Source organism: Pyrgilauda ruficollis, unplaced genomic scaffold (assembly GCF_017590135.1).
Source record: "Pyrgilauda ruficollis isolate IOZ18807 unplaced genomic scaffold, ASM1759013v1 scaffold12, whole genome shotgun sequence".
Classification (NCBI taxonomy): Eukaryota; Metazoa; Chordata; class Aves; order Passeriformes; family Passeridae; genus Pyrgilauda; species Pyrgilauda ruficollis.
The window spans coordinates 3118068-3406425 of record NW_024510321.1 but is presented as its reverse complement, the minus strand read 5'-3'; the positions used below and the strand labels follow the sequence as shown (position 1 = coordinate 3406425).

The 288358-nt window shown below is 42.3% G+C and overlaps 1 protein-coding gene across 2 annotated transcripts; it reads right to left on the bottom strand.

Moving 5' to 3' along the window:
• Positions 1–55179: 55179 nt before the first annotated feature.
• On the bottom strand, positions 55180–269976 carry LOC121363719 (sodium channel protein type 5 subunit alpha-like). 2 transcript variants are annotated; one of them, XM_041486335.1, is made up of 27 exons: positions 269816–269976; positions 229391–229709; positions 227562–227680; positions 222203–222292; positions 218563–218691; positions 213717–213808; positions 205229–205459; positions 191880–191943; positions 178533–178674; positions 176654–176851; positions 172666–172839; positions 161208–161340; positions 157442–157680; positions 152436–152609; positions 150672–151028; positions 129358–129825; positions 114507–114653; positions 107476–107596; positions 98230–98384; positions 94192–94365; positions 78185–78307; positions 70962–71243; positions 64713–64766; positions 63060–63197; positions 62499–62603; positions 61736–62006; positions 55180–60070 (listed from the first exon to the last, which is right to left on the bottom strand). In XM_041486335.1, the coding sequence occupies exons 2-27, from the start codon at positions 229655–229657 to the stop codon at positions 58836–58838; spliced, it is 5682 nt and encodes a 1893-aa protein (XP_041342269.1). In that variant the 5' UTR covers positions 229658–229709; positions 269816–269976; the 3' UTR covers positions 55180–58835. The 2 variants fall into 2 exon arrangements, with proteins under 2 accessions (XP_041342269.1, XP_041342258.1); XM_041486324.1 differs by lacking the exons at positions 114507–114653; positions 227562–227680; positions 229391–229709; positions 269816–269976 and having other exon boundaries at positions 222203–222285.
• Positions 269977–288358: the final 18382 nt, after the last annotated feature.

Here is a 288358-nt window from a genome sequence, read left to right as displayed (position 1 = left end):
TCAAGAGGAACCTTGCCCTTGTATGGAAAATCCCACTTTGAAAAGTCACTGTTCACTGAGGAGCCCTGCTGCTTTATTTGAATAAAGGGGACATTGTGCACTGGGGCACACACCCACGGGGTTTTCCTTCTTGGGTTTTGGAGGGTGCAGCCTCCTTTTATCCCAAACTCCCAGCCACACATTGCCCTCTTCCTTTCACCATTGCTGAGGCACCAGGAAGGTACAGCCTAACACATATTCTCCCTTTTAAACATGTCCTTTCCCCCCAAAGTTCAGAAACTTGGGCTTGTATGGACACTTTGTCAAACTGTCAGGGTTCTATAACAACCCTGTGGCTTGAAGTTGGTAGAGACCAAAGATTAAGACCCATTTCAAAGTCAACACCATCCCCTCACTCATGGAATTGTTTGTAAATACATCAGCACACATCTTTCCCATCACCCTCACACCCACTCCAGCCTTTGCCATCCTAATTATCCTCATAGTTTTGGAGGTTTCCACTGTGAAATCCTGTCCAAAACTTTGCCCCTTTCACACCTCTTTGAGTTTTTTTGGTAAGGAAAACTTCAAAGGCAGATCTGAGCCCGGTGGTTTCCTGTACAGAAATTAACTCTTCAGCGAATCCATCTCGGGATTTCTAGTTTGCCTTCCTTCAGTGTTGTGGAAGTAAAAGCAGTCTCGGGTTTTAAGCATTTCACAATTTAAACTCGTTCCCTCTAGAAAATGAATTAAACCCTTTTGCCTATGGAGTTATTTTAGCAAAACTTCTATCACTCAAAATCCCTGGAGCAGTCAGCATGAATACAGAGAGTGATGATGGTTGGGAGAGACTTGTGGGCTTGGCTGCAGGGTGGGGAGGGGTCAGTGATGTTTTCATGGGGCAAATTGTTCTCCCTTCCATGGTGAAAACACTGAGCAGTGGGAATATGGAGGCCAGTGGGAAGTGAGGATGGTGAACGACTGCACAAGCAGGACCCAAGCAAAGAACAAGTCCCAGACTCCTCTGACAAGCCCAGGGACAAACCCACTTCCAGTGAAGTGCTTATTTTAATTAGGTCAACATTTGTGGTCAGCCAAGCTTCCACTTCAGATGTTCTTCAAAAATTCAGCAAAGCTTCAGGCAGGGGAATTCTAACATTTGTAGCACGACCTCTGTGGTGCTGGGACTGCCATGATTGCTTACAGCAGCTCACACTGTTGGACACTGCTGTTTGGGAGGGCTCCAGGAATGCTCAAATCACCTTGAAAAACACAGCATTTTCCAGGGTAAGATGTTTCTTGCTTCTATGTGTTGGTGAAAAAAAAAAGGGAAATATCTCCACTGGAATGACTTCACCCAATCTGATATTCAGAGCTGGAGATAAGCCCAGGGGAGCGATGGGCCCCATGGCTGAGGGTGTGTGGGAGCTCACAAGAGCTGCCTGCCCAGCAATGCCTCAGCAGCACTCTGGGCACCAGCCTGGCAAGAGGGATGCTTCACCAATGTGTGGGTTTCAGAAAAGCTGGATCCCCTTTAGTTCAAGGAGGAGAATATCCTCAGAGCTCCCAAATCCGCTTTTTTAAAATTTATTTTTCTTTTTCTTTTCGCCCCCAAGAGAGGCTCCTGCTCTGCTGCCAGCACTCTAACACTAGCTCGGCGTGGCTCTCCTTCAAGGGACACTGGGCAGGGAGGGCTCTGCAGCACTGGGATGTGACAGCTGGGTGGGAGCTGCAGCAGCCTGGTGGCAGAGCCTGGGGGCAGGACCAGGCTAAACTTCCTACGTGGCAGAAGACACCTCTGCCTACGTGCCCTGGGACTCCAGGCAATGTGCTGCCCTCAGGCACCGAGCAGCAGGAGCAGCAAGTGTGGTTATGGCATGTTGCTGCTGCAGAGATTGAAGTTTACACTGCATTTATCCTCACAGCAAAAGCCTCTTTTAGTGCACACTCAGAGCTTGTATATAAAAGTGTGTTTCTTAGGAAAAAAAAAATCCCCAAAAACCAAAAAAGCAACTGGTGAGAATCTGTTTGTTCCCAAAAGTCCCAAAGGGGAGCTCTTGTTTGGTTAGGAGGTGTGCCTCTGTCTAAGAGCACTCTTCAGCTAGCAGGAGTGCTGCATGAGTTATCACAAAAAAACTTTGTGGGAAGTCAGATCTGGGAAGAACACAATCCCCTACTCATTCTTGCCCAAGTTTTCAACATCTGTCTCAGTGTTCAAACCGGGCCACCTCCCCTTTGAACTGCTCTGTCTCCAAAGATGGTGTTGGAGTACCCTGGCATGCCTGACCCTTGTGCCTCCAGGGATGCTCCACGCCAACATATGCATTGCATAGATTGGGATATTCTCAGCCAAGACAATAGATTTAATCCTTGGTGACAGTGTGTAAATAAAACAGATTTTAACATCTGCTCTTCTGTTTTTAAAACACAATGGCACTTCGTAAATAATACAACATTGTAACTCCCAGAAGGCTCTAACAAGTATTTTATTAGGTGTCACGTCAGTGCCCCATTTTGCAGCAACTGCCCAGAACTAGATGTGCTATAATTCAGTTACACTGTAAGTAGCTACTAATGAGGCACATTATTATAAAGAGCCAATGCCGTGCAGCTAGACCGCAGTAAATCTGGAGTAATTCCAGTGAAATCAGTGCTAAAGCATGGATATGCCCCTATGACATGAAAAACAAAGGCTTGCTCAAAGAAGAGAAGAAAAAAAAAAAAGAAGGAAAGTTCTGAAGAACTGTGACATTTTGAGGAGGGGTTTGTGGAAAGCTCCTAATTCTTATTTTTTTCCCCCTTCCCTCTTTTCCACTCAGTTCTCATCTGTCACTCATGTATTGAGTATCCTGACAAGTCTGCCTGATGATTAATGCTCCTGTTTTGTGGGTTTGCATAGTGCCTCCTGAGTACTTAGCAGGTCTTAGAGAGTTCAGTTCACTAAGCTCTCAGCTTGTCTGGCAGTCCCAATGGCTTAATAATGCAAAATCATAAACCAGTCTGCAACTGATTCAACTTTTCCTGTCTATTCTTTTATCAGGAGCTGCTATGTGGGATGTGGAAGACAGCAGCATAATTAGATGTGTGCTGACTGGGATTTCCCTCCAGCCAGCACAATTCTGACCTCCAGCTCCACACGTAAGCAGGGATTTTGGGAAGATGGATTTTCTGGGGATAATAATGCCTTCTTCACTGTAGGATGGAGAAGTTAATAAAGCAGCTTTTTGGGCATAGAAAGATTTCTGTCCTCTTTCCTGAGATTGCTCACTCAAATATGGTTTTAGAGCAGAGCTGAAATTGCTATATGCTCTCATAGTATATCAAATGGGATGCAACACAGCTGCATGATGTAACTCAAAAATTACCTCACCCTCCTTGAAACCAGTGTTATTCATCCAGTTTCCAGCTGATAGATTTATTTTTAGCCCCAAATGGCATTACCTCCCATAGCAGACTAAGAGGCTCGTTTCTGATCTCTGCCTAATTAACAGGGAGTGTGTTTGCAGAGCCCAGCCCTGGAGTGTGTGTGAGGACAGGTCACTTCTTGGGCATGTGTGTGGGTCCGTGTGCGTGTGCTGGCTGACAGCACACCCATCACACCCATCCTGCCAGGGGGTCACAATCCAATTTGCTGCTTCCTTTCGATCCAACAACGTCATTACCTCCTGCTAATGTGGTTAGGAGGGAGCAGGAGATGCTCTGGGATGCTGCCTGGAGGTGGTGAAGCAGCACCAGAGCACGTGTGCAAACCCTGGGCTATGGGGGCAGTTGCAGCTTGCAGGGCACAAGGATGCTGACCATAAAATCAGGGATCCTGGCCATAAAATTGGAATAATGCTCGAGCTGGGACACTGAAGCACGTCCTGTGATGAGATTGCTCTGAGCAGCATCAGGCAGCAGCATGACACCTGTGTAAAATTACTTTTCTGTTGTGATTTCTGCAGTTTAAGACAAATCAACTCTAATTCTGCAAAAAATAAACCTATGTGAAGCTTGAGCTGGGCTTCCCTAGGACTGTCTATGAGCTCCTGATGGGCAGATGTTCCCACAGACCCTCCAGAAACAGGAGTGGTAGGCATCCATTTGGTCTTGCACTGCTTCTTCTCTCCCATGCTGGGACACCAAACTCATAGCAAAGCTGGACAAAACAAATTTTTTCTTTATTAAGCAGTAAGATATTAAGTGGACTGGAAGTCTGCTACCCTTCTTCTTAGGGGAGCACCCTAATCATAAAGCTATAGGATCACACTTCTCCTTTCCTGCCAGCCCAGCCCAGTTATAATGTAATTATTTCAAAGACCAACATTGCATCAACACCACATCACCCCTTCAGCATCCTCTATGATTCTGTGACCATGGAGCCCAGGAAACTGGTTCTTATATAATGGTTTGGGTTAGATGGGACCTTAAAGATCATTTTGTTCTGACCCCTTTCACCATGGGATGTTCCCCTCCTATTTTTGGAGGCAGAACCATGATTTAATTTTCCATAAAATAATCAGCTTCCTCAGCTGTGGACCTTCAGGAGGAGCATGAGGAACTGTTAAATTCTGGAGAGGGCAAAGCATGATCTTGGAAGAATCTTCAAAGAATATCTGCAGCTCAAACTGTACCTGGTGCTCCTAATTCTGCTGTATGATCAGTTTGAGGAATGAGCAATAAACCTTTCTAAATTTTCAAAGTGAGCAGTTGTTTCCCACAGTGTTGGGATATTTGGTTCTCCCAAGATGGGTGCGTTGGCAAGTGTTATTATCAGATCCTGAAGTACCTGGAAATGCTAATTTAAAAAGACATTAGCAGCTCTGAGCTGGAGAGCCTCCTGAGCCCTGCCTCTGCAGAACAAGGGGTTTTCACCTTGCAGCCCCAAGCAGCTGTTGAGGCCATGGGGACTTCAGTGCGGAGGAAGGGATGTGCACTTTCATCTGCAAAAGGGTGTGATCAGGTGAAAAACTGTGAGTGTGAAGGGCTTGGCTCTTTTGACAGTAGGAGCAACCAAATAATGCAGACAAGCAGAAATACAAAAAGTGTTTGTGCTGTGCTCCAGCCACAGAGAAAGAAAAAGAAACTGGATATCTGCTGTCCCAGTCCCCGAGTCTGGGTATAAAATCATCATGAATGATCACTGATATATAAATCTTTGCACCCTTTAGTGCAAAGGTGGACTCAATTTCCACATCTTCTATATAGGAGCTTGCTACACTTGTGTTTTGAAAACCATGTTTTCTCCTGTATCTTTGTTACATGGCTGATTTTTACTCTTTTTTTTTTTTTCCCCTTTTCTCAGCTGTCTCATGCAAGGTCTATTTTTTACCCATTTCCTCTGGCTTGGCACAGTGAATCACTGTTCACACAATGCTGAATGAAGCCACTAATTAAATATGTGATTTTCATTAGACTGTAGACAGGCTATACTTACAAGATGGTGCAGTAAATGACTTGTTTGTGCTATTCTTTAACTTATCTCCTGCCCCTACCCAACTGCTTTGAGTGCAAACATGTCTACACTCACAAGGTATGATGGCAAATTCTCTCTGGATTCATGCCTTTGTACACAGATCCACATTCTTAAGTAAGGAAGCCCGGAAAAGTAATTACATGGCTGCTTGTGACTCATTTGGCTACCCTGAGGTAACCAAAAGGGCTCTCCGTGCTCATGCTGAGCTGTCTGCTGACTTTGCAAGGAGTTCACTGAAGGGAATACCTCCTCTGGCACTCACACAGGTCAGTCAGAAAAAATTCAGGGTGGAAACACATCCAGGGGCACAGTCTTATGCAGGTCTGAATCACAGAATGGGTCAGGTTGGAAGGGACTTTAAAGATTATCTCATTCCAACGTCCCTGCCATGGGCAGGGCACTATCCCAGGCTGCTTCAAGCCCCTTCCAGCCTGGCTTTGGGTACTTCCAGGGATGGGGCAGCCACAGCTTCCCTGGAAAACCTGTTCCAGTGCCTCACCACCTGTCAGAACCCAGGACATCCCTCTGGGTGCCCTGGATGCCTCAAGGTCCTGGCAGGGGCTCGCAGACCCTGGCAGGAAGCCAAAGACACCTGGGATTTCGATCTCAATCCATGGAGCAAATTACCAACTTTATATGAAGAATTACAAGTCACAAAAGTTTAAGTAGCACAATAGTAGTAGTTATAGGGTGAAAAGAGAAATTGTGAAGATTTTTACTATGGGGGTCTAGGAGGCAAAATGGAGGGATTTGGGCATTGTCCTGTCCTTCCTTCCTCTTCCTAGCCTCCATCTTCTTGGTGATGGTGGCACTTTGGGATTGGTGTAGAGTAGAAAGTCACTGTTTAGCATTAGTGATAGGTATTGGGACATAACTGTAAATATCAAATATGTAGTTTATAGTATAAAAGACAACACCAGCCCTGAGGGAGGGCAGTGTGCCTCAGACTGACCTGCTGAACAGACCTCGGCAGGCCAGACAGAAAATGTTTTAGATAAGAAATAATAAACAACCTTGAGAACGTGAGCCAAAGACTCCTGACTCCTTCTTGAACAGCTGGGTTGGGGAAAAGAGATTTTTAATCCATCTCGGGGTCAGCTTGACCAGAGGAGATCCTGAGAACCACCTTCATTGTAAAGAATTTATTCCTAATTTTTCAACTAAATGTCCCCTCTTTCTGTTTAAAGCCATTTCCCCTTGTCCCATCACTCCACAGCCTTGTCCAAAGTCCCTCCCCAGCTCTCTTGGGACCCCTTTAGGCATTGGAAAGGGCTCTAAGGTCTCCCTGGAGCCTTCTTTTCTCCAGGATGAACAGCTCCTGCTCTCTCAAGCCTTTCCTCACAGGAGAGTGTCCCAGTCCTCTGACCTCCTTCATGGACCTCCTCTGGACCACACAGATGAGGTTCGAAGCATCGCTTCTTTCCCTTAAGCAGGAGCAAGGAGGCAGATTTCTGGCAAAGCTCTGGTTAATAATAAATCACCTTCCTCTGTTGGCCCTGCTCACACCTGTGAGACTGCCCAGCCACCTCTCCTTTGTGCTCTGCACTGCCAATGTCTCACTCCAGACATGGATCTGAGCAGTAGCTCGGGGCACCCAGTGTTTTATCTACTGTAGTAAAAATTGATTTATCATGGCACCTCAAGGGACCTTTGCAGCAGGTGAAAAATGGGTGGAAGTAGGCAAAGAAATACATGACTTTACAGTCAATCTTTCTGTGATGGAACAGATTAAAAGCAGCTATGCAAGAAAATAGCATCCAAAATCCCAGCAAACATAAAAAATAGAGCCTTACAAAGATAAGAAATACGATATTTGGGGGAAAAAAGAAGCTTCCCTTCAGTTTCTTAGACAAACAGTCTTTTGTAGTGAGGATGTGTGCTATTTTCTTATGGCTTTTAAATTGGTTTCTTGATTTGTTTCTTTATCTGCTCCCCGAGACTTTCCTGATTAGTTGAGATTTCTGCACTCACTAGTTGATTAAATAATGAATACATTTGTTTGATTTGCAGTTGCTTACTTAATTAAAATTTCTTTTCAGTGCCCCAATTTCCATTATGATTTCAATTTTGCATTTAATCACTCTGTTGTTCTTTGCTGCCACCTCTCTTAATAGAGGTCTACTCTCCTCTCAGCCTTATTGCAAAGCCTGTCTCAGCTGCTCATGGGCAGAGAGAAAACTCCATTTGTGCAGTTGATTTAGACAGGAACTTGAAGCCTGGAGGGAGAGGGGGGAGGTTGAATTTGCAGGAATTTCCAAAGAGTATAGATGTGGTTTAGTCTAGGAAATTAATGAAAACTATTTCTATCATTGTCTGGTCAAGGAGCATCACATTTGCCTGTGGAAAAAGATCAGATTTTATATTTAACATCCTGTAGGCCAAGGCTAAAGGAAGGTTTCTCCATCTCATATTGCAGACAGAGGGATCACCACTGTTGGCCAGTGGTTTGTAACAGTGGGAAAATGTGTGGTGAGGCATGAGCTCAAGGTTTTAGTGTCAATCCATCAGAGGATACTGCATTTTCTTGCCTTCTTTATTCTCACTTTCCTTCTCACCTGGATCTGCTCTTTCTTCTATATTTACTTTCTTGCAGCAGACACAAAATTTCTGCCCTGAACTTGTTTCTCAGTCTGAACCTTTCTCTACTCACTGTTGGCATCACACATGAAATGGTTAATGCTGTGCCATCACCAAAGTTTAATGCCGATATCACAATCTGATTATTGAGAGAGTGAGGGGAATCCTATTTTTGGTGGTGGTGGGGGCTGCAGACATGGGCACATTCCTCTGCATCAGTTCACAGTCAAAGGGGACCCTGAGTCAGGAATGTAATATTGGTATTTCAGAAGAAAAGGCATCTGTCATCCCATGCACAGCAAGCTCAGCATTATTTTTTTGCAGTCAGGCAAGGCAGAAACACTGCATGACAAACCCCTCCCCAGGCACAGGATAATGCTCTTATGATGGGGTTCTTGGAGAATAAAATATTTATTACATATTTTGCCATCTGCACAAGTATTTCAGTAAGAGCCATCAGAATGTGTAGCTGGAAAAACCGATCAGAGGTGAAGAGGGTACAACACAGAGGAGTTCAAGGAATCAGGCACTGAGGACAAGTGATACTTTGGGAAGCTGGGAGGAGGGAATGACCAGGGTTAATGGCTTAAATCCTTATCCACCCAGGAAATCCCTTTAACTCCACTGAAGTGAATATATGTCAGCTTAGAAATCACAAGAACATCTGGTTTATGTATTTGCAGAAGTAGGATTGGTTAAGGACTCAAATTTTTCTGTGCTTCCACATCTGCAGCTATTAATTCAGCAAGAAATACAAACGTATCCTTTAAAGCTGCCCACAAATAACTGACTTTTCTGGAGTTAGGAATTATTTTTGCCAACACCAAAAGCAGTAGGAACAGATCTTGTAATCTTGGCAACTGTGTGTGATAAGTCTATGACAAATGTGCCTTTTCATTGAAAGTAGAAGTCAGCTATTCATAAAAAAAAACAGAAAACAAACAAACAAAAAAAGCCCAGAGCTGAAAGAAACCTTGAAAATTTATCTTTCCTGAGCATAAGAGTTCTGAGAGCCAGAATCAGAGCAAAAACCTTCCTTTCCCTAAAAGCTGTCTTGTTTTTAGAGAAACAGACACAGAATAAATGAGTGAAAGAAAACATCTCATCCGTCACCTGTTTGAGGAGGGACTAAAGTGTACTGAGGGAAGCAACCCCATGAAGATGTTTTCAGAAGGGACGTAGTGGACCTTAAAACAAAAATGTGGCATCAAGTGCATTAATCTAATTTGAACATTTATCCTGGACATTTCAATAGCTCTCTTGCCCAAGGAGCAGCCACCCAAACCTTTCCTGCCCTGGTTTGTGATTTGGATCCATCCCAGTCACCAGTGGTAATGACTGTGAAAGTGGGTCACATGTGATTAAACATCTGACACTGCTGAAAACACCCATTGATGAACTATTTATCTGCTTTTCTTACAGGCAATGGAGTTTGGGAGTTAGAAGAGTGCGTGGGTTTGGAAGCACAATTCACCTTGTCCTCTAAAGCTGCTCAGATGAATCGTGTCCACAAAGTGAATGGTTCTCTGCACTGAGCGCAGCAAGAGCTAAGCCTGATGACTTGCAGGAGCCTGGATGGCAAATGCCTGAAGTTGAAGGGAATTAATCTTGCATGTTTGTGCCTCTGTAGTTTTTCTGCTCTCTGCATTGATGGACCAGACAATGTACACCCTGGTCTTATCACTGGGAGGAAAATATACACATGTGCAGCAGGGAAAACAGGAGCAAAGACTGGTCACACAAACTGAACAAGGGGTTGTCTCCTCTTCCATTCCAAGTAGCATTTCCTTTAATATAATTTCTCCCAAGGTTAGGTACAAAAATGGTCCATTTGAAGTCTCTGATTAGACACAGCTACCTCACAAAGGACAATTATGCCCCTCTTAAATTAGATAACTCAGGTACGTGGGATGAATCAGACTCTGGAGGAATTTATCCCTCTCCACCAACTATTTATTAGGTTCAATTAATAATGTAGAGTTTGGCATTTGCTGAGCAGTAGCAATAGCACCAAACTTGCTCTTGCCGTTTAAATCTTCAAGTTAAGTTGCATGTAGGCTCCTAGTTAAAACTGCCTCCATAAATTTAAAAGCTAAAATGTAAAGAAAGAAAATCAGTCCAATGTGAGATTTTATTGTTTTTCTTAATTCTCTCACAATTCAACAACTTTCCCATTGCAACCTTTTGCAGCTCATACTGGTTTAACTTGTGGATTAACGACCTCTAAAAAGATAAATCCCATTTTGCCAATGAAAGACTTGTCCCCCTATAAAACATGTCTGTGGAACTGTTGAACATCTCTTGATGCCAGCATCCCTGGGGAAGGCTTTTGACTTGGTATTAATCACAGTCTGAAGCACCATCAGCCTTAACATTTCAGATTCAATTAGCTCTTCCTCACGCAGTTCATAATTCAGATGGTTTTGTTGTAAATCAACCACAACATAATAACCTGAGTCACTTTTAAGCACTCAGTGGACAAGCGTGCGCTCAGTTCTTCAATAAGTATTGATAGCAGGTTCAAGTCACAGAACAAAGATTCAATTATAGCCAGGACTAGCAACATCTCGAGTTTTTCTGATCAAGGAATTCATTACAGAGCGAGCACTGGAGGAGTTCATAATTGAATCATTTAAATGAAAAGGGGATGCTGTCTTCCTCTAGGCTGATGAGTGAAAAGAAAAGGGGGATTTTGGCACGGCAGCACCCCTGTATCATATGGAAGGACCATTGTCAAAACCTGAAGGCACAACCCATTCACACAACGGTTTGAGTCAACCTGGAATTAGGGGAAATACTGGGGAATGTGGAAAAGTTTAACAAATGCCTGACTGATGTAATTTGGACCCTTGGTTGTACAGACTGTCTTGAAACTATCTTGGTAAAGCCTGGCCTGTTCCTTGCACTGCACCACGATGGAGAGCAGGTCTGGGAGGAAGCTGATGGCTTCTGGTGGTGTTTTGTGAGGGGGTGGACTGAGAAAATGAAGTGTTTTCACAGGCAGGCTGTTGTGGAGTTCCACAGGCTGAGATGTGGAGCAGTACGGTGGGAAAGCCCAAATGCCGTGAAGGAGAGAAAAAACAGCTCGTGGCAAGAGCAGACATCTAGGAAGTGCTTGAAAATTACGTGTGACTGAGCATTAAAATCCTTTAAATGAACATTTGGGCTTGTGTTTACCCACGACGGTTAACAATAAAGGAAACAGAGACAAGCACTCTAATGAGCTCTCATTCCCTGAGGCATGGGTTGCCTTTTTTTCAGGTAACAGCACCTTTCCCCTTTCCAGTGTTCATGATTTTCTTCTGTGTTGCAAGGCAGATTTTCTTTTGCCATTTGCCCTCCACCTATTCACGGCAGATGGTGTGATGTGCAGTTTTGGGAGCTAGTCTAGGGTGCATGAACTGATACGCATTAGGCTCACAAATTCAATTGTGTCTTACCTGTCTGACCGAGGAATCCATCTACTAAAATAAGTAAAAAGCCAGAGAAAGGCAGCAGCTTATGTTTGTTTATTGTGGTTTTTTTTTTTTTTTTCCCTCCTTCCTTCTTTGCTCACAGAATATGCTGGGTTGGAAGGGATCCATCAGCATCGTGGAGTCCAACTCCTGGCCCTGCACACGATGCCCCAAAAATGCCACCATGTCCCTGAGAGCATTGTCCAAATGTTTCTTGAGCTCTGTCAGGCTTGGTGCTGTGACCACTGCCCTGGGTTCCAGCTCCCAATGACCCTCTGGGTGAAAAACATTTTCCTGATATTTAACCTAAACCTCCCCAACTCTGCTTTGTGCCATTTCCTCGAGTCTTGTCCCAAGACTGAAGAATTCATCTGGATCTTTGCGGTGTGTCACCTACCCCAGCTTTGGCAGACCATGGTAGGTGCTGGACATCAGCAAGTGCTGGGTAAAAGTGTGCATGGAAGGTTCAGCTGCAGAAGGAAGAGTGTTAAGTTGGAATACAATGGAAACATAAAAGATAAAAACCCCTGAATTGAGGCCTTGCAATCTCAAGCTGCACTGTTTGTAAGTTCTCCTTTTCACTTTGACCCAGTGTGGAGGTCAGGATTAAAGTCTGGGATGTTCTTTTCTGCAGTGTAAAATACAGAGAAAAAAAAAAAAATCACCTTGTTCCTCCTGCTACCTCTCCCTTCTATCTTGCAACAAATTTCTCAACATGTTCTACGCAGAGACTCCTTCCTCTGTGAGTGATAGAACAATGAAGGAAAAATTCTAATAAACATCTTCTTGAGGAAAAAATGGCAAAAGTTATTAAAATAGCATAATTTTAGATGGAATTTTCAAATTAAGCTGTCTGGTTAATTTTCCTTGATGGCAAAACAAGAAATATTTCTTTTTCTCCTAATCTCCCCCAGCTCAGGGAAGCACAGGCAGCATTCCAATGGCACCATTTTTTCCTACCTTTCAAAATTATGTTGCCAACATTAAACAAAAAAAAGAAAAAAAAATGTCAGCTGAATAAAAACTTCTTATGGAGAGTTTTGGCCAAAAGCCAGAGGGGAATTACCAGTTATCCATTCAAATGGTTCTGTGCCAGACCAATCAGCATAAGGGATGTGGACCAAGCCCTGGCTTTTGAGGATATAAAAAAACATCTGAAGATACTGAAGTGTGACTTTTAAAAAAACTCTCTACTGGGGCATCATTTTCCCTGGTGATTAATGGTGTTCCTGTGATTCAAACCCTTGGTGATGTCAAGACCTGCTCTTGTCCATCCCAGTCAACAGAAATGTAATGCAAAAGGAGGGTTAAGCCCAGAATTTAATGGAAAAGGGCTGAGTACTAGGTTTAGTGTACTAATCACAGCAGTGTAAAGAATTGAGGTCGTGTGGAAGAGAAAATTTTCTTAAGAGAGGGGCACCACAGTGATGTCCAGATAATTTCTCCTCCTTGACCTTTTGAGAGACCCTCATGCCCTACTCTAGAGACCAGACCACACATATTGATGCTTTCCTGATCAACACTTGCATTGGGGTCATTCTGCATACAGCATTTCCTCAATTTCCTTCTCAAATCTGTGTCAAAATGAATGGAAAGATTTGGTACACCTTGAAGGTGTCCCTTGGAGTGTGACTGAGCTTGCACTTGGACCACGCCTTCCTCAGTGCTAGAGCAGGACTCAGCATTCCCCCAAATCCCAATCCTTTTATCTTATCACAGTGAGGAAGGTGGCACTACCAAGAGTTCACCAGAGGAAATGCACTATTGAAATAACAAACATTCTGACTTTTTCTGCCTTCCTTGATCTGATATGACAGCAGAAGTCTAAGATGGACAACCTTTTTCATTTTCCCCATCTTTCAGTACTTTGATATTCTTACTCCTTTTCTTTGGGAACATGAAATTCTTTACTTGTTTTTACCCACATTGGAATTTGGTGATGGAATTTGGGCTGGGGGGATAAAACTTGGCCTTTTAGCAGGTGTGGCTCCATGCTGCAGGATGAAGGGGACCAGGCACTGGGTGGAGGTGCAGCCCTTTTCATCCCCTTTGCATGGAGTAGTGCTGGAGAACCCTGGCTCACAGGGAGAGAGATGAGCACAAGAAAACCAGGCCAATGCCAATTCTGGGAAAGTGGATTCTCTACAACATCTTCTTTTCCTTGTTGCACATCTTAACCCGTTTACTTATCACATGGTCTTGTGGGAACAGGCCTGTAATTCAAGCCATATTTGTTTTAATTGCCTCTGTCTTTCCTTGCCATTTGGCACATGTACAAAATGAGGCAAGAAAAGCTTTTATGGGAGTAAAATTCTATAAAGAATCACTCATATAAAAAACAGACCACATACTCATGGGGAGATGTAAAAGTTGCTTTGACCATGGGTTGTTTTGTGCCATTAACTTATTATTGTGCATCCCAGGAATGGGTGGAAAACCTTTTTGCTTCACAAAATCTCTCATTTGCTGTTCTACATCAATCTTACCTAAAGCTACTGCATCTTAGTACTTACAAAGGAGATTAGACAGTGCCTTTGCCACAAATAAAATGAATCGTAGCAGTTTCATGGCAACAAAAAAGTGACCACACTTTCCTGGATGCTGGCACAAGGTTTGGGTGTTGACTTCTCCCAGGGATGACATGTTCCAGAGCTGATTTCATACTCTGCACCAACATTTGGGCATAGTGCACCTACCCTGCACTAAAGACCATTATCTAACCAAAGCACCCAATTTCTGAAGAACTTTCACGGGGAAGGTCTGGAGGGTGGCAAATCACAGGGAGAGCAAGCTCCCATGCCAACTGCTCCAGCCCTGTCAGCATGGGGGGGTTTGGGGCTGGAGCCAAGCCCTTGCAGGCACACAGTCCTTTCGCCACTCCAAGGCACGAGCAGATGGAGAAGCACAGCCCTTTCCCAGCCCCTTATATGGAACAGATTTCAGTAAAGGAGATAATCCAGCCCGAAGGGGTTATACAGATAATACCCAACAGGCATGATGGAGACACGCTCTGTGAAATCCCTTATATGGCAGAGCTGGAAAGGCTCAGATCTCCCAAATATCTGGTGCATAAGGCAGCTCTGTAAGGGGTCAGACAGCAGGCAGAAAGTCCCAGTGCAGTGACAGAGCTCATCTTCCAGCCACTCCCTTTAAAAGCTGATCCCAGAGCGGTGCAGCCTCTCTGCCTCCTGTAACCACCTTTGGGAGGGGATTAATCTCATTTCAGTTAAGGTGTAACCATGCAGACACCTGCAGAAATGCTGCAAACTCCCACTGAGGTCACTATAGAGACAGGAGCGCTTCTAGCACTGTTTTTCTGCCCTGGTTGGAGCCACACATGGAGATCATCAAGTGTTTCACTCCTCTCTGGCTGTACCAGTTGGTGCCCCCACCAGACCCAGGCATTCTCACTTAGACAAACAAACCCATCAGTTGCATGTGAAATCTGGCACATCTTTAGATTTTCCCACCTTTTTCCCACCCCCACTTCAAAAATAATTACTCAGCCTTATTTTTCTGTTTGTTTTAATAAATGGGTTCTTTCATCTTCAAATAAATGAAAAGCACTTCATGTAAGTACTCCAGAACAAAATGACATGTTGTTAAGGCAGTTCATGAATGCTGTTTGTATCCAGAAAACTAAGCTTCTTGAAAGATTTTTTTAATAAATATGAACTATTCTTTCCAAGTCAAGAACTTGTAAATTTGTGACAAAATTCCAGCCTTGTCAGACTCAACTCAAAACAGCTATTTTGCATTTGAAAGCAAAAAAAAAAAAAAAAAAAAACCAAAAAAAAACAAAACAAAACCAAAAAACCCCAAAGTGACTGGTTGTTACATTTTCTGACATACTTCTCCTTTTGAACTTTATTATAGTCACTGTGCAGCTGAAGAACAGCTCTGGATATATCCAGCTTCATAAAGCCCATGGTGCTCCACCAAAGGGTGCTGTTCATAAGCCAGACTCAGAGGGCCCAGTGTCAATTTCCCAGCAGGGAAATTCGCCTCTTCCCAGGAGAGGAATGCACCTTTCTCCATGATCCCTGTTCCTTCATGACTATAACCTCTACCTTGTTGCTCATACACCATCATGAAATATGTCAGAGGGTGCTGTAGAACGATATCTTAGCAACTGGTAAGTTTTGGAGTGGAATAAGGACTTGTATGGCCAGTTTTGCACAAAAAAAAAGGTGTCAGAATATGAGGCTGGGCTATTGATAAACCAAAGTTTCTTCTAACAGTGGAGACAGTGTCCTCTTAAGCCTCTGAAAATCTTATGCCAGTGTGAAATATTTTACATTTTTTTTCCACATTTAATTGATAATTACAAGTATGGTGCTCTTTGTAAAATGAAAAACCTGAGCTGCTCTGTAGTTTCTGAAATTCCCAGTCTGAATATTTCTTCTGGAGAGTGTCCTGTGATAGAAAAGGAGCCAGTCCCTCGTGTCTCTGCTCCATGGGGGAGAGTAGGAGGGAACCTGGGTACTGACTTGTTCCTGCCTGAAATTTCTGAAAGGGAAAAAAAAGCTGAAAAGTTTCAGAACAGCTCCATAAGCACTTTGCCTCATTCCTCTCCTAATTGCATAACTTTCTGCTCACAAAATGTGTGGTTTGCACACGCCTGCAGGGGTAGGGTCTACCCTGCTGCAGCTCGTGTTCCTTGAGCTGTTTATTTGTCCTTGCTCGCTGCTCTGCCATGGCTGCCTAGCAACTCCGTGGGATGAACCAGCTCCGTTTCATTTAGGTGTTAAATAATCTGAAGTGCAGTGATTTTTTTTCTTGCACAAACATCAGAGGACTTAATAACAACAGCAGCCAAACACAGCACCGGAGTAATGATGATGATGTCCTAATATAATGGAACAAAGTGATACCTGGTGTTTTTGAAACTCGGGTTTGAGAGGTTTTTTAAAAAGCATGTATCCACAAAAATAAGCAAACTATTTTATGAGCCTTGCATTGATAAATGTGGATGAGTAAAGTAGTGATCCATTCACTGCACACATTCCAGGTGTGCTCAGCTAGGGCTTCATGAACTACTCAAATAAATGTAAATGTTTAAGTTTGGCAGATGAAGTTTCCCCTTACTGTTGTGTCCCATTCCTGAGTGGAAGGGAAAACCCAAGAATGGTAGGTGTTTGTGGTTGAAAAAGAATGGCAAAAGCCAAAATGGTCCCAAAACAAAGCTCACAGAGTTTTATTAGCAAACTGCACACTCAGCATGGAAAGTAAGTTTTGCCCCTACCCTCTAATAATAAGAGGAATAAAAATACAAAAGAAAAGAGGGAAGAAAGAGACAGTGAAAGGGAGATCAGGTAGGAGAGGAAAGGAGATCACAAGTTGTGGTTCCAGCACTGATCCAGCCAACAGGGTGTCCAAGATCCTGTGAGCACTGCCCAGGTTTCATGGGGGTACCTTTTCACAGGTAAGGTTTCCCTGCTCTGGGATTAGGTTTCTCACTTCTCATGCAAATGAAAATGCAAATGCAAACGAAAATACAAATGCAAATGAAAATGCAGTCCATTCTCCTGGATCCTTCTAGAAATGGGTCAGAGGGTTTTGAGGGTCTTTGATGGCCCTAATGCCCCTGTACTTGTCTTTCCCACTCCTTAATCCCATTCCTGTGCTTGTGCAGTTCTGTGCTGTGTGGTCTCCACAGACCAGCAGATGGAAGTTGGTCCCAAGGGAAATGCTGTCCTGTCTCCTCACAGGCTCTTTCTCCATGTCCCAGAGTTTGAGATGTGGCAGTGCATTCACTTTCACTCCTTGTTCCCCAGGCTTCTGCACTTAAACCAGAAATTCTTGCTGCAAAGTATTTGGCTTTGACTTGTTAAGATTTGATTTGAAATTGTAAATTTTAATTTGCTATCAGAATAAAAACAGACTTTGGGGGAGAAAAAATAAAGAAAATACCCAACATTGCTCCTGCAGGGGAGGTGTTTGGGCTGCAGAGCTCTACCTGGGATGGACAGAATCTGTCAGGTAGAGATGAGGGACAGGAATGGATGAAAATGGTACAGGAAGACCAAATCCACTGCAGTGCATGAGCATTTCATACTCCTGAATAGTGCAGTAATGCTGATGGTTCAGATGGTGCAGGGAAGGAGTCAAGACTGAAATTTTCTGTAATATATTGTGATGAAGACAGGAAACTCTCATCTTGTGAGGCTCGTGGGTGGCTGCTTCTGCTCACACTGAGAAGAGCAACAATTTGCTTAAAGGTCATGGCTGTGCCAGGCAGTGGGAATGCAGGCTAAGGTGGATGCTATCCTGGGACCTAATCAGCTCAATTCAGCTTGAAATTAATGAAGTTGCTACAGCAACCTGCGGTGTGACTGTGTTCAGGTGGATTGTAATGGGCAAGTTATTTCAGAGGTGTGGAGAACCAGGAGTTCTGTGAGAGAAATGACAGTTCCCAGGTCTCAGTTCAACCCAGTGCTGCTCAGCCCCACACAATTCATCCTTCATCCCCTGTTTGGATACAGGTGCAGTGCATCCAAGTGACTCTTCCTCAAGAAATGCACAATTGTTAACAGAACTGTTCACTTTTCCAATGAATTTGCAGTGGACTGTTGATGTGTTCATGAGTCCCAGAATGAGGGAAGAGATGAATCTGACTCCATATTTCTTGGAAGGCTGATTTATTATATTATGATATTATATTAAAAGAAAATTATATACTAAAACTATACTAAACTATAGAGAGAAAGGAATACATCAGAAGACTAGGAAAGGAATGAATAATAAAAGCCCGTGACTGACCAGAGCCTCGACTGCTGGACCATGACTGGTCATCAAGAAAAACAATTCACATGAGACCAATCAAAGATGCACCTGTTGGTAAACCATCTCCAGACCACATTCCACAGCCATCAGATAGTTATTGCTTACATCTCTTTTCTGAGGCTTCTCAGCTTCTCAGGAGAAAATCCTAGCGAAAGGATTTTCATGAAATATCACAGTGACAGTGGACTAACACTGATGAGATAATAGAACTAAAAGCACATCATGGCTTTGAGTTAGAAGAAGCCTGAAAAATAGTTTTTATTTAATATTCTGCTTCCCCCTCTAAGTTTTTTCCTTTGTCAATACAGAGCAAAACCAATTATTCACATAGAGCTCTTGGAAATCAATAGTAAAGTCAAGCACATCTGTATAATTTCATAAGGTGTTTAAACAGTCCTTCCAGAGCAAAAAAGTGAACATTTCACAGGTCAGCATCTGTGTAAGAGATTGATTTTCCCACAATAGTTTTAGACTACTCACATAAATGTTTTTCTCAAAGAGCAGTTCCTCCTGAAAAACTGCTCTGTAGATGAGGTCTTTGTGCCAAACTCCTTGTTAATCCTTTCTCCTTGTAAATATGTTGGCAGAGAATGCAAGTCCATTAAGACTCAATTTAAAATTTAAAAATCCCTATTTATCTATAAATGCCCTTCCATCTCTTTATCCATTGTTCTGTCATTGCCTGGTTTAATGCCCTTCCATCTCTTTATCCATTGTTCTGTCATTGCCTGGTTTTCTGCTCCTTGCATAACATGTCATGGTGGAACATGGCTTGGTTTGGGAGAACCTGCTGCTCTGGATTTTTGCAGAGCCTCTACAACAGTTTTTATTATTTTCAAATTGTGTTGAAACAGTGTGATGTCTCAGTTAAGCTTCTGCTTTTCCAAAGGAAATCCATTTATCTTTAACATATTTCCTGCCAAATGGAAACCCGAATTGTGCAGCCTGGGTAAGCCTCCCTTGGGGATAGCCCTTGCCTTTCCTTTCCACTTGCTACCGAAACGACAGCAAAATCTGCTGGCCAGCCCCCCCTCCCTTTTATCAGAGGCAAAATTAACTTGTCCCTCGTGTGTTTTGGATTCCAGTCTAAATCTGGACACGGGGAGTTCTGTGGTTGATGCTGACCTTGAAACAGGACCGTGGGTGTCTCTGAGCACACCTGCAGGGTCCGAGCAGCTGAAAGGCCTCCAGGAGCAGAAGAGTTAACTACAGCCACCCCCAGCCTGCTTTACTTCCATTTGTCTCTGCTGCTTTTGGCTGAGAGATCTTTCTGTTCTGCTTTCCACCCCAATAAAATCCAGCTCAGAGGTTTGAGACCCCATCAGGGCTGTTTTGGGGGGAATTCAGTTCACGGCAGCTTCACGTTGACTTCACCCCTGCCCTGGGCTCCTCTCATAAGTACAGATCCTCCACTGAGCATTTTGCAGGCTGTATTTATAAGGCCTGTTACAAGGGCTGTTGGGTTGCCAGGAGAGTGGTTGCTGCTCAGGTGATGGGTTTTTAAAAATAATATCACTCAGAAGTGGTGAGATAGACAGCAAAATCCATACAGGGAGCAAGGGAGAGGTGGGAACCTTGTCTGTGTGCAGCCATGAATTCTGATTGGCAATGTCTGTCCTGCCTGGCTCCAACCAGAAGCTTTTTCCCCTTCCTTTTACCTCTTTTTCTGTCCTCTCCAACAGCCCATAAATTATCTGTTAAAAAAAAGGAAAAAAAAAAAAAGGAAAAAAAAAAGGCTTTTTTTCCTGCAGTGCTTTGTCTCCTCCTCAAATTCCTGCCACATGTTGGGACTCTTACCCTTTCTGCAGTGAGAGCTGGTGATATCAGAGGCAGAGGACTGTGACCTTTAAGTGTGAAAAAGTCAGAGGAGGAGATAAGTTATAAGAAGGTTCCTGCATGAAATAATTCAGTGACAAGGTGTTTTGAGGGACAAAATAACTACTAATGTACAGGCTGTAATTCCACAGCTGAGGGGAAACCCTAAGTGATCTCCAAATAAAATGATAAACTAAAAAATTTGCTTTAAGACTCAAAGATTTATTTTGCTATCTGAGCCCTGTGCTCTCCCAGTGTACACAGGGATGTAAGGGCCTGAAACAATCCTGAATTACAAGCAATGATGATACTGCAATGTTTGAAAGGCCTGTTATATGGAAAAGTGAAAATACAGCCAGTGAAGGAGAGAGGATCGATGGTATACAGCAATAAAATATTGTAAATGAGACTGAAATAACTTGTTTAGTTGCTGCATTTTGCCTAGGCTGAAAGTAGTGCATTCTATCTCTCCAAATTTCACTAACACTGAAGAAACACGTGGACCTGCACATGACCAGGTCTCCAGCGAGCCAGAAGACAAAGGAGCCCTGTGGATAACTTTGGGTTTGGAATTCTATCAGCTCTTCTGGCTACATCCTCTGTCCAGACTTCAGAGCCAGATTCTTCACGCTGGCAACCTGGATCAAAGGCAGAGGGAATGTTTCAAATTTACATGGGCTTAGGTGGGAGGAAGATCAGAGCAGGCTCGTGACATGGCCAGCGATAGGACGTGAGGACATGGAACGAAGCTGTGCCAGGGGGAGTTCAGTTTGGACATCAGGACAAGGTTCCTCACGTGGTCAGGGAGGTGGTCACAGCACCAAACCTGCCAGAATTCACAGCATGGTGCTCTTAGTCATGGGGTTAATTTTAGGTGGTCCTGCAAGGAGCAGGGAGCTGGGGTTAGGGATCCTTATGGATCCCTTCCAGCTTGAGGTGTTCCATGATTCTACATTTTAGAAGTCCATCAGAATGGAGCTGTAGCTGAACAAAGAGAGAAGGTAGTGCTGTCTGATCACCCCAAAGGGGAAGGGTGTCCTCTGGTTTTGGGGGTTATTTTAGAAGGTGCAGAGTCAGGAAGCACTTCAGTAAGGATTTTGTAATGTCCTCATAATAATGAAGGATGAGCCGTGATTTAATCAAAAGGAGGAAGAAGCCTTTTTGTTTAGGAGGAAATAGGAAGGAAAAAGTCAGTGTTGAGCTCCTGCATTTGCTCAGGTTTTGTGGCTAAACCTCTTTTCAGAAAGCCTTGAAAAGAAAATATGGCAATTACATTGGCCGGTCATGTGCTGGGGGCCCCTGACTTGTCTGGGTGAGAACCATCACAGAGAAGGTTTTCCAGAACAAACAGATCTCACCCTGAATGCTGACTCTTGGGCTCAGTCCTGGTGTGTTAAAGCAGAGCTGTTGTCCGCAGATGCTAACAGGAAACTGCTCATTTTTGACAAATTAATGTCACATAACAGAAACACAAAAATACCTGTGCTGTGCCAAGCCAGAGCTCAGTCCTGCCCAGGTCCCACTGTCACCTTGAGCAAGGGCAGGGTGGGCACACAGGAGCAGTGCCCTGTGACATCCCAGCAAACTCTCTGTGCTTGGTAACCCCTGGAGGATCTTTCATTCATTACTTTGCACTGTCACAATTTGAAACCACCAAAAAAAAACCCCAGAATATCTAGAGCATCCCCTGGTCGAAGCTCCAAAGCTGCAGTGCACAGGCAGTGCAGAATATCTCATTTTATTTCAATCCCACATGCCATTTGCTGGTTTATTTGACACCTCCCTAGTCCTTGGGTCAGAGGAGCCAGAGTCTCCTTCTCTATCCATGTTTTTCCAGGCCAGTCATGATTTTATAACCCTCTGTCACATCCTCCTTCACTTTATCTGCCCTCTATTAAATCCATCTCCACCCAAGAGCTGTTCCATACCTTTGATCCTGCCTGTTACCCTTCTCTGCACCCACTCAGCATCATCTTTTGGGCAAGGGGGAGATGGAAACCTGGTGAAGACTCACCCCATATTTATGAAGCAGCACGTTGGTATCTCTCCCAGCAATGAATGCCTAAATGTTGTTTTGCTGCTCAAGACCACCCATTCAGCTGACATTTTCTTAGAATACCTGTTTCACCTCCATGATTTCTTTCCTATATTGCAGCTATTTCTCCAAAATAGAGGAGTTCTGCCCACCTCTGTCTGGAATTGCTGTGTGGTGGTGGCACAAGCCAGATTCCCAACTCAGCTGGGGACAAGATTAGAGACTTCAAAACTTGAAGTCATACAAACAAAGCAGTGCATGTGGGGGGAAATCAACGTCTCTGTGTTTGTTCTGGATACAAAAAGCACGTAAATCACTGATTAGAACCACTGCTGCTAGCAGACATCAGGGGTGTGGATGAGAAGAAAGCAAATAACACCCCGTAGACCTTTACTCCAGAGCTGTGTAGGTGGGAACTAGACATGATGGGCCCTGGTTGCTGCCCCCCTGCCAAAAACCTTGGGGCATTATTGTTATTTTTAGCTTGTTTGATGAGGAGGACTTCCAGAAAGAGTGCTTAACTCCAGAGTCTTCACAGGGTTTCTCTAGTGCAACTACTGCCTGGAATTCAAATTGTAGGGGGAAGCCCCAGTGCCAAACATGTTTCACCACCCTGCAGACTGTGCAGGACTGAAAAAAAATCAGCTTCTCAGAGAAAATGCTTTCCCTTCCTACAGGACACAGGTTACCAGAAACCTCCAGGACTGTCAGAAGTTGGTAGCTGGAGCAGCTGAAGTCTTCTCTGAGCTTTTTGCAAACTCTGTAAGAATTACAAAATTCTTAAGTTATGTAAATAAATCTCTTCCCTATATGTCGCTTGAACTTAATTGGGTGATGAAAATATTCTAAGTTTGTGCTTCTACAGCATCTTTCACGCAAAGATATCAGAAGTGCTTCATAAACTTTCACTAATTAAACCATACAACACCCCACTGAGTCTGGAAGAATTTATAGGGATGTGTACAGTAAGAAGATTAAGTTTTACTCCTAGTAGTTTGGGAGGGGTTTTGGCTGAAAAATAGAAAAATAAATCCAGAAACTATTTTTCTATAGAAACCACTTAAACATATAATATATAATGTTTTCATTAGTTATCCCAACTAATATATTGGGATAACGTCAGCAAAGCAAAGACAGGCAGGTTGTGGGTGGGTAGTCTTGGGACCACATCAGTGAGCACCACACTGGGAGGCTTCCCCATATTTTCCCTACCCTGCACATGGAAGAAAAGTAGGCACAGCTTGATGTCAATCCCCTGAAGTTTAAAACAACCCCTTCCCACTGGCACTGCAAAGTGCCTACACTTTGGAAAACACAGGTGCCCACACAGAGGGCCTCTGGCACCTTTCCCACATCCATCACATTAAACACATCTGTGCTGGAGAGATATTTATATATTTATATGTTTATATGTGCTCATAAGCTGATGGTGATGCATATATTCACCCCTAAGTTGGATCTGACAGCCTGGATGGGAGCAGAAGGGAGGATGGGGCTGTCACCTCCTGACTACCGGCTCCAGGAGGATGAGGAGTGCCTCGGGTCTGGGGAGGGGACAGATCCCACACTTTCCCACAGGATGCCACAAGAGCAGCAGTGCTGGGTATCAACAGCCACCACGGTGTCAGCAGACCCCACTCAACAGCTCAGGCCGAGCTTTTGGGTTCTCAGGCACTTCGGTATCACCCCGTGGCACGAAAGCTGTTGGGTATCGCCTCTGCCTGTCATCTGCTCTGAGCCAGGGTGTCGGGGCTGATGGCCGGGGGACTTTGGAAAGTTTTTCAGCTCACAGATAAACAGCAGCAAATGTTCTCAGGACAACACATTCTGGAGCCCCAATCTTATCAGGGCACTTAGGACGCAGCCTGTATACACGTTTCAGGCCAGACAGTCAGAGCGCACACAGCCATGAGGAGCACGTTGGAGGCTGCAGGTTTTCCTTGCTGCTTCTTTCTTTGTCTTGCCATCCTGCTTTAACAGAGAATGCTCTGCAGGGCTGTCAGAAGAGTGCTGAATAAAGCTTTGCAGAGACTGATGCCAAACCTCGTATCGCTGAGTGCTTTTACAGCAAATAAACTCAGCCAGTTGTCTCATGGGGGTGGCGGCAGAGAAAAGCAACTCGGGTCATCCACTCAAATTGTGAGAGGGGAATGTGAGACAGTTTTGAGTCCTGTACTTCCTGCACACAGCTTAAAGGGTGCATGGCAAGGCATTTGGGGAAGTCTGAGTTTGTTGCACTGCTGGTGTGCAGCCCCCATTCACTTTGCATGGCCCAGAAGAGGCTAAGCCAGGCTGGCAGTGCCAGCGTGGGCTTGGGGCTTCTCTGATGGTTTGACTCAGCTTTGCCAAAGCAAGCTCAAACCTGCCTGCACTGAATATTATAAACTTAACCTCAGTCCTTGCTGTACATTCATGAGTGCCTGTGTGGTTTGTAAAAAATCATCCCACTGCTGTGACTTGGAGAGCTCAAAAACACCAGAGACAGAAATAAGCTGTTATATTTCAACAAGTCTCTTCTCATGGCTTTTGTTTGAGTACAGTCAGGGAGTTCAAACTGAAATACAGGCATTGCAATTTGGGCTTGGGAGAATCAATGTGTTTCACACCTACATGCATGGTGTTACCTAAAACTCCCTCCTCCTCCTCCTTCCTGTCTCTGCCTGGAGTCTTTGCTGCTGCTCAGTTCCTGCTGGCAGATCCCTGTGATCTTCCTCCACCAAAACAAGCTCCCCCGCTGAAATCCTTCCAGCCAAGGGATGTGATGGATGCGAGCCCACGCATCAGCTCCAGCTCCACGTTGAAGTCAGATGTGAACTCCAGGTGAACTCCCACATATGGTGGGACATGCTGCCTGACGTCACATTCCTCTTTTCTACACTCTCTTCTGCAGCTTGGACATGACAGGTCTGCTCAATTATGCCTCCACCTCCTCTGCTCGTTCAAGACAGAGCTGTGGCCAAGATCAGAGTGAGCAAGGAACATTACTGGCCTTTGACAATAGAGACTAAGGCAACTTGTTTGCAAGCAGAAGGGATGAGATTGTGAGGGGTAAAGGGTTCATCATTGCTTCTCAAACCTTCTTCCCAGCATTGTTTCTCCTAAATGCAGATGTAATTTTTGGTGAATGTTTGTAATTTTGGTGCTGCAAACACTTTCTCTGAGCCTGCTTTGCTGCTGGCTGCAACTAAGCTCCTCTTGGGGCGCCTGGGTGATATGGTAAAGGACCCAGTGGCTGAATGAAAGCTGAAAAATGAATGGTCTGAAGAGTCATCAGAGCTAAGATATTGTACTTTGGGCTGATTTTTGTGTTTTTCTGCTTGATTTGGAGTTGGGCATGATGGCACAGTCCCTCCAGCAGTGCTGTGATGTTCCTGGGTATCAAAGGTCTTACTGGGGGTATGTCTCTGTAACCAGAAAACCAAACATAAAACACCATTAATTTTGTCATCAGTTTAGTTTAGCTATGATTTTCTCTTTTCTTCCCTTCATCACTTATATTATGGTATTTTAAAATTTCCAGATCATTTTATCCTAACTGAAGCAATCTCCATTCCTACCAGCCACTACAAGCTAAGAATCAGATTCTGCCAAAACCTGTTCCTCAGTACCTAACATGAGTTTAGATATGGGTACAAAAGAATATAACTCACTTTTCCTTACACTTGCCTGTTCTCTTCACAGCAAACCTGTGTAAACCTATATTGTCATTTTACAAAAATCAGTTAAATCCTGGTGTATTTTTTAACCCTTTTTCTCCTACTTTTTCATACTTCCCTGTCCATCATCTACCTTCTCTCCTGCCTATTGAATGTTTGCAGAAATCCATATGTGCCAGGGAGTCTCCAAAGCCACAAGGGCTCTCTTTTGCTATGGCCAAGGACACTTCTGGGGCTCTTGTGGTCCACAGCCTCCTCTGGCTGGGGGTGGGAGGGCTATGGGATGTTGCTGAGGGAGATGGGACTGTTTGGCCTGGAGAAAAGGAGGCTCAGGTGGGACCTAATCATGCCCCAAACCTCCCTGAAAGAAGCCATAGTGAGATGTTTGTGTGTCTCTTCCCTCACCCAGTTAATGAGTGACAGGATGAGAGGAAACAGCCCCAAGCTGCACCAGGGGAGGTTTAGATTAGACATAATTTTTTATTTTTTCTTTTTTTCCACAGAAAGAATTGTAAAGCATTGGCTCGGATTTCCCAGGGGAGTGCTGGAATCACCATCCCTGGAAGTGTTCAAAAATGCGCAGATACAGCCCTTGAGAACATGGTTTAATGGTGAATTTGATGGTTGGACTTGAAGGCCTTAATGGTAATTTCCAACATTAACAATTCTAATATTCTATGGTTCTAAGAGGTCACAATTTCCTTTCATCACTTGAGAGATGGATATGCTCTTGCAGTGGGTGTTTCACATAATTTTGTATTACTTATTTCTGATTTTTATCTTACCAAAGATCTTGCACCAGGATCAGAGAGCTGAACACACACACTGAGGCTTTTTTTGTAAGGTCATTTGACATCTTCATTCCAAGCCCCTGGTATTATCTTGTATGAGAATGCACTTAAGATAAACATCTGTCTGAGGCTTATCTGGGCTCGGATTATGTTCACAGACATCAAGAGAAGAATACAGGGGGATTTAAAACTTTTCCTTCTGTTAAAAATTTGTTTAAACTTTACATAATCTGAAAAAGCAGAATGACAAACTTAATTCAACATCCAATGAAGTTGTTTAAAAAATTTCTTCCTAGGGTATGATCCGACCTTTTCCCAAATAACAGAATGCCAGTGGCTTCTGTCAGAGGCCCTCTTGAAAATGCCAGTGAGGTGTTTTTCTGCCATCTCTCCCCACAACTCCTACAGGAGCTGGTTTTCTCAAGGCCTGACTGTGCTTGTCCTTGCAAAAACCCTGAAGGAAGCAGAGATGAAATAATTCCTACTTTACCTGTTGGGAGCTGAGACTTGGAGGAATAAATCTGGAATTTTGAAGTGCCGGTGGAACAATTTACCTGGGCAGATAAACTCTGGGCCTGAAGCACACAGGTGTAGACCCTCCTGTGTTTGGACATGACCACGGGGACAGGCTGTCCTTGTGGTGAATTGTCACTTCAAGGACAAGGAGCATACAATGAGTCTGTACCTGTGGCTTCTCTAAGAGCACAACAAAAGGGTAAAAAAGAACATAACATACCTCACTAAAGGGTGGACAGAGCCAGGGTGAGACTCTGCTCCCAGGGGGCCTCATCTGAACTATTGCTGCAGGCTGTCTTTAAGCTAATGGAGAGAAATAGGTGTCTCAGGAGAGTGATCCATCTTCTCCTGATACAGCTGTCCATGGGGAATTGCTCTCTGAAATTGCCTGTTTCTACTGGCTTCCAGTGGAGCTGAGAGATTCTGAGTGAAGCCTCATTTTAGGTGAGAAAGTCAGAGAGAGAATCTGACCTGGATTCTGCCAGTGACAACCACACCCTGGAGCAACCTTTCCCATGGCTTTGCAGCACCCAGGGCACATCACCCCATACCTCAAAGCAGCTGGTGAAAATTGAGTATTCTACAAAGCAACTCTATGGCTAAAGCAAATTATATTCCACAGGAGAGACATTCAGCAGATTTACAAAAGGTTTACCTGCCTTCCAGAGGGTTTCCTCCTACCATTACTCCTTGTTGCCAAGTAAACTGGCAGAGTTAGAGGCAAAACTGTCCCACATCAAATATTCTGGGTTGCCATTAATCTCAGTCACAAATAAACCACCAAAGGAGAAGAGGCTACATTGCAGTGACATAACCCATGGGCTGTGAGCATCCCTGAAGGGAAGCACTCAGCTATTCAGCCTTAAAAAGAGCAGTAAAGAGAAACAAGGTCCATGCGTGAATTCTCTAATTCCTTTAAGATTTTCCACAACTTAATTTCATTAAGGTAGTTAAGGGCTTTCCAGGCATTGTAACAAGAGGGTAAAAAACTTCCAGATTACAAATACTGGCACAAAGTTTAATTGTAGGATTAAATAAAAAAATGTCCCATACTTCATTTTCACCATGATATTTTCTGAAAAATCTCTTTGCCAGGATTTTTTCTCCTGGGAAACTGAGAAGCCTCAGAGGAAAAGAAAAACAATATTATCTGATTTGCTTCTCCTGTTTTCGGAGTCAGATTCATCTCTTCCCTCGTCCTGGGACCCTCACAACCACAACACTTCATGAGCACAGTTGCACTCCTGCATCCAGGAACGAGCATTACAGTGACAGAACTTATTTCACCCTGCTCCTGTCCAGTAGCCCTGTACCTCACAAACACAACCAAAGCAAGGGGTGGCTTCACTTGCAAAGCTGACCCTTCCCTCAGGAAATCCCAGCTGGGGAATGGACAGCTGTGTGCAGCTGCTGCACGGAGCACCAGCTCTTGTCTGGCTGCATCTGCAAGAGAGATGCCACAGGGGCAGCTGCAGACGGGCTGCTGGGCCAGCCTGTGCCACCCCTCCCTGCTGAGAGCAGGCTGCCCAGGCACCAAGAGCATCTCTGGGCTGGAAAGCTCATTGTCCCTGGCTCAGGGGTGAGCTCCCAGTGCTCCCTGGAGCTGGGGAAGGGAGGATGGGAAGTGCTGGCAACCCAGGCAGGAATGAGCTCTGCCTTGGCAGCTGTCATCTAGCCAGGCTCCTCCAGACCAAATGGCACTGAGAGACACCGTGCCCCCATCTCCTCAGCAGCCAGTGGGTGTTGAAATACTTGCTCATGCTAATTAAGCTCTATATCACTGTTTCCATAATTATGGGCTCTGCAGGAGGCAATTCTCATGTCTTGTGAGGTGGTCTGAATTCCAGACACCTTATTTTATCCACAAGAATTGAAATGCTTCTCTGAAGACAGGATATGGAGAGGGCACCCAAGAGGTTTTTGCCTGTGTCTACTTTTCTATTACCAACATGGAAAAGATTGTTATAACAGTCCCAAATAGCAGCTCTTTTGAGTACACATAACTGTCCAAGGAATATTACTCTGTAGTACCTTTTTCTTGTGCTATCACCTCTGTTCTCTTAATTATTCTTAGCTGTAAAAATAGGCATGCATTTGAAATGAGCCAGCCAGAACAGCCTGTCTGATGTGACAGTCCAAATACTAGTACAAGCAGCCAGTGGTGTGAGAGGGTTGACATGGATGGGATGGGAAATCCTTCACCTTTTTTGGTTGGAGTACAAGGAAGGTTTCCAGATGGAGAAAGCCTGCCTTGCACCTTGCAGCCATGCAGTGAGGTTTCTCCCACTGAGTGGCTAACAGCTCCTCACGTCTGCTGGGCAGGACACCTTCCCTAACCCCACAACCTCTCATTCTGCCAAACACAACAAATATGGGTCAATGGCTTTTGGAGAAGGAAAAACTCCAGAGCAACCCTCCACTGACGCTGAAATAATTCCAGTGCTTGAAAAGTGAGAGCAGCTGTGGCTGCTTCCACATCCACAAGCAATGCAGCTTGCTCATTGCCAGCAATCCTTAATCCTCTTTGAACTCCTGACTTTACATATCAGATGGTTGCTCCATGGAGTAATATCTGTGTATCACTGCCCATTCACTGTAAGTATTTTACAGGGTGATACAGAGATGAGAAATGTATTCTCAGGAGGCTCAGGCACAAAGGTTACTGGATGCAAATCATACTTGTGTCGGCGCTGGCACATGTTTACAAAACCAGGAGAGGGGTATCGAGTGTTAAAATGGGAAAAATTCCCTCTGCATCCTGTGAAAACGCCGGCAGCCCAAGGGCAGAGAGTGCCCGCGGGTGTGGCCATGCTGTACTGGCACTGCATGCTGAAAGTAATCATTTCAGACACCAAATAAAGGGATAAAACTATTTCAGTGAGCAAAAAGAGGTCTGTCCTGGTTTGGGGAGAGGTGATAAAAACCTTTAGGTCTGTGTGAGAGCCACGGAGAAGGAGGACACTCTGTTAGTGCTTGCTCTTAAATTTACTTATTTTGCTGTAGCCTGTGTTTTCCTTGAAGTCCTGGCTTTGCAAATGTAGTGATGAGGTGTTTAAAACAATTTCCTCTGGAAGGATTTTGAAAAAGCAAATATTTTGTTTTACAGGGGAGAAAATGCCGTTCATGTTGTAGCCTTAAAATGTGACCTGCAGATGCTGAAATGTCAGAAACAAAGAAAAAAAAATCAGAGGATTTGAACTTTTTCCTTTTTTTTTTTTTTTTTTTTTTTTTTTAATACTGTTTCCTTCTCCCACCCTGCTATTGGGGAAGGGAAGGGAGAAAAAAGGGGGAAACCTGTCATGATTTAGGATCATTTGTATTTCTAATTCCAGCAGCAAAGGGGAATGGGACCCCATGCAGATGGATGCTCCCCTGGACTGGAGTCACTCATGGCTGGGCAGAAGGGTATTCCTAAATATATGGATTACACACAAGTTAAGAATAATTTTGATTTTTCCTCAAAAAGATATTTACTCATTTGTTGGGGTTTTTTTCTTTTCAAAAAGTTGGTTTGATTTGGTTTGATTTCTGGTGTTTGTTTTGTTTTGTTTTGCTTGGTTTTGTTTTAATAAAATGACTTGGTTTCCTCACAAGACTGAAACTTGTTAATCACAAGCAAACACTTCTCAGAACAGATGGCTTCACTGCACAGTCAATTTCTCAGTGAAAGGGGATTTTGATGGACAGACAGTGCTCAGCTTTCCTTTTCCCTAAACTCTCCTTTTTGTACAGGAGCACTGGCACGAGGGTTACATGGTCAGAAATGTTTCAGCTGTGTGAGCTGCATCCCAAGGCAAACCAGCCTTGGAGTGGACACTAGGCTTGGGTGCAGGCTGATTTTAGTCCTTTAATATATCTCTATAGATATATTCAATATGTCTATCTATATATATTATATATAGATATCTGTAGCAAAATCCATGCTCATGCTTTAGGCTGCCAGTGCTTTCAGGGGTGCTGAGCTCTAGAGTCTCCAGCAGGACCCAAAACCAGTCCTTGCCAGGTGATGTCTCTGAGCCTTCCTTCACACCTGCCTGCAGTGCTCTGCAGCTTTGACTGCAGAAGGAAGGTCACTGATCAACAGCTTTTTGTGGAAAGACATTTACCCAGTTTATTCATATTTCATAGAATCATCACAGACTCATAGAATGGTTTGGAGGGCACCTTAAAGATCACCTATTTCCAACCCCCACCTCCCACCTCCCAGCTTGCTCCAAGCCTCATCCAAACTATCCTTGAACACTTCCAGGGATGGGGAATCCACAGCTTCCTTCTCGGTGTTTGGGTCAGCCTGAAGAGCAACATCAAGGTTGAGTCTTCCATCCCTATCCTGTCCTAGGGAAAAGACTGGAAAGAAAGAAGAAAGTCTGTTGCTGCCCAAATCTGCTGCAGAAAGAAAAACCTGAAACAAGTATGAAGAAGGGTCAGGAGATCTGAGACTCTGTGCTGTCAGCTGAGTGTCACTGCCATATTTTCTGAAAAATCCTTTGCTAGGATTTTCTCCTGAGGAGCCTCAGAAAAGAAATGTAAACAATAACTATCTGATGTCTGTGGAATGTGGTCTGGAGGTTGTTTGCCAACAGGTGCATCTTTGATTGGTCTCATGTGAATTGTTTTTACTTGATGAGCAATCATGGTCCAGCTGTGTCAGACTGTCATGAGTTCCTTTCCTTTCCTTTCCTTTCCTTTCCTTTCCTTTCCTTTCCTTTCCTTTCCTTTCCTTTCCTCATGAAAGCCTTTCTTCTATTCTTTTAGTATAGCATTTTAAATGTAATATAATATCATAATATAATAAATCAGCTTTCTAAGAAATATGGAGTGAGATTCATATTTTCCCTCGTCCTGGGACCCGTGAACACAAGGACAGCAGAGCAATTTATCACTGTCAAAATCCTTCCACAGCCCTGCTGCTAATGGCTCTTGAATGAGTACCATGCACCATTAGCATCCAAAAGTCTTCTCTGGGCTGAGCCCCCACTTGGGAGGCCTGGCCATAGATCACACCAAGGAGCAGCTCCACATCCCCATCCCACAGAGGGATTGGCTCTAACAAGCCTGGAGGGGCATGTGGGGACAGGCCTGTGTCCTGCAGCCCTCCCACTGCAGCTGGGCTTTGACCGGAATGGAAGCGACCCCAGGACCAAGAGGCAGAACAAGCTTTGCCCTCAGCTGCTTGTGTAGAAATCCAAAAGTAGGACATTCTCCTGAGTTTGTGCCCACAAATCTGAGTCCTTTACATAAAATACTGGCGGTGCTGTGGAAGAAGCAACCTGAAGGACTTGGACAAATTTTACTGATGGATGACAAATGACAGGGGTTTCAGTAGCTGGGTACCAAGAATGTGCCAGAAGAACCTAATCCTTGTACTGCTACACAGATTTAGAAACACTATTTTGCTCTGTACTTCACTTCCTCACATTTTTGCTGAATAATACGAAAATATAAGGTTTACAAGGGAATAAGGCAGTTTTCCAGAACACATCAGCTCCTGTCCTCATTTTCTATGCAGCCATGGTGTCAGTCATTGAACATAATCTGAAGGCAGGTGTGATCACAACAGCAAGAAAAATTACAATTTTTTTTTCAAAGTCCATTTCTGAAGCTTACAATCCATACTGAGGCAAAAGGCAAATTAAAACGTGGATTTACTTTTCAGATCCAGGGATATTCCTTCAGCTCAACACAAGTTAAATATTGAGGGGGTGCAATAAAGGGATCCAAAGCCAGAAGCAGTGAAACTGTAACTCATTAACATCATTATTCACTAACAGCTTATCTGATGTCCTTACAGAGTAGGTCACACACACAGTAGAAGGATTTCTTTGATTAATGAAACATGCTAAAAAGTGAAAAGAAGCTGAAACTGCCAGGGCAAAGGTATCTTGAGGCTGCCTCATGCTGTGATACACCCCAGGGATACTCATGATTGTGAAACAGGGGGTTGCTTTCTGTCCTTGTAAGAGCTTGTGTATGTCTTACCACAGGACAGTGGCAGGAAAAAGTATTAATAATAACATACATGGAAAAGGGACTCACTTAGAAGACACAGAAACACAGAATCATCAAATGGTTTGGGTTGGAAGGGACTTAAAAGAGCATCTTGTTCCAACGCCTCTGCCATGGGCTGGGACACCTTTCCCTAGGTGAGGATGCTCAGCACCCCATCCAGCCTGACCTTGAACACTTCCAGGAATGAGGCAGCCACAGCTTCTCTGGGCAACCTGTTGCAGTGTCTCACTTGCCTCAAAGTTAAAAAAAAGGAAAATATTCTTCCTCATATCTAACCTAAACCATAGGTTTCAGTCTAAAGGATAAATAATGGGTTTGGGCATCTCCTTTTATGTGGCTTCTCTGACAGGGCTGATATTTAATTATGGCCTGTGCTGTGTGGCAGCTCATCCCAGTCATTCCTAATGTGGTGGGCTGGAAGGGTAGGGAGAAGCTGTCAGTGGTGGTGTGCAGCAGCATAACCCAGATCCCTGGCTGCCAGCCAGTGTGGATAATGGACTCAGGGTGTTCCTCTGACAGACCCCAGAGAACCTTCCCAGAGCTTTTGTGGCCCTGGAGTTAGCACCACTTCCACTGTACATAGGTGCTGCCAACCTCTCTTGCTGCCACCTCACTCTGGAGGACAAAATTCCAGGTGTCTCACAGTGTGCAGTGAAGTTTTCTTCTCCTCCAGCAACCACTGGCTTACGTGACCCTTGTTTGAAGATGTGGGCTCCAGCCAGAGCACGGATGAGTTTCCCTACAACTGTGGATTTACTGCTTGAACTCTTTGTATGCCAAACCCCGTTCCTGCTGCAGTTCAGAGACATTGTGCAAAAGGGCTGAAATTTGTCTCTTTGGTGAGTTTCATCTGGAAAATTTAGCAGGTAGTAAGCTATAGCACATCTTTTCTGCAGGGATTGCTCCTGCACAGGGGAAAATCCCTCTTGCACAGCATCCCTAGGGAGCACCAAATCACACCAAGCTCTCAGTCCTTATCTCCAAGACACCAGCAGGTCCCTCCTCCCCTCAGAAGTCCAAGGGCTGGATGTTGACAGCAGTGCTCTGGAGGCATTGCAGAGCTGTCTGTGATAAGGGTGATGCTCACAAGAGCACAAGAAAGAGCTGCAGCAGAGGCCAAGCCCAAGTTCAGCAGAGATATAACCCAGGAGCTGATCAAACCTCAAATTTCAATGCCTTCTGCTCAGAGCAGGGCACGCTTCCTTCTCCTTGCTTACCCACAGCAGCAGCTGCCCAAACCCACATTTGGTGTCCTCAAAGCACAGCTGAGAAAACCCAGTGCTGGTGTTGTTGTGGTGCTGCTGTGCTGATAAGGGATCATGAGTTTGCAGAGCACCTTTGGCGTGGCAGCAGCATGTGCAGCCCACCCCAGGGACATTCCCCAGACAACAGAGTTGGCAGAATTGTTAATCCTGAGGCATGAGTGATGTGAGAAGGAAACTGGAGGAGACACAGGCTGCTGCTTGGAAAGAATTGTGGGGGAGCCTCCCATTCCCACCCTCAACATAAAACTCAAAAAGAGGAGCCATGCAACTTGGGTGGAGTGACTGCAAACACTGTACTTGCTGCTCAGGCAGATCTAAGAGAAGGTTTCATGAAGCAAAGGGCTGGTCCAGGGTGGTGGGATTGATGCCTCAGGTTTTAGCTTTTTTATATTTTCAGATTCTGTTCTGCTTTAATGTGTAGTTCTGAGACTCCTATTAGGGGATGGTGAGCTCTCTGCACAGAGTAGGGAGACACAACAATGCCTTCTCTAGCTGGGCACCAAGGACAAATGATCCAAATCTCAGGCCCTAGAGCACAAACAATGCTGAGCTGAATGTGGGCTGAAGAGAGAAAAACAAGCAGAACGGGACTTCATGGGCTGGAGCTGTAATTGGACAATTAACTCCAATATGCAAATGGATAAGAACTCATAAAAGTGTGAGACCCCATGACCGATTGTCCATTTTTTGTGGCCATTTTGGGTTGTGCTGGACAAGGTGGATCCATTGAGGCCTCTTAATAAATCCCTACTTTATTCTTTAGCTCCATCTAGTCTCTGTTCTAGGTCAGCCTTCACCAGGCATCAGGATGTCCAGGGAATGTCCAGACATGCCCAGACCCAAAGGTTAGGGAAGGCAGATTTGGATGTTGATCATGGTTGGCATCTTGACCACAGGTCTTGATACCTTCTGCTGCTCCCAGCCACGGCCTGCAGTTCCAAAAGCAGCTGAAATGCCAACATCAAAATGCCCAACCTCTCCTCCAACACCCACAGCTCTGTTTCTACATGTCGGTGATTGCACTAGACACAACCAACAAATTTTGAATACTTCTTCAAACACATGGAGCTGACACATGGAGATGTCAGATGTCTGTTCCCACAGGTCATTCCACTGAAACCTTGCTGAAACAGCCTCATCCCTGAGCCACACCAGCAGGTGCCATGTTGAGTAGTGTCATGTTCCAGAGCTGAGACAGATGAGGGCAGGCCAGCACATAATATTCAAATTAATGGATTTGATCTTCAAGACATCCCTAATAGCCCATGATGCAAAGCTCTGTGATGCTGTAGCCTTTGCTGCAATCCAAAATATTCCCAGGGTACTCCTGAGGTAAAGTCTAATACTTTAGGGGATGCCTGCATGGTGTGGCTCTACCACAGCTTTCACTTTCCCCAGGTGTGACATCTATTTGACAATTTATTTTCTGAAAAGCCTCAATCATTTCAAAATAACTAGGCTTTTTATTTCTTTCTTTTTTTATTTCTTTTCTATGGATAATTAAACTTTGCTCTATTGAAAGGCTTTCAAAGAACAGCTGGCAGAAAATAAACCCTCAAACTCCAAGAAAATAAGGAAGGGTTGCTTTTACAGAGTAATCTAAATTACCCACACTTCAAAAGCAGAGCACAAAGGAGGCATTTAAATAAGGGTCTTTTGTTCTGTAGTTGCTGTTACTGGACAGTGCTGCAAAGCCCTTTTTAAACTCAATATAAACAGCCTTTTAAAATCCAAAGAAGTCTTTAAAAGGCCATCAGATTAGGGTTTGAGAAAAATTGTTGCCAGATTACATTGGAAGTTACTCGACAAGCCAGGGGGAATGTTTCATGGGTTTGAGTCTATTAGCTTTTATGATCCTCACTCTTCATTTCTGGCTTGCAGTCAGTCACGGAGGGTTTGCTGTTCCTCCCAGGCTTCTTCTGCAAAGAAACAAATGGGAAGATCTTCCCCTCCAGCACAGTGCCTTGGGGATACCTTGCCATCCTGCTGAGTAAAAGGCAACACCATCATTTCCAGCCAATTCCTACATTTTTTAAAAGCCTGCATGTGCTCACATCAAGCTGGAGGGACAGGAGCAGGATTATACACAGGCTTTTGTTTGTAGAAAGGATCCTCCCTGCCTGGTGAGCCTCTGGCCCTTTCAGTAGTTGTGTCCCCCACACGGCTCATTGCAGCAGGTAAAGAGCAGGGAATACATGTACAGCCACACAGCCCAGCTTGATTTAATTAGAGACGCTTTTAATTAAATTTTATCATTGAAGCTGTAGCAGGAGCATGCTTAGATAAAAATATAATGAAGATTTCCTTGGCATCAAAGAAGAAAGGTGTGACTTCAGCTTAATTACTTAGACCAGCAGAGGTGGAACTTGGTTGTATCTGAGAATTGGCACCAAATTAAGGCTGCAAACAAAGGCATTTGCTGTACATCCTCTGGCTGTCCAGCAGCCTTTACTGGCATGGTGCCTGTGCAGTTTCATGACAGCTGAGATACAGCTCTTGTTTAGGTGGAACAATTGATTAGACCTACAATTACACTGTGATAATTGCTAAGAGGAGAGGCCTCTGCTGTAGGCAGGCAGGTAATAAATAGGATGTACTTTAGCATTAGGTTCCCTTGAAATCCTCAGACCAAGTGGCAGGTTTAGGAGATCCCTGAATATTGCTCAAATGGAGCTGGGAAATTTGAATCTCATGGATTCTGGATGGCTGAAGTCCTTAATCTCTGTTGGAGGACACTGGTGCAGGAAAGGAGGCACTGATGAATTTTCCCCCTTCCTGGTTTTCCTTCCAGAAAGGGGACACTTCTCTGATTTGTGAGTCATTGAATGCTTGGAAGAAATGTCTAATTTGCCTCCTCATTGCCAGACACATCCCAAGCTCATCATCTTCTACCAGGAGGCAGAGAGAACAGGCATTAAACCCAGCAGTAAAAGAAGAAAATCACATGCACAATTTGCTGCCTGTGCCTCTCCCCTGGCACTCCAGAGTTTTAATGCAATTTGGTGTATCCCAGCCAGTGGTGCTTGGCTGCTTTTAATTAAAAAAAAATTAAAGGATTTATGTTGGGATTAAATGGGATAATTATTGATTGATCTCTGCCTTCTAAATTGAAAAGCATTTGGATTAATCAGCTTTTAAATAGGAAATCACTCGGTTCTGGACAGGAAGCCAACCTCAGGCCTTGCACTCTATCAGGGCTTTATTTTGCCCTCTTCCTTCAAACCTGCTGGGAAATATTTTCCTTTCTTTTCTTCTCGCTTCATACCCAGAAGAAATCTGCTTTCGTTGAGACAGGCTCTGGGTCACAAGTGCAAAGATCACCCTGCCTTGCAGTACTGGCAGAGAACACCTGGCAGGCTCTGCAGCATCCTGATGGAGCTGACCAGGAGCTCTGACTCCTTCTGAGAGCCTTGTGCTGGGAGCTGGGCCAGCCACCTCCCTGACAGGTCCAGTCAGGAATGAGATATTCCATGCAGGAGGGAGCAGCTTTGTAGCAGCAGAGGTGTGGGTACTTCCATCTTGCAGGCCAAGCAAAGCAGACACCCAAAGAGCCAGCTCAGCAGTCAGGAGAGGCTGGTGAATAAAACAGAGCAAAGCTGGCTCTTGCTCAGCTCTGGGGCTGTGTGTATCACCCCATCTGCAAAAGCAGCTGGAAATCACATTAAGCAGGTGAGGAAGGTGGTAAGGCAACGTGAACTAAAAATAATAATGGCACACTCAAAATAATAATATCCTCCATCCCCAGCTGCAGAAGTAGGCTGCTGACCTAAGCACTGTGAGTTCAGGTTTCTACATTTATCCTGGGGCAGAGATTGTGTAGCTCTGTGGCTCTCATCTATACTTGGAGTATTCCACCTTCATGGAAACAAAAGTCTTCTTAACTTGCCTGAAACCCCAAGTGGAGAATTTGGAAGAGAAGACTTGCTATTTTAGGGAGTTCCAACTGGATTTTTCAGCCTCTGAATTAGAGAGTTAGGGTTAAAATGAAATAAATTTTTCAGTTGCAGTTAGTCATATTTCCAGTGTTAGGACTTAAAAGCAGGTTTTAACTTCACCCTTTGTGAATGAGGAGAACAAAGTGAGAGCAATGGCTGCATCACAATCTTGGTCTTTTCCCAAAAGTTTCCCATTTTGTTTTTAAAATTTCTCCCTCCAAAACACTTTTATAAAGATTCCCCACATGGAGAGAGCAGAATACCGATCCAGAGAGCCTGCATTTTTCTAGGAAGCTTTTCTGCTGAAGTCCTTCAATCAGTGGGATGCTGGTCCAGCAGTGACTCATGCAGTCCTCCCCCACAGTTTCACCCACCACAGGGAGGTGACCTGGCAGCAGACTGCACCCCTCTGCAGACAGAAGGTAATTCACACTTGAAAGGATGATTTGAGTTTTTCAGCTCCTTAATAACTGGAACAAACAACCTTTCTTCCACAAACAACCAAACCTGGAGAGAAAAGCACCCACGCTGTGTCAGTCCCACTCTCACTGAAATTCTCACCACCCTGGCCACAACTCCTGAATGATCCCTGCTGTAAATCTTCCTTAGGAAGGGCATACTCAGAGCTCAGCCTTGCTCACAAGTGTGCCAAGAACTGCTGGTGTGGTTATGGGAGACTTTCTTCTTCCCTACAAATCCCTGAAAGGAGGTTGGTGTCTTTTTCTGGGTAAAAAGGGATAGGGCAAGAAGAAAAACTTTAATGCTGTACCAGGGGAGGTTTAGATTGGATATAGGAAAAATTTCTTCATTGAAAAGGTTGTCAAGCACTGCAACAGACTTCCCAGTGGAGTGGTGGATTCACCGTCACTGGAGGAATTTCAAAGCTCTGTAGATGTGGTCCTGAGGGATATGGATCAGTGATGGGCTTGGCAGTGCTGGGTTAATGACCGGAGTCTGTGTTCTTAGAGATCCAGCATAAGTGATTCTATGGTTAGGTAATGATGACATAAAAATGGATGAGGCATTATTTGAACTGCAAAGTCATTGTCTCATCTCAGGGTGACCAGCTGGTGCATTTTCTAGAGTGGCCTGGTCCTTAGACTGACTTCACATGCATTGGGTAGAGCACTTCTAATGGACATTAGGAAAAGAATGAGTTCCACCAAATGTTGGCCAACCCAGTTGAGCCATTCAAGCTTTCCTGCGTCACACTCTGGGTCTGCTTTTGGAGATGAGCACAAGGAAGAGCAGTTTTTTCCTACCTGTGTAATCAAACATATATGTACAAGCTATTTTCAGTATTTTCTGCTTATCCCAGGCCTACAAGATGGTGGAAAACAAACAGAGCTTCATCATCCTTTTAAGGAGATACTATGCAAAAAAATTGAGGCACAATTAAATGAATCAATTAGTGAAGATAACAGACAGTGCTTTTATAAATAAGATTCATTACATTCAAAATATGTAAGAGCCAGTGATATAAAAACCCAAAGGGTAGACATCCTGCTTTGAATGCAGGCAGGGAAAAGTAAAATTCACTCCTCTTGCTCCCTTTTCCAAAGTAAAAAAGCTGAGCAAGACTAAAGAAAGGGAATTTTTCAGAGTACAGAACCAACATCACCATCTTCTTAAGCTCAGTCTTGCTAAGATCTTTTCAGCAAACTGCACTGTGCCATTGCCCATGGTGACAGCTAAACCCACCCTAAATCCAGGTCTGTCAGTCAAAACCAACAGTCCTGACTGAGCATCTGATAGCATCACACTGCTGTTTTCCCCTGCCTGATGTGGGATTAATAAGAATATAGAGGCATATTTTTTCCCAAGGATCACAGCAAAACATTAAGAGGCAATGGCACAATCTGTGGCAAAATTACATGTAAAAAGAGAAAAAAATCCCCAGAAGAGTGGTGCAGCCTGGAACAGAGTCCCAGGGAGCCTGTGCCATCCCCGTCCTTGCTGAAATTTGAAACTGAGTCGACAGGACTCTGACCCACCTGATTTAACATCAAATGCTTGGAGTGAACACTGCTTGAGCAGGGAATTGGACCTCCTTGGGAGGTCCTGAATGGTTTTATGATCTCATGGCACATTACTGACTTACCCAGCAGTGATCAAAGTTATAAACCAGGAATTTTACTTTTGCCACAGGCAATTTTTCAGATACCTTTGGTCCATACTTTACGTGCTTTGCAAGGTTGGGACTAAGGACTGTGAATTTGATCTGATAGTCCCTGGGCAGCACAGGAGTCCTAATGTCTGAGCAGGAGCTGATGCCACCAGGGATACCCTCAGCTCCCTGCTGTCTGGGGTTTCCCATGCCAGGCATGTTACACTGTGCTACCTGAAAGATAACAAGAAGCACTAACAAACAAACAGCTTCTCTGGTCAGTAGAAAAGGATATTTGGGCAGGAGAGAAGAAAAAGACTGAATTTCTGGGTGATGCTCATGCCTTTATCAGGTGTTCCTCATGTTAGGACACTGCCTCATGCCTGAGGAGCCTCTAAGGCACCAACAGATTTGTTCCTCCAAGAGGCTGTGTCATTGAAAACCTCTTACCAGCTCTTTGCAGGCAGAAATTGGGGCAGGCAGCAGCTACTAACAGCTCTCCTGCCCACATCACTGTGACCTGCTTAAGCAGCTACCTCTGCATTCTAGGGCAGCCCTGGTACAGGATGACTACACAAAGGTAACCTTCACCCATCTCCTACGAGCCTCAGCATGCAGTTCTTTCTTCTCCTACCCTATCACTTTTCCATGACCTCAAACTCTCCCAGCAGACTGTCAGAGTTTTGAATGATTTATTCCAGTAATGGCAAAAGCCCTGCGGAGTCCAGCCTCTCTCTTCAGTAGCTGCTGCTGTCTGGGACAGCTCAGGTCACCGGAGGGTGCTGCTGGTGCCCTCCAAGAGCCAACGTGGCAGCTGGAAGCCAAAGGTGCTCCTCTCCCCTGGCTCCTTTTCCCTGAGCAGTGACCCGTGTGTTTTCAGGCAGATTGGCCTTTTCTCCTGTGCACTCCCCCTTCCTGTGACGGCAGGCTGTGTAAAACCACCTTTCTTTGCAGTCTCAGGCTTGAAGCATCCTGGAGAGTGATGGTGTGTGAAATCCTGAGATTTTGTTCACTCTCCTTCACAAAGCCACATGGCAGCCCTGGGTGCAGGAGCAGGAGGTCGGTAAGGCTGAGTGGTTGACCATGGTTGCACCTTGAGAGTGTTTTCCAGTACCACGCAGAGAAAAAGAGAGGTTGTGTGCACATCTGTGCTCGTGTGCTGTGCACAAGCACACAGAGAACCACTTAAAACCCATGCATCAGTTCCATAGGACAGCAGAAAAGTCCATCTGGACCTTTTGGCTTCTCGTGCCTAAAGATGTTGTTGTGATGGATTATCCCCACAGTTTCTGAGGCATCCTTGAATTTAGTCTTACACGTTTCTATGCTATGTTTGCTTTCAGCCAAGTTAATCTTGGCTGTCACTTGAGTACAGTTTATGATGTTCTCTACTCAGAGATTTGCAGTTGTGCATAATGGGGCTGGAGTCCTTCCCTAGGCTCCTCACTCTGCTTTCAGAGACCTTCTGTCGGGTGCACAGGAGTCACTGAGCATTTTGCAAAGGAGTGCCTGAAAATGAATGCTGCAGTCCTAAATGAGCTGCTGTATAATCCCTCTATCTGCCTCAGACTGTCTCAGATTAATTCTATTTGCCAGTCACTTTCCCCTCTCTCTAAAAAAGGGACATATTTTTAGCTTCTCAACAAATCTGACACAATGGAGTTTCCCTCGTGTGTGTTCTCACTGTCACCATTTCTAAGTGTTTTCTTAAAAACTCTTAATTTCTTGTAGCCCAGGACTGGGAATTTAAGATTTATAATACTTGCAAGAGACACAGCCCTCGAATTCCACCAAGATAAAAACCAGCAGTGTGAGTTTGTAGAGTCACAGACAGGCTCTGCGGTGGAGCCAGTGGCTCTCTCTTGCCCGTGGCTTTAACATGCCCTGGACAGGCCAATTGTGGTTATATAATCCTGGCTCTGGAGCAGATGCTGCTGTGTTTGGGCTGGGAGATTACAGCTGGCATGCACGACTAATGGGAGCTTTCTGACAAATGCAGCCGCCTTAAACAGCCTTAAAAACTACTACAACAACAAAAAACCACCCCAGCAAATTCAGCAAATCTTGGTAAAGCCACGTGTGGCTGGAGGAGCACTGCGGGCTGTGACTGGGGGCTGTCAGGCGCGGGTGTCTCGTTTGGGGGAGATGATCTACTGCACCCGGGATGGTTGAGGTGTTCCCGTGGCTGGGTGTCTGATTGAGCATTTCTTCATGCTATGTTGTGATTCACCACATGTTTGGCCTATCGAGTGTCTCATCACCTTTTCCAGGGCTGTGACTCGGTGCTGTGGCATGTGCAGCAGGATGCCACCGCGGGGATGGGACAGCCAGCCCTTATCAGCGTGCTGGGGACACTGCTGGAGAGGCTCTCACACCTCACTATCAAAAGGCTACCTAAACAACCCCAATCTGCTCTGACTCCCATCCAGGAAATCTCATGAGCCATCTCTGGGTGAGCTTTTTCCAGGCAGGTAGATGGGAGAGAAGCACAAGGAGAATCTCCAGCTGCTGCCCACAACAGCGCTGCTCCCCGTCCCCACCCTCGAGAGCCTTTCCATGTCTGACTGATCAATGCCAGTCCCTGACATCCCCAAGGGGCTACAAACGCAGCTTCCCAAGTGTCCTGCAGTTTGACAGACACAGCCATTGCTGTCTGCTGACTCCCAGCACATCCTTCCAAAATCCTGGGCTGCTACATCACATTAAAGTGATGGATGAGGAAGAGCTGTACACAGCTGATTCAAACCTCTCCTCAGTGCTTAAAGGTTGCTTCACATCTGGATCCCATTAAAAAAACCTCTCCAGTCTGGTTGCTAAATAAAGCTCATCCAGGTGTAAGACTAAATGAACAAACATTTCTAGTAATACTGGTGTTGTCTGGTTTAAGATATGTGCCACCAATGGTGACCTCATGCTACCTTTACAGAAAAGGCTAAGCCATACTAGGGATAGGATCCCACTGGATCCCTTTCCTCATTAAGTAAAATAATCATCAGGCCACCTCTACTCATCCCCATTTGGCCATTTCCATCTTCACACTTTCTGGTTTTTTGTGATATCTGGCTATTTTGCTATTTCTACCTGCACTTGGGACAGGCAGGAAGATGAGAGGGAGTGCTGCATTCTCATGGCTTACACCATGGAACATCACATCTCTCCATATGGAGCTGTGGGAGAATTCCCAATTTACCTCATTCATTTCCTAAACCCACACTGAGAAGGGCCATTTCTGAGAAATGAGCTAGAAGGAGATCTGAAAGCTGTTTAAGTGGCTTAGACTTCATAGAATCATAGATACATAGAGTCTTTCAGGTTGGAAGAGACCTTTATCACCTCATTCCTACTCCCCTGCCATGGGCAGGGAACCCTCCACCACTCTACCAGACTGATCAAAGCCCCACCTAACCCAGCTTAAACACTTCCAGGGGTGGGGTACCCACCACTTCTTTGGGAAAAAATTGCCTCATAATGTCCCTTGGGAAGTTCTGCCCAGGGGATTCTTCCCACTTTCCAATCTCACCTGAGTAACAGCCTCTCCTCTCGTAGTCCTGAACAGTGATAGGTAAGATGGAGCCTCAACCAAGGGAGGATTGGACCTTGCTGGGCTGAAAACATGTTACCTTCTAATTAGCACTGAAATTATTCATTTTCTTGCCCTTCCACCTCATCTGTGTACACACACTCCATCCATTCACCCACATCACAAAGGGCAGAGGATGCTGACAGATTCTTCAAGGGTCTATTCTGCATTGTAACCCTTTGGTTGCATTTCGGGCTGGGTACAAGCAATACCTGAGTTCATTTTAAGCTGTTGACTTCCAGCAATCAGGTTAGAACAGCATGGGGGTCAGCATGGGCTGAAACGTGTCCCCAAGCCAGGAGATGAATCAGTGCACGGAGTGCTCTGCCTCATGAATGTGGTCACGCTGCCATCAGTACCTGAGCTGTGCAATACCCATTTTCCATGTCCACACCATGCTGCAGCTCCTAGCAGGGGCATCACCAGAATAAAATCTTGGGCTCCAGCCACTGTCCAAACCACAAAGCTTCCTTTCTCTTGGTAAACAGCAGCTGCTTTGCTTCCCAGAAGTGACCACACTTCAGCAATGGCTGTCGCAATGTAAATATTTTCTAACCCACCAGAGACACGTGGGCAGTCTGTCCTTAGGGGTTTGTGTCCTTAAAGTGCAAGATGCAAGTGTGGAGCTGGATGGTCACATGGGGTTTGTTCCTCCATACAGAGTGCAAGAGCAGGTGGCCATGTATTTGCTGTTTAAGAGCAGCTGCCAGCTGAATCCCACCACAAATTTTTCAGTAGTCACCTAATCAAGGATATTAGAGGTGCTGAACCACAGCAGGAAGAACAGTGACCTTTTAATGAGCCTGATTGTAGCAGAAGAGTGGCAGCTCCATGGTGCCATAGCATTGCTGGCACTGGGCAGTCCATGCCGTGTGTCTTCAGCCCAGCTCCTGTGGGAAAGCACAGGAGATGGGATTGCAAGTCATCATGACTCCAAGGCTGAGTCCCATGGACCCAGCAATACCCAGAGAAGCAATATTTCACTGTGTGGCTGGAAGGAAGCTCTGCAAGTGATTATAGAGATTATTGACATCACCATTGCCACCAAAATCCTCTAGGGCAGTGGTCATTTTCTCAGGCTGTTCCAGGGAAAGCTAACATGGCAGAGGAGCCAAAAAAAGTTACAGCAGACCAAGCAGGCTTGAGGTAACAGCTTTTAGTTGCTGATGCACAGCAGGATACTTCTCAGCCCCTTTTTCAAATATGCATGAGGCTGGACATCGTTCAGTTCTCAATAGCATATTAAGAAAATATACATTGAAGAAATATTAGATGACCTTGGCTGTTTACATCAGCCACCTGGGACAAAGGCTAGTTTTGCTCAGGGCCAGGGCTGGGCTTGATGTGGATTTTTAGGGAAGCAGGCTGGATCTGGGGCAGCTTTCCTGCCTCTGCAGTCACAGTATTGTGCTGCAGCAGCTCCCAGCTCTGCTCACTGCTGCATTAACAATGGAGAGGCATTTCCAGGTGCTGCAAAAACCCCAGTGGGAAATGGAGACTCCCACCTCCAGGACATGGTACAGCTACTAGAGAGGAATTGAATTCTGCCAGCAGTGCCAGAGGCATCTGGTGAGAGCTGGATGCCCAAGCCTGACCAAAGCTTGAAATTGTAGCCTGAATCTTAATGAAACAAAAGGCAGATAAAGGAACAGCACATTCAGAGAGAAAACTGAGGAGTCCAATATTGTGCTTGAGCATAACATTTCAATGTAGTGTCTTCAGCCAAAGCTGCCCTTAATGAATATAAACATAGTTTTGGTTCAGTCAAAATGTTTAACATAAAGTTGCCCAAACAATCTGAATTTGGGACTTTGTTCAACTGTTGAAAGTAAACCATCTGTTGGCTGCACTACTCTCCCTGAAAGTTAGGAAAAATCCTGGCCAAGAATTAACCAGTGAGGAGCTGCAGACCTCTGTGCCTGAGGGAGGGAAAGGGGTGAGGAGCTGTGGTGTCTCTGGAGAGTACCTTGGCATGGCTGGCACTCCTGGTCTGCCACGTGGCCCCCATGGCCCGCCGAGCTTCAAACACAGCCACGGGCAGCAGGGCAGAGTCTGCCCCAAGGCTGGAGGACATCCACTGCCACTGCTCTTCAGAAAGCATCTTGAGAGCAAAAGGGGAAATCCTCGACTTGTTTTCCCCTCTCAGAGGTCTGAGCACGCAATCTTTACAGAGATTTCAAGTGTCAGCAGAAAGCTCACTCCTGGAACTTGCCTGCTGCTTCTCTGTGGCAGAAACTACATTTGCTCTGCATAAAAGCCTTTGCTAGCTCACAGCTGAGTGATCAGCAGCTTTTAATGTGCTATGACAAGGACGACTGGGTGTTGAACCTCTTGGCTCTGCTGCAAGATCACTTTTAGCCTGCAGTGCAGTTTGAGCCTTCCTGCTGAGTGTGGCAGGAGACATACCAAGATTTCTTAGATGCCTCTTTGCTGGGCACAGAGGGACAGCTGCTGTTGGGAGAGCTGCCCAGAGCACCCTTTGTGGCTCAGCAGCAGTTGTGCTGCACATGGGCAGGGAAGGAAAGTGGATTTACTGCTGAGTCAGGTGCATTTGTCTCACTCTGGCCTTGGGTCCTGGGGTGATGTTGCTGTCACACAGCAAAGTGAGCTGTCTCTAGCACAAGGAATATCACTGATAAATAGAGTAAAGAGATTTAACAAGCAGGAATCAACAGCAACACCAAACTACACTCACATCTTGGGCCATTGTCTGCTTGGGATGGCATTCTGGCCCAGCAGGTTTTCTCCCCAGGAGTGGTGACAGCAGTAGGCAGCTCGTTCTTCGCATTCTCTGTGGTCATCTTCTTGCAAGCCAGCAGATATTTGAACCCCACCACCATTAGATTTTGTGGTTATTTTGTAATGCAAGTGTAATTGAGGCCTTCTGTGGCTTTGGCTTCACTAATGTTGCACTCATTTTTAGAGTATGAAATAGCCTACCTTTTCCATCATCAGGAAATGAAATACAGGTTTTGGCCCAGCAAAATGTCCTCAAAAGCCAGGATGGAGATTGAGAGTCCTCTCCAGGTGACTTGCTTTCAGAAATTCCTCCTGAAACCACGTATTTCCATGTATACACACACATGAATGCAGAGCTCTGCTTTTCTGGTGTTATTTTTTAAAATATTATGAGATTGGTTAGACTTAGTGGGAAAAAAAAAAATCAGCAGACATCCTTTCCCCAAAGCCCCCAGTTTCCAGGAACCTACCAAGGAGAACTCTCAAACCAGCATCCATCACACTTTTTGGTGGCTTGACAAGCCAGCCAGGTTTCTCACTGGGACTGAACAGATGGAGCAGCAGCCTGTTCTAGGGAACTTCCCAGGCTTCTCCCTGGCTGGAAGAGCCCTTTGTCAAAATGATTATTCCTATGCCACTGAACAAGACACGACCAGACGCAGAAGTCAGTGCTGCCACACCATCATCCAGACTACAAAGCTGCTCTGAGCACTGCAGCACTTGCTCTCTGTGTGCTTCCTGGTCGTGTTAACAGCTTGGTGCTGTCCCCAGGTCATCCCATGCCACCCATGTTTCATCCCTCTGCACCCTCATACCCTTCCCACTTTCTGATTGTCTCCCATCTCCAGCTGCCTGTTCTACCAACATTGCTGTTTCCAGCAGCCATTTCTCCTCCAGGAAGGTTTGGAGGATTTGGGAGGCCCTGCTCTAACAGCATACCCTGACAGGTGAAGAGGGAAAGATCCCTGGGACAACTCTGATTTAGATCAGTCTCCCAGACATGATTTTCAGGGTTCAGACTGACAAAGGACTGCTTCAACTAAGCAGGTTGGAAGGTGAGACCCCACTCAGAAGGACTGAGTTTAGTCCTGCCGTCCTATTAAGCCTCTGGGCAAGAAAAGCAGCCTGTGACTGATTTTGGTATCCAGCAGGAATGTAACCTATACGAGCTGGAAACACAGCCCAAGATGGGGTCCGTGCAGATTAACAAGCCTGACTGTCTCACTGCCCCAAAACTACTGATGAATTAACAGAGGGCATGCTTTCATTTGGCTCTCCTAAAAGCTAAAGACAGAGTAAAAAAACCCAAACTCAATAGTGGGAAGTTAATGTATATCCATACAAAGAGGAAAATTAGCAGAAAACTAATGTCTGGAACCAGCACAGGGCATCTCAAGCACTTTGGAGGTGGGAGGGAATGCAGCAGGTTTCATTCTGGATGTGAGGTGTGCCTTGTGCCTAGGTTTATAGACAGAGCTGTAAGCCAGGGAATACTTTATTCACATTGAAGCCACCACCTTCTCTTTGCTTCTGTCAGCAACATGAAGCCCTTAAAGAAATCTGAGCCTTGCAGACAGACCTGTCTGACCCCATTAGCTTGGGAGGGAGATGAGTGTTTGGAATGGAAACTCTCATCCTGGATCTTTCATAGACCAATGAGACAGAGCACCAAGGTGCAAACATGGGAGTGAGTCACAGCAAGCTGAGATGAAGTAGAGATTATATCAAAGCATTAATAACAGCATCTTTACAGTTGCAGGAAAACCAGCTTTGGTAATCCCAAGGCAGGGGAGAAAACAGACTTACAGGGTTTGTGAAGCTGTTTGTGGGCCTGATGGAGAGCAGGAATTCTCCCTCCTTCAATAAAGGGATTTATTTGTTGAGTAGGTGATAACATCAAGCTGACACCCCTGGAGGGAGAGCATCCCAATTTAGGATAGCATCACGAGTATGTTTTGCCAGTCACTATGAAGGTATTTGCATGCATTTAATCCACACAGTCAGCTGGTGTGAGAGTCAAAGCTCTCAAATTAGAGCTGGGTAAGGACCTTAAGCTTCAGGCTTCAGGGATTTGGACACAGCTCTGAGACCTGAGCTGTGATACTTGCAAGCATCAACTGCCTACACCAAGAATGGAGAGGATTAAAAAAGCTCAGATTGATAATTGCAAACATCATCAGATAAAAAGATTGCTACAGGATCATGTTTCATCTCATTCTTTACTCTGGGAAGGTTCTTTTGACTTCATTTGGAGTTTACTTCAGGACAGAATGCTGAGGATGACACGTCCTGCTTGCCTACATGGAAGTGACAATATAATTTTACAGAAAATCCCCCACCTCCCACCAGTTCTGAGCTCTTGAACTAAATTCCTTTCAGAGAGAACTAAGGAGGGGAATCCAGTGTGAGCATGAAGGAGTGTGCTTTGTCCATCCTTCTTAATACAAGATGCAACACTGAACTGACCTGAGAGGGGTAAGGCAGCAAGTCATCCCTCCCTGTGTCTCTGCATCCTTATAAAGCAACAGCCTTACCAGCCCTGTTAGATTTGGACTGGGGCCACATTTACCACCTTCTGGGGCCTGGGTAGTTCTCCACCTTCCCCCTGTCAGTGTCCAGGAGTGTTTCTATGCCAAACACTCCAAGAATGTGAAGGCTGACTAATCTTCAGGCTGATCTTCCCATCCTTCCCAGGGAGGCTGCGGTGAGAGGGGATCACAGCTGCTGGGTGGCAGGCTCACACTCTGGCTCCTGGAGCTGTTAAGTCCTCAAGACCCTACTCAAAAGTGAGCTTTGCAGCCTCTGTGGGTGTAAGGTTCCTGGCATATGCACACCATATGTGAAAGGCAAGATTTTCTTATGGTGCAATAGGAAAGGACAAGAGTGGGGTGAAAACCTGGGGCTTTATCCTTGGTGGTCACACCTGAACTGTGCACCCCTGACCTCAGGGGGGACAATGTATCTCTGGCTGCACTGAGGCAGTCCAATGTCAGGCTCAGAATAGGGTCAGAAACATGCTTTCAGCTGAGCATTTCCCTTTCTGGAAGGGAAGATGTCCTCCCTGAATCCTAGAAATCCTCTCTGAGTGAGAAGTCAGGTGTTTTCTGGCCTCTGCTGTCTTCTCAGTGGACAGTAGGATAATTCACTCAGCCCAGCTGTACTGCAAATGCCATTGCAAGGAGCTGCTTTATTCCCAGGCAGCCACTCCTGGCAAAAAAACCCCTCACCATGGCTTGAATGGAAAAAAACTTTGGCCTTAAACCAGGGTATTTTAGTTGTGGTGGTTTGTGGGGTTTTTTTTGTATCCTGTACTAACATCCAGCGCTGCAGTGTGCCCTCCTGTAAGGAAAGGAGAGAAACAGCTTGGCTAATAATTGCTCATAGGAGTAGCATCACTGGGGTTGAATATTACAGGGTTCCAGAGGAGGTTTCCTCTGACAGTGAGGAGAAAGAAGATTGAGTCCAAGTTCCCAACACAGCCATCAGTTTTAAAAAACAAATAACGAAATCTTATTTCCAGTGGATATATTTTCTAGCCAACCACATATTTTCTTTTGACTCACTGTATCACAGCACTTTGTGATGAACTTTCTGGGAGGTGAATCCGACCACTGGAGCCCCACTGAGAGGAGCACACAGAGATTGCTGCCCTCTGCACCTTCTGGCTGCCTGGAGAGGAGAGTGCAGCGAAACCCTGGGGCTGCAGAGCTTGCCCAGCTCAGCCCTGCAGCATTTCTGTGGAGATAAATGATTCCTGGAGCAGCAGGCCTGCAGATAAGCAGTTATCTGTGCTGAGCACACACAGAGGTGTCCGTCGTGGCGCTGCACGCAGCCCGGAGCTGCTCACAAGCTGCATCACTGCTGATGCTACCCAGGTGACTGTCACCTACTGTGAGAGATTTATGCCAGTGCCATCACCACTGAGCTCCCCCCTTCACCTGCCCACCACACTATTCAGCAGCTGCTTCTAAAGCAAATCAAGGTGCTTGCAAACTTCTAATCCCCAACTTGTCACTGTCATATTTTCTGAAAAATTCCTTCGCCAGGATTTTCTCCTGGGAAGCTGAGAAGCCTCAAAGAAAAAGGAAAACAACTTTTTATCTCATTTGCTTCTCCTGTGTTTTGCTGCTGTGGAATGTGTTTGGACATTGTTTACCAACAGGTGATTGTTTCATTGGTTGCATGTGAATTGTTTTTACTTATTAGCCAATTATGGCCAAACTGTGTTGAGGCTCTGGAGAGAGTCATGAGTTTTTAATTTTTATCTTTGTAGCCTTCTTTCTGTGTCCTTTCTGTATTCTTTAGTATTCTTTAATAAAGTTTTAGTATAGCATTCTTTAATATAATATAGATCATAAAATAATAAATTAGCTTTCTAAGAACATGGAGTCAGATTCATCATTTCCTTTCTTCTTCTGGGAACCTCACAAATACAAGACCACCTTGCTTCTCCCATTATTTTCTCCAACTTTTTCTGAGAAGCACTTCACATCTGTACAGCTGTGGAGAGAGGTACAGGGAGGATCTTACCTCTAAGGTCCTCCTCCTGGAAAACACAAAGTAAAATACCTTCCATCTCAAGTACCTTCCCATTGGATAATGGAGGCAATCCAAACAAAGCTCAGGGCACCAGAACTAAAACCATCTGTTTTTCTGTGTTTTGTGCCATGGAATTGCTGGTCCTTGGTGGCAAAACAAATGCAAATTAATTGTTCCCCCTACAATATGAGGCATTTATATGACCTGCCTGTGTGAGGCATATATATGACCTACCTGTGCCTCTGTGTGAAAATGTTTTATCTTTCCTTAAGACATGACCTCTTTTTACAACCTTTCCTGCTTGCCAGATTTTCACATCCTCCTCAGTTGATCATTTTTGAAGAAGTCATAGGAATTAATTTATATCTGAGATTTCCATCCCTCAACCAAACTAGACAGAAATAGGCCAAGGGAGAGACTCAGGCAGAGCTGTATGGACCCTGTGACTATAATTGTTACAGTAGTGGCCAGGTAGGTCCTGAGAGGCACCTGCTGGTGCCTCATACCTACTTTGAGGGCTGGTATCTTCCCTGCCAGGGGTAGAGAAGCTCCTTCTCCTAATGTACAGAAGAAACAGCTATTTTTACCACATTTCAATTATCTTTACCCCATTTCAACTCTCTTTACCCCATTGCAACCGCAGGCTTTAGAGAAGACCCTGCACACGTGCAGCACAGTGCTCAAACCTCCTCCTGCAACATCCAGGGCAATCCACCTCAAACCACAGCATCCCACTTCCTCACAAGGAGGACCTTCTCTTCTGCCTGCATCAAAGGTTTTCCAGCAAACCTGCCAGCAAATCCAGACAGCAACAGACCCAGCCAAGCCTCAGAGCATCCCTTCAGTCCCCACTCCTGTAGTAAAGAAAGGGATTTGATTGAAGCTCTTTCTCTGCCTTGTCTGGCCTGTGGGGTAAGGCAAGGACAGGGGGAGGTGATGTCCTCTCCTATTTAAGGTTTAGCATGGCTGTGGCTGCAAGTGGTGGCTCTTTTGATGACTTAAAGGGGACCTATAAGGAAGATGGATATGGATGTTTTAAGGGAGTTCTGTTGTGATAGGACAAGGAGTAATGGTTCTGAAATAAAATATAAGGGATTCAGACTATTACAGGGAATAAATTTTTTACCATGAGGGTGGTGAGGCACTGGAACAAGAGGAGCCTGCCACCAAGGGCTGAAGTGTCCCATATTGCATTGAGCCCTGTCACTCCAGGTTTGTATCCTCTGTAGCAATTCTTATAGTGAATACAGCTTGTCCCTGAGCTAAAAATGAAAATTGTTTAATTTTTGCTTGGTCTGCAAGTTTTGAAAGAGAATTAAGACAAACTTGTGCAACTGGGACTGTCTATCTAGATAAAAAAAGGTGTTAAAAACCTGGCTTCCCTATGGGAATTGCTAAATTCCCCTTAGTGTTAGAAAAACTGAGATTCCATAGAAGCCACAGAGGTTCTAAAGTAGAGCAACATAGTTCAAGTCACCTTTAAACTTCTTTCAGAACCATGCATGGTTTTATCATAATTGTCTGTGTCTTTTCTTTTTTTCTCTTGAAACCCCATTTTTTTTTTAATGAACATAGCTGTTAGAAAAACAGAAAGCTTGAAAATATGGCCAGATCATATAAACTTGAAATTTTGGGGGTATTAAAAATAAAGTAATGGTAGTAGTAATAATAATAATGAGAAGAAGATGAGACAATTCTTTAGAATAACTATTTAAGCCACTCTGCTGATGTTTGAACACTGCTTAGTGATTTCTAGGACTGCAATTATTTTCTAGGGAAAGGACCACCTCTAATGCTCTGACCCGGCTGGGACTCACAACCCAACGCGAAGCAATGAAATTCCAGGGAAAAAACAACTGCAGCAGCAGTCTCAGAAACTTTGCCATGGCAAAGGCACGTGGGCCAGGAGCTGCCCAAAGCCCTGTTTGTCAGCTGGCTAAAATAGCTCAGGAGGAGGTGCTGACAAACCTATGCCTGTGCTGCAGCCCAACACCTCCAGCCCTCGCGGGGTTATCGGTGACGTTTGACTGCGAAGCATTTTTTTGCTGGCTGCCAATAGCTATTCCCCCAGGACTATTTGCTTTCACATGCTTTCCCTTTGACACGGCTGCTATTTCTTTGCAGCATGTAAACACTCAGAAGGATTTCCATGTTTGTTCTTCGCCCAGCCTGGACGCTCTTTGGCGGCTCGGTGGGAGAATTGACACGAAGGAGCAGCCGCTCCGCGGGCGTCCGGCGCTTCCTCTCCCTGTGCTCTGCTCCTGTCTGCTTTCTCCAGTTAGAAACCCAGCTCTGCTCCAGTCTCCACACCCCTGGCACACAGCAGGAAACTGCATTCCTGGTGCCAGAAACACAACTGCCATCCGACATGGGCGTCCTTTAGAGCCCAGCAGAGGCTTTGCACTGCAGAGCATTTATTCTTTATTTCTCCCCTTCCTACAGCAATGTTTTCTGACTTTAAAAAGCCTCTTTCAATCTCAAGCAAATTACTAATATGTGACTTTTCCTGAGAAAACTTACTGGGTTGCCTGTGCTGCTGTTAACTCTCTCTCTTAATGCTGACTTTTTTCCAAAGGGATCTTGATATACACTATGACAATTTGCATCAAAAGTAAAAATGAACAGAAACCACTAAAGAAAAAGAAAATCTCAAAATTAATCTAGAAATTGCAGGCCCTGACTCCAACCTCACAGATTGCACCTAGGCTTGATTTCATAGATCTGCTGCTTTGTAAAATCAAATTTATTTTACTTATTAATGTAGTTAAGCTATAAGAGAGTAGCTACACGACATTTAAATTGGATATTAGGAAGAAATTATTCATTGTGAGAGTGATGAGACACCAGAACAGGTTTTTGCTGCCCTGTCCTGGAAGAGTTCAAGACCAGATTGCACCAGGCTTGGGGCAACTGGAAGGTGTCCCTGCCCATAGAGGGAGAGATTTGGAACTAAGTGATGTTTTAGGCTCATTCTGACCCAAATAATTCCATGTTTAAGAAAGAAAAGTATAAAAATCCACACTTTCTGAGGAGACAGTCCTCCAAGTTCCTTGCTAGGGCTGGAAAACAAAAAATCCAATTGGCAAATTTTGGGGTTTTTAAAATTTCATCCTGAAAATTAAAAAAAAAAAATCTTAAATCTTTCAGAAACTTTCCCAAGACCTGCATGAAAATAAGGAGAGTTATGTAACCCAAAGCAGCCCATAGCACAGTGATGGGAACACATCTACAGAAGTTAGACAATTATAGTAAAATCTAGATGTGAAAATCTTCCTGGTGAGGATCATGACACTGAATTTCCTCTACATGGGAATTTTGACCACAAATTCTAACCAGGAATTTGTTTAACTAAGCTGACACATCTTCATGGAGAATTCTTATTTCAGCAAACTGCTACTTCCAAACCAAAAATATCTTCCTGAATTTCAGACATTCATTCTATACACATTGACTCAGAAGTCAAATTATTGTATGACATATTTTAGCAAATGATTATTAAAAAAACCTCACTTCTCCACAAGTCAGACTGCCCCAGGTTAATACAAAACATGATTATAAACTGATTTTTATTAAACTAATTCCAAGGTCTGACTGAATTTTTTCATTGCCGTTCAAACTAATTTTCCTCCTCCAGCTAATTCTACTGGGCAGGATGGGTTGAAATATCAGTGTTGGGTTCATCCTCTAAATGATTCTGTTTGAAGGGAGACTTTTGAATCTGCTTTGAATTAATCTGATGTAGCCAGAAATTCTGCACTGATTTCAAGAAGCCTTTAAGTCTCTGTAGGTTGCCTTCCAGTGTAAGGTGAACTGGAGGGGTTTTCTTCAACAAGCTTCCTAAAAGTCACCATGCATTTCCGAAACAAATATATAGAAAAAGAGTCAGAGAAATAATAACATAAATGTTGACAACATAACAAAAAAAAATATGCAGAGGAAATATTTGTTATCCTTATTTATTTAATAAAGAAACATAATAAACTTGAATTTTTCCAGGTACAAACAGCTTAATATGTCCTATGATATTGGCTGATATTTTCCTTGCTCTTGTTGTAGCTCGAGTGATTCATGTGGTAGCCTTTATTGAACAAATCAACAGAAAAAATGGTAGCACTCACCATGCTTATAGACAGTGTGGGCCAACTATTGAGTTAGTGTCTTAAACTAAATCACTGCACTGGGAGGTTGCATCATGGCTCGATTCGGATCGGCATCTCCAGTAACAAAGATCTACAAGTGAGCTTATTTGACATTTTTGAGGGGAGTTCTGCATACCATACAAAGATACCATTCCCTCTTCATCCCTAAAGAAACACACCACAGAACAATAGAAAACCCAATAGAAAACCGACCTTCCAGTTACAAAGGTTTTTGAAAGCAATTTACAATTCAGTTTTAGAAAGTTGCACTGTAAACATCTAGAGTTAAGACCCTCTTTTCAGATTTTTTTGCATTACTTTTTCTTTTTTTTTTTTTTTAATAGAGGTTTTGGGTAAAAAATCCATTTGTAATTGCATCAGTACTATAGGGTCTCACAGCAATGACACTAAAATGTTCAACTCAAGGGTGAAATAACCAAAGGAAGGGCTCTTCTCTAATAAAATCAGTGACCAGCTAATTGTCTCTTTACATTCCTTTCATTACTGGGCCTGACTCTCTTAATAAGAACAGCGGTTGAATATTTTCTAAAATAAGCTGCAAATAATTAAAATATTGTTAATAAAGCAGCATAACCAACAACCCATTTCTGAGTGCAGGCTGGCATTTTCCTTGGGTTTCAGACAGTTTACATCATACATGAAAAGAAATCACATGATAAATGCTCCTTTTTCTTAGTATTTTTCCCTCTTTCTTTTTTTATTCTAAAGCTTTGAAAGGAAAATAATTTTGCTACTTGTCAGCCAATAAATGCTTGTTCAGCAAGTAATGAATGTACTATTTTCTAATTAAACAGTTTCATTATAGGCATCAGCTTGTTGCTAATGATCGATAAATCCCATTGAGGAGAAAACATTTTAATCAGTAAGTCGTGTCCTCCGAGTGTCAGCCACTCTATAAACTCACAAGATACATATATATGTATAGATATACGTATGTGTGTGTGTATATATATATATGCATATAAATATAAAAATCGCATACTCTTTCTGGGTGATATGTACAGTCAGAATAACATTACAGCATAAATACACAGGGAATATAAAGTTTCTCTAATTTGAGAAGCCTTGAGCAATTCTGAGTTTTTGGGGGAGGTGAGGAGTGGGGAGGGGGGAAGGAATAAAGAATGTTTTTACTTCAAGGAACGATGAGTAGTCCCCTTAAGTCTAATTACATACAAGATTTAAAGGCAACAAAATGCCCAGAGGAACAGCCCTATATTATACACCATAGACATGGGGTTAAAAGGGCAAGAGAGCATGATTATAATAATACTTATATAGTATGGTTCATTCCCTTATAGCACTTTGCAATCAGAAAGTCTTACAACACCCCTGTGAGGTAGGTAAGTATTATTATTCCCATTTTACAGATGGGTAAACTGAGGCACAGATAGGTTAAATTATTTGCCTAAAAATCATGTAGTAAGAATCAGGAATAGACCCCAGGAATCCTGATGGCAAATCCTCTGAATTAACTGATAGACCACTCTCAAGTGAATGCCTGAGACACCTCTCAATGAATGGAGAGAATATATTAGCCCATATTTACACAGATACATTGTCATCCTTTTTGACACGTTGTCGTACATATTCTGACTTGTTTAGAGGACAGATAACAATGGCCATAGATAAACTTGACTGTAACGTGTTGCTTTAATTCTTGTTGCCAACCCCACGTGTTTTTTGACTCCTTCACAACCTGGGATGTAACTAAATGTTAATGACAACACACCTTAAATACATTCTTGATATCTTTGCTTCTCCAAGGTGAAAAAGCACAATTACTCTTCCTTTAAAGTGCAATGGCTCATTACAGAAATCTCAAGATTTTCCATGAAGTCCAACCAAACCCAAGTACAATCAGTCTGAAGGTGAAAAAGAAAGGACTTGTCTGTAATGATGGACATGTCTCTATATTCCATAAATAATTTCTCACATTCTATCGAGGCTGAAAGATAATAAATAATAAACTATGTTACCATGTAAAAACCTCTAATACTTTTCTACAGCCACACATCCACCTTTCACCGCATTGTCATTTCTTTGGCCTGAAGCTGAAGGACACATCAACTGTAAATATTACTTTGCCTACAGGAATGAGGATATAGCTATTATCTAGTAGATTTTTTTATCAGTTCCTGTATTTCCTGTCCTTCCCCAGAAATCTTACTGTACTATCTGAGAAAATGAAAGATGGACCTTGAGTAGAAAGGATTCAAACCCTCAAAATTCGTGTACAAATCCAGAGGTAATTCCCCTCCCACCTTCTTGATCACACTGTCACAGCTATTCTGCACAGCCCAGTTGGCATTGATTTATTACCACTAGTAGTATTCAAAATTATTTTTTTTTTTGAGTAATATTGATGCACAGAGCTCCAAATAAGGCTGCTTAGCTCAGTGTTCCTGGGGAAAATGTAACCTATCCCACTACCTTAACAGAAACTTTGCCAGCCTAGATGGTGCTTTGGATCACTACACACAAACGTGATGCGCTACTTCTATGGCGAGTTTGATTGCGGATTTCAAAGCAGATTCTTGAAACATACTAAAAAATTAGTGCTTTTATTAACAGTTTTACAAACAGAATCCATTATAGTCTAGTTTCCTGAAGGATAGAACAAACCATTTCTCTCATTATTTTGACATCATTTGCTTCTCTGTTTTTTTGTTGTTTTTTGTTTTGTTTTGTTTTGTTTTTGTTTTTTTTTTTCTTGTTTTTGTTTTTGTTTTTGTGTGTGTTTCTGCTGATGTGCAGTTGCAAGTCTCAAGAGGGAGGGCTTAGTGTAATCAACAGTTTAAATGTTGCTAACTTGATACTTCAATTTGCAACAACTTTCCTCTTCAAGTGATGGGGATCCCACGAGTTTCTATTACCTTGACTCAGAGTTCATCATGAAGAGTGTAAGGATCATTAATCTCCATGGAAAAAGAGACTTCATTTTTTTTTAAGTAAAAAAATATCAAATATAATAAATTTATGAAAGACCATTCACAACATATACAGTAAGTGTTACATTTTGCTACAGCAGCTGTGATTTTTTTTTTTCTTTTTAGAATGCAAGGTCATACATTGCCATAAGTAAACACACTAATACGAGTAAGACCTTAAATGAATGTATACAGCCAGGCTTTATCTGTGGATAGATATACACTGTGTTTACTGTTTTACAGTCTAGCCTATTCTTATTCACACCATTGATATAACAGCTATGACCCTGCAGAGAATCTTCCTGTGCATATATAAATATAAATATTGAGCCAAGTCAAAAAGAGCAGGGTCAAATGTTATATGACTTATTAGACTCCTGTAGTTAAGGGTAAAAACTCCACTGTTTCTTTTGCAACTAATTTTTAATAAGAAGGCTGCTTCAATCGTTGTGTAGTTACAGCATTACATTCTGTAAACAATGTTTTAAAGCATTCTAAACAAACATTTAAACAATTGATTCCTTATCCTTGTCGGGTGAGAGAAGACAATCTATAGCCTCATCACTTTTGCTCACATCCGTTATCTTCAGCTGGAGGTTTTCACTCGTGCCTCTGGTGACGCTGTCGTAGGATGGAGGGAAAGAGGTGGAGGACAGAGTTTCTGATTTGTCTATGGGCCTGCCGTAGTTTTCGTTCATCATGAACGCAATGAGACCCTCCTTCTCGGGCGCATCGTCCTCCAGGATGCTGCTCTCCAAAGTTCTGTGCCGGTACAAGTAGGATGCCTGCTTCATGGAGCGCCGGAACAAATGTCTCCTGTAGGCCCTCTGGATGACGATGGCGGAGACCTCTTCTTGTTTCCGCCTGAGCGTCGTTGTAATCGGCTCGTAGGAGATCTTGGAGGGATTGGCTGCCATGAACTTCTCTTCCATCTGTATTTTAAGGGCATCCATCTCTCCGGATTCTCCTAGCACCCTTTTTGTAAAAGCAAACAAAATATCCAAGCAATGGATCCTGTCTCCACTGACCATGGGCAGGTCCATCGCTATGAGTTTGATTTTGTTTGGTTTCGCTATGCGCAAAGGTTCTGACAGCGCGTCTGCAAAGTCTGAAAGTGCAGAATACTCAATAAACTGAGTGGCTTCAGGGTCAAACTTCTCCCAGATTTCATAGAACATATCAAAATCATCCTCGCTTAGAGGCTCTGTACTTTCCTCAGTGGCTACACTGAAGTTCTCTAAAATAATGGCTATATACATGTTTACAACAATGAGAAATGATATAATGATATATGTGACAAAGAATAAAATCCCTACGGCAGGGCTCCCGCAGTCTCCCTTTGAACCATTTGCATTGGGAAGGTTTGGGTCACAATACGGTGGTCCAGTGTTTAAAATGGGGTTGAGAAGACCATCCCAGCCAGCTGACGTGGTGATTTGGAAGAGACAGAGCATGCTGTTAGCAAAGGTTTGGAAGTTGAACATATCATCAATCCCATACTCCTTCTTCACATAGGCAAAGTTAGCCATGCCAAAAATGGCATAAATGAACATGACCAGAAAAAGCAAGAGGCCAATGTTGAACAGAGCAGGAAGGGACATCATTAAGGCAAACAGGAGAGTTCGAATTCCTTTGGCTCCCCGGATGAGTCTCAGGATCCGGCCAATCCGAGCCAAACGAATGACTCTGAAGAGTGTGGGAGAGAAGAAATATTTCTGGATGATGTCAGAAAGTACGGTGCCTTGAAAAGAAAAGAGACAGACAGCAAGTTAGTACATGGGAAATAATCCCAGGCTTTCCTTTTAAAGCAATCAGTCAGGATTATTGAAAAAATAAATGGAAAGTTGCCCAGAGTGGAAGGCTCACAATGAAGGGAAAGGCATTGTTGCTTTTTCATGCCCATTTAATCCATAAGAACTTGTGAGACTGTAAGCAGAGAATGGTAGTAGCAGTCTTATTAAGGGAAAGATTTTCTGTTGGTAATGAGAAACCAAGATCAAGTCAAGACACAGATAACTGCAGCTTTTTGACCATGACCCACCTAAGAAATTTGTCTTGAGTGCAGATGTCAGAATTTGTCTGATATGACAACATTTTTATCTGTAAAATAATGAGTCAGAAATGCTGATGTGCTTGGCCTCTTTTTTTTTTTAGCTACCACCAGAACAGTGCAGGTTTCTACTGTGTATCCACTTGGTTGGTTGTTTGCTTATAAATTTTTCGGTTTCCCTGATGAACTGGGAGGGAACTAAGGGCTAAGACTGTGCTAGTAAGGAAACGAGCTTTCACCCCTGTACTAAACTTCCTGCAGGAGTAGAGCACTTGGTCCAGCAAGTCTAATGCCAAGTCCTTGGCTGCACTGAGCTGTGCTGAGCTCCTTTCTCCCACAGGAAAACTGGCATGGGCCTCTGACACGGAAACAACCTGGCTGGCCATGGGACAGCACTGTGAGCAGCATGACAGCTCTGGTTAACTATGAGCTATGGGCATATCCAGAGCTTCTGACACCAAGGTTCTGGTGACAGCTGTGTGGCAGTGACGTTCCTGGCTGACCCAAACCAGTGAAATCCAGGCTGTTCAATGCCCCCAAAGCACAGGTGGGTCTCTGAGCACCAGAGATCTGCACTGGGATCTTGCAGCTTCCCCAGTTCACTGCAGGGTGTTCAGAGCAGCAGGAGCACCAGCTGATGTTTTCCTAGCACAACATTTTTTCATTCACCTATTCCCTTCCTCAAAATGGAAACTTTTTTCCAGAAGAGTTGACTTTCTGAGCTCCTTCTGCTCACTGGCTCAGTGATCACCTTCCAGTTGCTGCTTCTTCCGACTTCAGTGAAAACTCTTTTTCTAGGATTTCAGATTCATTTGACCTGCACTTCTTTAGTATCTAAATACATCTCCAGAACAGCAAATGGCACAAGTTAACAATAAAACTGTGTCTTTCTGTTTAATCCCTTGGATGTATCAGGGTGCAGAGCTCTAGTAACAAAGCTGAGAAAAGTCAGATTCACTGCACTGCCCAAACCTGACCTGAAGGATTATTTCAATCTTTTGTAATAAAAACCAAATACCAAAGCAATAGCATTCCAAGTGTGCCACTTTCATGTGGCTTTTATTTCTCTGCCATTGGCTCCTATGCAGAACTGGTGTTAAGTGTATGTGGTGGCCAGTTCATGTTTTATCACCAGGCACCATTAAATGTAGCATTTGATAAACCTCCTAATTTTTCTGATCAAACCACTTTTTCTTAGGCAGTGGTATGCTAGTTATAATTACACATTACAATTGTGTTTAGGATTCAACTCTCTGAGTTGAAAGCATATATTATTGCACAAAATTAATTTTGCCAATTAATTTTACTCCTGCCTTTCTAACCTTGAAGTCTGGGTGAAAATCCAGGATCACCTACCTACGATGGACAGAATCACAACCACAAAGTCAAAAATGTTCCAGCCGTTGGTGAAGTAGTAGTGTCGCAGAGCCAGCATTTTGAAGATGCACTCCCCAGTGAAGATGGCAACAAAAAGCATGTTGATTTTGTGGAGGATGTTCACTTTTTCTTGACTTTGGTCATCTGTTTCCACCATCATGGTAACCATGTTAAGGCAGATGAGAATCATGATGGAGACATCGAAGGCTTGTTTTGAGACGACATCAAAAATAAAACCTTGGTATTTGTTCTGGGGGAAAAGAAAAGGTTTAGTTGGGAAATTTGAGCCGTGTAAAAATTATATAATTGTCTCCTGAGTGATCAGAATGTAGAGGAAAACAGACAATATATTGCATCTGACTGGAACTTCATAAACTTAAAAGTGATGATGAGTATTTTTTTGATGGAGTTTTCAAACCCATTTCCTCCTAATGCTTTTTGAAACTGCTGTAAACAAGACACTGGACTGTGGCCATGAATTTATTCAGAACAGGCAGGTGGCCACTGGCATATGTAAATGGCACATGTAAATTGCAATGTTAGTCAATGCTGCAGAAGAGGGAATTTTGTACCACAGGTCACTGGACTTGCAAATATCATCAAAAATCAAAACACATAATTATTAAGTGCCTTTCATCTGGGAGCAATAAATCTTCCTATGCTGGAGAGTGGAATGGTGCTTATTCCAGTAAATAAACATTCAGCTATTACACAAAGTTCAACTGAATTATGCTGCTCTTACCAGTGGCCTTGGGATTGGCTTTTGAGGTTTCTTAGATCCCAGCTTTTTCATTGCATTATAATACTTTTTCTGTTCTTCTGTCATGAAGATGTCCTGGCCACCTAAGTATAGGGTGAGAACAACACTATTACTTTTGATGAAGAGAGCTTGCCTCTGCCCCCTTCCAAAGCTCAAGGATGAATCCTCTCCTGTTTCATTTCCCTTTTAATGTAGCTTTCATCAGGTTGGACTGCTCAGAGGGACAGTGGTGTTGGTGCACAGAGGACACCAGGCCAGTCTGTGCCCCTGTGTCAAATTTTGTGCCAGAGATCCCCTCTGCCTGAGCTGCTTTGCTGCATTCTGTGGGGAATAGAGTCTCCCACCCTATATTTTCAGGATGCTTTGGGGACACCAGGGGCTGCCACAGCTGTGACTTTGTAGAAGTCCTGAAGGTAGTTTCTACAGATGCTCTGCCACTGCTGATCTCAAGGCTGCTGTGGCAAAGCCATTGCTGATAAATCTGTTCCTGGCTTTGGTTCCTGCAGCAGTCACAAGATGATGTGTAGCATATGCACTACTTATCTTTTTCTTTTGTTGGTTAAAATTGTCAATGATGACACCAATGAAGAGGTTCAATGTGAAGAAAGACCCGAAGATGATGAAAATCACAAAGTAAAGGTACATGTATAAATTACATTCCCATTCAGGCTGCTCCTCGCACTGCAAAGGGAAAAGGGAGAGTGTGAAAATGACACCACCTCTGCACACATCAAAATATTGATGCAGTCAAAACAAAGCTGTCCATTGGAAATAAAAGTCATGAAACATGAGAAAAATACTGCAACTCCTGTGAGCAGTCAGCTCTCCTCTGAAGTTTACCACTGGCATCTGCAATGCCACAGTCATTTCAGCAACACTTCACAACACTGTCACAGCAATCACACTGCTCCAGAAAGTGCAACTCCGGAATAAATCCTACCAAATGTTCTCAGTCTGAACCCAGAAGAGCAAAATAATCCATTTTCTGATTATCCTCATGCCTGTATGAACTAATGGTACTTACAATAAAACAGAAGTATGATTGCAGTATAATTGAATCCTAATGAAAAACACTGCATTTTTAAGTGAATTTTTTTTTTAGTGAGGGGTGGAATGGAATAAGGTCTGTTGCTGAAGAACTGAGAAAGAGGTGACTTGAGTCTGATAGCCTCAAGTCACTTCTGCCATGTGCTCAGATTTGCCCCATCAGCTCCTGGTATGTAAACATGATGCATTCCCTAAATGCCATATTTTCTTGTGGGTATTCCACGAGTTTCATTCAGCAGCAGGGAGGATACCTGTGCACGTGTACCAGAATGCATCACCATCATGAGCTATGTTATGCAAAGGTACTTCTCTGCTCCTGTAGTGCCAGGAAGTCTTTCCACCCCTTATTCCTTCACTTAGGCCTTGACTTTTGCCCTAAATTCAGCCTGTCAAATTCCTAGTACCAGACAGCTGCCTCAAAAAATTAACAGTAAGTGCAAACCTGTTCCTCTAATACAATTAAAAGAAGGAAAAAACACTGTAGATCTTTCTGTAAAAAGATAAACAAACCACACATGGTGTAGCAAGGGAAATGCTTTTTTCGTTTGGCTGTTTTTATGGAAACCTGAAAGCTGAACAGGATGCAGGTAAGAACTGAGCTGTCACCAGTCACCAGCACATCTCAGTCAGAGCTGGAAGTTCACACTGCCCTCTTTGTCTGCCAGGAGCTTCTCCACTCCTCCAGTGGAGCTGCTGGCTGCAGAAAAGACACTTCCTCACAGTGAAGCTGTAGGGAGGGTTAAATATTTGTCTCACGGGGCAATTCAACTTAAACCCAGCACCTTTAAAGACATGCTATCAACAGAAGCTGGGAAATAAGGCAGTAAACAGGGAGAGGGGAAGAAATATAGAGAGCAATTTAGGTCTTTGATGGACTCAGACTAATTCTTGAGGTGTCTCTGTGTCCTGGGAGTTCTGCAGGAATAGATAAATCAGTTGTGTAGGAATAAGGGCCACATTTACTTTAATTTCAGGGTCATCATGCTCCAGTACAGCTACTAACAATGAGGGTCTGCAACGTCCCAGCCAGAGTAAGACAGGGACTGGCACCCTGCATGTATTTAATTTTGTTGTGTTTGTTGTTAAGCATCATCAGTGCTGCAAAAGGCAATGGAACAGGAAATTATTAATTTCCTTGCAGAGACTTACCTCTCTTGAATCCACTGCTGCATACATAATATCCATCCAGCCTTTAAATGTGGCCTGAAAAAAAATCCCACGTAAGACATAAGCATATTAAACAAGTACACCCTGAAATGATATAATCTCTATGATGAACTTTCAAAATGCAGTGTTGAGCATGTATTTCACAATTAATACATTGCCTGCCTTGCAATCTAACATGTGTCCTTGACTTTATGCTCATTTAGGTATTTAAATTAATTCCAGTATGGTTTTCTCCTGGATTTTCTTATTTCTGTTTTTTGACTTTCTGCATTTGCAGGAATAAAAGAGAGGGGTTTAGTAGAGATTTTAAGAAGGAAAGAAAACATAACAATTAAATCTTTGGAAATTCTGACCTGAAAAATTTCAAGTAATGAAGAGATATGGGTACACATAACATTAAAGAATGTTGCCTTGCACAAGCCTTGCCCAGGTGAGATGGAGCCCATCCATATCCTGCTGAAGGTTGGATTCTGCCCTCTTCTAAACCAGGGCAATTGATGGCAGTATTAAACCCCAGGGAGCTGCATAAATCACAGCTGACTTGAAAGAAGCAAAGGCAATCAACACCTGCTGTGAGCCTGGCCCTGGAAACTCAATCTGCTTTACTGTTCAGATTTTCTTTTTATTAAGCTTTATGAAGTCAGTAGTCTTAATTTATTTTTTAAAATAATTGTTTAAAGAAGAAAAGATTCCACAGAAGTCAGTGTCTCTCATTGGAATGTTCAATGCAGAAGGGCAGTGACAGCACTCCTAGGAGAAACACAGGGAAGTGATTTTTTACTATTCTGTAGCAAGCTCACAACTCTTTGATCTCAATATGTGCCTCTTATTAGGCACAGCCTGATGCCAAGCACACCTGGCATTAGGTCTGACTCTGGCCTAAGCCCCACTGCCTTTATTTGGGTTCTCTAGAGCTGTTTCTCATCTGACTTCTGACCTATTTAGACCTACCCCGACCTAAGTCAGAGTGAGCAGACAATGAGGCTTTTTTAGATTTATTAATTTCATCAGATTTACACTGTCATACATGTGAGACCCACACCCAATACTTTTTTACACCCTACTGACACTTAAGTTGAATTTTGCCCTATTGTGTAGGCATACAATTCCAGAGAATGCCAAAAGGAATGTGGCCAGAGGTAACCAAGAGAAACCCAGGCAGCTGGGCTGAGGTGGGTACATTCAGTGGTTTCAGAACTCTCTGTTATTATATTAAATCCTGGAGGTAATGCTGCCTTCCCAGTTCCTTCTGAATGCTACTGAGCCAAAGGAAAATGTACAAGAGATCAATGATATTTCTCACAAAAGTATACATAAAATAGTGTTTGAAAGGTTGCACCTATTCTCATCTACTGCCTGAAAGAGATTAACCCACTCACCCAAAGCAGAGCCCTTTGGAAAATCTCTTCCATGGTGCTGTGTGTTAAAAATCACTTTAGATGAAGTACATACAGGAACAATCAGCAGTTTTATCAAAACAAATAATTATTTGAACCTGTCATGCTGATATTCCTTAAATATCCTAATATTTTCCTTTTTTGCCATTATCTTTCTAATCTGATGAAAGACTTTCTGCTGCCATTAGGGCTTGCAGCTCAAAGCTTTTCAGATTTTCAGGAAGGGTGCCTGGGATGAAACATGAAATCCTTTCCCAGTGGCACAAAATGATATGATCTTAGCCTGTACTTTTCTCCCACTTGGGAGGAAATCTTTTCTTTTGAGCAGCTATTTTACCCCTCAATGTGTGCCACAGACTCCAGCAACTCTCCTGCAAGGCACAGTGGTTTGCAGTGATAACAGATGATGAAGTGATCTGACAAAAATAAATACTAAGAGAATGAAGTGCTGTGATTTTCTGTTTCCCCCAGTTGTCGAGAAGCGAGAGAATTAAAAATCTGTGGGACATCTGGAAAGCTTCCCTGGACACTTCACCTGCAGAGGGTAACAGATACTGAGAATGAAAGAAATATAACACTGAGAAAAGAAATTATTTATCTGGAATTAGTAACCACTTACACTCTGGATAAGGAAGTGACAAAATCTGTGTTTGAGTGTTTGTGATATTATCCTGCCTGGAAGCTATCCAGAGAAGCACCATTTTCTACTGAAACTGTCATGTGATGAGATTATCTACTGATAAACTCACCCTGGGATGGGATTACATTTCGTTATTTCACTGGTGGTTAGAGCTGCAATGCAGCAAATTAGTGGGGAGGAGGAAAGGTGGGATGGCACTGGCTGCCCTCACACCAAATGGTGCCTGGAAGTAAAGCAAGTCTTTAAATCTGTAAGCTTTTGGGGTTCTTTTTCTTTTCTTATTTTTCTTTCTTTTTCTTTTTCTTTTTCTTTTTCTTTTTCTTTTTCTTTTTCTTTTTCTTTTTCTTTTTCTTTTTCTTTTTCTTTTTCTTTTTCTTTTTCTTTTTCTTTTTCTTTTTCTTTTTCTTTTTCTTTTTCTTTTTCTTTTTCTTTTTCTTTTTCTTTTTCTTTTTCTTTTTCTTTTTCTTTTTCTTTTTCTTTTTCTTTTTCTTTTTTTTTCTTTTTTTTCTTTTTCTTTTCCTTTTCCTTTCCCTTTTCCTTTTCCTTTTCCTTTTCCATTTTTCTCTTTCCCTTTTTTTTTTTTTTCCCAGCAAAGACAATTGTTCAATAGAAATGTCTGCTTTTCATGGCTGAAACACTGGCCTTCACGTTGCTGAAATGTTTCTTTGGGCATTACTGCTGATGAGAGAAATTTCTGAAAGCTAAACCAGAGATTTTTTTGCACATCCACAGTGACAGTAAATCAGGCACTGCAGTTCACAGAAGTGCAAGAGATGGTGTAATGCAGTAACTTTAGACACTCAACTCTGCCTCCTGATCATTTTGTGTCTGATTTATGGGTTCACTCAGGACTTCAAACCTGGCATGAGGGATTGCTTTAACTCTGCAGCTCCTGCTTGCTGTGCTGGTCTGGAAGTGCTTCTTTTATCTCCCCACTCCTCACCTGGAGTCCCAAAGTGACAGAGTTAATGGGACAAATTCAAAGATAAGTAGGATATAGCCAATTTAAGTCCATTCTGTCTAAGAAGAACTTTTCCAAACAAGCCAGATGCTGCATGAAAGACCACTTATTTCCTGGGTGTTCTTCAACAGATGGCTAAAATTTCAAAATACATTGCAAAAAAATATGCAGAGGTGATCACAGGGTGGAAGCGTGGGATTACACAAGAGAAATGCAAAACTGCTACTGGAAAGTTAAGATATTTGATCAGTTCAAATACAGATTTATAGAACACAGGTGCTGTGATACTTTAAGGAAATTTGGAATACAGAAAAACTATTCCTGAAGCACTGGGACAGCCTGCTTTTAGTTGGACTAGCTTGACACTTTGCATTAATGTTTTCTCAGATTCATTAACCCAAAGTGGCAACTTCAGGACAGCACTATGGATCCCAATCAAGGTAGGAAAAGAGCAGAAGATATTTGGGGCAAAATTTATGCAGTTCTCAACTGCATTGTCAGAAAACTTTCCTCTGGGTAGATTCATGTCCTAAAATTTCCACAGTAGCAACTTTCATTTCTTTCAAATACGCTGCTGAAGAACACAGAACATCAAGCAGATTTCTTTTACACGTTTCCATTTGGATTTGCAGGCATTCCAAAGGAACTTCAGAGCCACTCAGATCCGTGCTGTGGCAGTTGAAAATGTCAGCATCCGAAAGACAAGCTGCACTTGAGCGCTCATGTTTTGGATCCCGGCGGGTTGTAACCCAAATGCTTATCTCCTCCTTGCCTGCTGTGCCCAGGGATGCACAGAGGTGTCTGACTCTCCAGGAGAGCTGGGCTGTCAGCTGAGCCCCTGCATTTCCCACGGGGGTTTGCCCATGAAATGTGACCCCTTATGGAGAATATTTGGCAAGGGGCACCTGCAACCGACACTCCTGGCAAAGGAGATCCAGATGTTTGGGCCCCTTCTTTGTGTGTGTCACCTTTTCACTTTATTGCCTGTGGTCAGCAGCAGACATAAGGGCTCCAGGTGCAGGATTGAAGCCAAAATCAATCCCCTAATGGAAACTGGCTCCTGCTCTTCCTCTGTGAAGAAGGAGCTGCCACCTGTCATAGAAATCATACCTGATTTCCTGCTAAAACCAGTTTGTTCAGCCTGAGCAGGTCTAGGTTTATAAGACTTCTTTTGCAACTAAAAGATCTATTTCTCTCCTACCTAAAGGATCATAGGTTTGAAAGAAAACATTTTCCCATTTTCAACTGGAAAAGAGCAGAATTAGCCCATTCCCTTCAAATGTGAGCTGAGATCCACCTTACAACCAGTTATGTTTCTTCTGCCCCCACTGATCCCAACAGAAGTGACCAGAAAAGACTGCTTCAGGATATTCCTTAGGAAATGCCAACTTATGAACAGCTGAAGATTTTCAGAAAATTGGAGCATGATTCTTATAAAAGAAATGGTGAAGGAATAGCTGCCTCTCTGATGGAGATTTTCACCCCCAAAAAGTAGGCAACTGTTATATAATCAGAGGGATTAAGAAACTTCAGGTAAGGCACAGTATTTTAAACCTGGACATTCTTGCTCATCTACATTGGATGTTTAAATGAAAGACAAAGAAAACACTATTTAGAAAAGAAAATCTAATTAAAGGCTTTCAAAGTGAAATAATTCACCCTGCATGGCTGAGCTGAATATCATAATTATGTGCAACAGATGAAAGCTCTCACTCTCAGCAAGTTTATGTCATGGAAAGAATCAAAAGTGGTTGTGTCCATTCCAAAGCTTCTGCTTTCCAGAGGGTGTGAAAGAAAAACTCAATGGACACTGATCAGAAGATCTCAAACTCAAGTGCTTGTGTACTAGGAACTGCACAAATAAGAACAAGGATTTCTACCAGAAAGGAAAATTGCTTCATGGAGCTGTTCCATGCATCTGTGACAGAGAAAACCAGATCTGGGAAAAGCAAGCTCACTTCCTGGGAAGGAGAAGGGCTGGCAGATCTGATGGGGACCTGTGGGAGGCTCGTGCCCCTTTGGAAGAGCAGGAGGGGGCTGAAGGCAGTGCCCTGCTGCATTGCAAAGGGTGGATTCTGCAGGTGACAAATGAATTGAGCTCCCAGAACACAATTTTTTATCCCAGAATTGAGGGATGTAGTCACAGGTGTTTCAAGAAATAAACCTCCCTGTCCAAAGATGTAGCAAGGAACTTATTTAACTCTGCATGCAAAAATTGCAATGAGCAAACATTCCAAGTGCACATCCACCCCCTGTCATCATTTGGCTCCAGATTAGTAACAATGGAAATAAGCATCATAACCACTAATTTATGTGAGAGTCCTGTGGAATTGAAACACACAACAACTTCTCTGAAATCACCCAGCAGTCCAGCAGCAGGGCCTGGACAAGGTGGAGTCTCCTGTGGCTCTTTCTGTTAGGTTGTCCTGTGTCAAAACACAGTGAATCTCAGTGCATGCAACCCATTTATCTATATTTTACATTTGATGGGGAAAAGGTTCTAGAAGTGGCTTCCTTCTGCCTTTACAGCTCAAATATTGCCATCATCTTTGAACCTCAGCAGTCTCTTTTCTGCTGTGCTCTTGCCACCTTCCCAGAGAGGCTGGGCTTGGGGCAGTGCCAGCAACCTGATCCCCACCTTGACCCACAGTTAGATTCAATCTGAATCCTTATTTTAGCAGGTGGACACAAGGTGAGGAACCAGAATGAGAGGAACAAGTGTCCTTCTCAAAAATGGAAAGTGAGCAGAGGGACATAAATTAAGACTTCAGCTTTATGTAGTAACATCAGCTGGGAAACAGAAGGCACTAGAACTTCATTTTTTCCCCAACAAGATATAGTGAAATCCCAGGCTGTTCTGGAGGGCCAGTGCACTCTGTCTGCATGGACAATCCTTCCTCTATCATAGATTTCTTTTCTGGAAGTGAACTTTGCTCTGGATTACAATATTGACAAAAATGGTCTTTAATGAATCTCAATAGTCGAATCACCTCCCAGAGAACTGTATTAGTGATACAAAAGCAAAAACCCAAATTAAAACCATAAACTGCCATAATATCTCTAGGCCAAATTCATAGCAAAATGTGATTTATTTACACTTGAGGAAAGGCATTGTCCTGATGGATCAGGCTGCAAAACCCAGAAAAGCGCAGAGATAAACCTGAGCTTTTGAAGTCATGGTTTCAGTGAGAACCAGCAACATCTGCCCATGAGTTTCTGGTGGTCACACTTACCACTTGCAGCAGAGCCAGGTACCCAGCACCAACATTATCAAAGTTAACTTTGACTTTTGTCCAGTAAAACGTGCCTGACACGTTGTAAAGTATGCAGTCACTCATGTTGTTAATAATTTTAGAGTCCAAAGGCATATCTCCTTCTGTCTTATTAATGCACTTCCCAAACTTCCCAGCAAAGAGGTTCACTCCCATGATGCTGAAGATGAGCCAGAAGATGAGGCAGACGAGCAGAACATTCATGATGGAAGGGATGGCTCCCACAAGGGCATTGACCACCACCTTGGGGGAAGCAGGAAAGGGAAAACAGAATTAATGTCAGCACTTGTATGGTCACTTCATTAACAAGCTGCTGTGCACCCTTGATTAATGAGTCTGAACTCTCATATGGTGACAGGTGGTTAAGCACTGACATTACCTTACTAAAGGCTTCAAACATCACTATTTTTTCCTTTTGGTAGTCAAAGAAAGAATCTGTTGGCATCTTACCCAAGGGTTGATGCTTTTTCAAGAGGAATCTCTGAATTCAGAAGTCATCTTGACCTCTCAAATCTTTCTGGATAGTACACTTCAGTCAAACTATAATAATAATGTGATTAATTGGAAATGGCTGGGGTGCACTAGAGTGACTCAAAATAGAGAAAAAAAAAAGCTTTCTGAAGTCTTTCCATCCACTCAGGCCTCTGTAGCCAGTGGGTTGTGAACTATAGCTGTGATAAATTTTGTTTAATTAAATAATAACAGTTTGAGACATACTGTATTAAGTCAGCTTCCCCTGTCTGATCAGTATGCGTGATTAAATGAGCAAAATCATTCTAATTTAACAAAAAAAAAAAATCATGTATAAGGCTGTAAAATTCCTACACATTAACCCAGGCAGGGCTGTAAACCCCTGCACAAAATCATACATTAAATGAAAAGCAGAAGAAGCTTTCAAGGTGTGTGAATGATGGCACTGGAAGTGGACACCATGCCGAAGCCAAGCAAAAAAAAAAGTTCAGACCATCCACAGACCCTCCACAGCTGCCAGGTTTGGATGCAGTACTGTGATACCCCCACATCACCCAGGCAAGGTGCACATCATTTACTGTTTTGAGCACTTGTCCTGGATTGCCAAGCAAATTGTATTCCATTTGCCATCTGTATAGCAGTTGTCTTCTGTTCAGTGGGCAGTTTTCCTTATCTCTTCCACACCCAATCCTCCCTCTGGGGAGACCTTGTTGATAACAGGCTATGGAATGTCCCTGCATGGCTGATAAGAACTACAGCATCCATGGGAGATGTGAGCCCAGGGGAGGAGCCAAGCATTCCTACCCGGATATAATCTTGATTCTGGAACTCCAGCACGACTTTCTCCACTGGATTTCCCAGAGGAACAGCTGCCTCTTCCACTGGATCTTCAGAAGAAGACCACACCCTTCTACAGGATCCCTGCTCCAGCAGAACCACCCCTGACACTCCAGGAGGGCTGCAGCCACAATTCCCATTGGATTGCTACCAACACCCTGACCAAAAGGGTGTCAGGCTGTGTTCTGACTCTGTCAGTATTATTTTGGTTTACTGCATTGTTTATTTTATCTTTTTATTTTCTTCCCTAATAAAGAACTGTTATTCCTGCTCCCATATTTTTTGCCTGAGAGCCCCTTAATTTCAAATTTATAACAATTCATAGGGAGGGGGTTTACATTTTCCATTTCAGGGGAGGGTCCTGCCTTCCTTAGCAGACACCTGTCTTTGCAAACCGAGACAGAACTGTTGGGGTTTAAGGTGGTTGAGGCATCTGTGCACATCAAACCTTACACTGAAGAATCAGAGAATCAATCACAGAATATCCTGAGCTGGAAGGGTCCCAGTTCCCCATTCTGCACAGGACATTCCAAAGTCACACCACGCAAGACAATTTCTGAGGGAAGAACTCTATCACCAAATGTAGCTTTCCCCTTTCCTATGCCAGCCAGGTTTCTCCATGTTCACAGCCTTTGGAGATGCTGCCTTTGCGTGGTTCAGGCAATGCTGCCTCCCAGATACCAGCCCCACAACATGAATTTCTCTCCATCCCTGCCTCATGCTTTGGAGATTAAAATCTGATAGGAGGCCACTCTGCTGCTCTTCTTCTCCATTTACGTTTCTGAAACTGAGACAAGGTGATATTGATCCATAAAAATTAAACTTTATTCAATTGGTGAATGTGATTATGGAAAATGTCAGCTCTTCTTTTCTCTTGTGTTAGTGTCCAATTTTCTGACAAGCTAATAATGTAACATTCACTTCTCCATCATTTTTGCATTGCTGTGGGAGAAGAATACCCGGAGGAGTGAAATGGTTTTCGTGCATGTATAGCAGCAGCTTCCTCTACAGCACACAATACAAAATTATGTAGATCTTCCAAAACTCAGATTTATATTTTGTGCATTTATGAATGAAGTTGATTTTCACACAGGAAAAGCAGTTTGACCAATTGTTTTGTTTTGTTTTTCTGTATAGGCCCATTCCTGATGACTTTTCTTGGGACTTTTTTGTTTTGTTGTTTTGCTAATTTTATCTTTCAGTTTTGGACGTCAATCAATTTCTAACCTCATCATTTTTAGACCAAATTTACCATGTTAACCAAAATGCCAAATAATTTCCAAATCAAAGGCTTGTTTGGATATAGCCTTGGCTCTTGTCAAAGTAGTTTTCGTTTGCTTCTCTGCACAACAATATTTTTCTTCAGTTTTAACCCCTGCCAGCAAAGACACATCCATTTGTGCTATATGTGCTGCTGAACCCAGGTTTCAGCAGTACAAGTGATGGCCATGCCCACATCCTGCTTTTTCCCTTCTGCTGAGTTATGTTCAATGGCCTGTAGATAACAAAACAAGACACGAGGCTGGAGCAAATCCTGCAACACCTCTCTGAATGAATTATTAACAAGGGGGTTCATTCTTCCCTTGCTGCTTCTGCTCTTACACCAGGGTGATGCCATTTGTTCTGGTGGAAGCATTCTTCTTTTGCACTGAGACAAGTGAGGGGAAGACCTGGATACATAAAGGCAGGTCATTATCATAAATTCATATTTAAAGTTGCACATGTTGCCATGGAAGGGGAAGAATTTCTGCTGCACTTTGGAATAGCAGCACATTTATCCATGTGTAAGAAAAGGTTTCATACTTGTTGGTTTCTATCAATACCTTTACAGGTGAAACCACCTTCCAGGTGACTTCTTTAGGGACAGCCTAGAAACTGAGCCACCCTCTGCCCTAACTCAGAGTGGTGCAATCTATAACCTGTGTTTGGTCCCCAGCTCCCCTGATCTCACAGGCCACCTCCTCAACCAAAGCTGATTCAGATTTTTAATCCAGAAGTAGACTTGCATGATGAGTTAATCCTCCCTTTGCTCTGAGAGAGCCCATCAGACTCCCCACAGTGATTTCAGGCCCAGACTATAACTCCCAGTGAAGCTCAGGCACAGCTTTTGCAAAGACATCTAATTTACAGTGTCACAATGTCAAATAATGGAGGAAAAAAAGTATTATTAGATAATCTGTTCCTGGTGCCCTTTGTCCTCAATTTTAGAAACAGTTGCTGCATTTTTAGGTGGAATTTGTTGAACTCTTTTAGATGGCTTCTCCTATCATTCCTATCTTCATTGGGAGGAGTTACCACTGCACATTGCTCTGGGTAATTAAAAAATCAGAGCTTCCTTGTAGCTATCATGTTTCTTTCAGATTTTTAATCACACTCATAGTTCCCTGCAGAAACTTTCCCATTTTTAATTCCCCCTTTCCAGCACTTTCATGGAATTCCAGTGTTGAAGCACTGCACTTTCCCTCTGTTTCCTGGGTTATTTCCCTGCATATTCAAGGATTCTAACAGTCACCTCATTTGTCAGACTGCCCCAAAGCCTGTGTCCTGTTGAACAGTTGTCCTGATCCCTGTGTCCTTCTCAGCTGCTGTTTTCCAAGAAACATCCCCCAGAGTGACCTACATTCCTCCTCCTGAGGTAATCAATGCATGTGGCTTTATTAAAATGTGTGTTGTACAACAGATCTATTTTTCACTGTGATCCAGATCAGCCAGCATAATTCCCTTATCTGTAATTTCACTTACACTGATTTTGAGTGCTGTCAGCAAAGATTTTATATTTCCTTCCAGATGCTGTTAATGTACAGATTAAAGACAGTTCTCATTCTGAACAATCCCTCACCCTGAGATGCTCATCATCAAATTTAGTGTGGTCACTGCTTACAATTACTTTTTGAGACCCATCACCCATTTTAAAATGTGTTTACTTGTCTTGGTACAAAGCTCATGTTTGCATCACAATATCTCATGGTATCAGATTCCTCTCTGAAATCCAAGGATTCTGTATCAGCACAGTTACTGTCATCAGCATAATTTGTAATCAAATCAAAGGCCCATATCAGTTTTACAAGAACTATTCCCATGAAATCATGCTAACTAGCATTAATTATGCTGTTTCTTTCCTGCATACATCTTGTAGCAGTCTCACCATGACTTCGCCCAGTATCATTTTCACATTAAATGGTCTCTCATCATCCCCCTCATCCTTCTAAAATACTGCCTGAAATACTGTAAATACATCCTTCTAAAATAACCTCCCTTGCAGGGAAATGCCACCTCTGAAATAATTCCCTGATGGACAAAAAAGGAGGAGGCATGAGAGATGTCATTATTTGGGACAGGCAGATATAAGCTACTTTATTCTGGACTCGTGAGTGTAAAGCCTCTGGATCTACAGTCCTGTCAGGTGGGATCCTGGTTTTTCTGGGGTCTTTTTCTGAGGATTAAGGGGCAGGATGGCACCAGTTCATCCTTATTTTGCAGACCTCTCATGGCATAGGAGCTGCTGAGACTTGTGCCAAACTTGCAGAGCTCCCAGACTGTTTGAAGACAGGGAGAGAACTGAGGTCTGACAGCAACAGGTCCTCTTGGCCACCCAAGTGCAGCTCTGTGCCTTTGCCTCAGGGAAAGTTGTTTCCAAAATTTAGGCACAACATCAATGAAATAAGTCTCTTACTGCAGTAAATGAGAACTTTCTTGCTCCTGTTCTAGCCCTGCAGAGATGTTTCAGTTATTCAAGAAGGAGGCATTATAATAGAACAAACTATTATTATTTTCTCACTGTCAGTGTTTGCTTCTCGACATTATCATTATTTAATCCATCACAGTGCTGGCAATTTTCCTGTGCATTTTGGAGCATATAAACTCCTAATAATGAAAGGTCTAACTGTCCCTAGTCTTGTTAAGTGTGGTTAGACAGACTTAAACTAAAATGATTTGCTTTTCCAATAGCACGTATTCTCAATTATACTTTATCATGGTTTACAAGCTAATTCACCACCTCTGATAGCTCAGAATGACTGAATATATTTCAGCTGCAGCAATGGTACAGGAAAGAAAAGGGGATATTGACTCAGGAACTGAGGGGCCTGTTAGAATGAGCATGTTGGGAAGGAAATTTGCTGGGCTGATCCATGTTAAGATCTTCACCAAGCCAACCTCTTGCTCTTCTCAGAGAGAAATGAAGAGTTTTTCATGTTACTTCTTCTCTATTCTACTAATGCTTTTCTGATGTTTTTGGCTCATTTCCCCACTGCTATTCAGGTTTGAATCCAATTTAGTTAAACTGATGTGAAATCATGAGTAAACAGTTGTATGTCAGCTTAGAACACACTGAGTTTTGCTTGGGCTTGTTAATCCACCAGTAAAAGCTAAGTCTTCATAAGCCAAGTCTAAACTGATTGGAGAGAATCTGTGCACAAATCACTGTGGTAGTTAAACTATTGCTTTTGCTAATACTGAATGCTGAAATAGTTCCATCTGTGAATGTTTAATAAAGACTTAGAGCGAACTCATCAAATGACAGGAGTGGGAGCTTTAATTATTGTCAGTAGTGCAACCTCACTTTGTGGCTTTCTACTTTGGTTTTGTGTTATTTGGTCAATTACCTGCAAAATATTGCCTGACTGCTGGAAAGATTGTGGTGACCAAAGCAGTTCAGGTTTGGGTGCCTGGATAAACAGAGCCTTTTGAATCTTTTTGCCTTAGTACTAACACAGAGGTGGTCTGCAACAGTACTTGCCTCATCTTCACCCACAAAAAGAATATGATTTAGGTAATCACAAAATCTTTGGAGCAAAGTGTTATATTGCCAAATTGGTCATCCACAGAAGAGGAAAAGAATGGATGTGGGGTTTTCCTATGCTGCTGTATCACCATATTTCCTGGCTCATCTCAGTTGTTAAGTCCTCCAGCCTTCAGTCTCTTGCTGTGAGAGCATTGCAATGCAAATAATTCATTGCTGGGAGATCAGTGCATGAAATACACATTTAGTCACTGATGATTCAGACCAAAATTTTGTCTACATGAAAGCTTTACCCTGAATATACATCACTGTGAAATATGTAGCCTAGCAGAGAGATTTGGGATCATCAATATAATTTGACACAGAATTGTGTCACAGATGTGCTTTACCTTGCTATGCAATCTGCAAGGTTAGCAGTAACCTCAGCTCATACAGAACACAGCTGTCACCACCTGCAAGTCATGCATGGTGTGAGGAATTAAATAAAGTGCTTATCTAAACAATAATTGATTCTTGTTAGCAGGTAGGCTTAACAAATAATCAGGTATGCTGTGGGAATATAGCCATGGTGGCAAAGGAATGCAGAAAAAGAAAGAGATGGATGCACAAGATGGAGCAAAAAGCACAAGTTGCATGATTTTAATGTTAATCCCAGCATTCCTCATTAATGGTGCAATCTGTTCAAAGGGGAAAAAAATCATTCATTCATTTGCTTTCCCTATCTTTAGCATTTCTAATTTTTGCTTTAATTATTAGCAAAAACGTCCTCAAGAACTTTCTAATCACTCTCATTTTAACACATGTCAAAGCAGGGAGCAAACTTTAGCTTGGCTGCTCCTCTGATACACCTTATAATGGAGAGGTAGTTGATAACCAGATGCTTCCTCATCTAAAAAGCTGGTTTTTTTTAAGGTGTAGAGTGACAAGTTAGGCAGCAGGATTAGTTTATCACTAAATCCACCAAAGGATTAAGATGTAATGATACAACCAAGACCCAGGAGGGATTTCTTTGTTGCCGTGATAAATCACTATCGTTCATTTGCTTTGGCTGACAAAGCCACGTGCAGCAATCCCCAGTTACACCTTGATCCACACAAAGGTGAGCTTTGATGGATGCTTTGTTGTGTCCTCTTACCCTCATCCCCTCAAACCGTGACAGGGCTCTCAGTGGCCGCAGGGCACGGAGGGTCCGCAGGGATTTGATGGGACCCATCTCGGAGTATCCAAGAGTGCTGGCAACCAGGCTGATCAAAGACACCTGGATGGAGACACAAAGTGAAAATTCAACCTGTTACAACGCTCCTGACATTTTCCTTCTCTTCTGGCTTTCCTCCCTGGAAAGAAACAGCTGGTTAGTGGGACAGTGGGGAAAAAATCTTAAATGGGAGCTGTTACATTGGATTCACACAGAAGAAAGGATGATTCCTCACAAAGTGGATGAAAAAAAAATCACCATAACAGACCCACCACTCTGTGCTGTTTTCTGTGCACTCCCTGAGATGTCTATATGTTCCACTACCCAAAGTATGAGTCAGGTAAGTGTTACGATTCAGAGCTTTTTGGAAGAAAGCACATCTAACCCTTTCCAGCAGAGATAAAGGATTTTGGTATTTACATTTAATCACTCGTCTTCAACTAAGCGATTACAAACAAGTCTTCTACATTGCTGGCAGACATGACTATACCACAGACCTTAAAAGAATGATGTGCATGGCTCTTCCATTCTGCTTTTATTCACTTTTTCCGGTTTCTGCACAGTCTCTAAATGGAGATGGAAATTTGACAGGTGCTCAATGTTGAGGCTCACACCTTTCAAAGACTATTTCTTTGAAATTAACTTCCAGAATCTGGAAGCAGCATGGAGAGTTTCCCATGCTCTTCATGTTCTCAGAGCTTTTGTAGTGCCCTAGTTGGTCAGAAATGTGGATGGCATCAGGCACAGGACTGGATTCTGAATGAACTGAGTGGCAGTAGAGATTGTGAACATATGGAGCAATAGGGTTCTGCATGCTCAAATCAGTGTTCACAGTCTGAAATCTTACTGAGCAAAGAGTGAAAACAAACAGCTCTCCAACACTGTAGGTATCATGCCAATTTGCATGTATTAAAAAAACCCAAAACAACAAAAAAAACCAACGGGAATCAATCACCACATACTATAAAACACTATCTTTTTAGAAGGAGAAACCTGTGTATATTATTTATCTACCTTTTAATTTGTTGGGTTTTTTTCTCATTTACCATTCTCACAGCCCTAGTTCTCACAGTATTGGATATCTCATACTCACCAATGGGAGTGTGCAAAGCTCATCTGTGAGGAGTGGGTGCTGTTGCCATTTTCAAGATATCAGCTAAGCCTAAAAGCAGGGACTCCTCTACATTATAAAAAAGAGGTGCTGGGAAACTCCAGCACCTCCTTAAACACTGACAGCTCTGGAGGGAAACCTTCCTTTTAATTTTAGGATGGGGTGATTTTTACTCTGAAGCCCACTGCTGGCTGAGCAGCCCAGCATCACCCACGAGGTCTGGGATAAATCAGGGCAAGACCAGCCTGGTCCCTGAGTCCCAAGACAGTGTCCCTTAGGGAGCAGCCTTTCTCCTGAATATGCATTTATTTACATACCAATGCAGTCTGCACAGCTAAGCACTTTGTAAAAACTCACTCAATTTGTTAAATTATTTACCTGCTGATGGCTTTATTGTGTCATGTGGGTGACTAAGGGCAGGAGGTCTCAGAGAAACCCAGCCTGAGCTGGGGTTTCTGCCAGGATAAGTCAGCCCCCCTCCTGCAGATGACTAAGTGGCACAGAGGCTGGCTGTCACCCTGTAACTTGTCACTCTTTAACAAGGTGTGACACAGACTCACCTCCTGTGCACAGACCCAGCAGCTGGGGCAGAACAAAGGGCTCAATAAACACTTCTGCCTTTTGGTGCTGAGTGCCCTGTAAGAACATCACACCAGACAGGCAGGCTGGGTTCAAGGTCTGATGTCTTGGGCCTCATAGACACTGAGGAGGTAAAAACCAGCAGCAAAGCTTTTGCTTCCATCTCTGGGAAAGTGGATCTGAACCTCTGACTTGAGCATCATGTCTAAGTCATTTTAGAATAAGCAATGCCACAGGCTTGACATGCTCCTTCCACTTGGAGGAGTGATGGGATTTCAATCCTGCTCACCCAAAGCTCACAGCTGAAGAAGAAAATCTGGTTTTAACTTAAAAACCATCTCCAGCTCACCAATGCACCCATTTTCTGCTTTCCCTGTTTCTCACCAACCTGGTTTACATCCTGTATCTGGTGCTGCATCAACACAGAGTTCAAATCCTCCTTTTATTCACTCTTCCCACTAATTAAATGTTGCCCAAATAATGGTAAAGGGCTAAGGATTTGTCTAACAGCAGTAAGCAAATGTGCACTGTAGTTATATACTAAAGCCATTTAATTAAGTCATCTTAAAAGTTTAAAAAATAACTGGCATGAAGGAGAATACATGATAGGAGAAGCACTGTGGCCCATATTTCTGTCTTTGCTGGAAAGTTTAGTGCAGAAAACATTCTTAACCTTACAAAGCTTTGGAGGTTCCTATCCAGAAAGGCTGAAGGTATTAAAAGAACAGCTCAGTGATTGTATGCTCAGAGATCCATACACTCACATTCCAAGGGAAGCTCACTAATTTGTTAAATTGATCTGTAAAATCAATGTAGATATTTAAATGAAATTTAATCAAGTACAGGGTACCCAACAGCCTTCTTTGCTTGTTTCACTCATGATGACTGAAAGTCAGATTTTATCAAGGGTTTCAAACTGCTTTAGTTGGAGCATCTGCACAATTCCTCCCTCATCCTGGATTTGTGTCCCATAACTGCCCTTTCTGCCAAGGCAGAAGGTTTTTGGTTCAAATCCTGCAAGACCAGACTCAGATCTGAGTGGGTTCTCATTTCTTTTTGAGTGGATCTGAGCGGGTTCCCATTTTCTTTTGAGAGCCACAAATGTCACCCTGAAACACATCACAGGTGGTGTTGCCCTCCTGACACAGATTTACACAGCATCAGATATCTCTGCAGAGGATTAGGTCATGAAGCTGTGTGATATTTGGCAATGATTTACAAAGCTGGAGTCAGAACAGAGTTTGAGACAACTTGTTTAAATGCTTGGATGTTGGTTTTGAAGGTATCCCTGTCAAATTTTATTTATAGGAGAATTACCAACGCAGGAACTTGGCTATTTGGACTTGATTAAAAGTGACCCAGAAGGTTATTTTTAGGAAAAAAATCAAGCAGTTTTCAAAATTGGTGCTGACTGCCCCATATAATCACAACAAAAGGTGAAGTCAGCTGTTTCTGGTTTGTTTGTTTTTGTTTTTGTTTTTTTTACTGTTGCAAGGCTATGCAGCCCAGAGCTGCTCTGAAGTTCTGCTTTGTGCTATGCTCAGAATCAAAAATGTGCTGGCACCCAGAAAACACCTCTAGGGTCAATGTAACCTCCAGATTCAGAATAAGTCACACAGACATTTCTCATCTTTTCAGTACCTGTTTGCAAACAGTTTTGTAGGTTTTTTGTAAAAACCTTCCCCCGAAGCAGCACTGTAATGTGGTGGAGACAAAGTGAATCCTAAGGATTCACTATTGCTTGGAACCATTTCCATAAAACACCCAATTTGCTGTTGACCTTGAGCTTTCACCTCAATTTCACCTTTTTCACAGCAGGTTACAGGTAAGCTGTGGAATCCCTCATCCTCCTGTGCACTTCTTCTGAGCCAAGGAGATTTGTTACAGCTCCCATTTCCCTCCAGCATTTCCCTTGGAGGTCTTTCCTGACCTCCAGATCTGACCAAGAAGCTTTCACAGCTTTCCATTTAACTTAATCAGGGAATAGTTTCCCTGTGTTGGGTCTAGACTGTTCCTTATCCCCTTGACACTTGACACTTTTGGTGTCCCTGAAGTCTCCAGCAGGATGTTGTCACCGGAATTTTCTGCCTAACCTGAAGTCCAGTGCACAACCTGGCCAGCAGTGAGGGTCCCTGAGGGGGAGAGAGGTCCTCATAAATCAGAGTGGGCAATCCTACCTCTACAGACTTCATCCTGTGGCACACAAGTCTCACTAACCTCATGGACTAGGATGTCATTAAATTAATTTCCTACATTAACTCTTCCCGTCTGCCTTCCCTGGATCATCTCAGCACAGCCAAGAGCACAGCCTTGTCAGACACTTCCCAAAATTTATTCCAGCCCAAAAGAGTGGAAACCCTGAAAGAGTCAGCATTTACTGCCCAGCCCAATGGCAGAGTTTCCCAGCAAAGCTCAGGCTCCTGGCAAAGCCTTGTGGATCCTACCTAAACAATTCATCTTCTTGCTATCATGGACAGGCAGAGAGGGTGGAGCTCTCTCTGATTCTGGAATTCAGGGAAGATTTTTGCCCCTGTCCTGACTTTCTTTGCCCAGAGATAATTTTATCTTTGTGTCTATAAGAATACTGTGTCAAGAAATATAGACCTGTATTTCTATATTCTCGCATATTTCTACATTCCTATATTATTTCTATGTTCCCACATATTTCTATATCCCCACATATATCTACACACAAGTTTATCTGTATAGATTTTACAATCATTTGCAGGACAGATGGCTGGAGCTTGGTGAAGGGAGAGATAAATGAACCCCCACAGATTTTATGGTTGCCATTTTCAGTCTCATGATCAAGGGAAAAATGACAGCTTTTAATTCTGGTGCACTGGGCACTAGAAATACCAGCCCTGGGGGTTAGCAAACCTGTGGCTGGTGTTTTGAAAGCCAATCTCCCGGGATCTTTGTGCCTTAGTGGCATTAGCTGGGGTCTGCAGTGTCCCACTGTATGACATTCATCTGTGTTTCCAGGGCAAAATCAAGAAGAATCAATGAATTTAGAGGGCTAGAACACAGGGAAGGATCTCTGATGAAAGGTTAGCCTCACTGACAGCTGTATAAATTATATAAATACATACATAATGCAGCTATAATGAGAGTAATATCTGAATGCCTTAGTAATTTTTGCAATCCACTTCAAAGTCTTGTCTAGGAAACAGAACGTTTTTTCGGTACTTTCCAATTTCTTGTCACAATTTCACTATTTTGCAGAATTTCTGTCATTCTTAAGGTAAGAAATATGACATGTGTATGTATCCAGGTGGCACCTGGAGTGGTGTTAAATTCCCAGTGTGCTCATGATGGTCTCACAGTCATTCACCAGTTACAGATGTGCAGCATTGTCTGACTATTTAAATTATTCACCATGAACACACAGAGATAAAATTCTACAATGATTTTATGTGCCTTCATTATCTGCCAGTGACCTAAGCAATCAGTGTGGTAAACCAATGCAAACCCAGTAAAGCTAGCACAACAGAATTTTAAGGCGGCAGAGAAACAATTACAAAGTAGGGAGTGTGATAATGCAGCACAAGGAGGGAAAAAGACCTTTAATTAGAAGATCATTGAGGGTTTTTTCCCCAAGGATTGATTGCATTTAGAACAGCAGTGGGTTCCTCCCTACATGAACCCATTTTAATATCATATTAGCAGCCTCCACAGACTCCCAGTCCACGGGGGGTGACAAGGACACAGAGTTTGGGAGCAGTGTTTCACCCAGGGCTGGTGGAGGTTCCTACAGCAAAGAGAAACTGAAATAAACTGTTTGAGCTGGAATAAAGGCTGCTTCTCTCTTTTATTTTATTTTATTTTTTTTTTTCTAATTCCTAAAAGCACATGATCTCAGATAACCTGGGAGCATCCACTGGACCAAGCTGGAAGCAGACAGACCTGAGCAGCACCACTCCAAGGCAGGCACTGCCCAGCACAGACTGCATGTTTTAATCAACCCCTGATCACCATTGAGATGAATTAATAGCAGAGCCCTGAAAACTAGGAATTCTGCCTAAACAACAGCAAAAATCATCCTTGGATAATCACATAAATCCTAAAACCAACCAGAATCTCCACTGAATGCCTGCTGCTGTACATGTCTGAGACCCTGTGAGTGTCTGTCTCAGGGAGAAGGGGAGACCTCTCTCCTGGTATGGGCAACAGCATATGCTTCATGCAGCCAGGGATTTCATCAAATTAACCTGCTTGTTCAAATTAGAGGGGAGGGAACAGCAGGGAAAAAAATATTTAAAAAGACATCTGAATGGAAGCACAGCAGCTGAGCTGAAAGCTCTGGCCACTTATTTAAATAAGCAGTTCCAGCTAATGCAGGCCCCTGGTGCTTTCAAATAGCTTTTTGTGTGCCCCAGAAACACCTGTCTCTCCCTCTCTAATTGTGCCTTTTATAAAAAAATAAAAATAGAAGAAATAGTGCTTGGATTGCTGTGGGTGCCTCTTTTCAATCCGGCTTGGCCTCTCCTGTCTTTTTCTGTCAAGGATAGGATCACTCAAAGACCTCTTCACTGTCCAGCATCTTTCAGAGCCAGGCCTGAAGTTACAAGTTTCTTTCCTTTATTTGAAAAGGAAAAAAAAATAAAAATCAGTCTTTACCCCAGATACAAGCTGGAAAACCTACAGGGAAACAGAACTTTGCAAATATAAACTGAAATACATGGAAATACTTCTTTTGGCTCTCTGAATATGGTTGGGAAAAGGGAGCTTGTAATGAGGTTGGCATTCCTTTCAGCATCCACTGTTTTCTGAGCAGACATTTGTTGTCATTTTATTTTTTTTAAAATATCCCTTTGTCCTTTCATTCTGACACTGCATTTTCTGCCATACAGATGCCAAACTATATGATTGCACCTGCCAATCCAGAAATTGCACATTATGAAAGAAAGGCATAAAGTTAAAGGAAAGTCTTAAAAATAGGACACTAGAGAGCACTAAGGTGACCTAAATTCCCATCTCTGCTCCCTGTTTCCTTGAATCACAGCCCTCATGTTCAGGTAAAGACTAAAAACTCTTTAAGGCTGCTCTGGGGTTGCTCCATGGCCTGGAGGTGAAAATGTGGCTGGAAATGAGCTATCAAAGGGCTTCCCTCAGTGCAGCAGTTCATTACTGCTCGTGGAGTGCTCTCCTGTACTACAACATGATGGGCTACATGAGTGCCTAGATTAATTATAAACAAAAATTATCTCCTGGAAAGCCCAGTGCTAATTCCTATTTCTCAGGTTTAAAAACTCATTTCCTTCATCCACTTTTTTGTTGTTGTTGTTTCTCCAGGTCTTTTCCACCTTTTAATTTTTTTTCCTCCATCTACTACTCATACTAAGGCTATAAAATTCTGTTAATATTCCATGTTCTCAGCTTGTCTCCAGGTCCTCGTGTCCAAGCTTTTCAAGGCAATGTTTCCTTTTCAGAGGGCAGCCTTGTTGCAAACAGCATGTGCCACTCTTGTTGGGTTAAATGCTTTTAAATAAATCATTCCTGCATCCTAATTGCTTCCTGGCGGTTTCCTGAAGAACCTCTTTATGTCTTGCTGTTCTCTTAATCTGTCACCTCCCCTACACCTGCTCAGGCTTTTCTAACAGCTCCAGTCAATTCCCAGGGCAGATGGCTGAGAATCAAGAATTAAACCTCAGCTAATTTCCGAGGGCGAGTCGACTGCGAGCTTTCATCCAGCGAGGCAGCAAACTGACTTATTGATCTGCAGTTCTCTCCCCCATCACCATTTACAAATGGATTTTCAGCTTGTCTCAATTCACCTTTTCACTGCAAACAGGCACCTTTGCCACACCTTGACATCCTGCATATTAGCACTGGGTAGGGATCAGAGAATGATGGGATCTGCTGAGCTGGAAGGGATGCACAAAGATCATGGAGTCCAACTCCTGGCCCTGCACAGAACACCCAAAAAGTCACACCTTGTGCCTGAGAGCATTGTCTGAACTCTGTCAGGCTTAGTGCCACTTCCCTAGGCAGGCTGCTAGGGACTCCTGTGAATTTTGGGGATCACATGATGTAACTTGATCAGACAAAGCTTGGCCAAGTCCCAGGGGCTCCCTCTGCAGTGACTGTGCAGGTGCAGATGCCTTGAAAAGTCTGGTGTTTCTGTTTTGATTTAGAGCAAAGCAATTTCTCCATCATCAGCTGTGTTCTGCTTCTCATCCAGATGCTGTGTGGAGACAGCCTGGATTTAGGGCAGCTGGAGAGGAGAGACTTTCTCCTCTAAAAAAGATCTCCAAAGTTACCTCCTGTTTCATCCCAGGGAGCCTTCCTGATGCTGAATGCTGTGGTCAGGAGTGGACTTGGTTATTATTTATTATGTGAAGGCAGTGTTACCATGCCAAGGGTGGACCCAGTGATTCCTGACAGAACATTTCCCTGGGGCTCAGCCCCATAGATTCTGCTGCATTTCTATCCCAGCTGGTGGGAGTTGAGGTGCTGAGGTGAAGGCAAGTTTCTTTCTGGACAGGATTAGGATCAGCCCTACTTAGATATGACATAATGGAAACAGCAACAAAATAAAAAAAAAACCCAAAACCCAAAGAAAACCAAAACCCTACTTAGATATGACATAATGAAAACAGCAACAAAATAAAAAAAAAAACCCAAAACCCAAAGAAAACCAAAACCCCAAAACAAACAAACCAAACCAGCAAGCAAAACCAAAAGAAAAAAATCTGTTTGTGTTGCCTCCTCAAGGTGCTGTTCTGGATTTGCTGGTTTCCCCAAAGCATTAATTTAATCAGTTGTTCCAAATCAATATGAAAAAATACCAAATTGTTGTGGGAAACAGGAAAGTCTTGGCTTGAAAATCAGCTCAATTTAGTTGGGTTCTTGAACCTGATTGATCCTGAATTGTATTGAATATGTCTATATTGTATTAAATATTCTAGAGTGAAGAGGGACTCTGAAGAATTGTAGGATCCCTGACTTCTGCCAGGAAGGATAATGGTACAAGTAGGAGTACATACCAAAAGTAGGAATGTTAATCTTCATTTGCCTTAGCTCAAACATCCCAAAGTCAGCCACACCAGGGTAGGAAGTCTGCACAAAGTCCCTACACCATCAAGGCACGGCTTTCAAGGTTCATCCCAATTCCTCTCATCTCTCCCTCACTAATAAAGAATCCCTGTCTCTCTGCAGGCTGCTTCTACACCTTTATTTCTTCCTTTTCCCTCTTCCTCAGAAGGAGTTTCTTGAGCTCCTGACCATTCTGGATGGTGGGAAGATGTTTTTTTGGTCTGCAGGTTGGGATTTCAAACATGCTGGTCATCAGGGAGAAGAACTGTGGGACAACTCCCCATCCTTCTCTGTCCCTGGAGAGTTTGTGAGACTCTGGACTGTTATGTTAAGCCAACGTGTCTGTCCCAGCTCAGCTCTTCCATGCAAGGGAGAACACCCCTATGTATGGAATTTGGCAGCTCCACTCCCAGTGATGGAAAGGGCCAAGCAAGCTGCATGCAAGAACTCCATGATTTTATTAATTATTTTCATTTTAAGCATAGTCTTCTAAAAAAGGACATGGAAAAGTGCTCCATCTTTGAATAACTTTGAGAAATAAAAATGTTTGGTAAATCTAGCTCAGCGAAATCTGAGTGGAGATGGTTTTTTTACAGCACTTTTGAAAGCTGAAAGTCTGCTTCGATTGAAAATGGAAATTCTTCAGCATTTTCAGTAACTATTCCTCTCCCAACCACTTTGCAAGGTGCAGCAGATGGTGAACTAGGCTTACAGAGGACTTTTCTCCTCACCTCTGTTTTCCACACCTCTTCCTGCAGCTGCAGCATGTTTTGTCCTGTTGTGCCTTGTCTGAAACTCAGCTTGTGCTTCCTCTTGGCAAAGCTTGGGTTTTTCCCTTTCAGCATCCATGTAGTAAAAAATATGCAGTGCAAACCAAGATAAGACCAGACATTTGCATGTTTTTGCATGTGCTGTGTTGAGATAAAGTGTGGGGTGGCAGCAGGGAGATTTACAGACTCAACTGACCTGCTAACACACATTAATACCACCTATTATACCATGAAGATACCACCTATCTTCATGTAGATTTATTTATTTTCACTTACCCTCAATTGGCCAATATGTACTAAAAGAGCATTTTTTTTTCCTCTTTCCTTCTTTCTTTTCCTTTTTTATTTTTCTCTTCAAAACTGGGCTCCCTGGCTTCAGGAATCTCACTCCTATTGGTTATTTGGGAGCTTTATGCCATCAGAGAGGCTCAGAAGAATGTGCACTGAGACAACTTCAAAAAGTTGCATTTGCTGTGAGGAACTGGGAAAAAGCTCATCAAAAACTGAACTCTGAAGTTATAATACCCTGTTGTACCCATGGACTTTTGACAGCTCACAGAGAACACTAATAAGTTCTCTCTTAAGATGCTGCTCCAAGTGACAAGACATATTATCTTTAATTTGCCTTGGCTGTATTTTTGTCATTCTGCTCCTGTGTGCTTTTCTGAACACAAACTAGACAAAATTCACATGCTCTTAGGGTAATGTCCCAAGAATACAAATTGGATTTCAGTGCTGTTTGGGAACGACTCATTACAGCAGATTGTGTAATTACTGGTACAGCAAACAGAAATCACCTTGTTAATCAACAGGGAATACAGATGGAAAAAAACAATTAAAGTAATCATAAGCCATCAATATTTACTTCACACAGCAAGTTTTTAATTGTCACTTAAAGACAATCCAACACAAGGGCATAATTTAATTCAATTCAATTTTAACTAGGGAGAGAAAGACTGTTTCAAAATGTTCATCTCAGATTCAAGGTTATTAGCTGCTTCTTAACTTGTCTGACAGTGAAGTATTTGAAGCAGAAATCTTAGAGCAAGTGCTTTCCAGGAACTATCTTGCAAAATGTAATATCTTTATTTTTGTTTAAGTGTTCAGGGAAAGTGATGGTGCATTTAATGCCTGAACATCCATGAGTAGATCTCAAACAAGCAAACAGGAAATTTGGCAGCAAACAGGAAATTTGGAAAGCTGCTTATTGGGGAATACAAATCTCTAGTTACCAACTGAGCAGCTCCAGGCAAACACCAGAAACATGCTGTGTTAGAACCACTGACAAAAGTTATTGAGGAGAGTGAAAAATACATATAATTTCATTTCCATAAAAGCATCTACAAAATCCTGCCTAGTGGATTTGTTGAGATGCCTGCCCTTCAAATCCATTGCTGAGCAGTTATTGAGCTATTTTGCAGGCAGATCTACCACCCAAAACTCTTGTGAGCCCCTCCCTCCAAGGCAGGGGAGATGGAAAAGGGGTGGAAAGAACAATCTTCATCCCTAGTGAAGAGAAACTAGTGGGGCATCAGGGCAAAAACTGAGAATTGGAGATGCTCTCCCCTCTCTGCTGCAGGACACAGTGCAAGGACCACCCATTGCTGGAGATGGCTGGAAGGGAAGGAGGCTGCCAGCATTCCTAACAAAGCAATTGTTTAAGAAAATAACTTTCTCTGCATGTGAAGACTCAAAAGACAGGACAATCTTAGAAAGAGTTGGTGGAGAAACCCTCATCTCTGAAATCAGAGCATGACAATCAGGCTGGGTGCTTGTAAGCCTGGATTGAGACTAATTTGGTCAATTGAATTGAACACAAAAGATGCAATGGAGACGATAGATTTGTGATAATGGACTTTTGTGGAGTGATGACATTAGTCCAGGTTTAAGAGGATTTCTCTGTGAATGCCACAGGCAATGAAACTTGGCTGTGACTTTTTTCCCTGAGTGTTCTTACTAATGAGTTGGGAGTTCACACCTCTTTCCCATGAGCTTTCTGTGACAGCTTCTCAGGGGTTCCAGCCTCTCACCTCTGCCTTCAGTGCATGAACAGCAAGTGAAGAAGCTGTTGACTGCAACACCTCCTGACTCTGAATGATGCTAAGCCCAGACTGATGTCTTTCCCAAACTGGCCATGCAATGGAATAATCCATCCGCTGTCAGCAGAGACTGGGACGTAGCTCAGAATTAACTGGCTGAAGCTCAAGCTAGATAAGCTCAAGATAATATTTATAGGTCAGAGGAAACAATTGAAAGGAACATCAAGCTTGACACCAGCCTGCACAGCTGGTGGAATCTCTCTGCTCCTTATTTCAAAGCTCTGTCTGCTCTTGCAGGACAGGCCTGGTGGAGAGCAGTTCCCACAAACATTCACTTTGGATGCCACTCGCCTCCAGCCCTGTCCAAGTTCAGACTCCTCGCTTAATCTGCTTTGTCCAAAGAGGTTTTGATTGCATGGATGCTTGGAAAATATCTGTTCTTTGTGGAAATACTTGCCCCTGCATCCTAGGGAAGAGGATTGTGCATAAATGTCATTGCTGATGGTGATGTTGATGTCTGTCTACACTTCTATCTGTCTGCACAGATAAACCACAATCTGTCTTTCCCTCATGTGAAAAGAGCTGTGGGTTGAGGGCTCACCACTGCAAGTCATGAGCACAGAGAGCTGATATTTGCACTGTAGAAGGGTGTTACTTTTAGCAGTACACTTCTTTTTCACAAGGTAACTTGTATAGATGTACATTGATGTTGTTTGTTCAGTATGCCCAACCTCCAGCAGACATCTAAGGCATCTTCCCCAGGTGCCCTGAGCTGAAATGAGCCTGCATTTTGTGGTTTGATTAACCCTTTCTCTTTCCTGCCAAAGAAATCTGTAGCAGAGTTGTTGATAGGACACTATTGTATTGCAATGTATGTGAAAGCACTCTCTGCTACACTAGCACACTTCTCTGAGATGCTGAGAAGCCCATTACCAGAGATCATCCTTTAGGGATTCTACATCCAGCAAAAATAGCTCAGTTTGTGGATTACTCTGTATTTTGATGTTTAGGCATTGCAAAACAGAATTTTCTTTAGTAATCCACAACTGTCAGATGGAGACTCTGCTGTTCCACTGGCCCAAATCAGTGTCAAAGGTATTTCACAAGGCAGGACACATAGGAAAAAAAAAAAAAAAATCAGCAGCAATATGCTTATAACCCCTCTGGGTCCAAATCCTATTTAGAAATGGTGAATACATGCAAATTTTGAGCCAGTTTTATGAATTATTCAAAACAGAAAATAGATTCAGAGTTGCATTTGTACAATGAGAAAACACAGATGAGAGATGGTTTCACATGTCCAATCAAAAACCGACCATTGCAGCTTGAATTTTGAATACTGATACCAAACCACTAATGAATAATTTGCAGATCAGGAATTTTTAAGTGAATAATTTTAAACAAATAAATTTGAGAAAATCAGACAAGTGGTTCATCTGCTTCTTTTGGAGCAGCTAATTCACCCATTCACTGCCTTCTGCAGCTCAGTTGCAGTGATTTGGTTCTCAAAGCACCAAAAAGAAAATGTAAATTGAAATAAAAAGTGTGCTGGAAAAATTATAGGATATTACTCTGCCAATTCAGAGTGGCAGGGTTAGCAATAGGGTAGGAGAAAAGCATCTGTTAAACCTGCTAAAAATATAGCACCGGGTTCTCATAATCTGCACTGGGGAAATATTTTCAAGGAAAGAATAGTGCAGGGGGAAAAGATTTTTACACTGAGAACCCTAAAGAGCAAGTGATGGCCTAGAGTCAATCAACAACCAAAACTCCAGGGTGGAACAACTTTTTGGTTGGACTGGGAGCTTGCAAAATGAACATTTAAATGTGGGTGGAACATTTAAATGTGGGTTGAGAAAATAAAACTTTTTGGGTCCCTAAGAAGGCTCTGGGTTTATTTTCTGGGGACAAGGAAAGTCCCAGGGCCAGTGTCCCCCCTGTTTTATGCTATAGGATGTGTGACAGGATGGTGAAGCCCCTTTCCCAGGCCATCTGTGGCTGCTTCTCCAATCTGTCATTATAAACTCCACCATTAAAAGGCAAACATGCACCTAATTTACATTTGGACCTTGTGTTCTTATCTGGCTCCTGTTCCAAGGGGGGGTTTGCACATAGAGGACAGAATTTAGCTTAGTTTGTGGTTTACTCTCTTTGATGTTAATGAGATGTTATTCTACAGGTGTGTGACTAATTTCAAACTGCAACAGAGTTCCAAACTGCCTCAGTGAATTGATCCTGCACAGGGTTGCTCCCATCAGGAACCCTCTACCTATGGTTGTGCCAATATTCATCCCCCACACAGCCCTTCTAGTCTTCAGAAGCTCACTGGACGACAAATTCCTGGAAGCCCATCCAGTAGTTTCGGTGAGTCCCATTAGTCCCATTTTGGAGATGGAGAAACAAGAAAAGAAAAGCTATGTCGCCTAAATCACAGTAAGACCAGTTTTCAGAGCTGGGCTATAACTTAGGAACAGGTAGATTCCAATTTTGTGGTTAAATAATTAAACCAGGCCTTCCTCTTCTGCTGGAGCTAATCTGAGAAAAATGAGTGCCTTTCCTTTAAAAGGTTTCTAAGCATATATGCAAAGAAGAATTTATGACACACAATTTATGTAAAGAATTTCCTTTTCATAAATCAATTTATTAAAGCTCTGGAGAAGCTTCCAAAGGCTCTGATCCAGCAGTGCACTTAAACATGACCATAACTTCAAACAAGCAAATTGTCCCATTGAAGTGCTCTCCTGGGCTGGGGCCAAAGAAAGTGCAGTTCTTCCCTGGAGTCAAGGTTCAGATGTAAAATGGGGAAAAATAATTCCTCTGAAGTTTAATAAATTACATAATCATGGCAAAGCTCTGCCAGCCTCCCACATTAATACTTCAAGGTAATAAGAAGTGGCCTCAGGGAGATTATTGCCTCCTCATTGATATACTGAGAAGAAACGTTAGACTTCATCTGGAGGACGTGGTGCCGCCGACTTTTCCAAGATTTGGCAGATCCCACATCAATTCAAAGTGAATCTTTGAAGGATCCAAATCTGGTACTAGCAACACTCCTGGGGCATGAGAATCCTTTTGTTCAGACTTCTAAGGATTATCCTGAAATCAGTAGAAGTAAGCACGGCAGTATTTCAAGGATTTGGATTATTTTGCAACGTTTTGAAGTAGTGAAGACACTTTGCCAAGAGGACTTTTCACACCTTCTCCTGGACTCCTGCACTGGTAAATATTTGGGAGCCAGAACTGAACATACTGTTACACACTGCTGGCAGCCTGTCTGAGCAGCCCCGCCAAGGACAGCTCCTCTAATCTGCTGAAAACTGGTGCGCCCAGGTCATGTGCAGAGCAGGCTGAGGTAGCTGGACCTTGTGCTAGCTGGGAGGGTGGAATGTGGGAATCTTTAAATGTCATTTAATGTGGCAAAAAATGGTGCAATTAATCCCTAAAAGTAAGCTCACCTCTCCACAGCAAAAAAGATCCTTTAAGCAAGTAATAAACAGATATACTGTAGTAAAGCTATGAAACACAAGGTAGTTAATAAATGACATTGTTACAGAAGTTTTTTTTCAGTTGTACCAAGAGGGGAAACTGTGGGAATCCTTAAAATCAGAGGGTTTTGGGAAAGCTGCAAAAGGCAGGCCTAAGAAACAGCAGAACTGCAATTAGAGCTATAAAAGTTATGTGAGAAGTAGAAAGTAAGGACAAATAGAACAATGGTCTGTGTATTAAAGCTTGGCTAGAATAACTTCCTTAAACTACAGAAAAATATGTCTAGCAAGATATTAGGAAGTTCTAAGCTTAACAATGGAGCTCTGTGCATTGTGTTTTAATGCTTACAAGCAGGTAATAAGCAAGCATTGTTTTAACCAAAGGTGCATGTGCTTATAGTGGTTGGATAGAACTACTGTCAATATGCTTTTGCTTTGTGCGATTGGTCAAAAAACTTTTAAAGTGGGTTGTAACATTAAGTTTTTTGTCTGCTGCCAGGGATGTGAGCTGCTGGCATCTTCCCATTATCATAACCATGTAATGAGACTGATGGTGGAAAACAAAGAGCAGTTCCTCAGCAGTGCCAACCCATTCATGATTTTGCACATAAACCCATGGCCAGCAATAGAATGAGATGTTAAATGCTGAAGGAAAGGGAGAATTCCAGCGGATGGGAAGGGGATGTGCCTCAGATTAGCAGGGTGACACATCCACGTCACCGCTGACTGCGTTCGTGTTTGCTTTGGGTCCTGGGGATGCTCAGTTACACATCCAAACCTCCTCTGGGCTCTGCCTAGGGTTGATGCTCAGAATCAGAGTGACAGCTGTCATTTCACAGATGCAAAGCTGCCAAGCTTAATGGCCCTTTCCCACCCACTGCAAAATCCAACACGAGAAACGTTGCAGTTCCAAAATGATACTCACATCTACAATCAGGAAGTCCAGCCAGCACCAGGCGTTGGTGAAGTACTTCTTGAAGCCATAAGCCACCCACTTCAGGAGCATCTCCAGGACGAAGATGTAAGTGAATACTTTGTCAGCATATTCCAGCATGGTTTTTATGTTTTTTCGATCTTCAAGGTAAATATCTTCAAAGGCCTGGAAGTACAAAGGATTGGTTAATAACTGCTCCTGAGCCCTGTTGGAAAGCATGGGTGTTGCACTGCAGGTCTGTATTTGATAAATTATCACGTACAGGCTGTGATTTCTGATGTATTTTAACATTACAATTAAAGTGTTCAGCACAAACAGGACTGACCCTGGCCTGAGAGATCTGTTCAGCTTTCCCTTACAATGGACACAGGCTTGCCTATCTCTCTCCAGCCTCTACTGGCTGTAATGGCTGGACAACCTTTTAGTGTAGGAAGAGCTTCTGCACCCTGAATTTGGAATGTGAACCCATGAGCAGAGTGCTACCCCAAAATGCCCAGATTTATCCTGCCTCATCTCCTGTTGTCTGTGCCAATGCTACCCAGAGACCTCAGATGTCCCAGGCCACAGGATGTCTATATTTAGGAGGCAGAATATGACCCTTGCATTTAGCCAAATAGATCTTATTGCTAATGATGACAAATTGGGTTATTAACCTGCTTGTGTTATGGAGCACTGGAGTTCCCTGGCTTCTGTTCAGCCATCACATTTCAGGTGGCTACAGCTCTCTGCCTCAAGAAATGCTCATTATTATTCACTTAGCAGAACAATAATGTTTTAAAGGTCAAGGTATCTATCTCCCCATCTCATCTCTCTCTCCAACTAATCTCATGCAGCGCATTATAAAAAGAGTTTCAGTGTCTGTATCAAATACGAGCGAGCAACTGAATAACCCCTTTAAAATATTTAAGATCTAAACCAATATGCCTCCCAAAAGAAAGAAAATAAAGATGTCTCATAATTTAGCCTTCACTTTATAACATAAGTCAAATAAAAGGCAGGGTCCTGGTGTCAGATTTGCCAATATGCAGCCTGGGCTTCTGAGTCAAATTATGGTCTGCTTCCCCAGCTACTTTTGCCACTGCTGTTACACAAGCTGCTCCCAAGTCCCTGTAACCTGGATAACCCAAGCTGTGACATATTACTCTCATCCCATCGTGTGACCCAGAGCACTTGGCAGCAAGAAACATAATTTGAGAGGGTCTGTGCTAATCATCTGAATTATCTGCATTTACATATTTCCAGATCTGTAGCTACTTTCTGAGAAGCTTCAAAAAGTTAGCAAACACCCAGTGCCTGGAGATACAAGAAGTGTGGTACTTGTCACTCAGGCAGTCACACTGCTCTTTTGCCTGCCAGGGAACAGTAATTAAACTGACAAGAAAGCTTTGGTAGCCCCTGCCAAAGCTTGTCCATTTGTCCCCACACTTTGGGGTGACGTTTTCGCTGCAACCCTGTCTCCTATCTTGCCTTCAAAAATGATATTTCAAGGGTGTGAAAGAGCTGTTGGAGAAAGCCTGAAAACAATGCACAGATTGGAGTTTATCACTTCTCGTAGGGGCTCACTCACTTTGTCAGATGACTTGCTGTACTTTGCAATTACTGCAAAAATAACAACAAACCATTTAAAGTGATTTCCTCCTCTCCCTCCTTTGTTCTCCCTACTTTCTACTAACTTGTCCAAAAGTACATTGTGTTTTGTCTACTAAAAGCACACTGTCAGTCAGGAAGCAGCTTATTAAGGGATGAAAAATGTGCTACCTGGACACTTCTGTACTTCTGGACAAGCTATGGATATTACCCAAATGACAAAATTCTGGCGCTTTGCATTTTTTCACTGTGACAATGGATGAAACCTCTGCCATATAAAATATCAAGAAGAGGTTTTTTTCTGCTTTGCTTTGTGTGTTAAAAAAGATTTAAGCAGGATACCTCCAGTGTTATCAAAAATTACTATTAAAAAGTAGGCTTCTAGTTTGGGTGCTTATGGCTTAAAATCTTAAGAAAGGTTTTTGGATCTTCTGCAGTAAGCTGAAGATATATTTTGATGGTTTAACCACACATATATATATATATATATATATATAGGCTTAAAGATATATAGCTCTTCTCCCTTAAGAACTTAGGGTGTCCCAGAGATGCAGCCAGATGAGCTCAGTTTTTGGAAGAGAACCACCCAGAACACCAGGAAAAAAATTTTGTGTGTTGCCTCCAATATCTCCAGTCCAAATACTGAAGCACGGTGCTGATATGTGAGAAAATGCAGGATAATTTGCCCTTATACAGAACTGCATTGGCTAAATTGAAAGCTGCAAAAACCAAATGAATGCATGCAATTTAAATTAAATGAGCTTTATATTGCAGTCTTCAGTTATCTAAGGCACTTTTAATTACATATGTAAGGAAGTGTGTTCATCTAAAGCATATTATAGCAAGTGACATTCCCCCTCCTAAAATGTATTCAAAAATTAACATTCTGATGCTCAAGCTGGTGCAAAAACTGTCAGAGTCCATTCATTTCAGCAAAGCTGTGACCATTTTCAGAAGCCTACTATTTACTCAAGTTTTTCAGCCTCTTATTTTTCATAATAAAATAAAACCCCCTGGGTGACATTTCAGCCCATTTGTGGTGGACCAGGAGAACAGTCCATTTCTTTCCTTTTTTGCATCAACATTTATGCATTTCTACCTTCATCTCTCCCTTTGGAGACTTTCTCTGAGCTACATAAACTCAGCACTTCTGTGTTTTTTCCTCTTTTTTTAGGCCACTGATAATTTGTGCTGCTCTTCTCTGGAGTTTCTTCAATTAGCCCATGTCTTTCCCAAAGTGCAGTGCCCAGAGCTGAAGCCAGTGCCCCAGCTGAGGCCTCCTTGATGCCAACTGGAGTGGAAGGACAGGATAATTTATACAGCCCAGTGGGGTGGTGGGCTTTTGTGCAGGGCTGTGATGGAGCTTATTCTGTTTGTTGCCTGCTCCCTCTCCAGTTTTGTTTAGTAAATCTGCTCCCTTACAGCCATCCTTCATCTCACCTTTCTGCCTGTGATTATTCCCGGTGAGGGGAAGCAGGCATCTTTCTAAGATGATGTTTGCCTTACTGCTTAAGGCAGATTCACCCGTTTGGTTGGAGTCAATCCTGACCTCTGGAAATGCATGGATGACCTGTCCAAACATGGCACTTTCTGCAAATTTAATAAGTGTGTGTCTTATTCCATCACAAAGGAGATGACCGGTGACCACCAGACTAAAGCCTGGAGAACTCTCCATAGACATCTCTGCTCTAGGTCAGGGCAAAAACCTGGGAGAAATCCCACCAATTCCAGGGACATTCCTGACATGCAAAAGAGAAATGCAAATACATCTTTTTGAAGAGCCCAGGACTGAAAATACACAGAGGATAATTCCAGAATGCAGTGGGATTTCAGGAGGAGAGGATCCCCCATCAGAGTCCTGGACAATGACCAACCAGTGTCCATAGACACACCTGGGCACAAGCAGGACCTGTGCAGGGAAGGTACTGAGTGTTAGCCTAAGGTGCATTCAAAACAGGAATACAGGCACTCACTACCTCCATGGATAGCACTGATTCACTGCCCTCCATGTCTTTTACAATTTTGATTTGCTGGTTACAGAATGTGCTAAAAAAAAAAAAAAAGAGAGAGAGAAGAAAAGGAGAAAACAAAGCCACCCCTGAAGCAAAATGCAAGCCTCCAGATGGGAACTCTCAAGGAGAAACAGCTATGGGATGTTGAAGCAGCAGAGCTGGCAAACTTCCTCACACAGACTTCCTCAAGGATTTTCTTTTCAAAACATATGCAAGTCAGAATTTTATGTCACAGCAGAAGAAAATTCCCCACCATATGGTAGTGGCAGGTGAAATTGGAAAAGCTGACAACCTGTTTTAGCCCCAGAGAAAATGCTTTGCTTTGAGAAATGACCACTAAGGGTTCGTAGGATCTTAGAGACAGCTAAACTGGAGAACACTGGAGACCCATGCCCACTTTTAAACAGTTAGGAAATGCTGTCACATTTACCAGGGCTCCACTGCTCAGCAGGATCATGAAGATGATGAATGTTTCAAACCAGTTGTGCTCCACGATTCTGTAACATGTCTTTCGCAGCCTCCACCAAATTTTGCCTGGAAATTTTGTGATGTCCACGGAACAGCATGGGAAGAATCGCACACAGACTGTAAGAAATTAAACAAAAACAAAATAATTGTTTAAAAAAGCCGATTTAATTCTTAAAGCTGCAATAAGAAGCTGCAAAGGAAAATTTCTTTTAGCAATAAACTGCCGCACAGTGTCTTTCTTTCCTCTTGCTTCTCACAAAACCTCTCTGCTCTGCCTTCCATTTCCCTCTCTCACTCCCCCATTAAAAAACATTCAAAATCACTTAAAATGTGTCCCCGGGAGTTCTCCCAATGATTTTTGTGATAGAGAATATATTGGCCATGAGTCACCAGTGCCCTAGGTCATTCAAAAAGTGTTAACTGAGCTCAGGCAGCACTTCTGATCAGGACTAATAACTCTGGGAGGTTATTAGTAATAGCTTCCACATCCTTTTCAATGGAGGAAGGTTATTTTCTTGCTAGTATAATACCACTGGAATTACTGATTAAAAGTGGCAATCTGATGAAAGAGAGATGATGAGAGGAGGTGCTACAGTGCAGATGGGACCAATGTGCTGAAGAGATTCAGGCAGCAAAAGCAGGAGCAGATTTTGATCTCTTGGACTCTCATTAGCTTAAATAAGGTATTAGAACAATCTTGGAATTATACTGAGGCAGTTAAATCCCCTTTGATGTCACAGAAATTTAGATATCTGCTCCATAGCAGGATCCCCAGTGATGCTTTGTAGCACTTTCTGACCTCAGTGACAAATAGTGTGTGATAGCTAAGTGCTGTGCTGGTAATGGGGCCCACATAAGGATTTCTGATAGGCAAGACCATGGCATTTTTAGTTTCCTTAGCAACACTCATTTGTTGTAGCAAAAAGATATTGTCATTGGTAACAGACAGATCCATCTCTCCCACTTCAAAAACACCATGTGCATTTCCTTGTGCTGGGCAAGAACTTAAAATGGTGTGAGAGGACCCTGGGAGCTAGGAATTGTCCTGGCCAGTCAGTCTTAATGTCGGATAATCTGACTCAAATGTCACATTTGCTGATGAGAATGACCTTCAAAAACTATTTTATTTTCAAAGAGCAAGCTTCTTACCCTACATTTACTCCATGTGTTGTACAGGAAGAGACTTAACTATGCAGGTTTATCAGCCTCATCATGAGAAAAAAAGCCATAGGCCAACTGCTTCTGTAGCTGGAAGGTGGCCAAGGTCACCAACGCATCTTGAAACACACAGCCAGTGGCCAGAAATGACAAGGGAGGGTGGATATCTTACCATGGCCATGCAATGAAATGTTTTTGAGAGTAGAAATAATATTTAGGGGAGCCAGCTTGGGGAGGAAAGAGGGCGAGTGCCAAGGTTACAGACAGAGCAGATGCTGCTATTTCAAGGTGGCACAACTGAGGTGCCTGAGCTGCCTGTGATATGGAAGGAGATCAAGTGCAGCTCCTGGGATGTCAGGATTCCCAAGCAGCTGGAAGTGGGGCTGTGCTGGCACAGGGCTCTGCCAGGAGGAAGAGAGCTGCTAAGTCTGCTGTGGTGCTCCTGGCATTTTCTATGAGTTTTTATTATCCTAGATCCCTCCTATGCAGCAGCAGAACATAGAGGAACAACCCCCAGAACTTTTCCCCTCACATTTCAGAGATTTTGGTTAGGTGTGGGCTCTTGGCTGTGCTAGGTTTTGGTGAGGGACTAAAAGGACAGTAAACCTTTAAGGACAGTAAACCTAAAAGGACAATAAAAAATTTATGTAAAGGTAATCACAGCACACAACTACTTGTTCTCTAAATGCCTGCATCACACAGACCCACAGCATCTCCCAGTTTACCACTGTATTCTGAAACTCAGAGAAATTCTGGGCTCAGTTGAAATACACTAAATTGTCCAAACTTTTTAGAAAGGCATAATACTGGGAGAAGATGGAAATGTAAGAACCAGCTCTCTATCCCTTTGTAGGTCAGGTACCACTTCAGCAAAGGCAAGAATTATCCTTCTAAGCACTTCAATCCCAAACACTAAAGAATCAAGGCAAGCGGTAAAAGGACATCATATTAGTCACTACTTTTTGTTAAAACCTGTACAATGCTCACAGCTGGCAGTGCATGTGGGTTTGGGTGTATTTTAGGAAGTAGGTACACAGAACAGACTTCACAAAGCAGATTCTCTGCTGAGAGAGGCCCATCAGGAGAATCCCACCAGCACAACATGACCGAGGGCACTACCAGCTGCATCTCAGCAGTGCTGCCAAAAAACTCTTCAGCTGCTTCTCACCCCACAGCCCACATGGTCATCACCACCTTTCAGGTGTCTGGCTCACTCTCTGGGCTTATAATTCAGAGAGACTGCCCACCTCATTGTCACCCCAGCTTTGAATCAGGAGGATCAAAGGCTTGGGCTGAAATCTCTCACTTATCAAATGAACAGCTTAATGAGCAGGTTGTTCACTCTGTAAGTGTGGATTTTTTGTGTTAAGCAGAAATCCCCCTTTGTACTGGAAGTAGCCACTGCTTGCACCCATCCTTGCATCTATCTCCTTTGCAAAACTAATTTCAGTTTGGAAAAAAAAAATCAGCTTTTTTTCTTACTTAAAACATTTATACAGAAACATTTCACTCTTTTCTCATAAGTTTCTACCTAGATGGTTATTTGACTTTTTTATCTCTTAGAGAAATGCTTAGGCCCAGCCAGTAACAGGCATGACATGCTCTGCCATGCTCCTACAGAGTATAAATGCTCTGTAAATACTGTTGGAAAAGGTTAGAATCTCCCAGGAAGTGGTTTTCCCCACTGTAAGAAAATTGGATGAATCATTCCCTGGAGGAGTCCCACTACACAGGGAGCCTACATGATTACCTGAGCCCAGGAACAGCTAAAATTAGGGATCACCTTCATATTAGAAACTAATGAGCAGGGCACTGTGGGTTCCAAAGTCACTTCATTTGTGATGGGAAATACTTACAACACAGTTAAACCAGATTATTACTGATTCAGTTGGCTTCCATCTGATAGTCTACAAGTACAGAGAGGTATTTTTAAAGACAGAAAGCCAGGTAGCACCACTAATTTTTTTTTTCTTTAAATGCTCTTTGATTGCTTTCATGCAATTTCAGTCTGAAAAAAGAGTCCTAGTTACTGACAGTAATACCTTGAAAAATCCAAAATAGCTTTTCAGATGAGTCAGCCTAAAATCACAGTACTATTAAATCCCATGCTTTTGATTGGGCCCAATTCAGAAATGTTTAGACCAGATTCTGCTACAATTGCTATGTCAAGCATTACTTCCATGAATAATTGTGCTGTCTGCAATTCAGATGAAATGCTGCTTTTAACTATTCACAAAGAGAAAAAGGAAAGAAGAAAAAAAAAACCTGACCCCAAACAGGTCTTTTAATGAATTAGTAGAAACCTGTTTCTGTTTAAATTTTGTGATTTTCCTTCCTGGCTGTTCTTTCATGCCTTCTGGACTCTTTCTAATGCTGGTAGCCTACAGCTCTGGTCATCTTGACCTAAGCTTACATGTTGAGTTAGAAACTTCACTTAACCAAACAGAAAAAGTTTACTTGACCTTGGTCTGTAGTCTAACACTTTGTTGGGGCTTTTTTTCCCCCCCACATTTCTGTGAAATCAAAATATCAAAATAATTTTGATGCATATAAGGCATGACCTGGAGAGGGTCAGCTAACTCCAGCTGTTCCTATAATAAGGCAGGTGGTCAGCAAAGCCCAGCTTTGGTGCACTTTTATCCACACAAGGAGAACATTCATTAACACCTTTTATCACAGCAAGGCAGGAATAAAACCTCTGGCATTTCTCAATTCAGTTACTCATCTTGCCTGATCCAACAGATTTGTGCTATCCCACTGAAATTGGTGCTGGGAGGGAATTGGTTGTGCAGAAGGCTCTGACCACCTTGTGATTTTGCCAGGGCTTAGTTTTGCTATGTTAATTTGTGTTGGGCTGCATTGTTTTTGAGAGCAAACTGACTCATTTCCACCATGGTCTTTTGCTTGCTAGATTACTGCTCATCAGAACACAGAACAGTGGAAGAAGTCCCCCCAAAGGGTTGAATTATTTACTGATAAATCTGTGAAGCTGTTCTGAGCTGCATGTGTGGTCAAGTTGTCCATGAACAATGTCTGTTTTTAATTGACATTCGGATATTTCATACCATTTCTCATAAAACAGAGGTCTATTTACCCAGAAACCTTTCCACATGCACTAATACACCATGATATTGTTTACTTTTCGGTCATATTTCATTACAGGAGAAATAGTCCCTTCAGTCATTAAGGGTGTCCTGTAGCACAAATTGAAGATTAAAATATATCTTAAAAAAAAAAAAAAAAAGAAGGAATTTAATATACAATGCATTCTGTGTAAATATCCCTTTTGTTCCATATTCACATTTTCTAGCCTGGTGCACTCTAATCATGGAGCTCTTAGATTTGATTGCATTACCTTGGTGCATTGGGAAAAAAAAAAATCTCATTGTAAATGTGGGAGTTATACTGCAAAACCTTCCTCCTCAATGCCTGACAGCCAAGCCTACAGATTTTAGGCTTATGGGCAAAGAATTTACAAATCCACTGCTTGTTCACACCAATATATATACTTAAGTTTTCATAAAATTATTATTTTTGCTTTGAATGGATTGGGCTGCTGTTTCTCTCAATAAACCAGGAACACCAATTATTTTTTTCCATTCTGTTGTCCAGCAAATGTGGTACCTTGTGTTCAAACCACAGCAATTTTGTGAGTGCCTTTACACAAGAGTTCTCAATTATTGGGACATTCATTTTTAGAACAAAACAGTATTTTTCTTAGCTTTGAACACTGGTTACAGCATTGCTTGGTTTGACACAAAATACAGCTTCCTAAGCATGAACTCAAGCAGACAGGTATTCATAGCATGGGTTTTATATATATATAAATATATATTTATATATATATGCCAAGCTGGGTTTCTAATGACCAGTCTGGCTACCTGGGTATGCACAAGTAAGGGAGCAAACCCAACTGTACCCTCTTTGAAAGTCCCCGACTCTCTCCCCATGCTGGAGGGATCATGATCTCAGCAGACTCCTCTTATTTAACCCTTTCCTCATCTTCTGGCCCTGCCACTAACTCACTCAGAGGGGTTGGAATGGGATGACCTTTAAGGTCCCTTGCAACTTGAAGCATTCCATGATTCTGTGACTGCACAGCTGGGTTTTATATTGTGAAAGATTTATGATCACTGTCTCCAATGTTTGGGTACCTGAGACCCATCAGGAGATCTGAGATTTTACTTGTGTGCTACAACTGGGGACTGCCAAGAGGTGTTTTTACCCTTCCAAGGGCTTAACAAGGGTACATTGTTTATCTGCTGCTACTCTCCTCAAAACACATCATCAAGGAGTGTGACGCCTTGGAGCAAAGGCAGTGGGCAGCCTGGCCTACCACCGATGTCATCTGTGCTTTGAGTGAGGGGGTGGATGAGTGTTAAATCTAGAGGCCCTGTCCAACCTGTGTTAATTTCATTCTGAATGCATAATAGGGCTGCAAGAGTCTTATGATGCCTGAACATTGTATACAACATAATGCCAGCACACTGTTCCTTGTGGAAAAACACAGAGCATCTCAGGTATGACAGCCAGAGAAAAGTGATACTTTAAAACTTGGGTTTGCTCCATGATTTTTTCCTAGGATGCCAATGAGCACATTTTGTGGAGTTTGGCTTGGTTTCACTCAGCCTTTAAAACTCATCTAGTGGCAGTCCCTGTAACTCTGTTCAGACTTTTTCCGTTTAATGGTCTGTTTTTTTCTTCTCTTCCCTTTCTTGCTTCTTAACAGCCGCTATCCGCGGTTGGGAAGGGCAGGACACAGATCCCACCACTAATCAGAGCAACTTCACTCGGGCACATGGCATTTTCCAGCTGACATTTGGGCATTTCAGGAGCGATAATGGCTCCTACCACGGTCACATGGAAAGATGGTTCCAGGCGTCCTCGGTGTCACGAGCTGCGACCAACCACGCGCTGAGCGAGGCTGCTCATTCCCTCATGACCCTCTGGTGATATTCCCTGGAAACCTCTGCCAGCGGGCTGTGTCCGGGGAATTACGCCTAAGGACTGGGTGGAATCTTTCTCCTATTAGGGTCTGGGAGAGAGGAGCGTGCTGTGGGCCGAGGGCTCTCTTTGGATGACCTTCTGTGAGACACAGAAGATAATGTCCAAAGAGGGAGTAAATTTTGGTGCAGAGAACACATACCGATGGAGGTAACAGGACTGGAGTGTTGCAAGGCATCTGGAGGAAAAAGTACCCAAATAGCTGGCATTGGATAAATGTTCCTTTCCCATCAACCAGAAATGGTCTCTCCATTTCTATCAGGTTCTTCCCAGCAATACTTGCTCGCTGCCAGGGCTGTGACCCTACCTTGCCTTCACTTTTCCTGACCTGAGAATGTTCCCTGTTGACCCTAATCAAAGCTATTTTGAGGTGATAACACATTAACAAGTCTCCCCAAGAAAAACGACCTATGGCTTATCTGGGTCACCCAACTCCCGGAAAACTGTGACCTCAGCAAACTTTCAGCAACTATTTCAAGAACATGCATTATCTTTGTTGCCTTTGTTATCTGAAAAAAAGGGGCCTGAATCTGGAACATATTTGTTCAGGACATAACCTATGCTGGATGCATTGAGAAATGTCATAGTTTGAATTTAGATAGCTAAAGAAGTTAAGAAATTAACCCTTCCCCTCTCCCTCTTCTTTTTCACATAATCTCCTTTTTTCAAAAATATTAACTCTCATACTCCCAAACATGACAAATATTGTTGTATCTCTTTATAAAAAGTCAGTAAAGACAGCAGTAGATAAACCTGCCCAGTGCATGCCCTTCAATATTTTCATTTTAGCAGTTTAAAGCCTTGCCATCTCAGCTAATTACTGCTGTTTATTGGCTTACTTGGTTTTAAACTAGACTGAAGTGACAGCTGCATGAGGTTTAATTGCAATAGTAAGTTTGGGCAAAAATATTGGAAATATTTAATAGCAGTTTATTACAGGAAACACTTTGTTTCCCTGCATAAATTAAACCTAATGTTAATGTCGCTGCTGTTAACAATCATTTGGACTTTCAGTTTATGGCAATTTGGCTTGAAATTTTATGAGTGAATAATCACGTTGTGTTTGTGCATTTTTGCCAAATCCACGAGCAATGTGATCACATTTAGCCAAAAAAGTAAAGCCTGAAAAATGTGCATGGATAACATGTGCTGCACAGGAAAGGAGAGCAGATGTGTTGAGGAGGATGTCACCTGCATCTGCAGGTGTCCCTGGACAGGAGAGCAGGTTTTCCTTCAATTCCCATTTAGAGCTCAAGGCTCAGCTGGCTGTATCCTGGGACAAGAGAAAAACACCTTGACTTGCACAGGCACTGGTGAGGAACTAAGAGAGATTAGGAGCAAAAACAAAATGCAGGACCAGGGGTGCTCAGGAGGAAGGGTGCAGGAGCCAGAACCTAGGGGGAAGTAACCCAAGGCAAGCTTGGGGTTCAGCCCACAGTGACCTCGTTTCTGCACTTCTCTGCTGCCAGGATGATCAGCAGGCTTCAAAGCTGGTTAAATACTTCAAAGCTGGTTAAATACTTCCAGTGATCTATCTAGAAGAGCCCTGCTTGCTACCCTGCATCCCACAGACAGCACTGAGGAAGATCTGACAAACTGGGTTGGTTCCATTGTGATTCTGCACTGAGGAATTTCAGGTAGGTCTGGTTATGTTAAGAGAGATCAAATTACAGAGTGCTGCTGCTCTGGGAACGTGTTGTGTGGTGTCTGCCTCGTTTGTTTTAAAAAAGTGGTCGTGGCCAACCAGAGTTTCAGAAGTTGTAAACTGGCATCTGAACAGCACTGATCTCACAGCACTGGCTTGTTTAAGCATCTCTAACATAATCACTTTGCAGAGCACAACAGAGATTGCTGCTCACTAGCCCCATTTAGAAATATATTGTGAAAGAATGAAAACACCAGATCTAATTTCGAAATGTTATTGCATGGGCCTGAATAGTTACACCACGCTTTCTTCCGTCAGCTGCATTAATTTTTGGCTACTGCTTTTAAGCAGAGCTGCCAAAAAAATGTTTAGATCCTAGGGACATTTGTAAGCCCTGCAGGGCTCCCTTACCTCATTCAATCATCTTTCTCACAGATATAGAGATGCACATTTTTGCTGACTTCAGGGGCATTCATATACCCAGCAAATCATCTCTGTCTGATCCCATCTGAGCTGCTCTGTTTTTGTTTATAATAATGCTTGAGTTTTCAAGGGACTATTCTTACATTCAGCTAACCCTGTTTTTCCCAACCCAGATTTATAGGAAAACAAAAAATTTGACTGAGATAATATTTGGAATGGAACTCACTCTGAGAAGAAATAACTTCATATGCTATTTACTTTATATATTTATTTTAACACAGATCTTCTAATATAGCTGGGTTTTACATCTGTGTTTTGGAGCAGGCTGGTGTTAAAATATTAATAAAATGATGGTGAATTTCAGTATTAAAAGAGATATGTAAATGTGGTCTGTTGTTATCTAATATAATTATGTCAAATGCCCTTTACATAGCAGTTCTCTGATTAGATGAAAGTTACTGGATGTGCTAATCTTGACACTCTTTAAAATAAATGGAAGACAGTCCCTGAGACCCATGAACCCTCCAGACAGATTCTATGAACTGCCTGGATACATTTAAGCAAGGGAAACGTCCTGATCTGGTCAGCTCTTTACCAAATTTGATCATGCACATATCTTGGAAGGCAAAAATCTCCATTGGCCAAATGACAAAAATCAGCATTTTAAAAACAAACAAAGAAACAAACAAACCACTCTTTATGGCACAAATTAAAATTTTAAAAGTCTAAGGCTTTAGAAGCTGTGGAGCATTTTAGAGCATGCTCTTGGCTTATCGCACCTTGGAAATCCAAAGACTAATGGTAACAAGGGATTTTGAGTGCGTGTTTGGAGCATTATAGTGCCTAAGAAACGAAGAGCATCCAGTGAAATACTATTTCAAACAACCAGAGCAATATGGTGAGAAGGTTGGGAGATGTTCAGTAAGAGAAAAGAAGGTTTCTTGCCCCAGCATTGCAGTGAAACATGCAGGCTCTTACCTTCAGGGAAGCAATCTTCAGGCTCCATCAGCTCCTCAGCAAACTCAGGGATCTGCTCCAGCAGTTCTGCAGGATTTGTCAAATCCACTGTGCTGCCTTCAGAAAGACTGATTTCATCAAGCTTGTTGTCAACAAGAGCAAAGATGTGGAAAACAAATTGATCAGTTGCCCTGCAGGAAGTAGCTGAGTTGTCATTCCACTAACCAGCACCCCAGCTGAAGCCACCACAAGAGACATTGCCATGCACTTCCCAAGGTGCCACTCCTTGGTGACAGCTCTGCCTACCCTGAGACCAGGGGCTGACCCATCAACAACAACTTAACACACAGAACTTACTTTTTGAGACAAAAGAGAATCAAACCACAGAAAGAGAGTGAACAGCCACTGAATGTTAATCACAGAATCTTAGAACGGTTTGGGTTGGAAGGGACCTTCAAGATCATCCAGTTCCAGCCCCCCTGCCATGGGCAGGGACACCTTCCACTAGACCAGGTTGCTCTGGTTAATGGTGGGTGGAGCCTTGGAATGATGGACTTCATCTGTTTGACATCCTGAAGGATCATACCTTTGGGTGGGGGTATCAAAGGTGGGACCTATCTCCTGAAGTGCTGAAGGATGCATTGGATGACCTGCCTTGGGTTCCTGTCTTTTGGGCCTCATTCCTGAGGCTCCTCACCCACAGCTGGTGGGTGAAAGCTGCACCTGCTCACTCAGGACCATGCTCTGCTCCTGCTGACAGCCTCTCCTCCAGCATCCAGCCACAGGAAGCTAAAGTACAAATATGTTGAGAGGGCTCTTCCTCCTGTCACATCCTGTGCCTAATTTGTTCTCAGCACATGACATAGCCCCTTGCCTTTCTGTCACACCATTCTGATCTCCAGGTGATGTAGGAGGAGGGGCACATGGCTTTTGGAAGTGTCTCAAGGGCTCTACCACTAGCCTGAAATATTTGACACCATCATCTTAGGTGCATTGTTTAAGTTCAGTGTTTCTCAGATCCTCCTCTGCAAAATGGGGCAAGAATATTCCCACTCCCTGAACACTGGTTGTCTCATCTATTTAGAGCAGGAACTCTCAAGCAGATCTGGGTTAAAAAAAATTCTGGGGAATATATTATTTTCAAAATCTGTTTTGAAGGCTGAACTCATGATTAAAAGACACATGATACACGACTCAGTAAGTCACCCAAATATGAAATAGAAATTTAATCTCAGGTTAAACTTTCCTTTAACAGAATCAAGACACTTTCTTTAGAAGAAAATAGGAAATGTCTCTCCCCTATTTTATTTTGCTAGCTAAAATAAAGGAATTCTATTTTGTACTAATCCAAAATTAAATTTTACTCTATTTCCTTTTAGATTTTACAAGCTAAATAACTTTGTCACTAAAGTGAAAGACCTGATAATTGCCCAGTCCTGCTCACAGTTTGTTTCTGGACGTATTAGAACATTATCTGGTGTAAGTGGGCAATACCAAAGCTGGTATCTTCTATGGGTCATGGCAATGACAAATAGCCCCAAGCAGGAGAGGTGTGTCATTTGTGAACTGGTTTACTCTGTTCCCTGAGTTCCCACTTAAAAGTCTTTGTGCTTTATCTTGCAATACTATTGCCTTCATTTTAAAAAATGAGGGCAATAATACTTACCCACGCTTTTAAACAGCCTGTGAGATAGTTATATGAGAGATGGCACGTACAGATAAAGTATTATTTTCATAAGCATGATGGTGATGGAGTAAGAGACTAAGCACAGCTTTATATATTTATTATTAATGTGAAAATGGGTCCTCTGTTTTCCAGCATACACAGTCAATGCAAAATTTATAGCTGAATTCAGAGAAATGCTGAACCTGGGGTAAAATGGGCAAGACTGAACATTCCAGCAGCGCTTGCAAGCGGGGGTGGAAGCTACTTGTTTGCAATTAGCTGCAGCATCCAGAAGGTCATAGTCTTGGCTAGGGTTTTTAGTGCTGTATGCAAAAGATCTGCAAACAATTGAGAAGAGACCTTTTAAAAAGAGAGAACAGAAAGAACAGAACAGGTCCGAGATGCAGATAAAGCTTCTGAAAAGCCATATTCAGAATGCAGCTGTCGTACAGAGCCCATTTCCTACAGACTCACAACAGTGTATGATGGTGGAAGAAAATGTCATACCAAATTCTAGCACAGTCAGAACTTTATGATGCTGTTCATTAGGGAATGCATTTAGTCATTATGTGTTCTGTTATGAAGATGTCAAAACAGAGATCACTGAAATAGACCTAAATAATATGCAGCTGTAAGATGTAGAAAATAGGGGTTCCAATGGGAAGAGAAGCTTTGTTGGGTATAATTCTTACCAACAGCCAGAAATCAAAGAAAACTGTGAGAGAAATGTCAGCTTGATAACATTTTCAACTAGAGAACTGGATTTAGCAGAGGCAGGTTAGGAAATTCACAGAACAAAACACAATGAAATTATCATAGACTATTTAGTTATTTATCAGGAGGAGTTTCCAGGAAATATTAGAATCCATCAGTGTCAAAGGGAGGTGGGGAACATGCAAGGCAAACAGACAAGTTTTCTTCTGAAAAGCCTTCAAAGAAGAAGAGGCAATGAACATGGATTCAGAAAACTGTAGATTAAGGTTTGAGGGTCTGAACAGGGACGGTTTTCTTCTGAAAAGACTTCAAAGAAGAAGAGGCAACATGGATTCAGAAAACTGTAGATTAAGGTTTGAGGGTCTGAACAGGGACTAGAAAATGAAACCAGATGTACGAGAGAGAAGGAAAAGATTAGGGATGATTCTGGGAAGGAAGCAAAGGTTACCCTTTGCCAGAAAGGTTAAAGGGATTAAAAAGGTTTTCATGAACTCAGGGAAGAGTCAGGGACACAAGAGCAATTGATGAGGGGAATGTAGCTAATCAAAATTCAGTTGTCTCAGAAAATAAACACTTCTTAAAATCATCCAACAAGGGGATCAATAAGAAGAAGGGGGAGAGCCTGTTAGAATTAATATAAATGTAAGTAGAGAAATAGCCAGAAAGCCTATATATACACATATACAAACCAGCAGATCCAGGCAAGGCACGCTGCAGAGCATAAAGGGATCCAATACACCCAGTTAACACATCGTTAGCAATCAATAGTGAATGCTCATGGAAAACTGGAAACGGCCCAGGAGAGCAGCAATAAGTAAACACAACACTGAGCTGAGAGAGGAGGAACAGGGAATAATCATGGGAATCACAGATCACTAAACACTTGCTGCAGCCTGTGATTAAAGTAAATTAAATAAAGACAGAGAGGAGAAAAGGAGAGAGCTTACTCAGAGTGAAATGTCATAGACATAAAGGCAGTGAGGTGGTTCTCCTGTGTGCTAAGAGAACTCTGCAGAAACAGGGTGAAAAGAGCTCAAAAGAAGGCAAAAAGGACAAATACAGAATCTCCTCCTTGTTTCATGGAATAGGTGAGTGGAGGAAGTGCGCCAGGCAGAGGAAAGGGATCTGTCAGAGACCCCTTTGGAAGATCTTCCCCTGGGGCATAAATTCATGCTGCAGAAGGCAGTTTTTGAAGTGTTTGTTGATGAAGTGACTGTTTTAAGTCACTGGACAGGGCTTCCACACCCACTGCTTGTGCCTGTAATAGCAGCAAATTGATCTGAAAGTGTTTTTCAAAAGGCCTTTAGCAGTGAGATGCTGAAATCTCATAGAAAGTTGATGTTTGCTCAAGGCTTAGCCCTCTTACCTCCCTACTTCTCTGCCTCACCTCTGAAAATCAGAGCCTTAATCTATCAAATTGACATATGAGATATAAACCTTAAGAAAACAGTTGGGTGTCTGTTATAGAAAAGCCTACTTTAAAAATAAACTGTAATTGGCTCAGGTTCACCTATTGCTGTGTGGAGAAAAGCCATTCTAGAGGACCCAAATATAGCACAAACTTTCTCTTCAGAGGAGGAAATCTGTGGGGATTAGGGTCAGCATTATCTTCACTAAAGATACAGAAGAGGTCCTGACCGATATAATCCTCATGTTAGCTGATAATATTAAATTGGAGAGAGAATTGAAATCGAGGAAGCAGAAGGGAAAAGAGAAGGGAAACACGGAGTGAATATAGCAAAATGGGACATGATTTTAAATAGCACAAATGGGCAAGATTCAGGAAAATATCAATGGACATTTTGGAAACCTGGAGTAATATTTAAAAAAATAGATGTGATTTTGCAGTGGGATATAATGATGTAGAAAACCATATGAAAGCATCATGTCTAGATAATGAAATATTATTTCTTCTTTTACAATTCTGTAGAAATTGTATTTGGAATATTGCACTTCCTCCTTGGCAAAAGAACTCGTAAAAGGAACAGTTGAGGGAGTTGCAAAGAAAGAGGTAAAAAAAGTCAGATAAATAGCTCAGAAGTATTAATTTACAAGAAATAATGGAATGAAAGAACAATGGTGCATGACTTCAGGGGGTAAACCCCAGGCAATAGGAAGCCAGCAACAGTCAATTAAAGTAAGTGATATTAATTAATACAAAGAGACTGATAGATAAAACTGGTAAAAGACTGTAATGAAATAGCACTTTAAAAGGGGAAAAAAAGGTGAGAAAAGGCTGGTATTTAAGGAAATATACCCAGGCATGAGATATTTCTTTTTAGCAAGTGAATTATTCCTTTTGGTAAATGAAGAAATCTAAGTTGCCTGATCCATTTAAAGCCAGATTCCACAAAGTTGTGTGAATATTTTATGGGTCAGCATTTTGGCAGAGAAAGCAACCAGTCTATACCCCGAAGTCTTCTCCACCCGTGACACCAATGATTTTGTTTCTACAGTGCCTTTCTGATGATTGATACAGAATGAATTTTTAATCATATAATGGACCCTTTACTGACACCAACAGTGTTTTACTCGGAACACATCCAGCGTTTCCTGTTACTGGCAATCACTGGAAGCCCTGCCTCTTGGCCATACCAAATCCGTCACTCCCTTGCGGTTTTTGGCTTTATTTGGCCAGTTGCAACTTCTTGGGACATTCATCAAAAATATGACGAGCGTGTCCTGGCGTGCTGGCACCAAGATCGCTTCTGCACAGGGGGACCTGTCATGTCCACACGAGATCTTCCAAAATAGCATCCTTTGGGATTTGCTCTTTTGCGTTGGCATTCATAGCCTCGCATGAACTTCCGTTTGATTTCAAGTCATCCCTGGATTATTGCCATGTTACTCCACCTCTTTCTAAGCAGCTGCAAATAGAATCAATTATACTCTGCTATAGAGAGGTGGCATTTGTGTCTCAGGACCCTTTGAAAGCTGAGGGAGGAAATGGGGATTATTTCTTTATCACGATGTTGCTGAATATATCGAGGTTAGAATGTTCCTGACTTATCATGACATTTTGTTAGAGAACTAAAAAAGGATATAGTTTTCTGGCCTCCCTGTTAGGATCACAGGGTCCATTTGTCTTGAAAAGATATTTAAACATGAAGGATACCTAATCCCCTGAGAGAAAAATGCCTGACATGGTCTTCTAATTCCTCCTGGTTATAATGCTTCTTTACATTGTTTGAAAGTTTTGTATTTCTTTGCTAAATGTACATACTTTTTTTTTCCCCCTGAGACAAAGATATCAAATATTTGAGTCTCCTTCCTCTAAATTCAGGATGTTTTCTTTCTGAATATGAATATGCCAAGAAGTACTCTGGCAAGGATTGCCCTTTAAAGAAATGTTTCATGGCTGGAGGATTTCTGGTTCCTGTGAGTGGAATTTATCTCACCTAAGTGTGCAACCTAAGTGTGCAACCTAAGTGCTCCCTTTATAGTTAATGGAGAGAAGTAGGCACTTTTATGAGATCTGACCTAATGTAAATGCTGATTTCAGCTGGAGACACATTTACCTGCCTACATTGTCTAAACAGAGGCCTCAGATGACAAGTCCAGATGCAGATTGTCTACATTTAGTTCATTAAATTCCACCCATATGCCAAAGTGGATCAGCGGACTTGGAGAAGGGGAGCCCTGGCTCTGGGATGGGTCTGTTTCCTGTTGTCCTGTCCTGTCAAGATTTCTTCATGGGATTGCTCCTGCTGGGCACAAACTTGCCAGCAGTTCTATAGCAGAACTGAGAAAGGTGTGATGTTTGTGAGTGCCGTGCCATCCTTTCCCTTTCATTAATTTTCATCCCACACAACAATCCCTGGTTCCAGTCTCAAGCAGCTGTGGAGTTCTCCAAACTCCCAGGACATTCCAAACCTCCATTCCCTGATTTCAAAGAGAGGAATCCATCACTCTCTAATAATAAAGGCAATGTTACATCAACAAAATTCTAAATCTGAAGGGGAAGAACCCCCAACAAGTCAGTAAGGAGGATACAGGCAATTACACAGCCTGGAGTCACTCAGTGTACAGTACAAACACATTATTTTTGATATTTATGGTTATAAGGACAACATCATCCTACAACTTGAAAATAAATGTCAATGTGCACACATCAAGAAACAATTAATGAGCTGCACTTTGGCCAAATCAACTAAACAGTACCAAGGCTTGCTCTTCAGTTAGTACCTTCACATCAGCTACTTAAATTGGTGCACCTTTGTTGGGAGTGTGTTAACAGGAAAAGAAATGTTAATCTGTGACAGAGAGCAGATGCCCTCCAGTGAACTCAATATTCAGGTCTGCCAAGTCAGCAGATGCCATTCCTAGAGCTGCTTTTCAGTGGGAAATCACACACAGATTTTCTCCTAAAATGAGACATTAACATTATGTATGATTTTGTGGTTGTTTGGGGTTTTTTCCCCCCAAAAGCCTCTTACAATTCCATCTTAATTTATAATGCACATTTTCCAAGCTTTCCAATTATTTTTATAACAATAAAATCCTCTCTCTTCTTTACTGAGACTGTAATACCTATTACACACTATTGCTTTCCTACCCCTTGACAAACACGTATTTTTACAATCCATAAACCCCACATAAACCAGTGGCATGCACTACAGAGCTGGTGCAATGAATTTCATGCAGTATCAGGTAGGAAAGTTGTTTGTGTTACCTCTTTTTGCCCTACTGGAGGTGGTGGCTCAGCCTTCAACTGCTTATCCACGTGTAACTCACTTAACTCTTCATAAATCTCAGAGTTCTGACTCCGGACGCCTGGGCTTTGGCATCGCTGCCCCCTCAGCTGCAGCTGCTTTTCCTGCTGGAAATAATCCTAGATGGGTTTATTTCCTTTTTCTTTGATAGCATGCTTATTTCTTAAGGAGAACTCTCCAGCTAGAAGAGAAAACAGCCTGGACTATTCTCATCAGGGGACAACATCTTAAAGAAAATGGCAAGAAATGACATAACATACATTTATGTTGCAAATTTTGAGCTTTAGCAACTTGGATATGCTAAGATATCTGGGTGTAGAAAATGGACTACAAATAGACCAACTTTTTTTTCTGAGCTTTTGTTGCCGAGGTGGGAAGAAATTCCCTTGCCATCTCCATTTTGAGCCTGGTTTTGAGACATATACTTCCTCCAGTGACCTGAGACGCAGAGAGAGGTGGCTGCCAAATAACCAAGGAGTGTACTCGGAAAATTCACAATCAGGTGGTGACACTCAGTGTAAAAGCTGGAGAAATTTACACAAAGGGCAAAACCCAATATTGTTCTATGAGTCTGCTTGAAACAGTGTGAAAAATCCCCTCGCCCAGAGAAGAAAAGACACATATTGCAGAAGAAGAAAATGCAAAGTTCACTGGAAAAAATAAAAGATATCTGAAAATAGATATGGAAAAGCTGCAGGTAAACACGCAAATGCATGAGGCTTCTATTCAGCAAAACACTTAAGGCTACTTTGCACCCACTGAAGCACACAGGGCTCAACCACAGGCTGAAAGGAGAGCACATCTGAAGCACTTCCCTGAAAGGGGATGGACTCTGGAAGCACAGCAATAATTTTTTCTCTCGGTAAACACATTTGACTAGACCTTGTGCTCGCTCGTATGCGTGGTGCCATTAAATCCAGCCGCTTCTTCCTGGGGTGGTGATTATTGCTGCTGAGCTCTCAAGAAGTTCTCCCAGGACTAATGGCAGAGGAAAGGATGTTTGCAGGGTTGGTCCCTCCCTCTGCAGGCACAGGGGCTCTGCTTGTGCGGCTTTATTGATCCACCTAAGGCAGGGATTTCACTGAAAACTCCACAGCTCATCACAGCACTACCACTGTTCATGCCATTACTAACACAGCTACTAAAATATTAATAAAACTCCAGCAGGATTCAAAGGGCTGTGCTGAATTGCTTACAGAGGGACTTCCATGCTGAGAAAAAAATTACAAGCATAACCGGATTTCAATAGTAATTATTTAAACCTATTTATCTTTCACTTGTCCAGCTTTTTTTTTTTTCTTTCCCTTGGCTTGACTGACATATAGTATTATTCAGGTATTAAGCAAATTTCCCTTCCCCAGGGAGCCCCAGACTACCTGCCTCAGTTTTAAAGCCACATCACTGCAGGAAGTCCCTCAAGAGGTAGCCGGAGCAGAAAAACACTTTATTTCAAATGTAACTATCTGAAAGATCAAGTGACACAAAGGAAGCAGCTGGTTAAGCAAATTGCTCTCTGTATAAATACTTTTGAACTGTCAGGTTTGTACCAGTCTTTTCAAATGTCGTTGTGTGTTTCTGGGAAATTAATTTAAAATCAAATTACTTGTTTCCTGCTTCGGAGGGCATGTGGTCTAAAATATATTCTAACTTTAATAAATCAAATTATGCATGTCCAAACCTATACCCTCTGCATAGGAAGGTACTACATACAATTTTTAGTCACACATTAGCACTGATCTGGCCAATAACCACAGAGTTACAGGTATGTCTCTGACAAAAAGTAACACTTTTTAAGGCTTTCCAGCAGCATTTATCTTTGGAAATAGTTTAAATATTCAGGAGACAATCCAATATGGAAGGCACAATACACACAACTAAGGCACTCAGCCATAAAATGTCCTTCTTTTTTTTTTTAATGCAATGTGCATACAACTTAGTACCAAGTAATCTTAATGGCATGATATTGGTTATAGCACTGGAACAGCAGAAACAATTGTTTCATGTTGAAAGTGCAACACAATCTGAGGTGACGTCTCAAGCTCACTTATGCAGAAAGGTTGTGCTCTCAGATTCACTAGAAACCATGCACTGTATGAGGACAGACCCTGTAACTCAGCTGATCTGATGAATATTCTAATTGTTAAGCAAATTATTGTGTTAAGCTAGAGTCAAATGCCAAACTTACACCAATTCTCTATTTACTAATCCCTCTGTGTGGTACCAGGACTTAGCAACGCTTTCACAGAGACTCAACTGCAGGAAATATGGACCTGGCTTCTTCCCAGAAATCACACTTGTACCAAGTATCCAACGAGCTAATGTTAATTAAAACTGATGAATATATCCTGGCAAAATATTCAATGGGGGCATCACGCACATGTGCTCAGACAACGACTTGGTTCATCAACGTGTGTTTTCAGACTTGTCCTCTGAATTTATAAGCTGGGAGGAAATGAGTAAGAGAAATAGACTGTTCCAAAGAATCTGGTTGTGCAGACTGATCCCAAAAGGAGTGTTAGGGAATCAGCTGAGTTTTTGCAAGCAACCAGTGACAGCACTGGTGAGCCATTCTCTTGAGATGTGAGTCTCACTTCCAGCACACAGCACCTGAAAATCAGCAGGGACCTGTCTGGGGAAAGGTGCCTTTGGTTTATGTTGTTTTACTTTGGGCTGTTTGCTTTTGTTCTTATTCCAGATGATTTATTCTTCTGGTGGCAACGGCAGCAGGTCTATCTCCTGTACAGCTTCCCACCGTGGGTGGTTTACATAATTTATGTTTAATTTTTGTATCAAGTGCCACGTTGCCAAGGCAATACACATTATGCTAATATTTATCAATTCAGTCGCTTTCTTCATTTGTAAAGTAAAAACATTGAATTGTACTAAAACTTTGTGCATGCAAAGGGAGGGTTGGGAGCCCAGGACTGACCTCAGCATGAACCAAAAGTTTGCTCACCTCTGCTCTGACATGGGCCCTAAAAAGAGGTGATCTGCCAACACCATACCAGTGATTAGCACATGGAGGGGGGTGGACAGTGCTGTCCCCTCTCACACTGCAGGCCAGTTCCAGCACCAGGAAAGCAGCTACCAGATTGGAAACAGGGCATAATCTGGGTGACATCTCAAGAGTGCTGGTGCAGGAGCCACATAGCTGTTTTTGCTGACACAAATAAATGCAAAGGCTCCACACTGCGTTGTGTGTCTGAAAAGCACAGATCGGCTAATTGTTCCAGGCTCAAAGGGGGATTAGTGCAAATGCTGCTCCTCTGGAAAGAGGACTTGCTGCTGGCAAAACAAGGCAAATACCTGTCATCAGCATGGATTCACTTTATTCCTTCCCCATGGAAATATCATTTTTTCCATTCTGTGCAAACAAATTTAGAAAGAGGATCCCAGGACTTGGCTTTCGGGTGGTGATCGGTTCAGATGGGTTCTCCTGATGCTTCTCTCACTCCCTAGATCATGTCCCTATCTTGTGACATTTGTTCCCTGATTCTCTGGCCGTGGCTGTTGTGAGAAAGATGTGCAAATCCTTTGATAGCAGGAAGCTTCCTGTCCCAAGCAGGTGGGGAGGAAAGAAATGGGAATTGGCTCTGGAGCCCTCCTCCCTTGCTATTGTTACTGCAGAGCCAGCGAGCAAAAATGATGTGGATGGATTAAGCTAATTATTTTGCTATTTTATGAGAAGGTTAAGGGTTTTCCCTTTGTCTGGTGAGACAGTGCAAATGCAAACTGCCTTTTACTCAGTCACAATGCAATGGGAATCTTTGATGTCTCATGCATCCAGCTGCTTCTTTGAAGTCCACTTTTGGCACACTAACAGGAATTCAGGGGTGTCTGAGTTCTGCAATCACATTCCAGGAACAGGCTAGTCAGGACATTTCCAGGTACAGACTCAGGAGTGGAGGCTTGTCCTTGTCCCCCAAGGCATGCCTGCACACACTGGGCCATGCCAGGGGGATCCTCCTTTACCTTGGGATGTTGCCCATCAGAGGAGCAGCAGGATTCTGACAGCAGAAGAATTCATTAATTAATTCATTAATGAGTGACACTATGACATTGAGTCTCCTCAGGAAATCCAGCTCCTTTAACAGATGACAACACATTTTAACCTGCAAATTTTCCTATACCCAAATTTTGGATACCATAAGGGGAGACAGGGTTTTCATGTGTAGTAAACCTAGTTCAGCAGTGTGACAGGGATTGTTGCAACAGGGCTGTTTACTCTGTAAAGTGATTGTTGATGTTTGTGTTTCTCCTTGCAGACAACTATGGATTTCACAAAATTGCAGTGCCTGGTAGCAATTGGCACCCTTTCTCAGCAACAGTTTGCATCTAGTAACTGGCACCCTTCCTCTGCAAAGGAGCCAACAAGTAAATGATGGTGAAAACTGAACTGTTTATATACTACCTCCACATAAGCGGAGAAGCAAGCAGATTGCAGAGCTGCTGAAAGACGGTGAGCTTGCATTGCTGCCTTGGTGGCACTTGTTCCGTGTGTAAAGTAAACAGGAGACTGCAGTCTGCAGAGCTGTCAGGCTGACAACTCTCAGATATGCTGAATTCAGTCTTTCTGAAAAGCCTTGAAAAATCTGAGCTGAAATAGGAGAGAAATAAATAACCACAAATGGGAGAAACGTATCGTTGGTTCTTATTACCAGAACAGATCATTTATGATCCTGGTTCTTCTCTTTCACAAATAAATGTAAATCCTTGTAGCACCAACAAAATCAGTGCATTTATCTTTCTGCATGAAGAAAGATCACCGAATATATCAGGAAAATTCCCTTACTTCCATAATATGAGATGGGGAAGATTAGTATCACTTATGCTGCTATGAATAAAAGAAGGTTGGAGAGCAGCTGTCAATTTTAAATGTGCACATTTAAGAATCTCTCTAACCTGCTTTGAAGATTTGCTTCTGTAATGCAGAGTTGCCACTACTCAGTTTAATGGGCTATCACAGAAAAACCTGTATCAATACCACACCAGAGCACAAGGATTATAGCTGAGACACAAAAAGGACTTGTGCTATATAGTGTTCATTTCTAAGAGCATTTCACTGGCAAACTACAACATTTTCAATTCCAATGTAAAGTGTGTCAAGTCCTACCTTAAGCTGACACACACATGTATCATTTAAGACCTGCAAATTTTTCATAGAGGGGACAAAGCCAGGAAAGTCTAAACCTAATTATTTGAGACTGGTGATGTCCCCTCTCCATCCTATGCCATTTGGTCCATAATTCCACTTCAGCAGGAACAGCCGGACACCACAGCTTAGTACGCTGATTTTTGTTCCATTTTACAGCATTTATCCACCCCTCCCTGTCATTTCTCTTGTCATTCATCTATGCAAAAGCCAGAAACAAAATCATGCACAGGGAGTAGTAAAACATCAGAATTAGAAGGTGCTGCTGACATTTGCTCTGTGAATTCATATGCATATTTTTTTTTCACTTTCTTGATGACTCAGCCTTATAGGAATTACGCTTATAAAAATCCAAATCACTAACACATGCATAAGAGCCACGTGGGCAAAATAGATTAAACACAATAGTCTCTGAGTTCAGAAAGAGCAGAGTTTGTTGCCCAGCCCCTGGGCAGATGATGCCCCCAGCCTGGATGTCTGTAGGTCCCAGGTGATTTTTGTGTGTGCTGTCACCTGTCAGAGTTAAGGGCATGGAAGTCTGAAGTTACACCTATGCAAGTTAAACACAGATCTTATCCTCTTGTTTGACCTAAGAAACACATTTTTTCCCCAAAAAAGTCACAGGGTATTTGTAAGAAAACTCCAGTACCTGCTCTAGAAAAATACGAAAACTCCAGTACCTGCTCTAGAAAAATACTGCACTGTGAGTACTTAGCTGGATAAAATTATCTGGCCATTACAATTCAGGATGTCCAAGGCTAGGGCTGGCCAGAAACCACAGTTGCTCAGCAGAGGATGTTAACAGCAAAAACTCCCCTGGATCCAGCCTGACCTGGTATTTTCTTCTATTTTGAATAAAGGTGAACTAAAACTTTGCCAGACAAACCTCATCACAGCCACTTACTGCTGGTCTCTGCATGAGTGTTGGATGTTTTACAAAATGTCATCCCTCAGAAGTAACAGTTCAGCAGTGCTCCTTCTTGGATTAATCCAGAATATTTTAAGCCTTTGAACTCTGGCTGCAGAGGAGCAAGGCACGTTTTTTCTAATGGCTTCTGTCTTCCTGGCCCTAGATCTTTTACCACACTGAGCAACACACTGCCCATAATAAAACAGAAATTCATTATTCCAAGGGTCGACTCTTAAAACTTGTCTGAGAGGAAGAACTTGGCAAAAAGATGGACTGCCAAAGTTAATTTATACTGTTATCAATTCAATAGGCTTAAATAGGCAGTGAAAGCGTTTCATAAGTGTTCATTGTTCAGAGTTCAAGCTAATACCTTCTGCTAAATTGCATTTTGAAGTTTAATCACAATCTACTTTATGTTTCTTTCGGTAATTGGGATTTCTCCACAGTATAATATGAAAACTCAAACTAATGGGCTTTTCTGATGGAAGTTTAAATTTTGGAAATTTGCCTTGGAGCGCAGTCAGTGCGAGTGCCTGAAATAACCCAGAACCTTTCACCCAATTAAGATGTTAATATTTTGATCATTAAGAAAGTTTCATGTTATTACAGGCAACAGCAACAAAACAATCATTATTTGAAGTGCTATTTTGCAGTGTAATTAATGGGAGCAGTTTTACCCCTCCAACACACGCACACACTGCCTCACATGGCACGGGAGCTCTTGGAGAACTGGCTGCTGTTCTTTTTGTCCAAAATGCTAAATGTCAGCATTTTCTTTATCAAAGGGAGGAGCAGTGAGAAATGCTCATTTCTGGTCAGCCTTTTGCTCCAGGGAGGGACATGGATCCCGGGAAATGGCATCCAGCAAGCTGTGACTGACGGACGCGCAGTCCCGCGTCCGGGCGCTTGTCCAAACCCATGTTGTCAACTCTGCTGCGCCTGATTTCGGCTCTTCCAACGCCAGCCTGGCTTTTTTCCCCCTCCTTTCTCTCCCTCCTCCATCAGCTCCCTGTGCTTCCTGCACCTTAGGCATTATGCTGTGGGACAAATATGCCCAAATATGTTTGCCTGGCACAGAGAGCTGAATAAGCACCCTAAAACCTCTGTTTGTGGTGTGAGTGCTCCAGTCACATCAGCAGAGATCTGACATGGGAGTTTCTGCCCCACTCTGCTCTACTCTTCTCTCCTGTACTCTACTGCCACGAAATAAGCACAAGCACCATTCTACATGTAGAAGCCCAGATGAGGACACAGGTGCTTTAAATCTGCTGCTGGAATTTACAGTCCCATTTCCTTTTTTTCTAATGCCCTTGCTGCTATTCTTCTGAAAACAATAAATCCAGAAATGTTCTCTTTTATTGCCAAAAATAATTAGCCAATAATTGAGTTCTGCACAGTTTTCAAGAAACACAAAGCAAAAGATATGGCTTAAAAAGTGATAAATCCCGGCAAACTATGTACAGAATAATAAAGAAACATGCCTGTTATCTTACTTAATGATCAGAAAAATATTGGCCCAAATAAAGGTGACGAGAAGGATGCTGTAAGATTTATTGTGTGCAGCATGAATGTACACATGTGGGCTCACTCTCCTCCCAGTGAGAACCGGGGAGTCATCAGCAGGATTCAATGGTATTTTATCTAGTTTTACTCAGAGAGAACGTGTCCCACAGCCTGGAACTGCAAACAGACAGAATATAAATACTATTTGAAAAGGGCATTAGGGTTCCTGACAGCAAAGTATATTTCCTGCAGTAAAAGGCTGAAATTAATGTACCCTGTCAAAGAAACACATGGCTTCATAGTATCTCTGATTTATAGGTGTTAGAATTATTAGGAGCATAAAATATTGTCACAAACAATTCTGTAACAAAATATTTGTGCACTGGCATTTTTATAGCAATTTTTCAATAATTTCAGCTACACTTACATCAACCTGGAATAATCCCACTGACTTTTACAGAAGCAGGTTTGTAATGAACAGGAATTGTACAATAAAATTTCCACTGTATGCAAAGGAAACAGATGTGGGTCCACATGCAGATGGTGAACTTTCTGTTACCTGAGAAATTTCATTCTTTTTTTTTTCCCATCTTACAAATTATGCATCATACCTAAATTAAACTTACAGGCTCCCTGCAGAAATTAGCTGTAGTTCTTGACTCAGTGCTATGAGAAAGCAAAACCATCATGCTTTAATGGTCCTTTCTGATCTCAAAATTATGAATCTCTTACTGGTAGAATCTCAGAAGAAAAGCCATCAGAAACAGTATCACCTTGTCAAATTAAATGAGTTAGTAATTCTGAAATATATAGAGGGAAGAAGAGAATAAAAGATTGGGGATTTGATCCATTTCAGGGCAGTATAGAGACTGCACCAATGGAACAGAGACCAAGGGGCAGCCAGCTCTGTCTTTGGTGTGTACAGAGGCAGTCACTCATCTACAGCTGGGAACCTGTTCTCCCTGGGAAATGTGTTTGGTGAAGTCCAGACAAGGGTATACAAGGGGGGAGAACTGTCAACTGAGAAAAAAACTCATATGATTGCGAGAGCAAAGTGTGCTCTGGAGCAAAGAATGCCCATCCAGTGTGCAAAATCCAGGTACTGACCAGCCCTTGGGTCCTCTGTGCAGACCCAGATCCAAACATCCCGAAAATGACCATAGAGCTGCTGCTGTGCCCTGAGTGGTCTAGGAAAATCCCACTGAGAAAAGCGTTTTTTCTAATGGCTTCTGTCTTCCTGGACCTAGATCCACTGAGAAGTGGAGATGTGCAGGTGGGAAACTAGGAAAGCCTGAGAGGCAGTGAAAAACACAGTCCTGCAGGCAATATTTCCTGCCAGGTCAGGGAAGGGCGAGCCCCAGGAGACACAGCAGCAAGTCTCTGCAGTTTCGGATTCCTGGAGCCAGGGGTGAGCCTGAGGCAAGAGAATGGGTCAATCCTCCTTGGGATGGCACAAAGTGGCTGTGGGGGAACTGGGGGCACAGCAAGACAAGCCAGGGCTAGCGGGGCGTGCGTGCCTGGAGCCCAGGCCAGGCTGGGCAACCGGGGAGTGCTGGGTCCAGGCAGGCAGGCAGCACTTTGTGGATGACCCAATTAGCCACTGCTTCGGAACAAATCAATAATGGCATCTTCTGGAGACAAGCAGGCAAGTGCTGCTGGCTCGGCAGGGCGCTGCAAGTGCAGGCACAGAGGTGTGATCTCTGCGGAAAATTGGCGTCCGGGCTGGGGTCTGTCACTGCAGAGGGGCTCAGTGTGAGACGTGGCCATGAGCCACAGGACCACTAGCCACTGCAGAGTGGGTTTTCTCCTCAGTGGCATGCTGGATGGCCATAAATAAGAAGTTTGAGTAAGGCAACATATGTAGTAATTCAATTTAAGGAAGGGCAGAAAGATGTAACAACCCTGCTGGACTGACTCAAATGAGAAGGAAAGGGTAGAGCCATTTCTTTAGGTGGTACTACTAAAATGTCCTGGCTGTAGCAACTCAAGGATGAACAGAAGGATCCAGACAGTAAGCCCAAAAACGTGAGTCCCCAGAAAGCCTCTCCTGTCCAAAAGCAGGCTGAGTTAACACTCAGGCAATGCAGTCAAAGCTCCACTCAACAGAACCTCACTGAGACAGTGGTAATAGGTACAAGACAGAGTTAACTGTAAGTGCAGGATGTCATATTTGGGGGGCTGATTTAGGACACCCAGCATTACTCATCTAGAACCTCCTTTAGGTCCATTTATCAGGATTCCTCTGAACCAAAAAGTGATGTCACTGTGAAGAAGGTACACACTGTTCTGGGCTACAGCTGTGGGCCACTTGAAAGGGAAGCACAAGTAAAGCAGAAGTTTTTGAAGATAAAAGCTTTGCACTTAGATATCTAATGTAAATGGTACAAACCCCTCTGATGTCTGAAACCTTCAATGTAGCTAAATTGCAGGTAAGTTGTTGTAGAATCCATTGCATTAGTCGGACTGGACTGTATCCACTTATCTCATCACCTGGCTGTCCCCATAATCTATTTCTTTCTTCTTCAGGGCACTGAAAGGTGATGCCACATATGAAAAATGGTCATAAAGCACTTACAAGACACTCTGTGAAGGCTCAAGATGGTAACTTCGACATTTTAATCATCTTGGAAGCCAAAATGAGAACCCAAAAGAACCTCGAGAAGATGCAGCCAGTACTTTACTGTGGTTGCTGCTGAGCTCTTGCGAGCTGTTTTCCTGCTGGGAAAACCCATACTTTACATGTCAAAGACAGGGAAAAAATTGAAAGAGGGTTATTCTTTTTTCTCATTATGAGGCTAAAAATCATTAAATCCTTAAGAAATCTTGTGGACTGAGAGGGAGAGTCTTCCCCAGCACTATGAACAGGTCAAGGAGAAGGGGTTAGATAAAGACAAAAACTAAAATGCTGCAGTGACCAGCAGCAACACACATATCACACAGCAGTGACAAATTAATTTAGCTCAAGGCAGCACTTTCTCAGCCTCACTCCCTGTTTTTCTTGTGCTTGTGCTGACTTTCATTGTTCTGCTTTTCTTTTGGATCCTTTCACTGTGGGATGTGTGGGCTACAGGTACAGGTACATGTCCCCTGGCTCTCTGAGCTGGCAGAGCATCTCACTTGCATCTCAGTAATCAAAGGAGATTTGGGAGCCATCAGGTGGGCTCACTCCTTCAAAACCCTCTCAATGACAGTGCCACAAATTGGCAGATTTCAGGAAGATGGCTGCTGCCAGTGCAAGCTTTGATAATAGAAATGGCAGCTGAAATTTAAACTTAGACATTTCTATTACTCAGAGGAAAACGTGCAGTCACAGAAGGTTTTCTCATCATCTGAAATTTCAAGCTGCCGTGTGCAATGCTCTGGGGCCCATTTCTCCTAGTCACAATGGCTTATTTTAGAGTAGTTTTGTGACTTTCTGGGAAGAACCTGGGAAGTACCCTTTCTGGGACAGGAGCTGTAAGCTGAGATGATCCTCACCCTAAAACACCCCATTGAGATCAATAACTTTGTGGTTCTGCCAGAGACCAGCATTCCTTTAACCTCTCTCTTTTAGACTGGACGAGTCAGACTGATGGAAGCACAGGATATCTGCTCTGGGATCTTCAACTGACAGAGAATTTGTAAAGGGTGTGTAAGAGTTGTGTAGGTTTACTAGCTGTGCACTGCAGAGGCATTCATCCACATTATCCCTTTTTATGCATCTCCTGTCACCTCCTCTTCCATGCTCCAAAATCCACTTGCAGGAGGAGGAAAACACGTTCTGGCAATGCTGCCAAAGGGCTGCTCAATTCCAGGTCAGCCAACAACTTTAAAGGGAAGCAGGGTACTTTGTCTTTTCCTCAGAAGTAAATGTACATAAACATTCCCTTTGTACATACTACAATATTGAAATATGTAAAAATATGGATTGTAATTAGGGGAAAGTTGGAATATATTTGAATGCTTAGCATACCCTTGGCATTTCTTGTTTGGTTTCTGCGTGATGCCCTCTGCACAAAATGATACTTCACCCTAATTGTGCCCTCTCAGTGCAATCATGTAAATTTTGCTCTTGTTCTTATTGTTCTTCCTTTGGGAGCTCTAATCTGGTTATCCTGGACATCCTGGAGGGGAGGAGGTAAGGACACCCTTGGAGTTGGGGCTTGCAGGATTAAAGTTTCTGGCTGTGAGTGAGGAAATTTATTCCCCACAGTCCCACAGGGATGTCCTTGATGAAAGGGTGAGCCTACTGTAAAGTCCCACAACTCAATATCCAAGGAATTGGGATTTCATATCAGCCTTCAGATGCAGTAATTTCTCCTGCAGTAACCCACAGGTGGATCAAGAAAATTTTTCTCTGAGTCCGGAGATCATGCATCTTTGCAGTGGGCACCAGTAAAAATGACAGATCCTTGAATTTGTTGGCATCTGCTTTCTCATGGCTCTGCTCCTTTTGGAGATATTTACAGCTGTGCAAATTTATTAGGGTTTTGCAGAAAAGCAAATGCAAAGCTCATCACACAATTATAATTTCTGCTGTTTAGCTTCTTCCTATTTTTGTTTATTTATTATGCCAATGCATTTTGAGTTTTTGAGTTGGAACAGCCTTGTACACACACATTTTCCCCTCCAGGAATTTTTTAAAATTGTTTTCTGGATATACGAACTCTCTGCTTATTTGGACCTTTTCAGCAGTAGACCCCTCAGACCTGCAGATAAAAACTGCAAACCATTGATCAGGGCTCTGCACAGGGGAACAGCAGTGACCTGCAGCAGCTGTTTGTCCAAGCCTGGAAAGCACTAGTGACAAGGCTAATTAATTCATTTCTCAACTCCATGCCTTCTGTTTAATGCACATGCCAGCAGTGAACCACATTATTTCACTGCAATCCAAATATCTCGTGGTAATGCGACAATGTTCCTCTGATGTTTATTGAGAATTTCATTAATAGATACAGTGGGAAAGCAGAATCTTGGTTTGCTTCTCCTACTGGGTTTTGTTTCCTCCTGTTTTGTTTCACTCAGAATCCCCAATATTTCTATTACATGTGATGACATTTCAATATTATTGAAACTTTTAGGAGTTTTCTAAATATTTCCACATCAGCTTTTATCCATAATATTGTTTCAGTGAACTGCCTTTTTTTCTACATCAGCTCTTTCTTTCATGACTCTAATAGATCTTACTAAAGCTCTAATTCCACATATACAGTATAAAATGATGGTAACCTGTTTCTTCCACTAATTTACACACATAGTGCAGCTAAAGAGAAATCTGCATTTCTACACTTCTAAAGCACATTAAGACATAAAAATCCCAAGCCCTCCATGCCCTATGCTGGGATTTATCTTGCAATTGTGAATGTTACTATTTATCTTGAGAGAGGAATGATACAGTTGTGCAACACACAACCCTGAGCATACACAGGCACACACTTCCAGAGTTCAAAATTTCAACAAGCTCTTGCTTTCAGTGTGAAGGAAAAAATTCTGAGATTGTTTGAGATTGTTACCATCTGTCAGACACAGCAGAAAGGTGTGGGAATCTTTAAAGACCTAAAGGAAAAAAAATCACCAAACACAGAATTCTATAATTAAACATAGTTATACACTATTATCCACATACACACTAGGCAATATTTACAGCTCACCTGACACTAAGGAACAGCCCTGGTTTAAGCTGGGATAAAGTTACTTTTTTTCCCAGTAGCTGGTATGGGGGCATGTTTTGGATTGAGAATGAGAATAAATGCTCAGTATATAAACTGGGGAAAAAGCTGGCCAGGGGTCACTACTTGGGAACTGCCTGGGCATCAGTCAACAAGTGTGAGCAAATGCCTTAGCATCACTTGTTTTGCATATTCTAGTTCCACTACTATTATTATTATTATTATTATATCTTTCTTTTCTTTCCTATTAAACTCTCTTTGTCTCAATTCATTAATTACTTCTTTTTTTCCAATCCTCTTCTTCATCTGCTGCATTCCTATTTCACATTTCAAATGTTCTCTGGCTGTTGGTTCAAATACAGCCGGGGAATAGAGAAGGACTTTGAAGAGAAAAACTAGATATTATTCATACTACCACACTGATCCACAGATCATTTCAATAAAATAGTCCCTAAACAGACACAAAAAACCCACCCTAAAGGTGTTTACCAAAAATTGCAGATTTGTCTTTTTATTACCTAGGTTTCTATTTGGACAGTGGAGCTTGTGATTAAGTTTTCTGACCTCTTGCTGTTCCACTCCCCAGTGAGATGATCACTGTGAAAGACTTTTTGGTGATGCACTGACACTAAAGAGATTTACACAACACAGCAGCAGAAATTAACCTTAAGCAACTGATTTGTGCCCAGCTCCTGACACAGAGTCCTTCCTTGGAGCTTTTTTACGACAGTCCTTCCTTCTCTAACAACTCTTCTGTTTTTCAAACTTTCTTCCCCTCAACCAAGAGATCAAGGATCCCTCCCGACTGCTGGATCTGAAGCAGGAGCTGTGATCTAGTGCCTGCTGAACTCCATTGGTTTCAGCCAGCATCAGGTGCTGGATCAAGGTGGAGGCTCTGGAAAACATTAACTAGATATGGTGTGTGGAGCCAAGAGATAAAGCTGGTAGAAAAGGGAGAGGGGGAGAAGGAGACAAAGAAAAGCATTCCCCTGAAGATGTTTCTTCATTTCATACAACACTTCAAACTGCACAGGATTTTTCAGCCTTCACTACTGAGTGCTCTGGAAAAAAAATGGAAATCTGCCATGTCACACCAAAGAGGAGGTGAATAACTTTTTCTTGTCAGAATACAAATGATAACACATCTTCTCTCTTTTTCTGGTGCCTTGTCATATCATCTTCTGTCTTATTGTATTTTGAAGAGAACTACCTGGACTTCAATTCTCATTGCACAAATCAAACCAAGACAGAGCCCATTTTGAGAAAAATCTTCCACTAACCTAAGATTTGTTCTGTAGCATTCCCATGATTTAGCTGAAAGGCAAAAGAACCAGTCTGCTGTGTGAGAAAGGATTTAATTGCTCTGGTTAGAAGAATTAATCTAGACAAGCGCAAAGAATACAAAGAAAGGAAATTTCTCTTGTTGGAAACTGAATTTTGCTCTTGGATATGCATCTGTAACTTCTTCTGAAGTTAGCAGCACATCAAAGGCAGGATTAGGCCATAGGACATTTGCATCTCTAGCCATGGATCCAGACCAAGGGTGGGAACAGAGGGCATTTAATAAGCTGAAATTAACAAATATTTTAATTGCCTACCTGCTCCATTTCCGTAAAGGTGCTCTGCTCCTCATCCTCCTCCTCGATATCCGACTCACCCACAGCAATAGGAACACAAATGGACAGGTCAGGATTGGTCATAAAATCATCATCCGTAATGGCTGGGTGTTTCTCTCCGTTTTTATTCACTCCATCCTCAGCACGATTCTCCTTGTGGTTCTCCACGTCTTTGCCGAGCTCGGCGGTGGCGTGGCTGTTCACGCAGTTGTTGAGGGCTCCTGGGTTCTGGGCAGCGAGTTTCATCATGGCCTTCTTCTCAGCTGTGGTCTTGGGGTGCCGGAGGACGTTGCAGCAGAAGTTCCAGGCGGCTTTTTTGGCGTACTGCAGGCCCCTGTTGATGCGGGCGAAGGCGAGCTGCAGGTTGTTCATCTCGCCGTCCTCGTCCGGGGCCGAGAGGTTGTCGGCGCTGAAGGAGCTCAGCAGCAAGGCAAGGAACAGGTTGAGCACCTGAAAGGAGTGAAGGTAAAAGGAAATCAGTGAACTTTAAATGTGGGGGGCATGTGTTTGTGTGGAAGAGGTTTTATAGCGACTTCTGTGAGCCAGAGAGAAGTTTGATTAGAGGACCCGTGTTCAAACCTGAAAGAATTTTCTACTAGGGTCATTGACATAGAAACCAAGAAAGAAAGAAGGATAAGTAAGAGAAACCTGCAACTGCCTATTCCAATAAGCACTTTGTCTTTCGTGACCAATGAGTAAAGTTTTTTAATGAACTAAAAAAACTCATGAGTAAACTCATGAGTTTTGTAAGAATGTATAAAAAGCATGCATGCTATAATAAAAACAGGTTTGAAGCCTTCTGAAAATGGAGTGTGTTGCTTTGTGTTGTGATCATCCCAACTAAGACATGTTTGGTCCTGGAAACAGGAGGGTCTGAGTTTCATCTCATCTGCGGCACTGTAGCCCCATCATGGAAATCCCTCTAATTGCACGTGGTTTTAGCAGGAAAAGGAGTCTGCAGGCATTTTCAAACACATTGACCTCAGGTGCAAAAGTTTATCATGCACAATAACACAAACTGACATTCCCGTCCTCCCTCTCCACCCTCAACACACCAAACCATGGAAAATAAAATGTAAAGCTCAGAAATATAATAGAAAAAAACCCCAAAACCCAAAAAGCTCTGGGAAGACCTCACTGTGGCCTTTCAGTGCTTAAACAGGGTCTATAGGAACAAATGGGGACAAAGTTTCTCGTAGGATTGTTGCAATAGGACAAGGGGAAACAGCTTTAAACTAAAAGAGGGGAGTTTCAGACTAGATTCAGGGAAGAAATTTTTGAAGATGAGGATGGTGAGGAGCACGTTCCCATCACTGGAAGCATTCAAAGTCAGGTTGGATGGGGCTCTGAACAGCCTGATCTAGCTAAAAATGTCCCTGCTCACTGCAGGGGTTTGGACTAGGTGCCCTTTAAAGGTCCTTTCCAATGCTAATTTTTCTATGATTCTATGACAATGATGTACATAGGCAAGGCACTTCAACCACACTGTACATTTGGAAATATTTCTAAACATTTGTATGCATTTTCACAGACAGTCTTGTTTTAAATGTCCTCTGGGCCATGAAGGAAATCTATTGTGACTGCGAATAAACACCTCTGAAGTCATATAGCTTCAAAAACTTCTCCCTCCAGGCTAAAACAAGCCATCACAACCAGATTATTGTGGCCAAATCTGAGCAAGACTTACTCCCAAAGCAGGCTTGGTCCTGAAAATGCTGTTACTAGTCAGGAAAAAAAAAAAGCTATTTGAAGATTTTCAGAGGTCTATGAAAAGATCCAAACTGAACTTGAGATTGTGTGTTACCTTCCTCTTGTTCTTGGCACTTCAGATTTTGCTGGCAGTGCGTGGCAAGAGTAGACACAACTACGCATTTAAGCGACATATTTGATGGTTTAAACCTCTTTTAACACCCCTGCCCCGAATATATACCATTATATCCAATAAATAAAGCCAGCTTCTTCTCAAAGACCATCCCCAGTAATATATCTCACAGGCTGGTCACCAGTTGCTGTATATTGAACATTACATCTGCTCGTGGTCTGAGAAGAAGTAAATCACAGCTTTTGTGCTGGATTTATCATGGCAAAAAGTTCACGCTGGAGATGGATGCTTGGGATGTCAGGAACAGGGCAAAAGTGACTCAAACCAATATCTGCTAAAATATATTTACCCCAAAACAAACCAATCCCAAATTGCCTGGTATCAACTCAACTGCTGCCTGTGCCGAGTGGGTGGGTGACAGCTCTGGGTACTGGCAAGGAGAGGTCAGTGCTGCAGCCCTCCTGCCATTTACAGCAATAAAATGGACTTTGTGCAGGTATTTTCTCTGTGATCTCTTAATGCTACCAGATATACCTGTAAGCCTCCTAACTTCTCTCTTTCTGATAGTACTTTAAGTGGATAACACCTGCTAGACCAACATAAACAGCATAAAAAGTACTTCCATTTAACTGGGCCTTACCAAAGAGCCATTATCTTCTGCTATCATTCCCTTACCCTGTTTCCTCTTACTTCAAATATTCAGAATATATGGGATAGAATTCTGAAAACCTGGTCCTAATCACTCTGATGGCACTGTGTTTGAAGTGCCCCGTCAGTGCTGTTTTGTAAAGTACCCTTTGCAATCACTGTGATTGAAAACAAAAGCAGCTGGTGGCACAGCAGATGCCCCTGTCCATTATGAACCACTGAAAAAACCATTGCTGCCCCAGCACTGCCCTGCTCTAAAGTTAAGTGAGATTAAAGCTAATTGTTTCTTAGCTGGTCCACCACACTGAGAGCTTGTGTGGGTCTCCTCATCGCTGTGGTGGCCTGGTGGGAATCAATTTTTCCTTTCACACCCCACTCGCAGGTACTGCAGGTGATGCTGTGTGAAACCAGAGCAGTGGATGTGCAGCCAAGCAGGTGGGAGCCCATCAGGGAAGGAGGCACTGATAGATCCCTTTTAGCCATTTTCAACCCAGTTTGACAGCAGGATGAGGTCTCAGAGATAACCATGCTGCTACAAGTGTCCTGAAAATAAGCATGTGTGTATGTAAGAGGGAGCAGCTGGAGGAAGGGAGGGGATAAAGGAATCCAGAATAAAAATCTTGTGGACTGTATAGGTACAATTCACTTACCTTAACAGAGGTGTGTTCTGATGCTGGAGGGTATCTGAGATACCTGCAGCAGACCTACAGGAGGTCTGTGTCCTCCCAAATCTCCAGCTGCCATCCAACCAGGGCATCCCATGTGTTGCAGGAGGACACAGACTGGCCAAATTTAGGGGTCTGAATTGCTCATCAAGGATGGCAGCTGGAGACACTAGCCTCAGACACCAAACCCTGAGGGTCTAATGGTGCACCATTTCAATCAGAAATTCATCTTGTGGACAACAGAGACTGACCAAGCACAGGTGACGATGCCAGGGCTACGTGCATCTGCAAATATGTCTCATGCCAACTGACCCTTCCATGCCCAAGTCATCCTCAGGCCATTGCCCAGAAGGACACACTGTTCTGGGAGATCTGTGTCTAGCTGGAGGCCAGGATGGACACCTTGCAGTATCCCCAGAGGTCCTCATCAGGCAAAACAGTAAAGCCTGAGATCTCTGCAGAGTAGTGGTAGCCCAGACATTTCCATACATTAATATCTCCTTATATGCACGGGAATTTCATTATCTGAAGCTTAATTTTCATCCTTTTCTTCATTAACTGCTGTTCACTAAAGGTTTGGAACACCTTGATTCACTTTTCTGTATTCATTTCAGACACCAAGCTACATATGTACATTAGTTATGTTTGTCTAGATACACCTGCAGGTAAATGTAATAGGTGGTAGCAATCTCAGTGGTGTTATTTACCATGGATTATTAAAGCAATCTTATTTTCTTCCCAGAAATGCAGCTGACATTTTGCACAAAGAAACATTTGCATTTCATGCTTTTAGCCAAAAATAAATCTCAAATATCATTCCCTGCTTCCTTCATGAGCAGGTAACCTCAGAGTTGCATTGCTGGGCATTCAAACAGAATGAACTGCTGAATAAGCACTTTATGTTTACTTATTCCCACATTTCACTTTACACTGCATTTTCCAGAAAAAAAATATATGCCTAACCCATGACACACCACATTTCCTGTAAAAGGTTACTAATAATACCCAGTCCTCCTGGCTGCTAACACAGTGCTTTCAGTTTAAGTAAAAGCAAACTTAAGATTACCTCAGTTTCCAAAAGCAATGGCAGATTTCTATGTCCACATGGATCCCCTTAAAAAGAAATCTGCTTTCCAGTGACACTGAGCTGCCAGACTGTGAAAGCAGGTCACTTTTTTGGTCTCTTTGAGGTTGGGAATCAAATGACAGATGCACTCAAAGAACCCCAAATTCTTTTAGTATAATTATGTTAAGCTTTTAGCCTAATGACAATCCAGCATGCTTTTGTTGACCTTCTCACTTGCAATGCCTTTTCCAAAGCTCGTGACTCTGGTTGTGCCAGTATAAGGCACAAATGACCAGATTAATCCAGCCTCATGTCAGGTGCCTCCCTGAGGTGCTTAAGCTGGAGTTTTCCCAGGATGTCTGTAGACAGTGGAGACAGGCTGGCATCCCAGGGGATGTTGAGGAATGAGCAGAGCCCACCAAAGACAAAGGAAACTTGGATTTTGTATCTCATAGCTGGATTAAAGATAAATGCAGGTCAAATAAGCCACACAGAATCCCAGAGTATCTCAAGCTGGAAGGACCCATGGAATCATCAAGTCCAGCTCCCTGAAGGCCTATCTAAAACTAAATCATATGACTAACAATGCTGTCCATTGTCACACCCAGCAGCCCATCGTGGTGACAATCACACTCCAGGATGGTGGTGACCAGCCTTTACAACCAGACAGCCTTCCCCAGGGCAGGGGGGGCTCAGGGTGCTCCAGCCCCACCTGAGCAGCAGCACAGGGCAACAAGCCAGGCACTGTGCAAGGTGCTGCACCAGTTCTGTGCTGGCAGCACAGAGTGAAAAGTGAAAAGCACAGGGACCTGGAGCTGTGAGGCTGATTCCAAGCCCCCCATCCATGGGTGGGAAACAGGCTGCTGGAAGCACCCATCCTCCCCAGAAAGCTCTAGGCACATGTGCTGCTGTGGTAGGCTGCAGTCTGAATATCTCATCTCCATCTTCTCCTTTTGTGTCAACACAGGGCAAAATCAGACAATTTCTATTCACACAACACCTGGTCAAATCCTGTTTGAAGATGTATCTGCAAGCACTGCTGCTGAAGTTAGAATACTTTTGGAACGAAAGCATGAGGCTACTTCTTCCTTTCCCTTCCACCTTTTTGTTTGCCTTGATTTGGCAAAAGTGGAGCAATATAAATCCTTATGTATTTAACCTTCCATCTGTCATTCAGTCAGAGAGTGTGCAGGTCTCCTGAGCTCCTGTGGATTGACTCAGCACTGCATTCACTGCCCTGGACCCTCACTGGTGTCACCCAGGAGGAGTGGAAGGGATCTTACACCTTGCTTCCTTGGGGAAGAGAAATCCCCTAGGAGCCAGCCAAGCAGGTTTTGCTGTAACAACAGGGTCTGGAGCAGAAAATACCCCCATCAGTGAAATCTACCATGCAAAAAGGAAGCCATTAATCCAAATTGTAACCCTGTGACCAGCTCATTGTCATTTCTGTCACTCAGCTGCATAGGAAAGGCCAGACAGCGCATGTGAAGTACCTGCCAGGATCGTCAGCTACTCATTTAATACTTTTTTCAGCTACTCATTTAATATTTTTTTTATTGTGGATAAAACAGGGCCCATCTACCTGCAGTGCCTGGTAGATACAGACCAGCAAGAAGCTCTTCAGGCACTCTCTGACCAGTGGAAATATCTGATTTTCTTCCTTCCTGTTCAGTGGACATATGCACTGTTCTTTGGCTAGCACAGATGGGAGAGATGCAGTTTGTTCTTTGGAGACCTTCTAGCAAGCCTAACAAAATAGGTGCCAATTACTATATTTTTGTTTACTGCAGCAGAATCCACTAAGCTGCAACGAAAAACTGCTCAGAAAGGGGATTTCATTTCACTAAGTGTTAGATCTAAGTCAGAGAACTGCAGTAATAGGTCAGTAATGTAGTCAGTCTCTCTGGAGGATTATTTCCTTATTGGAAGTGTATTTTCCAATCCTTTGTACATTTTCATCCCAGGGCAAAGTTTACTAAGAGAGAGTATTCCTGCAAAAAGCAATTTACATGATGAGTTATTTTCTATATTCCTTTCCTATTCTTTCAGCTATTTGTGCTTGGATAAGAAGCTTATATCCTCCCAGCCCAGTTTCCCTTTATCCTGCAGTCAATCTCATAATCCCATTCTTCTGATATCTTAGTTTCTTGCTGTCAAAATGATCATGATACCACAAGATTGGCAAGAGGCCCCTGTGGCCTGGGGGAGGGAGAACACAGGTTGGAGCACCATCAATCTCCTTCATTTTTTTTGCCCAAGGCCAGCTAGGAAAGCACATGGAAAAGGGGATATGAATGTCTTGCCTTGCAGCCACACAACTTCCCACGTGGAAAGTGTTTGAACCCACAAGCAGCTGCAGGTGGGAGGGTTGTGGGGCACTTTAGTTCCACTCTAATACCAATTCTTCCAACAGGATTTTTTTCTCATCAGCTCTGTATTAGTCTCACCTTTATAAGGTGAAATAACTGGTTCGTCTGTTTAAATATAAGAAAATGAATTTTAATAAGAACTAGGCAGCAAATACAGTCTTATTTCCCAAGTAAAATCTCTTAACTACTTCATGATGGCAATAAGAGTGGATGTTCTCCTTAGGAAAGAAAAAGTGTAAGTAATATGGTAAGAATAATTATTTCATAAGCAAAAAGTGGCTGTAATTTCAGAGATTTCTTGTGAATGATTTCTATTTACCCAGAAAAAGAGAGAACAAGGCTGAATTTTACCTCTGGCCTATGAAGAATGAGTAGGGAGTCTGATACAGCTTCAGCCATCTTCAGGAATCGGGTGAGTTGAGGGTGTTCCCCCTATCCTGAATCTTTTTGTGGTATTTACAATACAGCTGGGGGTTTTGCATTCTTCTCTTCAGGTACTGAACTTTATGTTTCCCTCCAGTTTTGGTGTTTACAATACAGCTGGGGGTTTTACTGACCATTCTTCTCTTCAGGTACTGAACTTTATGTTTCCCTGCAGTTTTGGTGTGTCTGGTGTAGCTATTTGTCTCTGAGCAGTGCAGAGCAGTGATGCTGGATGGCAGCTGTGCTCACCTGTGTTTGATGGGGTGGGAGTGATCACCCAATTTCTCACTTCAGAGTTTAAAGGGGTACCTGTAATTAATGGGGCAGATTCCTCAGTCCTGTTCCCTTCACTTTGCACAGGAGGGACCAACCTCTGCCTCTCCTCACTCCCAGGTCCTGCAGCACCCCCCAAGCTGGAAGAGCGAGGTGCCTGTGTCCTTGTCACTTGAAACACAGTCCTGGAAACATCAATCTGAGGCAAACTCTGACACTCCTTACCACAACCTGCTGGTGCCTCATGTTTCCAAGACTTTTTAATTTGTTATTCACCTACGTGCCTATAACTGTGCAGACAAATTGTACCACTCCAAATCTGGTCAAGAACTATTGAATTTGGATTTCTTTTGTAGCTGATGACTTTCAGTGTTATTTTGTTTCTAAGTATTTTCCTTATAAGTATTAGAAGATGAGTCTTTGGAAACCAAGTGTTTTCTGATCTGAAATTCCAAGTCTCCAAATGTTATATGTGAGGAGGGAGAGATGGTGAGTGGAGTCAGATAAATTCTTCCCACTACTGGAGCTGCAGCATAAAAACAAACATGTTCCTGCAGGTTTTTCATCAGATATCAAAACAACATTAATTCACCAGAGTAGCAAGGGCTCCATCAGAGCTGCTGTGGACTTCTCAAACCACTGTCTAGACAGATAAAACGTGCTGTAAGACAAGTCCAGTTGAAAACTTCTCCCAGCAAAACCAGCTGTGTTTGCAATGTTAAAGGCTCAATGTACCCCAAAAAATCAGGGAAACTATGGAAAGTTTATTGTTTGCAAAACAAGAGACAATTATCCTTCTGCTAAGTCAACAAAAGTGTTTGGCTGTCCTGCTGAGGAGGATGTCAGGACAATCAGACAGCAAGACAGACTGCACAGTCTGGGGAGTCTTTGCTATTGCTGCTCCCTGCAAGGAGTGATGATCAGTGAGAAACACCTGCATTAGCCTGGAATGTTTTCACTGGCTGCATGCAAATGACAGCTGCTCTGCCAATTATACAATGACTAGATATTAAAAAAACCCTCTAATTTTGGATGCTTAAGCTCTGCAGTTTCTACCAGAAGACCACACCAAGCCTAACCCTAGGGAGCTCACGTGGAGGACAATGCCCAGTCCAGGCAGAGTGGGATCCCTGGAGTCATCCTTTTACAATTCAGATCCTGGCATCCTCTTACAATTCAGATCCTACACCTCCACAGAGACGGGGACACTCAGTTGTGACCAAGGACTGTGCTAAGTTTTGCCCTCAGTCATCTCAAAGCCATCGTGTCCCTTGGGCAGTCAGGACTGGAGATCAAGAGAAAGAGGTAATTCTCCTTCACGCATGGCAGAAAACAGCTGGGGAAAGGTAAGCTGCAGAGAACCAAAAGGATAAAAAGCCCACATGGAAACAGAGTAAAATTGAAAGAAAACCAGTGATAATGGACAAAGTAAGTAATGGCTCCCTGTGGCCAATATATTACAACAAAGAAAAATTAGCCCAGAGATTCAAAAATTAAATCAGAGAGTCAAGAAAGAATCAATATTATCTTCCCCCCCACCTTTTTTTTTTTTTTTTTTTTTTTTTATTTCAGGGAGAACATGGTTTCCTTTAAAAATCTTCCTTTCTAATCCATTTCCCAGTTTTAATATTATAATTTGGGTTCAATCACAAAATCACCCTTTCCTATTACGAGAAATGCGAAAAGGATACCTCTACAGTGAATTTGGGAGGTGTAAGGAGGTTCTGATTTGGTGCATTTTCCAAGTGCAGATTCCTGGAAGGGCAGAACAAAGTGACAGAGCTGCCTGCCAGCCAGGAGGCCTTCTTGCAGAAAAGCTCCAAAATAGATTTCTACCAGTAATTTTGCACAGTATGAAATCTCCTGCCTTCACAGACCTCTGTTGGAGAAGCCCTATGACTCAGAAGTGGGACAAACCCCCACATTTCACTAAAGATATGGGAGGATTTAGCAGCAGTGGTGCCAGTTACATCTCCAAAATGAAAGCCATGCCCTGCAAGGTGGGAGGTGGTGACGCACACACCTCACTGCTGTCCTAAAAAGTGACCCATTTCATCTGCCAGCACCTTCTCCTGGGTCCCAGAATGTCCTCAATGGTCAGCCCATCCCCTTGGGTCTCTGGCTCAGCTGTGGCTAATTCTGCAAATTTCTTAATGCTTCTGAAATTCCCAGGGAGATACCCATGGGTAAGAAGGGAAGGAGGTGGATGTCCTTATCCTACAGGATAAAGCTGGCTCTGAGCTGTGCTTTTCAGAGAAACCTTACTGGAAACACAAGAAAAACACTCCAAGGAGGATTGGCTACCAGCATCCTTCAATCCAAATCTGTGCTCCACCACATGATCAAAGCAAACTCATCTTTCCAGGCAAGATGACCTCATCTATGACTTCCTTCTTATATCAGAAAACACAAAGGCATTTTGCTGATGTGGAAAATAGTTTCATTTATTAATTGTATCTTGGGTATCTGTCTAACTGGGGTTACTAAAAACTTTTAGTGCAAGATGAAATGGAGTGCAAAGGAGAAATTTAATGGTGTCGGTTGTCCTTAAGAACATTTCTATGGGTTTATTCTCACTGCCAGTCTGCTAGAGGGAAAGCAGGAACTGTGAGCCAGGCAGCTTGGCCATTTTATGACCTAAAATTGCATCTCAGTAGCAAAGAAAGACCAGCCTAGACCTGTTCCCCATCCCTGAGGGCAAGCAGCCGACTTCTCTTCCCCAAGCAGGACGGATTTGTGGCTGCTCTCCCCAGCCAGGGCTGTTCCCTGAATTCCCAGGCACCAGCTGGGATGGGGTGGCCAGGGAACGTGCTAACCAAGACAGGGGAGGGACACTCATAATATTTCTTTTCATGCCTCAGTTTCTAGAGAAAGCCACCTGCCTGTGTTTTCAAACAGAGATCCCTCAGCAGGCACTTTGAACTTGCTGAATCTCCCAGAAATGGGATGGAACAACATCCAAATGTGGGGACGAGGGGAAAAGGGACATGGAAAATATGAAGAAGTCTTCCTGAAAGAAACACCTGTACAGTCCAAATGTGGGGATGAGAGAACTACAGGAGAGGAAAAGGGACATGGAAAATATGAAGAAGTCTTCCTGAAAGAAACACCTGTACAACAGGGTTTGTAACACAAGGAGCAAGAGAGTTCTCTTAGTTGTGCATTTCCAATTAATGAGTCTGTGTGAGGGGGGCCAGAAAGAGAAGGGAACTTGTGCTGGGGAGGAGGCTGCAAACAGAGGAAAAAGGGCATAAACTGCAAGTAGAGCTGCTTGAAAACCTTCCATCCCCAAAGATTTTGTAACTTTCCATGAAAATTCAGCATGGAAAACGTCAGGCATATTTCAATCCTAATGCTAAGGTCAGTTGGCATGCAGCCTTTCCAAGAAAAAAATATGACTGACCTACAGATGGCAAAGCTTGATCAGAACATAAAAAACCTTTTGAATTGAGTTAATTACAAGAATTTCAAATGGCTTCAAGACAGCATCTTGGAACGTGCTTGTGTATTGGGAAGGGTGAAGTCAAGACAAAGTGAGATGGAGCTTGGAGGAGGTATCATGGGAAGCAGAAATCAAGAGCAATGTTGATTTCAAACATGAGGAGGTTTGTTCTAAGGGTGAGATGAGGAAGATTACAGCAAAGATGTGAGACAATGTGGAAAAGGGAATTATAATAACCTCTCCTTTGGAGAAAGGCTGAGAGAGTCAAGGGACTTCAGCCTGAAGAAGAGAAGGCTCTGGGAAGACCTTAGAGACCCTTCCAGTGCCTAAAGGGGTTACAAGAGATCTGGAGAAGGACTTGGGACAAGGGCATGGAGTGACAGGACAAGGGATAATGGCTTTAAACTGAAAAAGGAGAGATTTACATTAGATATAACAAAGAAATTTTACACTGTGAGGGTGGTGAGGCACTGGAAGAGGTTTCCCAGAGAAGTTGTGACTGTTCCATCTCTGGAAGTGTTCAAGGCCAGGTTGGAAGGGGCTTGGAGCAACCTGGTCTAGTGAAGGTGTCCCTGCCATGGCAGGGGGGCTGGAATGAGATGATCTTTAAGGGCCCTTCCAACATAAACCACTCTTGATTCTAGGACAATGAAGCCCAGAACTGACCAAAATGGAAGAAAACACATTTCAGGTATGAGATAATTAAAGGAATGGCAGATTTGGTTCATATTCAATTAGAACTAATTTAAATGCGAATCTGGTTAAGAATGACCCAAACAAAACAAGAAAAAAAATTAACACATAAATCTGGAGTCAAGGAAATAGAACAAAAGGGACTTAAATAGTAGCAAAGAAACAAATATCATAAGAGAGATGAAAAATCAATACGTTTTGTTCTTTTTTCCCTTGTATTGTTTGCAGTAATATAAAATTGATGGAATAGATCTATATCTATTGGAGATTCTCCTCAGTAAGTGTGGGTCAGTCAGTTTATTGAATTTAGAGAAGTTTAACACAGAAGTCACAGATGAGTGGAATTTCAGAAAGATGAAGAAATGGTAACAGGAGACCAAAGGCAGGACCCCTTTGCAGGAATGTCTTACTGTTCAATAAGACCCCAAAAGGCAAGAAATTGGCATCTGATCCTGTGTACTACATTTATTTTCCAAATGCATTTTTCAGCATTTGTCCTTGGGAAGCCACAGACCATGTTGCCACATATGTGCTGGGTGGAGAAATCCAGATATGAATGTGCACTGTATATGAAAAGATAAATTCCAGTGTCTCTTAAATATCATGCACCTGCTAAGAAGGTTAAGTCTGTCATGACTCACTGGTTGTTTCACATATTCTTTTTAACAAGGTATTTCTAGAGGCAGCTGTTAGAATGAACAGCTCACTGCTTATTTTTGGTGAAGGAAAAAAAATATTTGTAACAGCGCTTTTTTTTTGTGGTTTTTTTTTTTTGGTTTTTTTTATTATTATTATTTTTTTTTATAAAGTATAAGATGTTTATGAGTAGTGAATAATGTATTAATTTTGTACCACCTGGTCTATTTTAGCATTAAAACCTTGCCTTCCCTCAGCACATGTTAGGAATAATTCTGTTGTCATTACCCTTTCAATGACATCCAGACAACTCACACTGTGACATTAATAAAAAGAGACACATTTAGTTGTACCTACCTTTGCACACTCTTGCCCAATTAAATTTGACTCAGTGCCTTCTAGATTTTAATAACTACCCAGTTATTAGCAAGAACTTAGCCACTGACAAACCCCTACTTACACTATTAATCAAGGACACATGTAGTACAAAAAGTGGGCAGGTTTATCCTACTGATGCCTACTACACCAACAGGGCTGCAGTTTTCCAAATAATAACTTAGCTCCCCTTTGACCCCCTGAAATAAAACCAAATCTCAGCAAAGAATCCACTAGAATCTTCACAAGTAAAATATCTATGAGGACATAAAACATATATATGGTGCATTTTATTAAAAATATTTCATCTTGTCAGTAGTTTATATAATGGAGTCAATGCTTAAACAATATTTTTGGAGAAATATCTTTGATTTGGAAATACAATTAGAAGAAAAGGCATGAGGGTGGTTTCCAAGGGGTTGGGTCAATTGAATTAAAGTATTACCATACTTCTTCCTTCATATTTCCAAGACACCTCACACCCATAAATGTTAATGGAAGATAGTTTTGTGCTCCCTTACATACATGCCCATGGAAGAGCACTAGCATTGATAACAGATTTTATTTCTCTCTGATATATCCTAGTGACTCATTTGTAGATCAAGAAGAAATATTTATAATTCTACTGATGAAAATCTGCACCAAATGCCAGAATCTGTCACAGTCCACTAATGAATCTGCTTTGAATTATTGCTTTGGGAATTCCTTATGTCAGAAAAAAACCAAAAACAACAAAAAAAACCACCTTAGTCCATTTTTTGTTTTCATCCTCCTTTGAGCTGCATCAGAAGCAAAAGCTCACTTCTCTTCTGTATGCCAACTTCTACTGAGACTTGAGCTAGCTGTGTTTTCAAATATCTACCTTTCATGGATGAATGTTGCAGGGAAAAATTTGGCAGATTTTAGTATATATTCAACATGAGCACCACACAACACCTTGAAAACACCCTTGTCTCCTAACACAAGATGCAAACTCAGATTTAGTCACCAAGTGCCAAGACTCAACTCTTCAGAAGAAACAACTGAGCCTGTAGCAGATACAGACTCTCATAAACCTGAAGTGACAGAAAGAAGCAGATTACTTTTTAGAAGTAGGTTTTGAAAGTAGTCACTCCTCCCATCTATTTTCAGGTGCATTTCCCTCACATATCTTGGGTGAAGCAGCCCTAAACCTCCCAGATTTGAACAGAATCCACTCAATCTACCATAGAATGGAATTTTTGAAACCCAGCAGTCTTTGATGGCTCATCATAAATACAGTGAGATTAATTTCCCCAGACTTTTTAGCACCAGCATCTGGTGTTACACATGGGGGTGGGATATACCTACCCAATAAAATAAATTATAGTTATTTATGTGGATACTGATAAATCATACAGCTTTTTAAAGCCTGGAGTGTCAGGCAAAAGCTTTGTATTTCAGTAACCCACAAGAGGATGGAGGCTTTCCATCTCTACTAGGAGCCATCAGAGGCAACTGGACTGATTGATGGTTGGTGTCAGGATTTATTTTTTTTAAGCATCAGATGATGCCATCTGTTTCTGGTGGACATTTCTTTAGCCCTGAGGATGTTTAATACTTAAGCAGATATAGCCAGATGCTTGCCCAAAAGCATCGACTACCTGAGTGCTCGGCTTCCCAGGCACTTCTCAAGAAAGGATGGAGAACGGGGAATACAAATAGCTAAAATTGCTCTGGGACACACAGAGTGTTCAGGTATCTGGAATGGAAATGATGAAGGGAGAAGCTGGGAATGTGCTGGGGTTTAGCTGCCTCCCTCGGAGGTTTGAGCTCTCCAGCATCACACCAAATATTCCTGCTGCCAGCTGTGAGAACAGATGAGTAGGAGCAAGAAGGACAGCAGTGACATGCTGATAGTTGTTCTGACACCACTTTCTTTGTATCCCCAGCTGAGCTTATTGATGGATTCTGGGCTGCTGTCCTGCAGAGCCACACGTGACTCAGGAAAGGAAACTCGCCTTCCTTACATAAGTGCCCAAGCTGATGAGACAGACTCAAATGACACTTCCACTTCTTGCTAATGATCCCTTGGGCTCCCTGACTTCTTCTGGACCCTCAAACTCTCCAGCCCTTGTTGCCAGTATTTCCCAGCTCTCAGTATGGCTCCTGCAGCTTTCTGATCAATCCTCCTCCTCCCTGGTGCCCCACGTGCCCTTCGCTGGCTGCTTTGCAGATTTTGTCTGTCCTGACGATGACTGCTCCTGACATGCCTATTCCTGCCTGTTTATCTGCTGGGCCTCTCAGCTGATGTAACCAAAACACAAATGCATATTTCCAGAATGTTGGGAGCTGCTGAAAGAGCAGATAAGGTGAACAGCAGCATCCAGGACACGAGCATTGGGGTGCAGAGAGAGGGGAGGGAAGGGAGTGTTTGTTTGAGGCTTGGGACAACCTGAACTCTCTTCAAATCTCCTGTGGCTTCCCTGCTCCTTGCAAAAAGTCGTTTTTCCACAGGTTCCACGTAGTTGCATCTTATCCTCTCTTCCTTCCATTGTGCAAGAAGTGGAACTGATGGACCCCAAGGAGAGTATGTGCTTAGAGGCAGAAGTACAACATGCAAAGCTTGAGGACACTGCAGACCTCTTCTGTGATTCGAAAATTAAAAATCTGAACCCTAAATGTTGTAATTTGGGCTGTAATACCTTCTTCTCAAACCTGATTTAATTTCCAGCAAGCAAATCTAACCTAGTTGGATTTACAATTAGAAGGCACACAATATATTAAAATTCCACTTCATTTATATTAATAATTAGATGCAATACAAATACTACATTTTCCTCCAAGGAGATTAACCTTTATTCACACAGTGGATGTCTTCAGTGGCCCCCATGAGTAAGTCATGTTTGTCATTAAATGCAAAAATAATTACTCGATTCAGGGCAGCAAGTCTTGCTGGAACCCTTAACTTAAACATTTCTCTAGGGATAGACAGTAAAACCCACAAAAATGGGGCTTTGGTATTCTATATTCGTATATAATTTGAAAAGAAAATGAGGAGATAGCTGGAAAAGTGCTATCACGTCATCAGAGTTCCATTTGCATTCATTTATTGACAAAGGTAGTTTGAAGTAAGGAGGCTGTGTACTTTTTGGGGTAAAACAGTCCTTCATCACCCTTTTAAAAGTTTTATAGTCTTGAAATTCCCTGGTTTAATGCTTCCTGTCTTTTAAAAGCGTTGGGGTTTTGATGTAGCTTCCCTCAGTGACAGCCCTGTCATGTCAGGCAGAAATACAAATCTCCATCTGAAGACCACCTTTGACCATCCTAATATGCTTTGGTTGTCTGAGCTCTTGAAATGTAAAATTGTAATCCACTTTTACCCAGGCTTGTAAGATGCTATTTTGCTATTACTTCTGGTTTTACCACAAGGGATAATGATAGTTCTCTGTACCCATTTCATTTAAACAAAGAGAAAATCTGACATTACCATAAGCCTCTTTCAAGCCCAGACGTGATCTACTGAGAAATTTGCAGTGATGGAGAAGCATCGGCATTGAGTGAGACAGGACTTTATGGATACTCCTACACTAATAAATTAAATGTGCTCAGGAATATTTTTCTGGCGCTGAGGGCAAATGCAAAAGAACATCTCAATCTGTGTTATTAAACTTCTTCATACTCTGCCCTGACCACAACATTCCAGCTGGGATAGACCTGTGCAGCTCCCACACAGCCAGCCAGCTGATGGGTTCCCACAGGGTGGGCTACCAGTTCTCCTTCACAGGTGGCCACATAGACTCTTAACGTTCCTTAATTAGAGATTGTGGTGCTCAATTAGTGCCACTCAGTAATTAATTCTAGAAAACAGTTTATACAGAAGCAAAGCCCCCGTGTTGAAGACCATGCAATCCAAATATCAGCCCTGTCTCACATATTTACACACTACACATTGCAGCTGCCTCTTTTGTGGTTTTTTATCTGTTTTCTTGACTCTAAACATTGAACTAAAGGCAACTTTAGCAAAAAAAGCAAAAAAAAAAAAAAGTATTGGATAGACACATGGGACCCAGACACCTTACATTCTTAGGCTCTGTTATTTAGGAAAGTGATTCAGGGCAGGGAATTGCTGTGAATTTTTTCTCCTAGATTAAGCTTCACGTAAAGCTATAGTCATTTCTCTTCCCCACCCAAACAATCCTCCCAGTCCCAAATCTCTCTCTTGCACATCTGTCAGGCCAGGATCTGTGCTAAATAACCTTTCCTCTTTCTTGCCTTTCTCCTCCTTTGAGGCCATTATTCCCATCCAGGTTGCATTGGTGGTGCTCAGGACAATGTTCTCATGGTCAGAAGGGAAACTCTTGTAAAAGAACAGGATGAAGTGGAAGCACCAAGAGGTTCTGCACTGCTCTCATTCATAGAATCATCTCCTGCTCTGGGTTGGAAGGGACTTTAAAAATCACCTATTTTCAACCCCTCTGCCATGGGCACAGAACCTTCCAGTAGAACAGGCTGCTCAAAATCCTGTAACTTGATTTTTCTTTCTTGCCCAGCTGCAGACAGGACAGCTCTGGTAAGACATTTTATCAACAGATTTTGTCTGTTCAAGAGAGAAATGGTGGTGAATGACTCGTAATGAGGTTCTCTTGGTGTCTGACCAGTTTGAAAATCCACTGATTTTAACCTGATGGAGGTTTAGTGTGACTTTCCCAGAACACCTCTTCATGGATCTGTCCTACATGGAATTGTAGGAAATGCATGTAGGAAAGCACAAACCTCTTCCATGAAAGAATGTGACATTTCCATATTTCTGCCTATTTCATGGGCCAAATTATAACAGAAAAAACACACATAAAGGCTTCCTGAGATGTGGAAGCAGAATAGAAAGACAGGTCTCAGGCACATTTGACTTTTTCAGAGAAAAGTTTCCACTGAGTTTAACAAAAGTCATCATTTCAAATCTCATCCAAACCCTGCTGAGCAGCTCTGCTGCCAGGCACTGAAATTACCATAGGAAAACACAGGACCAGAAGGTCCTCTTGGGTCAACATATCCAGCCACATGGGGATTTCTACAACTGTTTGCCTCCTAGGATGGCAGGGACAGAAATAGGTAATTTTAGGGGCTATTTAGTCCGAGATATTTAGATTTTTTGGGTGGTAAGATATTTTATGACTTCACAGACTCCATTAACCTGATCTGACTATAAAGGCGCCTCCATGTAATTATTTCAGATGTAGATGTTCACAGTGACTGATACATATACTCTCAAAACATTTTCTGTTGGTAAGCTACTGGATCATAACATAAATATTTAAACAGGGCTGAGTGCATGACCTTACACTTTGTATTTCATAATTCCATGCATCATGCATTAATTCAATAATGGTTATGCAATCCTGCCTACAGGATAGTGTGATACCCTAGAAATTGGTGGTGCTTTCTACCTTAGTGTTCTCAAAAAATGTCATCAATATTTTCCTGAGTGAATGGACAGCAGGGAAAAAAAATAAAAAGGCTAGGATTGATCTAAAGGAGAATTCCATTCTTATAGTCTGCTTTTAAGGAAAATTCTTAGTGTGTCACTGTTTTGGTTACAGACCCTACATGTTTACATGTTTGTGACTCCAGTAATGCAAGATCCACCATGGAAATGCAGCAGTGATTTTCCAGCTTGTGGTGGGTTGGGGAACTGGGCTGGATGTGCCATGGATGTACTGGGATGTGTGAATGGGACAGAGGTGAGAACAGCAGCCCAGAACTCAGCCCTGAGGGCCAGTTAATGCACTGCAGCTCTGTGGATTTAACACTAAGAGATGCTTTTTGGCTCACACAGCCCAGCTGGAGCAGAGACAGCGAGTGCCCTTCAGGCTGTCCTTCCCTTGGTGGCACTTCAGGAGAGGCTGGCAGGGTCCACACTTCATCCTGATGGCCACCAGAGGGTAAAAGTGTGGCTTGGCCAGCGTGTGTCACACACACCCAACGAGGTTGGGAGGTTGTCCTGCCCGTGATGGAAGTGTCACTTTTGTTCATGCACGTTGTTAGCACCCAGCTCACACAGCTGTCCCCTGAGAAGTGGCTGGTGTCACATCAACCCTCGCCAGAGCAGGGGGCACCAGGACCTGTCTCCTGACCCTAATTCTTCTACATCATCTCAATAATTCCTGTCTTGGTGATTTTCCTTGTTCACCTCAATAACATAAATATACACTAAAAATACGTTAAGCCCTTTTGAAAACTTAACAAAAATTATAATTGTATAATTATTCACTTAGCTACTTCAGAAACTCTCTTCCAAATGAGGAAGAAATTCTCATGATCTGTCTGGTTTGGCTTTACCTTGCAAAGCAGACTCAATGACTCTAAAATGCCACCTTGCAGTAGCAGCAGAGCTTTATTGTGCAAAAGGCAGTTACACAGCACATAGTTTTCCAACTATATTGTGAAGTTTAGCTCCTTGAAGATGATTCACTCATCAGCTGACCAGCCTTAAATATAGCTTCGTGTGGCATTGCAAACAAATTGTCCCAGACATTTTCAGGATATATGAATACAACCCAAAGACTAAGGATATACTAAAATTTCTTTCAACAGCTGGACTGCTCTATAACGCAATGTTGCCCAGGGCACTTTCTAAGTTTCCTGGCTTTCCTTTCACCATTCTTTTGAATTTTCATGTTAGTGAGGCTGGATAAGACCTGCAAACCGAATCACTGAACATACCACAGAATTGCAGTGGTTCTAACAATTTCAACACCAGCTTGCAGACTTTACAGGAGGTGAAGTTTGCTCCATAGTCCTCAGCCTTGCAGTTGGGAAAGTGACCACAGACATCACCATAAGGCAGATGTGACAGGTAAAAGTATTTAATTTAGATGCATGTACAGATATGCTACACCAAGATTTTCTCCAAGCCTCCAGATACTATGGAAGCATTTAGAGTCCAAATGAGATACAAGCTCAGGATAGTATTCTTTATCAGAACTGACTCCTGAAACTCAGAGGAGGAAAAAGGATCAAAGGAGGAAAAAGTTTTTTGCAAGTTTTTCTTTGCTAGCACAGACGGCAATGGAGTTACAGGTAAAAGTTTTTGCACATGAGTATTTCTATTTGAAAGGGCTCATGGTGCTTTTAAGCTACCAGAACTTTTGGGTCTGATGATGTTATGAGAGTGAGTTGGTGAGTTCAATCCACTTTTACTGAAGAAAACAACAATTTTACTGGTGCTAGAGGTGTAAGATGGCTTCCTCTCTACCAGCTAATCGACATCTTGAAATTTCTATGTTGGCACTGGATGAGTCTCATGATTCAGAATCTGCTGTTCTTTCACCTATAAATAATTCCCTTCTTTTTTTTTTTTTTTCTATGAGTGACCCAAACACAAGAATTATTCCTCTTTATCAGTCTTTGCCACATCCTTTCAGAGCTGTTGACTGAAAAGAGTAAAGCTAGCAATTTTCTCTTTCAGCTGACCAATAACTTCAGCTTCTCCATGCAGACAGAGCTTTTCAATATCTGGTTTTACATCTGGGACAAGCTTATTTTTTTCAGCACTGAAGGTTAAATATACATAGATAATGTTAATGCAGTCTCTGCTGAGACAGATTTCATACTTAGCAGAACTTGTGCACACTAATGAGTGTTAATATCTAAGGGTATCAGATGTTACTAATTCACATCTTTTAATAATCCATGAATATTTCAAATGTTAACATTTTCCCCAGAATTTAACACATATTATTTCCAGCTTTCATCATCATACACAGAACACATTGCTTAATGGCAGGGGGAAATTAACTTTCTCGATCTCAGGCTATGCTCTCCTAAAAGATATAATAAATAATGTTTTTTCCTAAATAAAGAAACTAATATTCTGCCCATCTCTTCTAATCAAATTTAATTCCAAGAAAAATTTATAGAAATGGTAAGTCATAGAAAAAAAACATAAATAATTCCTCATTTTCTGAGTAATTACAGTTTAGTCTTTTGACTTTTATTTAAAAAAAAAACCCTCAAAAATACTTTGCTCTTGCAATCAACATTTTTATGTAAAAGTAACTGTTAAAATTTAAGTTAATGTAAACAAAGCAACACACTTTGCTTTTCTACAAGCTCTTTCAAGAACTTTTCTACCCCAGCAGCTGGAAACCAAAACATTGGGTACTTAAAAGCAAAACAACCACTAAAAGCAATTGGTAGCAAAAAACCAACACTTTTTTTTACAGCACCATCTTCTGTTAAATAACTCACTACATAAACAGTAAGGCCATTAGAGCCACAATGTCAAAGATGCCCTGTAAGCTGAACAGGCAAAACATTTCCACAATGACTGAAAGCCAGCAAAGCGCTCCTTAAGATGTCAACAGGGAAATATAATTCAGTCTTAATAGGTTCAGAGCTTATGTAAGCCATGCTTATGGGATAGTCTATTAAAAAAACAGCAAGTGAGCCAGTGACATTACTGTAAATAAAACCTGCAGCTTCCTAAAACATGCAGGCTAAAGACACTCAAAACTCCTCTCAAAGACACTGTGCTGTGATATGGTTTGTGTGCTCTGGGCCAGAAGTGAAAGGAAATATAAATATGTCCCAAAACAGGGATAGTTGAGGTGTGTGATACACCTGTACAGAAAAGAGATCAGGAAAGCCTTCAGCCCTATGAACAGCATAAAATATAAAATCACTGTGATCAACCCATGTGCCTGTTCTCCAGTAAAACATCTGCTCTTCTGAAAAAACCCAGCAAATCCTCATTCCCAACTAGTAATGCAACTTTGGGATAGGAGCAAATCTGTCTTGGTGACAACTCAGTTCATTGAATTAAAATTGTAGAGCAATATGAGATTTGCCATTTCTGGATTAAAAATGGTACATTTGCCCAGGAAAAGAAGAAAATAAAATAAAAAAAAACATCTTGAGAACTCACCACCAGGTTTCCTATCACCATGACCAACAAGAAGACGAGAAGGCACAGTGGCTGCCCAGCTACTTCCATACAGTCCCACATGGTCTCAATCCACTCTCCACACAAAATTCGGAAGATGATGAGGAACGAGTGGAAGAAGTCATTCATGTGCCACCGTGGCAGATTGCCAGTGGTGCTTATCTTCTTCACATTGTCCAAGTAGCTTTTCCCAAAAAGCTGCATTCCTACCACGGCAAAAATGAAGACGATGATGGCCAGCACGAGAGTGAGGTTACCAAGGGCACCCACTGAGTTACCAATGATTTTAATGAGCGTGTTTAAGGTTGGCCAGGACTTTGCCAACTTGAAGACTCGCAGCTATGAACAGAACATAAACAACAGTGTCAGCTCACAGAAGCATCAGCCATTTCAGCCAATGAATTATTAAAGCGAATAAAACGTGAAAGATGTTAAACGCTGCAGTGTGTGTGGTACAAGGTGATTTTAGCCATACTTCCTGTTAACCTCATTACTTCTATTAATAAAACATCAGTTGGGCTTCTCAGATGAGAATTAAGTTTTCCTGAGCTGTGCTCTGCCTGGTTAGATAGACATGGTTTTAATGGCACATTCCCCCACTGGTGAGGAAAGGATGGAAGGACGGCAACTATTTCTTAGTATTTTCTTTTGTGTTGTTTTTCCTCCTCAAAATAAAAATCCTGGCAGGCATCTGGAGGAAGGGATTTCAGGTTTGGTCCCACAATGAGAGAAGGAATTCCTCCTTCAGAGCAAGTCTCAGTCAGATGTTATTAGCTGTTAGCTCTCAGGGTGAAAATCACCTCTGTGCTGAGGATCATGCAGTCTGTGCACGGCCCACAGCCCACTTAAGACCTATTTTAAGGATGTAAATGGTGCCTAGCCCTTGTGCTGTGTTTTTAGCTGAAGGTCTAAATTAAGCCCTGTTGAAGCAGGATTGCTCCAAAAAACTGGAGTGAGACAGGAGAGTGATGGAAAATTTACTATTTTGAGCAATGCAGAGAATTCTGGGTGGGGAAAATTATTTTCTTTTGGTAAATGTAACCACAAGGGCTTATTTTCCTGATCTTAAAAATTTTGAAGCCATATCATGGCCAGAATAATTAGCATGGACATCCTGGTACATGAAGTGCAACACAAATGTCAAGCTGGCAAGGAAAGTACTTTTCTGTTCCAGAATGCTGCCAGTCTCTCATTAATAGAACACCACTGTCCCCTGCTTAACAAAGGAGCTGACAGCTAAGGAGTTCCCTTGAAAGACAGATGCTATGTTATGCTGATCAGTTCTAGAAAAAAAATAAAAAATCTCTCTCTGAATAATTCAAAGACATTTTCTTTTGACAACATCTAAAAGAACAGTGGCATGTTTATAACATAATTTAGGAATAACAGCTCCTAAAACAACAAGTTATCAGCTCTTGCATTTCTTGGGCTATCAATTTTCTACTGTCTATGCTAACAGGTGTGCAGGTATAAAATGGCAGATCTTTATTATAAATTGGAATTCAAATATTATAAGTGTGCTACAAGTACCTGGCACAGCTAGAAGGAATCAAATTATGTTCTCATTTACCCTGATGTAAATCTGGAACAATTCCATTTATCCCACAGTAATTAGTGTCACATACTGTTCACCAGCTTGCAGCAATTATAGGCAGATGCATTTTTAAGAAAATACATTGCATTCATGTCAGAGTTTATATGTAATTTAAGAAAGATGGTTAAGAACAGAACAAGACCATTCATTACCAGTCGAAAGGAGCGTAAAACAGACAGGTTTCCCATGCTGGACAAACCCAGTTCCATCAGGCTTAGAATAACAATTATGCTGTCAAAAATATTCCAGCCCTGTTGGAAATAGTAGTAGGGGTCAAGGGCAATTACTTTGAAGATCATTTCTGCTGTAAAAATCCCAGTGAAGACCTGCAGAAAGAAAATATGAAGTCAAACTAACCTTTTAAGAACAACTCCTTGATTGTGGAGTTTCCACTGTCACAGGTGAACCCAGTAGAAAGCCAGACACATTCTACAAACAAATACTTGCTTTTTTTATGGCTGACTCTTTATTACAATTTTGTCTGGTCTTTTCACAATAATACCTGATACTGCTGTAAACTTATAATGACATCTGACTTCAGGATCTGGATTGGAACATACAATTCCATCTCCTTCCATCATCTGAATTTTTATAAAGGTTAAATCTATATATTTCAGTGGAGAAAACTAAGTGAATGGAGAGTGTTAAGGGCTATTTGGGTTGCAGTGTATCTGCTGTATTATCCCTTTTTATTTTGTTCATATTATCAATAGAAGGGCAATGCATGCCTCCAGTTATTCTGAGGTTATTGCTGGCAGCAAAGGCAATTAGAAACTCTAATTTGAGTCTTGGTGGGTTTGTTTTTTTTTTTTTATTTTTACAAATAGTCACTGCACTTCTTCTCATTGCATCTTGGGAGCACATTGGTTATTTACGACCCAGTTCAAATGTCATATGTTGGAGCTTCTAATTGGAACATTTTTCTTTAAAACAACATATAAATATTACCTATGAGGCAGAGGGAGCAGGGAAAGGAAGGCTGCTGACAGCAAATTCACTTTTAATAGATTCCTGTAAAGTATCCCAGAGAAACAGATTTTGTACTTTTGCATGCCCTGCTTAAGTAATGTTTTAAATGCATAGTGCAATGCTACAATCAACTTAAAATGACAAAATGTGGGCAACAAGTTTGTCATACACTGCTTTATTTTAATGTCACATCATAGTACAAGATGCCCAGAGCTTTGTGTTTCTGGAAAATTCTGGAATTTCTGAAATAGAAGAAGATACATTCACAGAAATGGACATCTTTAAAATTAAAATACACGGTTTTCTGTAAAACAATCAAAATTAATGCACTTTGTTGGTCAAAATAGAGGGGGAAATCCAGAGGTCATGTATCACTAATACACAGTCAAGGAGAAATGTTTTCCTTCCAAGAAGCTGAATATTTGAAACATTAGCTCAGCAAAGCTGATAAACTCTGAGCAACAGAGATGAGACACCCACTAAGATGTGAACGAGAAGGAGCAAAATCATACAATTATGATATTAAAGAATAAAAATGAATTATCATAGCCTGAATTTGAGGAGTGCTTGGCTTTGCTCTGTAATGCTTCAGGAATTAATTGTTCCAAGTGGCCATTTTACACAATTCCTTATGGAAAATACCTTCTGTTTCCCCTCAGGAAAATGATATCTTGGATTGCAGCAATACCTTGGGACGGAGCAACTTCCCATCAGCACCTCATACCAAGAACACAACAAACAACCTGTCTCATATTTCTAATTAGCAAAGAACTTCTGAGTCACAGGGGTTAGAGATACCAAAGATTCCCACCATAATGCTCAAATTTTTCCTGGGACAGAGAGCAAGACGAAACTGGATGTCTGTGAAATTCTATCCAGGGGACTGCCTTAAAAGACTACGAGACCACGCTGCACACATTATGCAACCCTCTTGCTGAGAAAATGACTCAGGAGGATCACTTTCTTTGCCTGAATCATTTTAATCAATAGCCTTCTGAGAAGGAAATGTCACAGCGAGGCAGCAAAATGTCTGAGCCTTCCTGAAGGCATCAGGAGTCGTGTGTGTATGTACCAGCCCAAATTCCACACAGCACCTGCTCCACTGCACCTGCACAAGGGGCTGGGTGTTTCTTGTGATAAAGGCTGGAAAGAAAACAAGTAGCTTAACATCCCACTGGTGCTAAATATGACACTGCTGATGTGGAGCACTTTGTCTCAAAAAAAAACAAACCAAACCCTTTTATCTGTCGTTTCAGCCATTTAGGCTTTAATGTTGCATAATGGTACCTCAGCTTCTAAAGGAAAACAGAAATTGAGGGAGTCTTGCTCTCTCCACTCATTTTTTAAGTGGTGGCACTGCGTGGGCAGAAGAGTTCTGTACACGTGCTTGGCTGGCCTTCTGATCACATCTGAAAGTGTTCATTCCTGTAAGGGATGAACTAAAGGGGCCTGAAAGTAGCAGATGCTGAATGAAGTAGATGGACAATCACAGCAGGAGAGCCCCAGCAACGGGCAGATCCAGAGAAAGAAAATCCATACTCCATTTTCATTCTTTCATTTCTCTCAGAAAATTTGCTCAGCAAAAAGTAAAGCAAAAAGAAAAGCCAAAGACCTGCCCTGTTTAATATTTCCCCTGTTTAATGCTAGCATAATCACTCAAAGAGGGTTAGATGTAATGGGAAGACAGCCAGCCAGCCAGTGTGGGGGCAGAGGGGGGGCTGCCAGTCTGCAGCTCAGGGGATGCAGCCACCTGGCAGCCTGCCCTGGAGCTGGGACTCCCTTCCCTTTCACAGGGAATTGTAAAAAATGTCAATTTTCATTACAAATGACTTTGCAAAATCTTCCACGAAATGGAGTTACCTTTCTCTGACCTGCTCTGCTCACAATTAATCCAGTTATGCGGGGGTTTAGAAAAGCTGGTGAGGGTGAGCTGAGACAGGCTGGGCTCTCACAGACCCAGGCTGGGATCTCAGGAGAAGGGGAGCCCCAAGCCATCAGCCTGCTACAAAAAAATGCAGGCAGGCTGTTTTGCTTGCTTTACACTTTAGCACAAGGAAGAGAAATAGCTCTAGGCAGTGCTAAGAAGCTCACAGTGGGATTTTTCTTCTGTTTTTTGGCAAAATTTTGCAATATTTGCTTTGTGAAATTTCTCTCTCTGGAAAATACAAAAAAAAAAAAAAAAAAAGTGTCTCTCTGCAAAATTTCCGTTTGCAAAAATTCCTGTCTCTACTGATTGTCTAATTTCCTGATGGCACCTGGCACAGCCCTGCTCAGCCCTGGCAGGTCTGCAGGAGCTGTGTTGGCAGGAGGGAAGCCAAGGGCTAAAGTTTCACTGCCTGTGGTCCGCAAAGGGGAAAGCTGACCTGCCAAAAGCAGAGTGAGGAGCAGACACCTTGACTATCCCAAGTGCCAGGGAGGGAAGTGGCAGCTTTGCCACCTGCTTTGATGGACGCAAAGGAATTTTTTCAAGTCATCTTAGAAGACCTCAAATTGTTGAGCAGCAAGAAGGAATGTTGGCTGCAAAGTGAAGTTGGGTACAGTCCTGTGAGATGATTTCCAAGCTATCCTTATCTACTGCTTTCTGCAGAGGGCAAGAGCATGGGTTTGGAGCAAGAGGGACCCAAACAGATTTCTGCTTAGCACAACAACAGAGGGAGATTTGCCAAGACATATCAGATGAAAAGCTGGAGACAGATCCCAAAGCCCAGGGGAATAACCTCAACCTGCCCATGGAAGCCCAGAGCTAGAAAAAACAAGGACCAGGGTAAAGAAAAAAAAAATCTATCTGTTATATCCCATATTCTAGGGCTGATACAAAATGCCTGGTTATTGCTACTACCCACCCAAACCTGCCAGCATGGGAAGCTTCTCACTAAAGGCAGGTCTCACATCTGCAGTGTCTCTTATGTGCTCCCACTGTGGTCAGTGGCTACTGCAGTCACAGCCCTTCACCTTATCCAAAAGTAAATGTCACTACAACATCACATTAATGGGGCTTGAAACTGTCCATTACCTTCCACTGACTTTAAAAGGAGACAAAGACAACTGGCACAGACTCGTACACTGTAAATACCTAAAATTAGGTGACATTAATCCAGCTTTGAAATACTGCAGCCTCTGTTTTTATAGAAATAAAGGGCTTTTTAACCTCTGCTGTGAGCTCCTTAAATGCAAGCTTGGCAGCATCCACCTTCTAGATTCTCCAGACCACTTATATCCCTATAGGATATCTCTGCTGCTACCACTACATTTTAGGGGCAATCCCACCATGCCATAGCTAGGTGGCCTGTGCCTTTTCTAATTCAGACTCTTCTACAATTAAAAGGATTCTAAACATTAAGTTTTAAATCAGTAACACATGGCAACTTTTAAACGTAACTCGAGAAAAATGATTGAAGTAAGATTTAGAGTGACCCCCTGGGCCACAAATTGTATTACATTGCCCTTGGAAAGTCTTTTCTGCTGTCATAACTCGAGAAAGATGATTGAAGTAAAAGATTTCATTTAGAGTGACCCCTGGGCCACAAATTGTATTACATTGCCCTTGGAAAGTCTTTTCTGCTGTCCCTGCAGCTTGACTGTGGTTTTTCCCTCTGCTGTTCTTTGGACAAGTGTGGTCTCTTTGCTTTGCATCTCTACACCCACCTGCTCTGGCTTGTACTGGCCGTGCTTTGCTCCCTGTCCCCTCTGCCCCAGGGTTTTCATAGGACCCCGCACATGTAGAAGATGCACATCAGCCACCTTCCAACATAGATACCAACCCATGATCAAACACAATTCCATTTCCCTCCAAGATCTTGCCTTGCTTTTTTTTTCTGTAAGTTTCTGTTTTAGCATAAAAGTCACTATTAGTCAACAGGAACTGCTGCCTTATGGGTGCTTTACCAGAAAATGTGAATGAAGCTCATTAACCTTTCTCTTATCTCATTTCCTTTAACAGATATCTATCAGGAACAGCCCAAAACCATGGCTTTGATGGTTACTAATAACAGCAGAATATGTTAGCTTGATAAAAATAGACACTTGCTCTTCATTCAGTTCTCTAAGAAGAGGTGGCTGCGAGGACTTGCTTGACAAATGCAAAGCAATGCTGGCAGTTACCAAAATAGGACTTCCCAAGCCATGGCCAAAACTTTAAAAAGCAGGAAATTCACCCCTCAGGTGGCACTTCAAGTTCAGGCTGACTTACCAAATTGCCTATGTACAGCATGTGCTCAAACTCCTTGGTCATCTTGTAATGCTCCAGGGCCATGAAGAGCGTGTTCAGCACAATGCACAGCGTGATGGTGAGGTCGGTAAACGGGTCCATTACCACAAACTTGACAAATTTCTTGATTAAAAGCCAAAGTGGGCAGCAATCCCAAATGAGGAATTTAACGGCAAAGTGGTTCCAGCAGGGAGGACATTTCTGGTGCGATTCTTCAAGCTCTAAGTCACAAGCAGCAAAGTCACAGTCAATTCACACTGAGTTATACGACAAGAGAACACTTAAAATTACTCATTACACAGAGGAAGGCCCACAAATTACCCCAAACTTTTTTCAAAGATAAAAATATTCCTGTCCTAGCAGGCTGGCAAATTACACACTTTGGGGTTTTAGCCAGTTGACCTGCACTTAGCAGACAGTGACCTGTTCTGAAAGTAAAAACCTTTTAAAAGTGTCACAGGCAAAAAGTGAGAATTGTACTAAATATGTGAAGTCTAGCATTATATATAGGCTTGGATTCTTACTCTATTTTCCATTTTGCCAATTTCAAATGGATAAGAATACACCATCTGCATTTAACTTAGATTGGAATATCTATTTTTCAGTCCCTGGTCACATTTTCAAAGTATCTTAAGTAATACCTTTTAAAGCAGATAAGAGATGAAAGAGCTTAAATCCAATATTTAAAGCTTATTTAAGTACTTAAGGACCAGAGTATCACTGGCTGTCTACAGAGTTTCTATCCTTGATGTGCAATCCAAAACAGCATTAAATATCTGATTTTTTGAAAGGTCCACAGACAAAATCAGGGGCAGATAAGCCAGTTTCAAAACACTACTAAAAATGTGCTTTCTAAAGGTGCTCTTAAAATATTGCCTGTAATACCATTTTTACATGCTCATTTCAGAAAAGAATTGAAATAATTTCTTAAGTATAATTTGTGTTAAATGGTGAAAAAAAGTCAAGAAAGACAGTTAATGGCTAAATGACAATGATCAGCAGAATTGCTTAATGCCTTCCTTTTCTGATTCCTTTATGGGCATGGAATGCTGTATTATGGTTTTAGTCTATATAATTAGAAGCTGCACTGATAACAGGAAAACTTCAGCCAAGGCTGTTATTTCAATCAGTTCATAAACAGCCTCCTCTCCCAAGGCAGGAAGCATCTGGGACAAGGGGAAATGACCCCAGGCTGTGCCAGGGGAGCTTCAGATTGGATATTGGGGAAAAAAATCTCTTCACTGAAAGAGTGGTTAAGCACAGATGGAGTCCCCATCCCTGGAAGTGTTCAAAAACTGAGTGGACATGGCACTTTGCAAAATGGTTTGGTGAGGATATTCAGTCAAAGGTTGGATTTGCTGATCTTAGAGAATTTTTCCTCAGATTCTCTTATTCTTTATCCACTTTTCTTCAAAGAACAACAGAACTGTGCTATTAGTTGTCTTCCATCAAGCTTTCAAAATACCAAATGATGTCCTACCTGCACAGGTTTTGCACACACATCTACACTGCTCTAAGATCTTTGGGAAATCAAATTCCTCCCAAGAAATTACTCTTTCCAGCCTCAAAATAGAGGGTTTACAGGTAAACCCTAATATTATTTGAGAACCATGGATTTCAATGCAATTTTTTTTTTTTAATTTACTTCTGAAAGCAATAAAGAGTATAGGGCAGTCAATTCCTTAAGGATCTGACTTTCCAGGTAAATCTAGAACACATGGATCTATATCCTTATTCTTCACAACATAAGCCCCTTTAAGTCCAGGTTGCTGCTAAAACGTTTGGTTTCACTCTTTTCAGCCTCAGCCACATGTTATTTCTCTGTCCTTTTGCCAGGTTTTGTGCTCCTGGACCTTCTGGGTGAGCTGGTTCTGCTTGTTGATCCAGCTGAAAACCAATCACACAAAGTGCAGGAACACAGCAAGGGAAGGAGAAAGGTAGGACTGTCATCTTTTGGCAGTGATGTGGCATTAAAATGCATTAAATCAATTAATAATCCATATCCTTTCCCAGTAAATATGATATTTGGAAAACACAAGATATTTAATGTTTTTTTTCTAATATCTGCAAAAGAAAATGTAAAATTAGCCTCTGCTTTTTCTGCTACTGTTAAAAAATGATCAGAAAAATACAACCAGCACTGTGATGGTTTTTCTCTTATTTTTAAATTTAAACAGAAATAGGTCCTTTCTTGTCTGCAAGGCTTTGTAATGTCTGGAAAACACAGACAGTTGTTGACTGCCCAGGAGCTAAGAACAGAAACCAAATAAGTAAAGGGGAAGGGATTTCTGGACTGGCTGTTTCAAAGTTTGGCACAAATCTTACAGCCATGAACATGGTTAAATCCTGTGACATATTTTATTCTGATCTGACATTCCCTGTTAAGAAGTATTCAATTTCAATGACTAATCAAAGTCTGGGGGTTAGGAAACCTTTGATAAGGATTTCTTCTACATAGAATCATAGAATTATTTAGATTGGAAAATACATTTAAGATCACTGATTCCAGCTGTTATCCCTTGACTGCCAAGTTCACCACTAAACCACATTCCTGAGTGCCATGTCCTCTGAGTTATCCTAGCCTGGATGGTCTCTATTTCTGTGGTATAAAGGCATAGAAAAATACCATTAAATAAACAAGAACTCCAGAAGTCCAGACCTTTTAGGCATTCTTAACACATTACAAGAGAGCAAATCAGTCACAAAGCTAATTGCTAAAAACCCCACAGAAAACAAATAAAATCTTTGCAGAGTACATTAAACACTGGAATACACCAAAGCAATTATTTCCCTATTAACAACACAGCTCTTTATTCATTCAAACACAAATATATCTTCTGGCCACAATAGTGCTGAATATATCCATGGGGAGGGTAAAAAACTGAGGAGGAGGAAGGGCTTTGTGGTTTCACACTGATGTCCAGGTCCTGTCTGTAAGGTGAGTCCCTCTCCATCAGTCACACAGAGAATGAGGCTGCAGGAGAACCTACAATTTCCCTTGCAACTGTGCTCTTGAATGACATTTTTTTGGGCTCTTAGGTGCTACCTTCTCTCTCATGTCTGTTTGCAGTGTAGGAGACACGAGAAAGTGCAGGAAGCCCCTTGATGCTACAAGTAAAAAGATTGGGAATGTGGGGGTCTTGCTCTGAGTTGTCTTGCTGTCAATAAATTTCCCAGAGGAAATTGCAAAGTTCCTGCCTATGGAAACCCAGAGGAGGAAAATCCTCCTGCAGGTCATGAGAAGAGCAGTGGAAAAATTGAGAAATATTTGTGTGGTTAAATGGTCCCTTGAGCATCTTCAAATTTCATGGTGGGACTCACACGCCACACTGCAGTGTCCTTGTTGTGAGAGACTTAGAGACTTAGAGACTTTCCTGTCCCCCCAGTTTGGAGGTTCAGCACGTGGCAGGCTTTCCCTCAGCCCCAGAGATGAGACACCAGCACAGGTACAGGCAGTCACCCAAAACCAGGCTGGTGCTCTGCTGCCCTGCACTCCAGTGAGCCCTGTGTGCCTCTAACACCACGACAGCACAAAATCTTAAACCTCCAATTCTGATTATATGGCATTTTCTCTGCATTTTTACCAGTCCATGGGTAAGATAAGGATTGTGCTGCCTCCGTTATAGGGGTTGCAATAACTACCCTTCATGCCTTCTTTCAAAACAATATCAGGGCATTTTGTGTCAGTTTTTTCCTGCTTTTTAACAAAGATGTGATTTTGAGCTGGGAAACTGAGGATGTCTCTTACCTTCCAGGGCACTGGTGATGATGCTGACAGCACTCACTGCCCTCTGCCTCTGAAAGGGCTCATCTGAGTGGTCCACTGAGGGCCGGTGGGGCATTAAAAGCTGTTTCTTGCTTGCCTCGTCCGAGGGGGAAGTCTGTTTAAAGGAACACACTGGATCAGCACAGTGAAACCAAGGCAGACACTGGGTAGAAATTTCAAAACTGCCTAAGCATTAATTTTGTCATCTGAAGAGTCTAAAGCACAATGACTTCTGAGTTAAAGGCATGCTGGTGGGGCACAGCTTTTGAAAATGGCACTTTGAGCAATTTTGGAAAATTTGTTCTGCCCTTCACCTTCATGTAAACTGTGGGTGAAAATAAAGGAAGGCTCACGATGCCAGAGGAATAGCAGCGCTGCTTTCCCGTGCTCTTCGCTTGTGAAAGAAGGCCTGCTTAATTACAGTAATTAATCCATTATTTCTGAAATGTGTTAAGTATTTAATTATACAGCTAGAAAAGGAAAAGGGCGTGGGTAACAGCTCCATTGCAGACCTCTGATATCATACCAAGCAAACTGACTCCCCAGCACATGTTTTTCCTTGTTCTGAAACACTGCCAAATCTCAGGAACATATTGTCATTGTGGTGATCTTTGGTGTTATGGATTCTGAAGCTCCATAATTAGGGGAGAGACTTAGCTTCATTTTCTCAGGAAAAAATAAATAACCTAACCCTTGTTCTCATGTTTCTCAAGGAAAAACATTAAAAAAAAAATCCCAAAGAAATCAAATACCAGAAAAACAGAACTCCCAAACTATCTTTGTTTAATGTCTCATTTTAAATTAGTTTTATGCTTTTTGTAGGCTTGGGTTTCTGAAGGCAGACAGAAATACAGCATAGCTGAAGACACACACTGCATGAAACACTTTATATTGTCAGCTCACAGGAGCAAGATGTTAAGGCTTTTATTATTACAAGCTCCCACTTCATATAGAGAACAAATCCCACTTGGTTTACTCCTCCAGATCTCACACAAGTGGAAAGAAAAGTGGTTGAGGTGCAAGAATCTGGGAAAGCCAGGTTCAACATCATTCTCTGTCAAAGACCTCCTGGTTGAGACCCTCGGTTTCCCAAAATAGATGTTCAACAGCCCCTGCCCTGGTCCTCAAGCATCCAGGCTGTGAGGTCTGAGACACTGTGACAAAACAGGTGTAGATGGATGGATCCTGATGGCTCTTGTGCTATAGCTCAAGGAAACAGGAAATGAGAAGAAATCTCTACAAAGATGAGAAACTCTGGTTTATTCAGATATCAGAGCAGCTGCTTTAGTTTCTCCACAGACAAATGAGCTACAGGAATTAGATTCAGTCTTCTGGATCTTCTCATCACTTGGGTCTGCAGTGCCCCCCCCGATCAGCACCTGGAATGCAAACTGAGATGTGCCAAAAGCAGCAGCTCCACAGCTCTGCTGTCTGTGCTCAGGGACCCAGGGTCCCTCCTCTTCACCATTTCTCTACCAAAATGCTCTTCAAGAAAGGCAATTCCACAAGAGAAGCAAGAAATAAAGGTGCTGAAGCTCTACAAGCTGTCTTTCTGGACTGTGACCTCTTCAGGGCAGGAGATATCCCAGAAAAGGGCAAAGATGTTTGGCCACTGCTTGACAATGAAAATTATAACCAGGATGCTGGTCCCAGGTCACTCCAAGTACTGCAGTTAAAAACACCAGTCACTGCATGGCCAGAGAACAGGAAGGACTTTGAAAGCAAGCACTTAAAAACATCAGCTGGGCCAGAAAAGCAGTAATGCTCCAAAATAGCCTTTTCCCCCCCCACTAAAATGTCCTTTTAAAGAAAAACTCAGCAGAATCTGCTCATTGTCCATTGAGTTACTGATTAAGTAATCCCATAAGGAAAGTTATAACCAGAAACTCTTCAAAGGGAGTAATGCAGAACAAGAAAACACTCTCTCCTTGGCTTAGGAGCCAGGGAATACCAGGAATGGTGTTTCAGATGCTTTAGTTTGCTTGATTTCCTTCGCCTCAAAAACATCCAATAAAAACCAATGAAACAACAAATGTTTTATTAATGAAGAAAGCATCTACAAAATTGCATAATCATTCACAGCAGTTTGGAATATGTAACAAATACATGGTACCAAAAAGAAATAGCTAGACAGGGTAAAGAAAAACAGGAGGGAGAGAAATTTTTAAGTAGAATAATTAAAAAAAAAAAAAATGGAAAAGCAAAGAAAAAGAGGGAAAAAAACCCAAACCACAAGTTTGCCTCTGTAAAATGAACCATAAGAAAACCTCAAATTTCAAATCTCTGTGCATTATTTCAGTCTTTTTAAGCTCTAATATCTCCCCATCCTATCTGATCTAAAGCATAGGATGTACTAGTAATATGCCATCAGACAACCTCGTTCCCAAGAGTCCCTTATCTGAAAGCCACCTTTTATTCACAAGTGCAAAGTGGTAGAAACCCAAAGGAAAAACATTCAGAGGTTCATTCTTCCTATTTTTTTCAAACTTATTTAACTAAACCAAGCCCCTGCTCCCTGCCAGCCCCCTGGCACCAGGCACACAGCAGAGGTTCATCCCCAGAGCCAGGACACAGAATGTGGCAGCAATGCCACTAAGCAAAGATTTGCCAACAGAGCAGTAAATCCAGCACGTAGTCACTTTGTCACTTACTAGGAAGAATTTTTCCAGGAAAGAAAGTTTCCATCCAGGTGAATCGCTTAAAATTACTAAAGCTGCTTAAGGAAGGTCATAAGCTTTTACCTTAGGTAAAGAATAGTTATGTGTGGGTTTGTGTTTATATTATTATTATTTATTTTAGAACAGAAATAGCTGAGAGTCACACAAGGAACCAGCAGCTTTTGCACTGTGAGACAGAAACAATTCCAGGAACTGGACAAGCAGGCATCATAAAGGCTATTATCATCTCTGAGGAAACACACACAGGCACAGTTTCTCATTGTACTTATATTTCTATAGAAATTAAGCATAAAATAACAGCAGTCCCCACAATTATGCAAGGAGTGTCCCTGGGATCCAGATGAGAAATCACAATGGAGTTAAATATAGGCACCTGCAGTAGGAAAAGATTATTTGCGTTGCCCCCTGATTGACTGGAAAAGTTCCTCCTTTGGATTACCTAAATTCTATAGAGACAGATATACTATCCAGTAATTTACATGTAAATGAGGATGCATAACAGAGATATTTTCTTCTCACTGCCTACAGTTTTGAACTATGTCAAAATGATTATGTGAAGATGGGCTTAAGCATAGCAGCATTTTTAAAGACCATTTTTGGGAACCAGGACAGGTTTAATTTTCCTTGTACACTTCAAAAATTTTCAAGCATAAAAAGGTGGGCAAGCCACCCCATGAGCAATGGACCCAGCAAGGCACCAGCACAAACATTTAATGAAATTGGAGGTGGCCATAATAGAGCACAGCATTAAAAAGAAACTACCTAATTTTGGGGATGCTTGACTATTTAAAGAGATGCACCCTAACATAAAGCAGTTTGAAATAATTGCACCAAATCTGAGTGATTTACACATAGAATATACAAAAGCAAAGTTTGAAATGAGCAGAAACAGAGCTGTGGTGACAACTCTGTGTGACAGCATCAGAGGAAGCTTTTATCCACATAACTTATTGAAGGATTTTTGGATGACTTATTCTGTTGACCTTTATTTCTGAACATGGAAACTGCTAACACTTTCCCTTTTCACCAGTCCTGTGCCAAAGCAAGAAGTGAAAGAGAGAAATTTTACCTCAGGGTGATTTTAGGATGAACATGAAAACCTCAAACCAATGTGGTCAGCAAAAGCCTTTTATGCTTAGCTGAAACAAAAAGCAAGGTCCTTTTTTGTTTGTTTTTCTTTTTAAAATAATATAATCTAAAGATAAATTTCTAAATCCTTATTTCAGACCCTTGATAAACAGCTTGGCCACCCTCCAGGTGTTTTCCCTCCTCTCAATCTAGCAATGCTCAGCATTTCAAGTTTCCTAGAAAAGAAAGCAGAAGTGTGACAAAGAGGAAATTCAGGAAAGCCTGTGTGTGTGCAAGAGGGTGTCCCCAGGTTACTCCAGCCTCGTTGCCCATCCCAAAACCATGTCACAGGGTGCCCTGCCCTGCTCCTGGACTGATGGGAAGCTCTGGTGAGGAGGTGCCCCAGGGAGAGCAAAGAAGTGGGGATCACCACCTAACAGCCAGTGCCCACTTGGAAACCACCACTCTTTCAGTCCTGCATCCATTTCTCTTCCACTTCCCACCTCTGGAGCAATTGTAAAGTCAGGTTAAATTAAAAGTCTTGTGATTTCCCTGGACTGTTACAGGAAAGGCTCCAGCTGGATTTAGGAGGCAAGAAGGGATGGTGTTTTGCGTGTTCCTTAACCCTCTAGAAGTTCTTGACAGCCACAGGTGAGATCTCACTCAGCCTCATCAGAATCCATGGATAAATTGAGCTCCAGGTAAGAGTTCATTAACTAAATCAAATTCTGCCCAAGCATATCAATACCTTGTGAAGGGAGGTGTTATTCTAACCTCTTAACTAAGAAACACCAAGACACAACAGAGCAATGCAAAGCCACAAATAAATACTGCGGGAAGGTGCAGAACCTTAAGGTTGTTATGTGCCCTTAAATTACTTACATAATATATAGACTTTCTCTAAATAAGGCAAAAGCCAAAATGTCACCCAGCAATCAGAAGGAGCGTAAAAATGTAACATTTTTCAAAACTCTCAGTTTCAGCCCAAAACAAAACCAGTTAGGACTTCTAGCATAATCACCAGGTCCTGCTTATGTCTTATGCACACTGGGGTAAGTTTGATAAAATCAGCAGCTGCACCACTTGAAGAAAGCTGGTAGGAGAGCAGGACAGCCCTGAGTGAGTCCCCTGCATTTCCAGAAGAGTGACCAGGACTTGCCATGGGTTTCCTGGGACACGCTCCCTGCACCCCTCAGACTTGACCACCTGCTGCTCTTCCCCTCCAGGTGATGACTGCCAGACCCAGACCTGACTTTGTGAAGGGTTTTTGCAGACCGCACTTTCATATTGCACTACTTTGCTCTCCCTATGACCTCTGCAGGCCCTTTGGCTGGGACCCTCACAGCACTGAACCCTCTGTGCAGCCCCCCACGAGCTCTCCAGGCTCTTTCTAACTAAGAACTAACTTTCTAAAACTAAAAACAACTCCTTGTAGGAACTCTCTTGTGGCATGGGGACACCCATGGGTGTAGCAAAGATGCTCCCTGTAGAAGGTAGGATGTTCTCCTCTTGCTCAGGCTGTGCACTGAAGCCCCTGGAGACTTTCAGGACTACTTTGATGAGCTCATGGGCAGGTGGCTGCTCAGCAAGGACCATGCTGACCACAGTCAGCAAACCTGATGACCATCAAGATTGCCCCAGATGGTGAGACTGATTGGCTCTAGCACCATCCATTGGGATAACCTAGAATCCTCCCTTTTTCCTGAGCTGGATTTAGGAATTAGGGAGAGGAGATGGACAGTGCAAACACACTTGGTTTCTCATGGAAACCCACTCATCCATTCGTGCCAAGCAGCCAAGGCCATCTGAAGAGCATTTGAAACTGGATTTTTTTATCTTACATGCTTTTCTGCAGCCAAGTGCCAGGATGTCACTCCTCTGAGTCACCAGCCTGAACAGTGGGATAAACTGCTGCAGCCTCTTCTCTCTTGGGAGAGGGCAGCTGAGCTGCACAGATGTTTTCATGTCAGCTCAGCTGCCACCTGCAGCCATTCCCGTGGGGAAATGGCCCTTGGCTAGGACAGGGGGTAGCAGTTACAATCTCACAAAGGCATGGAAGTTGTTCATTGTGGTCCCAACCCAACCACTTTGCCTGGGGTAAACTGTTCAGGGTGAATATTTCCAAAGCTGATCAGGCTGAAATGCTCAGAAGTTGTTAGGGACTGTTTGTGCTTTCCTGGAGAAACCTGAGGAGAACTCACTTTGAAATAATTTGTGACAGCTATGGGCTAAGTCATTATTTGTGACTGAAGGCCCACAGGTTAAAAATGCAAAACCAGAGATGGTCAGATCTTGTTTGATGTTTGCTCTGTCTTTTAAATGAGAAGTGCTCCTCCAAGCTTTCCCCAAATCAGAATTCAGTTATCTCCCCTCTAAGCAGCAGTCTGATGGGTCTGTTTTGTGTTCAACTGATACTACTCAGCATCATGGAGTGACCTAAAAAAGTGCATCCTCAAAAATCTAAGGCTGTAAATTGTGGTTTTTCCCACCTCCATCTCCCCAGGTGTTCCATTTGCATGAGCAAAACCAGTTACACCTCAGGAAGCTGCAAGTCAGGGCTTAAGCCCTGTAATTTAAGCTTAAGTTACAGTGATGCATTTTCATGGATTGGCCCTTCATTTCTTGCTCAGAAAAGATACAACAGATAGCCCAAGTGGGTCCTTTTCCATAGGCTCACACTTGCTCAAAATAAATAACAGCAGAAGGGTCAGTGAGGTTAATGAGGTAACTGCAACATCTTTCTTTCTACCTTCCCCAAACATATGAAGAGACTGTAAAAAGAAACCAGAGCTGCTAACAAAGAACAAATTCACCTACAAATTTTAACATGAAAAAGGTGAAAATCATCAAATGCAAAGCCGAGAAACATGCTGATTTATCTCCAAGCAGGCTGAGGGGTCAGATTTGCTATTTCCTTCTGCCTGAGGCACAGCTGAGGCTGCAGTTTGTGCCCAGTGCTTACGACCCCTGCAGTGAATACATCTGTACAGCAATGGGCCCCTTGCCAATCAGCCTTCAACTCCAGCTCACATTTTCTGGATAGATTAGATACCAAACCTGTTTTTGCAAAAGACACAACATCCTTCACATTGCATCACTGGATGAGCATCTGTCACTGTAGTGCCTGGGTGTTGTTTCCTAGATGGCCAGGGAACCGCCGAGTGAGCTCACCCACCCCAGCCACTCAATTTCCAGCATCCATTTATTCAAAAGGCAGGAAGCTGAGAAATGAAAATAAATGCCAGCAGAGCTCAGAGCCTCCCTGTCACCTCAGGACCCAATCCTGTAAAATGCTGATATTTTCTGTGAAGGGTTGAGTGCTCTTGTGCTTTGCTAAGCTTTTTCTGACAGCTGGGACAGCCTGCAGAGCTGCTTTCCTTACAGAGAAAAAGAGGACATCCTCTGCTCATCTACTGAGGTCTTACAACTTTGGTTCAGAATTTTTTTTAACAGATGCACAAATTTTCCTCCCCAGCTCCTTTAATACACTTTTTTTTTTCTTCCCCACAAAGCTAAATCCAGTAAAACTTCCCTATCTACAGCATTTCTGTTGCTCAGCTGTTTACAGAATTGTCTCAGGACAATTGTCCACAGAGAGTAAAAGTGAGATTACAAAAGTCCTAAGTGAAGGAAGATGTGAACATCCAAAAAAGCAGCAACAGTCTCAAAACTGTCAACAAAACAGATAATTCTCACACCAACCAGTTTCCCACATGCAGCTTGGCCCCTTCTCTCATGGGTGGTGTGAGAGTCTATTTGCAGAACTACAGGGAATGCCCAGATAGGTGAGGAAAAAAATTCAGTCCAAACCCTGAAAGGAATAAAGCTGCTTGGCTCCAGAGAAAAAAAACTGCTTCTCAATTTACTGATAATCTGACACCACAGCTGGGATCCATCACACTCACCTTTCTCTTTAGGAGATACCTTGGCTAATACATGTTATAATCACATTTGCTTTTTTTCCCCCACCAACATAACCTGGCTTTGGCACCTTGTTACTCTGAGTGGGCTTTATCTCACCTAATGTAAGACTTGTGGTTAAAGTGAACAGAAAAAGGCACTTCCAAGGAAAAAGATTATTCTGGTCTGGTTTTGATCCCTAAAATGAAATTAATTCTGCCCACACTGACTGTAGTAGTGACCTCCATAATTTTGAAGACTGTTGAGAGTGATGACCTTCAGTGCAGATTATCTACATAAGAAAAGATAAATTCACACTACCTCAAACTAGCAACCTGTCCAGATTGCTCTGCCTGTGTAGCAGCTATTTCCAAAAGCACCATATCATGGTGTTGCTCTGCAACAAAGATGCTGGCAATCTGCACAAGGGCTGAAATCTGTTGATCATCTGCTCATATTTCCTGGGTGTTATTTGAACTGGATGCTAAACCTTTCTGGGAACTACCTTTGGACTTAAGGAACAGCCCTCCTCCAGTAGCCCAAGAGAAGACCAGAAGAGGTCAGATGCAAACAGAGACCAACCAGCAAGAGAAAACACAGTCACAAGATGGCAAGATTCACGGAATCATTTAAAAACCATAATTTTCTATCCACCAGACAATGTCAGGTATTCAAAAGTCAAAAGAAATCAAGTTTAAAACTGTCCCTTCAAGAAAAGAAAGTCTCTGTCAAACTCAAGATTTAGGTATTTGCCTCCTGAAGAGAAAATCTCACCAGAAGGCATAACCTCCCTGATGAGGCACTAGGCACACATTTCACTGTGAATTAACTCATGGTCTTCCCACCCTGCCTGGAATGGTGGGTCTGGGTTTCTCACTGTAGACTCCATATGGTGTAAATAAATTACAGCAACCTCCAACAACATTTAGAAGGAAACGAGAGCGCGAATCACATACAAAAGTTATAAAGTACTCACCAGGTCGCCTGTCCCAGGCTTTTCCATAATAACTGGGGGGAGCAGTAACCCTGCAGGAGAAGTAGGGTCTGGGTTGAGTGCCCCGGTGCCTCCTCCTATCAGGGAAACCACACCATTGCAATCCACTGAGCTGTTCCTTTTGCCCGTCTGGGTGTAGTTGGGAGTAGTAGGGTGAGAACTATGGCTCACTTGACTTTGCACGCTTGGACGCCTCCCAGATCTTGGAATTAAGAGAGAGCCCCGGTGGCTTTCATTTTCCCCAGCGATGCTGATCTCATCATCGGCAAAATCTGTCTCGGAGCAAGTGTCTCTGCCACGGAGTCGGAAACTGAAAACGCTTCCGTGGCTGGTTCTGCGCTTCACCAAGTTTGCACTGGGACCATAACTAATGCCAAGGAGAGTCTGGAAACCCCCAGAAAGGAAAAAGGGGAAAGAGAAACAACATTTTGCAACACGTTTTTCAGGAGCGAGGAAGTTCTGGGGGAGAGCAGTAAGTTCCATTTTAAACCAAGCGCTTCAGAGAAAGAGAGACTTAATTACAGGTATTCAGACTCCGCAAAGTTAAGAGGTTGGACAGTCATTCCTAGCCTTTAGGTATTTGTCTAACACTTGGCAATTAAAGATGTACTGAAATAGGAAGGGTCAAGGTGGCATTCAGCTCACAGTGTGATACTTCCTTTGCTTCTACTCCCCCCCATGGGACAAGTGCCAGAGGACCTGGGAAGGCAGCACAAGGAGTGGAAGACAGGAGCAGGGAAGGGGATCCAGCTCCAATCTACTGCATTATCACACATCTTCATAACAACTAGGGAAGGAGCAGTGCAGTGGGGAAGAATAGATAAAGAAACAGGGCAGGAAATGAACTGCAGGGAAAATGAGAAGAAGAGGGAAGAAGAAGAAGCAGAATACGACGGAAGAAGGTGATAAAAGAAAAAGGAAAAAAAAAAAACAAAAAACAAACCAAGAGCAAGAAGAGGGATATGGTTTATTAGTTTGTAAAATGATTATCTCAATGCACATGGCTGCTTAAGGGCTAGGTAACCTCAGTACACAGCAGTCTCCCTCACTTAAATATCAGCCTTGACGATCCACTCTGACGTCAGTTAGTGAGACTGCAACTCTGCCAGAGCATCAGCAAGATGTAGCCAAGGACTAAACACACCTAAAATCCGGCAGAGCAAAAAGGATCTTCAGAAAATGTGTAAGGAATTCAAGTTTATCCCTTTCTCTTCTCTCTAAAGAGGAAATTACTGGAGTAAGAGCATTTAGGCAGAACATATTTTTGACTTTATGCCTGCACAGAATTTCCAGCTTCTTCAGAACTTTCCCATGAGCCAAGTATCTATGAAGAGAGGTCAGATTGCCACAGCACCCACAAACCAGACAAATCAAATGAAGCCTGATTTCATACTGTGCTGTAGCTTACACCACTGAGTTATGTAATGATGCTATTTAGTGACACTGGTACACGGAGGAGTACAAAACCCAGGCTCTTTCTAACTAAAAACAACCCTTTTGGATTGCTACCAAATTTCAGCTGGTCAGAAATCCATGCCTGGGTTTCCATGGCACAGTCATTGAGACTGATTTCTGATGGCAACACACTTCCCTGCTAAGATAGCATCTGAATGATGACTCAGCCTTATTCCCTCCAACCATGCCAGACACAGCCTTGCAGAGAAGATTTACTATCAGCTTTGAAATGTGTCTCCCATGCTTCTCATGCATATGACATCCAGGGGCGAAAAGTGAAAAAAGGAATATTAGTCTGAGAAATAAAACTGAAAATGCACAGCTCCAAACCATGGTGCTTCTGGCACGTGGTGTCCTGAAACCCATCCAGAATGAAGCTAAAGAGCAATTCTGGGTTTAGAAAAGGTGCAATTTGTTACGCAACCCTCTTGACCAATGAGACAGCAACACAAACAATTGGATTAAAAAATGCATGTCATCTACAGAAATCCAGCTCTGGGTAAATTTTGTGAGCTGAGGAGTCATTAATTGGTCACATTTACTTACACCACTTAACATGTTTTTTATGAGCTTTTTATGGTTGCCAAGTATCCCTAAATTCACTGACAACAAAATAGAAAAGGACTTAGCCCGTTACATGGCTATTCAAAATAACAAAACAAACTGATTTAAACTTTGCCCTCAGTTAAACAAAGACAAATTATCTGCAGCTATTTATGATCCCTTGATACATACAGCATGGGCAGATTCATATTCATGCATGTCAGGAACATTTACATAAAACCTTATTTAATAACACTGTCACTCTGTTTTTCTTCCCTGCAATAGAAAGTAGAAACAAGTGCCACGAAGTTTTGACTTGGAGGCAACTAGCAAAAGAATATAAAAATGTTAATAATGTCTTTGCATAATATTTTAAAAGCCCTCAGAGACAAGTTTCCTCCTTTTCTCCTCCTCTTTTATTTTTAAGCCTTGTAGGTTTCCACTAAGATTTTTTTTTTAATCTCTAGTAGGGATAGGATAGATATAATCAGATGAATGAAAGAAAATAAACCAGATTGAGGGTAATCTTGAGGAAGAAAATAAAAAAGGAAAAATAATTGAAAAAAACAAGTTTATAAAAATGTTTAATGGGCATTTTAAATTCATTTAAAAAATGAAGTGGTAATATGTTTCCTTCCACTGTTCTAGCACAGACTGCATGCTGTATCTGCTATGTTAATATCAGTTAAGATATTAAATACCTGTTTCTTCTCAAAGTTTCAGTTTAAATTGCCTTGCTCAGAGCCTGGCTTGTCCAGGAAAGTACAGTGTGGAATAAGTGATGTTTCAGACCATGGCTTACCATCCTCCTTTGACCATCATCGTAGTCACACTTGGGATTCCTTTGGTCTTCCCCATACTCGTCTGTCCCCAAAGATTTCTTTTTCTTTCTCTTATTTCTTCTTTCTTTTGCACTTTTAGGTGACATTTCCAATGAGCTGAGTGACATTGAATCAATTCCTTTAGCTGCTAGTGCCTAAATCAGAAGATTGTAGAAGGTATAAATATTATCAATTCAGGATTTCAGTGAAAACGACTACTGCTCAGAAATTACTTTTCATCTGAAATTTTAAGGTTGTATAGGAGAGACATTAAAAATTTCTGGAAATAAGTAATCATAAAACTCAGGAATGGCTGCATAAAAGGATAGTTTTTACGTGGAGCTCCCACACAAGACTGTTTGACATATCATGAAGGAACAGCCTGTGTGCACACGCCATGCACACATCTCTGGACAAACAATTCTGGTGCCAGGCAAAGAAAAATCTCAAGCTGGGGAAGCTCAGATTAAAGACCCCCTGTACCTCAGCCCCTTGAAGGGCTGGACAGGAGGGCAGCCCAGCTGGCTGCTGGGATTTTCCCTGCCCTGCACAGAGGGATGCCAGGAGCAGCAGGCAGCTCAGCTGGCGCGTTTCTGTAAACACTTATCCCGAGCGCAGCGCAGGCAGCTGCGACCAGAGATGCAAAGAAAGAGCCATGGGCTTAACTGGAGATAAGGCAGCCTTTGCTGTGCCATGTGCTCCCACGCTGTGCTGGCTATCTGCTGGGATCTCTGCAGGAGCAGGCTGATAACACATCAGCTGCTGGGAGCAGAAGCCCAATTCCAAAGCCTGAGCACCAAAACCACAGACCTGGGAGAAAATGAGCAGCCAGGAGGAAGGATCGATAGGAGCTGGGGGAGCTGGGGCCCTGTCCCCAGCACAGGCAGGAGGGGTGAGGGGACCCTGGACACAGGGGTCAGGTTTGGAGGTGCTGGAGAACCAGTGGTGGCCACATCAGTGGCCTGGAGACCAGCCCAATGCGGAGCCCCCAGCTGAAACACCTGAAGAGAGTGAATTGTTAAAAAAAAGCCTCTCAGGTTCCTCAGAACAGGAGAGACAGATGAATCCTCAGTGCTATTGTCTGTAAGCCACTAGAATCAAACAGGCAATCATCTCTCCACTGCAAAATACTCCCTTCCTCCCACAGGCATCAGTCCAAGGAAAGTGAAGGCACTTAACAGCCGTGTAAAGAATCAATCATGTATTTCAAGGAGTAGCGGTAGCTCTATCAAGCTGAGAGCACAACAAAACTTAATTCCTGTGGGAAATATCTTTCATAAGCAAGCTGCTTAGAGCAGAGAGGAGGAGGGCTCAGACACTGGTCTAGGTTGTTTTGGTTGGGTTGGTTTGTTGGTTTTTTTTTTTTTGAGTCAATTGATTTAATTGCTATGCTGAAGTGCTTTTTCTTCATAAAGATTTGGCAAGTCTTTTGGTGTTAAGCTCAGATTTAGGAATGTGTTAGACCAATTGTATAAATTGACTGATAGTCCCCAAGCAGGTCTATATTTCTGCTCCCTTTGTACTGCACATTATAAAAGCTGGCCTGAACAGTTTTGTTTTCCCTTTTTGATTGCTGTCATATTTTGTTGATCTGGAAAATATTGCAGTTTGTGCTACTAAGCATGCTGCACTCATACTGCAAAACAAGCTAATTTTTAGTTTCTTATAATTTTCTTACCTATTGCTTGAATTGTTTCTGCTCTCAATACCTCTCTCAGATAGTGAAAAAGGATTTGGACTGAATTGTTCCTCACGGCATGGAGGACCATAGAATCACAGTTCAACTTGTGTTGGAAGGGAGCTTAGAGTTCATCCAAACCCCCAGCCGTGGGCAGGGACACCTCACCAGTTTCCTCTGTGCTCCATGCAGCTTGGGCTCAAGGATGTCCCCATGTCCTGCCTATCTGCCCACTCTGTTTGGGTTCCTGGGGCTGGACCATGTCCTGTTCCTCAGGCACTGCGGGCCATAACCCACCGCAACAACTCCGGGGGCAGGAAAGGTGTGTGAGACCAGGCATACCTGGCAAGGACATGGGGTGGCTGAAGGATGGGAGGAAAGCTTAGTTCACGTGAGCCCTGATATGAGGATTATGCAAAAGAGAGCTCTTAAGGCAAGAACTTAGTGGTACGGTGAGAAAGTCAAAACCAAGACCTTGATCGAGGTTTGGAGAACCAGATGAAAATCGAGTAGCTCTGACTAGGGGGAGATATCTCAGCAGGACATCTGAAAGCTCCGTGGTGCAGCACCCAATTCCTTTTCCTAAGCCTCTCCTTTCAAATGTCTACTTTGAGAGGCCAGGAGTTGATTTGCAGAATTACTGGACTTCATTAGTAAAGGTCATGGAACCAAATCACTCCACTCCTGAATTTCCTTCCCATAAAACTAGGATAATACTCCAGGAATATTGCAAATTCAAAGAAGCATTTTTGAAGCACATGGAGTCTGAGCAGTGGCAAGAGGCCCTGAAAAACCTTGGAGGATATTAGTCACTTCTTCTTCCAAGCAGGCTTTGACTACCTGAGCTGGGAAGTCTGCTCAAGCTGCCCCAAGGCAACAGAACAAATGATGAGAAAGCAAAGAGCTGCTCTCCACTCATGTACTGTCCACCCTTTGCACTGAACAGGGCACAGGGAAGATGAGAAATGGTTGGCTGAAGAAAAGACTCTATTATAAAGCATAAAGACAAATGGGAAAAAATCAGATTTTCAGGGGCAACTTTGTTTTTTTGACACATTATGCTTTCCAGGCTTAATGTTCTTTTTCTTTGTGTACACACAGGCTTAATTGAAATCAAAGCCTTCAAAATGAAATTCTTAAATATCTTTAATTATAGTTGGGGCTACCAAAGTTGACTGTTATTAGGAAGAGCCCAGCTGGAGTCAATACACATGAAAATTTGTACAAAATAAGTACGAGCTAGAGCTCAGTTTGTTCCCTTAGGTTATGGCAGAGTTACTCTGTTCAAAGTGGCTGTATATGGACTAAATTGCATTTACCTATTACTTAAACTATCAAAGAGGATCTTTAAAAGGACTTAAATGATTCATAAGCCTCTACTAGCACTTTGTCAAGAGTGAATTGCATTTTCTATTTTCTTTCTAAGGATTTAAATGGGCTTTGGATTAGGCCCTGAAGCCATATGTACCCAAAAGAAAATTATGTATATTAGTTTATATTGTGTTTCAAGGATTTATTTCTCTGAACTATAGTGCTACATGTTATTTCAGACTAATTTTCTTATTGTCTTCTTGTTCACAGTACCTAAAATGTTCTCTTCTGCTGTTTAATATAAGCTTTCTACCCCACACAAACCACATGCAAATTAAATACTGTTATTAAGGCTATAAGGCTACATCCACCATTTGGCCTCCCTGGTTTGTTTAAATTTATGACATAACATTAAATCCATACCCTTTGCATAATTTGCAGATCTTAACCTCAAGGTCTGCCTGTTTACTTTTCCAGGAACGAAGCTGTATGTGCTTCAGAGAGGTTAATCTACACCTTTACCTTCATTATCAAACAATTGGATATTTATAGCAGGTTGATCAAGACAGTGAAGCAAACAATGTGTGCTAAAGGGGTGGTGGAATCAGGTTCAGCTGGGGTTCTGGCTGATCTACCAAAACAGCTGGGTTGTGCTCAAATGCAGATGTAGTTTAATCATCACTAAAACATCTCACATGCCAAACTATATTAATTTTCTCTGCTGGCATACATGGCATGGTTAAACCAGTGCACTTCTGGATATGTAAGCATCAAATGATCCTACTCCTAACAGGGAGAACTATAATTTTTCTTTCACAAAAAACAAAATTGCAATAACTTCGTCCAGTACAATAAACAAACTGCTTTCAAACAAACTCTTACTTTGGTTATCACACAAATGTAAAATAAAGAGGATGTGAATCCCAAGGTAACATTTCTCCAAGTCACCCAAGGCTAATCATGTCACATAGTTCACTGACCTCCTGCTCTTTCTTCAACATCTCCATGGCTTCCCGAAACTTTCTTTCCTTCTCCTCTGTTTCAGCAATAGTGGCTTGGTTCTGCTCCTCATATGCCATGGCCACAACAGCCAGAATTAGGTTGATCAGGTAAAACGAGCCCAGAAAGATGACCAGCATGAAAAAAAGCATGTAGATCTTCCCAGCAGATCTGAGAGTCTGTACGTGCAAAAGTAAAATTAGCAATGCTTTACCATGTTTTTAAAAAGAAAAAAAATATAGAAGGGTTTCCTTTTAAAATTAGATTTATAATATAATTAGATACAGCCTTTGTTAATAGTTCAAACAGAAAACCTTTGATGAGAAATGACAACCACATACAAGGAAATAATCTCCTCACCAATAAATTTTTATACCTTAATCAAAAATTGTGTGCCTTGCAGTGAATTAATTTCTAAAAGAATAATGCTTTCAATGATTTTCTCCTGTATCAAATATCTCTGCTGGTTTTCTTTTAGAATAGATATTAGAGTCAGCTGCAGTGAAAAATTCCCCCACAGTTCAATCTGGTTTTGTCTAGTGTGTAGAAACCACCCAAGTGGGATTCATGTTGGATCCCTTCAGATGTGTACAATCCAGGTCCTTTTTCAGGGAGAAAAATGCATGTTTATGATGCAACTCATCCAAAAATCACGGAGATGTGTCAGGACGAGAAGAACCAAACCTTGGGCTCTGTTGAATGTATCCCCTGGTTCTTCACTAGATTTATTGGCACAACTGGAATTTAGGGGGACAGCTTATGTGTAACAGATATGTCCCATGCTCAGTGAGTTGATACTACTGACAGAAAACACTCTGTGATAGTATAAGGTCAAATAATAAAATGAAGTGATGTTCATCCTTATTTGCTGTGACAGTTTCTGTCTTCCAGAGTTGTACACGTAGCTCTTTGCCAAGCAAGTGAATACAGCTGTTTAAAGAATCTTCAGTTTCGTTGTTTTACATTTTCCTGAAGTGAAATTGCGTAACTGGCTGTATGTGAAGCTGAAATCCCCCAAATCTCCAGCAGTGTTTACCTCAGTACCTTCAGAGTGGTCCTGTCAAAGTTATCTCCTGTTTCCATATGATCACCTTCCAGTTTTGGCAGGTTTGAGATGCAGCAGCAAATTGTCAGTGGCTTCATGGACAGAGAATGTAATTCAGTACCAAACTGGCAGATGCAGTTTGGATTTTGCACACATTTCAGGAAATGCATGCTGAAATGAGCAATTACTCAGAGACCACCTTGCATGTGACTGTGAGTTGAGTCTGGATCTGTTTGTGCCTCTGCCTGTCAGGTGTCCACGATGAAGAGCTTGCAGCAGGGAGGACTGAAATGCATCACATAGTATTTTCTGGATTTGTGTTCATCACCACACCTTGCAAAACCAGATATGACAAGAACACAGGTGCTTCTCTGGCCTTTTCTTGAGCTGGACTCAAAATATTAACTTGTGCTACACCACCCACCAAAAAATCACCAAGTGGTGATGTGGTGATCTTCCTTAAGTGGTGAACTTCATTTAGACTCAGGTGAATTAGTATCTTTCTCTCAATACCATTTTTTTTCAATTTCCCCAAACACCCAGACTAATGTCTTCAGACATCCCTCTTAAGAAAATAAATTAATTATTAGAACTGATTGTCCTTCTTCAGACATCATCCCTCTTAAGAAAATAAATTGATTATTAGAACTGATTGTCCTTCTCCAGAACATCTGACTATCCTTCTCTAGAACATACACAAAGCACAGTTTACCTAATAACCAGCAATTCTTTCTTGTCTTTAACTGTTGTATTTGACACTATAACAAGGTGATGTCTTTATTTTTATTTTTAACAGTAATAAAATGACCTCATACCTGTTGGTAAAGACGTTCCCAGTAATCTTGGGTCATAAGACGGAACAAGGAGAGAAAGGCCCAGCCAAATGTATCAAAGCTCGTGTAACCATGGTCAGGATTTTCCCCAGCCTTCAGACATATATATCCCTCAGGGCACGTGCTGCAAAACAGCAAATACAATCTGTGAGATGCCTCTTCAATGGCTGCAACATGGAGAAACTGATTTCCAGGGAAACACATCCAAAGCCCTTGGTTAAGAGCACAGGTCATCCATGGTATTCTCCTTCACTGTGTAAAACCACAGGAAACAGGTGATGTTACTTCACAATACCCAAGACCTTGGCAACCTTATTTTTTTCTTTTAAAGGATAAACAGGAAAATAAAACCCATAGCATGAGCTGCAATGGCAAATAATCACCTAGCATTTCCCAAATTTTGAATAGACTGGAATTAGGTGCTTATACATGATTTCTCTTGGCATTTATTCCTAATTAAAAATCAAAAACATGGTATCACCTGTTACAGTTGCAGGTAACACTGTGATGGTGAACCTGCTCTTTTGGTTATGTAGTCTGACATTGGCTGGACACCATCAGCCTGTGCTATTGGAGCACCTTCCTGATTGATTCCTTTGCCTGACCTCACTCACCCCCCAAAAGGATTAAATGTTTAATCCAAGAAACCCAGCCCTTTGTTCCACTCACCACCACAGTCTGGGATCATGACATTTTTTTCTATTTCTGCCAGGAAATGCTCTCCTTGTGTGTCTTGTAGATTACTGTATTAAATGGCATGCACATACCATGAATTTCGCTGGCTCTCATTAACCTTTGAGGCTCTTTACAAGTAGTTTTCTAGCCCCATATGACAGGAGAGATAAAAAGTGCTCTCAGTGGTACTGTGTAAGCACTGAACTGCATCATCAAGTGAAACACAAGGTAGAAGAGATCCTGGGTCAAGGTTCCAGCCTCTCTCACAGAACAGATTAGTCAAAAACCCCCACAGCTCTTGCACATCAGAAGCCACTCTCCAAAAAATAAGGTATGACCCATTAGAAACTGAAAACATAGAAATATACAAAGGCTTTCTTCTGCATGTATCCTAGGAAGAGAATATGAGATCAAGTGCCCTGGAGCCTTATGGTATTTGGGAATTTTTAGGTGAGACCATCTAATATCTGGAAAAGTATATCTCAGCAGAATGTGCAGTTACACCAGCTCTCCCTGTTCTCCTAATCCTTCAGATACAGATGAGCCTGGTACAATTCCCTGAAAATTCCAGCTGCCACAGCTGGGGATGGTTGGAACATGAGGGATTTTGAACATGTCACCAGTCATGTAGATTGTATAGCTTTAGGCTTAATTTTCTCCCAGAAAAATATCTTAGAGTTTCTCAATCACTGCTACTTTTTTACCAAAGCAGAATATTGCCAGAAATTGAAATGCAAAGCAGAAATACAAATAAAGCAAACTAATTTTTAATATGCCAGGCAAAAAAAAAAAAAAAAAAAAGAAAATAAAAAAAAGAAAATTCAGAGTAATTAGCCAAGCAGCTGTGTTTGATTGATCCCTGAGAAAGCAGAGTGTGTCTCAGTGTGAAAACCGGTGTTCGTTTTCTTTAAAAACTGTAATTTTCATACAGATATAAAATAAATTTTACAGCACAGGATAGCTATCTATATTGCATGTCAAAATGAGAATATGTTTTTATATAAATCTATGTTGTCTGCCACCACTATTAGACATTCAATAGCACTTTTAGAATCTTAATTTAATATCAGTAGTGAATCACAAATTTTAAAGTAAGCCTGCTTTGAACACTGATAAAAGGAGTGCTGAAGCATTGCAAAATGTGTGCAGATCCTTGTTTACAGTAGTTTTCAGAAAAAGCAATAAAAAATGAACAGCTGATGTTTAGTGAATTAAATGTTACACACAAGTGGGGGTATAATAAGTGATTCTGTCACCTTAGGTAGAGCCAAGTTAGCTTATACCAGTTGAGAATTCAGATAATAATAATTCTATCTCACAAAGAAAGAAAAAGAGTCACTCCTAATTTTTTCCCTGCCAGTCTAGAAATGCCTCCTTCTCGATCTTTCCTAGTTTGAATACCTATTTTTTTCCTAATAAGAGCCACATTTCAGTTAAAATACAGTAACATTACTGAGTTAGAAGATAATAAAATGCAGAAATCTCGTATTGTTTTCCCTCTAAAATATGCAGATGCACAATGAATGTCTCTTGTATACCCATGTCCTTTTTTGAGGCAGAATTTTCACTAAACCCCCTCTCTCCCAAAGGCAGCATCTGCTGTCGCTCTGCTGTAGAGATGTGAGAGCTCTGCCTCTGATCCGCTGCAGCAAAGAGCCTTCGTCGCCCGTGATGTGCCACTCAGCTGCTCAGGAGCTCTGAGAAACGGATTCTCCAGGCTCCTGAGAAGGAAATTCCCTTTGCTGGCTCCAAGACATGGTGTCTACACAAGACACGAACATTTCTGAAAGGCTGATTATTTCTGCCACGGGAAAATGACTTCACCCACACACTGGGTGTGGTTGGAAACTTGGTGATCGTGTCCAAAGGTGCAGAGCCCTTTCCTTCACCTCTCCCTAAAGAGAAATCCTGAGTGGCTCCATTGATCTGGTCTCATTGTTCTTATTTTAGCATTATTACTAATGGCTAAAACAACCCAATGCAGCTGAGAGAAACTTTGCTGGTGGTTACTTTAATGGTGGACTTCAGCCTAGGCAGGGCAATCATTTGGAAATCAGGCTTCTTCTAGAATAAGTTACCTAAAATCTTGGGCAAAATGGAAATTTTGCCATTAATATAAATTATTGAGAAGGGTGAGATTTTCCTCTGAATCTCAATTAGCAGGGAGAATTTCCTCTTAATCTATTCACCCTTTTGAACAAGAGCCTGGGAGAAAGGGGACATTGGGAGCGATGGGATGAATTTTCATAGGAATTTCTGAGCACGTATTAGAGGATAAAAAGTCACTTGGGTTCACTGCCAATGTTGTTTTCTAGGGAAACTTTCGATGAAGAAGAATTTTCAAGCAAGTGCTCAAAGCATTTTACTTTGCTTGGGAATCTGTAGGACATGGAGATGTAACCCCTCTGACTGTGAAAGTGAGCAGTAGAACCTCAGAGGAATATTTTCTGATTATAATAAAATTAGTATTATACACATATAATACATTTTTTTTTCATTTTTATTCTGTCCCTGTGGGTCGTTTTCCACTGTCAGACCCCACAGTGAATGGTTTAACCCCAGATGGCAGCCAAACCCACAGAGCTGCTCACTCACCCCGACCCAAGTGGGATGGGGGACAAAATTGTATGAGTAACAGTGAGAAATCTCATGTGCTGAGATAAAGACAGATTAATAGGGCAGAAAAGGAAGAAAATAATAACAATATTAATAATTACAGTAATAAAATAATTGAACTACCCAAGTGATGCTCAGTGCAACTGCTCACCCCTTGCTGACCACTGCCCAATAAGTTCCTAAGCAGTGTCCCCCAGCCAGCTTTTCCCCACTGTTTATATACTGAGTCTGGAACATCCCTCTGGCCAGTTGGGCTCAGCTGTCCTGGCTGTGTCCCCTCCCAGCTCCCTCTGCCCCCCCAGACTCCTCACTGGCAGAGCATGAGAAGCTGAGAGTCTTTCACCTAGCAGAAGCACTTCTTAGCAACAACTGAAAACATCAGGGTGTTACCTGCATCATTCTGATCCTAAACCCAAAACACAGTACTGTAACAGCCACAAGGAAGAAAATTAACTCCATCCCAGCTGAAACCAGGAAAACACACTTCTCTAATATTTTTTTCAGCTTTAAGAGCATTCAAACGAGGTGCTGCAGTATGAGAAGCATGAACCCCAGCCCAAAAAGAACAATACTGTAGCAGCCACAAGGAAGAAAATTAACTCAATCCCAGCTGAAACCTGGAAAACACTCTTCTCTAATATTTTTTTTCAGCTTTAAGAGCATTCAAACGAGGTGCTTCAGTATGAGAAGCATGAACCCCAGCCCAAAAATGTTGTTAATGTTAGCTTACACCCTTATTATGGCAACCAGACCCTTGAGACAGAATTTCCTACTTGTCAACTCCTTATTCCTGCTCACCCTCTTTCATGGCCAACAGAGAGATAACTCACAGGGTATGGGAATGTGTTAAAAACACTGAGAGGAAAACAAAATGCTGCTTCCCAGAAAAACACTACAGAAATTTAAGTGTAAGGCTCTCACATGAGAATATTATTCTGCAACTGACACCATTTCCTCTGAGGATTTTTTTAAGGAGCCTCAAGATTTTACTGAACCTTCCTCCATGTATGACATTAAGCCTACCCCCTTTGGATTTTTTAGCGAACTCTTCAGCTTCTTTTATCTCAGGGAAGCATTTGAGAGGATTGTACTCTCCTCTGATGCACAGAGATGGGCAACAAAAACAAGCTACATAAATATACCATCCTCCACAGGAGTGCCACAGGATGCTGTTCAATTGATCACAATAAAATTAGTGTCATTGATTCAGAAAAGTTAAAAGCAGCAGCCTACCTACCTATCCATCAGGCTGTAATCACCACTGCAAGCTGGCATTGGTACAGGAAATTAAAGGACATAAGAAACAGCTTTGGTTTAAATAACACAGGCTGGGAATGCCAGAGAGCTGTAGCTGAGGGGCATAATTACAAAATGCTCTGTCTCAAGAGTTTAATCTAGGCAAGCCAAGCAACCTGCTGATCCAGGCTACAGTGGCCAATAGGGCTGGGCAATAAAGGAAGGTTTGTAAAACATCCATGCACAGGATTCTAACATCCAGATCCTGAAAGTACAAGGAGGGTTTTCCATGTGCTACCAGGAGTCAACATCAGTGACATCTGTGAGGTGGAGGCTGCACTTTCCTTGGGTTTAGGTTACAAAGGGACACTTTGGCTTGCTCATTACAGAATCAGTGAAGCACATACCACAGACACAGCAAAAATTAAAAAAAACAAACCCCTATTTTGGTAAGAGTCCCTTAGTGTTCTTGCTTAGGTCACACCTTAAGCCTAAGAATACAGAAATCAAGCTGAAAAGTTTGTAGCTGATGCCTTTGACATGTGGCTAAATCCTGGGGGATGGGAATAGCCCTGGTGGTTGAAAATTAAACCCCCAAGGTGGGGTTTGAAAGCCTGGCAGCCTTTGAAGGACAGACAATGCCCATGGCCTCCATGGCTGGTTGATGGGCACAGTAGAGTCTTCCTCAACCTGCCTCATCCTGCTAAAGTCAACAGACCACAAAAGAGAGGCTTAGATTTCCTTTAGACCACAGACCTGAGTATTTTTCCCTGCACTTTCCATATTTTTTCCTTTCCCTGGACTCTGAAGGAGGAGACAGCAGTCAAAATAGAAGATCATACTGTGGGGAACAAAAATCCTTAGACTAACATTTGCTCTTACCCAAAAAAATTAAACTACCCATTCTAAAACAGGAAAATATTTTAAAAAATGAATGTTGTATGAGTAACTGGGCATGTAGCAGAAAGGGGCCAAAAGCCAGCAGCACTTCAGCCAAAGCTATTGATGTCAGTGGGTGCTTGATGTGCTTGAGAGACATGCTTGAGGTTTTTCTCCTTCCCCTGCTCTTTCTTGTTTTGTAATATTAAAGACTAATCACAGTTAGTGTCTGACTTACAATTCCCCACTAATTATCATCTAAAAGCCAAAATCTGACTTGCAGTGCCATGCTTCGTCTGACCAGGAGCTCCAAGCAGCTCTCACTCCAAGCATCCAAATGCACAGAGAGAATTTGAAGGACATATTTAAAAGCAAGGGAAAGGGTGCCAGTTGTCTGAAATTATGGAAGTGCAAGGAAATTGAACCATATGCTGCAGGGAAATGGAGAAAAAAAAAAAGTGATGATGACAAAGAAGAGAAGAACTGCTCAGAGTAGAGAGAAACATCAACCAAAAGTTAAAACTGGAGGAGAAAAGAGAAAGAGGTGCCCATGAGCAGGCTTGCTCACAGGCTCAGAGCACCTGTGCATGCTGCTGACCCGAATCCAGGGAAAGTTTCAGCCTCCCCCACTGGCTGCTGGCAGAGGCAGAGGGAGAAGCCGTGGGTTCAGCCCACGACACCAGAGCGCAGAGGGAATGACTCCCTCTCCTGCAGCCTGCCTTCCTCAGGCTCCATGCTGCAGCCAGGCAAGCAAGATCTTATTTCTTCTGACTCAATCCAGTGGCCAGACACCAGAGCTTCTGTCTGACCCACCAACCAAAATGTAGGGCAATAATTTATCATCATAAGCATAATAGTAGATTACTGCCTAATGAAGGCTGTAGCTTCTAGTAAGCCTGCTCCTCTCATGTGGCTGATGAGCTTATTACAGCTTTGACTAAGAGGTAATATTACCCCTCCTTAAGAATTGAGTGGATTTGGATTTAATCCCTACTGCTGCTGTTTGACCAGAGACATGATCTTCCAAATACACCACTGATCCCTAGGAATGGGGACTGCTACTATTATTCCTAAACCTGTATAATTCCTCAAGTCACACCCATGGCCCCTGTAGCACCTTTGAGGTGTCATAATTGCTTTCTGTTTGTTGAGGTTTTCTCACCATGAGCAGACCATCCTCACTCTTCTGTCACTGTAACCAGCTCAGAGTAAATGGAAAAGCTTATGTGATTTACATCAGGATCTAGGTAAATTCATTTAAGGTGTGCTGCATAGCCTGAAGGTCTGAAACAAATTCACTAGTATTGCTTGATAATCTGGGATGTAATTACGTTTTTAGCTCTAGCAGTTTAAGCAACACAGTTCTTGCCAAAATAACCTTGCTTTGGTGACATTTGAAGAGGACACATTTGGAAATTGTGTCCCCTTCTTCATTCAAGCAAGCTTCATAGGCTCTCTCCCCTGTAAGATCAGTTGCACCACATCAGGCTGCATTTGGAGAGGGTGATGCACACACCAAACCCATTAGGCACATGCCAAAGCTCCCAGTATCCCATTTCCTGGAATGGACCCATTTTGCAGCAAGTTAAACACTGGCAGACCATGACCTGCCTGACAAAGCTGGGTAGTCCTGACTTGACTTGCAACCAGGGCTTTCTCCTGAACTGAAGATTTTCTCTCTTCTCCAAAAGTTACTTCTTGTTTCTATTGTACTCTGTTCCTTGTAAGCACAAAACAAATTATTGCAGTACATCAAAGGGGAAAATGCAGCTGGATAAACAAAACGAAAAGCAACAAAAAAGTTCTGTCTGATTAAATGAAGAAAATTCAAAATTCAGGTATTGCTGTTGCTCCCCAGGAGTGTCTATGTGCAACAGCTCTGCCCAGCTCATCCACAGACTGCACCTCTGAAATGCCAAACCTCCAAGCCAAGAGAGCTCTTCTCACCCTATTTGTCCAGCATCCAGCACAATATGGCCTGAATTTAGGACTTTCTTACAGAAACCAATTAATAACAACAGCAACAAAACCAGCAATAATAATAATAACAACACAGATATAAATTGAGGCAACTTAGAGCTGCAATGGTCCTAATTGCCAGCAGCAGAATAACAGACTCAGCTGTGTGCACCTTTCCTCGGTGCAGCTGGGGCTGTGTTGCTGGATGCTGTTTGACATGTTCTGGCAGACACACATTTTTCCAACTCTGCCCTGCCAGGTTCTGGGTGAGAGCAGCGGTAGCACTGGTGGAAGCACCCGATAGCAGCTCTCCTCCTCAGCACGGAGCATGTTTCTTCTGTACCCTTCAGGGGTGTGATAAGCCTTTACAAGGGGCTTTAAATCACAGCGTGGAGGATGCATAAAGGCACAGGAATGTTACTACAGCTCAGAGAGATCAAAGTGCTGCATCGCTGAACGTGTAGTGAGCGCGCTGACAGGAGGGTGATGGGGAGAGACTGCCACAAAAACCCTGCTTTTGGTGCTCATGGAGACTATGAAAACAGGAATCTGATGCAATTTTACATGTGGGTATTAATTACCTTAGCAAAATGCCACAATACAGAAGAAAACAAGTGTTTGTTTTGGTGGGTTTTTTTCTGATAATGCCTTAGAAAGAGTTAGGACTGACACAAAGACTTTGAGGAGCACTACAACACATGGTCATTCCTTCATCCCTTATATGCAATGAGCTCAGTGACAGAATTTACCAAACCATAGAGAATCTTGCCCCACAGTGTACATTATTTTAATGTATCCTGTTAAGAAAAATCAAGGTCATAGTAAGAATAAAGGTAGCTAAAGTTTCTATAGCAACAATTACTAGGATGCAGTTGCCAAAGGTGCTTTCTTGTTGTTCCTGAAGTAGATTTACTGGCTGCTTTTCCCTTCCTGTTCACTAGTCCTTTTTGGTAATATCAGTTCAGACATGATGCAAATATGCTTTCATTGTCAGGATGATTTTGTAGACTATTCCTTCCCATGAGCTGAATACACAGGACTTATCGTGTGTAAAGGGAAAAAAATTAAGCAGTCTGATCCAAAGGGGGCACAACTGACATAAAACATGCACACTTTTCTGAAAAGCTAGTTCCTTGTTGTAATTGCAAATGAGAAAGTGAAAAGAAGGAATTTAAGTTTCTCTTTGGTGTCTGTTTACTTTATACATTGACAGCATCTTGTCTCTTTCTCCTAATGGACAAATTTCCTTGCTGTTTGTATTGCTCAACCAAACCTTCAGGCAGGAGAGGAAATAAAAACAGCAGCCAAAGCACAGCAGGCAAACATCCCTGTGAAATTACAGCAGGATGAAGGTGAAAATGCTTTAGAGCTGAAATGTATCTTCCTTTCTTACAGGCAGATAATTCCATGCTGCTGCAGCCCCCATAAAAGTCTTTACTCTGTGGAGGAGCAGGGGACTCTGCAGTGCTGTCACCTCACCAGAGTGGGTAAATGCCACCAAGAAGGGACAAGCTGGAACTGCATGGGAGGGTTGGTGTGGCCTGACAGGGATGTGTTCCACACTGGGAATCTGCTCTGGTGGTGGTGTGCTCCAGCAGCATGCCTCCTGGGATATTTATATATATTAATATATATTAATATATCTCAATATATATTAATATATAAAATAGATATAAATATATAAATATGTCTACATAAATGTATATTTATATCTTTTATATGTAAATAGATACATAATATATATTTCTAAATAAATAAATAAATGTACACATATATATATATTTATAGGAAATATGTGGTGGTGTCTACTGTTACCTGCTGCTCTGCAGCCTTCACAAATCATGCTCCACTTGATGCCAGGACTAGATTTCACTAAGGAAAGAGCAGTTTCCACCTTCTGCTCCCACCTAAGATCTCCCAGATATTGTACTGGATCTTTACTGAACCTTCCTTGAGGCTGAAACAAGGTGTTCAGCATTGGGTAAGATATGTACTGGGGATTAAATTGAAAAGCAAATTGATAGAATTTGTAATCCTTTTTAAAAATCAGACTATCTGAGCTTTCTCCATTTATTTTAAACAAATAAAATAGAAGATGCTGAAATTGCAAAGACAAACAATTTGTGTATATCCCAGTGCAGCAACATCCAAAAGAACTGCTAAATTTAACCTCCAAATGCATCTAAAAACATCAACAACTGCAAATGCACTACTTTTTTGGGGTTTTTTTTCTTTTTTTTTTTCTTTTTTTTTTTTTTGTTAAGAGAGCCTTACTGGTAGCACTGCTCCCAGTCTGACCAATCTGTCACACAGAGCAAAGCATTTTTCTATCTGTGTAGTTTTCTGAATATGCTTGCTGTGAAACACCAAGCAGGTGTCATTTTGAGCCAAAGAATATCTTTGATCACAATCATTTGATTTTCTCTCTTCTCCAAAAGTTACTTCCTTTTTCTATTGTACTCTGTTCCTTGCAAGCACAAAACAAATTCTTGCAGTACATCAAGGGGGAAAATGCAGGTGGATAAACAAAATGAAAAGCAACAAAAAAGTTCTGTTTGATTAAATGAAGAAAAGTCAAATTTTAGGTTTCAAGAAGAAGGTTCCTGAGACATCACATGGGAAACCCCCCAGACAGATTAGCCCTTGTACACCTAAGAAATTTGCCATCTCCCTGACATTCCTACCATGTCTCTGCAGCATGGTTTTTAAAGTAGATGCTTGAGGTTACTTGAGCATATTTAAAAATGCAAATAATTTTTTTTTCCTGCCTTTGCCAGGTCAAGTACTAGAGACATGTTTGCTGCAGCTGAGTGACATACATCTATTCAAATCCCTTCTGAACTGGAATCAATATTACCTAGATCCATTACCTCCTGCTTTATTGGCAGCTTGGGTGCTTGTTCAGAAAACAGTCCCTCCTAGTAATGTAATAAAGCCCCCACCTTGGAGATAATTAGATTGCCTGTGATATAGAAACCACTGATGATCATTTCCCTGCTGATTTTGGCTTGCTACTCCAGCTCAGGTTGCAGTCTCCATCACTACATGCTCTTACATTAGACCACTTGAGCCTCATCACCTAACAATTGCCATAGCAGATTTATTTGGATTTTTTTTTAACTCTTCCATAATAACAGCAACCAGACAAACCTCAGAGTGTCATTAACATGCTTTTAAAAATGCACTGAAATGGCTTTTTCAATTACCTCAAGATTTAATATCCTGGCCACAACACAGATATCCCTCACTCTAACAACAAATCCTTCCAGGAGAGAACACATGACACCGCCCTCCCCTGAATTTCCTTTGGATCCTCAGTGTGTCCCAGAGGCTGATGAACTCAAACTGTGAGCAAAAGCACACTCCACAAATGCTGTGAACACTCAGGCATGGCCTTGCCAGCTCTCTTTCCTTACCACACCTTCCTGATGCCTTGATGGGTTCCCAATCCAAGAGTCCTCACTTGTCATGAATTTCATTAGTAATAAATGAGGGAACCACAACCTCAAGCATCTGCTTCCTCTGAAGTCCCCTCCCTTGCTCCTGTGGTGAAATCTGCCCCAGAAGGTCCCAAGCATGCAGATTTTGGTTTAGTGTTGACCACTTTTGCTCTTGATTTCAATCATTGAAGAGTGAAAGAAAACAAATCCACTTAGATAGGTCAGCCTGTAAATGATGCTCTCCCTGTCCCAACAGGTGGGAATACATGACTTTGCACATCCCCTGGGGCCTGAGGATCATCTTTCTAATTATCTCCATGCCTTTAAACAACAGCAGTGGATGACTGGCAGCAACTCTGTGCAATGTGTAGCAGATGAGACACCACTTGCTAATTCTGAGCTAAAAAACCCCAGAGTAAGTAGGAATCTTTATTACCTATTTTAGGCCTTTAAACCTTACCCAGTGGTATTAAATACTTAACTAAAACAGCAAAAGGCTGAAGGAGAAAGAAACAAGGCATGAAGGGAAAGCTGGTTTCCCTTGATGTCACAAACATTGACAGCTTTGATGTATTTATCAAAACAAGTACAAAAACACTCAGTTTGAAGGTGTAATTTTTTGTCCTCTTATACTCAAGAACTGCAAGTTCTCCCCTGGCTGTTTCAGGCTGTAACCCTCTTGTGGGCACAGTGCCTCCACCAGGGGTTTTCTCCAACCATGGCTTTTTGCTGACACACTGCAATTTATTAACTTTGACGGGAAGGAAAGAGGGTGGGTTTGCTCATTTACCTTGCTAGAAACTAACCCTCAATTCCACACAGGCTGCCAATATATAAACACTCCACGGATACTGGATTGGTATTTAACTTCCCACCAGCTGAACAATTCCAAAGCAGTAGCAATCAACTCTTTCAGCATTGCCCATGAGCAGCAGCTTTCCACCACCACGTCTCAGGTCACCAGCAAGAACAATGAACATGACACACAAAATATTGTTGGTGTGCAGAGCACTTGTTTTTCCCAATATTGGTTTGCAAAGGCTGAGGTTCACCAGCACAATGGAGATTGCCAGATCCTGGGATTCCCGGGAAACATCCCAATAGTCTTGGAGTTCTGCCTGAGCCTGGATAAACACAATGTATTACAATCAACAAAGGCCTTAATTAATGGATGCTGACATTGTACCTCCCGAGGAACAAACAAAGGGGAAAGCATGGCCCTGTGCCCAAGGACCTTGGAGTCTAACTCAGGCTGGCAATACAGATCAGACACACCAGGCCTGCAGAGGGAAGGCTGACACTGAGCTTTCCCTTTGTCTCATGTCAATACAGATACAGGCAGTGGCAGCAGAAAGCTAAACATCTCTCCCTGGGACCTGAGGGCTTTTCTTGCCTTTTTGTCCACAAGCAAGTTCAGATTTTATCTTCCCTTCATCTCCCTGCAGACACATGCCTTTTTTTTTTTTTTGTCATTAAATTCCTTCTAAATGAAACCTTTTTTTTTGTTTGTTTGTTTGTTTTGTTTTGTTTTTTTTTTGTTTTGTTTTTGCAGTCTTCCACCTTTGGTTCTACCAGCTCAGAACATCTCCCTCCAGAAGTTGATCATCTCACCTCCTCCCCTTGCTTGGCCTAAGACACCCACCTCCCTGGTTCAAATGCTCTCACATATTTGGCTCAAAAGCTCCTCTGTCCCACTACTCCAAGGTATTTTCCACCTCTTCCTACAACTCCTAACAGCCTGCAGTCTTTGCATGGCTTGTAATTTCCTCTGACCACAGAAGATCCCATCTCCTTCCATTCTGTCTGAACTCTTCCACTTCCATCAAGATCATGAGAAGCTGTCAAATAAAATCACTCCGACAGTGCACTTGGACCCTGGGGATGGGAGGCAGGAGGAACCATGGGCATCTATAGATAGCAGGGTTATTCATAAAGTCCTTTATGCAGAGGATGTTAGTACACCCCTGGATTTCTCCACTGTCTCACTGTCTATACAATGAGAAAATTAAATACATGTAGTCCATAAGCAAATCAAGTACAAATGTAGATGACGATTCAAACCTGAGTACCTTCCCACTTACAAAACATGCTATTTTTGGGACATTTGTTGATTTGTTTATCTTCCTTTGCCAAAAGTCAGGAATTCATCATCAGTTTCAATCCCTCCATGTGCTCTGTTTCATTTCCATTAAAACACTCTCCACTCAGCCAAAATTTTACTTAGTTTTCACAATTTTTTACTGAGACATTCAAATGTATTGGAAAAGAACTGTAATAAGGCCCCTAAAGATTTCAAACCTGAGTAAGTGACACATAGAAACTTCTCCTCCCTGCAGTTGACAAAATTGTATTACTATGCACAATATTGTCATTATCCTCTCTACTATTACGCCTAGACCTAAGGAAGTTGAAATAGCTACTTCATGCTGGTGAAAAGTGGACAGAACTAGAGGAAAATGTAGTAATAATAATAATAAAGGCAACAAAACCAGACCAGAATTGAAGATATTTTTAAAGTACTTACCCAGCATCAGTGCTGTTGCCACACAGTAACACATCTTCTGTACCATTTTTTATGAAATAGTTCACTGCAACAGAAATTGAGACATGGCTTTTTAATAAACACATTCTGGGAATGATAACTTTCAAAAATATCATCCAACAACCAGCATATTCAATTGGGACAGCAACTGAAAGATGAATGGCAGGCTTTTGCTTTGTTTTGCTAATTTTAACTTTTATAAATTGGAAAAATAAATATATTTTTTCAAATCTCTGCAAGCGCTTGCTGTTTGTGTTCCAAATCTGACCTGTTGAATAAGGTGATGATGGGCTGTGGGCAATGTTTTTAGGAAATGCTATTCAGCCATGTCTCTCTGTTCAAACCAAGAACATTGTTACTAAAATCTGTAAATGTAATGAAACCAAATCATATGCTAGCCTGTAACTTTTAGTCTCTACTCTGATGAGACACATATTAATTGAAGTTTGTGGCAGAAATTACTGACTCATAGGTTAAAAACGTAACCAGCTATAACTGAGAATGTAATAATATTAACAAAGCAGCCCACTCCCTCAGTCTGGTGGATTCTGCTCAACATAGGAAACACAGAGTATACGGCAAAAGAAACAAAAATGCACCCTGTTAAAGATCAAACAAACAAGGAAGTATTCACAAAGACAAATATTTATCACTGTCATCATCTGTACAGGCAATGAAGAGGGACAGAAACTTCTCAAGGGAGCCTCAGAAGAGCAAGATAAATTTAAGTGCTGAGGATCATTCCCAGGTTGACTCTCAATAAGGCTTAAGGAAATTAGCATCTCAAGGCTAATGAGAGACTTTGCATACACACTTCTTCTTCTCTTCCCAGCCAACCAAGTCTATCGTGCAGAGTAACAGAACAGGAGGCCAATTTCTTCTCAAAAGGATAAGCAAAATCAGTGTTCCTGAGGGAGCGTGAAGAAAAGGTGTTCTAAAGAGTATTTCTAAAACCTGGATGGTGGCAGGGAAGAACAGATAAAAGCATTGCTCTAGAAACATAAAAAATGTAAACCAGAGGTGTGCAGCTCACTGAGGAGGGGTAAATAATCTGGTGTGCTTTGTTGCAGCAGAGAGGATGTGATCCCCTCTTGGCCAAGAGATGACGGTGGCAACCTTTCCTGGTAAGGCTTTGTGAGCAGAGGGACCTCTGCAGATGCTGCTCACAAGAGGTTCCCCATTCCAGGCTAACCCTGTGCTGTGAAATGTTTTAAAAATCAAGAGTGACAGCTTATCCAGGCGGGCTATGCAGAGAATGCTCAGTGGCTCAAGCACTGAACAGATGTGGCTTTCTCAGTAAGCTGCGAGCAGTGGAAAAGCCCTGCTCTGCTGCATGCCAAGAGGGAATTACTGCCCAGGAGCTTGTGGTTACAGGGGCACGTGATGGTGTTCACAAGTTATCAGAGCACAGATCCTGCTCACACTGGATGCTTTTCCACTTTGTCTGGTCACGTGGGATTTCTATAGAAACACCTTGTGTGACAGCAGCACTTGGGACTGGGTATGGTTGAGGATTGGGGGTCAATCACCACAAAACAGGGAAAGATGACACATCTGCATCATCTTTCACCCTCCAGTTCTGCTGGGCAAGGACTTGTGCTTTTCTCAGGACAGCTGGCATCTTATTTGGGATACACATAGTCAGTGACACAAACACAGCAGACCACTTTCTCTCTGAGCTAGAAGGTCTTTAAGGTCCTATCCAACACAAACCATTATATGATTCCAGGTTTGATTGAAATTCTGGAGGACAGTGTTGGTTGAAAACCAAAACAACATCTCCTGATCAGCCAAATCAGAAGATAAGAAAAGAGTCTGGATTAGGGAGGACGAAGGATTAAGGAGGACAAGGATTCTCTCTGTGCAAACAAGAAACCTGAAATCTCAAAACCAGATCAAATGCTGTTGTCTGCTGTTGACTTAAGTATTTACACTTCTAAAAGAAGCAGCAAGGCAGGTGCCAAAGAGCCCCATGAGATGCAGGCTGAGGAACTGATGTGGAGATGCTGCTGGGAGAACACACCTTCACCACGGGGTCTGTGCAGGGACAGCCACAGCCACAGTGACAAACCTCGGGTTTAGGAAGAGGCGAGCTCCCGATTCCCCTCTGATAAATGAAAGGGGGATTAGAGCTTTACACCCAAGGAGACAAATTGCTGTATTATCAAAAATGTGCACAACAATCAATCTTTCCTTCAAAGCCCGTTGTTTTGGGTTTCAATCAAGCCTGCTGGGCAATCAGAGAGCTGCAAGAAGCAAACAGGCGTCACTCTTGCTTTAAAGAGTGAACACCCTTGGTACCAGGTTAACCCATGGCCTCAGCTTCCCATCAGTTAACTCTAACCTGGGCAAAGAACTAGGAACTCCTTCTTCATGCAGAGCAGGATTTTCTCTCTGAAAACTGCTCAAACTGAGCAACGCCACATGAAAACACAATGATTTTTCATTGCCTTGGAAGATTGCAATTAATTTTTGTTCTGTTTTTTCACAGAAAAATATTAGCCTGTGAGTGGGGAAAAAAGATAGGAAAACAAATATGGAAAATAAAGCTGAAAATCTCTATTTTAGGTACTTCCTTTTGTTTTTTTTTTTTTTATTATTTTTGAAGTAAAATTAAGCCAAAACCATTATAATTGTACATCTCTGTGTGTGTACATAAACTTTATGCAACATGCCATTCTTTCCAAAGGTAATGCTGATTTCCTTTTTTTTTTTTTTTTTTTAACCAGCTTTACTAAAATGTTGGTGTCACAGTCATAGTGTTTCTTTTTAGGAATTTTTCTACAGGAGTTTCCAGAGCAAAGTAACGACCTGATCATATTAAAAAAGTAAAAATTGTCTGAATAACAAGGTCTCCTTGATGTCCTTGTTCTGCCTCCTACACTTCTCAAAGCAAATAACAATGGCCATAATTTTAAAGTCACTATATGCAAGTGGGCAAAACCACAAATTTTCTATCTCTATTCTTGCAATATCTTCCTCCCAAAGTCAGTTCCTTGTCATTTTGTCTGTTTCATTCTACATTTTTTCTGATTTCTCAATATCTTCCAGGTTTCTGCATTGCTCCCTCCTACACCAGGTGATTCTAACAGAGTAAACATTCACAGTGTCTCCACTTGTCAAATTACCAGAGGGAAAAAAAAACAAACAAACAAACTTCCTCAAAAAGAAAAATCCAATTAAATATATGCTCCAGCTTGTGCTTTCCACACCTTTATCACACAACTGAGCAGAAAGCCAGTAGGGTACATAGACTGCAGGGTAGAAACCTTCTTCATTTCTGTGTGAAGGAAAAGAAAATTTTCTCATTCAGAAAATTGAAAAAGGTTGGAGCCAGCTTAGAAAACACAGCTTCTGCCTCCAGTTTCTGCTCCTCCTTTGAAGGCCCTCCTGAAACGTTATTTTGACTCATCTTACAACATATTAATTCCAATTAAAAATAAAACCACCACAACAACCCCATATATTATCACACTTGCATAAAGAGCAACATTCAAATATCATTAGTCACTGCCCAGAGAAGAGTCCTCTGGCTGACTTTCTAACAAAAACTTCGGAGAGGTGTTTGTTATCTCAGACTATTTATTGCAGCCACACGGGCACTCACTGCTTGGAGACTTTCTCCCAGCGCTGGGGCTGGCACGGAGCACTGCCAGCCACCCAACGTCCCCATTCCAAATTTAAAATGCAGTTCGGAAAGCTCCATCTCCTTACAGCTGTGATATGTGGCACGGAGAGGAAATAGACAACACCCCCTCCTCGCCCTTTCGCCCACTGGCGCGAACGCGCTCTGCCTCCCGGTAATACGCGATAATTAAAACCAATCCTTGCTGCACTTGCTGTGTGCACACTGTGTCACACACGGCGAAGCCTCTAATAAATGAAATTGAGTTTGAAGATGAAAAACATGCCTCACAAAAGCCATGGAACAGGATGTATTAAGGGTGTTATTAGGGGAGAACGCTTTGGGGGGAAATGGAACTGCCGGTTAGTTCTTCCCGGCTGAAAGGGGTTGTAAATAATTATAATAATCAGTTACTCTCCTGTTGCTCAGCCCCTGACAGGGGATCTGGCTCTCCTTTGCTGTCCCCTGGCATTGGCTGCTGCTGACCCTTCTGCTGAGTTTCAGAGGCTCTTGGGTGCTCTCCTCTCCTTGCTTTTCATCCTCCCCCTTTCCCTGAGAAATCTCTTACAGCCCAGCTCTCTGATGCCTCCATACCCTGTAACTGCATGGAAGGACATTTCCTAAACTTCAGTTCAAAAAGGATTAGGAGGAGTTACAGCCAAGATGGTTGGGTGGGTAGAGGGAGCAGAGATCAAGGGGACGACTTTATTTACAGCACTGGCAACGGCATGACTTTGTGGTAAACACAGCCTGGAATTCTGGGCATGAATTGTTCTGCAGGAGATATGGAAGGGCTGGGAGGTTTTAGAAAATCATACAACCAGGTGGTGAGAGGAAAGTGGTCTCCTTCAGTTTGTGTCTCTCTGGTAGGCTCCTGTTAGTGCTTCTCCCCACTCTCCAGACAAGTCAGAGAAACAATTTCCCTGCCAGGCTCAGCAGTCGCCTCAGCACAGAAAATGTCTCCAATTTTGACAGTACAGCTTTTTCCCCCTTTGTGAAAAAGCCACTAAAAATATCAATCAAGCCCTCTTGAGCTAGATGGCTCCCGTGCACTAGGAAGAGGCTCTGAAAGCCTCAGAGATCCACAGTACCTGGTTTGTGCTGCTCATGAGGTCTGAGGGAACAAAAAGCACATCAGGAGAGGAGGAAAAGCGCATCAGGAGCTTTTGGAGGTGTGCACTAGAGGAGAGCAGAGAATTTAAATGCTCTCAAATTGGCTTGAGGACCTTGCCAAGCCTAGGAGCATCCCCAGGAAGACAAGACAGGAGACAATGACTAGCAATAAACACACATGCTGGCTTTTAAACATCTTCAGATAATCTCCTTCTATGCCTCTGTGCCTCACCAGTTACTCAGACCCCCACTCCTAGGGCTGGAGGGTGCATAGTAGCTAAAAGCATATTTAGTACCACTGTTTAGACATATGCTCTACATGAATAGGCAGAAAAGTGCTGAAGTGTGCTCTCTGGAAGTTTTGTAGAGGTTTTGCGTTTTGTGGAATTTTTTCATATGTTTCACACAAAAGAATTAAAATCAAAAGCTTCTACAAAGGTCAAACGCATTTGTGATTCCAGACAGATGATGGAAAAATAGAAAAAAACCCCCCGACTTCTGCATTTACTGTGATAAAGAAAGCAAACAAATTGGATCAAAAAATGACTGGGAGATAGGAAACATAGGTTGAGATGAAAAGTGAGTGTGCAGGATCTCTGTGGGCTAACAGAGGGCTGCACCTGCACTTCTTTGTTACATTTATAAGAACAAGGGAAAGAGAAGGTGAGCAGAGAGGTAAAACATCTCCTATACACAGTATTTTCCAGGTAAATAAAGTCTGAGGCATGGGCTGAATGAGGAGCACTAGAGACACCTACTCCACTAAAAAAAAGAGCAGAGAAATGCAAAATGGAATATTAAGCTGTCAGAAAGTGAAGTAAAGCAGAGAAGGAGAAAATCTCACCTATTCATAACCATGTCAGCCCTTAAATTTCCTGTAAAAGTTCAGATAAGAGAGATGGATTCTTTTTTTGGTAGGGTTCCTTAGTCAACACTTTTATGTAATACAAAGCTACAATCAGAGAAAAATGTGTAATATTGATATACAGGAGGGCAAGGATGGAGTAATATGGATAAGGGAATCAAGTTCAGCCTCAGCCAATTTGCAGATGACACCAAGCTGGGTGGGAATGTTGATCTTCTGGAGGGCAGGAAAGGTTTCTCACTCTCCACAACTCCCTGACAGGGGTGCAGCCAGGTCAGGCTCAGTCTTCTCCCAGGGAACAAGCGATGACAGGACTGGGAGAAATGACCTCAGGTTACACAAGAGGACATTTGGATTGGATATTAGGAAATATTTCCTTATGGGAATGGTTATCAGGCCAGGGAGGTGGTGGAGTCACCAGTCCTGCAGGTGTTTAAAAGATGTGTGGATATGACACTTGGGGACAGGGTTTATTGGTGGATTTGGCAGTGCTGGGGTAATGGTTGGTCTTGATGATCTTAAGAAAGACCACTTTCAATGCTTTCAATAGGGCACCAGCCAGACTGGAAAGTATTGAGAAGTAATGAGAATGACTGGGAAAATTTAGGAAGAGCAGCAATTGAAAAAATGGGCATCTTTTATCCTAGAAAAAAAAGGTGACTATCACAGTGAAAAATAGCATGTATTCTGGAAAAAGAGAACAGGGAGCTTTGTGTGCTCCTAGTGACAAGAACATGATAACAATGTTTTTTGCCTTAAGAAAATGGAAGGGGGAAAAGAAGAATTTTCAAAACTAAAGATAAAGGAAATATTTTTCACTATATTTCCCATTTGAACTGCTGAAGTTGCTGCCGCAGGCTGCCCCTGTGGACAAAACATTCAAAGAAAGATTTGTTGCCTGTGTAGATAAGGATATTCTGAGTTACAACAGTTATTGTTAATAGAAAATGAGAAAAATATCTATACTTTGAGCTCTACTAATCATTTGCTGGAGCAAATGGGACTGTTCAGTCACACAGAGAGATGCTGCTCTAGGTGTGCCAAGGCCAGATTGAGCCTGGGAATTCCCATATTTTATCTCACACTTGAGAGAGTTCAGCACTGATGGAAATTATCAGGAGAAAATATATCTTTACTTATTCCTTAAAACCAGTGCAATAAGAGTAAGGAGCAATGCAAGTTATTCTCTGCTCATGGTGCACCTGGGCTGTGAGCTCAGAGGTAAAAGCAGAAGATAGATGCTCTTGCCTTTGCAATGCACTTTATTGCTGACCCTGGAGCAGTCCATGGACAGGCCTTAATGGGCACATAGAAAGTCCTTTTAAATGCACATCACTGTTCAAGCCAGGTGGTGTTTTAATTCCGTAGTTTATGAACAATTTGAATGTGCAGGAAAACTGAAAATGTTTAGTCTGAATTTCCCATGGCAGACCTTTCCTCAAGTAGATCTCTTCTTTCTATTAGCAAAAAGGTGTAACTGAGGTAGAAATCCTCCTATTTACAAAATATTTCAAATATTTACAATATAAGAACATCATCTTTCACCACAAGGCTGAAAAAATCTTCCTGGATGGTCAGGAAGAGACGGTATTGGATTCAGCATTATCAATTCCTATGTTTTTCTGATCCTTGCACTTCTGATGGGGTTTTCTTTTTCTATTTAGCTTAAAAAATTAAAGTGCACAGGTACAATACCCATGTTAATAACACATCAGAGCATTAAGTTTTGAGCGTTGATGAAGCTATTTATCAAAAGACCCACAGTACTTGAACAAAGCCACAATATTTACAGAGTAATGTCAATAGATTCCATGCTGACAAGCACCATCTGAAAGCCCAGAGAGGTTCCTTGTTTTAATCACTGGTGCATTCACAATCATGCATAAAAAAAAACACCTATTCCAGTCCCAACTTGATTTATTGCTTCTCTCTTTCCTCCCACCTCCATAATTATTCATCAAACACTCGCTGTCTTCTATTACCACCTCAGACAACACCTCAAACACTCCAGCTCTCCCCAAGCTGGCCATATTTATTATCTGACTTGGACAAAATTCTTTTCTCTACAGTTCCCATACAGATCCAGAGTATCTGTTCACAGAGCTCCATTTCAGTGGTTCTGGAAACAAAAAAATATTCCATCAGGCAGAGATAACAGTGGGGAACAGAGCTTAGAGAAGATACCCACAGCATTATCAACATGCAGATGTACATTTCTATATATTCACACATGTATGCCTCAGCATCTGTTCCATACAAGCCTTTGATCCCTTCTCAAGTGCCCAAGAAGACCATGATTTGGATGGGTATTCCCAAAACTTCACGTACTCTATACATCTTCCTAAATACAGAACCTGAAGCAACCCTAAGTCTTCCAGGTCTAACTGGAGGTGACAAAAAATATTATATTAATCTTGATTATTAATTAATCTAGATTTCTTCTTTTAAAAGTTGCTTCGTTTTTTCCCTCAGATCACTGTTAATCACACAATTTGACTCCAGGACGAGAGAAAAATCACTGCCATGAAATGAATGCCAGAAACTACTCTAGAAGAAAAAAATAACAACCCTGAAAGACCTCTTTTAAGCTATAAAAATAGTAGCCCACTAAATTCCTCCCACTAAAAGGCTCATGAAGCTTGAACATTCATTTATTTTACTTGTTAATTTTTTTTAATGTCAATTGCTTGGACAAGACTATCTAACGGAAATTACAGGGTTGCTCTTTTTTACCTTAAAAGACTGATTTTGAGAGGAAAACGTATATAGAACAATTTGAAAACAAGACCCTTTCAGAGTGTCTTAAACAATGTATTTATTCTAAAGAAAAATAAAATGCTGGGCTTTAAGACTATCATTCTATAAGTGACTTTATATAATTTAATTATAGTTTTAAAGCATTTTTTCTTATGCTTTCAGCCCTTACATTAAACCCTGCTCAACAAAAGGACTCAGATTTCTACTTACTGACTAGTCAATAAACCATTTTCATAATGGAATACATTAAATGACATTAAAGAGTCTAAAATCACCAGCTACATGAACCAGCTACACCCAGTCCACTGGTACTTCTCTAAGTCAGTGACACATCTGACATCCCATAGCTTTTAATCCATTCTAACTCACACGTTCATGAAGATTCACTTCATCAAAAGCGTCTTTAATTTAAACACCACAACCCAAGACAGGCTTTTAAGACTGGTATTTGGAGCTGATTTCCTAGAAATCTTTACAAGTATTGAAATTAGGCTTATAGCTTTTTAGTCAGCTGGTATTTCTAAACTATTAACTTTCCTAATGATAACCAACAGCATAATGACTTTGATATTGATATATTGATCTCATAATTTTCATAATGCTGTGGATGTAAACTATCATTATTTTCAACCTTTTTTCCCCCCTCTATTCCATTTTTTATATACAGTCACTGCTGCATCTAAAATTCCAGCCTTCCAGGTTTGTTATTATTAATGTCTAAAAATAATCCTCCTTGGGCTTATTGATCACAATCTCTTACCAAATCTAGAACTGAAGGTAGGAAAATAATTACCTATCAGTAGTCACCATTTTCCCAGATGAATGATTGTCATTTTACCACTGGCACTTGACATGAAGAATTTTTTAGCCTGATTTTATCTGATGCTCAGCTGTCTCTCATCCCACAATCCATTCATTCAAAGAGCAGTTACACAGAGGGAGCTGGGAGACCTGATGAGCTACTTCTCCCTCATTCTTCATTTTTCCCCCTCTCTAGGTTTGCAGTGGTAAGTATTACTCATTGGAGACAAAGACAGAATGGAATAATTTTTCTGATAAGCCTTCCTCTTAGAAGCTCCTGTTTAAATTTTGAGTCATTTAAATGGGTAGAAAGAATATAAAAGTTCTCTTGTTCATCCCAAAGAGAGGTGCCCAGCAAAAGGCAGATTTTAGACCTGAATCTCTGCTGTGAATTGAGGAAAGACTAAAAATTTGTCTCATCTTACCATGACTGCTTTGCCCAGTAATTAAGCTGAGACACCAGAAGCACCCACAGCAACTTAGCAGAGGTTTCTTCCACAGAGTTAAGCTGTTAATGACAGCTTGTTAGTCTTCCCTTCTTGATAGTCTAATCAGGAATATTTGCTCACACTTTTATATTCTAGGACTTTGTATTCTTAGTGTTTAGTGAACGTAAATAGGAGCCAGTTTCAATTTTCCCACTGGATCTCCATGCTTTGCCTCTTTCTTCCCAAGTTACCTGGCACTTCCTCCAGGTGCAGAAGCCATTGAAATGATGGCAAGAACAAGCAAAATGCTGGGTGGACAGGCAGGAATTCCTTATGGGATTTAGTGTGTGATCATCTCATGGCAGATGGAGGGGGAAACCCAACAATTCTCAAAAACATTAGCAACCTTGCAACGCAGGATCGACAAGATTTATAGAAAAAAGACTTTCCTTGAACACACTGATAGAACAGGAAAATACCCGTAGGTCTTGAGTATGGAGTTAAGGGAAGGAGTTCCAGAAATCTAGGGTTGTGGTTGTTATTTCCTCAGGGATAAACCGAAAATCAAGAGCTACCCCTTAACCGTGCTTAAGCCAGTGATGACACAAAGTTTATAAACTGACTTTTTTTCCCGTATATAAAACCAAAATGAGAGGATCGAGAAGACAGATGAAAAAAAAATTTCCTGCCTGGAGGCTGAAAGCTGATCAGGAAAGATTACAGAACTTTGTCCAGATATGAAGTAAGTTTTGAATAAAAAAGCAGACCTGGAGCTATCCCAGGCCATCCCAGAGACACAACCAAAATGTCCTCTGTAGCAAGTGCCCACAACACACCATTATCTCAAACTAAAAACGCCTTTGAAAGACTCAAAACCAAGGTCTTATCTTCCTTTACACCTCATGACTAAATCTCTCAACTACTTCCTCTGCAGCACCAAGCAATTCTTCTTTCCATTACCCTTTTAAGGGGTTTTACTGGTTTCTGTTTTTTCATTCATGCAAAAAACAGTTATAAGGCACGGGAGGAGACTGATACCATTTCAGAGGTTCCCTGCTGTGCTTTAAAATATTAAAATGTTCTTAAAGAATCCAAAGCAAATTTTTGCTTTTCAAGAAGAACAGAACTGTCATATCAGCCCATTTTAATTCTCCATTTTGGTGTCCTGATGAACCGAAGAATTTCTCCAATTTAATTTTCAGTGGTTTGGACTCCTTTATACATTTACATGCCCCTTTTTCTATAAAGTACTATTATGGAACTCTGACAGTTCTTCAGGTTTCTGTTTTCCAGGTTTTTTAGATTAGTATCCCTGCTCCAAACTAAATGACTCAGCCTCATTGGTTTTGAAATCTCCAAAGAGCTCTTGTAATTGTCTGAGCTCCCTTTGAGTGAACTCTACTATCTCAACACGTTGGCCAATTTTCTTCTCTAGTTCTTCTTCAGAACAAACACTGACATGATTCTGTTTCTTAATATATTCCTCTTTTTATCTAATTTGGTCTGCCTACACTTTAATCTAACTGTATGTATTGCTTAATTCCCTACAGTACTTGAAATTCGGACTGTTATTAAATTGTGGTCAGTGCCTCTCCTTTAAATGGTCACTTCATTTCACCATAATACTTATGCAAAATGAAACACAAAGCACTATCCCATCTAGTCACAAAATGAGCCAGTCCTTCCATTTCTGAATCACTTTAGTGCAATAGGGAATGTTAAATGAAAATCCTACTTAATATTGTTCTCTCTTGCCTAATAACTAAGCCTCCTTCCTGAGCATTTTGAGGAAGGCTTCGTTGTTCTTATTCAGAGGTCACTACTTTTTCTCTTTTAAAAATACTATTCTTCTAGGTCTTCAGCGGTCTGCTGCATTGCCTCAACACTTTCACAATTTTAATAATTTCTGTCTATCCAAAGTAAGTGACAACTGTTTGCCATAATGCACTATGTCTTTATTTTCAGATATTATGAAAATACTAATTAATATTATTATTATTAATTCCTAGTAATACAACATGGTCAAAATTTAATTCACTTTAGTCCATTATCTCACCAAGCTGGTTATCTTTGTAATAGGCAAATCTCTTCTAGTGATAGCAAGCATATTTTCATGACCCTATTAAGCATTACTGGATTTCCTATACAATTTCTGGGAGTGTCTGCCCTCATCCCCATATCAGGACTACATAAATAAACTTGCTCATGGTATGCTGGAGCAGCTGTACACTTCCCCACATTTAAAGCAAGGCTGCAGCTGGCCCTGACATTATATGTATTTTAACAGACCATCCTCTATCACATTTACCCCGTTTCCATTTCCAGAGAGCCAGACTATCTTCATGGCTCCATTTCTTCCTTTCACCTTTCTTGCAGGGCTTTATGCTTCCATGCAATCACTGTTTTATCCCTCAATGCCTCTGTGAGAGAGGGAAAGCAGCTCCTCACACAGGTCTCTGTTATCTGTGGGTAGAGGAGCCCTGAAGTGCCTTAATCCAGCACAGGTACACAAATATCTTTCTTTACTAGCTCCTCACTGGAAGCAGGGATGGGATAACACTTCAGCAGGTTCCACACCGTCCAGCAGAATTCCAAGAGCTCTTTTCCCTTTCAGTTGATAAGGCTCTGATACAGGAGCATGGAGAAGACACACAGCCTGATGGTCAGGACCAGTTCCAAAAACAACCCTCACTCAGGCAGAGCTGTCCTTCCTTAATGCTTCATCGACCACATCATGCCTTAAAGACACCCATGGTGAGCTTTCTATTCCTTGAAGGAAACCTTAACACTACTTCTTCCAGGGTTCTCAGACCACAGGGAGAGGAACTGATCAGAAATGCCTAAAGTCACCAGTGGGAAATGGAGGGACTGCCCTTGGATAAATCCCTGGGTCAACAGAGTCCTGGGTCAAGCCAGGCAACTCCCACGAGTCAGATTTGGGGGTGTTTATAGTGCAGGTGGCTGGAGATGTAGGACTGTAGGGTCCACAGAGTCAGAGCAGAGCTACCCCATGGCAGTATGACACTGCCTCTCAACCAAAACTCCAGTTAATGGGCTGATTATGTGGTTCATTTCTTCTCCTTAAAATAAATAAAATACAAAAGGTCATGAGTTTGTACAGGATGGCCTGACCCAAATTATGAGTTAGGCCCAAACAGAAAAAGATTTCCTTAAAAAAATTATTTTGGGATTTTTCAGAGTAATAAAGACTGAATTGATTTGTTTTACCTTTTGAAATTTTTTTAAGGCCATTAACCCAAATTTTGAAGTTTTTCTAGGAAATGCTAGAGCTATAAATTGTCTTCAGAAAAGCAACATGCAAACCAGACCCACAAACACAGAGCTGAAATTTTCATGTGATTGCTCAATTCCAGAAAACAGAGCTTTAAGAATATATAAGACCCCCTAAAACTGTGAAAATCATCAGTGAGGCAGCTAGGACTTCATAGAAAAGCAGCAGAAGTATTTTCAGCATGAACTGTGAAGGCACCATAGAGATTCAGAGAAAGGTACCTAGGTCTTTCAAAACCACATTGACATCATGATGAGCCAGTAGTCACATTTTGCTGATTCACATACAGATCTTCATCAATATAATTTAATTTTAAAAAAAACAAACCAAAAACCACCAAACAAACAGACAAACAAAAAACAACAAAAAAAAACCCCCAGCCCAGAACAACCAAACAAAAATCCCCAAACCTCAAATGATCAGAAACCATTTACAGGGCAAGAAGCTTACCTGGATCACTAAGAAATTCCTCTGAGCTGTTCCATGTCCTACCATCCAAGTACAAGGAGCCATTGGTGAAGTTAAACATGGTGTAATCCCTGACACATTTGTGTCTCAGGTTGCCCATGAAGAGCTGGAGGCCTATGAGGGCAAAGACACTCAAGCAGAAAACGGTCAGGATCATCACATCTGCAAGTTTCTTAACAGACTGGATAAGTGCCCCTACAATGGTCTTCAGCCCTAGGGAGATAAAAGCCGAGAGTTTATAGACTGAGAGACTGAAATGTGTCTGCAAACAGCTGCTTTTCATGATGCAAATCTCCACGGAAAGGGAAATCTGAAGGGCTTTGAGTAGTGTTTGCAACTGGACGTCAGAAACGAGAGACAAGCGATCACTATGAATGTCTAGTTTGGCCTGCTTTTGGACAAAAGTCCTGGAATTGCACAAACACTGCTTTAAGAATGGAGGGGAAGAACTGGATGGAGGGACAGTGAGATGTGAAACTATCCATGGATAAAAAAATATGGAATGTTTTATATTTTCATGGAGCTGCAGTAAAGGCGGTAAAGCCTAAATCCCATTGAATTTTGAGAATGTGAATTGCTTTTAAATCTCTCAGGTGATTCTGAAAACTTTATCCCTCACATAAACAGATGAAGAGGTATGGAAATGCTGTTTGTTCCCTGATTATTTTACATATTTTAGTGCCAAATACAACATGCTGTCCTCATATGAATAATTCCTCTGCCTTCAATTCATTTGCTTAAGACAACAAAAATTTGGGATTAGAAAAAAAGCCAAATACAGGCAATCAAATAAATTCAGTGGAAATTATTTGAGTAAAACAACCTGAGGCTCCAACACTACCTGGGCAAAGTTAATCGTTTTATAGTATGCTGCCAAAGTAGATAAATAATCCCATTGCGTAACACCAAAGGCTTGGGTCACACAAATTAGCTTCTCTTTTATTATTTCACCCTGTAACACTAGATTCAGTTTATTCTTCCATAAATATTCCGATAAAAATAATTATACAATTTTCTCGAGTGATAGTTCTTGCTTTTGAAGTGTTCCTGGAGATCAGCACTGTTTGAGCTGATTGAATATTACATGACTACAACAGAAAACCCCACTCCTTTTTTAAAAAAGACCCTTCTCCTCTAAACTGGTGTGCTGCAGCTGGACATTAATACCAGCTGCACATTGGTGGCAATTTTGTAATTTCTTTCCTATTTATATTTGATTAATTCTGGCAAGTGGTAATAAGTGCTTCTGATAATCTGTGTCACCAGTATGGCAGCAATAAGAAAAAATTATTTAACTAGAAAGAAAGAAAATGCAAAGAGGAAACAGGAGGAATTCTCCTGGGCAATATTCAGAAGCACATTGATTTGCTCACTGAATATGAACACACACATTAAATCTCAGCTCCTTGGAATTCCACCCCAAGAGTTTGGCAGCCACAAAGGCTGAGCTAGTGCTGTGTAATTGGAAATAATGTGAAAATGTACTTCAGGACTCATAGGAAAGCAAAATTAGCTTTTGGCTTTGCTTAAAAATCCCTGGTTAGAGTGAAGAGAAACCAGGGTTTCTCAGATGAGGATGAGCTGCTGGAATGGCCAACAGGTGCAGCAATCCCTAAAATACTCCACTCCTGCAGAGGATATTGCTAATCTGTGAATGACATTAATATCTGTAAAATGGCCTATTTAACCAAAAGGCACTGATCCACCAGGTGTGGGGAGCTCACAGAATTCCCAGAACATCTGGGTTGGAAGAGACCTTCAAGATCGAGTCCAACCCAGCCCCAACAGCTCAACTCAACCCTGGCACCCAGTGCCACATCCAGGCTTTGTTAAACACACCCAGGGATGGGGACTGCACCACCTCCCTGGGCAGCCATTCCACAACTTTATCACCCTTTCTGTGATTAAAAAACCCCTTTTTCCTGATTTTCAGTCTATATTTCCCTTGGTGCAGCTTGAGACTGTGTCCTCTGGTTCCATCAGTTGCTGCTCTCCCCAATAAAGTCTTTGTTTGCCTCTCTAAAATTAGTTTGTGGAATGGTAAAGAGGCGAGGTTAGACATCTCCCTGCTCTGCTCAAAAATAAAGCATAAATTGTTGCAGGACAAACATCAGGCAAAACCTGGATTTTCATGCTACCTCTCCTCACCAGAAAAAGGCTTCACAAATGAGGTCAGTTCTACTCAGATACTTAGAAAAAGGATGACTTTGAATTTTTTAACCCATCTGTAGGCTTGGCTGTCTGTTTTCATGCCTAAATAAAAATGAAACCTCTTCTGCTAATCCAGCCTTGAGGAAATTTTTTACCTGCACAGGAAGTAATTTTATATATAGTCCAATTCTGAAAGGACTTCTGTGGTGTCACCCTTGCCCAGCATTATAAGATCTTTAAGACAGCCAGGTCTTACATAAGGAGTGAGGTGAGGAAAAAATTTGCAAATAAACTAGAATTTTAAATTTTTTAATCTAATATTCTGAAACATTTTCAGTGATTCTTATAATTGGTTGTCATTTGAATGCACAGATGTTGCTTCGCTGAAGTTGGTTGAACTTGGGAAATCCAAATGCAAACTGAGTCTTAAGAAAAAAAAATACTCCAAATTCTTTTACTACCATACTCGCTGTGAAACCCCTGCAGAACATTTATTTGTTTGCAATACAAATACAAACTTGGAGTCTGTATTTGTACCATCTAACGGCACTAATTAGTCTTACTCATATGGGCAAGGGCAATGGGAGTCCTAATATGAATAGGGATAATATTAGAGAAAAAACCCTACAAAATTCTAGTCTCCAATAAAGACAAAATCAGGCCTCAGTATTGGCAATTTCAAGGTCATTTCATAAAACATGTTTTTTCCCAGATTACTTACTGGAGTTTTAAATAGAATAGCAATTCTATATTCTTCGTTTTACAAGTTCATTCCTTGCAGGTATCAAATAATTTCTTTATTAAATGGCTTTCTGCTTTATTTCCTTTTTAATTTTTTTATTTGTTTTCATAGCTTACGAGCTTCTGAACAATTTAAGAAGATGATACTTTAGTAATACAATTTCTGTAATTAAAGACCATTTAAAAATAACTTGTACTCTGCCTCCTGGACCTTTGTTAAAACTTTCCAGGAAAACAATTTTGAGAGTGTTATACTTACAGCTGAACTGTTTTTTCTCACCCTTTAAAACGAAAATTTTCTCCGAAAATTAAGAAGCATCCATCAAGGTGGCTGACACAACTAAGTGCCAAGCCTAAGGAAAATATTTAATTAATTGCTCATTTAAACAATCTGTGCCTCTAAAACAGAAGGGCTGAGGGGAATTAAGGACACTCAGAACTTCTTGCAGGTGCTCTGCATCACTGAATCAATCCCATGTTTTGTAAAAGCAATGCTAGATGTATTCAAATTTAGAGCACAGTTAAATCTTCTGGAGAAATAATCCTTCTTTGAAATAGTGCCAATGAGAGCACTGCAATATAGCTTAATAGAAGATATTATTTATGGGGCATTAAAGGCATTTACTTAATTCTTGCAAGTCAAACATCAAACCAGGCAGCATGCAGGAAAAAACCTGAGGATCTGATCCAAAGCTGAGTAACATCTACAGCTGTTAATGACAATGGGTCTATAGATTACTCCCTGTGGAGTAAATCAATAACAGGCTTTTTCTGAATCACTGACTTCTTTCCACACCTCTGGGCCAAATCCTGCTTGCATGACATGAAAAAAACCACGAGATCCAAAATCAGTGGAATGAGGGCTGTATAGGCAGCCTGACATCCGCAGAGAGCAAGGAGAATTTGGCCCAAATATTCCTGTTAGGGCAGGTAGAAATTATCACATTCAGAGGTTAATCAAATAATCATTTTTCAAATGCAAATCAGAAACCATAGAAAATGCAAGCAACACCAAACAATGAGAAATGGCAAGATCCCAAAACACCATCCATTCCTTATGTGAGATGTGAGGAAGTATTAGCGTAATTCAGTATGACATCCATACCAGATGTTGGCAATCACCTACAGAACATCAGACACGTTCATGCACAGTCTGGAAACAAGTGGGAAGGAGAAGAAAAATAAAAAACCACAAAATAAAAAGAAAAAAAAAAAAGAATGTGACTTGCAGCAGGGTTGTCCTCATCGAGCCCATTCCTTTCCCTGAGGATACACCTGTGTCCTGTAAACGTCTGCATGAGCCACAGGCATGTAGAGAGAGAAGAGCTCACCCTTGATGAGTGTATTTTGTCATTACTTACTGAGACATGGGGCAGCAAAGAGTTTAACAACGTGTTGGCAAACTTGAATTGGTGTCAGCATTCCTGCAGGCTGGCTTAGCGTGGAAAAGTGACTGACAGGCCAGTCTCCAAGGAAAACACAAATATGCCATATGTTTCTCACCTCTGGGATAGCTACTTCTTGGGTTAAGTGATTTACCACCAAAAGGGTGACATTTATCTCCCTGCAGCAGGATTTCAGCAAGGCTGAAGCAGTGAACGGGGGTCAGTCTCCTCCACACAGTCTTAATTCTTCTTCTCCGAGCTCTGTTCTGGCTATCACAGAGGCACTGGATAACATTCACAGCACTATTTATAGCCTTTAGTCTCACACTAACTTAAATGGGAGCTGGATCAGGCCCCAAAGTGCCTTGGCCCAATTTTCTATGAGGTCACCTTTCCCCGGTACCCTGTCGTTTTGTGTGAGATGTCCGTGGTGTACACGCCTGCTCCAGAAAGAGCAGGGGAGCTTCCCTGGATACAGCTGCATACAGGCAGTGTTCAAAATCCTGGGGATGTTGATGAGGATTATGATGATGATGATGATGGCCTGCTTTTTGTGGTCTTTTGATGAAGAGTGTGTACCTCAGGGCTTATATTATCTCAATTAGTATTTATCAAAAACATCAGTGATTTCCATGAGGATAAAATATGATTCAAGACCCTCTGTTGCTGTTTCTATTTGGCCCACTGGGATTTGGATGCTCTGGTAATGGGATGCTAATGGGAGACAAATGAATGGCTTCAGTGGGTTGTTCTGCTGCTGACCATGGTTCCTATCTGGCTAGAAAAACAAATGAATCCAGTTGCCATGGGAACACGCAAGACGCCAATTAGTAAATCAAATCACTGAGAGTTAAAGGTTTTAAAATGCTCCCATAGAGAAAATGTTACCTATTTCTAAGCACCTGAACCTGTACAAAGCTTGTTTTCCACTCAATATCATGGGCAACTGGAAAACAGGAAGAAATGGGTGTGCTCAGTGCAGAAAAGGGAAAATAGAAGAGTTCCATGAAGGTCCTCTGGCACGTTAAGGGCTGCCACAGGAGATAAGGCACTGACCTGATGTCTTACACAGCTCCAGGGGAAAAAAGAGAGATCTGATGAAGCAAGAAACAGGGAAGCTGCATTCAGAGACAGGACCTGCAGGTCCATGCACATTTGGAGCAGGAGATATTGGCACTCTGGCACCCAAACTGAGCCCCAGCTCTCCAGTGAGAGGGAAGCTGGCTGGTAGATGCCAGTGTTTGTGTTGTTGGGTCTGGATCTGAGCCATCCACCTGGGACAAATCTTCTAATAACAAAAACAGTGAGTCACTGGAACAGTTCCTGGACTTCTCAGGAAGAACCTGAGACCTCCACCTTTGAAGGGCTGCTCAAAGAAGTCAGGCAATAAATATCATGCCATACTTGAGCTGTGCTAAATGCAGCCTTAGGCCAGGGGAATGGACTCTGAATTTAGGAGATCTTCTTCAGCCCTCTGAGCCCATGTTCCCCTAAAGATCTCTGTGCCTGCTTGAGCACTTAGAGCCAGACATTAAAGGTAGGTGAGATTTTTAAAAGCACTAATTGTCAGCTTTACTGATTCCTTCTGGAGTCAATAGAGAAACCCATTGATTCCAAGTGAAGCAGAATGCCTTTGAAAAGCAGCCTCTAAGTGCTTTGCTGGACAGAAGCCTTGCACCACAGAGGACTTGGCCCGTGGCTTTCTGTAAACAATTTCACTGAGCACGACGAGTCCAAGCATGTTTGTGCAAATAGAAGTACCTGATGGAAAAGTGATCAATTTTATTGAGGGAAAGCTCAGATATTTCCAAAGGAGAATACAGCTTGGTGTTTTTCACCTGAGACGTGAAAGGGGAAGCAAAAATAACAAGCACCTTCTCCTCTCTATAGCAATTAACCCCAAAAATCTCATGAAAGATGTTAATGCTCATCATCTTTTCATTTTTAAGCCTGCAGGGGGAAAATATTTCACCTCAGCATAAGACTATGTTATCACTAAAAACTCAGACTGATCTCCAGAGAAACCACAGCATCATGTCCAATATATTTTTTAAAATACAGATGCCTAACTGTGAGATGAAGTGACTCCTCTGAAATTATCTGTTCATATTAAAAAAAACCCCACCTTGTCTGTTTTTCACTGGCAGCTATGGCAATTTGTAGCTCTCCACATTTGTAATTTAATAGTCAGGACACAGGTAATCTTGATGATAAAATCAAAGGCCAGATATTCTATTAGCATATCTACATGCAGTTATGTCACCAAATAATTCAGGAACTTGTACATAAAAATGCAGTTATCAAAAAAACTAATCAAATATTCAGTCAGAATGATAAAAGAGAATGTGAGTTATTATGCATTACTTTAATATATAACACTCCTCTTTTTTTTTTTTTCTTTTCTATTAACCAACAAATGGAACAACTCAGTGTTTAATATCACTGAAGGGTTTTGGTGTATTTCAATCTGGATATTTTGAATGTCAGCACTCAATTTTTTCCCCACTAAGTCATATCTCATCATTTGATGTAAAACAAGTTTCAGCTCCTCCTCTGATATAGGACAGCAGAAAATTGTTATATATATAACTCAGAAAAATTGACAGGCTCTGCTCTGAGGAGGCTCAAGCCTGAGACAAGATGTAAGGTGAAAGGTGTCCCCTGGAGACAGATGTCCCTCCAAGTTAAGTCTTCAAATCGCTATCAGAGGAATCCAGGAAACAAACTCTGCCTTTCTTTCTGAGTAGCCACTGTCATCTCACAGGATCTGTAAAGCTATGCTCAGCTCTGTTTCCAAAAGAAAATAAAAATCCTATCTCAATGGAAATCCTTTTACAAAAAACTCAAAAATCCCCAAAAATCTCTACTAATAAATTGTTCTTTAAAATTTAAAGACAAAAATTAAGACAGGTACTGGTTTCATACCTAATGAATCTGTTTAAAATCTGTATTTGGACACACACTTCCAATGAAAAGTACCTTGCTTTCCCAGTAATTTCCTTGATTTCCATTACTGTGGTACTGGAATGAGGAATCAAACTCTAGACCCAGATATATATTTTTTCTTAAGACTTCTATTCCTGAATTCCCATTTCTAGCTCCATGTGGTAATGAGCTTTAATACATATCCCTGTAAATGTACTACACATAATTTGTTTAGATTGATACTATAGTGCATAATAGAGTTGGTGGAAAAGCCTTTCTAACCTTAAAGATCTGTGAGTGAGAATCTGAGCAGTTCTCTCAATGTTTTGAATATTTTTAACAAGTAATTGCCAACATCTGTTCAGGATTATCACAGATAGGATCTACCATGCATGGTTTTTGCTATCTTCTCTACCTTGTCATGCAGGTTGGAGATGTTAAACACTGAGGCTGAATGAGACCTGTCCATAGATAATGCTCAGCAAGAAAGTTTTGTTGCATGGTTAGTCCTCAGTGGACTCAACTCCACATAAATTACTTAATAATATTTTTGTTTTAATAGTAAGAGATTATATAAAGAGTTTCTTTCACTACCAGATGTGTAGTAAAACTGATTTTTCTTTTTCTTTTTTTTTCTTTTTTTTTTGAGGGGGTGAAGAGGGGAGAAATTATATCCTTGAAAATATGAGAAAACATGAGTTGAGGAAATGCTGACTGCCGAAATCAACACTGAAATGTTTTCCAACCTCTTCAAGGCCCAAAATTTCAGCAGTGTTTCTATCACATGCAAATGGATAAACACCATGACAAATTAGGCTATCTGTGCCTGCAGTCTTGAAACCTCAGCTCATAGCACGGATTTAGATTCCTCTATCGATGTGCTCTTAAACATGAATATGCATTTTGAGGTCATTAACCTTCCATTTCTAAAAATCAATATCCGAAGGTTTTAAAAGATTTTCATTGCCATCTTCATAGGGTTCACAGATGAGCACTTTATGTATGTGATTCATGAGCCACTGTTCTTACTGCAGCACTTGTGAGCTCTGCAATTTTGGAGGCACACTCATTCCTTCTGCCCACAAAAACCATTTTGGAAAAAAACACAACACGTAAGAAAAAGTGTATTCTATTGACAGGTCACATTCCCTACATTCCTCCATTTCCTGATCAGTATCTATGGTTAAGTCTTTGGTAATTACAGTGTTTACTACTGGAAATGGCATGTAGGCTTCAACTGCAGCCCGAGTGTTTAACCTGATTTTCACCTGAAATGACTGAGATTGTTTTCAGCGCCCGCAGTACTCTGAACGTTCGTAAGGCTGAGACATTGCCCAGGTCCACAAATTCAGTTATGTATCTGTAACAAGGGAAAGTCACACACAGACAATGACAAAACACCAGCCAAAAAAAAAACAACAATCAAAGGGACAAAGAGAGACAGAGAAAGAATCACTTGTAGCTGAGAGCCAAAACATAAGGATCAGGGCGTCTTACCTGGGATTACTGAAATAGTTTTTAAAGCTCTCAATACCCTGAAAGTCCGAAGAGGTGAAACACTGCCTACATTCACAAATTCTCCTACATACCTGTAGAATTAAGTCACAGTTATTTGGAATTACACAATAGAGTATGAGACTTGTCTGAATGTAGAAAGCATTCATACACAGTGGGAGTGAACGCAGCCAAATGAGAGGTGCATCCACTTTTCAAGCTGTTCTTTGATGCCATTTGCCCCAGGTTTTTATTAGTGCACATCATTTCAAATGCTACTTGAACTATTAAACTTTTCTATTAGGCATCCGTGCTTTAAAACAACTGGGTGAACTCTGTTATTGTGCTGTTCAGCCATAAATACTTTAAAGATTTTACCATCATGTACTTGAACAAAAAATAAAATTCTTTACATTATTGGAAATATTAAGAGTTATTTTGCTGCTTCAAATACTCAAGCAATTTTCACATAATAGCTTCTGAAAACTACATATAGGACAACATAGCAAAATAGTTCAAACATTTCGACTGGGTTATTTAGTTTAAGATGCTGTAGTTCTGTGGTAAAGCAAATTTTGGTTTCAAGAGATACTTTAAATTGTATTTTGTTTTATATTTCAATTTCATGCCCTTTGGCTGTGGGAAGATGGAGTCTAAATGAATATAACTGCCATCCTACTAAAAACTCTTTATTATTAAAATACCAGTCCCAGAAGTTCCCTGCCTTGCCTCTTTTGGTCATCCTGGAGACTCATCACATCCATGCTAAATGCTCCCAGGAGGGAGCATTCCAGTCATGGAATGAGCTTCATTTAATCAGTGTTGTACAAAATTATTTCCTCCCAGTCTGTATGCAGAAAAACCATAGTCACCACTGTATCTTCAGAACAAAAGAGATCTTGGACCCTTGAATTTTACTTCTAAAATTCTACCAAATTTCATTCAACTGCCCTACTTCTTTGGGGCCTTTGTTTCTAAATGTTACAGAAAAAACTCACCTGGTTATTTTAAAAAGCCTGCTTAAGTGGCCTTTGTCCAAAGGCCCCTGGGGAGGACAAAGCAGTCTCTCTGTATCTACTAATCCAGATTATAGCCTGGAAGAACAACGTTGCTTCTCTTCATAATCTCACAGGTGAGTCTGGGCAACGATTCACCTGTTCCTTCCCCAGCTTTGCCCTGTGCTTCTCTCCCAAATTCTTCTTCAGCATGAAATATGGAGGAAAAAATAATTTGGGAAGAAGCACTAGGATGGGAATATGGTTTTTCTGACCAGAGATTTGTAAAAACACATTAGAAATGTTTGATCAAGCATATGAAGCAGATAATACTGCTATTTGTAATAGTCAATTAGAATTTAATTCGGTCATTTTTTCAATTAAAATGCTGCTGACCAGTTCCTCTGTACCAGGGATGAGGAGTAACTGGAATTCCTATCCTGAATTTTCCCATTAGCCAGGGAGTTGCTTATTGTCTTTAAGATTTTGACAGGGCATTTCCCAACCCAGAGCTACAGCTGCTTCTCCCTCACCTGTCCTGGAAAGAGGAACTCACTAGTCTGGGAGAGAGGGATCTAAACAAGGGCAGTTTCATAATTTCCTTTGAACCCACCCCTGACCCCAGAGAGGGTCACAAGCCATGGCTGTGCCCACTGGCACAGGACAGCAGAAAAGCCCCAGGGAACTGCAGCACTTCTTATTCTCCAGTGTGCTATTTAAAATTACTCTCTGTGGCCCAATCTGTGCTGTTTCTGCCCAAAAGAGAAGACAAGAAGCTATTCTGCAACAACTCTAAAGCAAATGATGGCCTTCCCACTGTAACACCTATGAGTGAAATAATCATATTTTCTGTTATCTCAAAACCCTCGGTCCATCTGAATCTCACAGTCCCTTATCAGGCTCCTCCATTTTGAACTCCCAGCCCATCTTTGTTTGCAGACACAGAAATACCTCTGGCAGCACACAGGCTACAAGTAAAGACAACACCAGAGTTACCTGTGTGATCCATCTTACTCTAAATTACTTGCAAATTGGATTTGTATGAAGGCTAAATCGTATCAGAATAGATTCCATTATCCAAGTCTCTGTACTATCTGCTGCTTGCATACTTGGGAAGGAGGTTTCATTGTACACATGAAGATCATATTGCAGCCACTTTTAACTCTCTCACTGCTGCCCGTGGGCTCAAGGAAACACTTTTCCATTTCTTTTTTTTATTCCTGAATGCCAATTATTTTTTCCATTCTTAAAGGCTTAGTATAATATGCCCTGAAGTAAGAAACAATAGGAATGGATTCTGGTTCTGAAGAGATAGTTTGGTATTAAGAAAATAGTTTGATATTAAGAAGTCTGATAGTTCACAGCTGTAGGTCCCCCTGTTTTAGGGATGTTCTGACTAAGATGTGAAATATCATTTGGAAAGAAAACCAAAAGGTAGTGAGGAAAGAAAGCACAGAAACCCAGGCCTCTTATAAGAAAAGGATTTAAGGATTCTTCATAATCCTTGGGCTGGAGCACTGAGTGGCCATTCAAGTCTAGAAATAGAGAGGGATAAACCCACAACCTGTGGGCACCAAATCCTGATTCCTACCAACAGAGTGAAAAATTCCCCTGTGGGTTACTGTCCACCTCAAGGTCTGTGCAAACCTTCTCGTCTTTCCTGCTCCCTACGTCCCAAACATCCAGAGATGATGCAGAGACAGTTTAAGGGCTATTCTGACTGTTCAGGACTGAATTTCAGCCTGAGATGCCCCCAGAGCTGGGGGAGATGCCTCAATCTCTGCCCAAGTTGACAAGATGAGGTGGAGCAGATTCATGATCAAAGCTGTGGCTCCTTTTGTCCTTTTCTCTGCTCCTTTCTACCTTACTGCCAGAAACCTCCTTCCTTCTAGAAAAGTGAGAACCCATGCACAGAAATTCTCCACGTTGTGCTGAATTCTGAGACCTACAAACAAACTCACATCCTAACTCACAAACAGATGGATGATTATACCCTGCTTTTCCCACCTGCCTGATGGACAGGAGACAGGAGAGCAGGATGGTGACTCTGTGGCGTTGTCCTGCCACTAAAAGTTGCAGGAGAATGGCACTCAGCAATGCTTGAGGAAAAAGTTTAGCTGCAAAAAATACCCAATGTGTGCTGAACTACAAAAGATTCTCCCCATCTGCACTGATTTGTTTTTTTAAAGGCTTATCATAGTGGCCAGATGTCAGTTCAGCCAAATCCATAGGAATGCAGCAACAGATACCAGGACCTGGCCTAGGGCTGGCTTAGATCCAAAGCCTACTGAAATAACCAGGAGTGTTCCTGAGGAAGTTCACTTAGGTTTTACACACCTTCATGCTTCTGCTGTTAAGAACCACAGAATTATAAAATATTTTAAGCTATGGGAAGGGATCTATAAGGATCAAGAGTGCAATTCCTGCTCCTCACAGGACTACCTAAAACTAAACCATGACAAAGAGCACCATCCAGAGTCTCCTGGAATACTGGTCTTGATCCCTGTGCCCTAATAGAGTTGTGCTTTTAACTTCACTGTTTTAGCTAACTTTGGTTGAATATTCTTTCCTGATTTTGGTTCCATTTAAATTTCACAGCCCGTGGAGCTCAGCTCAGATGTTGGTGTTAACACACTTGAATCTCAGTTCATGCTGTGAATTATGGGGGTTAAAGATGGCAGCAAGAACTAACCTAACTGAATACAGGTATCATTGAGCAGAAAAAAACAGGGTGATCAGATCAGATCCTTCTGTGTTTAGGAAGTGGAGCTTTTCAGGCATCTCTACCAGCTTTCAGTTCAAGATGGCACTCTTGTGTTTTTTGCACAATTTTTTTTTTAATGACTATGAAGAAATCTGGATTTCTAACCTAGCTGGAGTACTGACAGTGTCAGACCTCTGCCTTTGGCTAGAGCTGGGGCTGACCCTAAGTCCCCTGTGAGTGCTGGCTGACTGCTTCTCTACCCCTGTGTATTTTTAGCTGTCTGGATGTTGCAAATCCATCACCTTCTTCACAGCACCAGAACCCCACATGTCCTCAATGAACTCTAACAATCTAGGCAGAAGCACACAGCTGAAGGGGAATATAATGGTGGGGGCCAAATTTCTATTTCCAAGATACATAGTAAGTTTCAGAGGACTACAAATTAATTCTCTATAGTAAAATAATAATTACTTTCCAGGCGAAAAGAGTTTATGAAAAGAGGGACGTGAAAACAGCTCTGATGATGTGATGGATAGATAGAGTATAAATAGGGATTTAAATACGTGTGTATTCAGTCACACTTACAACACTTTCTATTCAGGGGTCTGGAGCTTCCCAAAACTACATTAGATAGGCAGATATTATTACAGATATTTTACAAACAGCTCTCTCTGTGGAGCACAGAGAGAGTAAATAATTTCTCCAAAGTTGTGTAGTGAATTCAGAGAACAGAACTGAGAGTTCCTCTGACTTCCTCCTCTGAAACCACTCAGGATAAAAATCCTCCATCCTAATACACTTCAGCCTTTTCTCATTTTCAGTAAAATTTGAGTGAAGGAAAAAAAAAAACCATCCAGACAACCATTTAAAAAGTTCTATTGCATATAACTCTCTTGAAAAATATAAAGGAGTGCTACTTACGCCATAACAATAACACTGAAATCCAGCCAGTTCCATGGATCCCGAAGGAAGGTGAATTCTGTCATGCAAAATCCTCTTGCCAATATCTTTATCAATGACTCAAAAGTGTAAATGCCAGTGAAAGTGTACCTGGGGAAGAGAGTGGCCAAGGAAGAAAGAGAATTAGCAAGCAGCAGTCAGCTGAAACTGCAGGGGCACAGCTCTGGGGTTGCTCGTGTGAGTCACAGCTGCAGCACTGGGCTGTGCATGAACAGCCTCGTGTGTGGACCAAGGAAAGGTAAGGAACAGCAAAATACTGGGGACAGTCTCAGAATGAAGACAATTTCCAGCACGGGGTGTCCCTTGATGAATCCTCACTCATTAAGTCAAGCATGGACACCACACTGCAAAGCTGGGCTATGGGACTTCTGAACCTCTGCCAGAGTGGATTAGGGAATCATGGAATGGTTTGGGTGGGAAGGGACCTTAAAAATTATCTCCTTCCAACTGCCTTGCCATAAGCAGGAAACCTTCCACTAGACCAGGCTGATCAGAAACCCATCCAACCTGCTCTTGAGCACTCCCAGGGATGGGAAGTCCACAACCTCTCTGGGCAACATTATGCCACACTCTTTGCTTTTCCAGTTGAAAGGAGGGTGGTTGTTCCATTCATACCTCTCATGTCTTCCTGCCCAAGATATTTTGGAGATTAAAAAAGTGCCACCACTGGTTTTTATCAGCTAGAAAGGGTAATTCTCCATCAACTTCCGTTGTATTTCACTATCCCTGCAAATCGCACCGGCCTTGAGAATTAAACAACAAAATGCCCTCACTGAAAAAGAATTGAAAAACTCCCACATGACTACTGTACGTAGTAATTTTTACCTGCCTGACAGTAAAGGAGACATGAGGCTAGTTTTTTTTCCCCTGGTAAATTAAGTTATTACCGACAACCTCTTGACTGTGGCGATCCAGGCTAGAACATAGATCTTACCTTTCATAATAAAGATGACACTTGTAATAAAATTTAGCCAAATCTCTGTGGAGGACAGTAATGCCTCTGATTTATAGCTCTGAGATCTGTACTCACCTAGGGCTCTACCTGCCATCAGAGACAGAGTTCAGGGCATACAACAGCTCTTTTTTAATGTTGCTGCCCGAAACACCCAGCCCAATGGACTGGGTATTCTAGGCCATATATTAACAAAATAAATAAATGTTTAGTGTCTACCATGGGCATTCCCTACCCCTTTTCTCTTAATGAAGATGCAGATGACACCAAAGCCTATTAAAAAACCTCAAACACCTCAAATCCACTAAAACACAAATCTCGTAAGTCATGATGTGAAGGGCTGTCACTGGAAACACTGGCTTCTGTTTTCTGTTCAGTGCCCAAACATCAATTGGTGCCACCACACATTGAAAAAAAAAAAGTAACAGTTCAGATTCCTGTTTGGCAGAAAAAATGTGTGAGTGATTGAAGGTGGCAATATAAAGAAGAACATTGTGCATAAAATATATTTAGCTGTATTTCACTGAACTGCAACTGGTCAAACACACAGATAGTGGCAAATCTCATGATCTCCTGCCATCGTGTCACAACATAGTGCTACTCACAGGTTATAAAATCTCATTGTGTTTCATCTTAAAATAGGGATTAGCAGGACAGTTTGGGTGCAGCAGTGGGCATTAAATGTGTCTCACAGCTCCTCTTTGACCATATACCTGAGTATTATCTTGTACCCAACTTTTTTACAGCTCTTATTTATCTTTGCTCTGGTATTTCGAATATAGGTCACCCATGTGACAGTCTCTTTAAGCATGTGTATTTAGTAATACACACAGAAAACACATGCAAAGATCTAAAAAAATATACTTAACAGTACATAAGCTCATTAAAATGATAAAGCACTTGTATTTATTCAGCATGTCAGATGGGTTTAATTGATTGTATAATCATCGTCTAATTCTAAATGGATCGGGCAAAGTCCTCCAGCAATTGAACAGCTTCTTTAACAACAAAAGTCAGCGTTCTTAAAAAAATTGTAGTGGGGGAAAAGTTGAATTGATTACTTTTTTTTTTTTTCAAAATGGTAAGGAAAATGCTTTAGAGGAAGATCTAGGACACATATTTGAGCAAGGTTATTCTTCTATCCCCTGTGAGTCTCTGAAACAGCAGAACAAAATGGATTAAATGTATCTTCTCCAAATCCAATATTAATCAATTTGAATTACAGTTCATTGGGTTATTTTGCGCCTCCAAAGTACTTGACTTTGATTTCATTCCATGCACTTGAGGAGGAAAAGCTAAGAGATATGAGGGGACACAGGAGAAGAGGAAACATGGAAGGATTCACTCCATGCTGCATGAGTCCATCTGCATTTCTGCTCTATGTTTTCTGCATGCTCTGTTTGATGCATTGATAAAATCATCCACACTCTCCTGCTTGCAGAACACACAATATTATCATTTTTGGCATTTCCCTCCAGAATGTTTGAATTTCCAGCTGTACACCAACTGGCCAAATATTGATGAGGTCATCATGTGGATGAGATGTCTGTGATTCAGCAGAAAACGTCATGGCAATGGTTATGAAAATTTTCAATAGGAGAAGGACAACATCAGGGGAAAGGACAGCCACAGACATACCACTACACATGAAACATCCTGGGATTAGGATGCTATTGTGATGGGATGAAATATTTGGTTCAGTGCTGCCTATAATTAGTAATTTATGGCCTAGAAGATGTGTCCTGCGTGATTTTATGGAACCTAAATAAGGGCGTTTTACTGTCTTTTCTTACAGCCCTGAGTAGACCAACCACCAGGCTATGAAGCAGCAGATGGCATTTATCATATGTCAGTCAAAAATAAAAAGTGTGTTCTGATTGGTTCAATGAGCCAAAATAATTGTTTAATGCACTGTAGGTTGATTAGCTTGTGCATCTGGTATCTGTTTCTAAAAGGAATATTTTTAAACAACTTAAAGAAATGAAATGGGTTTTCTTTTCACTGAAGTCCCTTAACCTCTTTTAAAATTAATTTAAAAACCCACAACACCAAAAAATAACCCCTTTAAAGCAGCACTTTTGCTATTTTTCCTGAAGGCTTATCAAGCTAAAAAGACAGGAATTCTCATAGATGTATTCCCAGATAATTTGATGCTCATAAAGTATTCCTGCCAATGATTACAGGGGAACACTTCTCATGCTGTGCTCAGTCCAAAATAAACTTTTTCTTCCATTAAGTTTCAGATCAAGGATAGAAGTCAGTTCAGGAACTATTCTCTGAAATAATTCAACTTAAGCTCCATCAGCCTATTCTGGTGTGTCCAAGCATCAAATCTCTTGCATGGGAACTGTGGAAGGCTGACAAATTTCAAACAGGGTTGTCCTCAATACTTTATTTCTTCCAGAGGTAGCATAAAAGGTGCCTTTGGCAATAAGCATGAGATTCATGGGCTGAAAATGTTTAGTTTGCTTACTAAGGGAGTTTTCACAGGCTGAAACAACTACCTGGAAAAACATTTTGAGAGGGCAGACACCACAGCCAGTACTGCTGGAAAGAAATTAGACAATAGCAAACAAGATGCAAATAAGAACAAAACAAAAGGAAGAGGAAGGATGAGGTGAGGATGGGACAGCTGTAAAGGATACTTACTCAACATATTTATTCCATGATGGAGTCTCTGATTGTGCCATGAACACACAATTAGTTAAAATAGTGCACATAATAAACATACTGAACAATGTAAAGAGGCAAATTAAGGAAAACAATGCATTTGATACAAGACTTCCTAAATTTTTGTCTTTTCACACAAGATGTGACAGCTCAATCACAATTTGCAAGTTGCTTCAAGAACTATAAGCATTTGTTTGCAAGTGCATTTGGAGACAAATAATTATATAAACATAGAAAAATGAGGGAACCTTCCCCGCTTTTTTCTTCTTTTCCTACATCTTTTAAACATACTTCATACAGTAAACAAATGTACTGACTCTGCAGTCCTTTGAAAGCACAATACCCCAAATTTACAGCTGTGTTGGCCAGATGACAATGTGCATAGGTGCACAACTTTGTATGAAAAGAGGGATTAGTCTCATTTAAGTATCCACAGAAAAACCTGTGTCTGCAAATTCCCACTTCATTTTTTATCCTGAAACATTTCTCAGGCAGTAGGGGAAAGTTACAAATCTGGTCTTTCTAATCTCTTTAATGGGCTTGAGGTCTCACTTTCAGCATAAAGTTTCACCAAAAGCAAGTATGAGTTTCAGAGCACTAATTTTAAGGCTTGGTCTGCAAACCTGCTGGGCAAATAGGCAGCCTTGGTCTGCAGGGCTCTCTGCCTCTGCTGAGGGACCAGATTCCCTGCTTGGAGGCTAAAACAAACCTCCCAGTTCACACACTTTGCTGCTAAGCTGAAACCATAAACATAAAAAGCACCCTAAATCAAATTCCTGAAATTGAAAACATAATTCACTGGATGGCTCTTCTAAAAGCACATGCCACTTCCTGTACAAAAAATTACACAATCTGATGAGATTCTCCTGCATCAATAACTGGTCCCATGCAACCAGGAAAATGTAACTACAGAAGATTGGGCAAAGGAAAACAGCCTGCAACTCAGTCAACAGGCAGGGACCCTTCCCAGGCAATATAAGTAAAACCCAAAAATAATTTTTTTTCTTTTTCTTCTTTTTTTTTTTTTTAAGATTAAAAAAAAAAAATAAAGTTCAGTTTGGTTTGGGTTTTTTTATCTCTGTAGTTGATTCTGTTTGTGCTACTTTTTGTTTGAGAATAGTGATTGAAGGATTTAGTTTCAAACCTACGTCCTGAATTGTTTGCATTAAATTTATCCTCTTGCAGAGCCAAAATCTCTGCTGAATACAGAGTGGAACGTTTTCCAATGGGCCACATAAGCAACTGCAAGGTTAAATTGGCAGTAACCAACCTGAGGATTCCCCAGGGCCACCACAGAAGGCAGTAATTGAACTCACAGGGACTGCTCATCTCACAAACATCTTCCACTTCTGGGCCAACACCTCCTACTGAAGGGCTGGGAGGGATGTCTGATAACCACTCACATTTGCTCACATCAGCTTCAGATCTATTTCTCCAAGTTTTGTCATTCTTGTTAACATAATTATTAAGTTCCAGTAGCCTAGAAAACACTGGATTACTTTTTCAACTCCAGTGAAATGCTGTGGATGAAGCACAGGAAACCAGAGAGCTATCTTCAGACCATGTCAAAAAAAAAATAGCATATATCAATTCCAAGCAAATAAACTCCACTATTGGAATTTAGGGCCACTGGTTTGATCTCTTTATGCCTGTTTCCCTGTGATACAAACTGAATCTAACAGCTTTCCCAAATGCTCACTTACAGGCAGGTGTCATCACCTCCTTATTCAAGCACCAAAGAGAACAAACCAGAGAACACAGGTTGAAAACATAAGGGTCAGGTCTGGGACACCAAACACACTACAAATTCAATCTGGGTTTCATCATCAAGCTGAAAACTACAAAGAACATGAAAGAATGATACATTTCAGCTGGTTACGCACCAAAGTTAGTGGTCTGTGTTAAATTAGAAAGACAAAACAGAAATCCCCACAGAATGAAAATTAGCATTCCTACCTGAAATCGAATGCAATTGTTTGGATTAGAAAAAGTCCATAATGATGATCTACTCAGAAAGGACAAAGCAAAGAAGATAAAACTGAGATAAGTTGTATTAACAGCATTGTCTATTCCCTATCTTAGAACTGCTATTAAATCAAATTTTCCAAAGCCTACAAACTAAATATACTAAGCTACTCATCAGGGTTCTTTCTGCAATAAATTAAACCTATTATTTCCAATTTGAGGTTACAGAATAGCCTTTGCACAAACCGATTCTAAAAGTTATAAATTTTATCTCCTAGCACAAAGATATTGAGTCAAACGCAGCATACTTCTATTCTAGACTTCATTATGATGGATAATTGTTAATTAGCAGACTGAATACTAGAGATTCACTTTAGGTGATCATTGCCAAATTACATATAATATGTGCAAGCAAAGGTTAGTCCCAATGAATAGAATGTATAATTGGTGCTTCACAAGATCTCATTTTGCCCCATGGAAAGTGTGCAAAATAAGATGGGAGGAAATCTGCAAGCACAAAATATGGACAAAGATTGGAAATTCTGTAAGAACATTATTTTTCTTTTTCTGATGCATCAGAATCCATAATTCTAGCACCAAGGAAGTAATTTTTGCCAAACCTCCAGCCTGGATCAGTGGTAAAGTGAGAAAAACTAGCTATAAAACCTAGAAAAACCAGAAATTACTATTGCTACAGATTTTATACAGGCTAGCAAACTGCTTGGAGAAACTAAGGACACCACAGAATGGTCCTTGGCTTGCAGGCAAGAAGAACTAAGAGGAGTCTTTTAAACACAGGGAATCAAAGTAATGTTACCAGAGTTTTAATCTCATTAAAAGGTGGAGATAGTTAATAAAGATGTAAATAACAGCTAATAATGATGCAGAAGGCAAAAAGTGCTCATCCCATTGGGGATACAATCCTGCACTCCCCATGTCCTCTGGGACAGGAATGGAGCAGGGCCACCTTCTGGGCAGCCATGTGGGCCCTGAACCATCCATGAGCCCTCACAGACTCTGAATAAGAGGAGAAATACCTAGAAGGGGTTTAAAGATTCATTGTTAGTTGTAATAAACATTACTAGGAGGCTGTGGGAGTTTCTCCCCTTGGAAGGATGTATTTTTGAAAGGCTGGACTTCTCAGTCTTGGCTGGATGAGCAATGAACAAAAAGCATCTATCCTCCTAGACATCTCAGAGGAAGAACTCCACATACAGCTACTTAACCAGGAAATGTGACCCCTCCCCAGCTTCTTTATAGGGTGATTTTACTCCGTCCTCTCTATTCTGTTCCACTGTTGGCCTTCATGGTGCACTCAATGGCTGGAAATTGAAATATGGCATCCACTAAAGAAGCTGCTACAGATATTTACGTGACAGGGCACCATTTGCTAATGCTCCTTTTAGGCTTTTGCCCTGGGGAAAATAAAGATTGCTTGATTACAGTCACGCAAGAGGATAGATCTGGTTCCCAGGTCCATGTCTGGGATATTATCTGCTTCAGTACTTGCGGGTTTGGGCTCCTTTCTGCCTGGGATATTGACTGCCTGCTTAGCCACTTGGCCTTTGTATTTCAGGTTGATACAAAAGGACTTTATTGACAGAAAACAAATCAGTGCCTAATGCAGGACCTTCATTGTCTCACTGGGACTGGAGTTTTTGTCTCCTGCCTGTGCCTGCCAAAGATTCAGCTGTTGGATCTCTCGAAATGATCAACTCGAGGTGATGATTTCTGTCTTTCTGGAGCTAAACCTATGTTTGCATTGAGACATGCCATTCCCAAAATCTTACACTCCTTATCTGACCATAATCCTTTCCTGACAGGTATTTTAAATGCTCTCCTCTGTCGTCTTTATCCTTGGAAGTAATGTGGTAAGGATTTCTTGCTTATTTATCTTCTGTTCGACTGCTACCAAGAGGGTGTAGCTCCTGTGCTACACATTCCTGTGACTTCTTGGCTTCACCAGACAATGTAGAAAAAAAGGGAAGAGAAGACAGAACAGGCCTTCAAAGCTGGAGGCAATACTCTCAATTTCTTTCTAAGAAGCTCAGTTTTCAGATTCTTCCCTTAGCCATACCTGGGCAAATGCATTGACCTTGATTAACTTCAGCAATGCTGAGGTAACTGTGCCTAAAAAGCTTGCTTGGGCTCTAGGTATGCAGCAGCATGTGCTGCATTGTATGCTCACATAATCTGATCCACCAGCTCATCTCTCTGCAGAATTCTACAGTTTGTTCTTAGTAACCATAATAATATCTTGGCTGATAACACATATTCATTTTTGCATAGAATTATTGCAATCAGAAGCTTCACCTGTTTTTCCTTTTGACAGAGTATCTATAGTATCACCTTTTTTTTTCCTCCTCCCTCTATGGAGTGGGAATCTAATTTATTTCCCTATTTGTTTTCCATGAAATTTGATAATTAACCAATGTTTCTAAGATGCTACCTAATTAATATTTATTAATTCTCTATGGTGGACATGAGCAGATGAGGGATTTCCATCACTAAAACATCCTGGAATGATCAGAGCAGCATGTCAAGTCTTTGAATTATCACTGCCTGGTCTCCCATGTGCACCCTAGAGAAAGCAGCCAAGTCATGAAAAAAGGTGTGTTTTTAGTAATGTTCACACAAAGCTGAACATTTGGGTCAGTTTGGCCTTCCAGAGAAATGTGACTATGTCAGAATATAATGTTTCTGGGGTTGTGGGAAAAAAACAAGCCAAAACCAACCACTACAGCCTGTCTTGCATGACTTCTGAACCAGAACTACAGGAAATCAGGCATTGCCCTTCCATCGCAAGGTCCAGCAGGACACCTGTGCCTCTTCTCTTTGTTGGATAAAACATTCAAATAAACAAACTGGGAAAGAATCAACAAAACCATTTTTGAAATGTTCTGCTTCAGGAGAAAAAAAAAATCAGATCTGAAGCAGTTCAAAATTAAATCAGGTCTGCAGACAGTGTCACAGAGTTTTACCTCTGGGAGGGATTGCTGAAATGCTTGGTAGGAAAGCTCTCCATCAGTGCAGATTTCCCCTGGTTGCCTTCCTTTCTGAGGTACTACTCCCACTTTCCGTTCAGTAAAGATGTTCAGTCCCTTCCCATCTTTTAATCCTGAGTAAACTCACCAGACTCTCCAGTGCAGTTCACATTATCTGATGCCAGCAGTACGATACAGTCATTTTTATAGCTCACATAACAATATAAAATGAAACAAACCGAAAATCCAAGTGCATTTCTGCTTGTGCATGCAAATTCACCCAGAAGATTTAAAACAGCTTAATGAAATAAAATGGTTTCTGACTTCCATCCATCTGTGTTTAAAACCCATATAAAATACATGAGGAGGAAAATCAACAGAAAGGATATGAATGTACCAAAATTTTAATTGCAGCTCTTCTGATTGGATGGAAAGGACTAAGTATGTACAAGGCAGGAGTGGCACTAAATCGAAAGATTGTCTTCCCTTTGTTCAGCACTATAAATGTCTGGAAAACAAAACAGAAAATGAGAACATTCAGTATTTGCATTTATGCTCAGCTTTTCCAGCCCACATCCCACTGGGAAATTCCTGCTAGTATCTCATACTTTCCCCCCATCCCAAGACCCCCAAAATCCTTCTCACTTGGTGAAAAGTTTTGTCCAAGGCCTTCCCTACAGAACTGACTGTCCTGTTGCAATATCCCAAGTATTTTTTCTTTCTTCAACCCTTAGTGGATCCTGTGCCATCACCTCCACCACCGGGCTGCGAAGAGAGCAGAATCACCTTTAAAAATAAAACAATTACCTGGAGACTAAAATGTGGTGGAAGAAATTATGTGATGCTCTTCTTCCCAGATCTGCAGATCAGGTGCTGCAGATCTCACTATGTTGTTGATGCAGCTTCTCTACTTTGAACACTTTATTGCTCTCAATTTTGTCTCACCAAGCCAAAAGTTGTAGGAAGCACTGTTCCACACTAGGATCTGACCTTGGCACTGAAGCACTCTCATTGTGCTCAGATTAATATGGCCAGAGAAAAACAATTCTCTGAGTTATCTTAAACCCAAATAAAAGTGAATTGGATGCTGACCCAATTTGCAGAGCTCTGAAGATGCCCCACCAGGCATAGAGGAACTAATATTCACTCAGAGACAGAATTGAGGCACCCAATATATAAAATCTAAGCAATTCACACACCTTGAATCTAAAAACTTCATGGCACTAAAACTGCAAATCTATAATCCTGTTGCTTTTGCCCAGGGATAGGAGGCAAACTAAAAGGTAAATTAACTCTGGCCCTTCCAGGTGAGTAATCTGTTTGCCTTTATCCATTCAACTTTTATTCTGTAGCTCTAGCACCTACATCTACACTGTTTTAATAGAAGTACCACTATGGTCATATTAATTAATTGTTTACAGGAAATAGCGTAGCCCAAAATCAGGAACAGCAGTACATGAAAAAACTGGAAGCTGCCTAAAAATACAAAGGGCTTCCAAGCTTTATTTTGTCCTCTGTTTTATGAAATGCTTGGAAAGGGGAATGAACTATAGTAAGCAACCAGCCCAGCTCTGCTGTCAACAGCCTTTTGACAGAAGCTGTTTGCACTGCTGTGGCTTTGGTCCAGCCTGCACGTGATCCCTCATCAGGTGATGCTCACTTTGGGACAAAGTTCACCATTCTGCAAAGTGCCAGCAGTGCACATGCTGCTCACACCTCCCTCCTGCTCTATTTTGGTCACCTGAAATGGAGTTTTGCTCTTCCTCAGCAGGAGCAGAGCCGCTGCTCTCCAGGAACGGTTGCGAAGGTGCCTCCTGCTCTTGTGCAGAGTGCTTGCACAAGGCTCAAGTCACCCAGAAGCCCTTAACATTAAGGGGCTTAGGTGATAAACAACAGACCTGTGAAGTCACAGCTCATGCAGAAGGCAAGATAGGGCAGATAAAAACCTCTGGCTTAAATTAACTCAGCTACTGCTCTGCTCGTTTCAGATATTGTATATTCATTCTCAGGGTTATCTGAAAACACACAAGTTTAAATTATGCTTTTTATCCCTCTTTGCCTTCTTGCTTAGATGTTTTCCGGGAGCCCTGCTCATGCCAACATTCTGATCCTTAATCTGGGAAAGAATTATTTTTACTTTTTGTAGGAAGATAACAAGCAGAGCACTCAAAGCAGAGGTCACGCTTTAGCAAAGGCAGAGGAGCAGGCTGGTGCTCACCTTACGATCATTGTAGAAAGGGTCGATGTCCTCCAAGGGCTCCCCAATGAGCTCTGGAGAAACAGTCCCATAGATATCAGGCAGCTTCTTGCAAGCTTGCAAGTCAAACTGAGGCTGAGGTTTCTCTTCCTCGCCCAGCTGCTCTCTGTATTCCTGCTTGGCATTCCTGGCGAGCTTCTCTGCAATTCGCTTCTCGATGGCAGCCAAGGACTCGGGCGTGAACCGGTGGAAGCTGTTAGTACCCGGTGGTAACAAGAAGTCAGCCATCTTTTCATCCTGCTTTGTCTTTACTGGTCTTTACTCCTAGTAGTGGAAACAGCTGAAATTAAAAAAAAAAAAGTTATCAAAAGTTAGCGGCGCGAGGAAAGCAAGAAGAACAAAGCCAGCAGAATGAAAAAAAAACCCACCAAACTCAATCCCCAAGTAACTCATTATATATTATCAGGAAGCTCTTCATCTGTTTTTATGTGGTTAATAGAACATCAAGGAAAACAAAAATTACCAAAATTGTACTTTCAATAAGAAATCACATATGATCAAGTCTAAACAGACTTCATAGATAGACTATGTAATATGCTTCAGTTCTTCAGTCATTTGGGATCCTAAATCCAAACTAAGAAGTAACTTAGATTCACACAAGCTTAAACTTCATTGAAAGCCACAGAGATTCAGATTCCTAACTCATTTTTGAAAATTCAGCTCTGGGAGTGGATGAACAATGTTCCTAAGATGACTGCAAGGCAGATCTAAATCAGCCAATGTCTGGCCACATGATGCAAAATCTAAAAATGCCCCAGCTGTTCTATTCCAAATTTAAAGAGTGAAGGGTCAAGTTTAGATTTTTAAAACCCATAAAAAATCTTCACAATCTCTGTCTTAGGCTTCTGTAACATCATTTTAATTTTCCTTTGGGATAGGAAATACCATCTTCAAGATACCTCCTCAGGACTTTTGAGCATTTTCTTTTCCTCCACACCCTGAAATCTGAAGGATGATGGAAGCTCAACTGTGCCTGGCAGAGCTCTGGGACCTTCATGAAAGCACACCAAGCTTCCAAGACGCTGAACAGCCACTGCCAGCTTGTCATATCTGAAAACCAGGCTCCTTTAATCCAAGACCAATTTGAATATCCAGGAGTTGGACTCGATGATCCTTGTGTTTTCCGGCTCAGGATATTCTTTTATTCTGTGATTCTAACCCAAACCTGTAAAGTTTGATCATGTTGTCTTGATGGTACTTCAGTGTTAACACTTCCAGTCTCTGCCTGAATGAAAACAAGAGTTTTCCCATCTCTTCAACTTACATGAATAAAACCAAGCGTGAAAAGCACAGCCGAACAAAAAGCCTTCTTGTATCTGCACTAAACAACATGGATAGCTGTGAAAATTAATGTAAAACTACTGCTTGAAAAAGGATGAAGCTTATCCCTGTTCTAGCAGCCTGCACAAATCCATCCAAGTTCACTGATGCCACATATTGCAATTTAAAGTCACTTTAGAGGCATGTTTTTCCAGTGAGAGAAGCCCTCACTCTGCAACAATTAAAACTCATTTCAAAGATGAAACACAGACCTTGTATTTTTGCCACCACCAGGCCATTCATACTCAATCAGAATACACTCTGATGACAAACAAAATAGTAGATTTTGAGGTGGGCTACCCTCTTTCATTCAGCAATGTGTGCAGGATCCCACTCTTTGTTCAGCGACAACGTTTGCTTTCTGCTTTCAGATGGAATTTGTCTATTTGCAATGGATAGTTCCAGATAGTTTGCGTCTATTAGGCTCTGTGATGACAGCATTTTTGTTAGCAAACAAGACTCTAACTGGACTCTGCATGACAAATAGCATATTTATTGACTCAATTTCTCTGAGTAAAGGACGCTTTCAAATAACTACTGTCTCTCCTATTCTGACTTCATTTTAAAATGAATTCATTAAATTGTCATTGATCACAGTCTATCACACAGGAATGATTTACTGAAGCTTGTACATTATGCTCTGAATTACAGCTGGTTTGAACAAGCAGGGCTAAAATAAATTATCCTTCCTGGAGTTGGGGGTATTCTGACATTCTTCTTTTGTTAGATTTATTCTCCTTTTTCCTTTCCCCCATCCCCTCCATGCCATTTGTTTTACCCCTTTCCTCCTGAAAAACAGGAAATCAGAAGCTTTCCCACAAATTGAGTTTCCTACGCCCAACGTTTTGTGACTCAGCAAATAGAATTTCACTTTCTATAAACGACATCAATACAGGTGGCCAGAGAATCCTCTGAGATTTTTTTGTATCCTTTCCGTTTTTGTTTCTCCAGAATGAAACCTGTCTCGGTGCTGAAGGGGGACAACAAAAGCCAGTGGCTGATCAGGACTGCTGGAAGGGCAGAGAGGAGGTCTCTAAACTGGAGATGAGAACGCTGCGGGCTGCTAGCTGAGGTCCAGATGATCATGAGCTCTGTCAAGGCAGTGAATGGGGAATGACTGTTTGCTTCTCCTAATAATATGAGACTGGAAAAACTTCGAATGAAATCACAGAGCAGTGGCAAAAAGTCCATAAATGATTTTAAACACAAGTTGCTGCCTCTGTCTCAGGAACCTGGGTGCAAGCAAGAAAAGCTACTTATGCTTGTCCTATTTCAACACTCTTCCCAATCTAAATAAACCTAAATGTGTTCTTTGTCCACACAGTCTCAGACTTCCCTAAAGACTTCCAAGAGAAGCCATTCTGGCAACAGAAGTACTCAATTTTTTCCTCAAAAGAAAAACAAACAGATTGGGGATGGTGAGGGAGATAAAGTAGCCCAAAAAACCTAATCGGCATCAGAAGTTTTAATTATTTTTTCTAAAGGGAATTATTTTTGCTTAAAGCTCTCTCTCATTAGAAAATTGAATCAAACTGGTCAAAAACAGATCTTTTCAATTTTATCTACAATTTCCAGAAAAGTGGCTGCCTAGAAAGAACTGGAAAATCCTACACAAACTTCATTAGTGTTTTTGCTAGTCATCTATTTAATTTTTCTTTCTAAAAAAAGTATGTTTCAGCACCCTTACAACTGCAAACTTGTAACATGTTTTGTCTTCACATTGTATATAAGCTAAAGTTCCACATTTTAATATATATATATTTAGCACAATTCTTTTTCAATTTCATATCCTTTCAGGAAATGGACAAGATAATTTCATGGGTCCTTTCTATGTCTAATTTGTTTTAATCTGTGAATTGCAAACATTTCTACAAATAGCTAGGGTTAGCCCAGATATTTCTTAAAAGGGTAAGAAAGCACCACAAGTTAAAAAGGGAAATCATCAATGACTGAACCAAAGAGCTGGAATGCCATTTCTTAAGAGATAATAGCCGTTGTGACTCACGTGTTTACAATATGAGCCTGGATTTTTCCATTCCTTACAGGCATATTTTTGAAGTACAAGGCTTCAAACACATTGTTTCTGTGATATCACCACGCACAGAATGAAAATTTCCCTCTTGCTTGGTCAGCTAGCATCGGTTGCTGCTGATAAAATGTACTGGTTATGCAAACAAAACATGCATTTGAAAATAAAGCCCCAAGAAGAATTCTTTCTTTGGTGTGGCAAGAAGTGAGAGCAAACAAATTAGGCATTGCTAGCACCTGTATTTATTCAGAAAGAAAAATGCTGTTTTCCATTGCAGTTTTAACCTTAGTGTCATGGGCTTCAACCACTCCAGCTCAAAATCTCTTTCAGGTTCTCAGAACATCACCTGCATGCCCTGCAAGTCCCTCTGTTGTATCAAGGACTCATGAGCTTATATTTCAGGCCCTTGGCAATGGTAATAAAGGAACCAAACTGGAAGATCAAAGTTGTGAAAGTGTCTTTTAAAGGCTAAAGGCATCAGACATGGTCATTTTGAGTAGGACTGTCCCCATCTGCTGATTTCCATGCTGCCACTCAGGAAGCCACTGCAGACCTCGGGCTGGGGAGAGGGATGTTTGCACTGCAGTTCTGCTAGTCCAAACTCTTACAAAATACTAATCCCAGAGCCCTAAATTCTCCTTTTGTTGAAGAAATGTTTGTGATTAAATAACAATTTTGCATTGCTATCTGCTGTGGTAACACGAAGAGTCATGTGGATGGGTTCTCTTTCTGCCTGAGACTACATGGAGCACAGTCATCTTCTCCCCCCACACACTCCTTTTCCAGATAATCTCTTTGGCATTTTTCTTTGACCTGCAGAGCACAGCAAAACATGAGAATAGTAGGCTAGGGAAATAAAGAACAGAGCAATGACACATCTAATTTAATGTCACTGGTCTAGATTAATAAATTCATATGCATAAATTTACACATAAACACAAACACCTAATCAGATTTAAAAAGATGACAAGTTGATATGGGATTACACAGAAGTTTTATTCCAGCCAAGAAGTAATGGCTTCATGGAGAACTGTTTTTAATTCAGATCAAATAAAGAAGTTTTGCAAAAAGATCAAGAAGCTAAAGGAGTCTAGGTGACTGAGGCACACTTCATAATTTTATTGACAACAAACAAACAAACAAACAAACAACATTTTGGGACTTAATTCTCTTATATTTATACTACAATTCACATTCCACAGTGAGGAGGTGTCATGGGAAATTCTCTTTTAACTGAAAAATTTCAGTTGCTGTTAGCACACACTTTGAGGGCCTGTGTGCTCACATCAAGGCAGTCCTCAGAATTTTACACAGTGCACTCGTTACTTCTGCTTAAGCTGATATTTGGTTTGTTTCTTTTTCCTCCAACAGGCATAATTTTTTCAAGACCACAAACAATGCTTGTTTTTGCAGCACATGTTCTTAACACGTATCCACATCTCCAGATGCCATAAACCAGCACAGCTCTGCCCAGGGCAGTCACACCTGGGGAATTGATCTCTTAGGACCCAGACTATTTGGCTGGAAATGTTTCCTTTAAAAAGAGCACCTTGACACCAGAGCATGAACACCAGATAGTGTGTAATTGAGGTATTAAACTAATGGCCTAGAAGGTAACCAATCTTGCTGGAAAACCCTGAGCTTTTTGCACCCTGTGAAAGCAATCTGCAAGTGCTTGTTCATCCATAAACATTTTGTTGGGTGAGCTCCAAGGTGGAGGTGCAAAAAGGGCAGCTGGAGAATCCAGTGCCTGGTGGGGACCAGGCAGCCTCCCATGGCTGGTCTGCAGGGGAAAGCTGTGGTACTCCACAAAAATCTGATAGAAATGGCTGAAATGTTCAGCTCCTGGAGCTCTCCTAGGCAAAGCACAGTGCTGAAACCTGTCCAAGCTGACACAGGAGGAGATGTGAGCCAGAGCTCCTCTTGCTGCCGTGTCACAAGGCCAACCTGCAGGTTGATGTGACATTGCATAACACATTTCCCAAAACAAGCCTTCTTGTTCACCATGGATGCTGACCAGCGGCACAAATAAATATGTAAGAGAACTCATTGCATTCAAATTGTTGGGACAATCCAAACCAAAACAGCACAGAATGTCCAAAACAAAACTTCAGAGTCACAGACCCATGGGCCTTTTGTCACAACCAGCCCTGCCTGGGCAGTATCTTCTTTTAAATCCAGTTTAATGGGTTTTGCTGGCTGCTCACTCATTAGAATCATGGCATTCTGACATTGCCAATGACTTACTGAAAAAATAAAGCCTGCAGAAAGCCAACATGTGCTAAAGGAAATGAATTCAGTATATTTCATCCTGATATTGAAAGGGTATTTGGGGATGATAAATTTTTTGCCAAGAATTAAATGCTGGCACTAAGTCTTCCCTTATGATAAAATAAATATTTTTAGTGAGCTAAAAATATTCTGCTTTCTTTGCAGGTGTCTTTATTTCAAATTACTTTGCAACCAAATAACATAAATAAGCAAGAGGGAAACAGCACATTATAGTTACCAATGCAGATCTCTATATTTTGCTGAGAATTATAATTCTTTGCACCCAATAGGTTTTCATGTCTATTTTAATTAAATAGAAATTGGCCTCAGAGTTATTTTACTATAGACTACACAGCCTTGAGATTCAGATTTCTCCTTTGCTACTCTGAACCAACAAAGCTTGGAAAGAGTTACCAAGAAAGAGGGATCCTTTTAGCTCAGGATGCAGTCACTAGCTTTTGAACAAGAAATAAGAAATCTACAGGAAAATTCCATGTTGTGCCAAACATAATACACAGTGCTCACACCACTAGGTGCTTTGAATGCTCACATGAATAAAATATATCAAATCTGGTCCATTTTATTCACAGAGTGTTTTGTAAAGACATAAAGACTGATAAAGGAAGCTGTAAAACAGCTATTAAAATATATTCTGGTGCCATTATGGGATGGTTATGTCAGAGAAAGAAGGCAGCTTTAGGCTAGACAGCAAAATCTTGGCTGCATGCTTCTAGGGAAGAAGGAGCCACGTCTGGAGAGCTGTCTGATGTATTACCACAGTTATAGGTAAGGCTTTCCTGATCCCCTCCCATCTAAGTTATGGAGACACATTTCATCAGCAGAAAACAAACAGACTCATAAAAGCCAATCATCAGAACTGACATGTTTACATTAAGAGAGATGGATGAAACTCTGTAAGCAAAGCCAGGGCCTCTTTAACAATGGTAGCACTGAACTAAGAGACAAACATGACATAACAACTAAATTTCATTTTTAATAGTGAATAGAGCTATTTAGGTTTTCCTTCTTTCAAGGGACAGCAACAAAAAGAGGCTGTGGTGAAGGGTCAAGAAAAAATTGGATGTGAAAGGCTGGGGGAGACAGACCCAAACCATACAAAATTAAGCTGTTGCAGGTGGCAGGTGCCCCTGCTGCATCTGGATAATATGAGGTGAAACTGCAGGTCCTGCCAGTCTGCAACAGCACCTTGCTCCAAAACCACTTCCTTCACTAAACCCCACCCTATCCATACACCTCCAACATACCCAGCTTCCCATCCTTCTCTACCTCTATTCTTTTCCTATGCCTTAGACAAGAAAATTCTCTCCTCCTCCCGCCTACTTTATTCCAGGCAAACATAACCTTTTCACAAACCTGTCCTTGCCCACAGCAATAACTCTCAAGTGACATTCACACCAATTCTGTGAGGTTTTGTCACTTCTACTTTATTCTCCCCTTTGTTCCATGCAAAGCATCTCTGTCTATGATGGTGGGTGACCCTGGACAAGGATGCAGGGTTCCTGCCTATGGTTTTTTGATAATTTTTGATGTTAATGGAGCCCCAGCTACTGGTAAATATTTTCACTGCTTTGGCAACAAAATACAAAAGAGTGAAAAATAAAAAGGCACAGATTTAGAAGTGCACTGGCAAAATTATCTTTTCAGGTAATGCTGATGGAAACTCAGGAAGGATAACAGAACCTATCAGGGAGTTGATGTTTGCTGAAATATATTGAAGATTTGATTCATTATTCAGTGCACTGTAAATTTGACAATACTATTTGGATAAAGCTGGTGGCTCTTCTACTTGGATGGAAGAGATTTCGACCCCCTTCTCCCCCCGAGAGACAGAGAGGGATTATTGCTGTCCAGAGGGGAGGGATATTCTGCCTGTTTGTGATTGAAAACCGCCTGGGTTTGTTTGCCAAGTTTAGGAATCAGAGTTAAGAGCTTACATGGGTTCTGGGGGTGCAATCCTCAGCTTGTGTCAGTCCAGGGGAATATTTGGTGTGACTGCAGGAGGCAGTGGGTCAGACCCCTGGCATCAGAGAGGCTGAGTTGTCTTCTGCTGTTCCTTTCAAAGAAGTTTACTTCAGCCACTGGGCGTAGCTCCATGGAAAAGATGCAATGGATGCTGGTGCTGACTGACAGTGATTTGATTTGAATTACATAATGTTCTAAACCATTATGTAAATTAGTCTGACAGAAACATGGAGGCAGAGCAGCCAGGGATTTTTCATTGTTTTTTTTAAAAGATATCTAGTAGCCTTTTAATGTTATCACCAAGATTGCCGCCTTCCAGCTACTACATTTTGCTGGTAGGTTAGCTGAATTAAACTTTATTTCTCCTGACACTAACTAAAACCCAAAGTGCATCTGAGCAAATGATGAGGAACATTTAAAGAGTGGTAAACGTGGATGATTTTAGAGGTATATGAGTGAGTCACATTACCAGGAGTGGTTTTGGCTATGTCCCACTGATGTCAATGAGACTCACAATTCTGAGAACCCCATGGCAATCCCAAGCATCCCTCCCATTCTCCCCTGTACAATTTCCTCATCTTTTCACATGGGAAGATTTTACAGAATAAATAACTCGCTGCACAAACAATTCTATTCCAAAAGTCATGACATTTTCTGTTAATTAGCAATAATATAATCTTCCAAACAAAACTGCTGGGGACATTGCATTTACTAAGAGGCTACATCCAAACATGCATTTATGTGTCACCAGTGCATGCTCGAGTGGTTGGTAATTCTCAACTGGGCCTGAGGCACAATGCACTGGAAGGATACAATAGAGGCCCAGCATTGCAAACCCTGCTGTGGCTCCTTGCTTAATTTAGCTTATGGGACCAAACAGTCAATGAGCAAACCAGAAAATAATACATCAAGTGGCCTGTGAAAGGGAAATATCTGATGATGGTATCAATGCACAGTGTTTTCTAAATGGAAAATGCACTAGCTCCATATTTTGGGAACTTGCTCACACTTCCTGTAAGAAAAAACATGAAACAACCCAAATAACATTATTCCTAAAAATAAATTTTTCATTACTTGGTTGGCCCAGAAAGACAACCACGTCCTGAGTTGTAGCCTGAGAAGTGTGACCAGCAAGTGGAAGAAGGTGCTCAGCTCTGGTGGGAGCCCACCTGGAGTGCTGCATCCACATCTGGGACCCCCAGCACAGGAAAAACTTGTGCCTGTTGGAGCAGGTCCGAAGGAGAGCTACAAAGATGGTCAGAGAACTGAAGCACTTCTCTTACGAAAACAGGCTGCAATAGCTGGCTAAGAGAAGAGGAGGCTCCAGGGAGAACTGACAGAACTTCCCAGTGCCTAAAGCTGCTCCCAGAGAGCCGGAGAGTGGCTTTAGACAAGCACATGTAGAGGTAGAACAAGGAAGACTGGATTTAAAATGAAAGTGAGCAGGCTTAGATTTGATATTAGTAAGAAATTCTTCCCTGTGAGGGTGGGGAGGCCCTGGCACAGTTTGCCCAGAGAAGCTGTGGACATCCCATCCCTGGAAGTGTTCAAGGCCAGGCTGGACAGGATTTGAACAACCTGGTTTAGTGGAAGATGTCATGACCCATGGCAGGGGGTTTGGAAAAAAATTCATCCTTAAGGTCCCTTCCAAATCAAGCCATTCTGTGATATGATTGTGTGATTACTAATGGCAGTGATAAACAGCAATTCCACTGAGAGATCGTCCAATATTTTGACCTAAGCTCTTCCTATGTACCTACAAATACTGGGGTTAAGAGTCTCCAGATGACATTATGAGTTATAACATCACCTACCCTGACAGGGTCCTAAAATGATGCAGAATGTACTGTTTGAACATTTAGATTTTCTTTTTGCTTTTTCAAGACAATTTCAACTAAAAATACAAATTTGACATGGCAGTGGAAGATTTTGATCAGATCTGTTAATTTTTCATCTGCCATGTATGAGTCTAATGATTCAAGTACTGCCTGCTCCTCTCTACATCCATCTTCATCCATCCTAAAGTTTAGTTCCTAAGCTTAGACAGGGCAAATAATGTATTCTAGATATTTTTGACTAAAAATATATATATTGGACATGCAACTCTTGTGAAATAGCCTCATATTCTCAGAATAGAATGAATCAACTAAAATTTAGCTTCCCTGATGGATTGGAATAGATTAGCCAAACCAAAGAAGCTCAGGATGTTACACATCCAGGGAGAAATAGGCACTGCTAGGGCATGAGTCATCTCTCCTGCTTTCAATGTCTACTTCAGAGAGATAAACTATGCTTTAGACCCTAGCAAAGCTTCTGGTGATTCAATTTGTTTATTGTGATGCCAAAATTCTGGTGTTGATATGCGCCTGTAGGTACCTGTGAACTCTGTGTCTACATTTGCCTGTTTGCTTTTCTCTGACAGAGCAGGGACATCTGGACTGAGAGATGTCTCCCCCCCAAAATTCAGACCACTGTGGAATATGATGCAAGGTGTGTGAGGTGAGGTAGTTTTAATTCTGCCTTGACTCTTCAAAAATATAGACAAGCCACCTCCAGCCACATGATGACCAAGGGGCTGTTCCATTCCAGTGTGTGGCAAACCCCAACACTTCTACAACAACTTTCCAGTGCACACAATTACTTTAGAACACAATATAGGTCTTCAGTTTTAACAAATGGGATACATTTAAGTAGTCAATGACAACCACGTTTTTCCCAGAAACGGGGTCACACAGGTTATCCTGATACTCTCAGACTCACCACAGACTCACAAATCTAGAAAATATTTAATGTCTTACATTGTGTTTCTACAAATTAAAGGGGTGTTTGAGGTCTGGACTGTGCAGCTACATGAGCAGAAGTGGTTTTGAGGTAATATTTTTTAAAAGTAGAGTGAAATGTGGCCTAGTGGCACCCATGACTCCTGGGGGATCACAACAAAATAATCCGAAACAGAGCTGAAAGTGCACATTTGTCCTAGCTCACAGCCACTTTCCTATTCCAGTCTTGGGCTTGTCTTGCAGATTGTAACAAAACATACCATGATTTTAAAAGGAGAACAAGCGGGGTGGCACTGTTCCTCTCTTCCCACATAAATGTTTAGTCTTGTTGCAAAATACTCTTCCCTGTCTCTACCTTCCTTCCAAAATTATTCCCAAAACTTCTAACTCCAGAAGAGCTGTCTCTAGACCCCAGCTCTCTCCAGCCTATCTCTACTGTCAGACAAAGAATAGAGAAATGAAGTGGAGGCTCAAGAAAAGGAAACAAGAAAAGCAAATTTGGATGGCATTTCACAGATTCCCCTTGTCCCTGTCGCCAGGATATATTTCACACCCTCCAAGGGCCTATTAACCATCTTTTGTGTATTAGATTGCTTAATAGTCATCCGTGGTGGGTTAATCCAGTCTGAGGAGTATGGAGTCAAAGAGCAGCTTGGTGGGCACCTGGCAGCCAGACAAGGTTAATCCACACCATCCTTTATGGGAATTGTGCCTCTCCCTTTTCTCCGAGTCACTGAGCTGCAAAGAAGTTGAAGGATGTCCTGGAAGACACGGTCACAGCAGAGCAGATTGGAGCTTTGCACTGCAGCCTTGGGCTTCAGCACGACTTAGAATCACAGAACTATTTAGGCTGGAAAAGACCCCTAAGGTCATCGACTCTGCCTTCTGCCTCACCTTTTTGTCCCCTGAGGGGATTGTGATGGCAAAGGGAACTGTGCAAAACACCATCACAAAACACCATCACAAAACTCCCAGGAGAGCCTGCAAGCCAGCCCTGAGGCCCAAGCAAGAAGAACATCAAGCCTGAAAGATCAGACCATTAAAAGCATTACTGATCCTCTCAATTCTTACAATTTATGATTCCCCCAGATGAATCAAAATTAAATTGAATACTCACATTAACAAAGTAATGGGAAATCCCAGTTCACATGCTTCACATTTAGCCTCACAGTGGCTAAAAAAAAATAGAGTTCTGCTGATTTATCTTAACTCCTTTCTCCTTACATACCCAAAGCACATCACAGTGCCTGGCCTACTTGTATCTGTTATTTAGGTATTGCCTGGATAGGACAGACATCACTGCCTCAATGCACACAGAATGATCCCAGACCTGATGGTTTCACAGTGCTCTGCTTCTTCTGGTGGCTCAGATGGACAGCAGAGACACAGGCCCTGCTCTTCCAATCTTTCTGACATGACTGGAGAACCAACTCAAATCTCACATTTAATCTCTCACAATCTGGGCTCATCTTCACAAAACTGCATCCAAACCCAGGGCCAGAGCTGTTCACCACACTGACCCTGCTTATTCTCACACTTCCTTCTTCATTTGGAGGCCCTGGCTTAAACTGGCTTTGCTACAAACAAAATAGAAAAGTTTTACCGTGCATGTCTGAAAATAGAATTGCAATCATCTACGCTTCCGTTACTTTAAAACTAAATTTATCAAGAGATTATTCTTCCATGAGGTTTAGCACATAAGATGTCTTATGTTTTAAAGTTCAGTCATTTCACAGTTATTTATGAGCAGAAAATCTTATGGATTAATTTTATAAAGAAACACAATGAGTTTGGGGATCAGAACTCCTTTTGGTGTAAAGAGTCCCAATAACACTGCAGTCCATCAAGACAGTTTTCAGCTATTTTTGTAATATTGTTTGTTGTGTCCACAGACAATGTGCAGCTGAGCACCAATAAGATGAAATAAAAAAGGTTATAGTTTAGTGTCAGAAAAAAATCTTCCAAGTAACAGTTAAGAGCCTGATGACTGAATAAGGAAAGAGGAAAAAAGCCATATAATCCTCTGGGGGTTTTTATTTGTTTAGTTTCTGCATTAGACAGTTCTTTGAGTGCAATTGATTTTGTAGTTTCCTCTGTAGTTTCCAATTAATCATCCTCCCTCTTTGTGAGGATGTTTTACACAAAAACAGGAGACAGGAAAACATTTCAAAATAGGGAAATGTGCTTATAAAACCACAGCACTGGTATGGATATGCAGAAGTGAAGGTTCTGTATGAAACCACCCTTTGGAGGGGAAGGGGGAGCAGCATTGCCTGTCGTGTGGAACAGCTGACTGCAAATTTCCTATTGAAATTCTATTTCTATGGAAAAATGCTTTTCCAATAGAGAAGCATTTAAGTAAAGAGCATCTACTTTGAGTTACAAATTTCTTTCTGCAGCAAAGAAGCCTCCAAACTGAAAAGGGAACAGATTTATCAGAGGAAAATCACCATTTTTCATAGGGGGAAAAAAACACTTTCTCTCCAAGAATGATGGGAAACAGGCCAGAAACCACCCTAATCACATCCCATTGCTGGTTCACCCACTGGCTTGACATTCCTGTTTGTGTTTTTAAAATATATGAAAAAATTGGGAATTTTACATAGTCATCTTAATCCAATTATAAAAATCAATTTTAAAATTACTTGCTTTTCACCAAACACATTATCTCTCTTTAAATCACAAAGAAAAAAAAAATTAAAATGACAGTACCTATCCCCTATCCAAAGCCAGGAAAACTAAAAATTCTTCTAGAAGAGATCATTACAGCCTCATCCAAACATGAAACTTTTGATTGAGGACAAGGATCTTTGGGAGCTTTGAATGAGTAACAACAGGATTATTACAAAAATAAATAAAAGATGAGCAAGCTGCCACTTAAGCTATGGATTTCCCACTGCAACAGCTTCAAAACTTTCTTGAAACACAACAAATTAATAAAAAAAAAAAAAAAAAAGAAAAAAAGGGAGGCAGACGATATGGCTCTGTCTAACTGATAGCATGAAAACATCAAGCACTTTGATTCAGATGAATAAATAATGACGGCGTGTTATCCAGGAAACAGCGCAATGCCAAGTCTGTTTGATCTCAGACCAACTGTTGGGTAAAAGTATTCTGAAATGCTCTCCTGGGCACATGGGCCAGCTGCATCTCAGCCCTGGGACTTTGATTATTTGAATGGGGGTCTTATTAAGAGAAGGAATTTTGTCCTAGAAGATATTTTATAACATGCCACCTTCCTGAGGGGAAACTCCAGCATTACTCTGCTTATTCAGGAGGCTGGGGCTGTGAGAGTGGGGATTCCAAGCATCCTCTCTGATTGCTCTCCTGCATCCTAAATTGAGATGCAAGCAATGGGAAAAGAAAAAATGAGGGAGGCTTGTGAATCTTGTCTCTTGCATTTCAGGGCTGCCCCAGAAAAGCCTGGAAATCATCCTCCCTGCAGGTTCCAAAGCCCACACCAAGGGCTGTGAAGCCCCAGGAGCATCTCCTCTCCCTCATCACTGCGCAGCAAGGAGCACTGCCCTCATTTCATGGCTGGGAGCACACGCCAGCCTGACTTAGGTGAACAGGGGAGCTGAACACTCAGTGCACAGGGGGTGGAGAACAGGAATGGGGAGGGACATACTTCCTTCAGAACTTCTGGAACCTTCTCCTAAGGTATCCATGTGGCTGAGACAGCATGTGGTACAAGGAAATGTTGTGGATGAACCAGCTAGAAACTCTCCGCTGACTCCAACTGCCCTATAATTTACTCTGTTTCAAACTGTGCTTCCAAGCCTCAGTGCAACCCCTAAATGCCTGAGAGATTATTTAATTGCAGTCCACTTCAGACAGCAGAAAGTGCTGCCTTCTCCCAGGTCAGTCTGACACAACTCACCTTCTCTCTAAGGGAGACTCCATCATCTCTCAGATTAGCCTCAAAATTCCATATCCAGCTCTTTTACAGGAAAAGTTATTTCCTTGTCCTTTTCAAAACATCTAAAAACCTTCTAAGTTTATAAACATGCACTGCCCAGGCAGGTGCTCCTGGACTCATTCACCTTTTTTCAGTAAAGTCACTCTCTCCATGAAACACTCCACTGGACACATGGTTCCTTTCCTAATAAACAGGGCTTTGGGACCCTGATAGCTCAGCTGAGAAAAAAAATCCCAAGCACTGAAGCAGGAAGTAAAGACATCTGAAAAATGCTCCAAAGCTTCAGCTTCCAATAAACATATGAACTATAGCAACTGCCAAGAATTATGACTGCATGACATTACAACCAGCTCCTTGCTCTTATTAAAAAGTGAGCCCGGGCATCCGATGGGCAGATGGGCAGCACCACACAATCTGCTCTGATCCACCATCTGAGCTTTAATGGGTGCTCAAAGGTTGCCACAAAGCAAAAGTTTTCATCTTCAGGAAACACGTGAGCTCTACAAACAGCTGGATGCTGGGATTTGGTGGTGTGTATAGACTGAAGTGAGGAAATTTGGAATTTCAGACAGTTTTTTGTATGGTCTGGAATGTGATGTCTTTCAGTCTTCCTGCTACAGGGAATATAATGGGTCCTGATTGCTAGTTTTAAATAGAGGAAGGTAATTTGCACATTTTTTGTAAGTTAATAGTCTTGGAAAATGTTAAACTGATGAACTTCTTTTTTTCCTGATGAGCATGAGAGGTGACAAAGTGAGATCCTTGGAAGCATAGCAACATCACCAGGATACCCCATGCAAATCTTGAGAGATCACCTCTAGCAAGATGAGGATTATTTTACATTCATAGTCCCTGATTTTACAAAATTCCATCTTTCTCAGTTGGGATTGGGTGCAGGATTGCTGAGACCTTTGTGTGACCACACCAACAGCCCTTGCTCTCCGTGCTCATAGATAATAACAAAGAGATGATATTTTGGAGACTGTAAACATTAAGCTGATGTTAGTCAATCAAAAACTCTATTAGCTGCAGCCCTGAGCCATAATAAGAATATCCTGTGTCTTTTCAACGCTATTTCTGAGCTATATATCCTCAAATTCCCAAAGCTATATCTGACCTAAGGTGGGATAGATGGGCAGAAGGATGTGGACAGGAAGGAAAAGAAACAACATGAGCCTCGCTGTGCTGTGGGGTCCAAAATAAAGATGCAGCACCAGCATCCAATTTGCATTTCCCAAATTTCCCTTCTGGAAATGCACTTCAATTGTGTTGGCTCTTACCCTGAGTAGTGCTGCTAAGAGTCTTTGTTGGGAGTGCTCAGATTTTCCCCCTGCTTTTATAGATGTTCTTCCTTGCTGTGCTTCTTAGCAGAAGAGAGAAGCATAATTTATTAGGAGGGATGGTATTTTGATCTGTGACCATCAATAAGTCTGTGGCCTTCAGATCAAACACCATTATCAAGACATCCATTGAACTAGAAACAGCATTAGAGGGGAGACAGCTAACTCAGCATTAATCAAGATTTTATTTTCTTTTCTTGCAGTATCTGAATATTTCTGATAGCACCAAACTTCTGGCAATTCCAGGCAAACCCATACTGATTTATTAAGGGGGGGCATGCAGGCAGGTGAGTTGTGACACTGCACTACAAGCATTACACACCAGACTGATAGAATAATAATTCCTAGGATCCGATATTTTCATGTCAAAAGCCAGAAAACTGTGAAAAAATCATCTAGCCACAAAAGTGTCTTTCACTAGCAGCATCAGAATTTAGACAGAATTTAGAGACCAGCCCAGTGTGCTGGACAAACCCAGCAGCAGTCTAGTAAAACTTCCCAGTATAACCAGGATCCTTGCTTCTCTGCCTGACCACAAGATGGTTAACCACAGTTAAATCTTCATTTTAACCACCATCTACAGCCTTCTAAACCTGGAGCTTGGACTGCAGTTGTGCTGGTCAGCTGTAAGGACAGCATCCTCATCACTGCTCTGCACAAAGAAATTGCAGGTCTGGCTCTTTCCGCTTTCTTAATATTTATGCATCTGGTCTGGCAGCATCCATCATCAGGGTAGCCTTAGCTGGTGCCCCAGAGGGATGAAATAATGACAATTTCAAAATGAGCCACAAGATGAACGGGAATGAGGAGGGTGGGAGGGAGCTGCTATCAGGAGTCTGTCAGGGTTAGGTTATGTCAGGCAGTACCTCTTGTGGCACAGGAAGAAAAATAAACCACCACAAATCAGCAGCAAAGGAAAACAAGGGGTGTGAGCTTGTTCTAGCAGGGGGTTGGGGTGGGAGAAGCACTTGGCAGAACCTTGAATAGGAAAAACATGGCCAAGGGATGAGGGCCTGGGTAGAGGCATTCTTTGTGAGGGACTTTGCAATCTTCAGGCGTGGTGATGAGCCACTCCTGGAGCACAGACCATGCACCCACATCTCCCATAACCAGCACAGGCAGGGGCAGAAAGTCTCTCTTCTCAGCCTCACCAAAAGGCAGCAGCTCTGCAGTCCCCAGGAGCAGAGGGAATGCCAGACTTCAGCTGGGAAGCTGCTCTTTGACATGGAGCTGCTCTCAGAGCTTTTCCTGGCTGCAGGGGGACAGGGGGTTCCCCCAGCTGCACACCTGATGGAGCAGGGTAAGGGCAGCTTGGTCCCTGCAGGACAGCAGGGTCACAGACAATGGCCCTTGTTAACACGGAGCTTTGTTTCACACACCACATAAATTCCCTCCTCCCAAACTCTTCCAAGGAGGAACTTGGCTGAAGTTCTGCTGCATCGTCAGGGCTTTAGATTAACGCAGACAACAAAGTAAATTACTAATCCCGAGGAGCAGGCAGGGTATCACGCATTCCTTCACCATGTTAAGTGCCCAGCTGAGGGGGAAGGGCAAGAAAGGATTTCCAACTCTGTACAAACATTTTGAGCCTCTAAATTGAAGCCAGCCCCAAAAATTCCTGTTGCTATTTTTTGTTCCTTGACAGTAGCACCAGATGAAATTATTTTGCATTGGACAAACATGCTGTGGATTGACAAAAGGCAGAAAAGTGTGAGGTTATTTACCTCTTCCACCAGTGAGATGAAAACATCCCATCTTTCCAAAGCTTTTTCCCTGCAGCCCATCATCCTCTGCCTCCCCATACAGAAAGTGAGCTGCACCCTGAGCTGGGGTGGGACACACTCAGAAGGTCTGAAAGCCCAAACAGCACCAGGTGAAACCTTTTCTTTGGCAGGTGTGAACTTAATCTGGCATCCATCACCTCAAGCAACCCCTTCACTGACCACCTCACCCAGATTCCTCCAAATAAGAGTTCAAAGCATTGATTCTGAGCCACCAAACTTCTGGTCCTTGAGAATGCTCAGAAAATGCTAGAACCACAGCCCTGCTGGTGCAGAGGGACAGGACAGTCTCTCCAGGCTGTCAGCTGGAGGTCATTCCCCATCCTGCTCTTCAAAGCCACCTCGTGGGCCCCAGCAATGCTTTGAAGGACATCCTGGGACAACAGGGATGTCACAGGAGCAGGAAGGGGGGAGGAACATTACAGCCCAGCTGCCTCACTGGATTTGTGTATGGGGGTGGCAGGTTCACTGACAGCTATTCCTTTTACTTCTGGATTTCTGTGTCTGTTTGAAGGGCTGTACCAGCTGTGCTATATAAACAGGAACACAGAAAATTGGGCTAGAAATGCCAAGATAACCAGAACCCCAAATCCTAGCTTCATATCTTTTCTTCACATTTCAAGATCCATCTCCAGGAACACACCTATCTTTAGCTTGAAATTAAATTCCAAGTCTTAATACCTGCACAAGCTTCAACTCTTTTTCTTCTTGCAACTGGTGCTAAATATTTTCCCAGCCCTCTTCTCTCAGATTAAAGGCTCCATCAAATCCAACCCCTTCGCAGCACTCCTCTGGGATCATGGGATCACAATCCACTGAGTTTGCTCTGAGATGTGCACAGGGATCAAAGGGTCATCAGATTTGCTGTGCATGCAGAGTGGCATCCTCTTCCCCAGAGCCCAAGCACCTCGTGGGCTTCCCCACCTCCCAAGGTCTGCAACCACTGGCAGATTCCACTGGCTGTCCATTGTGGAAGGTGCCAGTCAAGGGTGTATTTGAGGCTGAGACAGGCACAGCCTATTTTACCTACTCAACCGAAATATTTCCATGTTCACATCTTAACTGAGAAGACACAGCAGAGTCTTCATCACCTGCTCAAGGATAAGAAATGGCTTGCCTTGTCTCCCAGCCCCTCAACAAACAAGGACAAATCCATGGGGCTTTTCTCCTGGAAGCTCAATCCTGTTTTGGGCAGGGAGGGTTCAGATGTGAGTAACTCCAAGCCACTTCTCACACACACCCAATTTCAGTTGCTGAGACAGGGGACCCGGTGGGTCACAGCCACATCAGTGGACTGATGACATTCAACATTGCAGGTGTAATGTAAATAAACAGTCAGAGGAAAGGAGAGCACCATTTCTTTTGATGCTGCACCAATCCTCTGTAAATACTCAGAGCTTTTAGTATTAACTACCCCAGACAGTGAAAAAAAACAGGATGAAGAGAGGACATCACAGGAGTCCTTGCACTAGTTGGTTTTTTTTTTTCCTTTTTAGCCTAGTTTCCTGAGGAAAAAAGGCTTATCTGGTCATGCTGTCTGTCTTTTAATCCCCTCTAATAACTTTTGAATCCATTGGCCAATTTCAACCACACTTGAGACAGATGTAGTTATTTCAGACATACTAAACTGATGGTATAGAAATGGAGAGCTAAGTAACATAAATCAGTGGGAGTTTGTGCCTCCTCTGTTGTGTGCCTCCAACCCCTTACCCATTCTGAGAGCTGGAAGTCAGCATGCCCATCAGTTTAGGGATGCAAAGAAATCTTCAAAAAGCCATTGCACACATTGCCATTTAGCCCCACAAGTGGTCAGGAAGAAACCATGGGCTTGGAAGGATGAGTTAAAGGTAAATGAACTAGACCCATAGGAAATCATGTTAAATTAGTTTTGCCACTCTCAAAGCAATGGGAGTTTTATTTTCACTGTTTAAGGATAATAACCTCAGAAAAGCAGAACCAGTGTGTCTGTGCAGGGATTAATATTGTGGCTTCCTCTCTCATCCTTTTCTGCCTTGAAAGAATAAAGTCTAAAACTTAGCTCCTGAAGAAAGAGGAGGAAACCACCACTGATAACATGAATCAATCTCTTAAAGCAGGGCCAAGCAGAATAACAAGACCATGAAAGCCACTCAGCTCTGCTTTTGGTTCAGGGGCAATAACTTCCTGCAAAGCTTCTGTCCAGGGCAGCAAAGCAGCAATGAAACACTCCCACAGGAGCCTGACGGTCGGGCTGAAATCCTGCTCTCCCGAGAGCAGCATATGGTGCACGAGAGCTGCAGAAGCAGCCTCTGAATTTACCCACACTTTTAGTTTTATTTCCCTGCCTACACACTGAGGATCTGCAGCTAGAAACAGGACCTTGGTGTCTTACCAGGAGGTTCTGTGTATGCAGGCACGATATGATGAGAGCAAGTTGTAAGCCAAGAGCAGAAATATGCTCCCAAACTCTTGTGCCCTTGCCACAATTGGATGCAGACAAGCACGGGACTAACAGAACTTTTTCCCACATGGCAAGCTCAACGTGTTTCAAAGCTTACACATGCACACAAAAAAAAAAAAATAAAAAATCTAGCTCAGCTGCTCTATATCATGAGAAATGGCTGATGTGCCCAGCACACTGGCAGACTGCCTGGCTACCAGCTGTGGTCTGACTCCTAACCCTGCTAAAAACAGAGGTCTGCCAGTGGACACAGTGCCACAGAAGCTGCAGAAAACAATGCCTGCCTTTGGATGAGCCTGAGAACCACGATCAGGGCCAACAAGACAAACAGAGCTGGGGGCGAGACTTTAGGCAGCTGGGCTCTCTTCTCTGGGGATAGCAGTGACCTGGCATCCTAGAAGTGGTAGGAAAACTCAACCCTGGGTTCTGCCTGGAGGGCAAGAAGTTCAAAGGACTCTAAACTGGCCTGTGGCCAGACTGAGAGGAGTATTTAACTGGGTGCCTGTAAGATGCATTTCAAACATTCCCCTAAAAATGCCATTTCCATGTAAGTCCGACCGAGGCAGGCTTGCTCCACTCCTCTCCCAGTTAAGGAATGCAGCAATTATGCCCACAATGGGAGATCATCTCCCTGCTCCACAGCCAAGCTGCTTTCCCATCAGTCAACTCTGATTCTGGAGGCAGCTCTCACCTCAAAATCACCACCTGACAGGCAAACTCAAGCTGCTGGCTTTGAAAATTGGAAGGACAAGGCTTCAGGTGTCAGGAAGGCCAAATCACACTTGGACTTGCTTTTTCTGGGTTGGTAAGTGCAGATGTGAAAGGTCAGTCTCTGTGATCTCTGGGAACCTTGTGCTCTATTTCTCTCTCCTGCCCTCATGAGCACTTCCATGCAGCCTGTATACACAATAAACAAAAACTCCATCATTATTAACCAGCCTGTGATTTTCAATGTCACACATGCTCATCCATCTCTAGGATTCAGGATTTACTGTCTGTGTTTCCTGCAAGTCTTGTCTAGAAGGCAGCCCCAGGGCTCCTGTCAGGAGGCAAGTTAGTACAAACTTTTTCCCCACAGGAGAGTTCATCTATTTGCTCTTCCCTCATTACTGTCACTTCTGTATTCCTTCATCCTGTGAACAGATCTGTTCAGGTCAAGATGCTGAGAAAACTCTGGATTGCAAAGTCCAGTATGGTTGATTATGTAGTTCCACCATGAAAGCCAATGATTCTGCTTTGCAATCCTTTTCCAGAAGGTGCAGCTTGCTTGTCTCTCCTGGAACTGACAGGAACCTTGAGGAAAGGCAGATGATTTTACCTCCATAAGATAAAACAGACTGAAGTCCAGCACACAGCTACCTCCATGTGATTTAAACAAAAGTTTTGTGGGCTTTCTTCTTTGTCATCTTGTCTGGCATGTGTCCTGTGGGTCAGTTGTGACCTGGAGGATTATTTCTGCCTGTACAGGAGTTTCTTTCAGGTATACAGAAGATATGAAATGGAGATCACACCAAGTTCATTCAGGTCTCTGGCACTGCAAGGCTGCATTATTGCAACACACTCAGTGGAACTCCAACTTTCAAGACTCTTTTGTCAAGAACATAGTGAGGCAATCTGCCTTCTGAACAAATCACACCACTTGAGCACATTACATATGAAATACACATCTCACTGCTGATTCATTCCTGTGCATCATTCAGCAGGAAAGTCCTTAGCAACAAACTCCAAGAAAGATTTTAGCCTCAGCTATACCAGTACTGATGCAGCTCTCTGTGATGGAGCTGAGCTGTGCCCATAAGACAGGGCCTGCCTCTGGAATTCACACAATCTGTGAAAAATATCTCCCCTCAATCTTGGCTGAATTCAGAGTAGGATAATTGATGTCGTTCTTCATTTACAGCTGAATGCAGATTTCTCCTTAGCTCAACTTTTGAGCTGCCATTTGGGATCTAGAGGCAGCTGCTCCTGTGTCCTCCCCTGCCAAAAAATAAAAACTGGTCCTCTCTTAGCCACAGCAAAACAAACCTCTGCAGCAGGGTGATAGGTGTCTTTTAGATCCCCCTCACAAAACAGTAGATAATACTTGAGGCTTGACTTTGCACTTGGGCTTGATCAACACCCAGTTCAGAGGAGGTGGGAAACACAGCGCGACCCCGATGCTATTTCACATCTTCACCTTTTCCTCTCCTGTCCAAGTAGAGCAGCACCTGCACAGGCAGGAGCTGGTGCCCAGCCTATGTGCCAAGAGGAGCTGCAGCCCCCTGCACTCTCTGGTTCATTGCTAATGCAACAAATAGCCTTGGGTGTGCAGTATTGGTTGTGACAAGCTGGAAGAGTTCCATGCATCAGATGATGAAGTTGTTCTTGCTACCAGCAGGTACAATTGTCTTTTCTGCTGAACTAGCAGCACACTTTCTCCTCCATTTGCTCTTCACTTTTCCCCCTCTTTGACTACTTTTTAAATATTTCACAGATGCACTCTTGTGGCTAAGTTCTCCGGCACATTTTCAGCAGTTTTGCTGAGCGTGCATTTTCAGGATCACGATTAGAACCACTCATGCCAACATGCTTTGAATGCCCTCATGCTCCTACAGCACAGTCTTGACATGCACAGCAAACTCCACGCAGAAAAAACGCTGGGCAGACCCCAGGAGAGGTACATTCTGAGGGCTGGAGAGCAGCACAGACCCTGGAAGACAAAAGCTTTTCTGTGTTTCATCACCTCAGCAGCACATTTTAACCATCCTGCCTCAGCAAAGCACATGGTGAGAGCACAGATGCTCCAAGTTCACACAGCACCAATGCAGAGGCACCTCCTGGCAGTGTCTGGGGTCAAACAAGGCCACACATGTTGTGCTCTTTTCTCTACACCTGATTAACCATGGGAGGAATGCTCACACTGCTCCTGTCCGTGAAAACAATGAATCCAGTGCTGTCTCTTGGGGCGGGAGGTGCTTCTGATTGGAAGGAAGCAAAAGCAAGGCGATGGGGAATGCTCACCTAAGCAGAATTCGAGGCAGGAGTGGGAAGGAGTTGGGAAAAATAAATGAATGGTGGTGAAGAGAGAAGTTCTGGAAAGACATGGGTGGAAAGATCTTTCATTAGGTCCCTGGGACTGGAAGTGGCTTTCTGGAGATCTCTGTGGAGGTTTGAAGAAATGGACAAAAAATTCATTTACTACTGTATGGTGTAGGGGCAACCCTCTGGCTGTGTCATTCCTACAACACTTTGGGCAAGCAATTTGCCCTCAGTTTTACCTCTGTAAAGTAAGAAAAACTGTGCCCTGTGTGGTGAAAGAATTCTTAAATTATTTCTGTCCAATTAAATACCTTCTGGTGAGGGTTTTTTTTTTTTTTGTTTGGTTGTTTGCTTGTTTTGCTTGGTTGGTTTGGGTTTTCTCTTTCCAACTATCTCATGTTCACTTCTTTGAAATCCAGTGCCTCATTTTTGCAGCCCAGTTAGGCAGTGTCATTGAAAGCCCAGGTACCTCACTCAGACTACTCAAGAGTGCCCAACAACTCTCAGGGTGATCTCCCATTCTCAGGAAGACACAGGCCCTCCTCCCTGGATTCCTATTCCTCTCCTCCAAAATTATTTTTCCCTTTGCCTCAGCTGCTGCAGCCCTTCCTTTGGAGGTTATCTCAGGCCAGCCCAAGCTTCCTCAAGGCTGGTTGAACTGGGAGGAACTGCAGAGCTTCCCAGCCCAAGTGGATCAGTCTCCAAGGAGCTCTGTCTGACCCTCACTCCAGCCCTGTGGTCACTCTGTTGTGCCTTCACCCATTCCTTTCTCCTGGAGAAACAAGTGAAGTTTCATAGACAATAAAACCCAGGAGCAGTGTCTGGACAATCAACGCCCTGCCCCTAAAAAATATCACTTAAAATCATGGCAAGTAACACAAGGTGTGATCCTCTGCTTTAGCCTAAATCTAAACACATGTGCTGTTGGTCACAGCACCCAGAAGTAAAATCACATTGTCATCCAAAGATTTCACCTCTGTGATACAAATTTTTTTGCCAATTCCAATATAGAATTACTACTTTGGTAACAAAGGAGAGACATTCAGATTTTCAAAATACATACTAGGTCTCTATGAGTTATTCAGGCATAGAAGTCACTGCTCATCAAAATAAGATTTTCTCTGTCTGTATTTAAGCATTTCAGAAAGAAACTGGCCTTGCAGCCAAGATGTTATTGCCTGGATCAGCATTATATACATGGAGGGGAAAAGCTGTACCAAATGTAAAATGCTGATAGCTGTCAAGAAACCTTGTAAAGCACAACAAACAGCACACAATCACTTCAGCAATTTGAGGCTGTAGAGTGGGAAGGAAGGCCAAAATGAGGAGCACCAAACACACACAAAACATAATTTATGTTGCTAAATATACCACTGAGGGAAATGCTTATAGGGCTAAAGGGATAATATTAAGACTCATTATTTTGGCCACAATACTCCCAGGCTCAGTAGTGCAGGGAGAGGTGAATCCCAAAAACCATTCTTTGTCCGTTTCTAATTTGGAATCTGTTGCATTTCTCATTAGGAGCAGTGGGGGATGACTCACAGCTCACCACATCCCCTGCACAGCAGTGCTTGGACTGAAGTGCTCTGTGTGCACAGAGCAAGTCCACAACGGAGCATTAAGAAACCCATGGCCTGTGTGGTGATGGGGATAACAGGGGTGTTCTTGCCTCCATCACCCAGCACTCCACAGGATCCAGACTCCAACACAAGGTAGAGCATGATGCTGGCACAATTTCCCAGTCCTCCCAGTCCTCAGCAGTGTGATAAACCAGCTCTCCCTGTGCAGGGGATGGTGTCATGCTGAGCACACCTAGGTCATGCAGTGCACAGCCCCATTAGAGATCCCTGGACCAGCTCCAAATGAGTAAAAGCATCCACAGCAGCACATAACGATAGTAGGTCAGGTCCTAGAAGCAATAAAACCACATTAGCAGCATGTAAAACTATGCTAAGTAGCCCCTCTGGTTTTGCCCTGAAAAAAAAGAAAAATAGCCTCCTCCAGTAGCTCTTTACTGCAACCATTTACAGGAGCACCCAGGATTCTTTTTTAGGTGCAAAGCAAAAGCTCTCAGGGTTTGGGTTGCCCCTTGGGCACAGTGGTGGGGGGAGGATGATATGGACCCTCGACTCTTCTCTTCTATAGGAAGTGCTGAGTTAAAGCCTGGTCAGGGAGACTGGAACTGACTGAAAGTCATTTGCTCTGAGGAGTGTTTGGGCTTCCTAAGATTGAGAAGATTGTTTAAAATCTCTTCTGCAGCCTGATTGGAGGAGGTTGGATACTCTTGTTAGGGAAGTTCTCATTTTATTAAGGCCACTTGGGGCATCCCTGTCTCTTTGGTTGGCTTTGCTTTCAGCCAGCAGGAATATTGTATTTGTAGGGACCCTCATGAAATGATGGATCTGACTCCATGTTCTCAGAAGGCAAATTTATTACTTTATGGTACTAAAAAAAATAAAAGCTCATGAAATCAGCCACAGAGAGTTACCACTGCCCTTCAGTAGAGTTTCCTCGTGCTTGGGTTGTGACTGCCTGCAAAGTGCATGGGGCAAGAGGATTTGGGCTGCTGGAAGAAGTGATGCCTCCTTGGGGTTAAGGACACTCCTGTGTCTGAGAGCCCAGGAACCCAAGAGCTGCTGAACTGAAGTAGAAGACACTTGAATCCAAGAGTAAGACTTAGAAAATCTCAAAACTATAAATACTCAGCTTCCCCAAAAAAAGTCAGTGAAGCACAGCTTCCCCACCAAGACATGTTTATCACTATTATTAACATTTATCACTGCTGTGATAAATAAGATAAATAAGCACACAAGAAAGGTAGATGATCTTTGCAATAAGATTGTTACAAAGAGCCTAAATTATTTTACACACAATCTATATTTCTTCCAAGGGGAACAACCCTACAGCTGATACTGGGATGAAAGGGAACCCAGCAGAGATTGCACTTTTATTACATATTTCTCCATCAAGCAACTGATTAAAGTTTGCATTCCAAGTACAGCTATGCTCTAGGCTTAAGAAAAATCTTCTCATTTGAAAGTCATTTTCCTCCCCTGCATCTGGGACAATCAGCAGCACGAAACAGAAAATATTAATAAATAAATATGCATCAGCCCAGAGTTCATGTTCAGTCAAAGCCAAGACTTGTGTGTCTTGCTAATGGACTCCAGCATCAGGAGGTCTGAAAGACTGAATTCTGATACTTCCAGCAAATTAAAGAAAACCTCACTGCTCTGCAGGGCTTCAGCTGTGGTTTGGGAAGTTATCCTTCCTCCTCACAGACCCTGGTGCTCAGCTCAGTGATCCAGGGCTGCAGCTCACCTCCCAGCCTGGGTTTTCCCACAGAGCAGAGAACTTCTCCCAAAGTGCTGAGTGTTTCAGCCCAGCAAGAGTGTGCTGGGGACAGAATGCCCCAATGGTGCTGCTTTGTTGCAGTCTCCAGCTAAGGATGAAGTCAAAGAGGAGCACTTCACTGCTCGGCTGCCGAAAGACAGTGGCTGTAGGATGATGATTCTGGTTTGGACCCTGGTGTCACTTCTCTAAGCCCCAGTTATGTGTGGGCTGCCAGCAGAAACACAGAAGAAGGTGGCATGATATCACAACCATATTTTGGGGGGGGGGGGGGGGGGGGGAAGAAGAAATACACCTTAAGTCAAAAGGTAATTGTTAGTATTTGGGGGGGGGGGGGGGGGAAGAGGATATTTGTGGTGGCCATGATGACATGATGTGGGAACTTGTATCAACTGTCATGGATCAATATCTGGAGGTTTATAACTCCCTTAGTCTGTCCCTTAATAAAAGGGATGCTTCGAGCTTTGGTGATGTGAACCAAATCTGTTTTGCTGAGGCTTTCTGCAGAGAAAGAATTTCATCCTTAATGAGAAGCAGGGGAATTTTCACTTTCCTATTTCCCCAGTTCTCTCCAAATATCAGCTTCATCCTTCCAATCCTGTGTTGGCCATGTTGTGCAGAGCCTGTGCAGTCACTCTTCCTGGACATTGAAAGAGCTCAGAAGTTTTTGCCTCCTATCCCATGCAACCAAAATGCTGCACACACCCCAGAGTGCAAAATGCTTTCTTAAAAAAAGAAAGGAAGTCAAGAATAATATAACACGTAACACAGATGCTTGTGTTAGAATAGAAAGAATCAGTGACAAAACTGCAGCTAGAGAAATTGCTGGCCTTTTTAAGGGCAAAAAGGAGCTTTTCAAACACATAAGGAACAAAATGTATCCCTTAAGTACCATCAGACACAACAGCACAGAAAGGGCAGAAATGTTCAATACCTATTTCTGTTCTGTACTGGGGAAAAATCTATGTAATGGAGCAATAATATGCTGAGAATGACATTTTGCATTTAAGACTGATAAAGATGCACAAAAGGAGTTTAAAATACCCTGGTTTCTTTAGCTAGACTTTCTATATCAACAAGTTATGATAATTGAACCCAAGAGTTCCTACAGATTTGGCCAACATGTACTCTGAATGTCAGTACTGCTTTCCAAAGTACTGGGACACTGTGGTGAAGCACCAGAAGAAAACCACAACTGTGGCAGTGTTTTATGTGGATAAACAGAAAGATGTGAGGGACTGAAAACATCCCTGCTTTCTGAGGGAAAAAGCTGATGCAGGATTTGGTTAATCAGGGCTCAGGGGGCAGTGATAGAAACTGATGGGAACATTACTCCATTTTGGTTCTGATGTCCAAAGCACAAGGGTTGTGCTGATAAATCAGAAAGGTTTAAGGAAGTATCATTAAAGACAATTATGGACTGGAAATCAGGCTCATAGTAAATGCTGCAAAGAGCTCGATCACACCAAAGGAAATGGAAAGGGATTAATTAATCAGTGGTACCAGCACCCTTGGACAAACACAGCTAAAACATTACTACTCCTTTCCTTATTACAGAGTACTTTGCACTCTGTCAGAATAATATAGGAGAAATCCAGTGGTCAAGAACTGGAACAAAAGAAATATTAATTAGGTGTAATGTGTATACTTTAAAAAAAATCATTTAACTATGCTTTACCAGAGACTAATAACCTACCAAAGACTGAAGGATGAAAAATCCATCCTGCTCAATTCCTCTTTTCTTGACAGTACATGCTGTAGCTGAAAAAATACTAATTATGAGGAGACCTCTGCTATTCTGGAGACAGAGTAGATGATCACAGTTTTACTTCATGGCTTTATAATGTCTAAATTATGGAGTTGAGCCTAAATTTTCCAGTCTTTTCTTTCTTATCCCACTACAAAAGGAACAGAAAGGCACAAGCCAAAACCATGTACTTGGGCTTCAAAACACCGCACGACACGGTGTGCACGGAGCTCTGTTATAAACTGTGATGGGAGGGAGGAGGAAGCCACCCAGATAAAAATGAGCAGATGCAACAGCACAAAATAAACATCACTGCAAAAATCTAGACAGGCTCGGGGTCCCTTGGTACAGAAAGATGTCTCAAAGCTCTGCTCCCTTTCTGCCGGCAGGCTGCATTACAGACAGGCGAGCGTCACCCCGCCACACCACCTAATTGGCACCCGGCCTTCCAGGGAGTGGGAGATAGTCAGCCTAAAAATAGGCTGTCCCCTGTTTTGGCTCTCCCCTCCCTCCATCCCCCCTCAAAGGCACAAGGCTGGCAGTCCAGGGAAAACCATCCAGAAAAGTGGCAGCCTCAGCAGAGCGAGCCGGGAGGTGCTTCTGGAGAGGGAGGGTGAGGATGGGGAGCCGTCAGGGTGATGCCAAGCACAGCACTGGTCCCTGCCTGCCCTCCTGCCTCTGGGAAAGAGTGATTTCCAGCATCTCTAGCACTGGAGATACAAGCCAAGCCCCTGGTCCCACTGGAGGTGTGGGGACAGAGCCACACAGACTGTCCCTGCCCTGCAGGATGGTGGCCCCAGCCGACTCACTGCTGCAGCAAAGCAGCTGAGCTTGGCTCCTGTGGCAGATCCCACAGCAGTTCTTTCATTGTTTCCTGCTCAGAAACTCTCTTCAGCCACCCCTTCACCCTGTGAAGGCCTTTTCTTCAACAATCCATGCAACTTTTGTTTCAAGAAACCAACACTTGCAGGCAGCAAAGCCTCACAGGACAGTTTTTAACAGGAATTTCATTGACACTGGAGATCCTCACAGGACTTTGATGAACCCTTGAACTTTAGTCTGACATTTACGTGCCTAAAACTCTGTATGAAGCCCAAATTAAGAGATCTTACACTCTGTTATTGATGCATTCTCTCATATGCAGCTTTACAAAGCTCCAGAACATCAGTAACATTTCAGAAAGCATTGGTTCTGCTTTTAACTGGATATGACAAGTCAAAATCAATTAGCGATTGATCTCAATACTGGTTTGGTTTTTTTAAAATCTATTTTTAGCCTGCCATTCAGTAACCAAAGTGAAGAAATGCCATCAATGAAGCGAAGTTGCTTTGCAAAAGCAAAGCTTTTTCCTGGATTATAAGACATTTTGGGAAGTTTCTCAAGCTCCTAAAGACAACAGAGTAAATAACATTGCTTATTGAATTCTGCAGAGTGCTCTAACAGCAAGACTGATGGGCAGCCTAATACATGCTGTAGCTGCTATAAGCAATGACCTCCCATGCTATTCACAACTTTCACATTCATTAAAGTTGTAGGAGCCTCCTGGAAGAAATCATGTACCAGGGAACCACTCAAACATTTGCAATGCTAGCTGTGACTATAAAACTAGCTTTCAAACTGGCATTGGGAAAAAAAATATTCAACGTATTTGACATCCCACAGACCCAAATGTGTGAGATGCTGCTTTTTGAGTCCTGCCCTGGGCCACATGGTCCTGCCAACCAGCATGCATGTTCAGCTGACACAATTTAAAATGAGCATGAAGTGATCATGCTCTGCATTCAGGGTGGGACTCTGGACCACTGAACAGGAGGAGAAAATTCCCTTGCATTCCTCCAGGTTGTTGCTCAGGTTGTTTCCTGCTTGAGCAGGACTTTGGGGTACTGTTGAGAAGGGATAACACAACAGGTGCACAGAAGTTAAGGCAGGGTTGATCCCTGGCCACCCCCAGGGACCATCCCACCATAAAAACAGTGCAGCTGGCACCAGCCCCACCTTGGAAAACAAACCTCTCAAGCCCAGGGCTGGTTGTTGGCAGCTGTGTGGCTGTGCAGTGCTGGTCAGCACAGAGCTGCTATCGGCCCAGGGATGAGAAGCTGAAAATCAAAGTGTCCAAAGGGAGTGCATGAGACGAGGGACCTTCCTGAAAAGGCTCAGCCATGAAATAGCCTCTGTGTTTTGGGGCATGAGGGCTGCTGGAACTGATGAGGACAACACTGATGATTCTTCTAAAATATGTCTTAAACCACTTTCCTCCTGATCGTAGCAAACAATCAGCCCTCAAAAATAACCTCTCTAACAGAAATAAAGCTTCTTACTTAGACCATCCACTGCAAACCAAATCAAGGCACCAGCTTGCCATTCAAATACACCATTTTCAGTGCTGTGATGCCAATTTCTGTGCCTTCCCTGGCTTCTCGTGACTTTTGGAACTCTAAAATAATGCTGCAGAAGTTCCCTCCTGCTCCTTTCCTCCTAGAGGCCGCTGGGCCAGCAAGGACACTGCAGAGAACTGGGCGCAGCTCATTATGCTCTGCACTGGATCTGCCTGTGACATCCTCATGATGGTTCCAAGCCTCTGCACTGGGTCTGCCTGTGACAGCCTCATGATGGTTCCAAGCCTCTGCACTGGGTCTGCCTGTGACAGCCTCATGATGGTTCCCAGCTTTGCACCATCCTTCATCCTTTGGGGTCAGAACACCCCGTTTCTGCCCATCAAGAAAAAAGGCAGCCAGCACACATCCATGTCACTCCCCAGTCAAGAGCCTGCAGACTTTATCCAATTGTCAGCTCTGAAGCCACACCTTGGACACCAACACCTTGCACAAGACACAGGGAAAGAAGCACTTTGAACTGCAGAGGGTGGGTTTGATTCAGCAGGGAAGGCAAAAGCTGCTGCAGAGCGAGGCGAGGAGGAGGGGCCCGAAGGTGGCTCTCAGCCACCTCCATGCTCCTTTGATCCCAGGGCCATGCTGGCTGCAGGCCAGTCCCTGCTGTGGGCTGTGTTAATCTGTGCTGGCCACGGGTGCCTCCCGGGAGGCTCGGTGGCAGCTGGAGATTACCGGGGTCAGGGACACCCTCCATTTTCCCTTCCTCGCAGCGATGGGCAGGGCAAGGGCTGGAGGAGAAACAGCCACAGCCTCAGTGCATGGGAGATCCCAGAAAGATCCCTGCTGCCTCTCATTCTGGTTTGCACCAGCTTCTTGCAATAGGTGGGCACAAACATCCCATCTGACACCACAACAGGCCAAAATGGGGAGTATGCCACTGATGGAGCTGGAAATTGCATTTTCAATATCCTTGCTCTATTCCTGATTTTTTTTAAATAAAGATATAATTTTATATTATTTTTTTATAATATAAAAGACAAATAAAAGTTGTCTTTTACATATAGTTATTAATCCCTATCTGATGCAGTGCCAATACAGTCAAACATCCTCCCTGCACAGAGGCAGACTCGGCTGCAAAGCCATGGGGCAGCATTAAAGAAGGAGGGGACATCATCTTTGTCCCTCTGTAACTTCCTCCAGTCTTTCAACAGGACCAGGCTCTCTCACAGCTCACGGCACCCTTGGTACCCGACCCCTAACACCCACTCCTCCTTGGACACAAAGACCTATCCACAACCTCCTGAAGCCAATGAGGGTTTTCAGCAGGCTTGGATTCGAGCTGAATCCACATGATGGAGCCTTTTCAGATTATTTCAAAATGCACTGAGACCCCAGGGCTTTGTTTGCAAGCTCCCTTTAAAACAATGCAATTACAGCCTACACCTGGCATTACCTGTTCTCACGGACCTGGGTGATGGAGGTGAAGCAGCCACTGACCTAACAATGGGACACTAAACATAAAATAGAATATAATATGGAATAACACAATAAAAATTCTGTAATGTACGTGGCTGGGTCACCACACAGTCACTTTCTGACATGTGATGCTCCTTTGAGCCTCTCTACTCTCAACCCAGCAACATTCTTTAACAGCACTTGCAAAAGCCAACATCCCTTAGTCCTGAACCTCTGAATCAAGTTGTTCAGTGGGTTCAAAAGCTACAGAATAAGACAGATACACACTGGTAAACCAATGGAAAAGCCAAGCAACAAAAGATGAGTTGAAATGGCTTGCGCAACTAATGACTACACAGAAAATCATAATTTCCTGTGCAACAAAGGCATTATACTATTATTTCTTATAGTTAATAAATCCAAGTACTAAAGGGATACACAAGACATTACATCTGGCATAATAGTTAATTAAAAACCACCTAGGAGACAGCTTTAGAGAATTCCAGAGAGGGAATGATGTTTTGAAATGTAATGTCGGATCTGAAGAAGTCAAAAAGAGCTTTACCTTTGGCTTCATCAGGCTCTGGATCAGGCCCTTAAAATAGTTCTGGAAATGCTCCAGAAGACTTATTTCAGCTACATTTAAGCTCTGTGCTTTGCAGCTATTCAGTAATTTTCTCTGTTAGTGTTAAACTGTCCAGGGGACTTTTCTGCTCGTAAACAAATCCTCCATCTCCCTTCTGTCGCTTTTACATCGACACTGCATCACTGACTTCAATAAACAGCCTCCTGATTCACCCTGTTATGAGATACTGAGCAGAATTAGGCACCAGAGATGTGTCTAAAAGCCTTGGTTTCAGGTTCTGAACATCACTTAGACTAATTAATAAAAGAAAACCACAGCCCAGAATATTTCAATGTTTTTGGATCACAGCCTCATACACAGCCACTTGCCTTGTTCCCAGGAGTCTACAGCCATCATTTTGGGGTGTCTTTTAAGTACTCTTTTTATTATTTTGCGGGTCTTTTATGCCATTCTCCATACCTATGTAAAAATAGGTGATATGTGACCCAGTGCAGTGTTCCCAGGTTCCTTCTGGCCTGTCCTTAGAAGCAGCTAAAAAGCTTTACTGGGTCCTGACTATTGAGCACACAACACTCAGAGCAAGACCCGCCAGCCCAGCACTGTTCAGGTTTCCCAAGACAGGGAAAAACCCAAGAAACTTTTAACCAAAAGAACAATTTTTTCCAGATGTAACAGCACTTGAGGAGCAGAGCTGTGTTTCACAACTGCCAGAAAAAGCAAGGTGTTCACGCCAGGACATCTGTACACCTTGCAGGTGCTTGCTCAGGCACCGTGTGGACGCAACAAAACTTTTGGAGGTTGTCAAGTTGAGCAAATTCATAGAAAAGCAAACTCAGTATAACTCAAGTAAAATTTCCACCAAGGGCAAGGGAACTCAAGAACCTAGGGATTTTCTTAGGAAACCTTCTACCCCAATTTCATCTTCCTGTGAAGGATCCAGAGCCTCAGTTCAAAACTGCATGAATCCAGCAGGAGCAGGAACATGATGGACCTACAGGAAATTTGTTCTAGAAGTTCTCAAGTACTTCTTTAGCTAAAGTACTACTACAGAGGTGTCATAAAATGATGTGGCAAGGGGATGAAGCACAGAAAGGATTTGTTTAGTCTTTATCTTCCCATATAATTATGCTAATTCCTTTTTCTTAATTATTCCTTGTAGCTATGACGTATGGTTTCATAACAACTATTTACTTTTCTCCCTTTATCTAACAGCTGCCTGCTAAGAAAGATGGAAAAATAAACCAAACATGTTAAAACCAAGAGAAACTATTCATATGCCATGTATAATTGCAGGCTATATTTAAGTCTTTGTACATTATCTTTCAAATTATATTTAGTTTCAACAGGAGGGGGAAAAATCCCCCTTACTTTCTAAAATTAGCAACAGAATTTGTATATTGTTTTCAAATCCAACTGCTCTTCCTCAGAAACTTTTCCCAGGCAATAATTAATATCTGTAGACAGGGAATCTGCCTAGATCAGATGTATTTTGACATTGGCCCACTGACGGTCTCCCGGAGCGAAAAACGGGGGAAGTCCTCGGGGAAAGGGCTGTGTAAATCTGGATTAGCTCTGCTGAAGTCGAACAAATCGATCTGGATTTACGCCGGCAGAGCCGAGGAGAGGACTCATCCCTCTGTTTGATGGACGAGGGCAAAGGAAGAGCTGCGAGAACCTCGGCAAAGCCGGGGAACTTGGGGCGATCTCCCAAGGGACCCAGAGCTCACCGCTGAATGGGAACTACACGCGGGCACCGAGCCGCACCAGACCTCCCGACGTGAGACGCTGTTGAAAAGAGATAAAGACGGGGGGGTGGGGAAAAATAAATTTAAAAAGTTGTCAAGATACTTGCAGTGCTGTGCAGACCCTCTCGCTGCAGACACGGCTGGCCTTTGCCCCTCCGGCAGCAGGGGAGCTGCGGGGCACAGCGCGGCGGCGGAGGCTGGGACCCGGCTGGGGACGCGCCGGGGGCGATGCGCGGTGGCGGAGGCTGGGGACAGGGCTGGGGACCGGGCTGGGGACGCACCCGAGGCGATGTGCCGTGTCGGAGGCTGGGGACCGAGCTAGGGAATGCACCGGAGGCGATGTGCTCGGCCCCGGGGAGGGAGCGAGAGAGGGCGGCCGCGTCACGCCGCGCTGGCTGGACTAATATGGGGAGCAGCGAGAGCCAGAAATGCGTCCGGAAGGAAAGGACAAGCCCTGTAACACGAGAGCGAAACGGGGCACAGGCACACACCCGAGGGGCTTTTGGAGGGTCTAGGGCTTCCAAGGGTTTGGCACCGCCGGCTGCATCCGGGGTGGAAGGCGCAGGAACAAGTTTGGTGCAGGGGGGTCCCTTCCCCGCAGCACGCAGCTCTATTAAACGCGGCATAATTACCCTGTTATAATCAGGCAGGTATTTTAAAGAGGCTTTAGTGTGATTTTATAATTGTGCATTATGTAACGTGCTAGCAGCGTGTCAGGCCTCAGACAACACTAAGTGCCTGTCTACAGGTCAGGCTGTAACACTTTAATGATGCTCCTTTCTCCTCTCCCAAAAGCCTCCCGCTAACATTGCTCTCCCTAAACCTCTGCCCGCTTCTGGTGGCTGCATGACTGGTTAAAAACAAAAACTTCTTGACAGAGTTGCTCCTCTTTATGAGCTTTACACCATGGGGAGGGGGCTTTTTTGTTTTTTTTTTCTTTATCATCTCTTTCTTTAAAGTTCGTTTCCCAGGGCAGTGTCTGACATTGCAGCAGGGACGCTCCTCGGGGGGCTGCAATGGGCTGGCAGTGGGGCACAAAATCTGAGCTGGTTCCTACAGGGGGGGATTTTTTTTCCTCAGGAAATAACCAGAACTGATCCCTCTGTGCTGTCCTGTTTTGGTTTCCCAAGACCAAGGTTCTGTTAAACCTGAAGAAAAGCTTGTTAGACCCAACTTGCTGCAAGCCAGCCAGGAGCACCAGTGGTGTATCCAGCCTCTAACAAAACTGTCTATTTTAGGGGGTCAAATTTTCCATTTCATTATGATAAAGAAAAGAAACATAGAAAAATACCTTTAGAACTAATACAGTGTTTAAGAATGGATTTTGGATTAAAAAGTTAGTCTCTAATCTATCTTCAGCTATTTGATCTTAAAAAAAAATTGCCCATGAACAAGTTTTCTATAACTTTGTATAAAAAAAGATAAAGAAGATTTTTTTGTTTTCTCTAAAGACTTAAAATCAGCAGGGAAAAAAACTTCAGGCCCAACTCCCACCTCCCAAGACCCCTTGAAAACCCTGAAATCTGGCTTAGTGTTCACAGTCAGCCTTCAAGTGCCATGAATATTGAAAAAGAACTCATTTCTTCCAACACACCTTAATTGTGCCCATGATCTGCATTCAGTCACCTAGCTTTTATACACTTGCAAATAAAATCAGTAAAACTTTTTTAGATATTTAATACTAGAGTTGGATTAAAAACTAATAAAGTACAAGTTGCAGATATCTTTCAAACAGTAACTTGGGTGCAGAACAGTTTTGGTGCCTTTGAAATCCAGAAAGCTTTAAAAAGAATCTACAACCTGTTGGCAGGGCTCTCAGCATTGCAGGAAAAAGCAAAAGTTTAGCAAACTGGGAAAACTCAATTCAAAATGAGAGATGAAATAAACAGTCCAGTGAAGTATGGACTTATTTATTCCACAACATAAAAGTAAACTTTTAATTTTATAATTAAATAAAAAAGGGTAAAGAGAAAACTTGGAGCTTAGCAGAATGCTTAATTTTTTCTGCATGTTTTGGTACAACAGTATTATTTGATGTGTCAAATCTCTACACTCAAAAAGCTCTTGCAATATAATGATAAAAATAAAACTCAGGCCATTCTTGCTATGCAGAACAGTGATTAACAAAGGCTTTGTTCAATACAAAGAACAGTGAGGCATGTTTTTGCCATGAAAGATAAGGGATCTCTTGACAAAATTTTGCACTTTAATGACTCACAAGGTGACCTCCTGGTGGGAGGCTGAGCTACACCTCCTCAAAGGTGGGAGTGTGAGAAGAGAGGGAATTTTTTGTGGTTCTTTTTGCCATCTTTCATGGGAAGTTGCCTCTGTGAACTCAGACTGATTAGAAACCAGAAAAGGAGGGGTACAAACAGTGGTTGTGACAGCTGGTACTGCATGAATTTAACAAAATCACTCTGTCCTGAGCCAGCTGGGGGACAGGGGATAACTGTAATAAATGTGTTCTTATTCTTCTCCCAAGCTGAAATCTAGGATCTCACTCACTACAAGTGGACAGCCTGGAGCTAGTAACACCAGCTCCAGAATTATTGGGAAATAAATAAGGAAACACAATTCTAGGGGAAAGAAGATATATTTATAAAGGTGAGCAGATCACCTGCAGCTGCATTGAAAGGAAGACACTGTGTGTGTAACAGAGCAGAAGGATCCTACACAACAAAGTTTCTGAACTACCTGGGTCTCTTCAGTGACACAAAAACTGCCAGAAGGAGAGAGGAGTTAGGGACATTCCAGTTCTGGAAAAGTTTTCTTTTCCTCATTATTAGTAACTCTAATTACTTTGAAAGAAGAGCAATGAGATAAATCCTGTAGAGCCAGAAATGTGACCTGATTTCCTTCCTGATTTAGAAACTGTCACTTTGCAAGAGAAACCCAAAGAGACGGAGCCAGGTCAAAGTGGGCTTCTCAGTTTGGTCTGCAGAGTAAATAATAAACCAAGACCAATGGAAATATAGCCAGGGTTTCCTTTGGGTAGGTGTTCATAAGGACAATCCTATTTAAAGGATAAATAAACGCATGTTTATCTGAACTGATTGCAATCATCCACGGCACCATGGAAGAGATATTCACTACAAGCAAACAGAAATATACCCAATATACTTCATGTGTTTTGCTCCAGGTTAGATGGTGAGAGGGAGAAGCAATGACAGGACTCCAACTGTAAATTGCTTTATACCATGATTAAGGCCCTACCTCAAGACAATGTGTAAACACAAAGCAGAAATTCAAGCGGATATTTAAGGATGATACTGCTTCTGAGTTACCAAAGTTCTATTTAAGAGAACTGAGAAATTAGTTGTTGTCACCTTTTAACAATCAGGGCTATAATTTTCTGGAGTAAATCATCAGAGACAATTTACGAGGTAGCAATTTTCAGGAAGAACTGAGCACCCACCCTCTGAAAACAACAGGTCCCTTTTATGTTTTTCAAGTTGAGCTTTCAAAAACTAAGGCACTAAAGGTGATAACAGATGACAATAAGTTCCTTCTGAAAGCAGGACTAGGATTTCCAAATGATCACCAACATGGTTTAAGATGCCACCCAAAATGCTCTTTACTCCCATACATGCACAAAGGATTCTTTCAAGACACTGAACATAAAAAGGTAATGAGAAGTTAAATCCCCATCTAACATCATAAATAGGATATTTAAAGAAATTAAAAGTAGCTGTATTTCATTAATCTCCCAGTCAGGATGACATTTCCCATCAGTAAATTTTTAAACATAATTTTGACAACGTGTTTAGATCAATAACACAGCAACTACTCAACCTTTTCCTGTCACATGTAAAGGTCCTGGGAGGTGGTAGCTGGTGCCACAGGTGTTAGTCCATCACAGCGAGAACCGAGGCCACTTTCTGGTTCAAGCCAGGAATGAAATGCTCTCAACTCAGTTGCAGTTTTAAAGTCTGTACCCATGGGCTGTCATTCAGAGTCACAAAGTCTCGTGGTCTACATACCCCCTTCATGGTCAAGGTATTTAGGCTACATACCCAATGATGCAACTGAATACCTTTGTGACCTCTGACGAATGATTGAGGGAATGAAACAGGATCTGTTCTGCCACACTGTACAGAGCCCTGGCATGCTTTAAATCTGCAGGGCTCCTTGCAGTACAAACCACTTCTGTGTGAGAACTCTGGCTTTAGAAGCTGACCCTTCATGCTTGTAAAACCCTCAGAGCCTCAGACAGAAGAGCAAAGCTGCCCTATGGATGATTCAGAGTGAGCGACAAGAGCTGAGAAAAACCATGTTACAACATCCAACTCCAGTCATGAGCAAGTTCAGTAAAATATTAATCTGTGATTATTTCTGGCAATACTGTGATCTGCCCCCTACCAAAGTTACATAAATTCCACTACTCAAGGCTGAGAGCTTTTGGCACATTAATCTAAAAATACCACAACTTCCATTGCTTACATGTTGAGACGTTTGCCCCAAAAAGACACAATATTTTTTATTAAGGATCTTCTGTCTCTGAAGCTCTCTGTCAACCACATCTGCCACTTGAAAAGGTTACACCAGATTAAAAAATATTAACAAAACCAGTGGACATCACTCCAATTCCAGCTGTATCATTCCCATCCTGTCCTGACGCAGGGCTCCCCTCAACTTTTTGGGAACTATGTCTCATAAGGCAATGCACCCAAACCAGCAGAAGTAACACTTCCAAAACCACCACTCTCTTGGTCCATTCGAATAAGAGGGCTTCACTCCTCACTGCCTCACAGCTCTGACCTTTCCAATTCTCTGCCACCACAAGCTTATAGGATCTGCCGGATCCATCTGCGTCTCCACCTGGTCTGCTTCCCCACGCCAAAAGCACGGATCAAATATACGTGTCTGAAAACACATCCCTGCTTTTTCTTTATGCCACCCGGGGGAGAACCCCCTCGCCGGTTTAAGACCACAGGAAGCCTCCAAGACCAGTTCTGCCAAGCCCCGAAATCCCGGGAAATTGCAGCAAAATGAACTTCAGCACCTTGGACAGGACACACAGACGGAAAATCGCCGAAATCGGCTCATTGGCCCCGAAAATGCTGTGCCTGGACATGACCCTCTAGGACACATCTGTGGGCCTGTTTATTTTTAGTATTGACAAATCCTCTTTGAATCACCGTGTTTATTCCACCATGCACCCTGTGTTTTGGGAAGAGCTGCTCGCCAGCCCGACAGTGGGAGAAATCGGGGCCACCAACTCCTCCGGATCCAAGGCTCATCTGCAGGAGCAGCCACTGCCCCGGCTGCGACTGGAAAAGCTTGGCTCAAGCACTCGCAAGGCTCAGCTCAGCCTCTGCATGGCAAAACGAGACCTGTTGCCATAGATGTGCCTGGCTCGTGTGCTTATTCACTTTTTAGAAGCTCATCTCCACCTCCTCATCCAAATCTCCAAGAAAAAATAAAATGGAAAGGTCTGATTTATTTCCATTGCAGCCACACTTCGGCTGCATAAGTTTTGCTTTAATTCAGCTTTTGTTCTCTCTCTCACTGTGTTCCCAGTATGTTACTGTTCCCCTCAGGGCTGCCTTGATAAAAACATGATCACCTTGCTGGAGTGCAGCAGAGCTCTCCCCAGTTCACTTTTATTTACATGGGACAAGTCAAGTTTTAATTTGTGCCAGGTAAAACTCCATTTTTTTTAAGCCAATGTGTTCTACAAACAACTTGGTGCCATTAAGAAACACATTTAAAATATGTCAGTTCTTACAACAAGTAATACCAGTAACACCCTTACCATATGGAAGAATGATACATTTTCCCTGCCGTTACAGAAATGACCAGTCCAGCTCATTTCTTCCCTTCAACACCTGCCACTAGATTTCCACTCCAACACATCTGACACCGGATAACAACCACTGAACAATTGCAGAGTATTTTCTGCGCTGTTTGTTCTTCCCGGCACTTCTGGGTGCGGAAGCAAGACGGAGACTAAAGCGAATCTCTGCCAGAATTACCTTTAAACAGCAATATGCATCTACACCTATATGATTCTATATCCTCTGCTTCCACAGAGGATATAGCAAGCTTTGCTGCGCCAACTTCCCTCTGCTCCAGCCCCGGTCCCTCCACGCCGCCCTGCTCGGACGGGACGGTCGCGGTGCCGGTGCCACCTCCAGGGAAACTTTGGGTTAGGGAAAACCCCGGCACTACTCATTCCTCCTCCGCGACACGCTCTGAACCGGGAATCCTTTCCGTTTCTTCCTTTTTATTATCATTTTATTACCGAGCAAACCAACCAACGAACAAAATAAAAAGAGAGAAACTTACATTGGGGTTTATTTAATTTTTCCTGCTAAACCAAGAGTCCCAGAGCCACTTCATTGTATCCACAGAGTTTTAGTCCGCGAGCGGTCCCGTCCCGCGGGGAGGAAGGGCCCGGCTGCCGTGCGCGGAGCGCGCTGCCCGCCCGCCGCCGAGCGCGCATGGCTCGGAGCCGCCGCGCCGTCTGTGCGGCTGCCGCGGGAGCGGAGCGGAGCCAGCGCAGCCCCGGCCGGGCGGGCGGGCTGGGGGGGAGTGGGGAGGGATGGAGGGAGGGATAGAGGGATGGAAGGCGGGAGGGATGGAGGGACGGAGGGAGGGAGGCGCCGCCCGCCCCGCCGAGCGCGGCCGGGGCGGCCCCGCAGCGCCCCCTGCCGCCGGTGGGGGCAGGGCCTGAGGGGAAATGGCGGGCAGGCAGCGGGAGCAGGCCGGGAAGCGGAGCAAGGCTGAGGGACAGGCGGGGAATGACGGCAGGGGAATGGTGGGGAGGAAGGATGGATGAGAAGAGCTGAGAAGAAGGGGATGAGAAATGGCACCGTGAAGCGGGATGATGGACTGCTAGGGTCATAGGCTTGTTTAGTTTGGCGTTGGGAAGCGCGGTGAGGGAGCGATGTTGTCATAGACTCATTTATTTTGGAAAATACCTCCAAGAGCATCAAGTCCAACTCTTAAACCAGCATAGCCAAGTCTGCCACTAAGCCCAAGTGTCACATGTGGTGCCATGGTCTAGGGAGCGAAGTGGGATGAACGCGACTGGGGAGAAGAAAGGTGGGATGGGGAAGGAGAGGGGGAAGCGGCAGTGGAAGCTGGGGTGCCATGAGGACCTTGGAGAGAGAGAAGGTTTAACCAGGGCTGAGGGGACAAAGGAGAGGCACTGGCAGCAGGACACAGCAGCAGTGCCAAAGCTGGACCTTCTGATCACCCCCAACCAAACCCCGATCCTCCCAAATCCTAATAAATGTGCGTGTCAGCTGGGAGTGACCCAGAGCTCGCAGCCTCAAGGAACAGCTCCCCGGATCATGGTTACAGCACGGCAAGTCTGATGAGTGAGAACAGCAGCTTTCACCCAAAATAAGCTGCCCAGCAGTGACAGGGAAGATCATGAATGGATAGACATAGATGAAGAGGATTTTCCAGCCACATGAAGTATTCAAGGTAGTAAAAGTGAAAGAAACTTCTGAAAAAAACCCTGAAATTACTGAGGTAAAACAGGACAATCAGGAGGCTGGCATTGCTTTACTGCCTCAGTGATGTTTTGGGAAGTGTCTGCTGCCACCCTGGAGAGAAAGTGTGCAGCTGTAAAAACACTCAGGTGACAGCAGCTCAGGGTGGAGAAAGGTGCTGGGAAAAGAGATCATTGAGGGAAAAAACTGAGGGGCTGCAGTGGCTCTGGGGAGAAAGTTGTTCACTCAAGAAGAGGGGACAGCTGAGGAAGAGCAGGTGTCCACTCAAGGACAAGCTCATGCTCAAGGGAACTATTGACTGAAGGATTCAAAATGTGCAAAAACTCTGGAAATGCAGGAAATGATGGAGTGTATCATAGGAAGAGTTGGGTGAGGAAGAAGAGAGAAGGAGCTGAAAAGAGGGAGTGGAGGTCAGAGACTGGAAAAAGATTACAAACAATGGGAGATGGAGGGGAATGAAGACCCTAAACTGAGGGGCTGCAGTGGCTCTGGGAAGAGAAACTTTTTCACTCAAGAAGAGGGCACAGCTGAGGGAGAGCAGGTGTCCACTCAAGGACAAGCTCATGCTCAAGGGAACTATTGACTGAAGGATTCAAAATGTGCAAAAACTCTGGAAATGCAGGAAATGATGGAGTGTGTCATAGGAAGAGCTGGGTGAGGAAGAAGAGAGAAGGAGAAGAGGGAGTGGAGGTCATAGACTGGAAAAAGACTACAAACTATGGGAGATGGAGGGGAATGAAGACCCAAAAAGGCAGAAAATTATTGACCTGGGGAACAGAGCCTGTGAAAGCTTAGACAGCACAGAAAGATGTGAAAGGCAGAAGAAAATGGAAGACAAATCCTCAAATGTTAACCTCTCAACATGAGGCTGAAGAGTGGCTGCCCAAAGGGAAGCAGGTTCTCATGAGGACCCAAAGAGATTATGGGGTGGGCACATCTTCAACCCCATAAAGGCAAATGCTGAGTCCTTGGCATCTCAGCCACTGTGCCAACACATCTCTGCAGGACACTTCTAAATTACATGAGAAACGACCTATTTTCAGTGATATTTAGTGGATTTCCAACATCATATTTAAATTCAACCAAGAAAAGAACTCACACCAGAGTGAGAAAGCTGTGGAAGGATGGCTGCTGGGGTCCCACTGCTCATCCCAGCTGCAGAGCTCTGCTGGAAATCCTCCACACTGGGATGGTCACAGTATGGTCCCACCCCATCAGTGCTCTCTGCACCCAGAAACACTCCCAGTTCTTGGGCAACAGAACGAGCATCCCTGGTGGGGTTATTCAGACCTTCAGAAACTCCTAATACAGAGCCAAGACGTCAAAAAATGGCATTTCTTGCCCCAAACAGCTAAAAAATATTATAATGAGGTAGTTAGGCTTATACAGAGAGAAGACACATGAACCTCCTGCTGCTTCCTATGAAGGAGGAGTAAATTTAATGGCTGGATTCAATGATCTTGGAGCTTTTCTCCAGTCTCAGTGATCTGTGATTCATAGACTGCAGCACAGTGCTCTGTGCTGATGACACAACAGGTGTTGGTCTGTGTTTTGGGGCTGAATAGAAAGTTTGAGGGAATTTTTATTTTATATAAAAATATAAATACATGTATATGAAGATATTTATTTTATGTAAAATATATTTATACTTTTTATATAAAATAAAAATCTTATACTATTATATATGAACATATTTTTATAGTCTCTTCCATCCCATTCTTACTCCACTCAATTTATGAATGTAAATCCTCTGTCCTCCCTTCTTCCTTCAGAGCTGCAATAGCAGTGATCTCAAGGTGAAGAGCAAGCAGCATCTCAATGTCAAAGATTTAGTAACACAGCCAGGGAAAGGAGGGAAAAGCCACAAAATTTCACCTAATGTCCCATCCACTGGTTCTGAAAAATTTCTTGTCTTTCTTTTGCAGTCCATAAGAGAATTCCTCTGTAAATTTTTAACTCTACTGCTTTTTTTGCGGAGGAAGGAAACACTGTTAAAACCTTGTTGAAGCACCAGGATGACCCATCTGTTTCATGTGTCTTTACAAATACAGAAATTACTCATAATACTAGCAAATCCTCAATCCTGTGATAATGAAATCAGCTCAGTCTGAACTCAGCTTATAGAAAAAAACCAGCAATATTTACAAAGGGAATAAATCAGATTAATAAAAGGTAGGAGGCAGTACAAGAGAAGGAAAGCTACCTTTAAAATTTCTTCCATGGCAGGAGCAGGACAGATATGGCTCCCCCATTTTCCACCCCCCAAAAAAAGAATCCTTTCCCCCACTTTTCAAGCATTTATATGCTCTTTGCGTTCCCCTTTTTAAATTGCCTCCCTTCAGAAGACACAGAAATGTAACCCAGGAGCCCACAATGAAAGCAGCATCTCCAAGTCCCACAGCAAGTTGGGAACACCCTTGGCACAGGAGACGTCCTAGTGCAAACTAATAATCATGCAGTAGCCATGCTAATTGGAACCCCATAGACAAGCTGATCAGAGACAGAAAAAAACTATTAAATCCGTGCTGCCTTGCCAAAATCTTCCTGTCTGCAAGAAGAAGTCAGGTAAAGCTGGCTCACTGAATGTCTGAAAAAATTCAGGCAAGTCAGCTGAAATCTAATAAATGTGCATGTCAGGTGGGAGTAAGTACCAGCAGCAAAAAAAATACTACAGGAGATCAGTTGGTGTCATCTTTCTCTTCACTTCTCTCCAAAAAAATACCTTTTTCCCCACAAAGTGAGTACTGCATTCTTAAAGGGTTTATAGACAGCACTGCTGGTTGCAAAAATCCATTTGTTCTCCCAAAGATGCTCACAGAGCCTTTTTTTTAGCTCAGTGACATTTGTCACTGCCTTTTAAAGGAACAAGTCTGAAAAATATGCAGTTCATGAAAGCCTGAGCTTGGGGAAAAGTTTTAGTTTAAAACGTATTCTGTTTTGTTGTTTTTTGGTTTTTTTTTTTTTTTTCTTAAACAACCAAATAAAAGGTTAAAAGTCCTTTTTTCTTGCAAAATTCAATTTGGAAAAACAAAAAAAAAAAAGTATTTCCCTTCAGAATTGGAAAGGTTTCTCCATGCCCTCCCACCCTGCTAGCAGTCAGTGAAGTGCTTTTGCTTTCTACAGACCTCAACTTTTTATAAACCCTTTTACTACCTGGGATAAGTGCTGTGAGAAGCTCCTTTAGCACGAGGTGCCATGAGGCTGTAGTGCGTAAAATACAGTTTAGCCAACACTTCCCTCTACTGGGAAAGAAAAATACTGTCACTTGTTTTAATTCCTTTTGAAATAAAGGGAGAGACCAGGGTATCAAGGGGGTTTTCTGCCCAAAGATGGGAGATTTGGGGGCGTGTGGGATGAAAAAAGGGCAATCACCAATACATTGCTCTTTTATTACCCAAGCAAAAGAGGCTTGGACACCCCACATTGATTTTTCTTCAAGGACACCCACAAATTCCCTTCTCTGATGGTTTCCCAGCCCCACTGAGTGGGAATAAACAAACCAGCAGGGCTGGGACCCCCCATAACCCCACAACATCATACTAAGGAATAAACAAGGTAAACCCACTATGCCAAACACCCTGTGTGGATCCCACACTGACTCACAGCAGGGATGATGTTAAAACTTCATTGTATAACACACTCTGGGATCTGGCTTTATTCCTCCCTCTAATGAGAGCCCTGATTCCTCCTCATCCCCCCCCCACTTCACTTCCAATAAGCAAAGAGACCCTGACACAAACCCAGCTGCTGTGTCAGGATACATCTGTATCAGTCTTCAGCTTCTGCTTTTTAATTAAGTGTATCATCCTCATGGAGCAGCTCTCATCAGGCATCCACGGGGAAATCCTGTAACGCCTGGATAAATTGCTACATTTGTTCAATCAGACTCAAAGATATAACCACAAAGTGAGCTTATCTAATTTAATGGGGGGAAAAAAAATTTTACAGGCTGGCAGTGCCTCTGTCAACGACTGCGTCCAAGTGTAAAGAAAGCATTCAGTGCTCTGATAGACATAACAGCTCACATCATTAAAATAAAATTAATTTTCCTCTCCCTGAAATGGCTCACCTCTCAATCCCTCCAAAATTAGGCCACTTTATGTCTAACCAGAAGACAGCTGCATGTTAGTTTATAAGGGAAACAAGGTTATGCTGGGCTGGGCTGAATTATGACCCATTACCATGCTTTTCCCACCTGTGGCCAGCACAAATATTTGGTGATTAGGCAGTTCAGAGAGCAGAGGAACGCAGCTTCACTAAGAGGGGAAAAGCATTTACATGGGGTTTCCTGATTAGCAGGGTCAGAAAGGCAGAGCTTGAGTTTCCAGAAAAGCTTTCTGTGCTTTTTGAAGGAAGCAAATATATCCAAGTACTCCCTTTTCCTACACCAGATAAAGCCTCTTAAAAGGGGATGGTCACACTCTGAGCCTTTGCAAAGTACAAAGTCAAAATTTATTCCTTTTTGTGCCAAAAGCATGACTTCAAGACACAAAAATCTTTTTACCCCTTCCACCTCCCTAAGAGAGCATTAGAACTAAAAACATCTCTCACAGAGTCAGAGTAAGCTGGTTGATTGATTGGTTTCAAACACCTGCAACCTGTAGTTAGAAACAAGCCTTGAGAAGCATCTTTGAGGCACACATAACAAGAAAATCCCCACAAGGACTGCATGAAAATGCAAAGTGATAATTTTCTGCATTTAGTACCCTGAGCCCTCTTTTTTTTCCACTGCAGTCCATCATGCCCTCCCTGCTCCATTTTAACACTAATTAAAGGCAAATTTCCTTCCACTACATTTACTTAATATTTTACATGAGTCATGAACCATTTCCTTTTTATTCTTTAATTTGAATCTCCTTATTAATTTCAATGCCTATTAGTTTGTATTCAGACTCCACCATTTCAGCTTCTGGGAAGTGCTTAGACTACAAAGACCTAAGCAATAATGACCACAAAGTTTTTCAGTGCAGAAAAAGTCCTGGGGATTTCCTTGGGACTGCTCTAGGCCTGTTGATGCTCACATAGGTCAGATCTTGGGCAAATTGTGGTCACAAGTGGTTTAGTGACTCAGAATTTCTGAAGAAACTTGACCAATCTGAGGCAAATTAAACTGTGCTCTTCTCCTGTTCCCTTTCTTGTAGAGGTTCCTGTAAGGGCACTGCAGGACAAAGATGATGTAGAAACCGTTCTCTGGTGCTCCTCATTGATCCTTTCATCCTTAAGTTTTAAGTCCAGGGTTTGTAGTCTACTCAGCTCTGACTGTCCATGTTATTTTATTTGCCAAAGTTTCCACAGACCATAAAGACGTGACAATATTTTCTTCTGAAAAGAAGACAGTGTGAGGACAGCCAGGGAAATGACCATGGGTCAGCTGGACTCCATGATCTTAGAGGGCTTTTCCAACATTAATGGTTCTGTGATTCTATGACTGAATTCAGGGATTATCATTATTATTTTTTCAGCATCTTTAAGTTGATCAGCCTAAGGAGCTCCAGGTGGACATGAGGCCTGCCCTTGAGCTCTTTTAGCTCTGAAACTCTTAGCCTGATACTGAAGAATCATTTAGGTAGGAAAAGACCTCCAGGATCATCAAGCCCAGCAGCCATTAACCTAATACTGCCAGGTCCACCACTAAACCCTGTCCCTACATGACATATCCACATATTTTTCAAACCCTTCCAAATGATGGTGACTTCATCCCTTCTCTGGGTAATGTGTTCCAATGTCTGAATGCCCCTTCTTTGAAGGAATTTCTCCAAATATCCAATCTAAACCTACCCTGATGAAAGTTGAGGCCATTTGCTCTTATGCTTGTTATCAGGGAGAGGAGAGGGAGGGAGCAAGTAAGCATCACACAGCCACTTGGTCACTCCCCTAACAGTGGCATCAGGGAGAGAATTGGAAGAACAGAAGTGAGAAAGTTCATGGGTTGAAATAAAGACAGTTTAATACAGAAAGCAAGAGCCACGCACACAAGCAAAGCAAAACAAAGAATTAATTCTACACTCCCCATGAGCAGGCAGGTGTTCAGTGGTCCCCAGGAAAGCAGGGCTCCATCACACACAATTCACTTGGGAAGACAAAAACCATCCCATTCACTATCCCTCCCCCCTCCCATCATTCTTTATTCCCTCCTACTTTATACACTAAGCATGATGTCATATGGTCTGGAACCCCTTGATCAGTTAGGGTCAACTGTCCTGGCTGTGTCACCTCCCAGTTTTCCCACTCCCCCACCAGCAAGGCACTGTGAGAAGCAGAAAAGGTGTTGGGTCTGTGCAAGCCCTGCTCAGCAATAACAAAAACACCTCCATATCACAAAACCTGTTTCCAGCACAAATCCAAGTAGTCCCATACTAGTTACCATGAGGAAAATTTACCCCAGGCTAACAGCACGTTCCGCCCCTTGTTCCATATCATTTGCATCATGGCCGGCTGATAAAATACTCAACACAACTTAATTAACCTTGACTTCCCTTCCCATCCTTTAAAGCAATAAACAGATGAGGTATCTGAATGACCAGAGCCCAAGACAAGAGGCCGTGAACTTCCAATCCTTCACACAAAAGGCATGAAACCTGGTCTGAATGCACATGAGAAGGGTGTGTGGGGAGCCAAGCAGAGCCCCTGTCATCTCACTGGAGCCCTCTACTGTGAAGAGGCTTCAGTCCCATCAGTAAAAACCTCTGGTGGTAGGAATGTGGGCCAGAGAGTCTCATCGACGGTCAGAGTAGTTTTCTTAACAAGGTCTGCACCAAAAGGTTCTTTGTTTTCATTCAGTCCTCAGCCTTGGGCTCCATCAGTCACAGTGGCCCCTCAGGACAGGAGGAATGGTGTGTTGCGCTGAGTTATTGGGTGCCAAACCCATCTCAGGCCAGGTCACTCTGCTCATTCACTGCTTGTTTTAATGCTTTTCCTCCACTGGTCCACCTGGCTCCTGACACAGTGATTCCTGTAACATGCATAGTCCTGTGTGGCTGCATGGAACTGCTCCTCACCACAGGTTTCAGGGGCATCTCTGCTTCTCCTCCTCCAGAGTGGTGTTCCACCCATGGGAAACAGCTCCCCACAAACTTCTCCAACAGAGATCCTTCCCACAGGAAGGATTCTTCCCACAGGCTGCAGTTCTTCACAAGTGTGATGATCTCCACAGGATCACAGCCTCCTTCAGGCATTAACCTGCTCCAGCATGGGCTCATCCACAGTTCACAGTCCCTTTGGCTGGAGCTCACACTTGGAGTCCCAGCCTGTCCAGCTCAGCAGCACAGACACACCAGTGATGCCCTGGCCATCTGCCAGCCCAGGCAGGGCTGTTATCATCACCAGGGCTCTTATCAATATGTGCCCAGGCACAGCAGAGTACCTTGACCAGCAATTGCAAAAAGGAGCCGCTAATGAGGCTCTAATACACAGCCAGACAAGTGAGCCCCACGGCAAGCACAGGAGCCTGCCAATTAATAGCTAAGTGGCAATAACAGCTATTAAATCAATCTAGCACATTTCAATCATATCTCTTATTGTCTCTAACCCTTCGAGCTGCATGTTGAGCATGACAAAAAGTCTGTAGTGGTTTAATCCCAGGCAGCCACTCAGTCCTCACCAGCAGGATCAGGGGGAGAATCAGAAGAGAAAAAGTGAGAAAACTCATGGGTGGAGATAAAGACAGTTTAAAAGGTAAAGCAAAAGCCACACACATAAAGCAAAACAAATAAATTCATTCAACAATTTCACAGGCAGGCATTCAGCCATCTTCAGGCGATCAGGGTCTCATCACACATATTGGTGACTTGGGAAGACAAATGCCATCACCCCAAACATCCCCCCATTTTATTTAGTGAGCATAATATCATGTGGTGTAGAATATTGCTTTGGTCACTTGGGGTCAGATGTCCCAGCTGTGTCTCCTCCCAACTTGTCAAGCACCCCCAGACCCCTCAGCAGTGTGGCAGTACAAGAAGCAGAGAAGGCCTTGATGCTGTGCAGGTGCTGCTCAGTAATATCCAAAACATCTCTAGATTGCCAACACTGTGTTCAGCATATCTAAAACTAAATCTAAAACTGTGTTCCATACTAGTTACTGTGAAGAAATTTAACTCTCCCCAAGCAAAAATCAGCACAATTCATCAGCTACATTTTCTGTCTGAGAGGTGAAGAGTCAAGCATTAACCATCACATCTTTGGGCTTTCTGCTTCTCTCTTTGCCAGCAACCTGCAAACTCCTCACCCTGTCCTGCTTACTCCCAACTCCTACTTTTATATTTCCATCACATCCCACCACCAATTTCTCCCTCATCTCTATGTGGAAAGTAGTTTTAGACTAGGCTAGATCTGGCAGCTAATGCAGCAGGCCCAGTTTCCTCCTGAGAAAAATCACATAGAAGTCACCAGGCTCTCCAAGCATCCGGAAATTCAACCTGTTAAAAATTGAGGAGTCTTTCAAATATTTGTTTTACTTCTTTGGACAAGATTTTATACAAGCCCATAACTACTCAAGGCCATCAGCTGTTCATATTTCTTCTTTAATGCAATATCCTTCCTCTGACAAACAGAGCCCTAAAGAACCAGATGCCCTTGACTGGAAATGTCCCATTAAAGCACGTCAATGCCACACTGAGCCAAAACATCTTGTTTTTCCAAGCTGATCCCTCTGAGTGCAGGGTCAGACCCTGACTGGGCATTGAATATGCTCCTCAGCATCAAGCAAAGTCCATTTTTTTTTTTTCTCCTCTGCAATATCTCAGAGAGAGAGTTTATTTTATTTACTCTTTTGTCTATTTGCAAGCATTGATTTAGGGGGTGGCTGCAAATGGGATAGGACTGGGGCTTCTGCCAGATTTCTGGGGGGAATTGCCCTACTCAGCACAACCACAGCCATCCACAGAAAATAACACAAAATCCTAACATTTAACTCTGATCTCCGAAAGAGTTGGGAGACTGCAACAGCCCCCTCTTTTCAGGGCATTGTGAAGCCCAACAGCAAGAAGGGAAGCTGGAGAAGAGCTTCCCACCATTTTTTAGTCCTCACATATTGCTTTTTCTAACTGATTTTCACTGCTTAACCCTTTCTGTACTCATTCATATAGAAAAAAACAAAAAGGACAAACAGAAGCTAATTTCCACATTGTTTAAAGTAAAAGAAAAGTTGAAGAGCAAACATAGGTGAGACACAGGCAGGAACTTCTGAATGCAGTGACAATGGGCCCGATTTTCTTTTACACATAGGTCAACTATTTAACTACTTTTCTAGTAAAAATGGAAACAGGTAAATCACTCCTGTCAGTCCCACGCCAAAACCATACCACAACTCCAGATGTGTCCTTTCACAATGCAACCAGAATACTAAAGACAAAGAGAAGTACAACAACAAAACCCATCCCATAAAACAAACAGGCAAACAAATGCAGTTATTCCTTTAGAAAAAAATAAAGAATCAAGGATAAGCTCTTCAAGCCCACAGACATGGAAAGCTTGGCTTTCAACAATCAGGGCAAAAGCTTCCCTAAAAATAGAGAAATATACCTGTATCTGCATTGCTACATTGTTAGACATGAATGCCACTACTGGTTTACAGCACAGCTACCAACAAACTCTAATCCTTACTCTAACAAAAACAACCAACCAAACAAAACACACCAACCTTCTTTCCCCAGAACATTAAAAAACAACAAAAAATCCACCCCAAAAAACAAACCAACTAACCCAAAACATCAAAAAACCCCAAAACAACTCCAAAAAACACAACACCCCCCCCCCCCCCCCTGGTTTACAGCACAGCTACCAACAAACTCTAATCCTTACTCTAACAAAAACAACCAACCAAACAAAACACACCAACCTTCTTTCCCCAGAACATTAAAAAACAACAAAAAATCCACCCCAAAAAACCAAGCAAAAATCAGCACAATTCATCAGCTACATTTTCTGTCTGAGAGGTGAAGAGTCAAGCATTAACCATCACATCTTTGGGCTTTCTGCTTCTCTCTTTGCCAGCAACCTGCAAACTCCTCACCCTGTCCTGCTTACTCCCAACTCCTACTTTTATATTTCCATCACATCCCACCACCAATTTCTCCCTCATCTCTATGTGGAAAGTAGTTTTAGACTAGGCTAGATCTGGCAGCTAATGCAGCAGGCCCAGTTTCCTCCTGAGAAAAATCACATAGAAGTCACCAGGCTCTCCAAGCATCCGGAAATTCAACCTGTTAAAAATTGAGGAGTCTTTCAAATATTTGTTTTACTTCTTTGGACAAGATTTTATACAAGCCCATAACTACTCAAGGCCATCAGCTGTTCATATTTCTTCTTTAATGCAATATCCTTCCTCTGACAAACAGAGCCCTAAAGAACCAGATGCCCTTGACTGGAAATGTCCCATTAAAGCACGTCAATGCCACACTGAGCCAAAACATCTTGTTTTTCCAAGCTGATCCCTCTGAGTGCAGGGTCAGACCCTGACTGGGCATTGAATATGCTCCTCAGCATCAAGCAAAGTCCATTTTTTTTTTTTCTCCTCTGCAATATCTCAGAGAGAGAGTTTATTTTATTTACTCTTTTGTCTATTTGCAAGCATTGATTTAGGGGGTGGCTGCAAATGGGATAGGACTGGGGCTTCTGCCAGATTTCTGGGGGGAATTGCCCTACTCAGCACAACCACAGCCATCCACAGAAAATAACACAAAATCCTAACATTTAACTCTGATCTCCGAAAGAGTTGGGAGACTGCAACAGCCCCCTCTTTTCAGGGCATTGTGAAGCCCAACAGCAAGAAGGGAAGCTGGAGAAGAGCTTCCCACCATTTTTTAGTCCTCACATATTGCTTTTTCTAACTGATTTTCACTGCTTAACCCTTTCTGTACTCATTCATATAGAAAAAAACAAAAAGGACAAACAGAAGCTAATTTCCACATTGTTTAAAGTAAAAGAAAAGTTGAAGAGCAAACATAGGTGAGACACAGGCAGGAACTTCTGAATGCAGTGACAATGGGCCCGATTTTCTTTTACACATAGGTCAACTATTTAACTACTTTTCTAGTAAAAATGGAAACAGGTAAATCACTCCTGTCAGTCCCACACCAAAACCATACCACAACTCCAGATGTGTCCTTTCACAATGCAACCAGAATACTAAAGACAAAGAAAAGTACAACAACAAAACCCATCCCATAAAACAAACAGGCAAACAAATGCAGTTATTCCTTTAGAAAAAAATAAAGAATCAAGGATAAGCTCTTCAAGCCCACAGACATGGAAAGCTTGGCTTTCAACAATCAGGGCAAAAGCTTCCCTAAAAATAGAGAAATATACCTGTATCTGCATTGCTACATTGTTAGACATGAATGCCACTACTGGTTTACAGCACAGCTACCAACAAACTCAACAAAAAAATAAAACAAAATACCACTCAAATATACCTAACCTACCCCCTCCCCTCCCCTCCTGCCTTATAAACAGTTTGTGTCCTGATTGTTTATCCCTTTCAGCTGTTGCCTGATGGATGAGCATGTTAACCCTTTCCTTGGCACATCCAATTAAGCCCCCCCCCCCCCCCCAACAAAAAAAATAAAGCAAAATACCACTCAAATACACCTAACCTACCCCCTCCCCTCCTGCCTTATAAACAGTTTGTGTCCTGATTGTTTATCCCTTTCAGCTGTTGCCTGATGGATGAGCATGTTAACCCTTTCCTTGGCACATCCAATTAAGCTCCCAGCTGTTGGCTCCTGTTCTTCAGCTCCACCCAAGGAGGTGAATATTGGCTGCACACCTTCCTGGCCAAACTCAGCTGTGTTATTGGCTTGTCAGATTAGGAAGATGTTGACAAGAGCCAAAACGTTGCTTGATTGTTGAGAAAATGCATGTGTGAGAGGTTTTAAGAGCTCCTTCCACTCACATGAAAATAATAAATATGGAGGTGATAGTGAATAGCATTTTCATTGAAGGTACTATTGTAGCCTTGATGGTACAATAAAGGCTACAATAAATAAATAAAATATGGTGCACCTTTATGGTAGCATTAAAGGTGTATCAAGAACCAGTGACTTGACACTAAAGTCAAGCTAATTTAAATGAAGAGGTAAGCTTGTGATTTTAACTGTGAGGCTGATTAACTGAGAAACAAATTACCAGGTGGAAAACATTCTCCTTGATGTCCTCAGGTCAAGAGCTGGAACCCCAGCAGAACAAATTACTTTAGTCAAATAAAGCCAAGCCCACCTTTAAGATATTTGTCAGCACTGACCTGCCTTTCCAGTTCCTTTCAGTGAAAACATCCAAAATACCTTTCCACTTTCTGGTGTTATTCTCCCAAAACATAGAAATATATAAAGTCTCAGTTAAGGACCATCTCAATCAACTTGATGGGATAAGAAAGCACATATTGGAGTATTGGATCTTGCTGTTGTGGAGAAACTTGTGTTTTACAACCAACAGGGTACAAATGACAAATTTTCCATGTGCATCTTCCTGTGTGCAAGAGGCCTGGTCCATAGCCATGGGACCATGGCAAGCTTCCATAGGGAAAACTCACCACAGGAAAACTGCAAACTGCACCCTCTTGTAGACTTTGGAGGGAGGATGGTTGATGCAGCCTGTTCAAAATAAACCTTGCTCAATACTCTGGTTTAACCCTCACTTACATTTATTCCCCTCTCAGGAATGATCACATTTCTCAACGTTTGTTTTGAAGGATTGAAGAGACCAATTTTCTTCCTAAAGGCTTTCTAATTTCCTGTCTGTTGTAGAAACCCTTTAAATGTTGTTTGTTTCATAAGAATCTTCCTTGAGCATCTCATACCAACATGTGCAGAGGTGCTGCCTCCCCAGTGCATCCTCTTTGCCCCAGCACCACCTGCCCCCCACGGGCTGTGTCTCAGCTGACAGAGCTTCACTTCCATTTCTGTGTTTCAGGATTGCACCACATTACACATCCCAGCCCTTCTGCTCCAGGAGCTGATCCAGGTCTCCACAGGGATCTGTTGTTCCCATCCCCTGAAAGCACATGCCCCCATTTGGCTCCCAGTACAGCACTTCATGCTCTGCCCCCTTACATTCTCTCAGGATACCACGGGATAAGATTTGCCACATTCTTATTTCTTAGAAAATACGTTTCAAACTTTTTAAATTCAATTTTCCACTTTCCTTCAAATTTTTGATTGTTTCCTCTCCAAAATGTGCCCCACAGCCCTGCAATATACTTAGTTCAGATCAGCAAGTCTCTTCTTGTTACTGCTTGAGCTGCTTGTTACCTGCTTTTCTAATGTGAGTATTACATTTAGGTTGGATTTTGTGGATTTTTTTCTCTCCTGCAAACTTTCCTGATTTGACAGGTTCTCACAAAATTCTTAGAGAAAGATCTTCACGTTCATGTGCCAGTTCTCAACAGGATTTTTGCAAAGGGGTTGTTCTGGAAAACCAGCTCCGTTGTTTTAATTCCTTTCTGTGTCCATCCATGGATTTACTCACATTTCCATTCAAACACCTCTTGTTTGCCAAGGAAAATATAATCCCATATTGATAATAGTCTTCATCAAAAATTAAGGAGATTATTTACCTGATATTTATAATATATGTAGATAGATAAACTTTAAAGCTATCCAAACCCTAATCCCTGCCCCATTTTAAAACAAATTCATATCTTCTTTTTTCTTCTTCTTTCTTATATAGCCAGTGATTTACTTATTACTGTTTCAGCTTCCTATTCATGGTCTCATTCTCTTTTACACTGGAAAGTCTCACTCATTTTGTTTTCTGGCCTTTAAACTGCAGCTTTCTTTAAGCACAACCCTCCTCCCCCTCCCTCTAAGCTCTCTACTTCCTGCTAATGCTTTTTCAGTATGAACAATTCTTTATCTGTTCAGGTTTCACTTTCTGTACTTGAGACAGAGGTCCCACTTTTTTTTTTTTTTTTTTTTTTTTTTTACATTGAAAATGTCATTTTGATCGAAAACCACTAGGAGGAAGCATTCAACAAGTTTCCTCCTCCAGATGTAGATCCCAGTCTTAATTTTATTAAATTCAGATAGTTTTGAGCAGGAACTAAGGGGCCTGCTGGATCACAAGATCCCCTTGAAAGTTCTGTGGCACATAACACCTTGAAAACACGTGTAACTGTTTACCTTCCAGTCAATCTGACTTCTCTGCTCCTGCTAAAATCAGTTTTGTGACTCCATCCTCTGAAGAACAGAAACCACCTCTAATTTACAAGTTAATTTTCCCCTGATTATTCTATTTGTCTTTTAAACATTTTTCTCCCTTCCTCTTATTTTCCCACCTGTTTTATTTACTGAGAGTTATGATGCATCCTCTCAGCTGTTATTTTTAGGCTGAAGACACTAAACTTCTCATATCCAACATTATTATTCATCCTAGCATTGCTTCCCAGCACATGATCTAGTTTTAATTCACAGCTGTTGAATTGCAAAGATCTCTGGTGAACGGGAGGAAAAAATGTTGCCTTTCTTTCAAGCACAAGTGAAGTTTCATGCAGCTCCATCAATTTGTCCAAGAGCTGAGAAACACTGATCTAAATTATTCACATAGTTCAATTAATGATAGTCTCAATGGTAAAGTCAGTTTAGCTTATGCTACAGGTCCTGAAGAAAATATTGCTGAAGATAATAGCTTTTTATTCAAATTAGTTTGTTTTTTTTTTCCCTACCCCCTTCAACACTTTTGACCAGTTTGCAATTATTCAAGGATTTTCCATTACTTTGATTTCCTATGACAAATGTGTGTGGTTTAGGTGGTAAAATGAAGCCCACTACAGAGAGGTACAGATATTCTGGAATTCTCATGTCATTCATTCATACATTTATTGTTCCACATCACTATTAAAGGAACAAACATTTATTGTTCCACATCACTATTAAAGGAAGAAACATGTTGTTGAGCTCATGTTTCTCATGGGCTGTCAAAGGGAAAAGCTCTCAGGCCTCAAATTTTATTTTTTTTTTTGTCTGTATTAATTAATCACCTCTTTAAAAATGAAATAATTTGGGGTAAAAATTTTAAGTGATATATAGTTTATGGAAGATGTAACTGTTGAAGAGACCAGGCTGTTAATGTAGCCTGGATTAAATAATGACTAAAATCAAATGAAATATTGCTCTGAGTGACCAAAAAAGGAAAGCAATTCATCTGGAAATAAGGCTGTATATCACACTGCCACCACAGAAAAGCATGATGTTTGTAAGGACATCAGTAGAATCCAAAATTAAGAGGCTCAGAGGAGAACCAGAAGGTTCTCTTATTTATTTCTAAGGGCACATTTTTTAACTGCCATGCTTATATTCAGAATTTTATCTCCCAAATAGTTGAGACCTCCTTGTAGCCTGGAATATTTTCTTGTGGCCTTTCATTACATAAAGAGGGTTTATAAGAAAGATGGAGGGAGACTTTTTATCAGGGTTTTAGACTAAAGAGGGTAGGTTAATTTTTGACATAAGATATTTTTGCTAAAAGGATGGTGATGCCCTGGCACAGGGTGCCCAGAGAAACTGTGGCTGCCCCTGGATCCCTGGAAGTGTCCAAGGCCAGGTTGGATGGGGCTTGGAGCAACCTGGGATAGTGAAAGATGTTCCTGCCCTTGGCAGGGGGTGGAACACAATGGTCTTTAAGTTCCTTCCAACCCAACCCATTCTTTGATTCTGTGACTAAAGAACATGGCAAGGGAACTCTCTTCCCTAAAATAGTATCACCTTTACTCAGAGTTTCTGCAGAAGGTAAAATTCACCCAGGATGGTATTTATAATTTCTTACACCAACAAAAAATTCACTTAGGGTACCAAATGAACTTTGTCATCTGATCTCCTGCATTGGTGGAGCTCTGGCTCCACTTCAGGGTGGTCTTTCCAGAGAGATGGACATCAGTGATGCTTGTATATATCTGACCAACAATTAAATGCTCTTACAATAAAAACGTACTTCTTCCAGGCACACAAACTGGCAAGTATGAGTCACACCGCATTTAGGTATGGATGTGTTTAATGCAATCTCCTGGGAGGATGTGATACCAGGGCTGTTCAGTGCACACCCAAATCCATGAGAATGATACATGTGGCTCATTACTGCTCCTCAATGCATCTTGCACATCCTGGGAAGCACACACTGAAGGCTGGAGCTGGGAAACACCATCCCACCGGTGCCATGTAGTCAGCTCCTCAGCTGTGCTTGTTCATATGCTGTGAAAATGGTTAAAAATAATTTTAGCCAAATAAATCCAATTATTTTCATTAATTCTTTTATAGTTGTTAGATTTTTTTTTTTTTTTTTAATTTGAAGGAATACAGCCCCTGGGTCCTAAAGGCCCAGAGCTGTTGACTTTCCTGGTATAACGCAGATTCACTGTGCATCTGCATTAAAATCTGAGGGAGTATTAGTCAAAACTAATTAAAGGTACTACCATTTCAGAAATGGCTAGGGAGAAGTTAAGGGAATACCACAGATGAAACTAAAAGGTACTATAAATATTATTTATTTGCATCAGTCTTCAGACAATATTAACTTAAAACAAAGTCTCGGTGTAATTTACCATCCATAGTAAAAGGGAATTTCTGTCCAAAAAGCTCACAATCTGAAGAGGTGGAAAAGACAACAGAAAGCAACACAAGACATAAGAATGTAACTGCTACCAGGGAGAAGGGGTATTCAAGAGAGAAGAAAACTTGCTGCAGGTTGCAAACAAGTGCACAGCAGGTCCCACTCAATCACTGGGTTCTTTTCTGGCTGAAATCAGTGCAGAGGGAAAAGCTCACCTGAGCCTTGCCAGAACCTGCCAAACGCAACAGTGATCACAGAGCTGCAACCTTGCAACTGAGAAAAATAAAAAGATCTTAAACCTTAAAGACATTAGTGTACGTAAGAAATTAAAATGTCGGGGTAATTTGTGACTACATTAGTACATGACAAAAGGAAACACAACAGTCCTTAGACAGCAAAGTTCATCAGCTGGATGTATCTCCAAAGTAAATGTACACAGGACAAAAGAGTAAGTAGTGTTTGGGCATGCATTTTTTCGGAGAAGCTCAAAGTATGAGGACATGAAGATAAAGGACTTCATAAGGAAAATGTGGTGAGATGAGAAACCACAAGAGCCCATCTGCACACATATTTCCGTGAGAAGTAGAATTTGTGATTACATCCTTAGGCTTACATTAACCCCAGACCCAAGTATTTCAACCCAGATCTCCTAATTGCCTACATTACTCATAATTTGGTTTCTTCTAAGCTTTGCAGGAGAGAGGAGGCTGGTTCTCCCATCAGAGAAACACAGGCAGGAGGGAGAAAGGCTCCTACCTCCACAGGGACACATCCATGGCCATGGATGATGTTCATGACCATGACCAAGGACACCTCTGGTAGGTCCCATGTG

Coding starts and splice junctions, on each gene's coding strand:
- LOC121363719 (XM_041486335.1), bottom strand. CDS start 229,657: ATGGCTGACTTCTTGTTACCACCGGGTACTAACAGCTTCCACCGGTTC. Junction 64,767..70,961: donor ACCTGGCTCTGCTGCAAGTG/GTAAGTGTGACC, acceptor ATTTTTTTTCAG/GCCACATTTAAAGGCTGGAT. Junction 63,198..64,712: donor CAGCAGTGGATTCAAGAGAG/GTAAGTCTCTGC, acceptor TTCCCTTTGCAG/TGCGAGGAGCAGCCTGAATG.